Here is a 288358-nt window from a genome sequence, read left to right as displayed (position 1 = left end):
ATATAAATAAATAAAAATATGGGAAAATATATGACTTTAAGTTGTCTCATAGCTGAGCTTTGAAAAGATATAGGAAGGGACCAGGGTTTAGCCTTCTAATTCTGCAGAACAAAGGCCCAAATAATTTATAATCATTAAGTTTAATATCTATACTTAGTTTTCCCTTTTAAAGAAAATGTGAACCTAATAGAGCCAATCCTAAAAGATAATTATAAGTACAAAATGAGATAACATCTGTAACTATATCCAGCCTAGCACCTGGTGGGTATTCATTCATTCTTTTACTCTCCCCTTTCCAACTCATTAAGCTCCCATCACCCTCTCCACCTCTTCTTTATTTCTTGCCAAATTGTATTTCTTCTATTCCAAACCCTTTACGATTCCCTTTAACTTAGAACCATAAATCCTGGGTACTTGATCAGATTTTCTATTAGAGGAAAATTTTGTTCTTAGAAAAATAATATCCCAGAGTAAAGTTACAATGGCACTAATATGTCCCCTGACATAGTGTTCTTGTCCTGTGTGACAAGAACATTGGATAATTGGATACTTAAGTATATTGCTCCTACATATATTTTCTGGTATATTAATTTTTACTAATAATTAATCCTTGTCTGAAGCAGCTGCTCCTTATTACCTGAAAGAGGGTGAAAGTATAGATCAATAACATGTGGAAACTTATATTTCTAGATCTTTGTTTTGGCCAGGGGTTGGAAGTGGTAAGAATTATAGAGAAAGCATTTTGTGTTTTAAGAAAAAAATACTTAGTCTCTTGGTCAGGAGACTTGAGTTTCTTTCATAGATTGCTATTATGTTATTTTGTGACCTTATTTTGTTTTGTTTTTCTGTGTCTTGGTCTTCCTGGTGATGAAAATAGACTTCCTTGTAACTAGACTTAGGCATAAGGCACAATAAGGCACTAAATTGTTGAAATCTACAAATAATTTGACCTTTATCAGGTCCCTGCCAAGATGGAGTTAGTGAAGGGGGGTGTTAAGAGTAAAATGATATCTGAAGTTCAATTGAGTTTGTTTTTGTTTTGTTTTGTTTTGTTTTAGAGGGAGAGAAAGCACGCATGAGCAGAGTGGCACAAAGGGAGAAGGGGAGAGAGAGAAACTTAAGCAAGTTCCAAGCCCAGCATGGAACTGGATGCGGGGCTTGAGCTCATGACCCTGAGATCATGACCTGAACTGAAATCAAGAGTTAGACACTTAACAGACTGAGCCACCCAGGCACCCTCCAACTGAGTTTCTTAAAAAGAAAGTTGCACAGAGGAATCCATGATAGTAGTATGATTCCATCTGACCCATATGATTCTATTTGCAGCAGAAGCTCAGTCATCTGACCTGTTTATTCAGTTCCACCACAAATGAGCCCTTCTTGCCAAGGGATGGAGACTTTGAAATTGCTAGTCACTCCTCTCCACTTTTTAGAAATCTTCAGCCCTTCTTTTTGTGTAAATACAAGTAAGCATATCTTTCTTTTCCCTGGCACCTGTGGTTTATTGGCTACTCTCAAATCAGGTCTTGTATAAAATGAGAAGAAAGTTTGGCAATTCTGATATATAAATGTTCAGGGAAACTCAGGACAATCTGACATTTTTAAAACTGAGTGGTTGCCTAATACAGACTTCTTATTTTACAGATAAAGAAACAGGTAAAATATCATAGAGATTGAATCATGTAAAATTCTGCTTACTGCTTTTTGTTCCATCAAAGCTGTACCTACTTTTTATGGTTTATTCATGTGTTAGGATAAGTGAGTATACATTTGAGATTTTTGTAATAGCTGATTGGCCATCAGCAGTCTGTGTTTTTTTAAAAATATTTATTTATTTATTTATTTATTTGAGGGAGGGAGAGAGAGGTGGAGGGAGAGGAAGAGAGATAATACTCAAGCAAATTCCCTGCTAAACACAGAGGCCAACCTGGGGCTTGATCCCAGGACCCTAAGATCATGACCTGAGCCAAAATCAAGAGTTGAACACTTAACTAACAGAACCACCCAGGCACCCTGAAGTCTGTGTTTTTAATAAAGGGATGGATACTTGGCTGAGAAGAAGGTCTAGGAAAAAGGAGGGTTGTAATAAATAAGGATTTATATGTCTACCACATGTTGTGATGGCATGTGGTAGACAACTCCATCTCAGGTGGCCTTGTTTTCTATTGTTTTGCATATGCCTACCACCCAGGTAGGTGGGCAGGAGATAAGGGGCTATAGATATGTATTCTATGCCCTAAAATACCAGATGATGTAGGGACCTTTTCAGAAATTTCAGATTTTCTTTGTAGCAACATTTTAAAATCCTGCTGGGCTGGGAGGAATATTTGTCAATAACAGAGTTAAGGTCATGAAAGTTGAGAAACCAGGAAAGGAATTCTCTGCCTCTTTCCATCCTTAGAAGTCAAATTTTAAGGCACAGAGAGAGAAAAGCTGAGTGTGACGTACATATGTGTGTGTGTGTGTATGAATTGCCTTGTTTTTGAAGAGCTTTAGATCAAAGCTCTAAAGCTTTGTGGAAAGCTTTGGAAGTGGTAAGAATTATAAAGAAAGCATTATGGAAGTGGAAGTGGAAATGAGGCAAACAGAAATAAAGCCAATCACTACACACATACATTCCTTATCTCAGGTCACTCTGGACTTCACTTTACATCCTTTCTAACTGGATGGCCATGATTAGGTTAAATATATTCCTATCTGGAAGAAGGTGTAAGTTTGCCTGCTTCTTCAGATTTCCATTATGAATAATATGGTAGCCTAGAGGGGATAGAAGTATCTAGGATGTATGAATGAAGTATAAGTTTAAAATTGAAGTAAGATAAAAAACAGAGAGGGAGGCAAACCACAAGAGACTGTGTAGTTAAGAGAACTGAGGGTTGATGGAGGGAGGTGGGTGGGGAATGGGCTAAATGGGTGATGGGTATTAAAGAGGGCACTTGTCGGGATGAGCACTGGGCATTATATGTAAGTGATGAAACACTAAATTCTACTCCTGGAACCAATACTACGCTATATGTTAACTAACTTGAATTTAAATAAAATTTTAAAAACTGATTTATATAGTGGGTATAAACTATGAAACAGAAAACAATAGTAACAAAGAAGCCAGTCTGGAAACGTAAATTCCAGTGAGCCTTTTAAGACCTATCTAACTGAAATAACCTTAAAACAGAGAAAAAATACATTTAATGACTAACATTATATATTTGAAATGTGCAGGTTGGACAGCATTTGGACTTGGAATGAAACAATAAGAGGTTACATTCATGGATAACCAACAAGATAAGGCTGTTGTTGCCTCAGCCAATGGAGAAAACACTCTGATTAATGGGGTCAAAGAAAATGGTAAGAATTTAATTATAGTATATACTATCTCTCCTAGTAGTCCTTTGTTATTACTGTAGATTTTTAGTGTCCATAAAATGGACACTTGGAGTAGGTTAAGTCTAGGGTGCTTCTGAGATTGATATTAATCCTAAATTTTGTTCCACCAAATTTCTAACTGGGCTAGAAGGGTTTCTAAGAGCTAGCTAATCCAAACACTTTGCTTTTGCAAACCATCTCTGTCAGATGAATACTTAAGTTCCTCAAAATTCATAGTGAATTAGAAATATGATCTGATGTGTGGCTTGGAACGTACAGGTGCAGAGGAGCTTCCAGAACAGAGGTCTGAATGACAAGACTAAGTTTTATAGCTTAAAACCATAACTATCGCACCTGAGCATTTTCCCACCCTGAAAGCCTTGACTTTCAAATTGATCAAGCAGTCCAATTATTTCCTTATTTCTGAGGAAAGCTCTGTCTGTGTCTAAAGAAAAAGCTTAATCTAAAGAAGTACTATTTTTCACTTGCGTGAATGTTCAATATAAAATCAGTGTTATTCTTTAACTTTGTATTTTCCAGTTCTAAAACCAGAGAAGTTGAGCCTTAGCTTATATAAGATCAAGTACCACAAACTGATCAAGAGAAAGAGAGTTAATGAGTGTGGTCTAAGACCTTTAGCTTTATTTCTGTCATTTCCTTCCCTTTTCTCCAGATTCAGAGGACCAGGATGTGGCAATAAAGTCATTGGCAGCTCTAGAAGCTGCTGCACCAATCCAGCCTATACCGGTGGTTCAAAAAGAGACCCTGATGTATCCCAGGGGTCTCCTGCCTCTGCCTTCTAAGAAGCCTTGTATGCAGAGCCCTCCATCTCCTTTGGGGCTAATTGAAGCACCTGAGCATGCTGCTAATAGTGCTTCTGTGAATGCCATCTCCCTTACATCTGGTGTTGCAAAAAGTCTGCATACATGGTCACTGCCCAATGAGTGTGAGAAAGCTCCATTCGCCATAATGGAGCCTGCAGGCATGTCAGCTCTGAATGGGGACTGCCTCATGCAGCCAAGCCGGACTTGTTTGGGCTGCTTCATGGAATCCAAGGATGCAGTAGATCCTGAGCCAGGGATCAGTCTGAAAGTTGGTGATCTAAATAAGGATTATGAAACCTGTGCAGTTTCTGATATAGGGATTCAGTGTATTAATGCTGGAGAAAACATGAAATACGGAGAGCAGTTGCTCTCAGACCAGCTCCTAGGTTTTCCTCTGCACAAATCAAGGGCGGGAGAAAAACGGGAAGCTGAGAAATCTGACATCGACTTGGAGGATCCAGCTCAGAAAAGTTATTATGAGGCATTACTGTTAGACAAGTGTAATACGGAAGAGGCTTTGCTGGCAAATTCCAATCAGGATTGGGGTTACTTTGAGACTTTCATTAGTGAGAGTAAGATTGAACTACTTGACCTCTGTTCCAAAAATGAGCTGTCTGTCAACTTATTCTCTGAAGAGGATGTGGATAACTACATGTTTGATGATGATGAGTCAACATTGGGCAGTGATGTCTGTTCCTTGAAAATTCGATATGAGTCCTTCCAAGACAATGTTCGAGACAAGACCACCCTTCTAATGCAGGAGGATGCCCAATTCAACTTTTTCCCCAGTGTCTTTACTACCTGTCCCAAGCGGGAGTCTAAGAGTGGGGTCCTGAAGCAGAACAGCGATCTTTCCCAGTTTAAGGTCCCTGATGTGAATATCATCTGGGGGGAGGAGGATAAAAACTTGGACAAGAAGAAAGGCAAAGAAGAGGAACAGGAAGACAAGGGTGTAGAGAAAAAGAATGAAAAGGATAATGGAGAAAAATCTGCCTTAAATAAACCATGCAGTGGGACTGAAGTAGGGCAATTTAAGAATACAAAGCAGGGCCATCTTACCAATTCCTTGGAGGCATCAGGGAATTTCAGTGATGACAGTTCCTTCATTGAGGTCTCTTATGATGCCATGGGGGAGATCAAGGACTGTAGCCGCTATATGGCTCGGGACACTAATTCTGGCAGCTCCTCCTCCCAGCAGAACTATGGGCTTCGAGCCAAGAGAAAAGTCAGGTACAGTGAAGATTATCTATATGATGTTGACTCACTAGAGGGTGAAAAAGTAAATGAGAGGAAGGAATGGCTGCCAGGTGGTTCCAAAGAGGAAGATGATGATGAATGGTGTCCCAAAAAGAGAAGAAAAGTAACTCGTAAGGAGCCTCCTGTTATTATCAAATATATCATCATCAATCGCTTTAAAGGTGAGAAGAACATGCTGGTGAAGTTGGGTAGGGTAGATTCCAGTGAGACAACAGTGAATTTAAGTGAGAATCAGCTCAACAAATATGCCAAACTGGCCCCCTTGAAGGGTTTCTGGCAGAAGAAGAAAAAACAGAGAAACAGCAACACTGACTCCAACAAGATACACTTATACCAAAAACAAAACTTTGAACCAGGTAGCTTTGAGGTGCCATTCCTGCCACCTGCTCGCAAACGAAAATCTAAACTTGGCAATAGGCACAGGATTCAAAGAATCCCATCTGTGGAAACTTCTTCAAGTGGTAAGCAGATTTCATTCTGCAGTGATCAGAAGCAAGGTAGTACTCGTAAAGAAGATGGAGGCCTGAAAGGTACACTGAAGTCAACACCTCTGGCTGTCCCCGGCTGTGCAAATGGATCACATTTAAATGACGTCACAGGCCCTGACTCAGTGAAAGTCAAAGTCCAAGATGCAGGATTTAAGGGGCCAGAGAGGAAAGTGCTCAACAAAATCAAATTTAAAAGTGAAGCCAGGTTAAAATCCAAGAAAATCAAAGCTGGGCAAGAAAACAAACCAATTGTTCAAATGAGCCCTCTTTTGGAAGATCAATCCTCTATGGCTAATTTAAAGAATGAAGCTATTCCTGGGACCTCAAACAGTTCTCATCTATCTGAATTTCATGAGGCAAAGGTTGCTAAGAATTCTACTTTCTTACCAACCACCTGCTCTTCTGAAATGCCTCTATCATCTGCTAATGTTGCCACCAATATACCTGTTATCCCTGGAGGGTATCTGCAGACATTGTTAGATGCTTCTGATTTGTCAAATAATACTGGTATATCATACTTCGCTCACCATTCTCCAGAGCAAAATGAAGGCAGCCTCACTCAAACAGAAAAATCTTTTGTGCCTCTCCAGCCTGCCCAGGACTGTGTGCTTTCCTCACCCTCTGAGTCTGAGCTGCAGCAGTCATCCCAAAACTTCAAAATAGAATCAAGCAACTATGGAAATGTGTGGCCCAACAAGCCTACTTCTGGTCCCCAGGAATTCATGGCTGAAGTCTCAAGGGAGATAGCTCCAACCCAATCTAACGAATTTGGAGTCTCCCAAGCAGTCCCCATGGAAAATAACCTCACAGCTACAACATACAATCGAATCTGCCTCAATAGTGGTGGCAGTAATTGCAACAAGGTCCTATATGCCTCTGTGCAAGACACCCAACTCCCATCTGATGACTCTTATCAATTATGTCACTTTAATAATGGAGAGATATGCTTTCCTTTCCAGCAGGGCCCAGCCAATATGGATGATGATCGGCTTTTTAGCTTTGATTCAATGGCCCCACTCTCTATCAACTCAAGCCATTATTGCTCCTTAAGCTTGAAATCCTGTGAAAAAGATGGTGATGATGATATTACTGATGACTTCCTGGCCCATTGCAGCCCCAAGCTGGTGATCCAGCAGAGCATTGATGAGATAACACCATTAAAGGAGTCCACTGACCTCCTGGATATCTCCAACTTCACTCCTGACAAATTCCGCCACTCATCTCTCTCAGAGATGTCCCCACCTGACACCCCCAGTCTTTCCCCTCAAATCACCAGATGTGAGAGTATCAAGACATTAGGAACACTGAAGGGGTTCCAAGAGGGTGTCCCAGGACCATTGGGCAATATGGAGAAAATCAAGTGGGACTGCAGTACCCTTTCACGGCAGGTCCAAGTGGATGATGGATTTACTTTAAATAATCATCAGTTTCAGTTCCATATGTTCAATGATGAGGATTCTGTCAGCCTGCTCCAAAAAACTCCTTGCCTATCAGCATTTAATGATCCATCTGGCCAAATGAGTACTAACAACAAAGTGTCAAAATCAAGAAAGAAAAGTTCACCCAACAAGAGTGGGGCTATGAACCAAAGCTCTTCTCAGAAAAACACCAGGAAAAAATCTGTCAAAGCCAACAACAAAGGGATTGAAAAGCCACCGGGCAAAACCTCCCGCCAGGCCCCTAAGTCAACAAAGAAAGGGAAATATATGGCTGCAATCAATGGAGAGAAAATGCAAATTGGCATTGGCCGTGGGGGAGGCCAAATCAACAACATATCCTCTACAGGGAAGTCATTGGCTGAATGTATCCAACATGGTAGCCCTGTGACCTCCATGAAGATGCCAAATCAAAAGGGACTTTCTGGAGATTGGACTTTGGGGAAGGAAAGTAGCCCAGCTTGGAGCGACCTGAACATGGGCACCAACACCAATAACCTCCTTGATGATGACCAACGGGAATTTCAGGAGCCTTCCTATATCTTATCCAACATTGCCTCTGGTATGGCAGATGTGCAGAGATTCATGATGGCCTCCATAGAACCCCTTTGGGAACCCATGGAACACCATGGGGACCCCAACATATTCTACTCCCCAGAGTCTAATAGCCTAAAATTAAAAACCCTCAAAATATTGGCTGGGACACCACAGGAATCTAAGAAAAAGGTCAACAGTGGGTCCCCAGGAGCCACTAAGAATCACAGGTCCATCAAGGGTGTGAGTAAAAGCAATGGGAAAGCAGTGATAGGTGATCCTGGTCGTGCAAACATGCATGGTTATGAGGACTCTCGCTCTGCCTTCTTTGATAAAAAGTATAATAACCTGAGCACTTTAGGCAATAATGGACCAACACACAAAAAGTTATATCGTCACAAATCCAGCTCCAAGGCCCTGAGAGATGAAAAGTGTAAGGGAAAGTGCATGGAGCGAGAACAGGTCCACAAGGATGAGGCTGGGACAGCTTCTTTTGAAAAACTGAGGTAATACTGCACTAAAATGGCTGAGATGATGTACCCTTAGCTTTCCTACTACCTGCTAAGCCCACAGTCCCTCATTTTTTCCTTCTTGAAAGCAAAAGTTTGCATGAAAGAAACTGTCCCATTCCCTTCTTTCTCAAATTAAAAAGAAAAAAGTGCATGAAAATCCCTATACTTTTAAGCCACCCAAAGATTGGGCAATTCTGTTGTGGCTTTACTAGGGATAAACTCTAACAAGGTTACTTTTTCTGCTATTCAGCATTAGTTTTTACTAATTGAGAAAATAGAACTAAAATATGCTCTTGAATGATTTTGGGAAGGGAAGGGCTTTGCAGTAAAAAACATTTTGAACAACAGAATCAAAAAGTTATATAGACAAAAGGGCAAGATCATTTAAGCAAAAAGAGCATAATTTGGAAAACAAAATCTCATCGTGTGGCAATTAGGAGTGCTTTCTAGTGCCCCCTGTATCTGTATCTCTTTCTGCATCATACAGCATTTAGTATGATGTAAACAAATTTAGATTGTATGATCCCTTTGTGGGACATACACTAAAGCTAACTAAGGTGGCATAAATTGTTTGGTTTTTCTGCAGGGATTCCAACTACAATCTCGTAAAAGCAGAAACAGCATTTTGGGTTTTACCTGTGTTTGAAGAAGAAATTCACATTTTCCAGAAAGACATTTGATGTTTGTGTTTTATTTCTTTCAAAATATGCCTTGTGGTATGTATGTTGACATGTAAGTGCTTAAAGAAAAGAATTTTGAAGTGTGGGAATAAGTCTTTGGAAGCAAATTTTAATCTGATGTTCTATGTAAAAGACTTCAAAAGTCATACAGTTGCACAAGTAGTTTATGCACTATTTACCCAAGGAAAAAAAGGAAAACATTGTGCCAAACTACAAACAAGTGACTGTATTGTATATATTTTACTTCTATATCAACATTTGGTTGTGAGTATTTGGGGAGCTTGTCCCTGTTGATTTACTAGAAACATTCCGGTGATTCTTGCTATTAACCACCCCCACTTATGTGGATAGCACCTATAGATCACAGTGGAAAAATATGTTGTGTTACACAATTTACCAAAACTTAAAGGATACTGTTTGAAATGTGCCAAATTTCCTTACCTCATCTCACAGATTCACCCCACAGTTTAAAGCTCATTAATGGATTTTAAAAAATATATATATATATATATGCATACATACATTATTTTGAAATTTTAAACTCTACTGTCCTGTGTGGAAACATAAGCAAATAAGGCACAATAAAGTTTTGTTTGTTCCATTGTCTAAAAGTTCAATTGTTGAAAAAGTCTGGAAGTCACAACAGCTGAGTCCATCAGGGACCTAATATATGCATTTACAGAACCTTTTACAAGGAAACAAAACAGCTGCTTTAAGTTTGTTTTCTAAAAGCAAAATCTGTAGCTGAAAATTATTTAAAGTGCAAAGTTATATTGCTGATACTTTATATCTCAGTTTTATATATTTTATAATAGTCTGGGATAAATTATAAAATAGCTATAAAATCAACACTAATGATAAATGAAGTACATAGATTGCTTTTATTTAAGTAGTTTCATAAATGTTTTGTCAAAATTGCACTCATATCATGGCTTTAGTGTTCTTTAAGTGTTTAATCTTGCAATGCCAATGTCATTTAAAGAAAATGTTAAGGCATCTCAGTTCAACTCCTATGAGTTACGTACACATATTAGATAAGCTGAACAATTTGTGGTAACAACTAATCAGGGCCATATATATATACACTAGTCTGAGGATGACTAGTTTTTGATGCCAAACACTAAACTTAAATTTCAATTTTTATATACATTTTTGAAATCACATTTTTATTCTGCCCTTCCCCCTTTTGTCTTTCAAGTTCACAGCTTCAACACTACTAGTGTTGCTTTTTCTTCCCCTTTATTCACCACTTGACTTCTAACATTTGATCTATTTTCCTTGCACAGTTGAAGGCCTGGGTGTCTGATGACTGATGCATTATGGCACAGATGAGATAATGGATGTAAAAGCGCTTTGTAGATCATAAAGTGCTATACAGATATAGGGGATTAATATTATTAATGTTGTTGGTTGTTGTCATTGTTACTCTTACTATTCTTACTAATACTGTTACTAACCTATTAACTTGTGAATATATAGGCTGTGGGTGGGAGGGTGGAGAATAAGTGGGTGGGGGAAAGGGAGATTTAAAAAAAAGGAAGATGTTTCAAAAGGAAAAATTTAAGCAAAATATAAAACCTACCTAGTCATTGCCACCTAAATATATTCACAGAGAAGCAACATTTGAAAGTAGTCAGAGAGAAATGGAAGGAAGCCTGTCACATATATAAGTACATACACTTCCCAGTCCATGATTCCTTTCACCAGCCTGCTCTACTACTTATAACTAGGTAGTAAAATGAACAAGCCTGTGTTCTTGATGGTGTGATTGTGTGTGTCTACGGGAATGAGTGGGTGAGGAGCATTTTGTGAGGCTGCTTCAGGCCTGTTCTGAGGCTTTGATGCTCTGTGTGTGGTGAGTCTTAGACAATTACTTAATGGAAAGGCACCAGATGAAACATGTCTCCTACTCTACAGCTGCCATCCAGAAGGGAAATTAATCAAACTGGAACACTTTCTTCTATTTCTCCACTCTGATAGCTAGCTGTTTATGCTTAATGCTATGGCTGGTTCTTAGGAACTAGATTTTGTTTTGTTTTTGTTTTTGTTTTTGTTTTTTCTGTTTTGCAGCTAAATTTTGGCTTGGAATTACCAACTCAACCTGTATTATGATCCCTAAGACTCCAGACCTCAAAGTCACTTACAGGAATGGAGTGCTTTCTGTGTAATCAAAAGGTGGCAATTAAAGAAGAAATAAAGAAAATGTTCCATGGGTACAATGTGTTTTATTAAAAAAATATGGGAGGAGTTGTCCCAGTTTTTCTCAGTTCAGCTTTGGAAAATGGGGTGGGGGTGGGGTAGAAGAACAGCCTGAAACTTTCAGAAACAGTTTCCTTGTCAGAACTTGCTATCACAAGTCCTTTGGAATGGATGCTCTTTCAGTTGCTCCTATGGAGCCCATTAGGGGCCAATTCTAGGGCATGGTTCATCCCTTTCTCCAAAGAGAATTGACATTTTAAAGTACTGTTTTTAATGGCCTACTACAGTGCATTATATGTTTTTAACATATGTATCTGTGACTTGTAATCAATCATTTTCTACTAAAACATAACAAGGAACTAGTTTTGATTAATGAGCAATAGGACAAGGCAGAAAATGCTTATTCTCTTAATTTCGCTTAATATCCTCTCAGTATATTATGTTCTGAGTGCTTCAGTTTTTATGGCTTTTTTGGTCCTGTCACTGCTCACAATTTTTTTTCCTCCTGTCACAACATAGTAGGCCTGACTTTTTGGAGACCCCTTATTCAACCATCTGCCTTAGTGGAGTGAGGACCACTGATATAAAAATAGTGTTTTGCCCTATCACTGATATTTCAAGTCAGATATATGGAATTTTCCTTGGTCTGAAATTCCTTCTTGCCATTCCCTTCTAACATCTCTTTGAGACGCTGCTTCCTATTAATGCCTCCTCAACAGAATCCCATTTAATCTTTATTTTCCTGGAAATGGTATTCTCCATTATTCTTCTTATTTAATTTCAGTCATTGGTCTTGGAACTTTTCTTCTTTTATAATCTTATATTCCACTTCCTCAAAGTGTCAGAGTTTAAGAACCTTAGCCAGGCTACTTCTGGAATTTCAGAGGGCAACCTTCTCACTCTTAATTACCTTTAATTGTCTTGGCCACTTTCAAATCTAATTTTAAACACACACACACACACACACACACAGAATTATATTGCATGACTAAGGAAAGTTGGAAACTCCTTTTCCTTGAAGGTCTGTAAAAATATCTCTGATCCCCTTTCTGCCCTGGTTAGGTGCTAGACTATGTGGAGAGGGTGCTGAAATAGTAGCCTTGACCAAGGTTCTTTGGAACTTTGGGGGTTATGTTTGGGCTGTGATAACTGGCTTAAACCAGTGGACTCTCCAGCATCTCATATACCAGCTTCCTCACATATGCTGCTTCCTCTCAGCTTTCTCTTCTGACTTCTTGTTATTCTGTGCAATTATGTGTTAAGGTCTTACCTTCTCCTAAATCTTTTCAAACCTCCTGCACTACCTTGACCATCACTTCTTCAGCCATCTCCCTGAAGTCTTTGGTGCTAGGTGGGCTTTTGTGACAACTTTCACCTTCTCTGACCTTTTTCCTTGCTGAGAAGCATCTGTATGTGTGCAGGGGGGGGGGGAGGGAGGACAGGGAGCGGGTTAAGCATGTATGTAAGAGAGAGAAGCATAAAGGATGCTTCAAAAGCTGTAAACAGCTCTGGTTAGCATCCTATGTCCTGTTATGTGAGGTTCTGCCGTTCTAGTGAATTTCTGTTTTAGTGGGTCCTGATGAGCATTTACTGCCTAAAGGAGAAAAACCATATCCAAGGACCTCTTAACCAAGCCGAACCAGTCTGACGCAGATCCACCACATCTTCAATTTACAGATGCTCTCAGAACAGTTCCAAGAATTGAAGAGAGCTGAGTTTCTGCCCTGAAGAGGAGAATGGAGCACTAGCTAGTCCTAACTAGTGCTAGAACTATAAGTGTTTGTTTTCTCCTGGATTATTAAGAAATTATCTAATTTCTGGAGTTTTATTTTTATTTAGGATTTTTTAAATGGTAGCTTATTATAGGAATATGTCCTTTTATGAAATAAAATTAATATGAGATTTATTTTCTGATCATAAAATTCACTAAGCCCACCACTATGTTTAGAAGATTTAGTACCAAAACCAAACATTTTAGTAACTAGGGATAAATAGGAATCTTGTCAACACAATGTAGGCCAGGGATTTTTGTGAAGGTTTCTCAAGGACCCGAATAAGGGGGGCAAATTTTTAGCTGTGCTGTTTAACTTGGGAAACACTGTCATCAACTTGAAGGTCCTCAGCCAGCATAGAATTATTTTGATCGCAGTACACAGGCTACCCTTTAAGGCACATTTTTTTACTCAGAGCATTAAACAGTAGCTACAGTCATGAAGCAGAGCTCCCATTGCAGCTACATGATACTTGAGATGTACTCTTCATTTCAGAATCATAACTAAGAGATGAAACATTGGAGAAGGACAATGTAAAGGAAAGAGGTTTGGTACAAAGTATGAGGTGTGAATGAGGCTTGAAAAATCAGTATTTGGGTAAGTAGAAAAGAAACACTCGACATGAAATGGAAAAGATGTTTGTCCATCTATCAGGCTCAGTGGTTTCTGAGTCTTCGACATCCCCTTCAGAAAGAAGAAAGAAGATGTTTAAGTCACTCTGCTTCTTTCAGAGATACCTGGCTTTACAGCACAAAAGAAAAGGCTTAGAACAAAAACTAGAAGAGGTCTTTTGTTTTTCACTCCCAGTGAGGAGGGTAGAAAGCTTACAATGCTCAGTACTGGGATACCTGTAGCACTGACTAGAGTTTGCTGCCTACAGTTTTGAATGTACTAGTCCTTAATTTAATTTCCGTAAAACTGAATGCACCTCTTTGGTAAAGTACTGATTTATGGTGCTAAAGAAACTATTATCTCCATTGTTCTCCTCTCCCAAGCCCTTTAAACATTTAAGAAAATTTAAAATAAACATGTTAGAGGCCCTTTTTATGAATGTAACTTAAGTTTCTGTTTGACATATGACACTGCAACTTTAAAATGTTAGGAAATTGTTTGCCTTTCTTTCTTTCAGAGTTAAGCTTTATAAATAATCTGTAGAGTCAATTGAAGTATAAAGCTTAAGGATCACTCTTAAGACGCCTACAAAATCTTGTATATTTTTAAGTGTGCCAATTTGTAACATATTTTGTAAGTGTATATTTTTCTTAGAAAAGTGCTGTGAAGTGTCTGTATGTGAGAGTTTTCCTTTTTCTGCACCACTGGGTGCTAATAAAAGGATATTTACTTCAACGTTTCTGGTTTTAGAAACCATAATACAAAGAAAAAAATACACTTTTGTTGGGAATTTTGTAACACAAAACATGTTGTGAAAGAGTGTAGTGATCTTGTGCAAATGAAAATGAACATTTGTGAGCTTCTTGCTGTTTTATAGATTTTCTTGTAAATTATTCTTGTAACGCCTCTGGTTTTGTTGTTCTTGTTGCAAAGTTTTAAATATTTGTGACTGAGTGTATGGTGAAACTGTCATAATGTACCTAGCTGAGTTTTGTTATTGTTTATGGAATAAATAAAAAGAAAACTTTAAAAATACTGCTTTGGAATCATATGTAACAAATCAAACCATTTCTAAATAAATTCTACGTCCCAAATAAAAAGTTCTTCATTGTCTAGAAATTGATGGAGCTAGACAGTATTATGTTATGTGAAATCAGTCAGTCAGAGAAAGACAAATACCATATGATTTCACTCATATGTGGAATTTAAGAAACAAAGCAAATGAGCAAAGGGGGAAGAAAAGAAAGAGAGGGAGAGAGGCAAACTAAGAAACAGACTCAAACTGATGTTTACCAGAGGTTATGTGGGTGGGGGGATGGGTTAAATAGGTGATGGGGATTAAGGAGTTCACTTGTTGTGATGAGCACTGGGTGATGTATGGAAGTATTGAATCACTATATTGTACATCTGAAACTAATATTACACTGTATGTTAACTAACTGGAATTTAAATAAAAACTTTAAAAAACCTTGGTTGTCTAGAGCAGTGTTTCTCAAACTATCTCTGGTGAGGGACTGATTTTTTTTCTCTGTCCATCACAAACTGATACTATTATAAAACACAATAGGAATAAATTTCTTTAAAATTGGAATGGAAAATAAAAAGAAATAAAAGCCCTAATGTATTTGATTCAACATGTAAAATTACATTTCAAAACAAACATAACAGGGAAAACGGAAAGAATTGCAAAGATCTGGTACCCTATTTGAGACAAGTCCATTGACCAATGTTAAATTGCCATAGAAAGTTCTAACCGTGCTTTGAGTAACACTTTGAGTAGGAGCAACAGCATTACTATCATCTGGAAACTTGTTAGGAATGCTGTATGCCAGGCCCTACACCAATTCTACTGAATCAGAATCTGAATTTTAACAAGATTCCTAGATAATTTGTGTGCATATTAAAGTTTGAGAAACACTGGGCTAGAGTTTTTTGTAGGGGATTCTTCTGCCCCTCAAATTGGGGAATCATTTTCTAGTGTGTTCCATCTTCAAAGACCTTAGAAAAAATGGTGTCCTTGTTTTGTGGTCCAGATGGATTTTGCAGAGATGTAGTCCTCTCAAAGTGTTAAAGTTGTTTATTAAAAGTTATAAATGCTTTTTTCCCTTCCTGCTAGAATCATGGAACACTACATCAAAAACTAATGATGTAATGTATGGTGATTAACATAACATAATAAAAAAATTAAAAAAACACGGTATAATATATAAATAAATATGCTTCTGTTGGAATACTCTAAAAAAAAGTTATAAATGCTAATTTGCTTGGTACCCCAAAAATGTCAGATTTTCCATAATTCCCTACAATTCCTACATCATTTTACTTACCACCCACCCAAAGACCGTCTCCTTTAACCAGGACTTCCCCAAGCTCTACCCCCACTGTGCTCAGTATTTTAGAATTGGGTATGTATAGAAAAGCTGGGCTTTGCTCCCAAGTGCCCAGATCATGTGAACCACCCATCAGAGCCTGGAGCCCTGGTCACTGTGGCATACACAAGCCAACAGCCACTTCCTTGGTTTTAAATATCATTACTCAAAGAAATTGAAAAATGTGTATGAGATAGTAGCCCTCTATTCTCACTGAATGATCTCATTCACTTCCACCACTTCAACTACCACCTAGATTTTTGCAAATCTCTCCTGAGTCCCTAGCCTATATTTCCAGTTATAGGCTGGCTCTCTCCACTTGGGCCTTCTGCAAGTTTCTCAGACTTACCTATTCAAGATCATTCCATAATCTTTTTACCCTCTGAGTGCTTTAGCTCAGTGAATGATGCTGCCATTCATCCAATCAGTGACCCAAGCCAGGGAACAAGGTTCACCAGCAACTCCTTTCTCTTCCATCTTCTCATTCAATTGGTGCCTCTCAATTCTCCTGCCTTTCTATCCCATTGGCACTGCGTTAATTTCATGGTTTTTCATGTTCATGGTATTTCACCTGGGCTATTGCAACATTGTCTTAATTCAGTGATTTCCAGACTTGGTTTTCACACCCTGGAAATTTTCAATAAGGAGAAAGAAATGGAGAGGAGAACCTCTATAGAACTGTCAACTTTTTATTTTGTTCAATAAAGTCATTTTAAAAAACTATGAAAAAACTATTTATTATTAATTCACAGAAGATCATTTTAACACCAAAATACAATGAGACAATGCTTTATTAAATGTGCTCTATGTTATTTTTTTTAAAAAGATTTTTTATTTATTCATTTGATACAGAGATATACAGAGAGAGCATGAGCAGGGGGAGAGGCAGAGGGAGAGGGAGAAGCAGACTCCCCACTGAGTTGGGAGCCTACGCAGGGCTTGATTCCAGGACCTGGAGATCGTGACGCTTAACCATCTGAGCCACCCAGGCACCCCTGCACTATGTTGTCTTTTTCTCTTCATCATGGACCATAAGAGACTGAAACCAAGCATCCAAACCCTTTAAACAGTAAAAAGAAGTTTTGAATTTCAGGGCTAGAGGACTGGGGGAGGACAAACGACAAGGGGCAAAGCAGTTGAAGTCCCCAGGATTCGACCCGTCTAATGCTCTGAGTCTTTCTCCCAATTTCAATGAGTTCCCTATGTGATGGAGATTACAAATGTATATTCTTCACTCTGTGCATGATTCAGAAGTGTATTCTGGTGAACATGGCCCTAGAAAAAGATTTTTCTTGAACTAAAGTAATCGCAGGGTTGGAGTAGATGAGTGGTTCCATTCTTTTCCCAGTGGTCTTACATCCCTTTTTTTCTTTCTTGGCCAAAGTTGAGAAAGTACCAAGGTTTAGGGTGAATGTGGCAGATCCTTTGTCTAAAGACATTTGATCTGTCTTGGAGCTGACCTTTTGATAGACTTAGTTTGGGGGAGGAGTGATTATGACACTATTTTAATACAGTATTCTATTTAAAGTAATTAGAGTTGTGGTTATTAAACCTTTCAGGCTACATAGCACTTTGATAATCTAATGAAATCAATGGGCCTTTGCCCCAGGAAAATGAACATACTCAATTTTTTAATAGAATTTCAGAGTATTTACAGATTAGGAATTTCTATATGAAGGGCATCAATTTCCCAAAACATCATCCCCACATCATAATGGAGTTTCTTAGTCTATCTCCTCTTCTCCACTGACCCAAGATAATACTATCATTTATTTATTGTCTACTATGTGCCAGGCACTTTACATGAATTGTCATTTCTCACAACAACCTTGCAAGGAAGGTATCTTCCATATTCTATCTTTAAGTAAATTGGGACACAGGTCAAATAAACTTTCTTAAGAACACACAACTAATAGTTTTCAAAGACCTTCACCAGAGCTGACTTTCATGCTTGCCCCATCAAAAGCCCATGTCTCTAACTCAAGACATTTATTTCTAACATAAACCATATTGTCTATACTACTTCAAAAATAGGATGATAAATATTAATACTGACATTAATCATTTTTCAATAAATATTTGATTCTGTATCAGCTTTGTACTAGATGCTAAGAAAATAAAAAATATATAAAGCACATAACTTGCCCTTTAGGAGCCCAGAGATAAAACATGGAGGTACAATTTAATAATTGAAATAGAAAAACACTCACTGATCAGTTTAAGTTGAATAATCACATGTAAAGTAACTAATGATTTGCTGTTCTTAAGCACTTGAGAAGAAAAAAACTTCCATCCATTGTTATGGAGGAACTAATATCACAAAATACCACTCCCAATAACCAATATTTCACCTTCTACCCTTCCCTTATTTTGGAATCAGAGTTGAGTGTGAGCCTCAATCCACCACTTACTAGCTACATGATTTGGGACAAATTAATATGTCTGTATCCCAGAGTCTGTGCCCAAAAAACCCTAGTATAACAAGACTATTGCTCCCATAGTCGTATTTTGATTACACTTGTGAATTCAGCACCAAGTGGGCAGTTGGGTAATACTTATTAGCATTTACTATTGTTTAACAGACGTGAACAGCATTTTCCTAATAGCACTTATTTTGATTCCTTAGAAATCACTCCAGCTCCCTACCCTCAAGTATTTGGGTTTTTTTCATCAGGCTACAAATTAAGAAAATGAGTAAACTTGTAGTTCAAAGAGTCTTTGATCTTTATTTGGAGAAAGATGTCATTTTAAAGACAAAATTAAGGGCACCTGAGTGGCTCAGTCTGTTAAGCATCTGTCTTCAGCTCAGGTCATGATCCCAGGGTCCTGGGATCAAGCCCCGCATCAGGATCCCTGTTTGGCAGGGAGCTTGCTTCTCTCTCTCTCTCTGCCTGCAGCTCCCTCTGCCTGTGCTCTCTCTCTCTATCAAATAAATAAATAAAATCTTTAAAAAAATAAAGATAAAATTAAGAGTCATCATATTTAACATAACATGTTTAATATTGCATGTAATACATATAATGATATGCATAATAGTTTCATTAATAGACTTAATTTATCATCAGTGGCAGAGTGAGGTACTTAAAAGTTACAAATTATTAATCAAGATACCTGGGTTCTATTCCTGGCTTTGCCACTAAATTGGTTATAAAAACTTGGACAAGTCATTTCCCTTCTGGGCCTCAATTTCCCCACCTGGAAAATAACTTAACATTTAAGAGCATGAAATGTGAAGTAGACTGCCTTGGATTAAATCCAAGCTTCTCCTGCTAACAATAAGACCTACCTCAATTTCTCCATCAATAAAATAAGAATAATTATGGTACCATTCTCATAGAACCTGAAGGAGAATTAAATGAGATAATGCATATAAAACATTTAAAATTGTGGCTGATGTATATATTATAAATGCTCAATAAATATTAACTACTATTATACTGGAAGGTCGTGCCTTTTAATTTAAAACCCATGATTCAATGTATCATCTGGGTTGCTATGGCAAGAGTAGAAATTACTGAATTAACCATGGACATTTGTTCATGAATCAATTCATTAATTCAACAAACTATTGTTCAGCACCAACTATATGCCAATAATTGTGCTAGGTACTGGGAATGTCACAGTGAGCAAAATGGGACTTTGACTCTCTCCTCATGAAACTTATAGTACTCAACAAAGCACGTTGATTATGAATATATTTTAAAACTGAAATAAGAACTCTGAATAGTTCAGTATTCAGTATTCAACTCTAAATATTCAGTAAAGGAATATACTTTTTTGTGAGAAGCACCGACAAAGAAACTTTACTCAATACTGGGGTTGGCACCCTAAGGATGAGTAGGATTTACCTAGTTAAAAAGGAAGATGGAAGTGAGAGCGGAAAACATCTCAGAAGAGCCACAAGCAAAAGTCCTTTGGCAGGAAGAAGCATGGAACTAGAAGACTGCCAGTGTGGCTAAAAAAGAGTAGAGATGAGGTCAGAAAGCAATGCTCCATGTGTTCCAATTTGGCCACATTTTACAGAAATTCCAACAAGGCAAACTTCACATTGTACAATACAAAAACTTGGGAGTTTGACTATGTGCAATTCTTTAAATCAAATAAAAAATTCATTAGAAAGAGCATAAATTAATTTCATAATGGACAGGTTTTTGAAGAATAAGCTGTTATGTTATTGCCACATTTCAATACCATTTTAGCCATTAAATGGAAATGCCTTCCATCTTTATCAGTATTATACCAACTTCAAACTATGCTAAGCCCCTCACAAACACACTCACATAAAATGCAGACCTCACTTGTCTTTGGCTTTGAGTTAATTTCACTAGGTCTAATTTATATCCTCTCGAAGTTGGTCCTCCAAGTGCCCACCTAGCTTAGGCATTGTTTCTAACTTTAAAATACATAAAGGTTTATGTACAATAACTTATATCAGCCTAACTTAGTATATCAAACTATCCTGAACCTTACAATATTTAAAGTATGCATCTGTTTCTATATATTTTCTCAGAGACTTATGAAAAAAAACAAAACTATCAATTTGCATTTTACAAGAGTTAGTCAAATAACAACTTTATGTCCATTTGTCTTTTGATGTCCATTTGCATGATAAATGTTTCTCCATCCCCTCACTTTCAATCTGCAGGTGTCTTTAGATCTAAAATGAGTCTCTTGTAGGCAGCATATAGATGGATCTTGTTTTTTTAATCCATTCTGACACCCTATGTCTTTTGATTGGAGCATTTAGTCCAGTTACATTTAGAGTAATTATTGATAGATACATATTTAGTGCCATATTATGACTTGTTTTGTCATTGTTTCTGGAGATTTTCTCCGCTCCTTTCTAGTCTTTGTCACTTTTGGTCTTTCCTTCCCACTCAAGGAGTCCCCTTTAATATTTCTTGCAGAGCTTGTTTAGTGTTCACAGATTCCTTTAGTTTTTGTTTGTACAAGCAACTCTTTATCTCTCCTTCTATTCTGCCTTGCAGGATAGAGTATTCTTGGCTGTAGATTTTTCCCATTCAGCCCACTGAATACATCATGCCACTCTCTTCTGGCTTGTCAAGTTTCTGTTGAGAGATCACAGCTAGCCTTGGGGGTCTTTCCTCGTAAGAAGACTTCTTTTGTTTTGCTGCTGTTAAGGTTTTTTCTTTGTCATTATATTTTGCAAATTTAATAACAATATGTCTTTGTGTTGGCCTGCCTTTGTTGATTTCGATGGGAATTCTCTGTGCCTCCTGAATGTGGATACCTGTTTCCTTCCCCAGATTAGGGAAGTTTTAAGCTATTATTTTCTCAAATAAACCTTCTGCCCCCTTTTCTCTCTCTTCTTCTGGGATTCTTATGATATGAATTTTATTATATTTTGATGGAGTCACTGAGTTTCTTAAGTCTGTTCTTGTGATCCATAATTCTTTCTTTTGTTCAGCTTCATTATTTTCCATTATTCTATCTTCTATATCACTTATTCATTCCTCTGCTTCTTCCATCTTTGTGGTCATTATATCCAGTCTGTTTTGAACCTAAATTACTGCATTTGTCATTTCTGACTGATTGTGTTTTAACTCTTTTACCTGTGGTAAGGAGCTCCCTCATGTCTTTTATACTCTTCTCAAGTCCAACAATTATCCTTATGACTGTTGCTGTAAATTGTCCATCAGGCACATTACTTATATCTGATTCAATAAGATCTCTGGCTGTGACCTTTTCTTGTTCTCTTTTAGGGTGAATTCCTCTGTCTTAGCATTTTGTCTAAGTCTCTATCTTCTTCTTTGTGTTAGAAAATCCTGTCATGTTTCCTGTTCCTAAGAGTAATGGCTTTATGAAGAAGAGGTCATGTAGTGTCCAGGGCCTGGCACTTCAGGGAGTGTCTCTGGTGTATGCTGCATGCACTCTGGTGCTGTGTTTTGGTTGTTCTATCCTTCAGGCCAGTGGTCTGCAGAGGCTCTCCTTACCTGCAGTGGGCAGTGTTTGTACCTTAGCCAGAATGTGATGAGTTTTAACTTTGTGTGCTCTGGTGTGCTTGTTAAATGAGACCTGATGCTACTTCCACTAGAACTGAAGGCTTGCAGAACCCTCTGGTCTGTAAACATGGTGTGAGAGGGAGTTTCTGCTGGTCTTCTGGGGAAGGGGCCCACTCTGCTAGGACTGAGGCACACATGTCCTAGAAAAGCAGTACCAGCAGAGCACAGCGGGGCGGGGGTGGGGAAGGGGTACTTGGTGTAAGCAGGTTAGGGAGGCAGTGTAGGTGCTGTGCTATTTACTGCAGGTGGTTTTGTGCTTATGCTGAGAGGTGGGGGAGGGAAATGGCACCAGCCAGCTCCTTTGTCCCTGGAGAGGAGGTTTCTGTGCTTGCTGCTCTGAGGGAAGCACTCCCAGAAGGGCAAATAATTTCCCCCTGTGCATCCCAGGCATTTCTCAGATTGCTGTTTTCATACTGTCTGTCTGGGTTGCTTGCCTGCCTGGGGCAGTGCAGTGCACTTTGGACTCTACCCCAACCAAGCCTGCTGACTTTTAAAACTCTAAACTTCAGGGATGTGCTGTGGTGGGGACATACCCTGGTTTTCTAGGATACAGTCTAACCATGCTAGGACAGATGCAGCTTTGACTGAGAAGGGCAGTGGCACCAGAGCTCAGGGTCATGTGATTTGGAGCAAAGCAGGCTAAATAGCCAGTGTCCAGGTTACCTGCCCTCAGCAGGTGTGTGCACCTATGCTGAGGGGCGGGGGAGGGAAATGGCACCTGCCAGCTCTTTTGTCCTGGAGAGGCATCTCTGTGAACACCATCTCTTACAGATGTACCTCAAGAAGAGTGAACTGTCTCTCCCTGTGTGCCTTAGGTGATCATCAGATCACACTTTCTGCCCTGGGGTTGTATACCTGCCTTCTCTCCAGGAGTAGGGCAGTGCCCTCAAGGCTCTATCTCAGCCAAGCCTGCCAACCTTTAAAACTCCAGTCTTTGAGCCCTGCTGGTTATAAAACTCAAGAAAATCAGCCCCTCTCATTTTTCCAGCCAATGGCTTTGGGGAAGTATTCTCCTTGTGTATATCCCTGTGTGCTCCAATCTCTCTCATTTTTCTCCGTGACCAGGGTTCCTTCCCTTCCACAGCACCCGCAATCTGTTTCTCCTCCAAACCACATCTCCAAACTTTCTACATTACTCGATGTGGTCTCTTCTCTCCCTTTAGTTTTGCAGTTTGTTCTTCCAGCCCTCAGGTCAATTTCTTGGGGATACAGAATGATTCTATAGTTAGCTAGTTGTGGTCAAGGGATGAGACAACCCTAGAGTCCTCCTGCTACACTGCCATCTTAGCTCCCCTCTCAGAATACACATTCTTTTCTAGTGCACACGGAACATTCCCCAAAATAGTTCACATACTAGATCACATAACAGGCCTCAATAAATACAAAAAGATTGAAACCTCACCATGCACCTATGTTGACCACAATGCAATGAAACTAGAAGTCAACTATAAGAAAAAATTTGGAAACACCACAAATACATGGAGGTTAAACAACATGCTACTAAATAATGAATGGGCCAACTGGGAAATCAAAGAAAAATTTTTTAAAAACATGGAAACAAATGAAAATGAAAACACAGTGGTCAAAAACCTCTGGGATGCAGCAAAAGTGGTCATAAGAGGGAAGTATATAACAATACAGGCCCACCTCGAGAAGCAAGAAAAATCTCAAATAAAAAACCTAACCTTATACCTAAAAGAGCTAGAAAAAGAACAACAAAGAAAGCTTACAGCCAGCAGAAGGGATAATAATAAACATTAGAGGGGCGCCTGGGTGGCTCAGTCATTAAGCGTCTGCCTTCGGCTCAGGTCATGATCCCAGAGTCCCGGGATCGAGCCCCACATCGGGCTCCCTGCTCGGCGGGAAGCCTGCTTCTCCCTCTCCCACTTCCCCTTGCTTGTGTTACCTCTCTCACTGTGTCTCTCTCTGTCCTATAAATAAATAAATAAAATCTTAAAATAATAATAATAATAAACATTAGAACAGAAGTAAATGATATAGAAACTGAAACAAACAAACAAACAAACAGTAGAACAGATCAATGAGATCAGGAGCTGGTTCCTTAAAAACATTAATAAAATTGATAAACCCCTAGCCAGACTTATCAGAAAGAAAAAGACCCAAATAAACAAAATCACAGAGCGCCTGGGTGGCTCAGTTGGTTAAGCTACTGCCTTTGGCTCAGGTCATGATCCTGGAGTCCCAGGATCGAGTCCCACATTGGGCTCCCTGCTCAGCAGGGAGTCTGCTTCTCCCTCTGACTCTCCCCCTCTCCTGCTCTCTGTCTCTCATTCTCTCTCTCTCAAATAAATAAATAAAATCTTTAAAAAACAACAACAACAACAACAACAAAACCAAAATCACAAATGAGGTAGGAGAAATAACAACCCAAACCACAGAAATACAAACAATTGTAAGAGAATATTATGAAAAACTGGAAGCCAACAAATTAGACAACCTAGAAGAAATGGATAAATTCCTAGAAACATATAAACTACCAGCACTGAAACAGGAAGAAATAAAAAAACTTAGACCAATAACCAGCAAAGAAATTGAATCAATAGTCATGAATCTCCCAACAAACAAAAGTCCAGGACCACATGGATTCACAGGTGAATTCTACCAAACATTTAAAGAAGAGTTAATACCTATTCTTCTCAAACTATTCCACAACATAAAAATGGAAGGAAAACTTCCAAATTCATTCTATGAGGCCAGCATTACCTTGATTCCAAAACCAGACAATGACTCCACTAAAAGAGTACTACAGGACAATGTCCCTGATGAACATGAATGCAAGATTCTCAACAAAATACTAGCAAATTGAATCCAACAACATTAAAAGAATCATTCACCATGATCAACTGGGATTTATTCCTGGGCTGCAAGTGTGGTTCAAGATTTGCAACTCAATCAACATGATACACCACATTAATAAAAGAAGGGATAAGAACCATCTGATCCATTCAATAGATGCAGAAAAAGCAATTGAAAAAGTAAAACATATATTCATGATAAAAACCTTCATCAAAGTAGGGATAGAGTGAACATACATCAACATAATAAAGGCCACATATGAAAAACCCACAGCTAATCTTATTGTCAATGGGGAAAATCTAAGAGCTTTTCCTCTATGATCCTCTATGACAGGGATGTCCACTCTCACCACTGTTATTTAACATAGTACTGGAAGTCCTAGTCTCAGCAATCAGACAAGAAAAAGAAACAAAAGTCATCCAAATAATCAGCAAGGAAGAAGTCAAACTCTCACTATTTGCAGATGACATGATACTCTATATAGAATACCCAAAGATTCCACCAAAAACCTGATAGAACTGATACACAAGTTCAGTAAAGTCGCAGGATACAAAATCAATGTACAGAAAGTTGTTGCATTTCTATACATTAATAATGAAACAACAGAAAGAGAAATCAAGGAATCAGTCCCATTTACAATTGCATCAAAACCAATAAGACATCTAGGGTAAACCTAACCAAAGAGATAAAAAACCTGTATTCTGCAAACTATAAAACACTGATGAAAGAAACTGAAGATGACATAAAGAAATAGAAAAACATTACATGCTCATGGATTAGAAGAACAAATATTGTTAAAATGTCTATACTACCCAAAGCAATCTACACACTTAATGCAATCCTTATCAAAATACCACCACCATTTTTTCACAGAGCTGGAACAAACAATTCTAAAATTTGTATGGAACCACAAAAGACCCCAAATAGCCAAAGCAATTCTGAAAAAGAAAAGTAAAGCTGGCGGCATCACAATTCCAGACTTCAAGCTCTATTACAAAGCGGTAATCATCAAGACAGTATGGTACTGGCACAAAAACAGACACATAGTTCAATGGAACAGGATAGAGAACCCAGAAATGGACCCAGAGCTATATGGTCAACTAATATTTGAATAGGAAAATGAGGAAAGAATATCGAATGGAGAAAAATCTCTTCAACAAATGGTGTTGGGAAAATTGGATAGTAACATGCAAAAGAATGAAATTGAGTCACTCTCTGACACCATACACAAATATAAATCCAAAATGGATGAAAGACCTAAATGTGAGACAGGAATCCATCAAAATCCTAGAGGAGAACACAGGCAGCAACCTCTTTGACCTTGGCCATAGCAACTTCTTACTAGATATGTCTCTGGAGGCAAGGAAACAAAAGCAAAAATGAACTATTGGGGATTCATCAAGACAAAAAGCTTCTGTGCAGCAAAGGAAACAATCAAGAAAACTAAAAGGCAGTCTTCAGAATGGGAGAAGATAGTTGCAAATGACATATCTGATAAAGGTTTAGTATCTAAAATCTATAAAGAACTTATCAAACTCAACACCCAAAAAACAATTAATCCAATTATGAAATGGGTAGAAGATATGAATAGACATATTTCCAAAGAAGACATCCAGAAGGCTAACAGACAAGAAAAAGTGCTCAACATCACTTGGCATCAGGGAAATACAAATCAAAACTATAATGAGATATCACCTCACACCTGTCAGAATGGCTGAAATTAAGAACACAGTAAACAGGTGTTGGCAAGGATGCAGAGAAAGGGAAATACTCTTACCCTGTTGGTGAGAATGCAAACTGGTCCAGCCACTCTGGGATATGGTATGGAGGTTCCTCAAAAAGTTAAAAATAGAACTACCCAATGAGCCAGCAATTGCACTACTAGGTATTTACACTAAGGATACAAAAATACTGACATGAAGGGATACATGCACCCTGATATTCATAGCACCATTATCAACAATAGCCAAATTATAGAAAGAGCCCAAATGTCCATCGACTGATGAATGGAAAAAAAAAAGTTGTGGTGTATATATACAATGGAATATTGCTCAGCCATAAAAAAGGAAAGAAAGAAATCTTGCCATTTGCAATGATGTGGATGGAGCTAGAGGGCATTACATTAAGCAAAATAAGTCAGTCAGAGAAAGACAAATACCATATGATTTCACTCATAAGAGGGATTTAAGAGACAAAACAGATGAACATTTTGGAGGGGGGGAAGAGAGGCAAACCAAGAAACAGACTCTTACCTGTGGGAGAACAAAGTGAAGGTTATGGGAGGGGAGGTGGAGGGTGGATAAGTTAAATATATGATGGGTATCAAGGAGGGCACTTGTGATGAGCCCTGGGTGTTGTTTGTAAGTGATGAATCAGTAAATTCTACACCTGAAACTAATATCACATTGTATGTTAATAACTGGAATTTAAATAAGGGTTTTAAAAAAGTAAAAATAATTAAAAAATTAAATCAACTTGCTGACCAATCCAAATTTACCTGTTTATTTTGACAACATCTAATAAAGTTGTTTGAAATTTTAAAAAAATAAAGTATTAAAATTACCAAAAGGAAAAAAAAAATACAATGGATCAAAGTAATCATTAAACAGTACCTGTTCTTCTGCAAATCTGTAACTTTGCATTTACTTACCAACTCTTTCCAGGTGTGTCCTATTGACCAGTTAAAGACCTGACCATCTTAGCCTTTTCTATTGATGGTGTAAAAAATAATAAATTTCAAATAGTTTCCTTTTCTTAAAATTAAATCTTTTCCATTAATTATTTGGAAAGAATTATATGAGAGGTGAGTGATCTTCCTTTGATTCTATAATGAATAACATAAAAACTTTTGGGAATCAGTAGTTCTTAATCTCATAGCCATGCCTTACTTGTCCTGTTGACTAGGTGGTTGAAAAATAGAGATCTGAATGATACATTCTTTAAAACATATATTGAGATTAATTTACATACCATAAAATTTACCATGTAAGCCTAAAATTTAATAATTTTAGTAAATTTACTAAATTAGTCAACTCACTAAGATCCAGTTTTAGAACATTTTCATGATCCTAGTAAGGTATCTTTTTTTTTTAAAATACTTTATTTATTTATTTGACAGAGAGAGAGACAGCGAGAGTAGGAACACAAGCAGGGGGAGTGGGAGAGGGAGAAGCAGGCCTCCCGCTGAGCGGGGAGCCCGATGCGGGGCTCGATCCCAGGACCTCAGGATCATGACCCCAGCCGAAGGCAGATGCTTAACAACTGAGCCATCCAGGTACCCCGGTAAGGTATCTTATTTATGTTTATATTGATTCCCTATTCTCACCTCCATCCCAAGGCAACCACTAATGCTTTTTCTTTCTCTATAGATCTGCCTTTACTGGACATTTCATATAAATGAGATCATACAATATGTGGTCTTTGTGTCTGGCTTCTTTCAATTAGCATGTTGTTTTTGAAGTTTATCCATGTTATAGCAAGTATCAGTACTTTATTCCTTTTTATGGCTGAATAATATTCCATTTTATAGATATATCACTCTTTGGTTATCCATTCATTAGTTGGTGGACATTTGGGTTATTTCTACCTTTTGGCTATTGTGAATAGGGCTGCTATGAATGTTTGCATTCAAGTTTTTGTTGAAACACTGACTTTAAATTACTTGGGGTATATTCTAGGAGTGGAATTGTAGGATTGTATTATAGTTCTATGTTTAATTTTTGAGGAACCTCTATTATATAGAAATTCAATTGAATTTTGTATTTTGATGTTGTTTCCTGCAACCTTGCTGAACCTGTTTATTGTTCTAAAAGATTTTCTGTGGATTCCTTGGGATTTTCAATAAATGACATCAGGTCATCTGTAAATGGAGAAAATTTTACTTTCTCCTTTGTGACTAGATACTATTTATTTCTTTTTCTTGCTTTATTCCCCTGGCTAGAACTTCCAGTAAGATGTTGAAATAGAAGTGATGAGAACATAAATATTTGCCTTGTTCTTGATCTTAAGGGAAAATCATTCAGTCTTGCATCACTAAGTATGATGTTAGCTGTAGGCTTTACATAAATGTCCTGTCAGGTCGAGGAAGCACACTTCCATTCACAGTTTGTTCATTCTTTCTATCATACATAGATATTGGATTTTTTAAAATGCTTTTCCTTTATCTATTTAGATGATCGTAATTTTTTTTATCCTTTGTCCTATTAACATGACACATTACATTAATTGATTTTTATATGTTAAACCAACCTTGCATTCCTGGAATAAATCCCACTTTTTAATTTTGTTTGTTTCTGTTTACATGTTGTTCTGTTGGGTTTGCTAATATTTTGTTGAGGATTTCTGCACCTAAAATCATGAAGTATATTGGTCTGTAGTTTTTTCTCTTGTGATGTCTTGTCAGGCCTTAATGTCAAGCTAATACTGCCTTCATAGAATGAGATGGAAAGTGTTCCTTCTCATTTTTTTTTTGTGGGGGGAAGGGAGTTTGTGATTTACTGAAATTATTTCTTTAAATGTTTGATCGAACTTTCCAGGGAAGCCATTTAAGTCTGGGTTTTTCCTTTTGGGAAAATTTTAATTACAAATTCAATTTCCTTAACATTATAAATCTATTCAGATGTCCTGTTTTTTCTTGGGTCAGTTTGGTAATTTGCATCTTTCTAGAAATTTGTCCATTTCATCGGAATTTTCTAATTTGTTGGAATAAATTCATTTATAACATTTCTGTATAATCCTCTTAATTTCTATGTTCATTACCAAAAAAATTTTGGTAATGTTTTTCTTCTCTCCTTTGTCTTGGTCAGTACAGCTAAAAGCTTGTCAGGTCTTTTCAAAGAGCCAACTTTTGGGGGGAGAAAAGATGGCAGAGGAGTAGGGGACCCTATTCCAACTGGTCCCTGGAATTGAGCTGGATATCTACCAGACCACTCTGAGCACCCACCAAATCAGCCTGAGATGTAAGAAGATCTGGATCTCTACAAACAGAATATCGCAGGCGGTTGGTTTGGAGGTAGGAAGCAAGGAGCCATGATTCCGCGGGCAGATATCAGAGGATAAACAGCAGCGGGAGGGAGCCTGGCCATGGGGATCCTACACTGCCAGTGAGCGACAGCCTTCCACACTGGGGATGGGGCACAGACTTGAAGAACAGCGGGGAAAGGATTTTAGGGCAGCCCCTGGGAGGGAAACCTGGAGTGGCGGGGTCACACAAATGGACTGGGAGCAGCTGGCAGTTTTAGAAGCACAAAGGGCAGAGACATGCCCCGACCTGAAGGCAGGACTGGGGGCACTGCGGAGGGACCCACAACCCAGGATGATGCAGTTTATAGCAGTACAGACAGAAATGGAGATAGTGTGGCCTGGAGATATCACTGAAAAACAGACTGTGATCTTTCTGCTCTGAGGCAAAGGGTTGGAAATGGTCTCTTCTGCTCTGACTCTTGGAAGAGGCGTGGAAAGGTGCCAGGGAAAGCCACCAGAGAACAAAAGCCCCCAAAACTGGTTCCCACGGAACCCATCCCCCGCCACAGGGGGGCAGGGCAACTCTGCCCAAACAGAGAACAAAAACCCCCCAAAAATGGTTTTCACTGAGGTGACCCTCCCCCCACAAGGGGCAGGGCACCACTGCCATAACAGGATTGCCTGAGTAACAGTGCACCAGGCCCCTGCCCCAGAAGACAGGCTGGGAAAACAAGAGGCCAGCAACCCTAAGGTCCCTAGAAAACAGGTGCATCTTGCTTGGGTTGTGGTCAATAATCTGGACTCTATACATTCCCTCAACAACCACTCAACAGAATGACTAGGAGGAGGAACCCCCAAAATAGGAAAGACTCAGAGATTATGACTTATGCTGCAGATTTACAAATGGATGCAGATATAACCAAGATGTCAGAGATGGAATTCAGGCTAGCAATTGTGAAGACAATAGCTAGAATGGAGAAATCAATTAATGGCAACATAGAGTCTCTAAGGGCAGAAATGAAAGCTGAATTGGTAGAACTTAAAAATGCTATCAATGAGATCCAATCTAATCTAGATAATCTAACAACTAGGGTAAGCGAGGCAGAAGAACGAATTAGTGACCTGGAAGACAATTTAATAGATAAAAAGGGAAAAGAGGAGGCCAGGGAAAAACAACTCAGAAACCATGAAAATAGAATCAGAGAAATATGCCAACAAACTGAGCAATCTGGATGAAATGGAGGCCTTCCTGGAAACCTATAAACTACCAAGACTGAAACAGGAAGAAATTGACAACCTGAAAAGGCCAATAACCAGTAACGAGATTGAAGCAGTGATCAAAAACCTCCCAAAAAACAGAGTCCAGGGCCTGATGGATTCCCTGGGGAATTCTACCAAACATTCAAAGAAGAAATAATACCTATTCTACTGAAGCTGTTTCAAAAAATAGAAACAGAAGGAAAACTTCCAGACTCATTCTATGAGGCCAGCATTACCTTAATCCCCAAACCAGGCAAAGACCCCATCAAAAAGGAGAATTTCTGACTGATATCCCTGATGAATATGGATTCCAAAATCCTCAACAAAATCCTAGCTAATAGGATCCAACAATACATTAAAAGGATCATCCACCACGACCAAGTGGGATTTATCCCCGTGATGCAAGGGTGGTTCAACATTCACAAATCAATCAATGTGATAGAACACATTAATAAGAGGAGGGAGAAGAACCATATGGTCCTCTCAATTGATGCAGAAAAAGCATTTGACAAATACAACATACTTTCCTGATTAAAACTCTTCAGAGTATAGGGATAGAAGGAATATTCCTCAAGTTCATAAAATCCATCTATGAAAAACCCACAGCGAATATCATCCTCAATGGGGAAAAGCTGAGAGCCTTTCCCTTAAGATCAGGAACACATCAAGGATGCCCACTCTCACCACTATTGTTCAACATAGTACTAGAAGTCTTAGCAACAGCAATCAGACAACAAAAAGAAATAAAAGGTATTCAAATTGGCAAAGAAGAAGTCAAACTCTCTCTCTTCGCAGATGACATGATACTTTAGGTGGAAAACCCAAAAGACTCCACCCCCAAATTACTAGAACTCATACAGCAATTCAGTAATGTGGCAGGATACAAAATCAATGCACAGAAATCAGTTGCTTTCTTATACACTAACAACGCAACTGTAGAAAGAGAAATTAAAGAAATGATTCCATTTACAATAGCACCAAAAACCATAAGATACCTTGGAATAAACCTAACCAAAGAGGTAAAGGATCTATACTCTTGGAACTACAGAACACTAATGAAAGAAATTGAAGAAGACACAAAAAGATGGAAAAATATTCCATGCTCATGGATCAGAAGAATAAACATTGTTAAAATGTCTATGCTACCCAGAGCAATCTGTATCTTCAATGCCATCCCGATCAAAATTCCAATGACATTTTTCAAGGTGCTGGACAAACAATCCTAAAATTTGTATGGCATCAAAAAAGACCCGAATCGCCAAGGAAATGTTGAAAAACAAAGCTGGGGGCAGCACATTGCCTGATTTCAAGCTATATTACAAGGCTGTGATCACCAAGACAGCATGGTACTGGCACAGAAACAGACATGTAGACCAATGAAACAGAATAGAGAACCCAGATAGGGACCCTCAGCTCTATGGTCAAATAATCTTTGACAAAGCAGGAAAAGACATGCAATGGAAAAAAGACAGTCTCTTCAATAAATGGTGCTGGGAGAATTGGACAGCCACATGCAGAAGAATGAAACTCGACCATTCTCTAACACCATACACAAAGATAAACTCAAAATGGATGAAAGACCTCAATGTGAGACAGGAATCCATCAAAATCCTAGAGGAGAACATAGGCAGTAACCTCTCTGACATCGGCCACAGCAACTTCTTTCAAGATACATCTCCAAAGTCTAGTGAAACAAAAGCAAAAATGAACTTTTGGGACTTCATCAAGATAAAAAGCTTCTGCACAGCAAAGGAAACAGTCAACAAAACAAAGAGGCCACCCACAGAATGGGAGAAGATATTTGCAAATGACACTACAGATAAAGGGCTGGTACCCAAGATCTATAAAGAACTTCTCAGACTCAACACCCAAAAAACAAATAATCAAGTCAAAAAGTGGGCAGAAGATATGAATAGACACTTCTCTGAAGAAGACATACAAATGGCTAACAGACACATGAAACAATGTTCATCATCATTAGCCATCAGGGAAATTCAAATCAAAACCACATTGAGATACCACCTTTCACCAGTTAGAATGGCCAAAATGGACAGGGAAAGAAACAACAAATGTTGAAAAGGTTGTGGAGAAAGGGGAACCCTCTTACACTGCTGGTGGGAATGCAAGTTGGTACAGCCACTTTGGAAAACAGTGTGGAGGGGCCTCAAAAAATTAAAAATAGAGCTACCCTATGACCCAGCAATTGCACTCCTGGGTATTTACCCCAAAGACACAGATGTAGTGAAAAGAAGGGCCATATGTACCCCAATGTTCATAGCAGCAATGTCTGCAATAGCCTAACTGTGGAAAGAGCTGAGATGCCCTTCAACAGATGAATGGATAAAGAAGCTGTGGTCCATATATACAATGGAATATTACTCAGCCATCAGAAAGGATGAATACCCAACTTTTACATCAACATGGATGAGACTGGAGAGATTATGCTAGGTGAAATAAATCAAGCAGAGAAAGTCAATTATATGGTTTCACTTATTAGTGGAACATAAGGAATAGCATGGAGGACATTAGGAGAAGGAAGGGAAAAATGAAGGGAGTGGGAATCAGAGGGAGAGATGAACCATGAGAGACTATGGACTCTGAGATCAAACAGGGTTTTAGCGGGGAGGGGTTGGGGGGATGGGTTAGCCTGGTGATGGGTATTAAGGACTGCATGTACTGCATGGAGCACTGGGTGTTATACAAAAACAATGGATCGTGGATCACCACATCAAAAACTAATTATGTATTGTATGGTGACTAACATAACATAATAAAGTTAAAAAAATTTAAAAAAAAACAAAGAGCCAACTTTTGGTTTATGTTTTTTGCCAATAATTTCTGTGTTTAACATTTTATTTATGTCTGCTCTAATCTTTATTATTTTTCCTTCTTTCTTTGAGTTCATTTCACTCTTCTTTTTCTAGGTTCTAAAGGTAAAATCTTAGATTACTGGTTTGAGAACTTCTTTTGTAATATATGTTGCTGTAAGTACTACTTCAGCTACATCCTATAAGTTTGTATACATTGTGTTTTCATTTTTATTCCATTCAAAATACTTTCTAATCTCTTGTGTGATTTCTTCTTTCGTCTATGGACTATCTTGACTTGCATTGTTTAATTTCCAAGTATTTTTGTATTTTCCCATGTCCTTCTGTTGTTGATGTATAATTTAATTTCCTTGTGGTCAGAAACCATACTTTCCATAATGTCAATTCTTTGAAATTGTGGAGACTTGTTTTAATGCCTTGTATATAGTCTATCCTGGAGAATATTCATGTGCAGTTAAAAAGGATGGAAATTGTACTTTGGTTGAGTGGAATGTTTTGTAGATATCAGTTCATCAAGGTGATTGATAGTGTTTTTCAAGTTTTTAAAAATCTTCTGATTAACCGTAGCTCTTCTATCAATTATTTAGAATGTGGTATTGCCATTTCTAGGTATTATAGTTGAATTCTCTATTTCCCAGTTCTGTCAGGGTTTTTTTTAATGTATTTTAGGACTCTATTGTTAGGTACAAATATGGATATTATAATAATTATATCTTCCTGATGAATTGACAATGTTATCATTATAAAATATTCCTCTTTGTCTCTAGTAACCATTTTTGTCTTAAAGTCTATTTTGTGTGATATTAGTGTAGCCATTTCAGGTCTCTGGTGGTTCCTCTCTGCATGGTGTATCTTTTCCCACCCTTTTACTTTCAATATCTTTATGTCTTTGAATTTAAGGTATGTCACTTGCTTTAAATATATACAATTTTATTTGTCAAGTATACCTCAAAAAGCTGGAAAAAAGTGTATCTCTTGTACACAGCATATAGCCAGATCTTTGTTTATTTTATCCAGTCTGACGATCTCTGCTGTTTGATTGGGTTGTTTATTTATTGCAATTTTCATGTAATCAGATTATGTGTGCTAGCTTGGTATTTTTTTCATACATGTCTCATGTCTTCTTTGGCTCTCTGTTCCTCCTTCACTGCTGGCTTTTGTGTTAATTAGATGTTTTTACATACCATTTCCATTAGTTTGTATTTTTAAAATAAATATATATACAATTATAAATAAATATATACATATATAAATATATATAAACACATATATATTTAAAGACTTTATTTATTTATTTGTGGGGGGGAAGAGAGAGAGCACACAAGTAGGGAGAGAAGCAGGCAGAGGGAGAAGCAGGCTCCTCACTGAGCAAGGAGACCAATGAGGAGCTCGATCCCAGGACCTTGGGATCATGACCTGATCTGAAGGCAGATGCTTAAGTGACTGAGCCACCCAGATGTCCCAAATATATTTTAAAAATAGTTTTCTTGGTGATTGTTCTGAGGATTACTAGTTGCATCCTAACTTAAAATACTCTACTTTGAATTGATACTAATTTAATTACAATAATACATAGAAACTTTGTTCCACTAAGGTTCATTTCCATCTCTTCTCCCTGATAATATGATTTTCTTATAAATTGCATCATTATATGTTATAAGCCCAAAAATACAGTTTTAAAATTATTGTCTTAATTGGGGTTTTAAAAATCAAGAGAAAATAGGAATAAGATATATTTATTCTCTCTAGTATATTTACCTCTGTAATTACCTTACCTGTACTCTTTATATATGTTTCATACAGATTTAAATTACTATCTGATATGACTTTCAGCCTGAGGACTTCCTTTAGAATTTCTTGTAAGGCAGATCTGTTAGCAATTAATTCTCTCAGTCTTTGGGTAGAAATGCCTTTTTTAAAATTTAATTTTTGAAAGATAGAATTCTTGGTTGACAGATTTTTTTTTTTTCTTTTTGGAACTTTAAATATGTCATCCCACTGACTTCTGGCTTCCACTGTTTCTGATGAGAGGTCAACTACTATTCTTATTGAGGTTCCTTTGTGAGTCATTTTCTCTTGTTTCTTTCCAATTTTCTTTTTTTCTTTGTCTTTCAACTGTTTATGGTATGTCTTGGTCTGGGTCTCTTTGGGTTTATCCTAATTAAAGTTTGTTTGGCTTCTTGAAAGTGTAGATTAATGGTTTTGTCATATTTGGGTAGTTTTCAGCCATTATTTCTCCTATGATGCATGTTAGTGTGTTTAATGGTGGTCACACTTCTCTGAGTCACTGTTCATTTTTCTTTATTCCTGTGTCCTTAAAATTGCATACCTCTTTTGATCTCTCTTCCAGGTCACTGATTCTTTCTTCTTTCAGACTAAATTTGCTGCTATGCCAGACTAGTGAATTTCTTTATTTAGTTATTGTACTTTTCAACTCTAGAATTTCCATTTGGTTCTTTTTAAAAATAATTTCCATCCATCTCTTTATTGATATTCTCTATTTGGTGAGTGATTGCTGTCATACTGTCCCTTATTTTAAACATGGCTTCCTCTACTTTGAATGTATTTGTTGTAGGAGATTTCTAGGAGTCTTCCCTGGGTCAACAGTGCTTATTGGTCAACCAATGTTTAGTCACAAGTGCTTAAAGACCTTGATCTTTGAACTTGGTAAATCTTCCACACTTTGCTTAGGCATTTTTTGGGTTAGGGCATGCATTCAAATTTCAGGCAGTTAATTGTTCTGCTTTGGCTTTTAATTTCTGTTTATGCAGAGCCACCATCAGCTGGAAATAAACAGATAATTGGGGCCCTCTCTGGTCTTAATCTTAGTATACTCTTAGTTCTATACATGTACATCAGCTTCCAGATCCCCAAGAATATGTCAGTCTTTTCAAAACCTTCTACAGTTGTCTTTTCCCCCTGATCTTTGTTTTAAAAATTTGGTTGGTCTCTTGCTTTTTCAACCAGTATCACAGGCTCAGGCAGCTATAATATTGGCCTTTGATTTTTTGATACTGCTTACTATTTTCTTCAACGATGTCATATGGGCATGTGGGTTTCAACAGAGCTCTAAATCAGGTCTGCCTCTTTCAACAAGCAGCTAGGTTGATGGTCTTTGGAAGGCCACCATAATCACAGAGTTAGGCAGATTGCAGAGGAGGGAATAAGAGCAGCCTGAAGTTAACAGATAACACCATTTTACTGATGTTCAGTAGTTTTTCTGGAATATAGGCTTTTCGGTTTGTTATGTGCTTTTGGTTGATGTCCAGAGTTCTGAAATTGTTGTTTAAAAAACTTTACCCACTTATCATTACTTTTAGGAGAATAAGCTTTATCAACATTCTCATTGTACCTGAATTATGCATATTGTTTTATTTTTTTAATCTTTTATGGCATGAGTAGTTCCTTAAACTTATTTAATATTTCTCACATTGCCTGGTACAGTGCTGAACAGATCAGACATGCTTGAAAGGCTTTTGATCTTATGAAAGCCATCATCTATTACACTGTTTAGTGAGGAATTGATACATATCACTGCACAAATAACTGCACAGGAGTGAAAAATAATGTCTGAGTATTTCTGCATATTCTTCTCAATACTTTACATTATACATTTGAAAATGGTCTATAGGCCATTCAATGCACAGCTTGGATTCATTGCACAGGTTTATATGCTATGTTTGTGTCCTACTTTAGAGTTGCCAATGCACTTTCTTATCCACGGTCCCCCTGATCCTTAAGACAACTCAGTTAGGTATTCAGGCATATATCATTGTTTTATACTTGAGGAAATTTTAGACAGTTCAGTTATATAAAATTAGTGCTGGAACCAGGACTTGAAATCAGATTTTCTGCCTTCTTGACCCTATGATTAGTCTCTTTCCCCTACACAGCACATCTCACATGTTCCAATGTAAATATGAAAATGATAAGAATAAGAATAAATAATAATAATAATTTAACAGAATGCAAAACATTAATCTTTCTATCTTTTTGAATTTCACAAAGAGAGCAAAGACCAAGAAAAAAAAATGTCAAATACTTTCCTGTCAGACTGGACTAGGTTCTGCTGTAAAAACAACCAAACCCAAAATATGTGTGTTTTTACACACAAAAGTATATTTCTCATTCACACAAGATGTCCAATGCATATCATCAAGGGGGCTTTGCTTATCCTGGTCATTTAGGGTCTCAGCTTGATGGAGGCTCAATCTCAACACTAATTTTTGTGACTACTGCAGTAGTTGCTCTTTAAACTACTATCTGGAAGCTTTCTGCTCAGTTTATTGGGCAAAGCAAGTCACATGGCCCTATCTTGCCTCATGGCAGTCAGAGATGTGCATTCTTATTATGTGCCAAAAGGGAGGAAAGCTGTAAATATTTGATGAACAACACAAATGAATATCACTACCACAACCAATATCCTTAAGTGAGGTGCCAGACCACCCAAAAAGACGTGGTAAAAGACTAAAACAGAATTAGGTCATAAAGCCAACTTTCATCTATATATTAGGAGTTGAGGTCAGAGAGTCTCAGTGGGAAGATTTCATTGGAGAGCTGGTATGCTGAGTTTCCCTCCTCTGATTCACATGGGTAATGAAACTGGATATTTTTCTTCACCTCAAGCCAAGTGAGAGAAAGCTCAAGGTGGGGCCTTTTGCATAACAAGTGTCCCCCTGGAGTTTGAGAAACATAAGGACTAGTATTTAATTCACAGTTGGGAAGACTATAGGTACAGAGCCTTCGTTGTGCTGCCTGTTCCACAGTAGAGTCAAAAGGGGGGCTTCACAAAGAGAAAACAGCACCTCCTCCAAACAGCAAGCAAACAGTGTGTACTTTTCTGGGGAAGAGATGTTTTCCAAATTAGGGAGGAAAACAAGGATCACTTTCTAAGAGAACACTTCCCAAGAAAAGTAAAACAAACCAAAAAAATTGTGTGGGGTAAACTGAGGCTGAGGGGGGAGTAGGAAGTGGGAAACCTGAAAAGTATCATTGCCATTATGGGAGTTACAGTCAAAGATCCTCAGTAGGAGGCTCTTGAAGGAATGCACAAAAGTGGCCATGAGAGAGAAAAATGACCAACAAGCTGACTGACAAATCTGATTCTTACTGTTTTTTACATACCTTACTTAATTTTTCACAATATCTTATAAGGCCAGTTTTGCTATTACCCTCATTTTACAGATCTTGAAACTGAGGCATAAAGAGGTTAAGTAACTTGCCCAGAGTCACAGATAGTAAGTGACAGAGCCAGAATTTGAACCAAAACTATCCAATTCCATAGCACAATATTTAATTCTCTAGCTGTCCTGCCTGCCTTCTATAATGATGGTTCATGTGTGTCACCAGTGGAAAATTAAGGGCTTTAAGTGGACTCATTTTAAACAGGTGATCTGATTTTTAGCTAAATTTTTAAAAATTTTGTTAAATTTTGACTAAAAATTAAATTTTGTAAGACCAAAGCAAAAGCTAAGTCTAAGTAATCAAGAAACACACATTTTTGGAGGCTCTTGTGTCTTTTTATGGTATAATATAAAAAATTATTTTCTTACTACCTTTCTTACTTGGAAAATTGAATAAAATGGCTTTGCAAGAAACAGTACAAATCCTAATAGATTATGGTTGACTTTAATTGAAATGAGATATTTTAAAAGAAAATAATATAGATAAACACTATTTAGTTATATATGAGCCTGAACAGTTACACACATGTGCACACATGCAACACCATACATGGCAAAATGAACAAGATATAGTGTAGGGTCTTTCATTAAATTCATGACCATGAATATCAAATGCATACTGAGTACTTCTTTTATCCATTCCTGGAAATCCAAACTATTCCCCTAATAATTTTTTCTCCCATTCTCCAAAATAATTTCACTTCATTTTCTCTTCTCAGATTTTCCTCTCCCTTCCATTTACCATTCTCATTCCATAAACAGAATCTCATATACCTCTATGACAATAATAAAATATCCCAAATGCATATCATCAGAGCCCCCAAAAGAGAGAAGAAAAAAAAAAGAATGGGACTGAAAAAGTATTTGAACAAATAATGGCTGAAAATTCCTCAAGTTTGGAGAAACAAATTTACAGATTCAAGAATCTAAATGATTCACAAATAGGATAAACCTGAGGAAAGCCATGTCAAACTTCTGAAAACTAAAGACAAAGGAAAAATCTTTAAAGGAGCTAAAAAGAAATGACACATCATCTATAGGAGGAAAACAATCGAATGACAGCCAATTCTCATCAGAAATAATGGAATCCAGAGGAAAGTGGCACAAATTTTTTAATTTCTCAAAGTAAAGAACTGCCAGCCTCAAATTCAGTATTTGCCCCAAAATTATTCTTCAGGAATGAAAGGGAAACAAAAACATTCCCAGATGAAGGAAAACTAGGGATGCCTGGGTGGCTCAGTCATTAAGTGTCTGCCTTCAGCTCAGGTCATGATCCCAAGGTCCTGGGATCAAGCCCCATATCGGGCTCCCTGCTCGGCGGGAAGCCTGTTTCTCCCTCTCCCACTCCCCCTGCTTGTGTTCCCTCTCTCGCTGTGTCTCTCTCTGTCAAATAAATAAATAAAATATTTTTAAAAAAAGATGAAGGAAAACTAAAAATTTGTTTCTGGCACACCCCCATTACAGAATGTCTAAAGGATGTTCTTCAAATAGAAGTAAATTATAAAAGAAAACATGTTGGAGAATCAGGAAGTAAGAAAAGTCAAAGGAAAGAACAGAAATATGGATAATACAATCAACTATGCTTCTTTTTGTGAATTTTCTAAATCATATGCTTTATTAGTTTCCTAGGGTAGCTGTAACAAAGTACCATGAACTTGGTGGCTTAAAACAACAGGAATTTATTCCCTCACAGTCCTGGAGCCTAGAAGTCAGAAATCAAGATGTTGGTATGGTCATGCTCCCTCCAAAGCCTGCAAGGCTGTTGGTTGCCCCAAGCTTTCCTATAAGAGTGTAACTCCATGTTCTACTTCTGTCATCACATGGCATTCTCCGTGTGTGTGTGTGTTTGTGTACATGTGTGTGTCTTTGTCTGTATCTGCTTGTCTGTTTCTCTCTGCCTCTCTTCTTTTCTTATAGGGAAACCGGTCATATTGGATTAGAGCCCACCTCAATCCAGTATGACCTCATCTTAATTTATCTAATTATATCTGCAACAACTTTATTTCCAAATACAGTCACATTCTGAAGTATTGAAGGTTAGGACTTAAACATATCCTTTGGGAGGAATGCAATTCAACCCATAAAAATTATGCCTTCTGGACCCCAAAGTTCATGTCCTTCTCACATGCAAAGTACATTAACCTTATCCCAATATCCCCAAAAGTCTTAACTAGCATCAACTCTAAGATCAAAATCTCATATCTAAATGCCATCTAAATCATGTATAGGTGAGACTCTTAAGTATAGTATATTCTAGGGTAAAATTCTAAGCTTCTACCTCAAGAAGCTAAAAAAAAGCAAAACAAAACAAAAGTAAGCAGAAGGAAGGAAATAATGAAGAGCATAAATCAACAAAATTGCAACATCTAGATTAGTATTTGATTAAATAACTACATAATGTAGCCTAATAAAGTTGACAATTAAAATAAACTATCACAACACTGCTTATTCTCTTTCTCTGTATTATTTTTCTCTGGCTTATCTGCATGTAATGTATTCTGTATTTTATTTAGGCATTTTGGATTTTGCCTGTTTCCCCCAACTTCAACATAATCTCCAGAAGGCAAGAAATTTTGTCTATTTTTGTTCCCTGTTGTACACAGCTCCTAGAATAGTGTCTGGTACATATTATGGAGTAAGTAAATATTTGTGACCTAAATGAATTGTTTTTCAGAAATTTGGCAATGTCCAGTAAATTTCAGGATATATACAAGGATATAGTTTAGAATATCAAAAAGTTAGAAACCAGTCAAATGTCCATTAATAGTGGAATGGATTTTTGAAAATTGTATTGTATTCATACAATGGAATTCTCTTGTTCACTTAAAATGAATTAAATAAAATTACACATAGAAACATAGATAAGTTCCAAAAAACAAAATACTAAACAGAAAAAACAAGTTGCAAAATGACATATACACTCTGATAACTATAAAATTTAACAATGGACAAAACAATTTTATATAATGTTTATGGATATATATAAATGAAGGGACAGATACTCACCTATATCAGGTTACCTGTAGGGAGGAAAGGAAACCAATGAGATGGATGGGGGACTTTAATTTTATACATAATTTTCACTGTTAAAAAACAATGATATCATGCAAATATGAAAAAAAAAATTTTAAGATTTTTTTTTTAAGATTTTATTTATTTATTTGACAGAGACAGCGAGAGCAGGAACACAAGCAGGGGGAGTGGGAGAGGGAGAAGCAGGCTTCCCGCTGAGCAGGGAGCCCGATGTGGGACCCGATCCCAGGACTCTGGGATCATGACCTGAGCCAAAGGCAGCCGCTTAACGACTGAGCCACCCAGGCGCCCCAAATATGAAAAATTTTAACATTCATTATCTCTAGGTGGTAGAAATATGGGTGTCTGACTTTTAAACTCCTTCTGTATATTTGAGATACTTAATAATTGGCAATAAAAGGGTAATGGCAGAGAAGATACAGTTTCAAATACCAACCACAGAAAACCTCAGGACTGAAAAATGAGAAAGAGAAAAATCTGTATAAATCTCTCATACACTTTTGAAGGACAGAAAGTCTTAAATAAATGTCCTTCTATTGGATGGGACAAGTCATAGTATAAAAATGTTATTTATTTTGTTTATATTAATTTATAAATTTAATTTGATCCTATGGAGACAGTAAGATTTTTAAAACTGAACAAATTAATTCTAAATTTCATATAAAAAATGTTCATATCAAGAAAAATCCAGAAAAAGTATAAAAAAGAAGAGCAATGAGGAGGGATTGGTCTTATGAGATATTAAATTGTATTATAAAAATACATAAATTAAAAGAATTGTGTGGTACTGATATATCAAGTGCCCAAACCATACTTCATTTCTGACCACTTCTCTCTATTCTGCTATACCTTCCTAATCTAAGTCACAATTGTCTCTCACTTATATTACTACAACGTTCTTTTAAATGATCTCCCTACTTGCCTTCTGCCCACTTCCCCACCACACAGTCCATTCTCCACATAGCAGCCTGAGGGATCTTTTAAAAACTTAGACCATGTCACTCCCCTGCTAGAAATTATAAATAAATAGGCACACCAATAGAACAAAGCAGAGTTCAAATATAGCTTCAAATACACAAAAGAGGTTGGTATGTGATGATGGCATAATTTCATATCAATGAAGAAAATATAAATTATTTAATAAATGGTATTGGTACAACTAGCTAGTCATTGGAAAAAATAAAATTGTATCCTGGACTCACTCTTTACCCAAAAATGGATTTTTTTATGTTATATAAAAAGAATAAAGCCTTTCAAAACTAATTTAATTCCTTGTGTGGAACATCAACAGGCTTTCAGGCTATTTCTATTTATTGTCCTGGGTGCTGGTTACATGGAAGTGTTCAGTTTATGAAAATTCATTGAACCACACTTACAATATATGTGAAAATGTACACTTTTCTTTACATTATATGTCAATTAAAATTTAAAATAATCAAAATAATAAAGCTACAAAAGGAAAGAGAAAAGATTGATGAATTTCACTATATAAAAATCATGATTTTTCTGCATGGGAAATATACTGTAAATAAAATCAAATGCAAGTGAGAAACTGAGGAAAAGTTTGTAACACATAGAGCAAAGAACAAATTTCCTTAAAAATAGTTAGTAAGGGAAATGACCAAAATAACTTAATAAAAATGAGCAGAATACATGAGTTAACATTCACAGCAAAGTGCATACAAAAGGCTTTCACACAGATGAAAAAGCACACAGTCTCATAATAAAACAAATGTAATAAAAAATTTCCAAAAGAGATTTTTTGCCCTTCAGATTTGCAAAAATGTTTTAAAAAAACAACATACTATATTGTAAAAGTATAAAGAAACTTGCAGTCCTGTGCATTGCTATCAAAAGCATAATCTTTATAGTGTTCATTTGGTAATATCTAACAAAATTTCAAATGACATACTCAGGAACCCTGCAGTACTTAAAGGTTAATTCCAATGTATTTATAAAATATATGTATCATCATTAAAAATGGCAAAAGTTTTGAAAAAATCTAAATTTCCATTTATTAAAAATCTAGTTATAGAAAGAGGAAGCTGGCAATGGAAGAGGAGGATATTAAGCTCCCCTCATTGTATAAACACAGCTAGATAACTATCAAATAATCCTAAATACCCCAGAACTAGACCGGAAGACTGACAGAACAAACCCACAACTAAAGGGAGAAAGGAGGCCACACTGAAGAAGGTAGCAAGTGCAGAGACATGGTTTAGGGAAGAAGCAGATCCCGGGTGCTGCAGAGTAGAAGAAGGCATGGTTGCAGAGAAGGGTGAGAGAGAGGGGAGCACATAAGGTAACACATAGGGAGAACGTTTCCCCCAAACCATTGGCTTGGTGAGAAGGGCTGAATTTTTTGAGTTCTTGCAACCACTGGGGCTTAAAGCCTGGAGTTTTAAAGGTCACTGGGTTTTGCTGTGCTAGAGGTTGGAGGGCATTTGAATTTGGATGTTTTCCTTCCTTTTCTATTTTTTCAGCCCAAGGCCTGCTATTATAGGTAGTGTCTCTTGTGTGTGCTATGTGTTCTCTGCTATTTTGTTTTGGCTGCTCTATCCTTCAGGCCAGTTGTCTGCAGAGGCTCAACATGCTTGTGGGCAGTGTTTGGTCCTTGGCCTCAATGTGGTGAGATTTAACTAAGTGTGCTCTGGTCTGCTTGTGAGAGGAGACCTGATGCCACTTCCACTAGAACAGAGGTCCTGCAGAACTCTGTGTTCTGGAGACAAGGTGTGGGCAGGGATTTGCACTGCTCTTCTGGGGGAAGAGCCCACCATGCTGGAACTGAGGCAAGCTTGACTGAGAAGGGCAGTCCCACCAGACTGCAGAGGGGCAGTGCTTGGTGTAAGCAAGTAAGGCAGCCAGTGTCAACCAGGAAATCAAAGAAGAAATTTAAAAATATGTGAAAACAAATGAAAATGAAATTGAAAACACAATGGTCCAAAATCTTTAGGGTTCAGTAAAAGCAGTGATAAGAGGGAAGTATATACCAATACAGGCCTACCTCAAGAAGCAAGAAAAATCTCATATAAACAACCTATCCTTACACCTAAAGGAGCTAGAAAAAGAAAAATAAATGAAGCCTTAAAACAGCAGAGAGAAGGAAATAATAAGGATTAGAGTAGAAATCAATGATATAGAAACTAAAAAAACAATAAAACAAATCAATGAAACCAGGGCTGGTTCTTTGAAAAAAAATTAATAAAATTGATAAACTTCTAGTCAGACTTATCAAAAAGAAAAGAAAAAGGACCCAAATAAATAAAATCACAAATGAGAGAGGAGAAATAACAACCAACAATACAGAGATACAATTATAAGAGAATATTATGAAAAGCTGTATGTCAATAAATTGGACAACCTGGAAGAAATGAATAAATTCCCAGAAACATATAAACTACCTACGTAGTTGACTACCAAAGTAGTCTTCCTTGAGAAAGGAAGAAATAGGAAACTTTAACAGACTAATAACAAGCAAAGACTAATAACCAACAAAATTACTGACTGAATCAGTAATCAAAAATCTCCCAACTCCTACCAAACAAAAGTCCAGGAGCAGATGACTTCGCAGGTGAATTTTACTAAACATTTAAAGAAGAGTCAATACATATTCATTTTACGAGATCAGCATTACCCTGATACCATAACCTGATGGAGACACTACTAAAAAAGAGAACTATAGGCCAATATCCCTGATGAACATCCATATGCAAAAATTCTCAAGGAAATACTAACAAACTTATCCAACAATACATTAAAAAAAATCATTCACCATGTTCAAGTGGAATTTATTCCTGGTCTGCATCAGTGATTCAATATTTGCAAATCAATCAATGTAATACACATGTTAATAAAAGAAAGGATAAGAACCACATGATCATTGCAATAGATGCAGAAAATGCATTTGACAAAGTACAGTATCCATTCATGATAAAAACTCTCAACAAAGTAGGTTTAGAGGGAACATACCTCAACATAATAAAGGCCATCTAGGAAAAATATCATCCAACTAATATCATCTTTAATGTGGAAAAACTAAAAGCTTTTACTCTAGGGTCAGGAACAAGACAGGGATGTCCACTCTCACCACTGTTATTTAACATAATACTGGAAGTCCTAGCCACAGCAATCTGATGACGAAAAGGAAAAAAAAAGACATCTAAATTGTTAAGGAAGAAGTCAAACTTTCACTAGTTACAGGACTGCTAGGACAGATACACGAATTCAGTCAAGTCACGGGATACAAAATCAATGTATAGAAATCTGTTGCATTTCTGTACACAAATAATGAAGCAGCAGAAATAAAAATTAAGGAATCAATGCCATTTACAATTGCACCAAAACTCATAAGATACCGAGGAATAAACCTAAGTAAAGAGGTGAAAGACCTATATTCTGAAAACTATAAAAAACTGGTGAAAGAAATTGAAGAGGACACAAAGAAATGGAAAGACACACCATTCTTATGGATTAGAAGATCAAATATTGTTAAAATGTCTATACTACCTATAGCAATCTACACATTTAATGCAATCTCTATCAAAATACCAACAACGTTTTTCACAGAGCTAGAACAAACAATCCTAAAATTTGTATGGAACCACAAAAGACCCCAAATAGCCAAAGGAACCTTGAAAAAGAAAAACAAAGCTAGAGGCATCACAGTTCTAGAGTTCAAGTTATATTAAAAGCTGTAGGGATCAAAACAGTATGGTACTGGCACAAAAATAGACACATAGATCAATAGAACAGAATAGAAAACCCAGAAATGAATCCACAACTATATGGTCAATTTATCTTCAACACAACAGGAAGGACTATCCAATGGGGAAAAAGACAATCCCTTCAGCCAACAGTCTTGGGAAAACTGGACAGCAACATGCAAAAGAATGAAATTGGGCCACTCTCTAACACCATACACAAAAATAAATCCAAAATGGATAAAAGACCTAAATGTGAGAGTTGAAATCATAAAAATCCTGGAGTAGAACACAGGCAGTAACCTCTCTGACATTGGCCATAGCGACTTCTTTCTAGATATGTCTCTAGAGGCAAGGGAAATAAAAGCAAAAATAAACCATTGGGACTTCATCAAAATGAAAAGCTTCTGCGCAGCAAAGGAAACAATCAACAAAACTAAAAAGCAACCTACAGATTGGGAGTAGATATTTGCAAATGACATATCTGATGAAGGGTTACTATCCAAAATCTATAAAGAACTTATAAAACTCAACATCCCAAAAATGAATAATTCAACTTAAAAATGGGCAGAAGACATGAATAGACATATTTCCAAAGAAGACATCCAAATGGCTAACAGACACATGAAAAGATGTTCAACATCACTCAGCATGAAAATGAAAACTATAATGAGGTATCACTTCACACGTGTCAGAATGGCTAAATCAACAACACAAGAAACAACAGGTGTTGGTGAGAATATGGAAAAAGGGGAACACTCCTGCACCATTGGTGGGAATGCAAGCTGGTGCAGCCACTCTGGAAAACAGTATGGAGGTTCCTCAAAAAGTTGAAAATAGAACTACCCTATGATCCACCAATTGCACTACTAGATATTTACCCAAAGATACAAAAATGCTAATTCAAATGGATACATGCACCCCAATGTTTATGGCAGCATTATATACAATAGCCAAATTATGAAAACAGCCTGTGTCCATCAACTGATGAATGCATAAAAAAGATGTGGTATATATGTACAATGGAATATTATGCAGCCATAAAAGGAATGATATCTTGCCATTTGCAACAAAATGGATGGAGCTAGAATATTGTGCTAAGCAAAATAAGTCAGAGACAAATACCATGTGATTTCATTCATATGTGGAATTTAAGAAACAAAACAAATAAGCAAAGGGACCAAAAAAAGAGAGAGAGGCAAGCAAACCAAGAAACAGTCTCAACTATGGAGAACAAACTGATGGTTACCAGAGGGGAGGTAGGTGGGGGGGGTGGGTTGAATAGGTGATGGGGATTAAGGAATGCACTTGTGATGAGTAATCAGTGTTGTATCAAACTGTTGAATCTCTATATTGTACACCTTGAAACTAATATTACACTGTATGTTAACTAACTGGAATTCAAATAAAAATTTAAAAAACAACACAAACAAAAAGAATGTAATATAGATAAGAATATAATCTATAGAATATAGAATACTACACAGTAATTAAAAATAACCAAAAAGTTCTACTGTCAGTATCTGTGTGAAAAGATATTTATAGAAACAAGATTTGCTTTTATTTTTTTTATTTTTTTTTTAAAGATTTTATTTATTTGACAGAGAGAGACACAGCGAGAGAGGGAACACAAGCAGGGGGAGAGGGAGAGGGAGAAGTAGGCCTCCCGCGGAGCAGGGAGCCTGATTCGGGGCTCAATCCCAGGACGCTGGGATCATGAGGTGAGCAGAAGGCAGACACTTAAAGACTGAGCCACCCAGGTGCCCCAAGATTTACTTTTAAATGATTCAATACACTGTGAATAGTATGGTGCTAATATTACATTAGCCCCCCCCCCATTATCCACAGGAGATACCTTCTAAGACCCCCACTGGATGCCTGAAACCATGGATAGTACCAAAACTTATATACACTGTTTTTCCCTATAATAAAGTTTAGTTTATAAATTAAGCACAATAAGGTATTAACAACAATAATGATAAAACAATTATAACAATGTACTGCAATAAAAGTTATATGAATGTAATTTCTCTCTCTCTCTCAAAATATCTCATTGTGCTGTATCCTTCTTGTGATGACATGAGAAGATAAAACGCCTACATGAAGAGATGAAGTGAGGTGAATGACAGGCATTGTAACATAGCCTAGGCTACAACTGACCTTTTCACTATACGTCAGAAGGAGTATCATCTGCTTTTAGATTGTGGTTGACCTCAGGGTAACTGAAACTGTGGAAAGCAAAACTGCAGATAAAGGGACTACTGTATATTTTCTAAGTCCTTGATAGTGATACCATTAAAATACTGCATTTAGAAAGAATTTTTTTTAGGGGGGGGGAGGGACAGCCTCCCAAGCAGACTCCATGCTGGGATTCAATCTCATGCGGGAGCTCCATCTCACAACCCTGAGATCATGACCTGAGCTGAAATCAAGAGTCAAACACTCAACTGACTGAGCCACCCAAGAACCCCAAGAAATTTTTTAAAGGAATTTTTTTCTTTTATTGAAGAATATTTGATATAAAATATTTTAGTGCTTTCAGATGTACATAGTGACTTGATATTTATATACATTATTATATGGTCACCACAATTAGTCTGGTTACTATCTGTCAGAATTCAAAGTTGTTGCAATATTATTGACTATCCTCCCTATGCTGTACAGTAAATCCCCCCATCTTATTTATTTTATAACTGGAAGAATGTACTTGTTAATTCTTTTCACCTATTTCATCTTCCTCCTTCCACACACTCCCCTCTGGCAATCATGACTATGTTCTTGATGTTCGTGAGTCTGTTTCTGTTTGGTTTTGTTTGTTAATTTGTTTTGATTTTTAGATTCCACATATAAGTGAAACCACATGGTATTTGTCTTTCTCTAACTTATTTCACTTTTTGTACTCTCTAGTTCCATTCATATTGCAAGTGACAAAATTTTAGTCTTTTTTTATGACTGAATAAAACTCCATTGTATGTATATGTGTGTGTATATATACATATATATGTATATGTATACCATATATTCCTTATTCATTCATTTATCAATGAACACTTGGGTTGCTTACATATATTGCATATTACAAATTATGCTGCAATAAATATAGGTGTGCATATATCTTTTTGAATTAGCGTTTTTGTTTTCTTTGTGTAAATACCCATTATTGGAATTATTGGATCACCTGGTATTTCTATTTTTAATTTTTTGAGGAACCTCCATGCTGTTTTCCACAGTGGATGTACCAACTGACATTCCCACTAAGAGTGCATGGTTTCTTTTTCTCCACATCCTCAACCACTTACTATTTCTGGTCTTTTAAATTTTAGCCATTCTAACAAGTGTAAAGTGATATCCCATTGTGGTTTTGATTTTCATTTCAATGCGATTTTTTTTAAATTTCTTTTTCTGAAAGATCACTATTAGTGTATAGAAACACAACTGATTTCTTCATATTGATTTTGTATCCTGAAACATATTTGCATTTCCCTTATGGCTTTCATTTCCTTACTGACTTTGCTTATTAGTTCTAATAGCTTTTATGGAGGAGGCTTTAGGGTATTCTACATATAGTATTATGTCATATTCAGATAATGAATTTTACTTCTTCCTTTAGTTTAGATGCCTTTCGGTTATTTTTCTTGCCTAATTGTTGTCGCTAAAACTTTCCATACTACATTGAATAAAAGTGGCAAAAGTGGGCAACCTTGTCTTATTCCTGATCTTGGAAGAAAGACTTTAGCTCTTCATTATTGAGGTATATTACCTGTGTGGGTTTGTCATATATAGCCTATATTACGTTGAGGTATGTTCCCTCTGTAATACGTATTGAGAGGTGTTTTTTTTTTTTAATTATCAATGGATGTTGAATTTTGTCAAGTGCTTTTTTTGTATTTATTGAGATGATCATATGATTTTTACCCTTTGCTTTGTTAATGTGGTATATCACATTAATTAAGTTGTGGATATTGAACCATCTTTGCAAACCTGAAATAAATTTCACTTGATCATGTTGTATGGTTCTTTTAATGTATTGTTGAATTCAGCCTGCTAATATTTTGTTGAACACTTTTACATCTATGTTCATTAGGGTTATTGGTGTGTAATTTTCTTTATTTTGTAGGGTTTTTGTTTAGGTATCAGAGTAATGCTAGCCTTGTGGAATGTGTTTGGAAGCATTCCCTTCTCTTCAATTTTTTGGAATAGTTTAAGTACTAACCCTTCTTTAAATGTTTGGTAGAATTTGGTGTGCCTGAATGGTGCAGTTGGCTGAGTGTTGGACTCTTGGTTTTGGCCCAGGTCATGATCTCAGGGTCCTGGAATCACATCTGGCTCCATGCTCAGGGCGGAGTCTGCTTGGGATTCTCTCTCTTTTGTCTTCTGCCCCTCCTCCCTCAAATAAATAAATAAATCTTTAAAAAATAAATGTTTGGTAGAATTCACCAGTGAAGCTGTCTAATCCTGGGCTTTTGTTTTTTGGGATTTTTTTGATTAATGATTTAATTTCATTACTAAGTAATTTTGTCTATTCAGATTTTCTAATTACTTCCTGATTCAGTTTTGGAAGATTATATGTTTCTAGGAATTTACCCATGTCTTCTAGGTTGAAAAGTTTGTTGGTGTGTAATTGTTCTAAGGTTGTCTTATGATCCTTTGTATATCTGTGGTATTGGTTGTAACTTCTCCACTTTCATTCTGATTTTATTTGGGTACTCTCTCTTTTTCAAAGATTCTAATTATTTATTTATTTGAGAGAGAGAGAGAGTGAGAGAGAACAAGCAGTGGGAGCGGCAGAGGGAGTTACAAAGGGAGAGGGAGAAGCAGGCTCCCCACTGAGCAGGGAGCCCAATGCGTGGCTCAATCCCAGGACCCTGGGATCATGACCCAAGCCAAAGGCAGGCACTCAACGAACTAAGCCACCCAGGCGTCCCTATGTACTCTCTCTCTCTCTCTCTTTTTTTTTGATGAGTTTAAAGGTTTATTGATTTAGTTTATCTTTTCAAAGGAGCAGCTCTTAGTTTTATTGATCTTTTCTATTTCTTTTTTAGTCTCTAGTTCATGTATTTCCACTCTGATCTTTATTATTTCCTTTCTTTTTTTTAATTTTGGGATTTTTGTTCTTTTTCTAGTTTCTTCATGTATAGATTGTTTATTTCAGATTTTTATTGTTTCTTGAAATGGGCTTGTATCACTATAAACTTCCTTCTTAAAACTTCTTTATGCTCCATCCCATAGATTTTAGAATATTATAATTCCCATTTGTCTTAAGGTACTTTTTTACTTCCTCTTTGATTTCTATGTTGACCCATTGTTTGTTTAGTAGCATGTTCTTGAGTCTTCATATGTTTGTGTTTTTTCTATTTTTCTTCTTGAAAAAAATTTTTTTTTTTAGTTTTATACCATTGTGGTCAGAAAAGATGCTTTATATGATTTCCTTCTTCTTAAATTTATTCAGAATTGCTTTGTGGCCTAACATGTAATATATACTGGAGAATGTTCTATATGCACTTGAGAAGAATGTGTACTCTGCTGTTTGGGGGTTGAATATTCTGTTATAGCTATTAAGTGCATATAGTCTATTATGTTGTGTAAGGCCACTGTTTCCTTATTAATTTTCTGTCTGGATGATCTATCCATTAATGTGAGTGTTCTGTTAAAGTCTCCTACTATTAGAGGCAAAGGAGGGGGGCAAGGTGGCAGCAGAGTAGGGGACCTTGTTTCATCTGGTCCCTCGAATTTAGCTGGATATCTATCAAACCATTCTGAACACACACGAATTCAACCTGATACATAATAAAATTTATCTGGATCTCTATAAACAGAAAAAAACTACTTTTTGCAAGGTAGGAGGGTGTGGAACCTTGAATCTTCACGGGAAATATCAGAAGATAAATGGAGGGGAGAGGGAGCCTCCATAAGTTGGCCACCAGAAAGTGATATAACACCCGAAGCAAAAAATCGGGACCCTTAGAAATCTGCTTCAGTGAGAGACATCCCTCTCTGAAAAGGGCACAGGGGATGAATAGGGCAAAATTCTAGGTGGATCATTGTGGTCTCAGGATTCCAGGAGACTCAGAAAGTATGGGGGAGCCTGAACCGATAGAGTGCCCAAGCAATGGAGCGGGAGACTGATTATGGTCAGCAAGCCCAGAAGGGACTCTCAGCTCTGGTCACCATAAACTGCGAGCCAGGCCAATAGGGAGATTGCTCTCTGCCTGACCACCCTGACAAGGACTAGAAGGTGCAGGCTGCTTAACATCCTAGGGAAGATATAAAACGGCTTATGCCCAAGACAGGGCAACAGCTCTCAGGGCAGTGTGGCCCACGAAAGAACACAGGGGTGGCACCCAGCCATGACCTGGGAGCCGCGGAAGAGGGTGCATGTGTGAGCCCATGGTCACTCGCAATTGCAAAGTCACAAAGCGCAGAGATGCTGGAGGGTCCCTGTAACTCCCCCGGGAGAGGTGCAGCAGGCGCGAACCATGGGATTCAGTGGTTTGGTGCACAAAGAGGCTGTGCCCACAACTGGAGAACAGCTCTCAGGGTGGTGTGACCCCTGGAAGGACACTGGGGCAGCAGCCAGCCATGACCTGGGAGCTGTGGAAGAGGTTGCATGAGCGACCACCGCTAGCAATTGCAAAGTCACAAAGCACAGAGATACTGGCGGGTCCCCAGAATTCCCCCGGGAGACTTGTAGCATGTGCAAATAGCATGAGTCTATGGAGTTTGGTACACACAGATGTGGAGAAAGTTTAACCTGGAGGGTTTATTGAAGAAAGGGGACCGCGACCTTGTGACTCTGTGCCAGAGATTCCTGAACAGCCGTATTTGTTATGACCCTCTAAAGAGAAGCAGAAAGCTGCCTGGGAACAAAATCCACACAGATGACCAGCTCACGTTAAGCTCATCCCCCTGACAAGGGGTGGGGCAACTCCACCCAGGCATCCTTTCTGATGGCTGATTTATATTCCATTGTATATATGGACCACATCTTCTTTATCCATTCATCTGTTGAAGGGCATCTTGGCTCCTTCCACAGTTTGGTTATTGTGGACATTGCTGCTATGAACATTGGTTGTATGTGCCCCTTATTTTCACTACATCTGTATCTTTGGTGTAAATACCCAGTAATGCAATTGCTGGGTCATAGGGTAGCTCTATTTTTAACATCTTGAGGAACCTCCATACTGTTTTCCAGAGTGGCTGTACCAGCTTGCGTTCCCACCAACAGTGAAAAGGATTCCTCTTTCTCCACATCCTCTCCAACATTTGTTGTTCCCTCTCTTGTCAATTTTAGCCATTCTAACTGGTGGTAGGTGGTATCTCATGGTTTTGATTTGTATTTCCCTGATGGCAAGTGATGTGCAGCATTTTTTCATGTGTCTGTTAGCCATTTGAATGTCTTCTTTGGAGAAGTATCTGTTAGTGTCTTCTGTCCATTTCTTGACTGGATTATATGGTTTTTGGGTGTTGAGCTTGAGAAGCTCTTTACAGATCTTGGATACTAGCCCTTTATCTGATATGTCATTTGCAAATATCTTCTCTCATTCCCTGGGTTGCCTCTTAGTTTTGTTGACTGTTTCCTTTGCTGTTCAGAAGCTTTTTGTCTTTTTTTTTTCTTTTTTTTCATAGAACATACATGCTTTTATTTCTATGGGCTAGGTCCCCAAGAAAGGGACTGTTGGCTATTGTCAGATTATTTTCCAGAAAGTGTGATTCTAACATTTCTACCAGCAGTATTGGAGAGTACTCTGATCACATATCTCTAAAAGGAATATATCTTCTTTATTTTTTGCCAGGCTGCTGGTAAAAGGATTATTTCATTGTTATCTTAATTTGCATTTTATCTTGATGAAGTCCCAATAGTTCATTTTTGCTTTTGTTTCCTTTGCTTTTAGAGGTATGTCTTGCAAGAAGTTGCTGTGCCCAAGGTCGAAGAGGTTGCTGCCTGTGTTCTCCTCTAGGATTTTGGTGGATTCCTGTCTCACATTTAGGTCTTTCATCCATTTTGAGTTTATCTTTGTGTATGGTGGGAGAAATTGGTCCAATTTTCCCAGCACCATTTATTGAAGAGACTGTCTCTTTTCCATTGGATATTTTTTTCCTCTTTTGTCGAAGATTAGTTGACCATGGAGTTGAGGGTCCATTTCTGTGCCCTCTATTCTGTTTCATTGATCTATGTGTTTGTTTTTGTGCCAATACTATGCTGTCTTGATGATCACAGCTTTGTTATATAGCTTGAAGTCAGACATTGTGATGCTCCCAGCTTTGGTTTTCTTTTCCAACATTCCCCTGGTTATTTGGGTTCTTTTCTGGTTCCATACAAATTTTAGGATTGTTTGTTCCAGCTGTGTGAAAAACATCAGTGGTGTTTTGATAGGGATTACATTGAATGTGTAGATTGCTCTGGGCAGGATAGACATTTTCACAATGTTTATTCTTCCAGTCCGTGAGCATGGAATGTTTTTCCATCTCTGTGTGTCTTCCTCAATTTCTTTCATAAGTGTTCTGTAGTTTCTAGTGTACAGATCCTTTACCTCTTTGGTTAAGTTTATTCCTAGGTATCTTATGGTTTTTGGTGCAATTATAAATGGGATGGATTCTCTTTCTTCAGTCACATTGTTAGCATATAGAAATGCAACTGGTTTTTGTGCATCAAATTTGTATCCTGCCACATTGCTGAGCTGCTGTCCCCTACAACAGGTTCTTGAATTTGTTCTGGTAATCCCTTAGGTAGATCCTAATCCTGGTTGTAGATTTCAAAGGCCCAAAGTGTGATAGACTTTATTGGAAACCAGATCAAAAAGTGTGACAGCTATAAACACATGGGGACTATGGCTGCTCGTAGGTTTGGGGTAGCAGAAAAAAACCAATGAAATAAATTATCACAAAACCAAAAGAAAAATATATAACAAAAAAACAGTGTACTAAAAAAGGAGTGTGGCAATAATGCTTTGGCCTTGAGAATCCACTTGGCACAACAACAGCTTAAGGAACTTGGCAATAGAGCAATTATATGTTTTAAATAACAGGAACCATAGCCCAGGAGACTAGTTTAGCTTTAGAAATTTCAGAAGGCAAACCAGAAGATTATCAAGAAATAAAGGTAGAGAAGGTAATACCTTAGAGTTCAAATTCAGCTTACATTAAAAGGAAAAGAAGGATGTACTCCCAAAGATGTCCCTAGGCCTGGAAACGTTTTGATATGAGACTAGGAAAGGGGAGAGTATATTTTCTGTTATTAAGTCAAGGAAGATAACTCAGATCTAAGAGATTTAACAGAAAAGGAAAAATATGAGAAGAACTGGAATGACCTCCCTTACCCTACCCCCTCTTGCAAGGGAACCCACATCCAGAAAACTATTTAGGTGCCCTCTGAAAACTGCAAAGTGTCATAATAAGAGCAGATTATAATCCTTTTGATGACTGATTATAAAATATTCAGAAAAAAATCAAGAGAGAAAGATCATGATGAACAGTATAGGATACTTCAAGCATTATTTAGTGAGTTTCACAGTACTTGTCATTGGAGAAGCAGGGGTAGCCTGGACCAGGAGGGAAGATGCTCATGGCACTTAAGGAGTTAGGGCTCCAAGGAAAGGGGAGAAAAGATTAAATCACTAAAGTTGGATTTCAATATATATATGGGTATGGTCTGCATTAGGTAATTGAATGATGCAAAGATACCTCCTAGAAGAAACCACCCTATCCTTCACAGGGGTGTAAATGTGGGTAAGGAGGTTTTATTTGACCAGCAGATGCTTTCTGCAGACCTGGAACTTTTTTTGTCTTTATAACTTTCACAACAGTAGGGATTCCATAAGGATAAACCTGAAGAAGTATGTTTGGAAAACAAATGTCAAGATCACAAAACAAAAAGAAAGGAAAAAAGACAAAAGAGATTGACACAGCAAATAGTGTTATCCTACCCATGCTAGGGAAGACACAAGACCTTAAGAAATAAATAAGGGAAAAACAGAAGGAAGTGGAAGAATTGGAGACATATGCCACTGCTGCTAAGGAAAAAAGAAAGACAGCCAAACGAATGTTGTACTACACGTTACATAAGCCCTAGAAAATTAAAAACCCTAGGGAAAACAAGGTTTCAGGAAAGAAGACAACTGAAAACATACTGGTTCTCACTGAGTAGCACAACTTTTGGAAGCATCAATAACATCAGCTTCCGTTCAGGGATTTTTTGAGGGTGATTTACTTGTTGAGTTATTTGTGAGGACAAGAGGTGACCCTTTTTTTTTTAAGATTTTATTTATCTATTTGTGAGAGAGAGAGAGAGAGAGAGAGAGAGACAGAAAGAGCACAAGCAGGGGGAGAGGCAGGCTCCCTGCTGAGCAAGGAGCCCGACATGGGGCTTGATCCCAGAACCTGGAGATCATGACCTGAGCCGAAGGCAGACGCTTAGCCCGCCCCAAGTGGGGAGCCTTTCTTAAAAGGCAGGTTTTGCAGTCCTAAGGAACATGGAGCAAACAGCAACGACAGCAGCCACTGTGGCACAGAGCTAAACCCTTGAGAGTGGTCGTTAAGCAAAGTGAGAGTGAAAAGGAAAGGATTACATCTTCCTCACCTCCACTCCCTCCCTCAAGGAGGACCTAGTAATATGATTGGCTCAGATCCCTTGAACCACATTTGCTAGTGTGTTTGGGTTGGTCACTATGGGTTAAAAGGTTATATACTGCAGATGACTTTCTCTTTAGTGCTTTTCTGTCATTTAGAGAAATTAAAACACTAAGCAGAGTCTCCTGCATGCCCAGCCATTTTGCTTTCTAGCCTCCTTCACTTGGTATTTCAGGTACTTAATAGTTCTTATCAATTCAGTGGTCAATTACTAATAAGACTGAGGCTTGACAGGAAAAAGTGAAACTATTTTTGGACTTTCAGCTTAAGTTATGTACTAAAATCCAGCTTTAACAGATAGCCCTGTACCTGAGTACTGGGCACTAACTCCAGTAATCACAAAGTAGTGTTTTAATTCCTATCTATCCTTGTTCCTTGTGTGTATGGATCCTTTATGGCTCTTATTATGGGAGACATAATGAGGTTAAGTCAAAACATTCCTGAGTATTCCTGAGTCCTTGCCTATAACACCAAATTACTATGATCAAAAACCTTATCCTAGCTTTTAGCAGTCAGGACTTTTAGCATCAGGGCTTACAGGGCTGGCCACATCCATTAGGATATGATCAAGTAACAAACTAGAAATGTGGCAAAATTTGGCCAGTCCCTAGAACCACTGTCACTAATAAATTATTTTCTGATCTCTAGCTAAAACTTGCTGTAGAACCCTTATCATCCCTAGTGCATTCTTTTTATGACCATTTAGTATCTCTCTCTAAAAACCCCACATCAGTGAAATCCCTGTGGAAATGAGTTAGCTTCTTACTGCTAAGCTGATCAATCAATAGCGGGTGGAGGAACAAAAAGTTGATTTCTCAGTAACTGGAAATAGCCTTTCATTGCCATGTCTATTGTTTCATGTGGCTTCTTGCTGGGGAAATGATGGGTGATTTGTTTCTTTATATAGGCTTTCGGGGCGCCTGGGTGGCTCAGTTGGTTAAGCGACTGCCTTCGGCTCAGGTCATGATCCTGGAGTCCCAGGATCGAGTCCCACATCGGGCTCCCTGCTCGGCGGGGAGTCTGCTTCTCCCTCTGACTCTCCCCCCTCTCCTGCTCTCTCTCTCATTCTCTCTCTCAAATAAATAAATAAAATCTTTAAAAAATATATATATATAGGCTTTCTGTACTTCCAATTTTTTTTAAAGATTTTATTTATTTATTTCAGACAGAGAGAATGAGAGAGAGAGAGCACATGAGAGGGGGGACAGTCAGAGGCAGAAGCAGGCTCCCTGCCAAGCAGGGAGCCCGATGCGGGACTTGATCCAGGGACTCCAGGATCATGACCTGAGCCGAAGGCAATCGCTTAACCAACTGAGCCACCCAGGCGCCCTTCCAAAATTTTTTATAATGTGTATTCACCACCTTGATAATCAGGAAACTAAAAAAAAAAAAAAAGAAAGAAAGAAAAAGAAAAATCTGGTAAATCGAAGGGGTTGAATTAAGAGAGAGAGAAAGAGAGAGATCTTTACCCATAATTGGGTAAATCTTGGAAATCAAAGCCATAGTCCTCAGGGGAGAACTGTCAATATTGAAATTCTAGGGACGTCTGGGTGGCTCAGTCGTTAAGCGTCTGCCTTCGGCTCAGGTCATGATCCCAGGGTCCTGGGATCAAGTCCCGCATCGGGAAACTGCTTCTCCCTCTCCCATGGGAAACCTGCTTCTCCCTCTCCCACTCCCCCTGCTTGTGCTCTCTGTCTTGCTGTGTCTCTCTCTGTCAAATAAATAAATAAAATCTTTTTTTAAAAATATTGAAATTCTATTATGAGGAATGATGCCTATCATAACAAATGATAAATAATATACTACTTGCATGTTTCACATTTTTAGGCCAACACATTTCTAAATTGTTTTTTCCCAAAACAATTAGTTGCTATCTCAAAGTGTAAACACTCTCTGAAAGACAAAACTAACTTTTAGATTTTATCTTAGTACCCCTCAGTCTTAATTGCCCTTTCTACAGGGGAGAAAGTTATAAAGAGATTATTTTCAATTATCCTGTATGTTCTTCGGGCAAAACATGGTACTTAAAATGTTGGTGAGAGATCCCAGATACCAGTAGAGTACAAGACCCTGATAATCTCAGGATGTAAAACAGGAATAATAACATCTTCCCATAACTGAGCAAGACTGAGTCATATTCCAAAAAGAGTTTTGACATCCAGGAGTAAAAACTTGAGTTTGTTATTATGAACATGCAACAGATTACATCTTTAGCTGATATCAGAAAGAACAATGCCCAATCTAAGTTTGGAGGTCCTTGTTAGTGTGGATAAAGAATCAGTTGGGCTACATTGCATTCCTAGAAGACAGAGTCTCTGGAGTGGCCTCAGAATTCTTCAACTTGTTGTCTTTCACCAAGTAAAGATGAGGCAGCCCTCATTCTCATCATTGAAGGTAAGATGGGCTCTCTGGTTTTCATGAGGGCCTGTGATATGGTCTTCCTTGACTGTTTTTTAAATCAACTTACCAGTTTTTTATGTCTATGGTTCAATGAACATTGAGAAATATATACATCCATGTAACTGCCACCCCAATAAAAAAATAGAATATTTTTATCACTCCAATATATTGCTTCATGCTCCTTATCCAACTCCCAGCCTCAGGAAGCCACTGATCTGTTTTTGGCCATAACTGGTTAGTTTTATCTTTTCTAGAATTCCAGTAGGTGAAGTCATGCAGTATGTACTGTTTTATGTCTGGCTTTTTAAATTCAGCATAATTTTTTGAGATTCATCCATATTGTTTTTTTCATCCATGTTGTTATATGTATTAGTATTCATGCTTTTTAAAAACAGGTTTGTTGGAATATTATTTATGTACCACGAAATAGATAAACCATGATACATTCATTTGATGGGATACTGTACAGCAACAAAAAAGGAATAAACTAGGGAGAGGATTTACCAAGTTCTTCACTCCACCATTCTGAAAGTTTAACTCCTTCCATTTCATCACTTTATATTGCTGTATATTTCATTTTTGTATGTGTATGGTGTGAGGTAGAGGTCATAGTTTGCTTTTTCCCCCATACAGATATCCAGCTATTCCAGTACTATTTATTGAAAAAATTATCAGTTCTCTATTGAATTTCCTTTATTCTTATTTTAAAAAGATTTGTTTATTTATTTGAGAGAGTGAGAGAGCACAAGTGGGAGGGGCAAAGAGAGAGATAATCTCAAGCACACTCCATATTGAGCATGTTGCCCAACGCAGAGCTCAATCTCACAACCTGAGCTGAAACCAAGAGTCAGATGTTTAACCAACTATGCCACCCAGGTGCCCCTCCTTTGTACTTTTGTCAAAAATCAAGTGAAATAAAAAATCACATATTCAACAAAAAATGTAGAGATAACTTTCTAAACAGTGAGAAAACAAAGAACCCTATTTTTTAATGGACAAGAGACTTAAACAGATGTTTCACCAAAGAAAATATACAGTTGGCAAACACACACAAGAAAAGATGTTCAGGGGCGCCTGGGTGGCTCAGTTGGTTAAGCGACTGCCTTCAGCTCAGGTCATGATCCTGGAGTCCCGGGATCGAGTCCCGCATCGGGCTCCCTGCTCGGCAGGGAGTCTGCTTCTCCCTCTGACCCTCCTCCCTCTCATGCTCTCTGTCTCTCATTCTCTCTGTCTCAAATAAATAAATAAAATCTTTAAAAAAAAAAAAGATGTTCAACATTAATAGCCATTAGTAAAATCCAAACTAAGAACACAGATGGGGGTGCCTGGGTAGCTCAGTCAGTTAAGCATCTGACTTCGGCTCAGGTCATGATCTCAGAGTCCTGGGTTCAAGCCCCATTTCTGGTTCCACGTTCAGCAGGGAGTCTGTTTCTCCCTCTCCCTCTGCTTCTTCCCCTGCTCATGCTCCCTCTCACTCTCTCTCTCAAATAAATAAAATCTTTTTAAAAAAACAAAAACAAAAAAGTACACAGAAAATGTACAAATGACTAAAAAGCATATGCAAACATTCATCACTTATCAGAGAAGTGCAAATAAAGACCATTACATATCTACCAGGTGGCTAAAATAAAAAATATTTATAATGGCAAATGCTGGTGAGAACACAGAGAATATTGATAAATGGCAAATGCTGGTGAGGATGCACCAGCGTAAGGATTCCCCTATATTGATGATGGGAATGTAAAATGATACAGCCACTCTAGAAAATATTACAAAAGTTTTGTAAAACATTATATAGAGGATTACTTCCAGAATGGAGGCATGAAATGCTCCATGAACCCTCTTCCCAGAAAAACAACCATAACTGGTGAAGATTATTTTTAAAAAACAACCATTTAAAATCTCTGGAAATGTTCCTAAGGGTATAGAGCAAAGGAAAAGATATTTATTCAAGAAAATGTACTAAATCTTGGTAAAAGCAGTGAGAATCTAAGCTCGGTGCCATAAGCTCTACTGTGGACAAGTAAATCAAAAATGATGGGGTTTGTTTCCAGGAGGGGTAGGCAACCAGCATTTCTCAATTTCCCAGATTCATGTAGCAGCTCTATTCCAACCAAGTTGAGAGGATGGGGTTTCTTTCTCCCAACCAGACTTAACTAATAGTATGGAAGCTCTAACCTAGGCATGGCAGGCCAAAAACATTTGTCATCTATCACCCTCACCCCAGCTGACTTACAGGATATTTTCCACATCAAGAAAGGCAACACAGTAGGCGACCTCTGATACAGGTCACTGTTCCCAACTCCAGCTCTGGAGCGGTAACACAGAGATTTTGTTCAAGGACAGCCATAAGAATAGAGAACTCTGAAACTCTCCCAAAGAGAACTGACTTTATTTGGAGCACGGTGTGGGGAAGTTCAAGCCAAAGGATGCTTTTGAAACACTGGAGATTTTTGTGGTAGGTAACTAAAAGGCTAGTAGCTTCATGAGACCACACTAAATTAACTGTAGACCAATTTACCAGAGAGACTGAGGGAAAGAGACAACTAAAAAAAACCCTCCTGGAGTCAGAGCAAAACTCAAAGGCTGGCCTCAAAAACTACCTCTGCAAAGGGGTCCAAGTTTAATTGGATCAGACTGAGGAGCAATGTATGCCACAGTGCATTGTTAAAACAGTAGAGCAATTAGCCGGCAATTAGTGGTGCCTAACAGTGCTCTGTTTTACCAACAAAGGCAGACAGCTTAACAGAGAGATTAGAGAAAGAAGCAGAAAGGAGCTCTGCACTGGGTGTTATACGAAAACAATGAATCATGGAACACTACATCAAAAACTAATGATGTAATGTATGGTGATTAACATAACATAATAAAATAAAATTAAAAAAAAAAAGAAAGAAAGGAGCTCTGCAAAACCACTGTCATTTCAGAGTGACTGCATGCATGCCCAAAACTGTGCCTTCTAAGGAATGACATTAGGGTTTGTACATGATAGGAGAAATAGGCTTCACTAAAATAGTACATCCATATCACTAAACAAAAACAAAAACAAGCAAACAATGATAACAATAAACCCTGAGAGAGGGAGGGTCAGTATAGAGTTGCTACAATATATTATCTAAAATATCCCATTTAAGATATAAATATATATTAGAAATGAAAAAAAAAACAGGAAAGTATAACTTGTACACAAGAAAGGAGGCAGAAACTGAAACTGCCAATGAGAGGGTTTTGATGTTAGATTTGGGAAACAAGGATTGCAGATTTGCTATTATAATAAATATACTCAAAGAACTAGAGGGAATTCATATCCAAAATCTATAAAGAACTTATAAAACTCAACACCCCAAAAATGAATAATCCAATTTAAAAATGGACAGAAGACATAAATAGATATTTTTCCAAAGAGGACATACAGGTAGCCAACTGACATATGAAAAGATGCTCAACATCACTCATCATCAGGAATTGCACTACTAGGTATTTACCCAAAGGATACAAAAATACCGATTCAAAGGGATACATGCACCCTGATGTTTATAGCAGCAGTATCAACAATAGCCAAACTACGGGAAGAGCCCAAATGTCCATCAACTGATGAATGGATAAAAAAAGATGTGGTGTATATATACAACAGAATATTACTCAACCATTAAAAAGAATGAAGTCTCGTAATTTGCAATGACATGGAAGGAACTAGAAAGTATTATGCCAAGTGAAATAAGTCAGTGAAAGACAAATACAATATGATTTCACTCATGTATAGAATTTAAGAAACAAAACAGATGAACGTAAGGGGAAAAAGAGAGGCAAACCAGGAAACAGGCTCTTAACCATAGAGAACAAACTGAGGGTTACTGGAGGGGAGGTGTGTAGGGGAATGGGTAAAACAGGTGTTGGGGATTAAGGAGTGCTCTTGTGATGAGCACCAGCTATTGTATCAAAGTGTTGAATTACTATATTATATGCCTGAAACTAATATTACACTGTTAACTAACTGGAATTTAAGTAAAAACTAAAAAAAGAAAGAACTAAAGGAAACCTTGCTTAATGAATTAAAGGAAGACGATGTCTCAATACAAAGATAAATTATTTTTTTAAAAATAAAAATTCTGGAGTTTAGAAGTACAATAATAAAAGTGAAAAATTCACTAGAGAGGCTCTAGTAGATTTAAAGACTATATTTAACTGGCAGAAGGAAGAATTAGTGAACTTGAAGATAGATTAATAGAGATTAAGCAATCTTAAGAATAAAGAGAAAAAAGAATACAGAAATGTGAATACAGTTACTTCTCCCCCGGACTCCTTGGTAGTCTGTCAGCTGGAGAACCTTGTCGCCGTCCCCTCGCATGCTCCCACCCCGAGGAACCCTATAAGTCTCAGTCATGCGTGAGTACTTCTCCATCCAGGAGGGCCAGGCTGGAGTCCAGATCGGCAACGCCTGCTGGGAGCTCTATTGCCTGGAACACGGCATCCAGCCCGATGGCCAGATGCCAAGCGACAAGACCATCGGGGGAAGAGATGACTCCTTCAACACCTTCTTCAATGGGATGGGGCACTGGCAAACATGTGCCCAGGGCCGTGTTTGTAGACCTGGAACCCACGGTCATTGATGAAGTTTGCACCGGCATCTACCGGCAGCTCTTCCACCCTGAGCAGCTCATCACCGGCAAGGAGGACGCTGCCAACAACTACGCCCGAGGGCACTACACCATTGGCAAGGAGATCATTGACCTTGTCTTGGACCTCATTCGGGAGCTGGCTGACCAGTGCAAGGTCTTCAGGGCTTCTTGGTTTTCCACAACTTTGGAGGGGGAACTGGTTCCGGGTTCACCTCCCTGCTGATGGAACATCTCTCTGTCGATTATGGCAAGAAGTCCAAGCTGGAATTCTCCATTTACCCAGCTCCCCAGGTTTCCACAGCTGTAGTTGAGCCCTACAACTCCATCCTCACTACCCACACCACCCTGGAGCACTCTGATTGTGCCTTCATGGTAGACAATGAGGCCATCTATGACATCTATTGTAGAAGCCTCGATATTGAATGCCCAACCTACACTAACCTAAACCTCCTTATTAGCCAGATTGTGTCCTCCATCAGTGCTTCCCTCAGATTTGATGGAGCCCTGAATGTTGATCTGACGGAATTCCAGACCAACCTGGTGCCCTATCCCCGCATCCACTTCCCTCTGACCACCTACGCCCCCGTCATCTCTGCTGAGAAAGCGTACCATGAACAGCTGACTGTAGCAGAGATCACCAATGCATGCTTTGAACCAGCCAACCAGATGGTGAAATGTGACCCTTGGCATGGTAAATACATGGCTTGCTGACTGTTGTACCGGGGCGACGTGGTTCCCAAAGATGTCAATACTGCCATTGCCACCATCAAGACCAAGCGTACCATCCAGTTTGTGGACTGGTGCCCCACTGGCTTCAAAGTGGGCATTAATTACCAGCCTCCCTCTGTGGTGCCTGGTGGAGACCTGGCCAAAGTACAGCGAGCTGTGTGCATGCTGAGCAACACCACAACCATCACTGAGGCCTGGGGTCACCTGGACCACAAGTTTGACCTGATGGATGCCAAGCGTGCCTTTGTTCACTGGTATGTGGGGGAGGGCATGGAGGAAGGAGAGTTTTATGAGGCCCGTGAGGACATGGCTGCACTTGAGAAGGATTATGAGGAGGTTGGAGCGGATAGTGCTGAGGGAGAGGATGAGGGTGAAGAGTATTAACCTGTCTGCTACAATTTTACACTCCATTGTCTTGGGACTGTCTTATTTCTGTTCTGGAAGCTGTCTGTTGTGGCCCTAACTTGTCAATAAAAGTGATGTTTCTGTTTAAAAAAAAAAAGAAATGTATTAAAAGGATCATCCACCACGACCAAGTGGGATTTATCCCCAGGATACAAGGGTGGTTCAACATTCGCAAATCAATCAATGTGATAGAACACATTAATAAGAGGAGGGAGAAGAACCATATGGTCCTCTCAATTGATGCAGAAAAAGCAGTTGACAAAATACAGTATCCTTTCCTGATTAAAACTCTCCAGAGTATAGGGATAGAGGGAACCTTCCTCAAGTTCATAAAATCCATCTATGAAAAACCCACAGCAAATATCATCCTCAATGGGGAAAAGCTGAGAGCCTTTCCCTTAAGATCAGGAACACGTCAAGGGTGCCCACTCTCACCACTGTTGTTCAACATAGTACTAGAAGTCCTAGCAACAGCAATGAGACAACAAAAAGAAATAAAAGGTATTCAAATTGGCAAAGAAGTCAAACTCTCTCTTTTCGCAGATGACATGATACTTTATGTGGAAAACCCAAAGACTCCACCCCCAAATTACTAGAACTCATCCAGCAATTCAGTAATGTGGCAGGAGACAAAATCAATGCACAGAAATCAGTTGCTTTCTTATACACTAACAACGCAACTCTAGAAAGAGAAATTAGAGAAACGATTCCATTTACAATAGCACCAGAAACCATAAGATACCTCGGAATAAACCTAACCAAAGAGGTAAAGGATCTATACTCTAGGAACTACAGAACACTAATGAAAGAAATTGAAGAAGACACAAAAAGATGGAAAAATATTCCATGCTCATGGATTGGAAGAATAAACATTGTTAAAATGTCTATGCTACCCAGAGCAATCTATACCTTCAATGCCTTCCCAATCAAAATTCCAATAACATTTTTCAAAGTGCTGGAACAAACAATCCTAAAATTTGTATGGAATCAGAAAAGACCCCAAATCGGCAAGGAAATGTTGAAAAAGAAAAACAAAGCTGGGGCATCTCGTTGCCCAATTTCAAGCTATATTACAAAGCTGTGATCACCAAGACAGCATGGTACTGGCACAAAAACAGACATATAGATCAATGGAACAGAATAGAGAACCCAGATATGGACCCTCAACTCTATGGTCAAATAATCTTTGACAAAGCAGGAAAAAACATGCAATGGGAAAAAGACAGTCTCTTCAATAAATGGTGCTGGGAAAATTGGACAGCCACGTGCAGAAGAATGAAATTCGACCATTCTCTAACACCATTCACAAAGACAAACTCAAAGTGGATGAAAGACCTCAATGTGAGACAGGAATCCATCAAAATCCTAGAGGAGAACATAGACAGTAACCTCTTTGACATTGCCCACAGCACTTCTTTTAAGATACATCTCCAAAAGCTAGTGAAACAAAAGCAAAAATGAACTTTTGGGACTTCATCAAGATAAAAAGCTTCTGCACAGCAAAGGAAATAGTCAACAAAACAAAGAGGCCACCCACAGAATGGGAGAAGATATTTGCAAATGACACTACAGATAAAGGGCTGGTACCCAAGATCTATAAAGAACTTCTCAGACTCAACACCCAAAAAACAAATAATCAAGTCAAAAAGTGGGCAGAAGATATGAACAGACACTTCTCTGAAGAAGACATACAAATGGCTAACAGACACATGAAACAATGTTCATCATCATTAGCCATCAGGGAAATTCAAATCAAAACCACACTGAGATACCACTTTACACCAGTTGGAATGGCAAAAATGGACAGGGAAAGAAACAACAAATGTTGGAGAGGTTGTGGAGAAAGGGGAACCCTATTACACTGTTGGTGGGAATGCAAGTTGGTACAGCCGCTTTGGAAAACAGTGTGGAGGTGCCTTAAAAACTTAAAAATAGAGCTACCTTATGACCCAGCAATTGCACTCCTGGGTATTTACCCCAAAGACACAGATGTAGTGAAAAGAAGGGCCATATGCACCCCAATGTTCATAACAGCAAGGTCCGCAATAGCCAAACTGTGGAAAGAGCCAAGATGCCCTTCAACAGATGAATGGATAAAGAAGATGTGGTCCATATATACAATGGAATATTACTCAGCCATCAGAAAAGATGAATACCCAACTTTTACATCAACATGGATGGGACTGGAGGAGATTATGCTAAGTGAAATAAGTCCAGCAGAGAAAGTCAATTATCATATTGTTTCACTTATTTTGGAACATAAGGAATAACATGGAGGACATTAGGAGAAGGAAGGGGGAGATGAACCATGAGAGACTATGGGCCTGAGAAACAAACAGGGTTTTAGAGGGGAGGGGGAAGGGGGGATTGGTCGGCCCGGTGATGGGTATTGAGGAGGGCACATACTGCATGGAGCACTGGGTGTTATATGAGAACAATGGATCATGGATCACTACATCAAAAACTAATGATGTGGGCGCCTGGGTGGCTCAGTTGGTTAAGCAACTGCCTTCGGCTCAGGTCATGATCCTGGAGTCCTGGGATCGAGTCCCGCATCGGGCTCCCTGCTCGGCGGGGAGCCTGCTTCTCCCTCTGACCCTCCCCCCTCTCATGTGCTCTCTGTCTCTCTCATTCTCTCTGTCTCAAATAAATAAATAAAATCTTAAAAAAAAAAAACTAATGATGTATTGTATGGTGACTAACATAACATAATAAAATTTTTAAAAAATAAATTAAAAAATAAAAAAAAGAAATGTGAATACAGCCTCAGAGATGTGTACAATAACATTAAGTGCACCAACATATAAGGGAGAAAGAAAAGGAGCACAAAATAATATTCAAATAAATAATGGAGAACAGAAGGAGGATATATTCAAAATGCTGAAAGAAAAAAAATCCTGTAAATCAATAATTGTATAGCCAACAAAGCTATCTTATAAGAATGAAGGCAAAATGAAGACATTACCAAATAAGCAAAAACTGAAAGAATTGATTGTTAGCAAATCTGCTATACAAGAAATATTAAAGGAAGATCCTCAGGTTGGCAGGAAGTGACACCAGGCAAAATCAACTGGTCTAAATATCTCCTGTGAATATAGATACAGAAATCCTCAACAACAACAAAACTAGCAAACTGAATCCAGCAATATATAGAAAGAGTTATATACCACAACCAAATAGGACTTAGCCCAAGAATGCAAGTTTGTTTTAAATATAAAAATTAGTCAATGTAATATACCATATTAATAGAAAGAAGGACAAAAACTACATGATCCATTCAAGAGATGTTGAAAAGCATTTGACAAAATCCAATTACTCTTTCATGATAAAAACACTCAACTCATTAGAAATGGAAGGGAGTTTCCTCAGCATGATAGAGAAGATCTACAAAAAACCCCACAGGTAACGTCATATGTAATAATGAAAAAATGAAAGCTGTCCTAACATCAAGAACAAGACAAAGATGCTCCTCTCATCACTTCTATACAGCACTGTACTGGAAGTTCTAGCCAGGACAATTAGGCAAGAAAATGAAATAAAAGACATGTAGATTTAAAAAGAAGAAGTAAAACTAAATCTGTTTGCAGATGACACAATCTTGTACATAGTAAATTCTAAAGAATTTCCAAAAAACTACTAGAGCTAATGAATGAGTTTATCAATGTACAAAAACCATTGTATTTCTTTACACATAAAACAAACATTTGAAAATGAAATTAAGAAAATTCCTGTTATAATAGCATCAAAATGAATAAAATACCTAGGAATAAATTTAACAAAGAAGTTCAAGATTTGTAAAATGAAAACTACAAAATGTTTTGGAAAGAAATTAAAGAAGACCTAAATATAGAAAGACATCCAATGTTCCTGGATGAAAAGACTTAAATATTAAGATGTCAATGCTCTCCAAGTTGAGCTACATATTCAACATAATCTCCATCAAAATCCCAGCTTGCTTCTTTGCAGAAATTGACAGCTTCATCCTAAAATGCATGTAGATACTCAAGAGATTCAGAATAGCCAAATTAATCTTGAAAAAAGAACAAAATTGAAAGACTCACACTTCCTAATTTCAAAACTTGCTACAAAGCTACAATCATCAAGATAGTGTGGCCCGAGCATACAGGTAAACATGTATCAATGGCATAGAATTGAATGTTCACATATAAACCTTCAAATTTATGGTCAGTTGATTTTTGATGAAAGGAACAGGACAATTCCATGGGGAAAAGTATGTCTTTTCAACAAATAAACTGGGACCATTAGAAGTCCACATGCAAAAGAATAAAGTTGGACCCTTTGCTCAGATCATACATAAAATAAACTCAAAATGTATAAAGTACCTAGATGTAAGAGCTAAAATCCTAAAGCCTTTAGAAGAAAATATAGAAGTAAATCTTTGTGGCCTTGAGTTTGACAAAAGTTTCTTAGATATAAACCAAAAGCCCAAACAACAAAAGACAAAGTAGGTAAGCTGGACTTCAAAAGTAAAAACTTTTGTGCCTCAAAGGACACCATTTAGAACATGAAAAAACAACCCAAATAATGGGATAAAATGTTTGCAAATCATATATCTGATAAAAAAAAAACTGTACCCAGAATATATAAAGGAACTCATAACTCAACAATAACAAGATAAATAACTCAGTTAAACAACAGGCAAATAATCTGAATAGGTATTTCTCCAAAGAAGATAAAGAGCCAAGAAGCACGTGAAAAGATGTTCAACACTTAGTTTTCAGGGAACTGCTAATGAAAACTACAATGAGATACCACTTCCCTCTCAGTAGGATGGCTTTAATGATAATTAAAAAAAAAGACAATTACAAGTATTGGTGAGGATGTATAGAAATGTGAATCTTCATAATATTGCTGGTGGGAATGTAAAATGATTAGACCACTTGGGAAAACAATTTGACAGTTCCTCAAAAAGTAAAACACAGAAGTAGCATATGACCCAGCAATTCCAAGAGAAACTAAACATATGCCCACACAAAAATTTGTAGACAATGTACCTGGCAGCATTATTCATAATTGTGAAAAAAGTGAAAACAAATAAATTGTCCATCAATTGATAAATGGATATACAATATGTGGTATACCTATACAATAGAATATTGCTCAACCATAAAAATGCATAAAATGCTGATACATGCTACAAAATGGATGGACCTCCAAAACATTCTGCTAAGTGAAAGAATCCAGTCACAAAAGACCACATTTGATTCCACTTATATTAAATGAATAAGCAAATCTATGCAGACAGAAAGCAGATTAATGATTGCCTAGGGCTGGAAAAAGGGAATGGGGAACAAGTAGGAGGGAACATGCCAATTAGTATGAGGTTTCTTACTGGGGTGAGGAAAATGTTCTAAAATTAGTGGTGATGGCTACACAACATTGTGGATATACTAAAAACTACTGAACATTTTAAAAGGGTGAATTTTGTGGTATATGAATTATATCTTAAGCTGTTAAAAAAACACCCATATACAGAGGGGTGCCTGAGTGGCTCAGTCTGTTAAGCATCTGCCTTCAGCTCAGGTCATGATCCCAGGGTCCTGGGTCTGAGCCCCACATCAGGCTCCTTGCTCAGTGGGTAGACTGCTTCTCCCTCTCCCTCTGCCTGCCACTCCCCCTGCTTGTGCTTGCTTTCTCTCTCTCTGTCAAGTAAATAAAATCTTTTAAAAACCCATATATAATGAGGAATCAATTAATCAATTATTGTAAGCTAAATAATGCTCCCTCTCCCCCAAGATGCCTACATCCTAAACCTTGAAACCTGAGAATATGTTACTTTGTAACATTGTAAAAGGAGCTTTTCAGAAGTGATAAAGTTAAGGACCTTGAGCTCAGGAGATTATCCTGGATTATTTGTATGGGCCCAACATAATCACCAGGGTCCTTGAAGGAGAGATGCTGATGCATCAGAGTTGAAAGAAAGAGATACGACAACGGAAGCCAAAGTTGAAGTGATGTGCTTTAGAGATGGAAGAAGAGGCCATGCATGACCCAAGGAATGTATGTGGCCTCTAGAAGATGGAAAAGACAAGGGAATGGAGTTCCCTTGCAGCCTCCAGAAGGAATAGTCTTGCTGACACCTTGATTTTAGTCCCATATGACTCATTTCAACCTTCTGACTTCCGAAACTGTAAGATAATAAATTTGTGTTGTTTTAATCTATTAAATTAATGGTAATTTATACAGCAGCAATATAGAAAACTAATATACCATTTCATATCCAATAGATAAGTAAATGGCTAAACAAAAATTGTTAACCATACTAAATGTTGGTGAGAATGTGGAACAACTAGAGATTTCATATGTTTCTGATGGGGATATAAACTGATATAATCACTTTGGAAAAGAGTGGTAATTTCTTATTAAGGTAAAACACATCTATCATGTGATCCAGCCATTTTACTTCTAGGTATTTGCCTAACAGAACTGAAAACATAAGTCCTACAAAGATATATACATGAATATTCATAGCAGTGTTATTAATAACAGCCAAAAAGTAAAGACAACCCAAATGTCCATTAATAGTTATGCAGATAAACAAAATGTGCTATATCTATACAATGGAATACTATTTAGGAATAAAAAGGAACAAACTATAAACACTACAACATGAATAAATCTCAAAATAATTCTGCTGAGTTTTTAAAAAATACCAGGAAAAAAATAGCACTTTGCTGTTTGATTCCATAAAACTCTCAGAGAAAGAGAAATACCATACGATTTCACTCATATGTGGAATTTAAGAAATAAAACAAATGAGTACCCCTGAAACAAATAATACATAATATGTTAATAATAAGAAAAGTGGGTACAATGGTATAGTCACATTGACACATGAAATTAACCATCACACCCAGGGGTGCTGCGGAGTTGGGCCCACTCTGCCAGACTCCTGGGTCACTCTCAGGCTGCTGGTCCCTCTCTGCAATCTGGGTCCACACTACAGCCATGGTAGTGTGTAAAATAGACAGAGCCCTTCTCTTAAATGCATCAAACCCGCTTTAGTTTGCATGGCATTTTGTATTTTGGTCTTTAAAGTCCCTCTTGCAAAGAGTTTCTTCATTCTTCAAACACTAAAAGCTTTAAGTTCAGTTATCTAAACACTAAATAGAATGACAGTGTGGAACTGGAGAGTGGGAAGCAACAACAGGAAGGCAACCACACCATTCACTATCTTGATGTTCAAAAGACTGAATTCAGAGCACGGGAGATTTGCAGATGTTAGTGTGTCATAGGGAAGGATGGGTTGTACACAGTCAGGGAACCTGTGTCATGCTCTGTGGGTCCAGATGAAGGCAGAGAATATTTGTAGCTATAGTGATTTGGTTAGGCCTGCTTAGACATCTCAGCCTTAGGTTCCTTAAGACTATTTTCTTTCTTTTCTTTTTTCTTTCTTTTCCTTCTCTTTCTTTCTTTCTTTTTTTGGTTGCTCTTTTATGGTTTCAGCTACAAATATCCTCTAAATTTCACTTCTCTCCTTTCTTCCCATTCTGAAATCTTACCTTTGCCTTTTTTTCATCTTTCCTCTTTAGAGAAGCCAGTGCTAGAACTTTTGGAAACTAGGCCTCTGTCACTAAATAGTACCTGGTGACTAGTCATCCCAATGGATTTTGATATTATTTGTTCATTTGACACAATAAAGTAGCTTGAGCATCACAGTCCATTGTGAAATGTTAACTTTTGTAATTCTGGCTACTAACAACGTATATGAGGGGGTTGGGGGTGGGGGCACTTAAGTCTTGTCAAGAATCAAAAACTTAATCTAATCCAAACTGGCCTCATTATGGACTATAGAGGCCATGGCAATGTGAATGCCAGAAAGGTGAAGGAAGAATGCATAAATGCATATACACTTTGGGAAATGAACAGCACTGTTCACCTCTGTAGCTCCATTTTCGGTCCATGTAGGTGGGATGATCCAGCTTTGAATGAAAAAGCAAATGCTGAGCAGGGAGCCTGCTTCTCCCTCTGCCTCTGTATGCCGCTCCCCCTGCTTGTGCATGCGCGCTCTCTCTCTTTCTCTCTCTGTCAAATAAATAAATAAAATCTTAAAAAAAAAAAAAGAAAAAGAAAATGCACCCAAAGCCAGAAAATATCTTTGAGCAAATAGCCTAGATAAGAACCTGTATTGATGTCTATATCTTGTAATACATAACACCACATGTTCTTGAATGCCATTATGTTTAAAATTTTTTGTTATAGGGGCACGTGGGTGGCTCAGTTGCTTAAGTGTCTGCCTTTGGCTCAGGTCATGATCCCAGGGTCCTGGGATCGAGCCCCAGGTTGGGTTCTCTGCTCAGCAGGAGCCTGCTTCTCCCTCTCCCTGCCACTCCCCCTGCTTGTACTCTCTCTCTCTATCAAATAAATAAATAAAATCTAAAAAAAAGAAATAAAACAAATGAACAAAGAAAAAAAGACAAAAAAACCAGACTCTTAAATACAGAGAACCAACTTGTGGTTTCCAGAGGGGAGTAGTGGGTGGAGGGGTAAAATAAAGGGGATCAAGAGTACACTTATCTTGATGAGTACTGGGTAATGTATAGAATTGTTAAATCATACTGTACAACTGAATTTAATATAACACTGTATGTTAATTAAACTTCAATATAAAAAAGTGCTCTAAACAAAGTCTCAAAAATACAAAATAATATAAAATTGTGACAGTGGTGCCTATAGACAGGGGATGGGAGTAGGGGTTGGGAAGTGATGAGGGTTGGGAGGGAGGAAATAAAATGTGTAATGAAGAAACTTTTTTTCTTTTTCAAATTTTTATTTAAATTCTAGTTAGTTAAAATATAGTGTAATATTGATTTCAGGAGTAGAATTTAGTGATTCATCACTTACATATAACACCCAGTGCTCATCATAGCAAGTGCCCTCCTTAATGCCCATCCCCCATTTAGCCCATCCCCCACCCACCTCCCTCCATCAACCTGCAGTTTGTTCTCTATCATTAAGAGTCTCTTATGGTTCATCTCTCCTTCCAGTCCCCCCCCCCCTCATTTTTCCCTTCCTTCTCCTAATGTCCTCCATGCTATTCCTTATGTTCCAAAATAAGTGAAACCATATGATAATTGACTTTCTCTGCTGGACTTATTTCACTTAGCATAATCTCCTCCAGTCCCATCCATGTTGATGTAAAAGTTAGGTATTCATCCTTTCTGATGGCTGAGTAATATTCCATTGTATATATGGACCACATCTTCTTTATCCATTCATCTGTTGAAAGGCATCTCGGCTCTTTCCACAGTTTGGGTATTGCGGACACTGCTGTTATGAACATTGGGGTGCATATGGCCCTTCTGTTCACTACATCTGTGGCTTTGGGGTAAATACCCAGGAGTGCAATTGCTGGGTCATAGGGTAGCTCTATTTTTAAATTTTTGAGGAACATCCACATTGTTTTCCAAAGTGGCTGTATGAACTTGCATTCCCACCAACAGTGTAAGAGGGTTCCCCTTTCTCCACAACCTCTCCAACATTTGTTGTTTCTTTCTCTGTCCATTTTTGCCATAACTGGTGTAAGGTGGTATCTCAATGTGGTTTTGATTTGAATTTCCCTGATGGCTAATGATGATGAACATTGTTTCATGTGTCTGTTAGCCATTTGTATGTCTTCTTCAGAGAAGTGTCTGTTCATATCTTCTGCCCACTTTTTGACTTGATTATCTGTTTTTGGGGTGTTGAGTTTGAGAAGTTCTTTACAGATCTTGGGTACCAGCCCTTTATCTGTAGTGTCATTTGCAAATATCTTCTCCCATTCTGTGGGTTGCTTCTTTGTTTTCTTCAAGTTATTCACAGATGTTACTCTACTTCTTTAAATTTTTTTCTTTATGATTTGAATTATAATAGCAACACTACCAGAGAATGATTTTTTTAACCTCACTTTTCCAAAGTTGAATTTTGCTTTGAACCCTCTAATCTTTGTCAGTGCACGTTAATGTATTTTCACATGATCCTTCCAAATTTCTATAAAGTATATTCAGGGACCCAAAAAGTCAGCTAATCTTTTTTTCCACAAATCTACCAGGTGAGAATGGTTCATGGAAAAAACCTCAATTTTGATTTTTTGCTTACAAACTTCGGAAAATATTCTTCCTTTGGATCAGCTCACACACTTATGAAACAGCAAAAAGGGATGTTCTGATCCTTTGTCTTAAAACAAAGATGAAAACAGGTGGGATGTTAGTGCCTTGTATTTTAATTAGACTCATCATACCAATAGTACTATTTCCCATGGAAATCAGATCAAAAGGCAAACTCTTACAACAGATGAGGGTTTGTCTGTATAAAACAATAAAACAAGCAATGTCTTTTTTTTTTAAAGATTTTATTTATTTGACAGAGAGAGAGACAGCAAGAGAGGGAACACAAGCAGAGGGAGTGGGAGAGGGAGAAGCAGGCTTCCCGCAGCGCAGGGAGCCTGATGTGGGACTCGATCCCAGGACCCCGGGATCATGACCTGAGCCGAAGGCAGACGCTTAACGACTGAGCCACCCAGGTGCCCCAAAACAAGCAATGTCTTACTAGAATCTCAGGACTTTCAGAACAAACTCTAGATGCAAAGCCTTTATATGTTCTTATCACTGTGGTCTCACTACACAAATTTCTTTGTTTCAAAATATTCATAAAAAATGCAATGCATGATCCTGGATTGGGTCCTTTTTCTATAAATTATAGGACATTATTAAGAAAATTTGTGAAATTTGAATGAAATATGAGGATTAGGTGGTAATGATATATTAGCATTGATGGTTGTATTGTGATTATGTAAGAGAATGTCCTTATTTATAGAAAATCCCACTAAAATATTCAGAAGTGATGGGTCTGCAACTTCGTCTGCAATTTGCTCTCAAGTGGTTCAGGAAAAGAAGTTCTCTATACTGTACTTGCAACTTCTCTTTAACTTTGTGACTGTCCCAAAATAAAAGATAATTCATAAAAAAAAAAGAGTCTCTTATGGTTTGCTTCCCTCTCTCTCCTTTTTTTTTCCTGGAATGTGGAAATTTTGAGGGAATGGATATATTGATGATCTTGATTTTGGCTTCATGGTGATATACATATGTCAAAACTTATAAAAATTTCTATATGTGTACTAATCATTATGTTAATCATTTCTCAACAAGTATTTTTTCAAAAAATTACATAAATTAAAATGACAAATATAGCTCTGCTCTTAACCATTCTGGGGATTGTGAGAATAAACTGATTGCTTTTTATCTTGTGCCCAATGAGCAGTTAGATATACCAAGGTAACTGCCTCTGTGCGCATTACCTCTTCCTCTTCCTCCTAATGTTTAGTTCTTTTTTAGGTTCAGCCTTATGTTTCTAATGTGCACTCCAGGTTCCCTAAGAAGAATTATTTGTGGGCGCCTGGGTGGCTCAGTTGGTTAAGCAACTGCCTTTGGCTCAGGTCATGATCCTGGAGTCCCGGGATCGAGTCCCGCATCGGGCTCCCTGCTCAGCAGGAAGTCTGCTTCTCCCTCTGACCCTGCCCCCTCTCATGCTCTCTCTATCTCATTCTCTCTCTCAAATAAATAAATAAAACCTTTAAAAAAAAAAGAAGAAGAATTATTTGTTTTTCTGAATTTAGCGTGGAAATAAGTCTTGTGAAAAGCTTCTCAGTAATATTCTATTGACTTAGTAAGTCATTCTTTTAATGCCCCCCTTTTAATTTACTTCTTTGTTTTAAACTTCTAACTGTGGTAAAATACACATAACATAGAATTTTCCATCTTAACCATTTTAAAATGTACAGGTCAGTGACATTAACTACATTTACATTGTTGTGCAACCATCACCTCCATCCATCTCCAGAACTTTTTCATCTTGCCAAACTGAAACACTATACCCATTGAAAAGCAACCCCCCCATTTCTCTTCCCCACAGCCCACTCTACACTAGATATCTCATATAAGTGGAATCATACAGGATTTGTCCTTTTGTGACTGGCTTATTTCACTTAGCAGATTGTTCTCAAAGTTATTCTATGTTGTGACATATATCAGAATGTCCTTCTTTTTAAAGGCTGAATAACATTCCATTGTATGCATATACCATGTTTTGTAATGGCACTTTTTTTTATTTTTTACAGCAAGGCAGATGACTTTATTTATTTATTTATTTTTAAATTTTATTTTATTATATTATGTTAGTCACCATACTATACATCACTAGTTTTTGATGTAGTGATCCACGATTCATTGTAATGGAACTGGAGGGTGTTATGCTGAGCGAAATAAGTCAATCAGAGAAAGACATGTATCATATGACCTCACTGATATGAGGAATTCTTAATCTCAGGAAACAAACTGAGGGTTGCTGGAGTGGTGGGGGGTGGGAGGGATGGGGTGGCTGGGTGATAGACATTGGGGAGGGTATGTGCTATGGTGAGGGCTGTGAATTGTGCAAGACTGTTGAATCAGAGATCTGTACCTCTGAAACAAATAATACATTATATGTTTAAAAAGAAGAAGAAGAAGAAGATAGCAGGAGGGGAAGAATGAAGGGGGGGAAATTGGAGGGGGAGACGAACCATGAGAGATGATGGACTCTGAAAAACAAACTGAGGGTTCTAGAGGGGAGGGGGGTGGGAGGATGGGTTAGCCTGGTGGTGGGTATTGAGGAGGGCACATTCTGCATGGAGCACTGGGTGTTGTGCACAAACAATGAATCATGGAACACTTCATCTAAAACTAATGTTGTAATATAAGGGGATTAACATAAGAATAAAAAAATTAAAAAAAAACTAATGATGTAATGTATGGTGATTAATATAACATAAAAAAAGCTTTATTAAAAAATAAATAAAAATAAAATTACAATCACTGCAAATAGTGGAGCTATGAATTTTTAGATCTCTTGACCCTGGACTCCAACACAATGTCAAAAAATGAAGTAGCTCTGGGGCACCTGGGTGGCTCAGTCAGTTAAGTGTCTGCCTTCGGCTCGGGTCATGATCCCAGGGTCCTGGGATCGAGCCTGGCATTGGGCTCCCTGCTCAGCGGGGAACCTGCTTCTCCCTCTGCCTGCTGTTCCCCCTGCTTGTGCTCTCTCTCTCTCTCTGTCAAATAAATAAATAAAATCTTAAATAAAATAAAATAAAGTAGTTCTATATCACTTACAGATGGTTGAAATTGAGCCCCAGGTTAGAGAAGATGACCAAAACATTGTCCTATACTTCCAAGTAGAGAAGAAGATAGGGTTTCCAAATTGTTCTAGGAATCTTCCATTTTTCCTAAAAATTGGTGGAGAATGCTATTCGATGAGACCAACTTGCTACTTGAACAGAAAGTACACAGTTAATCAGGTTTCCTCTTTGTTAAGAATGATATCAACAGCTGACTGGAAAGTATGTCTTCCTTGACAGTGCACACAGTTCAAGAAGGGATGCACAAGGATGAAATACCTACTAAGTCAGCTAGATCAGCCAACTCAATTCTGGTGACAAATGGAGTGACTGATAATAGAGCAATATCATCCTCACAGCTTTTTAGGTTCCAGTCATAGTTGCACCTGTAGCATGGATCATACCATTCATTCCAAAGCTCATGTCCATTGCCACTGGCATCTTTAACTCCAGGTCTATTTAGCAGTTTCAGCCAGGAAACCATGGTAGGAGCCACAGTTTAGAGGATATAGAGGACATGGGTGCAGAGTTTAGAGGATATAGAGGACATGGGTGCTAGAATTGAATGCAAGAGAGCTGTGGTCCTTTTAGTTCACACAGAGCCCTGCCTCTTTTACTTCTGCTTGGAAAAACTATTTTTAGGAGAAGCCTAGAATTCTGAATGCCATTAGTACCTGGGTTGACAGGGCCTAGTCCTGTCATGACAGGATTCACCGAACAAATGCTTTCCCCTTTTCATTTCCCCATAATTGCCATTGTCCCCAGGACATGCCTTTCATGTGTATACAGCAGTCTAATGAATGCTTCTAAAATTGTTTTACATCATAAGAATAAAAATAAAACTAAGTCCCTAAATAACATTATATAAAAAGGTGGACAACAGATGAATTAGGGAACTAAAAGTGAAAGGTAACACTACAATTTTAATAGAAGAAAATATTTAAAAAATACATTTGTGTCCTGGAGATAGAGGATGGATTAGGGGGGAAACTTTTTATTTATTTATTCATTCATTCATTTATTTTTAAGTAGGCTCCATGCCCAGCATGAAGCCCAATGCAAGCCCGGCACGGGGCCTGAACTCACAACCCTGAGACCAAGACCTGAGCTGAAATCAAGAGTCAGACACTTAACTGACTGAGGTACCCAGGCACCCCAGGGAAAGAATTTTTTAAAAAGATTTTATTTATTTATTTGTCACACAGAGAGAGGGAGAGAGCAAGAAGGAGCAGGGGGAGTGGCAGCAGAGGGAGAGGGAGAAGTAGGCTCCCCACTCAGCAAGGAGCCCAATGTGGGGCTCCATCCCAGGACCCTGGGATCATGAGCTGAGCTGAAGGCAGATGCTTCATGGACTGAGCCACCCAGGCGCCCCTGGAAAGAACTTTTTTAAAAAAGGTTTTTTTATTTTAGAGGAAGAGAGTGGGGGAAAGGGGAAGAGGGAGAGAAAGAATCTCGAGTAGACTTCCCACTGAGCATGTATCCCAACACAGGGTCCAATCTCACAACCCCAAGATCATGACCTTAGCCAAAATCAAGTCAGGCACTTAACTGACTGAGTCACCCAGGTGCCCCGGAAAGAACTTTTTAAACAAAATTGTAGAAGTCAAATCATAAAGCAAATCTTTGATAAATTCAAATGTTAGGATTACATATTTCTATTTGACATAAAACACCATGGATAAAACTGATAGGAAGATGAAAAAATTAGAGAAAATATTTTCAATCTCTGAAACCAACAACAAATACCTAAAGTATACAAGAACTCTGGCAAGTCAACAACAAAAAATCAGCAATTCCAGTAGAAAAATAGGCAAATGATATTCACAAGCAGTGTACATACAAGCAAACCCAAAAGATTAATAAGCATACGTAGAGATGCTCAAACTGATCCATAACCAGAAAAATGTAAATTTAAAAAAATGAAATATCACTTTGTACCTATTAAAATGATAAAAATTAGAAAGCAGGGTCATGCCAAGTGCTGGTAGAATGTAGATTTGTACATGCAGGTAAGAATGTAGATTTGTGCCATCATTCTGAAGAACTAACTGGAAGCAGTTAATTAAATTCAATGCATGTCTTATACTCCAGCAATTTTTTTCCTGAGTCAGTATCCCCCAAAAAATTCTTACATGGATTCAGACAGGGCTATTCATTGCAGCACGGTTTGTGGTGGTAGGGTGTTGGAGATGCTAGTTGAGTAATGCAGCAGGAAAAAAAGCAATGGGCTAGATCTGCATAGAGCAACATGGTTGGAGCTTTTAAATACAGTGCTGGGAGGAAATGAGTATACAACATAATTCCATTTACATACAGGTGAAAACATAAGATAATAGGCATTTTGCAAGAATACCTATAACTTTTGTTTTTTGAGTAGGCTCCATGCCCAGCATGGAGCCCAATGCGGGACTGGAACTCATGACCATGAGATCAAGACCTGAGCCGAGATCAAGAATCAGACACTTAACTGACTGAGCCACCCAAGTGCCCCAAGAATACCTATAAATTAAAAGATACTCACTAAACACGTTAGAATAGTTACATGTAGAGAATGGAGAAGTGAAACGGGAATCCTATACAGGAATGAAAAAGAATAAAATAATAAATGGGCATTGCCCAGGCCAATGATATTGTGAAAACAAAACACCAGAATATAAAATTACTCAGGGGGCAATAAAAGTAGCCAGTGTGCAGATTTCAAGAACTACAGAGGCCATATTTCTGACTCTTCAAAAATCTGCAGGGTAAGGAACAAAAAAACAAACAAAAAAAGGGAAGTGAGTGGCTCAGCCTAGAGGCTGAGCTAGTAAAGAAAACTTCTAAAGTGGTAGACCAAAACCCAACTACATTAAATGTAAATTCCCCAAATATGTCAAATTAAAAAATATATATATCTCTAGAACTGATGCTTAGTGGTCGTTTTTAGACCACCTCTCTTTTTCAAGGGCCCACTCTCTATAGTTCACCACACATTTTAGGATGGACTATATTTTGAAAGCTTACTTATTTAACTCAATTTAACACTAAAAGGCACTGAAAACTACCATCTCCCTAGATTCTTTTATTCATTTATCTACCAGATATCTATTTAATGCCTAGTATACAAGGGTGAGACTGAGAGTGTAGTCACTAGATTAGAGGTTGTGAGTATATTCTATTAGGTATGGATTTTGCTGGTGGTAGAGAAGTTTCACAGTACAAGGGTGTAAGTGGAGCCATAGGCTTCTGGACAAGGAAAATTATTTTTTAATAAATATATTGCTCAGAAACCCTGTAATTCTCATTGACTCTTGTGCCACTTCTGATATTTTCTTTATCACAGGGGTACCCCCTACATCTCCCACAAAATGCAAAGTATAGGATTTTTAGCAGATATCACTCCCAATATAAAATCTGATGTGGTTGACAGGCCCCAAACTGGATTAGGGTTTTTAATTATTTACTAATAACACTTCCCATTTAATTTGAAAAAGGAGTAAAGCTGAGTCACATGAGACCTTACTAGTGCTTTCATCTATTACATCTTTGCTGAGAGTAGGGATCCTGCTGTCAGGATTTTGGTATGGGAAACTTACAGGGCTTGCTGATGAGCAGAGGAAATAGTAACCCAAAGTCTGCTACATAGTACTTTGGATTTTAATAGTGACATTTTATACCTTGACAGCCCAATAAATATGTAAGAAGACAGTGGCATTAGTGTGTTCCCCAGACGCAGCCTCTAATGGCTTAGCATAATGAAGCAGTATAAATTCACGATTGGTCAATCTGCCTAGATTTCTAAACTCCCACTTCTTTAGTTCTTACCTCATTGCGTAAAAACATCCTACAGGAGATTTTAGAATCAGTAATTCTCTATCAGAGGCTTTGATGAAGCAGGAGCCCTACCCAATTATCTGAGGTGTCTCTGAAGGAAAACCTGCGTCATGATTAGGCCCCAACCCATGTTCTCAGCTCCGCTAAAGCTATAATTAAGTATAAACCATAATCTGCCTTTAAAACGTCCTCCACTTTCCATGCCTTCCTTGCACAGCCATAACTATTATTAAAAAATCAAATCATCAAGGGCTCAAATTGGGTCTTTATCCTGTCTTCCCAATTCTGATATCAAATGTATAAGTTCTTAAGCTCTGCTGTCTGATTCTGAAGAGCTTGTTAGAAGCTTTCTAAATAATTTAGTGGTTTGAGAGATTTTAATACTCATTCCCTCTTGGGCACATGCTGATATCCTGAAGTACAAACTTTATACTCTTATCTCAGTTTTGATGTGGATTATGGAGTTTTGGAGATGAGAAATGAAATGTGACTGAAGACCTGCAAACCTGTCCTGCTTGCCAGCTTCCCAATAGAACGAGGGCCACTTCAGCTGATTTAACACTGGCTTGTAAGAAGGAGCTGAGATTGGGTACAGATAATTCATTTATCGGTTGCAGTGGTATGTGGCTTTTTAGTTAAAAATTTCCAGTAAAGTGGGGCGCCTGGGTGGCTCAGTCGTTAAGCGTCTGCCTTCGGCTCAGGTCATGATCCTGGGGTCCCGGGATCGAGTCCCACATCGGGCTCCCTGCTCGGCGGGAAGCCTGCTTCTCCCTCTCCCACTCCCCCCTGCTTGTGTTCCTGCTCTCGCTATCTCTCTCTCTGTCAAATAAATAAAATCTTTAAAAAAAAAATTCCAGTAAAGTGCCCAGACAGGCTAATTAGTAGAACCACAGAAGATTTGGATGAGACTCAAGATTACCCAAAAAAGGATAGTATAAGAAAACAATTGCTTGGGCTGAGGTTGACAAACTTGACTGGTATGATCCACACATCCTTACTAGTCACTTTGTACTCATAGCCTTGACAAGTACTTTCCTTTCCCAATATATGACAAAAGGCCTAGAGACCTATAGCACTTTTCAAAAAACTCCCTTTCACTTTTTTTTCTCATTACTGATAAGAAAGAGGTTGGCATATTTAAATATGCATGCCCACATAGGTACATAGGCTTATACGTATGCACATGCACAAATTCAGTTAATCAACATTTACTGAACGCAGAATGCTATGTGGCAGGAAGTACCAGGGTAAATTTTTTTAAAAACCTAATCTCTGCCCACATGATAGTTAGAGTCTAATGGACAATTTGCAATGCACAAGAAGATGAGCAAAAACTGATTACTCTAGAGGTAAAAATCTCCTTTTCTTCTATAACATTTATTTTTCTTCTGAGGACAAAAGTTATGCATGTTTCTTGCAAACACTTTGGGAAATAATTGCCTTTAATGACAGTACCCAGAAATATATATTAACATTTAAATATATATCCTTCCAGATTTATCTTTCCTATGCTTATAAAAAATGTCTTTAAAACAAAATTAGAATCATACCATGCATATGTGATAAACTGATTTTTCTCATTTGACAATATGTTACAAATATTTTCCATGTCATCAAACTAAAATAAACCATTTAATGGTGCTATAATGCTCCATCATAAGGTGTGCCATAATTTATTTACAAACACCCTAGTTCACTACCGATCTATACACTTAAAAATGGTTAAGATGATTTTAAAAAACTTTTAAAAACTCCCTAATTATTGAAGAGAGGGCATTTTAATATTTTGCTATTATAAATGATTTAATAATGAACAATCTTTGAGTGTTATTTTTGTGCATGTGTTTATATCTCTGACTCTTTCTTTAGGAAAAATTCCTAGAATTAGAAATGCTAAGCTAAATGGTATGAGCAAAAATAGAAACATCTTTATTGCTTTTCCTTATTTTAAAAATAATTCATGCTTATAAACTTTTTTTAGAAAATGTCCAAAGATACAAACAAGAAAATAAAAGTTACCTTTAAGCCCACCATCCACTAGATAAACACAATTAATATTTTAGTGACTCTCCAGACTTTTTTTTCTTTGTATATATTAGTATCTATATTTAAAAAGGAGGACACTCTATTTGGTAACCTGCATTTTCATATTATAACATATAAATACATTTCCATACCAATAAATATAGGCAAACATAACCATATTTCATTCCTGAGATATATTTCACTGTACAAGCATACCATACATTATGTAACAAATACTGTATTTCTGAATATTTTGACTATTTCTAGCTTTGATTATTATTAAAAACGTTTTTCAAAGATATTTATTTATTTATTTATTTATTTATTTGAGAGAGAGTGTGTGAGCATGGGGAGGGGCAGAGAGGGAGGGAGAGGGAGAGAATCTCAAGCAAACTCCATGCTGATCATGGGGTTCAATGGGGCTCGTCTGGGCTCCATGAGGGGCTCCACACAGGGCTTGATGTGGGGCTCGACATGGGGCTCCATGTGGGGCTGGATCTCACAACCCTGAGCAGAAACCAAGAATTGGACACTTAACCAATTAAACCACCCAGGGGCCCCAACAACAATGTTTTGATGAGCAGTCTTATATTACAGCTTTGTGCACTTATGTGATTATTTCCTCAAGATAAAGTCCTAAATGCAGAATTGCTAAGGAAGAGGTTTTTGGCGTATAATGCCAAATTTTACTTCAAAAAGAGTGGACCAATATACACTTTCACAAATTGCAGGCGTTTCATTTTTATCTATATAAAGTGGTTTTATTCACATGGATGTTATGATTTGTACATTTTTTTATTAGTTTCAGAGGTGGAATTTAGTGATTCATTAGTTGCATATAACACCCAGTGTTCATTACATCAAGTGCCCTCCTTAATGCCCATAGTCCAATTATCCCTTCCCCCTACACACCTCTCCTCCAGTAACCTTATTTGTTTCCTAGAGTTCAGCATCTCTTATGGTTTGCCTCCCTCTCAGTTTTCATCTTATTTTATATTTCCTTCCCTTCCCTTCTGTTCATGTTTTATTTCTTAAATTCCACATATAAGTGAAATCATATGGTATTTGTCTTTCTCTGACTGACTTATTTTGCTTAGCATAATACCCCCTAGCTCCATTCATGTTGTTGCAAATGGCAAGATTTCATTCTTTTTGATGGCTAATATTCCACTCGACCCAGCAATTGCACTACTAGGTATTTATCTAAAGAATACAAACATAGTGATTTGAAGGGGCACATGCACCCCAATGTTTATGGCAGCAATGTCCACAACAGCCAAAATATGGAAAGAGCCCAGATGTCCATCGACAGATGAATAAAGAAGATGTGGTATATTTTTTGTACTTTTTTGTTCAAAAGTTAATGAATTGTCTCAGTATCACTGATTAAAAAGTAATCTATCGTTCAGTTGATTTGAAATGCCATCTTTATCAGATATTTATTTGGAATATTTGCATATGATTTGAGCTTTCTTCCCCCCCCCACAATCAATCTAATCTTGCATCTGACACAACTTCTTTGAAATTTTCTTAAAATAATAATATACCTTATTTGCTCCCAATTAAATTCTTCTTTAGGTAATCAAGTCTACAGAATTAACCTTGCCAGTGGTAACTGCCTACAGTGTGATTTGACAAGTGTCAACAAGCACTCTCACCTGAAAATATGTTCCCCAGTAATCTGCTATGGCTCCCCCAAAAGACCTCTTTTTTGGTTATATCAAAGTTCCCAAACAGGTTCCACATTCGAATTACTTGGAGAGGCTTATTTGTTTGCTTGTTTTAATTTTTTATTTTTTAATTTCATTTTAATTCCAGTATATTTAATATACAGTGTTATATTAGTTTCAGGTGATTCAACAATTCCATACATCACCCAGTGCTCATCACGACAAGTGCATTCCTTAAATACAGATATCTGGAACCCACCTCAGTCCTACTGAATCAGAGTTACCAGGGTGAGCTCTAGCACTCATGATTAGGAGGTTTGGAGGTCATTCCTCCAAGGTTTCAAGAAAAGAAGGCAACAATTACCTCAAGAAGGCAAAAATTAAAACCCGTATTTATTATCTGGAAAGAATCTCTTCCAATCCTTTCTCCTAAGCTGGAAACTGGTTATTCAGTTTGAGCTAATTATCACTTTGGAATAGGCCACCAAGGAAGCTTGAGCCCTAAGAGGAAAAACTATACAACTGGCTTAATTGAGAGGAGAAGGAAGGAATATAATGCAATACTCTGGACAGGGTTTCAGGCCAGGAAGACCAATCCACAAACAAGGTTTCCCTTGTTTATGTTAATCAGCATGTTAAATGTAATCAGCTTGATCTTAGGTGATATTCAAACGAAATCCTATATTTTACTAATTATGTACTGATTTTTCTGGCTATCTTCCATTTATGGCAAATGATACTGGTATTCCATTTATAATATTGATGCAGAATATCCTTTTAAATAAATGATTTACATTTTAAAAGGTGAGTCCATTTAAAGGAAAAAAATTACTGACAGCAAGGAATATAGTAAAACTTTTGAATATGGTTAGAAATAACTAAAGTTGCCTAAGCACTGACAACTAGATGTTTGAAAGTCTAGTTGGGGGAGCAATGCTGAAGGGACAACCCAAATAAGCTTTGTCTACCTGGCAGTTTTGCTCAGGATCAGAGCTAATACCAACTATTATTGGTGTCTTTTAGGTTCCTCACCTCTTCTTGTGTTAGCTTTTACTGGCAGCATGAGTCAAACTGTACAATTTCAACTTTACACTAATGGGAAGTGACCAGTCCAGCTACGCTGTTATCAAAGTCTGATGCTCTATTTATGATTTTAGGATTCTTGTTGAATCAAGTTCTGGACCAAAGAAGAGAGTAGGAAATCTAGTTATGTGTCTTAGTATGATGATATTTGTGTTACTGTATAGATAGAAATCTTTTGAAAAGACAGAATCTTTTATAAAAGATTTTCTTCAAAAATGGAATGGTAACTCAAGACTGGCATCCAGGATCAGAGAAATGAAGATTCCTTACTCTTTGCTCTTTAAGAAATAGGTTCACCTCTGTCAAGAAGGAGAGATGTATAGGCATTCGTAATCAGGCAGATTTAAGCAATAATTTTTCCCTTGAAAGTGAATGTGTGCTTTCCAATATGGGAATAACTAAGAGACCACTATGGAGAAGATAGTACACTGAGTGAAAAGGAACAGGCGGTATTCCTCTTCTTTGCTCAGCGCTCAAACCAGTGCAAGTCAGCTACCACTCAACATGAAGTGGCTGGGGGTGGGGGGGCATGGGCACTTCACACGTGAGAAATGGATGCATCTGCTGGCCCAGTGCTCCATGGAGAAAACAAAAGCAACCAAAATAAAAATACTCCTTTCCACTCCCTATTCTGGATCATGTGAGTGTGTCTTTAATAACTCGCTTGCAGTTCTTTTTCTGTCTAAAGGTGCTGTTTTTTTCTGAAAGGTTGGTTTGTGGAGGTTTAATAGAGGGATTAAGCACATGACCAAGACTCTAAAGTCACAGAGACTTGGTCTGTATCCCTGGCTCCTCCACTTACTAGCTGTATTGCTTGATAGAGTTACTTTAAACCTTAATTTTCCCAGCTTTAATGTGGGTATAGCAATACATATATCACAGGTTTATTGTGAACATTAAATAAGAGGACTGCTTAGTGTTCGTATACAGCCTGACACATTTTAAGTGCATAATAAATATTTTATTATTTATTTATATGTGTAGGTAGTAAGGCATATTTTTAAATACCGTTCTTTTTCTCCTTGAAATACAGAGTTATGGAAGATTGATAACAATTTTCTCACAGCTGGATTATCTTAAGTGTTTAGAAGCAGATGAGTACTGACCAGGCTTTCCTGAAGTCAGAGATTTCATCCTTTTTCTAGATATTTCCCAATGCTTTTTTCCTGCCAAAAAGAAAAAAAAAAGTATTAACCTAACCAAAGAAATAAGTGATTTTAGCAGATTTCTGCTTTATATATAGAGCGAGGTGGGTAAAAAGGGAAAAGGAGAGAACTTTTATTTGAAAAAAATGCCCATTCAAGGTCTTTAGTATTATAAGATATGTAGAACTTTTTAAGAATAACATCTCTAGCAGAGCAGAGTTTTCTATCTTTTCAATCACCTTTAAAGAAGTATTTTTTAAAATGTATTATTCACTTGAGCCCTGGTTTAGAAGCTAGGAGATCTGGGTTGTTAGAAGTCGCATGCACTTAGAGTACAAACTTATCTCCATTAATTACATTTGTATGCTCTTATGCAAATTTTGGTTTTGCTGCTTTGAGCTTCATTTTCCTCAACTATAAAATGCTCATAACATCTTTCAAGGGCATTTTGTGTGTGAGAGAGTTAAATGAGATAATGTGCATAATGTTCTTGGCACATAGTAGGGACACAGTGGAGGATAACTATTATTGTTCTAACTAAGTCCATCTTGTTTTTTAATTTTTTTATTATGTTCAAGTAGCCAATGTATAGTACATCATTAGTTTTTGATGTAGTGTTCAACTATTCATTAGTTGCGTGTAACACCCAGTGCTCATCAGATCACATGCCCTCCTTAATACCCATCACCCAGTTACCCCAACCCGCCACCCTCCTCCCTTCTGTAACCCTCAGTTTGTTTCCTGGAGTCCAGAGTCTGGGACTAAGTCCATCTTCTAAGCACGTCTCTGCAGATAACCTGCATCTGAAGCTTTTGGAGGGTTTATTGAAAATGAACATTACTGAATTGTACCCTAAAATGTCTGAATCAGAATCTTAAGGTGAGGCCTAGGAATCTGTATTTTAATTAAGTGCCCTTTCCATCTCTCCTTCTGGGTTTGAGATATGAAGATTTTTCTAGGAAAAACAGTCTGCACTTTGGTTTTTTTCTCAGTGAATCTTGGGGGAGAGGAGGTTTTTTGGAAGCTGGCACTTCTCAAAGTGCTAAGAAGGAAAGACCTTTCAATGGAGAGACTAAGAATGCAGGGGTGTATGCTAATATTGAATGCGTGGTTTCAGAGGGCTCAGTGGAAAGTGTTGAGAGGATGCAAAACAGTGGAAATGGAGATGGAAGTGGACCTATAGCTGACCTCTACATAGATGAAAGTTTAGGTGGGTGCTGGACCAGATGGGCTTGAGGCTTTTATGGTGACGGAGGAGAATAGAGATATGAAACAGGGACAGAATCATCTTGTCTCCACAGAGAAGTTGTTTGATGCCAAAGACATCAACCTAGTCTACTTTAAACATTTATTCTTCACAGTTTATTTTTTAAAAATAATTAAATGACAATGTATTTAGTAAAAGAGATTACTAATTGGGAGATAAGATGGGTATTTCTTCTCTAATCCAAGTCTTCTGTCTTCTCCCTGCTATATTGCAGTTAATTTCTTACAGAAAAATTACATTCTGATTGTTTTGGCATGATTTAGAAAACTGCTTTGTGCTTTCTATACCAGAGCATCTGAAACCTTCATGTTTGATACATAAGGTGCTTGATATTGCTTCCTCAGGCAGGTTGTTTTTATATTCCCAGAAAGCATAAAATGTAAAGAGAAACCTTTCTTTCATTGCTGCTATAATAGCCAGAGAAAAGGCACTACACTAAATCTACTGAGTTCCCCTACTACTAATGTAATTAACCAGGCACTCAGTACATATTTTATTTCTACTGTGTTTGAATATTTGCAATAATACTTCTTATTTCTAGAGTATATTTTGGGGCAGGAAAACAACCCCAGTTATTAATTACATGGCATTTGTAGGAGAAACAACATCCATCACTATATACCTTTTTCAAAGAGATAAACTGAGTTATAGAGCAACTAGGTTTTCAATAGCAATACTAGTATAAACATGGCATTGTGCTACTAGAAATGAAACCAATTGTAATCTTTTTACTAGCCTAAGGTGAGTATACAAGATTGCCATTCTTAAGTCTTTTAGGTTAAAAATACTTTCTACAGATGGTAAGGAATAAAAGGGCTTTTATGCTTTGTGGGCTTCACTCCTTAATCTTTCACTTATTTTTAAGTCCTCTAACATTCTATAAATACAAATTTGTGGATGACTTTCTCAAAAGTGTTGCCTAGGCCCCTACAGTGAAACCAACACATCAGCTTTAGCTTCCACATATTTTTACAAATTGACTGTAGATGAAACTACATCCTGCCTCTTTTCTTCTGGATGTGAATTTTCTTAGGACAGTGATTATATCTTTTATATCTATAGCCCCAAGGCCTAGTACAATGCCATGGCACACTTTATTGTTGAATGAATGACTTAATGGAATGAATGAAAGAATGAATTACTGATTACCTTTCGCTTATCCCTTCCCATCCTGCTATTCTCTTCTTCAGGGCAAACTGAAGAAAATATTTAGAATTCATTTATATCTTGTGAACCCCTAAAGGAGCAAACTGAGGCAAAATGGAATCGCCAAGATGCAGACATTAGTTTTCTGGTTAAAGTGATTTTGGCCAGTAGTTCTTACTCAAAATATTAGGGGAAAAAAAAAAAAAAAAGCTCCTTAGACACTATGAGCAGTATCAGTTAAACTAAATAAATAGATATTTTGTGGGTGTCATTTTTTAAAAAACAAAACCAGTTGATCTTCTTAAAGATAAAGGACTTTTGAATCTTAAAAATAGTAAGTATGCTCAGCGTCCCTGTGTGGCAGAGTCCACTGAGTGTCCAACTCTTAATCTCGGCTCTGGTCTTGATCTCATGGTTGTGAGTTCTAGCCCGGTGTCAAGCCTTATGCTGGGCGTGAAGCCTACTTAAAAAAAATAGTAACTATAGGGGCGCCTGGGTGGCTCAGATGGTTGGGCGTCTGCCTTCGGCTCAGGTCATGATCCCGGGGTCCTGGGATCGAGCCCCACATCAGGCTCCTGGCTCAGCCGGGAGTCTGCTTCTCCCTCTCCCTCTGCCTCTCCCACTGCTCATGCTCTCTCTCTCTCTGTGTGTATCTCTGTGTCTCAAATGAATAAATAAAATCTTTTAAAAAAATAGTAACTATAACTACTATAAAGAAAATGCAATCTTGAGCATATGGCAGTCATAAAGATCTTTAAAAAAACGCTTTATCAGATAATTTTAAAATGATCTTGTAAAAACTTTTCAACAACTTCCCATTGCCCTTAAGATCCAGAATGTCTAATATGAACTACAAGCTAATTCTTTGATTCATTCAAGGAATATTGATTGTCCATTATGTATTTTAGGCTCAGAAAATACAGCGGTGAAGTAGTGGGGCAAAGCTTCAGTTCCCATGGAATTTAACACTGGGGATAGGACAGTGGTAAGACTGACAGGCTAGAAACATAGACATACAAACAGTAAACAACATAAACAAATAGACAAGATAGATAAATTCCAGTGAGATGAATGCTAAGATGAAAATTACAAAAATGATTTTCTAAAGAAAATGAGATATTCTTTCAGTTCCCCATTTTCTCACCCCAGGAAATTTGTACAGATATTCCCTCTTCTAGAGCTCCTCCTTAATCTTTTTTCCCCCTCTCTAATTGTCATTCTTACTTCAGCTCAGGTCTCAGCTAAAAGTGGCATCATCTCCAGGTTAAATGTTCCTTTTATATACCCCTCCCATTGTACCCACATGTCTCCTTTGTAATATTCATTACATTTGTTAAGTATTTGTTCAATGTCTGTCTTGCCACAAGGGTAGGGTCTTCCTCTCTGTGGTCTACTGATCTATTTCCAGTGGCCAGCATATAGCAGATGATCAATACATTTTGTTGAATAAAAGAACACAAGAAAGACTGGGAAAATCTTTTATTTTTTTTTCCTCTTGAAGGACATCTCACCAGGAAGGGGTAAAAATCATTTGAACATCACACATATGTGTAAGAAGTGCATGGGAGAGAAATGCAATTAGATTGAATGGAAGCTGAATGAAAATTAGTCAGTGGTTGTTTCCTTGGGTTCTAGGGCGGCACTGAATGCCATCATAGGATAAACTGTTTTGAGAAGTCACTTCCAAGATATTGGAAGTAAGCAGTTCCTTGCTTATAAAACAGCATAGAAGAATACATGGAAGAGAGGAAGACAAAAAGAAAAGAAGAAAGAAAGAGAGAAAGGGTATAATTAAATGATGAATAGAAAAAATAGGTGGATGTAAAGATACTCTTTTTTTTCCTTTTTCAGATTCAGACAGATGTTTCTTTCAAAATGAAAATAGCCCCTTCTCCCAATATCAAGTAATACATGCACATCGCAAAATATTCAAGACAATGCAAAAAGAGGAAAGAAGAAAGGTGACTAATAATCATCCCTTCATATTTTATTTGCATGTATACACATCTAGACTTTTTCTATGCATATTTACACATATCTTTTTAATATAAAAATAGAATCACACATGCTACTTTATAAACTGCTTTTTTTCATTAAAAACATAACCTGAACATATTTCCAGATCTAGCTACTAATTTTTAATGGCTATGTAGGAGTCCATTATGTAGAAATACTATAAAGTGTTTCACTAATATTGTTGAATAGTTTCCTGATTTTTCAGTATTTCAATATTATAAGCCTCACTATAATTAAAATCTTTGTACATTCATTATATGCATCTTCGCAAATGTGTTCACTTCTTTTCCTTAAATTTCTGTATGTGGACTTGGTGGTGAAACAGGACATTGAGGCATTTGATATGCATTGCCAAGTTATATCAATTTGTACCAGTACCATACAGGTGTGCCTATTTCATAGGATCTTCATCAAAACTTAATATTATCAAATTTTTAATATTTGACATTCTAAGAGGAAAAGCAGAAATTACTGTTTTTATTTTCACATCTGGTTACTAGTGAGAATATGAACCTATTATCATATGCTTGTCAGGCAAATGTTTTCTCCTTTTTTGAATTGCTTATTTATGTCCTTAGCATAAGGGGTGTTTATCTTTTTAAAAAATAAATTTTTAATAGTTCTTTATAGACTTGTGATATTTGTCATATATGTTTATCATATATGTAACGTTTTTACCAATTTGTCATTTCTTTTAATTTTATTATAGACTAGTATTACCCCTTAGTTCTCATATGTCATGTTGAAATTATTTTTTTGTTTGTCATTTCTCTTTTAACTTCGCTAACCTTGTGTTTTGACATTCAGAAGCTTTTATTTAGGGGCGCCTGGGTGGCTCAGTTGGTTAAGCGACTGCCTTCGGCTCAGGTCATGATCCTGGAGTCCCAGGATCGAGTCCCGCATCGGGCTCCCTGCTCGGCAGGGAGTCTGCTTCTCCCTCTGACCCTCCCCCTTCTCATGTACTCGCTCTCTCTCATTCTCTCTCTCTCAAATAAAAATAAATAAATAAATCTTTAAAAAAAAAGAAGCTTTTATTTATGAAGTCTTATTTAACAGTATTTTTTTAAATTTTGTGTCATGTTTAGAAAGTCCTTCCATGTCCCCAAGGATATAGACATATTCACATGTAAGTGAATTTCTCCTACTTCTTTTATGATTGTAAATTTCACGATAAGCCATGTTTGCCTCAAGAATATGTCAAGGAGTGGCTAATGTTATTACCAGAAGCTCAATATCAGGCTTAATAGCCCTTACAGGCCACTGAAGAATTCATTTTACACATTCTAGGTAAAAGTTCTGGTACATGACTACATCATATAAGACAAAAACTGAGTAGAGCCACAGCAGCTAAACTATGTACACATACTGTTAAAAATGACAATATCAAGCCTGGTGGGAAGATGAGCAGGAAATATGAGAATATTATTGTAACTGCTTGGAGTGAAATACTTATATTCCAGGCTGATGATATGGCCATCACGCTGAGGGGGCGCATTCTCTCAAAAAATATCTGATCGTCTACTATGAGCTCGCTGGCGTTATAACAATAAACAAAACAATAAAGTTTACTGATCTTAAGGGGTGGGGTAAACAAATAAATAATATACTTTCAGATTAAGTACTTTAAAGAAAATTACGCAGGTAAGGGAATGGGGAAGTTGTTATTTTGGATAGCGTGATTAGGGAAGACTCCTCTGGGGAGATGACAGTTGAGGAGAGGCTGGGTTAATAAGAGCAAAGACATGAAGGGAAAATATTCTAGCCTATATAAAGTTGTAGAGGTGGGAACAAGTTTGGTTTTGTTGGAAGAATAGTAAGAAAGCGTGTAGCTGGAGTGTTACCTGGAAACAGAGAAAACAGAAAAATGGAAAAAGAAACACGGAAACACCCTAAAAACTTGGGTAAGGTTGATTTTCTAAATTAACTGTGAAAACCGGAGTTGGACGCTGTGTGTGGCTGGTTCCCTAACTTCCTTCAGGCATTACCATCTAAGAAAGGCCTTCTGTAAGTGCCCTTTTACAAATTCCAACGTTATCAGATTTTCCCACCCTTTTACAATCATCGCCCCTTTTCAAGTATTTCAGAAAATTACCATCTCAGAGAGGCCATCTCTGACCAGTCTTTAAAATCGCAATTCCCGTTTGCCCCCACCAGGCACTCTCCCACCCCACCCCCTTTCCTCTGCTTTTTCTCCCTAGTATTTATCACCAAATAGATACACATAGATATACAGTAATTACTGTCCCTTCCCCGAGTATGAGGAACCATGAGAAAATAGAATATAAAGAACCACGAGCACTGGGCTTTTGGTCCGTTTTAATTTCCGCTGTATTCTCAACATCTACAACAATGCTTGACATACAGTTGGCACTCAATAAATGTATGTTGAATATAAGGTAAGATGCTGTACAATCTAGTCTGTGTGATCGATGTCAGGCTGCACTAATACCGCATTTCGCGCTCGCTGAGAAAGGCTTCAAGCAGGCAGATGGTGACAGTCTTCAGTTTTCAAAACTGGGAAAGCTCAGGTTCCCACAGTCCTCAGAACGCGAATTTCTCGCCACAATTCAAAATGGCGGAGGAGGGTGGGGCCTGTCACATGGTGGGCGTCACAGCAGCTCTCCTTTTCCCGACCGCGGCCCGCCTTGCCGCGTCGTCGGCTGCCCCCTTCTTCCTCCCGCCGAGCCTTTTCGAGGAATCGCCTGGGATTGGCTAATAGGCTGGGAGTGGGGCTGCGGAGCCGGGACGCGGCATCATCACTTCCTGTTGTGGGCAGTCGTTTCCTGTCGCTGCTTGGTAACAATGGGGAAGATAATGGCTGCCTGAGCAACGTCTCCGAGCAGGCGCTGGGCTAGAGGCGGGTCTCAACCAGCGACTCATCGGAGGCGGGCTTGAGAGCAGCGGCAGGGGAGGCGCGCAGGAGCCTCGGCGGCGGCGGCGGCGGCGGCGGCCGAACCGACAGAGTCGGACCCGACACTAAAACCCAGTAAGTGAAGCCTTGGGAAATCCTCTTGAGAAATGGATGGAGAGCGAGGGGAAGACAGCGGAGCCGCGGCTGCCGCGCTCTCTAAAAATGGCCTGAGTGTCGCGTCGTGGCGGACGCTCAGCACCGCCTCCGGACCCCAGGCGCTGATTGCTGCGGGGGGCTCCGTGGCGTAGTCGCCGCTGCCATTTTAGTTGGGTGTATAGTCACAGTCTCTTGAAGAAGGGGAAGGAGGTGGGTAGTACTTCCTCTCCGTGGCGGTGCGCGCTAAAGCCGGGGCCCTCCACAGCCTTAAGAATTTGGGGGAGGCGATTTTTGAGTGTTGGCCTCAGGCGTGAGAATCTTCGATCGTCTCAGGTTTTTCTCTTTGGTTCTCTGGAGGCTTCCCTCGCCTCCCCACCCCCCTTTGATATGGCGGGCTTGGGTTTGGGAAAAGGGGAAAAAAAATCAGGCTGCTCTAAGTCAGATGCTGGGAACTCTTGGGCCTTTAGATTTCCCAGGATTTGCAAAACCCCATTTTGAGCCCTTCTGCTGGGCACTATCAATTAGGCGCCCCTGGGGCCACGATGACATCTTCCCTGAGGATCTGGGGAAACTGTGGTTTACTCCCTGACTCGAATAACCCTGGCATATCCTTTGCCAGCTATCACTGCAGGGATCCCCCGAAAAGGCAGGGAAAAGCCGTTGCGTGTTTCTTGTTTTTCCCTGGGTAAGGGTGGGATTTGGGCCAAATGATTTTCAACTTAATTTCGGTTCAATCCGCCAACAACCCAACCCCTCCCCCCTCAAAAAGAAAAGCCTAAGGGTCTCGGCTTCTGCGGGCGGTACCTGCCACGTACGCCATAGCTTTAGTAACTAGTATTAACCGGTTGGGCTTCTGCTTCCTGAATACTCAGTCCCTTTTTCCCTTATGCTGATTAATTTCAAGATGGAGGAGACAGCCACGTTCCTTCCCTAGACAGTTTCCCCATACTTAATTCCACAGGTTAGTCCGGGAATCTGAGGCCTAGCAATCTTGTTATTTAGGTCATTCTTTTCTTTTGGGGGCAAGAGGAAGCGCTTATATCAGGTTGTCATCCACCATTTGCAAGGTCCCACAATAATTTTTTGGTGCAAATGATGAGCCCGCATTTCCTGAATCAGAATTAACCGCAGTCGCTTTGGATGATTGAAGGGAGGAAGAAATAAACGTACTACTAGTCGTTTCTACTACTAGAATCATTTATTTGATTCTTCGTGATTAAAGACAAAATTACTCATATCATCCTATCAGGTACATTATGTCCATGCTGGATGACTTGAGACCAGGCAGGCACAATTATAGCCCCCCAAAAATCAGTTTCTAGATTATAAAAATGAAGTACCCAGGAAGACCAATCCAAATACTTTTTTAACTATGATTTTAGGAGACTGTTAAACTGAAAAATGTTTCATTCTTTAGCCTAAACGTCCTGATGATCGTTCATACTTTAGTTCCTGCCATAGGCTACTATAATGTGCCAAATAAGTCCTTGAAAGTGACTATCAGAATCTGAAGATACTACTGGTCTGTTAAGGAAAGGCCTATTTTAAGCAAGCTTATATTAAAAGGTAGATTGGCTTTCAGCCTTTAAAGGAAATCTTATATCTAACACAAGATTCCTGGTTTCCTCTGACCTCCATCTCCCCAAATATCCTAATAGTAATATTAAATCAGGTTGGGTTATGGGGTGTGTAACTTAAAATATATAGGATTTTTTTTTAGGATGTGTCTATTTCATAGAAAATGTATATCTTATGAAAGAGGAAGAATAATGGATTCTTTTTTTTTCTAGAGCAGAGAGTGAAGAAAACTAAAATCCAGTTTATTGTATTACAATACTATGTCATAACAGTCAGGTAATTTATTTTTTGTTGCGTCTCCTGATGATTTTTGTGTAGAATGCATGTTTAAAAGTATTTATTCTGTTTTGCAGGCCCTGTAATTGGATGGGCTTGTTTGATATATGTTTGTTGGTGTTGGGCATTCTTCATGATGAGAATGGGTATTTTTTATTGGAAATTCAAAGGGTAGTGTGTCTGAATAGCTGGAACTCCACTAGTGTTTTATTTGTGAGTTTTCCTCTTTTAAAATAATGTCTGAAGTTTACCAGCACCCGTATAGGACAGAAAGAACAAAATGGAAGTTTGCTGCCTTAAATCATTGTTGGGGTGGGATGGGTCTAAATAAATAGCATTTAAATGTTCATTGCATAACTAAATGAAATATCAGTAGAATATCTTACAGGAATATAATCCTACATTATTTTGTGTGGTGTTCATTTTTTTTCCTTCAAGATCCAAAAAGTCATAATTGATATGTAATACTCTGATATTAACTCCTTTCATCATCATCATTGTTAAGGTAACCACCTAATTTATTGTCTTAGCCAGGATGCTTTTAAGAGCAAAAGGGACATTATTAATAATTATGCCTGGACAACAGGTGCAAACCTGGACTGCCCCAGGCAGACTGGGATGGAGTTAGTTAGGCTAAATTCGTAACTAACTTGTATTGAAAGCTTAATGTGCTTTGTCCTGTGCTTCACTTGCATGACTTTGTAATCCTCACAGCAAAGCCTCATGAGGATATTAACTAGTTTACAGAGCTAACCGAGACTCAAAAGAGGTTAAGCAATTTGTCCTCAATTAAATAGCTAATAAGTGGTAGAGCCCCCATTTTAACCCAGGTCTCTCTGATGCTGAAGTCACTAAACTTTTATGCCTCTAGACTTAATTGCTCTCTAATTAGATTGCAGATGGAAAGAAAATAAAGGTTGTAGTAAAAAAAAAATCTATAGGTTATGTCATATCAAAACTTTTGTTCCCACTTAAATAGAGTCTGGTTTATGATGCAAGTGAGACTTTTTTAGTAATTACTCTCTTCCCTTTTTTATGGCATGGCTTCTGTTTCAGCTATTACTGCTTGTGATATAATTTGATACACCTAATTTAAAATCAGAAATGGTTTTAAGAAATAGCTTAGTGAAGTGATATCTGAAAATGTTAGGTTGGTTGGATATATTCTTTCAGGTTAGTGAACATCTTGTAAGGACTTAAATAATACAGTAGGTCAAATGGGACATCTGTATCTATGGAATTATAATGTGTATATTACTTTATACATAGCCCTAGTAGATTGCAAAATAGAGCAAATCACTCACCAGCCTCTTGTGTCTTGATTTACCATAGAGTGGGTAACAAATTAGAAAGTGAAAAGTCCGCTCTCAAATCCAGACCAACGAGGTGCTAGAATTTTGGGCCACTGCCTCGGACATGTTTTTCTTTTGTAAGTCTACTTCCTTATCTCTGTGTAACACAAAGATTTCCAAAACCTTATGGCCCATCGATTTCAAAAAGTATCAGTTTACATAATCCCTTGACATTTTGATAACCAGTGTAAGAAAGCAGTATTACTTCCGTGTCTGTTTTTTCCTCCATTATTTTTTTCCCACCCTTGAATATGGAAATTTCCCAGATAATCAAACAGTTCATTTTTCCTGTCATCAATTGATATGTTCTTTAATATGAAAATCTTGGCAGTTTTAAATAATTCAGGAATATGTTTATGAACTTGTGGTTTTGTTTCTGAAGTATATAGTTGATCTTTTTGTTGTAGATTTTCTGAACCAAGACTTTTAATTTCATTAGTCATAATAGTACCTACATACATGTGAGACAAATATCTATAGACAGTTTGTGGTGTGTATGTAGATTTGTGGACTTTGTGCAGTAATTTCACGACTACAGATTGGGCTGCTATCATAACTTTTGCATGGTGATGAACATGATACTTTATGGGGGGGAGATATTTGTGTTCAGTGTGTTAAACTTTCTTTAGAATGAAAAATGATCTCTTTCCTCTTACTCTCCACTTAACTGTAGGGGAAAAGAAGTTAACTCTTAATTACATTTTTCATTTTTTTTTTTATTGACCAAAGTTCCTGTTAGTGTCAGTTACATCTAAGGTGACCATATTAATTTATCCAAGCAGGAACGCTTTTGAGAGTGAAAGAGGGCCGTATTAATAATTACTGTGGGATAACAGGTGTAGATTGCTACCCTTCTGGACAAACAGGGGACATATGGTCACTTTTGTCATCATTTCTTTGTAGGAACACTGGTTCAGGAAGCACAGTTGTCAGTATGTTTGGTTCTGTAACACAAAATTGTTTTCCTCAAATAACATAAGTCATTTGTGTAGATAATATTTTCTTTTTTGGTCAAGGGATTTTAATTTTAAAACTTTGCTTCACTTATTAAGAAGTTAATTTTTGATGGAAAGCTCATGTTCTTAAATTAAGATAGTGCCTTATCGATTAACACCAAAATTGCTGGTAATCAGTGATTTTACATTAATAACTTTTTTTTATAAACACATAAACATTCTGGGGTTTTGAGTCATTTTTTGACTTCTTGGGAATAATGAGAAGGCACAATTGAGTTTGTGTGGATAAGACCAAATTCTAATACTAAATTAGAATAGCTCAATAATAAAAACATGGAATGGGTAATCGAAGATTAAATTTACTGTCTAAAAATACTTGAGTGAATAGAAATGTCATCATAATGGTTTCCTTTTTTAACTACCTTGTTCCTGTGAACTGGCAGCATTTGTTTTGATCTCTGTCCTCTGATTTGTTGACGTTCTTATTAATAGTCTTTCTATTTAACTGTTTTTTAGAGGATTGTGATAGAACTGTTTGTAAGCTGCAAGTCAGTAGACTTCCTGCCAAGAGATTAGACACTTGAGGGACGTTTCTGAATCCTTTTTTTTCTGCTTTCCTTTTCAAGTGGTAATGATAGAAGAATATAAACGAGGCTAAAGTAACACTGCCATGCAATAATATTTTATAATTTTGTATTGCTGTGATAATATCAGCAGTGGTAGAAGTCTTGGTAACATCCTCTGACAGGCCAGTATTGGAAATAATCAACAAATTGTGTGGATGGTGACAGGTATGCAGTAGGTAAAGGCAGTGAAACATCAACCCTGTCCTGTTTTTTAGAGAGGGATGCTTTATATTTGTTTTGAAAAAGGTGAGAGAGTCAAAAAAGGGAGGTAGAAGTGCGTAAATGAAATGGTAGTGAGAAAAGCACAGCTTTTTAAGCTTGCATCCTAGTTATTCATGTTGTTTCTTTAGTTTTATTTTTATTACCGTAATGTGACCTGGGTTATATTTTATTCATAATCACAGATTCATAGAACTGGGAGGTACCTTATGGATGGTTTTAATCCAGTGCCCTTAATATTGATGAAGATCCTGAGGCACAAGAGGTTAAGTGAATTGACCACATAGCTGGTTAATGTTACAGCCAAGACTAGAACCCAGTATCTCCTATTTTTTCCTTTTCACAGAACTAAATTCCATCCCTTTTACTGATAGGATTAAAAAAAGCTATTTGGTTGTTAATTATCTTTTATTTGTTATAAATGCTGTAAAATTTTAATTAAACATTTTGTGTATGAAGAATTCTCAACACTTTTGGTGACTACATACATAATGGTACTTTACACCCTGACCTCAAATTCAGTGGTTCTTTGTGTTTGACTTTTCTAAAAACTACATGAGATATTTTTCATTTTGGCAGTGGTATTACTGAACTATTTTCTTTATTGACAAGGATCACATGTCATTAGTTTTCATTTATTCTCTGAGGTTCTTCATGAAGCTCTGTTGCAAACAGAATGATGCTTGTTCTTTTTCAGTATGACACATTTTTATCTTGATACTATGATTTTTTTTAAGTGGCATGTTCTGCTTTAGAACACTATTGAGTTTGGAGCTTATATGAACACAAAAGATGAAAATGCTCAAGATACTTTGGTAGTTAGTTGATAATTAGGTTACCTTGATTCCTTCCTCTCACTATACCTTTTGTTATTAACAGATTATTTATTCTAGACTTAATAGATGTGGCTTATTTTTAAATTGATATTCACAGACATTTGAATTTCAGAATTTAGTTTTGTAAAGTCTTTTGTTCAACAGTATATTTTGGTGCCATAAGTCTCCTTCATTGGGTATTGTGATGCGGTATGTCTATTGAATATAATATGTGTGTACTTAGCACCAGGTCTCCAGACCCATTTGTACTGAACAATATGGTTTTTTTTTAAGATTTTGTTTATTTATTTGTCAGAGAGGAAGAGAACACAAGCCTGGGGAGCAGCAGGCAGAGGGAGAAGCAGGCTTCCCGCTGAGCGAGGAGCTGGATGCGGGTCTTGATCCCAGGACCCTGAGATCGTAACCTGAGCTGAAGGCAGCCGCTTAACCGGCTGAGCCACCCAGGTGTCCCCTGAATGCTATGTTTTAAGTGACTTTTCACCCTAATATAACAAAATTACATTTTTTAAAGTTTGGAGTACATGGCTGAGGAGAATTAATGAAATACTTTTAACAGTGGTCAGAAACATAGTAAGTTGCATAACTTATACAAATATATGATAATGACTAGAGAAGAAATGGAGATCACTAACAGTGCTTTCAAATTTTCAAGGTGAATAAAATCTGTTTTAAATTCCCTGATTACAGAATAAACCTCAGGTTTGGTTTTCTTGCTGGCTTGTCCTCCCGGAGTTGAATTTACCTGACACAGTCACACATTCATTGACCAAACGAGTAGTTTCTGAAATGACTGGGCAAAATTTCTAATTCGGCTGCTTGTTTCCAGGAATGGATTTGGATATATTGGCACACAGTACTCTGAAAGAAGGTTAATAAAATATGCTATTTTTTGTTTTTAAAACAAAAATACTAAAACCTGACTTATTTAAAAATAAGTCCTGCTTGGTTCATACTGCTTATAAAAGGGGTTTTGTTGTTTTGGAAGTTTTCATACCCAGAGTGGACATGGTATAAAAAGCTTATAGTGAGGTTGAATACTTTAGACATGCCTATTGGGATTGAAGGAATGTGTTTTAAAGTCTATAGTTCTGGGATATTATTGGGAGACAGTTGTTCATTTGTGAAAAGTGGATTAGATTTAGAATTAGGAGACCTGGATTTAATTACTGGCTCTTTCCACTTACTAGCCACATGGCCTTTGGTAAATCACTTTCTCTTTCTATACTTCTTTAGGTGCAAAATAGAGATGATACTCCTCTATTTCCCAGGATTGTTGTGAGGATTAAATGAAATATAAGTGGAAGGGCTGTGTAAATACATGGTGGTGGGTATTGTTTATAACTAGGGAGAGACTTAAGTGATTTAACAATTACGTATTCTCTTAGATTGTTTTATTGGTAAGCTTTTCATAGAAATATTTAAGTTTAAAGTGGCTGATTATAATCATATATTTAATCCAAAATTTCTGACTTATGCACATGAGTATTATACCTGAGAGTAAGATAACTGAGTAGATTGAAGATTCTCTTTTTTATGATGATAGAAGGAGCCCAGGAGTGTGGGAGGATCCTTCTTTCCTTTTACTAGGTAAACTGGAAGTGTATTGCAGTGTCCACCATAGGGTAGACTCTAGAGACCCATTTTGGTAACATAATTCTTTATTAAAATTTGACACCAAAATGGATCATTTGAATTATGGTGTCCTGGCATCTTTGGCATGCTTTAGCCATTAAAATGTTCATTTTTCACTCACCAGTGGTGATATTACATCTACCAGGGGCAGAACCTGTGATTTAAATTTACTATATTTTTCATTTTGTGCCACTTAGGTAGTAAAGGGACTGCTTAAAATAAGACCAACTTCATGGGTGGGGGTCGGGAGGTTGGGGGGTTGTTTGTGTAAGATTATTTTACAAGGTGTTTGAGGGCATTGCTTACATTCAGGGTTTCCTTCCCCCCCCCCCCCCCGCAAAAGGTAATTACTTCTAGTCCAGGGGAACTCTGCAGGTGTTACAGCCATAACTCAACCCTTAAATGTCCTCAAAGGGTAAAGGTGTCTTGTCAGTGCTGAAATCTTTTGACCCCCATTCCCAGCCTAGGGGAAATGCAGAGTAAGGCAGAAAGGAGGCAAATGTAGGGGAGCAAATCAGATTTTTTTCTCCCTGTTCCCTAATCACCTACAAAAAAAAAACAAACTACTTTAAAAAAAAAAAAAGATTTTATTTATTTGACAGAGAGAGTGAGCGAGCAGGGGGAGCGGCAGGTAGGCAGAGGCAGAGGGAGAAGCAGGCTTCCCGTGGAGCAGGGAGCCCAATGTAGGGCTCAGTCCCAGGATCCTGGGATCGTGACCTGAGCCGAAGGCAGATGCTTAACTGACTGAGCCACCCAGGCGTCCCAACAAACTGCTTTTTTAATGGAAACCTATACCTTAGCAAAAATATTGTGTGTTCTGTTTAATGAAGCCTTGCTGGTCTGGTTGCAGTTTATTTCAAAAATAATAAAAAAAAGTGTGTTGCAGGGGTGGGGAAATTATTTTCCTTGATTTTCTCTGGTACATGTATGAGAGGGGGCAAGGATAGCAGGATGTGATTGTGGAAGTAATAGTGATTTGGACAATCCTGTGTTGCTTTGTGAGTGTGTCTCATTGTTAAAATACTGAATTTAAAGATAAAATTAAACGAGGATAAAAATCCTTCTTGCATGGAATCCACTAACCCCTCAGCTCACCGGGCAAGAGCTATTTAGGATCCAACAGTCCCTAAAACCACAGTGTCAGTAGGGTTTTGAATAGAGGTATAGTGTTTTAGCTCTACATAGCATGTAGGAAATGATAGAAATTCTAAAAGGTCAAGAATGAATCTTGAAGACTGGTGAGCATAGGAAAGAATCATCTATTCCATGTGTATTTGTAGAGTATTCAACATTATTTTAGTTTTGGAGAACATAAAGAGGATGTAAAAGTCGTGGGTTTATAGAGCGTGAACAGTATATTGGGAACACCTTGAAATTCTTCCCATATGTGCAATTTCTCTACCTTACAATTTTTTTCAAATTGCACGGCACAATGTGCCACTCTTAGTGGCATAAACACTGTGTGAAGAGATGAAAAAATTGCTAGCTGAGCTAGTAATAGCTTCTTAGGAGGTAAGATTTCATTGAACCTTAGAGGGTGAGTGAAATGGGGAGAGACTGAGAAAGGGCTGAGGGAACAGGGTTGGTAGAAGTGTGAAGGTAGTAAAGTACAAGGTGTGTTGGAGGGCAGGGATGGAACAACTTAAGTGGATTGGTCTTGTCAAAGTGTTACAACAAAATTGTGGCGCTGGAATATGTAGCTTCATAGGATCCTAGGCCCAGAATAGAAAACCAAGAGACTTTCCCATCCTTAATGACATTTTAGTCCAAAGGGTCTTTTGAAGTCAGTCTGTTCAAACTCCTGCCTAATAAGGAATCTTCGTTTAATATCCAGCCTGTGCTTGAATATTTCCAGAGAATGGGTAGTTTGCTTGCTTCAGGAGGCTGGTGGCATCTCCACTTTTGGACAATTTAATCGTTAGACCATTGGATTAAGAGAATTACCTGCTTCCATAGTTCTTCAACTAGTGGCCCTAGTTTGATTCTGTGGTTCTGCTTTCTTTCATGCTATAACTCTAAATATTTGACATTGGTAATCATGCCCAGTTTTAGTCTTGTCTTCAGGCTAGACATAACAAGGTAATTCAGCATTTCCTTTATGGTGTTCCCTGGCTTATCATCTTGGTCACTCTAGAGCTGAACAACAGGTTGCAGTGGGTCTGTTACTACTTTTACTTGAGCACTGTGGTCTGTGAAAGCAGTATGGGACTCTGTTAGGTTCCTTAGCCAGGTCAAACGGGCTCTTTATTGAGCTTTTGTTAATTAAAAACCTTCAGGTCTTCATGTGAACTGCTTTTGTCACATGAGTAGGTTTTCCCCCTACTCTGTACTCTTAATGTGGGTTATTTTAGCTTGATAGTTCTTCATGAAGTGTTCAGGAAAGCACATTTACCATCGTTTTTGTTGATTTCAGCTCATCCTCACAATCCACTGAGAATTCAGAGTATTATTTGTCATATGCATACATCTTCATTACTAACTCCCAGCTTTGAATTGCTTAGATTTGGTTAGCATGTTTTTAACATGGCTCTTTTTTAAATGCTAAAGACAGGACTGTTTGCAAGTTAACACTGCTCTATAACCTTTGAGGGTGGTATTTGACAGCTGTGAATCTTAAACTGTATTGTCTTCAAGCTCTTTGCTACTCAGACTGTGATTCTAGGATCAGCAGCCCTTGGAGGCTTATTTAAAATGCAGGTTCTCAGGCCCCATCCCAAATCTACTGAATCAGAATCTGCATTTTAACAAGATTTCCAGTTGATTCGTTTGTATGCTGAAGTTAGAGAAGCACTGATCTAACCTCCATTTCTCCGTGATGCTAAGGATGTAAAATCTCCTCACACTCTACAGAAATCAAGCCAGACTAGTCAGCAGTGTTTTCCTCACAAGCCCCTATCGAAGAGGTTCTCAACCCTAACTGCACAATAGAATTACCTGTGGAATTTTTTAAAAATACTGCTGTCTGGCCAACCCCAGAGAAAGTTTTCCAGGTGATTCTAATGTGCAAGCCAAGGTTGAGAACCATCCCTAGGTCAAGCAAATGAGGTTAATTTGGCAGTGAACCCCATTTCTGGTGAACACATTTACTTCTACATGTTTGCAATATATCTGATAGTCTATTGCAGAATCCACCCCCGCCCAGGTTTATTGTCAGATTTCGCTGTGCTACAGTTTATAGACTTCACTTTATTTGAAGATATGGTCATTTCTAAAAACTAATCTTTTTAGCATCTCTCCTGTTGTCTGTGATTTCTCAAAGATTATCATTAGAAGTTTTACAGTTTGGGGTCTTGATTCTCTCTTTGAGAAGTTTGTTTTTCCACTGTTTCCGGTTGGGAGGTGATTGTCCTCGTTGAATAAAATAGAAACAAAACAGAAGTTGAGTGCCTCTACTTTTCTTCTTCTGTTCATATACCTGTTTCCCCACCCACTCAACACAAGACCCCTTTCTTGTTTCAGATTGTTTTTCTTTTTTCTTCTTTCTTTTCCTTTATTATTATGTTTTTCAAAGCCATTTTTAAAATCTCCCATATTTTTGCAAGTTTCTGTTCCACATGGGCTTTAACCTCCCTGACACTGTTCTTAAGACTTTGTCCCATTCTTAGAACAGTACTTGGTGTGTGTGTTTTCTTTTATCTTTGGTTCATGTCCTTCAAATGTCAGAACTTACCAGACATTTTTGTCTTCTTTGAAGATTTATGTTTTGAAAGTCTTTCAACCCTATGGAGTTGTACTTTTTTACAAATTATTTTGGGGGCACCTGGGTGGCTCAGTTGGTTAAGTGTCTGACTTGATTTTGGCTCAGGTCGTGATCTCAGGGTAGTGAGACTGAGCCCTGCATCAGCCTGCTTAAGATTCTTTCTCTCCCCCCCCCCCACAGATGCTCTCTCTCTCTAAAAAAATTATAAATTATTTTTAGAACTATTTACTGATCCTTCACAAGTGGACTTTGTCCTAACTTTCATGTTGTTAACTTTCAAAATATTAAGTACTTAAGAACATTAGTGAATATTACTGGTGGTTTTATTTGGTTTGAAGAATTATGGCTGAAGTATCTTTTTCCTTTGAGCTTTTCTGTATTGTTTTAAGTTAGCTGCTTACTGTTCCCAATACCAAATTGTATTCCTTAGCTACATATGGAAAAATTTGGCTTCCTTCTGTTTTTTTTTTTTTTTTTTCATTGCCTGGCCTATATAACTTTAAGCTGTTGATTTCCAATCTTCTTAAAGTTCCAAGTTACAAAAAACCAGACAGGTAGAGAAGCTTCTTTGTTTTGTTTTGTTTTGTTTTTCATTATCTGAAAGAGGGTTTGTTTTTATTTTTCCCTTTAGAATTGAATTATGAACATCCAGATACTTTATGTGTTATGTGTGGAATTAAATCTTAGTATACCAATATAGATTACCTCTTCCACAAATCAGATTTTCATATTTTCATGGACTTAACTTTTATTTTTTCAGTGTGAACTTAAGGGCAACTTGGGGTTGTAAGGAAAAGAACTCGAGGCTGAAAGTTTTTGTTTGGAGTCTTGTTTTAGATTGCTTACTACTGTTGTTGACCATTGGAGTGGTTAATTGAGAGTAATAGAAAAGCCAGGTAGTAATTTGTTCTTTTGCTTTGCTGATCAGAAAGCAAAATTGAGCATATTACGTAGTTATTTAGATATAAAGAGAAGCTCAAATTTCTACAAAGTTTTTCTTGATAAAACTCAAAATGCTATAATAATAATGGATTGGTGTTTTTGTAATATAGGTCGAATAATGAGAAGAATGGCATTCTCTTTTGGAGGGATGACATTTTGCTTAATTGGGCTAAAGATACTCCTCATCAAAGTTATTTGCAGATGTTCCTCTAGTGTTACTGACTTGAAATGAGATTTTCCATATTTCATTTTTGATAATGTCTTTTCACACATACAGGTACAAGAAAACTTGGAGATATTGCAGGTTTAATTCGAGACTAACGTAATAAAGCAAATACTGCAACAAAACAAGTCAAATGAGTTTTTTGGTTTCCCAGTGCATATAAAAGTTACGTTGACACTGTACTGTAGTCTGTTAAGTGTGCAATAGCATTATGCCTAAGAAACAACACATAGCTTAATTTAAAAATGCCTTATTGCTAAAAAGTGCTAACCATCGTCTGAGCTTTCAGCAAGTTGTAATCTTTGCTGGTAGAGATTCTTGGCACAACACTGGCTGCAGCTTCAGCATCAGCACTTGCTGCTTCACCTTGCACTTTTGTGTTACGGAGATGACTTCTTTCCTTAAACCTCATGAAGCAGCCTTCAAACTTTTCTTGTGCAGCCTCCTTACCTCTCTCAGCCTTCATAGAATTGAAGAGAGTTAAACGGCGTTGCTCTGCATTAGGCTTTGGCTTACGGGAATAGTGGAGCTGGCTTGATGTTCTATCCAGACGACTAAAACTGTCTCCATATCAGCAATAAGGCTGCTGAACTTTCTTATCGTCCATGTATTAACTGGAGTGAATTTTAATTTCCTTGAAGAACTTTTCCTTTGCATCCGCAGTTGGGCTGTTTGGCCCAAGAGGCCTAGCTTTTGGTTTACTGTGGCTTTTGATATGGCTTCTGACATGGCTTCCTCACTAAGCTTAATCATTTCTAGCTTTTGATTTAAAGTGAGAGATGTGTGACTTTTCCTTTCATTTGTACACTTAGAGGCCATTGTAGGTTTATTAATTGGCCTAATTTCAAGATTGTGTCTCGGGATAGGGAAGCCCAAGAAAAGGGGGAGGGGGGAACAGGTGGTCAGTGGAGCAGTCAAAACACACACATTTATCCGTTAAGTTTGCCGGCCTGTATGGGTGTGGTGCACAGCACCCCAAAACAATTCCAACATCAAAGATCCCTGATCACAGATCACTTTAACAAATACAATAACGATGAAAAGTTTCAAATATTGCAAGAATTACCAAAATGTGAGGCAGAGATAGGAAGTGAGCTAATGCTGCTAGAAAAATAGCACCAGCAGACTTGCTCCACACAGGGTTGTCACAGACCTTTCAATTCATTAAAAAACACAGTATCTGGGGTGCCTGGGTGGCTCAGTCGTTAGGCGTCTGCCTTCGACTCAGGTCATGGTCTCAGGGTCCTGGGATCGAGCCCCGCATCGGGCTCCCTGCTCGGCGGGGAGCCTGCTTCTCCCTCTCCCCCTCCCCCTGCTTGTGTTCCCTCTCTCACTGTGTCTCTCTCTGTCAAATGGGTAAATAAAATCTAAAAAAAAAAAAAACAGTATCTGCGAAACGCAACAAAACATGGTATGCCTATATTGCTGTCTAATCAATCCACAAGCATAAATTAATGAAGCATATTTATCCCTTAAAGAAGGCATTTATAGAATTCATTTGATATTTACCTTTTAGCATACTATTACACAGCAGAGTTACCACTTTGAATTGAAGGTTAGGTGGAAGCTCCTTAGATGGACAGTTGAATGGATTTTGAAATAAGGAAATTTTCTTTACTTGCAGTGAGGTCCAAAAAATGCTTCTGAAACTGTGATTTGTCCTTAGAAAATAAATCTGCTACAAATTTGCATGGGAACGGAGCTCTCGTTTCTTTGGTAGCGTAAGAAGTGCGTGAAGCAGCTTGCCTGACACTGTGATTCCAGTGTTAGTTTTTGCTGAAATGATTTTCCTGCAGTGTAAGTTTTGCATGTAGGCGCTGTTAACAAATAGTAGGGCAAGTTAGGATATTCAGCTTCTTTTTCTGACAAAAATTCAGAGAACTGGTGATGGTTAAGTCCACAATAATGTTCACCATTAACACTACTGGTTCAGCAATATGATAGATTCAAATAGTTTCTACAGACTACCTGCTGATGAATAATATAAGGAATTACCCATAGACTTTAGACACTTTACATTTTCACAGGCTTCAGAAATTTGTCCAACTTGTCTTTTGCTGCTCTACGCACAATAGGTAGCACCATTTCCGTTGTAGCACATCTTAGCAGATTCCACTTCAAACTGTGCTTAGTGTTTTCTCAACTTCTTTGAAATATCACCTGTAGTTGCTCCATGCAGACTATTCATAGAGGCTACCTCTGTAGTTACTTCAAACTTCTTGAGTAATCAACACTTGACTCCATGAATAAACAACTGGATAATAATCAGTTACATTTGTCGACTCATCAAGGCCCAAGAAACACTCAAAATCATTTGCTGTCTCCTTTTTCAATTGATTTCTGACATATCCCAATATCCTCGAATTTTTGAGCAACTCTTCTCACCAAAAAGCTAATAATCTTAACTTTCTCTGGACCCATTTCTTGAGCTTCTGCAATCAAGCACAGTTTAATGAACTCACCATCAATAATACAGCTTTTCTTGCTTAGCCAACAAATAAGCCACCTGGAAACTTAACTGTGGTTGAAGCCTTGTTTTTTATTCTTGTGAGAAAATATTTGGTGATGAGATATTTTGTTTTAAATTTTCCAGTTTTTCAGACTTTAGCTTTATCTGTGAATGGGAACATGGTGATGAATGCTTGGTCTGATAGTATGAACGTGTATTTTCTTTTAGCACAGTTAAGTCATGCCGTTGCATAGTAAGTCTCAGTCTTTTCCATCTCACAACAAAATAATCCATACCCTACTCTGCCTTTGAGGGTGACATTCAGAGTGCACTTTGACTTCATTTGACACGAGAACGCACTGGTCATTTCTTAAAATGTCACGGTATGGTGATCTGCATGGCACTTGACACGCGGTCAGGTTACATTACTGCGATTCATAAGGCCTAGATCGTCCCCAGTGCAAAGCAGCGAGCGGGCCCCATTCGGTCTCTCACGTCTACTTGGCCCAGCCACAGACAATATGTAAGTGAAGGTCTACGACTGTATTCCTGTAAAAGTTGGTGAACACTGAAATTTGAATTTCACGTACTTTTCATACATCACAAAACATCATCTCCCTTTTGTAAACACAATCTTTAAAAAGTGTAAAAATCATTCTTCGCTCTCAAGGAAAAAATAGGCACCAGGGCTGATTTTGGCCCATCGGCCATAGTTTGCTAATTCCTGACCTACTTTTTTCCTGATGTAACAGGGCCTTTTCAGGAGTTTTCTTTTATGAAATTTTATTCACATGAGGTCTTAAAATTCACTTCTTGACCTGCATTCTGGATTTTCACATAATTAAAACTGTTCTACAGAACACATGCTAACTTTGGTTTTCAAGATTGATCTCCTTTCTCCTTGTAGATAATTTTCCACTTGTTCATCAAGATGGAAAGCTCAGATTCTAACGATAAAGGAAGTGGTGATCAGTCTGCAGCACAGCGCAGAAGTCAGATGGACCGATTGGATCGGGAAGAAGCTTTCTATCAATTTGTAAATAACCTGAGTGAAGAAGATTATAGACTTATGAGGGATAACAATTTGCTAGGCACCCCAGGTATGTGATGTGTAAAGATTTATATATGTAAATTGCTGGTCTTTTTTTTTTTTTTTTAACTTGTTTTAAAAATCTGTTTCTTCAGCTGTTACGAAGTGTCATTTTAATACAAGGGGTACAGAATGACATTTATTGCTGTACTTAATTGCCTGGTTCTCTTCACTCCTATTTGGAATTATCCTATATCACATCTTTTAGTTATGATTTATATTATGAATTTAGAGCGAGCTGAATTGAAAAAGTGGAACTGAATAAATTTTTGTTTTTAGTTAGCTTTATTTAATTTACTAGAGATAAATCTAAGTGTGGAAGAGCTAATGAGAGAACGTTAGTTCCTAGGACAGACTTTTTTTTTTTTTTTGGTCATCTTTGATTCCTAGATTATGTTCCAGTTGTAATCCTCCAAAGCTGTCCTTGGGTAAAATTGTCAGTTCAGAACTTTGTGCTTGGTTATTCTCTTTTGCCCATTTATGTCCCCTTTGATCCTAATTAAAATTCATTATCTCTGGTCCTCCTCATTTCTATTTAATTCTAACCTTTGCGTTATTTAAATTTTAAAAGGTAAGGTGTTAGTTAGCATGACTCTTCGAAGAGGGAGTGCATTTTGAGCCAGCAGTACCAGACTTGAATCAGAACGCCCCAGTTGGTATTCTGGCCCTGCCAGTTATTAATACAGCAGTCTCTCACTTAGTCTCAGTTTCCTTGTTTTAAAATGCAGATAATATCTACCTTGCAGAGTTACAGTTCGAAAAAATGAGAAATCGTATGCAAAAGCATTTAGTACACTGGAAAGAAACTTGCATCAGTTGTAATGTCATGCCCCCAAAGAAGTGAATTTTACCCAGGTTCCTACTCTTTGGTTTTCATCTCCGTTTTTATTTGTAATTTGGCATATATTTCTAAACTATTTTCAGGTGAAAGTACTGAGGAAGAGTTGCTGAGAAGACTACAACAAATTAAAGAGGGCCCACCACCACAAAACTCAGATGAAAACAGAGGTATATTTTGCTTTGGGGGGTGGGTAGAGGATGAAATAGATAAGGAAGTCCAGGAAAGGTCAGCCAGAGATTATCCAGAAACAGTGCTAAGGAACTGTTAACAGAAAGAGAACTGGCATTTTCTTGGTATTTGGTGAGAATGTCAACATGTTGTTTTTCTGCTTCACCTTTGGGTTTGTATTAATTGAGACATAGTGAGAAATGGCCTATTTAAATGTGTTTTTTTTTTTCCTTGAGTTTGCACCTCTGTTGAAATTTCCTCCCACCTGCTGAATTATTTCTTCCTTATAAACCTGTGCATTCTCCACCAGCAGAAAGAAAGGCTGTATTCTCTAACCTGGTGGCCCTCGATGGGTTATATCCTCACCCCACCCCCGCCCATGGGACATCGGCAATGTCTGGAGACATTTTTGGTTGTTGTCACAGCTGGGGGTTTGCTACTAGTATCTAGTGGGTGGAGGCCAGGGATGCTGCCAAACATCCTAACATCCTGAAATTCATAACAGCACAGCCCCCACAACAAAGAATTATCTGGCTCAAAATGGAAATAGTGCCACTGTTGAGAAACCCTGCTTTTAATTTTAAGTAGGATTGTAGGGAATTTGACTATCTAACATAAGATGCTATATAATAACAGTTTGGTTCTTGAGCATGCCATTATATGTACCATGCTAGGTTCAGACTATTCATTTTTGGTCTGGACTCCTAATTTCATGTTAATTTAAAATCTTGGTAATATGAAGAAGTATTGGAATACTTCTGAATCAGTAAACCCTGTTTATATTTTTGCAATGGCTACCACAGTCTTGTATTTTAAAAGTCCGGTATTATCAAAGGCACTTAAGTGAAGATCCTAGAGGAAATGTTGTAGACTAATGAAAATGTGACAAAAATGCGATTTGAACAAAAATACTAGCCCTGTACCCTAACTGGCATTTACCTTGTTTGATTAATGTTTTGACAGAGGCCTGAAAAAATGTCTTCTGACAGTCCACAGTGGTATCCTAGGCTCTGTATATGATGTAGTTCTGAAAATAGACTTCCTCCAGATTCCCTTTAAAAAAACTTCCTCTCAATTTCCCTAGGATTAACTTGCTCTTTCAAAATGGAATTGAAACATTCCTGCCTTTACTTGCAAATCTATGCAGTATAGTTCACAAAAATCTGTAAATGTGAAATCTGTTCAGAATCTTTGTTCTTTTTTTCTAACACAGTTTCAGAGCACTATTACATGATTGTCCTAATTTTAGTAGTTCCTTTTTCTCCCTCTCCCCTCCCTTTTTTAAAAACAGGTGGAGACTCTTCAGATGATGTGTCTAATGGTGACTCTATAATAGACTGGCTTAACTCTGTCAGACAAACTGGAAATACAACAAGAAGTGGGCAAAGAGGAAACCAATCTTGGAGAGCAGTGAGCCGGACTAATCCAAACAGTGGTGATTTCAGATTCAGTTTAGAGATCAATGTTAACCGTAATAATGGGAGCCAAAATCCAGAGAATGAAAATGAGCCATCTGCAAGACGTTCTGGTGGAGAAAATACAGACAACAGCAGCCAAAGGCAAGTGGAAAATCCGCGATCTGAATCAACATCTGCAAGGCCATCCAGATCAGAACGAAATTCAACTGAAGCATTAACGGGAGAAGTCGCACCTACCAGAGGTCAGAGAAGGGCAAGAAGCAGGAGCCCAGACCATCGGAGAACCCGAGCGAGAGCTGAAAGAAGTAGGTCACCTCTGCATCCGATGAGTGAAATTCCACGAAGATCTCATCATAGTATCTCATCTCAGACTTTCGAGCATCCTTTAGTAAATGAGACCGAGGGAAGTTCTAGAACCCGGCACCATGTGACATTGAGACAGCAAATAAGTGGACCCGATTTGCTGAGTAGAGGTCTTTTTGCAGCTTCTGGAACAAGAAATGCCTCACAAGGAGCAGGTTCTTCAGACACAACCAGCAGTGGTGAATCTACAGGATCAGGACAGAGACCTCCGACCATAGTCCTTGATCTTCAAGTAAGAAGAGTTCGTCCTGGAGAATACCGGCAGAGAGATAGCATAGCTAGCAGAACTCGGTCAAGGTCTCAGACGCCAAACAATACTGTCACTTATGAAAGTGAACGAGGAGGTTTTAGGCGTACATTTTCACGTTCCGAACGGGCAGGTGTGAGAACCTATGTCAGTACCATCAGAATTCCGATTCGTAGAATCTTAAATACCGGTTTAAGTGAGACTACATCTGTTGCAATTCAGACCATGTTAAGGCAGATAATGACAGGTTTTGGTGAGTTAAGCTACTTTATGTACAGTGATAGTGATTCCGAGCCTAGTGGCTCAGTCTCGAGTCGAAATGTGGAAAGGGCAGAGTCACGGAATGGAAGAGGGGGTTCTGGTGGTGGTAGCAGTTCTGGTTCCAGTTCGAGTTCCAGTTCGAGTTCCAGTTCAAGTTCCAGTTCTAGTTCCAGTTCCAGTCCTAGTTCCAGTTCCAGTGGTGAAAGTTCAGAGACTAGCTCAGAGGTGTTTGAAGGCAGTAATGAAGGAAGCTCATCATCAGGCTCATCAGGTGCCAGACGAGAGGGTCGACACAGGGCCCCGGTAACCTTTGATGAAAGTGGCTCTTTGCCCTTCCTTAGTCTGGCTCAGTTTTTCCTCTTAAATGAGGATGATGATGACCAACCTAGAGGACTCACCAAAGAACAGATTGACAACTTGGCCATGAGAAGTTTTGGTGAAAACGATGCATTAAAAACCTGTAGTGTTTGCATTACAGAATATACAGAAGGCAACAAACTTCGTAAACTACCTTGTTCCCATGAGTACCATGTCCACTGCATCGATCGCTGGCTATCTGAGAATTCTACTTGTCCTATTTGTCGCAGAGCAGTCTTAGCTTCTGGGAACAGAGAAAGCGTTGTGTAATTAAGTTCTGAACTCTCAGCTATGTAGCTGGTATAGTGATGGGCAAACAGGAATCACTTGCTTTATGCCCACTTTTTGAGTGGTGCTTAAATGTAAAGTAGCAACCTGAATTGAGTCATTGCTTTCTGAGTGAATCATTGTCCTTTTTCCAATTTCTGTTCCAGAATAAAAGGAAATATTTAAAAAGCAATGTTTTAGGACATAAAAATCTGATTTCAGTGCCAGTAATTGATATTACTGATGATTTGTCATATATGCTTATCAGTTTCTCCTTTGTTATCTTAAAAGATTTGCCTTAGCAATGGCTCTTTATCCGTTTCACGTTGATCTTTAACGTTTCCCACGCCATAGGAGAGAAGGGCAAAGGAAATTCCCAGTTTAGACTAAGTTACAGTACATGTTTCATAAGTGATTGCTTAAAGCTCTACCATTCCCAGTTCTTAGTTGGCACAAATTCAGCTACATGCTGAATATCATTTGTTCACCTTTCAGATGAGGTGATATTGGACGTCAGTGTAAATAACACTAAGGTTAGGATCTTCTAAGTGTATAACTGTCTCCTAAGCCCATCACTGTGGCACACTGTAGAGTGAGCTTATAGTTTAATTGAGATATTTATCTTGTGGAAATATTAAAAAAGCCTATGCTTGTGTAAGTGAAAAAAATCACATTCATTTGTTTAAAAATGTAAAGCTATTTTGTAGAGGCTCAGTACTTTTCCAATGCACTGTTGTATTAATGCATTAAAAATTGTAAAGTACCATGCTTAGAAATGAAAAAAAACTGCTTTTTGTGAGCCAACATAGTAAAAAAAACACACCAAACAAAGTACAAAGCTGCTTTTGTAAGTGTGTAGATGTCAAGAGCAGAACATATCTAGTATTTAATGTATGTGAACAGCTACTGTGACATGCAAAGGAAAGGACAGAGTGCAGAATTGAACTGCATTGAAGATACCAATGGAAACTTGGTACTTTAACTTGGATTTAGGCAGGAAATGAAAGACGGGAGGAGTAAAGAAAACTGCTCTGAAGAATTTAAAATTTTTATGAAGACAGTAATCATACAGATGGGAACTGGTTTCATATGGTGAGGTCCTTGACACAGTATTCTGCTTGAGCTGATGAAGTAGATTAACAAATTTGGTAGAGTTTTGGTTAAAAACAAACAAACCACTACCACGTAGCACAAGTTACATCGAAGTTTTCACAAGTCTGCTCCTCAGAAAAGGAAAAAAAGAAGGTGGAGGAAAGAGACTATAAACCACTTTTAGCATAAGAATTGAAGTTGGTACAGATGTGTGTACTAATAGGAAAGTCTCAAATTTACGTTATTTTCTAGATTTGTCATTTAAGGTACCAGTGCACACTTGTTAATATTTCATTACCATCTAACACAGACCTAACATCGCGCATTTAAAGGCCAATTGAGGAACTAAGGGATGTTTATCCTTTGTTGAAAGTGAATTGTGTTGGGTCATTTGAGATTCAAATTTTAATGGTGCTGCCCATATTTGAAGATGAGGCTGCTGACTCACAATCTATGGGACACGCATTTTGTGTTGTTTCCTTAGTAATGAGATTAGGTTTGTGAAGAACCCCAGTACTCTTGCCGAATTTCTCTTTTGAGGCCAGTTGGGGTTAGGATTAGTCTGACTGTGGAGGGCTTGTTTGTTTATCTGGGAGAAGATAGTGTGCCCAAAGAGGAATTGAACACATCCTTGGTCTTTAAAGTGAAAACTACCCATGCATAGTCAGATACTCTACAAAATAAACAGGTCTGCTTCAGGAATTATCTGGCTACCTTAACTGTTATCAACTTAGCTGTAAAGGTTATTTCAAAGCTCATCCTTTCATATTTTCCTCTGGCTTTCACTCCTACCTAAGTATCAAGGAAATTAACTTGTAAATATGGTAGTTGTTTACTAAGGATATGTACTGCTCTTGCAAGGAAATAATGTCCAAACAAAGCTTCACTTATTTTTTTTAATATAAGCAGATTTCACTGTTTATGGCGCTTATGTAATACATTTTATCTTTTTAAAAAAAAAATTGTCCATGTAAAAGTCAGGATTCCTTTATATTTGTGAGCCTCCTTGTCTCCTTTCCTAAGGGTGTAATCTACGATTTTCAGATCTGCAGGGTAGTCCTGATTGGCTTAAAACCCATTTTCCTCTTGGTATAAAACGTCCCATTATAAGGGTGTTCATTTTAAATAGTTTAAAAACGACTGCAGCACATTCTGAGCATAAAACAAAGTTATTGACAACAGGTACCTCCCTAACCTCCCAAGATGTATTACTCATTTGTGAAGTATTAAAGTAAGAGGTAACTCATGCCGAATGCTGGTTATGAATGTAGATATTGAAGCTATTCATAAACACTGGAAATAGAATTTTAAGTTTTTAGCCTTCAGTAGAATGCACATATTGGACATGTGCATGTGGACACCTTTTTCAATAGCACTCATTTCCATTGGATTGTGTAGAATGGATACAAATATTTTAGTGGAATTTGCTACTTAATTTTTTTTTTTTTTTTTTTTTACAAAGTCCATGACTATACTTATTAGTGTTGTGGACATTGAAGACAAAGTCATTCGTAGGTGTCAGATGTACAATGGAGAGCAAGAGTTTTTTTTTTCCCCACCAGCATCCGAAACACCTATTCTCTTGAGGGAGCATTTTCTTGCAAAAGACTTTACATTTCATTTTGTATCTTTGCACTTTTTTCTTTATTACAGAAAGGTTCTGTCTTGAAGACCTAGTTTGAACTTCATGCAGTAATAGGAACAAGAAAAAACAATGTTGGGAAATTACATTGTTCGAAGCATAGGGAAAAATACTAAAAACTGAGTTTCCTCGAGTATTTCAGATATTTTTAAAAATTCACTTACTGGTATGAAGCATTTGAGGTGTTACGTTGTTTAACTCCAAGCAGCTGACAAGGTTGAGATTTATTAATACTAAAAACAAAATTGAGCAAGTTAGGTTTAAAGTGTGCAGACTTTATAGCAACACTAGAAGATGAGCCATGTTGTTAATTTGGAATATTTGCTCTAAAAAGAACACATTAGTTATACCTCAGTGGTGGTAATGGTTAATGGAGGTGGGGGTTGAGAGAAGTGTTCACATTAGTGTTGGAAGTATAGGAAATTATCAATTGTACAGGTAACAAAGTTTAGTACCAGGATTATATATGTGTGGTGTGTGTGTGTGCACACGCACACACATATGCACATCTAATCTCTATAAAAACATGATCGTTGAGTTTATCCAAACTTTAAGATTAGGAAGCTGCTTAGCTATAAGTGTTACCTCAAGTAATTCCCCCCCCTTGGGAAAACATGTCCTTTCTGTGCCAAGTGTTCTCTCCTAGTGTCAGTGTCTCAGATTGTATTTATGAAGGGTTTTCACTTAATATGCTTTTTTTGTTTAACCACCTGCTTCCCAAATGTCCGTGACTTGAACTGGGTCAAGCATCAGTCATGACTTTCAGTCAGTTCCCAAAATACCCATGTGATAGGGAGGTGAATATTGTAGAATGCCTCTTAAAAGGCCATTTTTACCGCTTGCTAGAATACAGTGGCACCTTGTGGTGGTTGTTGATACTTTTCTTATAAAAACGGAGGATATTCCCCTCCACCCCTTTTTATTCTCCTTTGTTCTTTTGTGAACACAAAATATTAGTGATCTGCCTTGAGTTTTTCAAGTTTTACCTTACTGGCTTCCCTGTCAAATGTATTATCAATATTAAGTACATAGAAGCCATGTTTGCAGGGCACTTTTATTCTTATGAGACTGTGCTAATTGCTACTTTCTAAAGTATTCTGTACCTTAGTGATGCAAGAGATTGATAAGGCACATGTGAAAGTGTCAGGCTTTTTTTTTTTCCCTTAAGTATAGTATAATTCTTCAGTATGTTTACTATTCAATAACAGTGTTGTAATTCATGGAGTTACCTAGTAAATTGTATGCTTTTGAAAAACATTTGAAAATGTAAATCAAAAAAAAAATATGCTTCATTTGGAAAGTTAAAAGTACAAGGTCTGAGGAACGAGTATTTCACTTATTTTGAAATTGGATTTTTAGTAAGCAACTAAGAAACAACTATGAGTTAAGTACTTGCCCTTTAAAAGTTTTAACATTTTGAAATTGAGTTCTTAACTGGAGCATTTCTAAAATACTATAATATTCCCAACAGGTGAGTGATCTCACATGATTTAATAACTCCACTTTGTATTTAAAATACAGCACAGAATAGAGCTGTTATTGAAGTGTTGGAACTCTCAAGGGATAACAGTTTGTATCAGTTTTTAGGGTTATTTTCATGTCTCTGTAGGTGTTTTCATTCGATTTTGAAGGAAATGAACACTCTCCAACACTCTCAAATACAATTACAGTGAGATACTTGGTTTTGATTAGGATTTGTTTACTAAAGACCCACAAGCTGCTTTATAGTCACCTGGATTGAATGATAACCTTAAATACATGCAATGGAAGTGAACCCCACCATACCACTGTGCCTCGTTATTTCAGGGTTCCTCTCAGTTCCTCATCTTGCAGATTTATTCTACTACCAAGGTATGGTTGAACCAGCTGCCCAGCCTTAACCATATTTAGTGCCCCTCTGCTAACGTTCTTTTAACTGATTGATTTGTATGTGTTTTAACTGTCCGATGTTTGGATTTTACCTCTTGTTAGCTCCATTTGTCCCTGGTGCTGCTTTTAAAGATATAGGGCCATGTGATCAGGTATCAAGTTGAATAGGTACGCAGTTGGCCTGGTTATGTATCTGTGCCTGTTTTATCTTCTCCCAGGAAGAGCTGCTTTGGTATAGATGTTTACTTGGATTCATATATAAAGAACTGGGCAGCAATCTTAGGAAGCTTTCTGAAGCCAAAAGAACCTGAAAGGATTTGGAGGGGGGATAGTAACAAAAGCTGCCTTTATGTCTTTGAACATGAAGCACATAAATGTATGTTCTGTAAAGACTAAAGTGATTGTTATACCAGGGCTTCCTGACCTCTGGGAGAGACTTTCAAAAAAGCAGAAAGGAGCACAAAGTGAAGTGAATTTGGTCGGCTTGCTTTATCTGGTTTCTCACTTTCTTTCAATTTAAATCTGAACATAACACCCTTCTCCAATATCTATCCAGAAGACTCCTGGTTGGGAAGCCCTGTATTAAATTTTGAGAATGTACCCAGTTTCCTTTTTTTTTTTTTTTTTTTTTGTACAGTGCTTTATACCTGCTAAAAATTAACTTGTTTAATGCAAAACAAGACCTTGAAAGGTCAGTCATATTAAAGCTGGTTTGATTATTAATAGTTATCTTTTAGGAAGAAGCTTTTTCCCTATGTAAGATGTCATACTGCAGATTTAAAATATAGACTATCAATAAAATGCATGAAGTGATCATTTGTGCTTGATCATCTCTCGGGTTTTTCTTTAAAAGGGAATCTGATCTGATCAAAGTTCTATTGCCTCCAACTAATGTCAAATAGACTTGAGTTTTAGAATCAAGTGGAATTCTCGTGCAACCTTGATTTTGATTTCCTCGCTGCTATGAGTTTGAGCAGATACTGGTTTATGGGATATAACCTCCATTTTATGTTGTGTAGTTTAATGGCTTAGTCTTCGAGTGGTAAAATAAAAGGTTGAGGTATATTCCAATACAAGAATCCTAGAAAGACTTCTGTAAATGACATTTTAAGTAGGTGCATCTTTGCTGTTACTTGTATTCTCACCATCGCCCTGCCTACTCTCTTGCTTGACCTCTATAAATACAAAAACTTGTCTAGGTGTGTAGATGTGCTCATGTAGCTTTTGTTTTCTGTCCCTATCTCCAACCTCTTACACGTGTTGCTTAAACCACTAAGATGTCCTTGTTTCTTAAGTAGGTTGTCACATTCTGATACCTGGGTAAGACTTCCCCCGGTACTGGTATTCGTTTAGCCAATGGTGAATTTTATTAGTTTCATTTCCTCTGGTGCCCACCAAGCCCTATCATTGGCATAGGAACTCAGTTCCTTGGGATAACTTTGGTGTGGTCAGCTCTTTGCTTTATGACTGTCCCAGGGATTTTAAGTGTTGTTCATGATTCTATTCTTTGAAGCTCAAGACTGCCACTGAAAAGTTGACATTCTCGACAACAAAGTAAGCCAATGCACAAGCATCTTGAGAGGAATTCGGTGGAAGGGACTATTGCCTGGAACAGAGGATCTGGTTAATCAGAGTGGAGTTGGGGTATAAACTGTACTTTTAATGATCATTTAAAAAAATAGGAAATCTGGGGTCCAGTTTCTTTGAGGTCTTTGAATTCAGGCAAGATTTAAATGTAAGACATTCCAAATGGATTGCTAATATAGCTGTATTAAAAAGAGCTAACTTTTTCTGATTGTTGTTAGACATTGTATCAGGTACTATAAATTATTTAATTCTCATAGTGACTCTGAGATCCATTATTACCACCCTGTTTTATAGGTGATGCAGATGAGATATACAATCTTTGGTAATTTTCCGAAGGTCACATAGTAAGTGGCCAAGTATTTCCAGTCATCTCTGATTCCAGAGCTTATTTTCTTTTTTAAAAAAATTTTTTAAAGATTTTATTTATTGGGCGCCTGGGTGGCTCAGTCGTTAAGCATCTACCTTCGGCTCAGGTCATGGTCCCAGGGTCCTGGGATCGAGCCCTGCATCAGGCTCCCTGCTCCGCGGGAAGCCTGCTTCTCCCTCTCCCGCTCCCCCTGCTTATGTTCCCTCTCTCGCTGTGCCTCTCTCTGTCAAACAAATAAATAAAATCTTTAGATTTTAGCAGGCTTCCCGTGGAGCAGGGAGCCCGATGCGGGGCTCGATCCCAGGACCCTGGGACCATGACCTGAGCCGAAGGCAGATGCTTAACGACTGAGCCACCCAGGCACCCCATCCATAGCTTATTTTCATTGTACTTTTCTTCACCCTGCTCCTGTGTGGCTCCTGATTGATTTTTAAGTATTTATCCCAAGCCCTAGACTAGATAGCTTATAAGGTATGATTTCTTAGAAAAAACATGGGTTTTAGCTAGTTTGCCAGGGAAAACTTTAAGGGCAAATCTGAGGAGTAAAAGTTATATATTGTAAATTCAGTAAATCACTGTGGGCATTAACAAATAGACCTTAGTACTCTGTATATCAAGGTGTTTCATTTCCAACATTTTAGGAGGATGGAGTACATTTGGGGAATCTTTAATGTTACGAGTCATCTCAGCCCCTTGTTACATGTGCTCTTGGCCCCAGTTTTTACTCAGTTTGAAATATGAAATGACTGGAAAAGATGGCAGCTTTTGAAAAGTATTCCAGCTAGCTTATTGGCATCCAGGTAAATGTCGTTTGAAGTTGCCTTGGGCAGCCATAGGCATTCTAAGAATGTCGTCATTGCTCAGAAGATACTTGGGGCTTGTTTAAAATTGCTTTCAGAAACAATTTTATGAACTGAGAGAAGCAGCCCTATTCAGTTTCTTCACCTTATTTGCCATACTGAGACAAGTCTTGGCTATTTCCAAGAATTATCTTTTTCTTGGAGATTTGCCACCTTTAAGCATATTCAGAAGAATGTGTGCTCTAAAGGCAATCACAAACAAGGCATTTCAAATAATAGGTGCAGTAAGTAGTATTTAGAGTAAGTAAATGGCTGGTGAGGTGAGTACTTTGAAATGATTATCACTCCTCATTCAACAGGTAAAGCACAGGAGAAAGATCTAATTCCTACTCAAAAGGAGCAGGCATTTCAGTGGGGAGACATGTAAATAGTTAATAAAATAATACAAAAACCTTAAAAGATAGACATGCTATAAATATTCCATCCCCATTCAAATGATATTTGAGAGGAGCAGTGAAGAGTAATGGGGTGAGAATGGGCTCATCTGAATTTAGAGTTTCATCAGCTAATAGGTAATGTGTGTTGTGCTCCCGTTAAATTCTAAGCATTGTGCTGGTCTGAGATTTCTTGGTTTTGGCAGGATGGGGACCTAAAGCCTCTGAACTACTGCTGAGTTTATCAATGGACGGTGTTGGTGACTGTCATGTACCTACTTTTTAAATAAATTCACACTTGTCCCCTGTCTGCACCAAGTGTTCTAGACTAGCACTGTTCAGTAGGAGGATAACACAAGTGATATGTAATTTTAGCTTTCCTAAGAAAGCAGCCACAATACAAAAGGTAAAAAGACACAGGTGAAATTAATAATTTTATTTAACCCAATAAGGTCAGAATATTTTAACATGTTGAATTAGTATTAAAAAATAATTGAGATTTACTGGATTTCTTTTTTTTTTTTTCAAATCGAGTCTTCAAAATCTGGTATATTGCACTTAGAGTATGTCTCATTTTGAATAAGGCACATTTCTAAATGCTCAATAGAAACAAGTGGCTAGCAGCTTCCATATTGGACAGTGCAGTTCTAGAATATGGGAGAGAATGGTTATAGTAAGTAGGATGCAACTGGTGATGGGTTTTAAAAGTTCACCTGTAGATATGCACATCTTATCTGCTCACCTACACTGCCCTAAAACTAAATGGGCATCATTTTTTTTTAATTGTGTGTCAAAACTGTAGCTTAAGATGTCTGGAGGCCCCTGGGTGGCTCAGTTGGTTAAGCGTCCTACTCTTGGTTTCAGCTCAGTTTATGACCTCATGAGTTGTGAGTTGGAACCCCCGCACTGGGCTCCACACTCAGCAGGGAGTCTGAAGATCTCCCTCCACCCCTGCCCCGACTCGCTTGCATGCGCTCTCAAAAAAATAAATCTCTTTTTTTTAAAAAAAAAAAGTGTCTATCCAAGCTTACAAAACTACCATCATTCTCCCCTTTTGAGGTTAATGTACTCCCTATCAAAGCTTGAGATCTAACCATTAAGAATTGGCAAAAGACCTTAGCCGGTTGAGGGCCCAATGATTAAAAATTAGGGCAGTCCACCACAACTTCAGCATTATGTAGCAGCCAGTAAGTAGTGGTTGTCACATTTATTTATTGCAGGAACAAGCACCCCAAGTTTTATGTGGATTCTCTTAGTTCAGTTATGTGAAAACAGTACAAATAATTTCCAAGCAGTTGCCCTGTCATCTGAAATCACTACATTTGAATATTCTTGACATTTGTTAGAAACCGCTAACCTGGATTTATGTTTCTACTTTAGTTAGAAAGTAAGTGATATATTATGTTTAAATGACTTCGAGTGGAGGGGGGAAAGCTGACATGAGGATAGAGGCTACCAAATCAGACTTCAGCCCAAGTGAAAGCAAGTGTTTCCTAACACCAAGTCTTTCTGACGCGATTGCTGAAAGTTTGTTTTGCTTTGTTCGACAACATGGAGTAAAATATTAACTCCTGTGAAAGAAGAGCCCTTGGAGTTGAGGTTTGGGGAAAAGTTGATTCATTTACGTTGGCTTTACTTGTATTTTCTGTGTGAATATAGTGTAACATTTTCTGTAGCCTTTTAATTTAGGAATCTGAAAATCCATTTAGTAGTAGAGGATGGATATTGGTTTCAATTGTGTGTGACTCAAATATGTCTCCAGCATGTGACTGACTGCTTGCTTGGATGAGGCCAGAGGAGCACATCACCTCGCTTTTTTTTCAGTATTTTGGGTGTAGCCCGTCTAGATTAAAGGTAAAAATCCAGGAAGAGTTATTCTGTTGTGTCTCTGCTCTGCCCTTTCATGGATAAGGGAAAGAATGGAACAGTGTGAAACTCTGTTAGCACAAAGGTACAGGATTGTTTTCTAAGAAGGAGACCAACTCAGCAACTAAGCCCAAATTCTTCCCTATTGCTCTAATGAAAAGGAAACTCCCCAAGTAATTAATGCTGTCTTCTCCAGCATCTGAGTTAATCCCTTTTCTCCACATTTGGGGACCAGTAAGTAGCATCTACATTTTTTTAAAAGATTTTATTTATTTATTTGACAGAGAGAGACACAGCGAGAGAGGGAAAACAAGCAGGGAAAGTGCGAGAGGGAGAAGCAGGCTTCCCGCGGAGCAGGGAGCCCGATGCGGGGCTCGATCCCAGGACCCTGGGATCATGACCTGAGCCGAAGGCAGACACTTAACGACTGAGCCACCCAGGCGCCCCAGCATCTACATTTTTAAGCAGGAAAATCATTCAGCCTAATCTGCTAAATAAAAATATACTCCAAACTTCATTTTAGTATAGATACTATCTAACAACACTTGTACAGACATGGACACTGGCTGGGCCCTTTCTCTGTTATTTTTTAAAAGTCTGAGGTCAAAATCACCTGGAAAAAAAAGCTGGAAGAGCCCTCATTCTTTCTTTCCATCCTACCCCATTTCCTTCAGTCCACACTACTGGAGTGGTACATTTGATTTTGAGTACCTTACAAGTTACCTGTCCAGAATATATTAACTAGGCCTGGCTTAGGCCTTATTTCTTGTTTAAAATGCCAACTTATAAACATGAGCCTAGAAACTTGAGTGGGCTAGATTCCTGACTCCTCTGACATTTTTGTGGATGACAATACATACTCATAACTGTTCCAAAGAGGTACTGTGGGACCCACTCGAAAGCATTTTGTGATTTCCAGCATCCACCCTCCAATCACCAGCATTGTATACACACATTGGTTCTACTGAAAGGTAAATGTGAATTGCCAGCATGGCCCTGAAAGGGAAGGGGAGCTGGAGAGATGGTTATGGATTGATTAATAGATCAATAGATGTGCTGTACCTGTTTATCAGCTAGCAGGCTAGGCCTTTTCACTTTTGTCCTCTTTGATACTCATTACAGTTGGTGGGCAATCAGATATTTGCACTTTATAACTGAAAAAGAATCAGAGGCCAAGTGACATCCTCTGGGTCCCACTGCTAGTATTAAACATTCAAAATAAATTTATTGTAACCTGCATCCCAACATTTCAGGTGTAGGAGATACTGTGGTGAATAAGACAAAGGTCCTTGCATTCATGGAGCTTACATTCTAGTAGGGAGAGGCAGGTGATACCTTTGTAAATAGAGATTAAAACTGGTTAAATGCTGGGGAGAAAATTAAAATGGTCTGATGTGATTGTGACTGAGATGGAGTAGGGTGGTTGGAGAAGACCTTTCTGAGGAGGTGACACAAGCTGATACCTGAATGAACAGGAAGCAGAACATTCCAGCCCCAGGAAATGAGCTCAGGTCATTATTTAGAGGGAGGAAAAGGAGCAATGTTGAAGAAGGGGGAGAAGAAATGAGTCAGGGGCCAGTCTGTGAATGTTTTATAGTCTAGGGAAGGAGGATAGGATTTTATTCTGAGATGAGAAGCTGTTGGAGTCTCAATCATGGAAATGAAGTGTTCTGACTTAAATATCTACTAAGTGGCAGACTCAGAGCTACAAAACAGATCTGACTCTAGGGCTGCTGCATGTTCCATGACACCACAGAAGACTCTCCCTTCCCTGCCCCTTTCCTTCCACAAGTGGAAGTACAATGAAGCTGGGTCCACAGTACCCAGTGGAGAAGGCTCTACAGTGCTCTAAGCTTTTGAAACTTGGTTTGTGAGATTCATATAAACAGCAAGGCAGCTCTTTATGTTATTATAATCCAATTTGAATGATTTTTTCTGCCATCACCGAGAAATCCTCAGTTAACGGGGACACAGTGCAACAAGTAAGATGGAACTAGCTTCTCACTGATAACTGGGCCAGCATTGCTCTGTTTTTCTTGGCTAATAACTGTAGGGGGCGGGGTTGCCCACATAATGAACCAAAGGGACAGCAGTTTTTAATTTTTTAAAGAGCCAATTACTAAAATCCTTCTCATTGGATGCCTCTAGGTGACTTCTTTACTTGTCAGTGATTTTACTGTTGGGCAAACTAAATTCAACAAACTCAGATGAATCTAGTAAATTTAACATACATTTGTGGATTAACTAATATGCCCTGGCATTTTATGAGTGACAGTCACCCAGATCAGTTGCCTGCATCCATGCAGGTCTACATGCAAACCATCCTGAGAAAGAATTGGTAGTTGAAAAAATGGAAACTCCAGATTGGCTGCTTCTAGTTGTTTAGGGGATATGAGGCCCTAACCTAACCATGCAGTAGGGGTCCCAACCTTGGTGTCAAAGTTCATCTTTTGGATTTCAGATATAAGAGCAAAGGGCCAAATAAAATAGGGCCAAAGGAAAGGCAGTTATGGACTACAGCATAACAATCAGGACCAACTACATGGAAACTGGCTCCTCTTCTGCTTGTTATGGTGGCAAATATTGCTTCCCTAGTCCAGTAGGTAGGTCCATGTTGCAGGCTTACTTCATCCCTCTGCCATGCCACCACTAACTGTTGGGATGGGTCTGATGGTGATTTCATAGCCACATACCCTCTGGATCCCCAGTCCTGAGATTTTCAGGGCTGCAGGTGAGTGCACATGGAACAGACTCATTTGCAGATCCTCTCAGGCTAAGCAACAAGTTTTGGGAAGAGGCCCTGTTCAATGGGTGTGGAAACTAAGTTACTATATCACTGTTATTGTGACAAAGGCTCTGCAAATAGCATATTTGATATGGATCCTACTCCTGTGTAAGACACTTGCCTGGGAAAGTTGACTCTTGGCTTTCGCCCCCTGAAACTTCCCTCTATCTTTGCTCCTTCAAAAGAATCTATTCACCTGGAGATCCAACTGAATTATTAGAATTGTGTCTGGATACGGACACATGGCCCCAGGAACATTGCTTAAGAGGCAATATAAGGTCCAGGGCCTTAACAATAATGAGCAACAATGATTGTATTGAGCAAATGACCCATTAGAGAGGTTATTTGGAGACCTAAAGATGCAGTGAAAAGAACATAGGTTAAGAGCCCATCAGACTTAGATTCATAATGCCTCTTACAAGCAGTGTGGTTTTAAATGACACTTCTCTGAGTCACAGTTTTCCTTTTTGCAAAGCAGGGATAACGCCTACTTTGTTGAGAAGCTTAGAGATCACATAGGTAAAATCTCTAGCACTTTAAGAAACATTCTATTTAAGATATTAGTAAGATAGGAAAGCAGTACTACCCAGTGTAGAAGAGGTGGCTGAACCAGCCTCCAATGGCTGTGAAGTCTGTACATCTGATTTTGAGACATTTAAAGAACACTGAGCATGTTGTCTGGGAAACCAGCTTCAATAAATACAAATGCATCTGAACAATGTTCTTTGGATATCCAAGAAAGCCTACTAGGTGTGTGTGAAGGAGATAGGCAGGATGACAGACAGAGTTGTTCTAGAATAAGATGGGACCTGTACGTTGTGAGACAGTAAAAAAAACAAAAAACAAAAAAAAAACCCATGTAACAGATTTCTGCTTTACCAGGTAAACTGGGATTACACATTGCCTGTGAAACAACAAATCAAATCAATGGCTGAAGATTTGTTGCTACGGCAATTTATTTTTTTTCTTTTTGCTCAGCATATAGCCACTGTTTAGCGTCTACAACCATAGCTAGATAGGCAAGTAATTAGATATGCCAGGTGCAAAAAAAAAAAAAAAAAAAAAAAGCTAAACACAAAAAAATCAGTTAAATAGGATAAATGCCAAAAGAAGCATCTCACAATGGTTCTTTTAAAACTTGCATGTGGCTCAACAAAGATTCCACACATGCTGAGTGATACAAAAAAAAAAATCTTTGATAGAGTTGAAAAATACTGAGAAGGCAAAGAAATGTGGAAAGTGTGGATCTTAGGCCCAGGAAAAGCTTTTGTCAGAGACCAGTGACTCCCAGAATCTTACCTAGAATTTTTCCTGTTTCTCTTTCTCTTATAATTTGGGGTCCTCTTCTCTAGGAACAGCAGCTTTCAGGTATCCCTTAGCAACATTTTAGACACTTTATCCAGCAGTTTGTAATTCGATCCCCAGTTCTGACTTGAACTGAGATTTTTCTTTGTTCTTCTGAAAGGAGTGAACAGCCTGCAAAAAGACCACTGAGACAATTCATCTAGAGGGAATCCCTTCTTGCATTACCCCATCCATCACACAAAGCCTTGATGCTTTCCTCAACATGCTCAGGACAGTTCAAGGCTTCAACCACCTGAGATAATTGCTCAGAGAAAAAAAGACTATTGGACCCTTGATTCTTCTCTAGTTAACACTGATTTTATCCACCCCTATGGTATTGTTCCTTTATGTAAGAATTGTTTATCTTCCTATTACAGAAGAAATTTCCTCATAGTTCTAACTATTCTCCATACCCCAACAACTCAAAAATCTGTATCTCTAGGCCTGACCTCTCCCTGGAACTTTAGTTCCCCAGTTGTTTGCTGGACACCTCAAGCTATTTTACAGGTACTTTAGACTTGTGGAATATCCTTCCCTATTTCAGTAGGTGACACCATGTACTGATTGGCAGTGGACTTGAACTGCTAGGCCTAACTAATGAACGGGCCATTTCTCAACAGAAAAGATCATGAAGTTGGCAAGAAGCTTCTAAGAAATCTTGAGCATGATTGAGCCAGATCCTAAGGGTTAGTGTAAAGAGGAGTAAAGATCAGAAAATCTACCTTGGCAGTGTATGGCTGCCAAAACCAAAAACGGTTAAGCCATCTAGAGGGGAAATGCCAGTAGGTAGGAAGACTCTTAAGGGAAATCTGACCAGCAAAAACTAGAAGAACTTTGGTACAAGAGTATGTGATGAAAGTGTGGACAAGTTGATGCTGGCAAGTACACTGGTGAAAATGAGTTTTGAGAGGTTAGGTTTCAGGACAGTAATAAAAGTTGTAAAGTCTCAGTGCTACACTGACAGTTGTAAAACACTGGGCCAGTTACTTGTCCTTTTGGCATCTCAGTTTCCTTATTTGTAAAATAAGGGATTTGGACTATTTTTTCCCAGCTAATTAAATTTTTAAACTTTTATTTTGAATTATAAATCAACAGGAAATTGGAAAGATAATAAAGAGAGATACTATATGCCCTTCACCCAGTTTCCCCCATTGACTACATCATAGGTAACTATAGTACATAGCAAAACAAAGAAATTTGTATTGGTACAATGTGCACCCAGTGTGTAGTTCTATGCCATCTTATCACATGTAGATTCATATAACCACCACAACTATAAAGATAACAGAATTATTCCATCACCCCAAAGATCTCCCTCATGCTACCAATTTATATTCACACCTGCTCCCCCCACATTACCACCACCTCTAATGCCTGGCAATCACTAATCTCTTCTTCATTATTATAATTTTGTCATTCATAGAATGTTATATAAATGGAATCACACAGTATGTGACCTTTTAAAATTGGCTTTTTGTCATTCAGCATAAAACCCTTGAGATCCATCCAGATTGTTGCATGTATCAGTAGTTAGTTCCTTTTTACTGCTGAATAGTATTTCATTGTATGGATGTACCACAGTTTAACCATTCATCTATATTTTAGGACATTTTGGTTGCTTTCAGATTTGGGCTATTACAAATAATGCTGTGAACAATTGTGTAGAGATTTTGTGTGGACATAAGTTTTCATTTCTCAAGAATAAATGCCCAGGAGTGTAACTGTTGGGTCTCATGGTAAATGTATGATTAGCTTTTAAAGAAACTGCTAACTTATTTTCTAGAGTGGCTGTAACATGTTACAATCTCATAGCAGTGTATGAGAGATTTATTTTCTCCACATCCTTCCAGCTTTTGACATTGTCACCATTTATTATTTTAACTGTTTTGACAAATATATAATGGTATCTCATTGTGATCATAGTTTGTATTTCCCTAATGCAAGTAATGTTGAACATCTTCTCATGTGATTATTTGCCTTACATATATCCTCTTTGGTGAAATATTTCTTTATATATTGTGCCTGTTTTCTAATTGGATTGTTTGGGTTTTTTCTGTTGAGTTTAATTTATATATTCTGGCTATCAGTCTTTGTTAGATATGTGGTTTGTGTGGTTTGTAAATATTTTCTCCCAGTGTGTAGCTTGTCATTTCGTCCTATTAATGGAGTCTTTTGCAGAGCAAAAGTTTTAAGTTTTGATGACATCCAATTTATTGATTAATTTTCCCCCTATGGATTGTGCTTTTGGTGTCATGTCTAAGAAACTCCTCTCTAAGCCCTGAGTCCTAAAGATTTTCTCCTATGTTTTCTCCTAAAAGTGTTATAGTTTTACATTTTACATTTAAGTCTATGATCCATTTTGAGTTTTTTTCCTTTTTGCTTATAAATATCCAATTGCTCCAACACTATTTGTTAAAAATATTATAATTTCTCCTTTAAATTGCTTTTGTACCTTTGTAAAAAATCAGTAGATTATACTTGTGTGGGACTATGTCAGGGGTCTCCATTCTATTCCATTGTTCTACATACCTATCTCTCTACTGATACCACAGTCTTGATTACTATAGCTATATAATAAGTCTTGAATCAGAGTGATTCCTTTCACTTTATTCTTCTTGTTAAAAATTGTTTCAGTTATTCTAATTCCTTTACCTTTTCAGATAATTTTTAGAATAATCTTATCCATATTTACAAAAAAAATCTTGTTAGGATTTTGATAGGAATTGAATTAAAACTCTATATCAGTTTAGGGGAAATAGACATCATTACCATGTTGAATCTTCCAGTCCATGAACACAGCATGTCTTTCCACTTATTTAGATCTTCCTTGGTTTCTTGCACCAGCACTTTGACATTTTTAGCATACAGATCTAGTACATGATTTTTTAGGTGTGTACCTAAGTATTTCATTTTCTTTGTAATGATTATAAATGTTACTGTATTTTCAACTTCAGTTTCTTCACGTTCATATAGTATATAGAAGTGTGTTTGATTTTTGTGTGTTGATCTCGCATAATACAATGTTGCTAAACTCACTTACTAGTTTTATAAAGTTTTTGTAGATTCCTTGGGATTTTTTATGTAGACAGTTCTGGCATCTGTGAATAGAGACAGTTTTATTTCTTCCTTTCCAATCTATATACATTTTATTTCTTTTCTTTAGCTTATTGCAGTGGCTAGAATTTCCATTAGGATTTTAAATAAGAGTGGTGAGAATGGGCATCTTTGCCTTGTTCCTGATCTTAGCAGGAAAACATAGTATTTCCCCATAAAGTATGACATTAGATGTAGATGCTTTAGATGTTCTTTATGAGATTAAAGTAGTTCCCTTCTATTACTAACTTGATGAGAGTCTTTAATCATAAATATTAGATTTTGTCAAATGCTTTTTCCGTACCAATTGATAGTATCATATGATTTTTCATCTTTAATTTGCTGATGTGGTACATTACATTGATGGAATTTTGAATATTGAAACAGCCTCACACACCTGGAATAAATCTCATTTTGGCATGGTGCATAATTCTTTATACATTAATGGATTTGGTTTGCTAATATTTTTTGAGGAATTTTGCATCTATATTCATAAGGGATATTGGTCTATAATTTTCTTTTTCTTTTACTGTTGTATTGTCTTTGATTTTAATATCAGGGTAATGCTGGCCTCATATTATTAGATGAGAAGTGTTTCTTCATCTTAAGTTTCCTGGAAGAGATTGTATAAAATTGCTGTTAATTCTTTTTTGGAAGAATGTTTAGTAAAATTTTCCAATGAGTCCATATAGCTTTTCTTTTGGGGAGGTTTTAAATTATAAATTCAATTTTTTTAGTGGTTATAGGACTATTTGTGTAGTGTATTTCCTCTTGGTTGAGTTCTTGTAGTTTGTGGATTTTGATGAATTTGTCTAATTTTTCCCTCTAGTTATTAAAGTTACGAATGTAAAGTTGTTCATAGTATTCTCTTGTTATCTTTTTAATGGCTGCAGAATCTGTAATGTTATCTCCTATTTCATACAAGATGCTTGGTGGTTTGGATCTTCTCTCTTTTTAATCAGTCTTATTAGAGTTTTATAAATATTACTGATTTCTTCAAAGAACTTTTTGTTTCATTGATTTTTCTCTATTGTTTTCCTATATTTGATTTCATTGATTTCTACCTTTTATTATTTCCTTCCCTCTGTTCACTTTGAGTTTACTTCGCTCTCCTTTTTCTAGTTTCTTGAGGTAGGAACTTAGATTATTGATTTGAAATAATTCCCAATCTAGAATGTAAGCATTTAGTGCTATAAACTTCTTTCTTAGTACTGCTTTAGCTCTGTCCCACATATTTTAGTATTTTGCATTTTGGTTTTCATTCAGTTGCCTGTATTTTTTTAAAATTGTAAGTTTATTATCAAAGATTATCTTTTTTTAAGATTTTATTTGTTTATTTGAGAGAGAGAGAGCATGAGCAGGGAGAGGGGCAGACTGAGAGGGAAAGAATCTCAAGCAGACTCTGTACTGTGCCTGGAGCCCAAGGTGGGGTTTGATCTCACAAGCCTGAGATCATGACCTGAGCCAAAACCAAGTCTGAGGTTTAACTGACGGAGCCATCCAGCACCCTGTTGCCTGTATTTTTTTTTTTTTAATTTCTTTTGAGACTTCCTCTTTGATCTATGCATTGTTAAGAAGTGTGTTGTTTAATTGCCATTTTTTTTAGAGACTTTGCTATTGTCTTTCTGGTTTTGATTTCTCATTTGATTCCATTATACTGAGAAAACATAATGTATGACTTCGATTATTTTAAATTTGTTAAAGTTGGTTTTATGGCTCAGGATATGGTTTATCTTGGTGTATGTCCCATGGGTGCTTGAAAAGAATGTATATTCTGCTGTGAGGTAGAGTGCTCCTTAAATGTTGATTAGATCTTCCTGGTTGATGGTGTTTTTAGTTCTAGTCCTTACTCACTTTTTTCTGTCTAGTTTTGCCATCAGTTTTTGAGATACAGTGTTGAAGTCTCCAACTATATTGTGGAATTGTCTATTTCCCCTTTGTTTTCTGTTTTTGCTTCAACTTTTTTGAAGCACTGTTTAGGATTGCTGTATCTTCCTGGTAGCCTAAACATTTTATCATTATGTTTTGTCCTTTTCTCTTTCTGGTAACTTTCTTTGCTCTGAAGTCTACCATATCAAAAATTAATACAGCCACTCTCATCTCTTTTTATTAATGTATATATGACATATCTTTTCCCAACCTTTTACTTTCAGCCTACCTATCATTATATATTTGAGGTAAATTTCCTGTAGACAACAAATACTGTGTCATTTTAATCTACTCTACTAATCTTTGTAATTAATATACTGACATCATTTACATTTAATGTAATTATTGATATGTCAGGGCCTAGTCTGACATTTTATTGTTTTCTGTTTGTCTCATCTGTTCTTCATTTCTGGCTTTATTCCTGCCTTCCTGTAGGTTTTATTTTTAAGTTTTTTAGAATTCTATTTATCTATAGATAAACTTTTTACATAGTTTCTTTAGTAGTTTGATATGTACATAACTAACTATAGTCTACTGGTGTTAATATTTTACCACCCTCAGTGAAGTATAGAAACCTTACCTCCTTTATTGTCTCTTCACTGTCCCCTATTTATAATATTGCCTTAAATGACTCCTCTACATACACTGAGAGCCACATCAGATATTGTTATAATGTTTGCTTCAATTGTTAAATATACTTTAGAAAACTCAAGAGGATAAGGAAAATCTGTTGTATTTACTCATATTTCTACTATTTTCATTGTACTTTCTTCTTTCCTGATGCTCCAAGATTCCTTCTTTTGTCATTTCTTTACTGTTTGTAGAACTTCTTTTAGCCATTCTTTTAGGGTAGGTCTGCTGGCAACAAATTCTCTTAGTTTTCCATTATCTGAGAATGTCTTGATTTGCTCTTTGTTCCTCAGGGATATTTTTGCTGAATATACAATTCTGAGATAACAGTTCTTTTCTTTCAGTACTTAAAAAAATTTGTGACTTCTTCCCTTCTCCCTTCTTCCCTCCATGGTTTCTGATGAGAAATCCATTATTCTAATTGTTTTTTCTCTAAAATTAAGGTGTCATTTCTCTCTCACTGCTTTCAAAATCTTTTTTGCCATTATTTCTTTGAATACTTTCTCAGCCACACCTTCCTTCTTTTCTCCTTCTGGGACTTTGATCGCATGAACATTAATTTTTTTTTTCTGTTGTAGTCTCACGGTTCCCTAAGGTTCTGTTAACTTTTTTCAGTTTATTTCCATTCTCTTGTTTATTTTATTTTTTTAAGTAGGCTCCACACCCAACATGAGGCTTGAACTCACAATGCTAGATCAAGAGATCAAGAGTCGTGTGTTCTACCTGCTAAGGCAGCCAGGCATCCCCCTTTCTCTTATTTAGACAAGATAATTTATATTGGCCTTTTTTCCAAATTCTCTGATTCTTTCCTCTTTCTTCTTCATTCTGTTGTGGAATTTATCCACTGAGCTTTTTTTTTTTTTAATCTCTGTTATTCTATTTTTAGTTCCAAAACTTCCATTTGGTATCCCTTTATATCTTCTTTTTATTTGCTGAGACTTTCTAATTCTTGAATTATTTCAAGCATACTCATACTCACTGAAGCATTTTTATGATGACTGCTTTAAGTTCCTTGTCAGATAGTGCTAACGTGCCATTTCATTGTTGTCATTATTTTTTTTTTACTCAAATTGATATTTTCTTGGCTCTGACATGATGTCCTTGTGTCATGAATGATTTTTTTATTGAAACCTGGACATTTTTAGTAGTATGTAATGAAACTGTGGGGTTTAAAAAAAAATGTGTTTTAGCAGGCCTCCTCTGACAGCATGCCAGTGGAAGAAAGGTACACTACCTCATTACTGTCAAGTTAAGGTTCCCCACTGGGCCACTACTGATACCCCAGTGTTGAGGGGCTTCTCATTACTGCTATGTGGGGGTAGGAGTTCAGGTACCCCACTAGATTTCCTCTTATACCACCAGGGATGCAAGGGACAAGGATACCATGTGTTTCTGCCTGGCTGGGATGAAAGTCTGAGCTCCATACTTGGCCTACTGTGACACCACCATGGCGATGAATGGAGGAGAGGTTATTTGCTACAGCATGATGAAAGCTCTCCACTTTGCCTTTGCTGGCTGGGGTGAGGCTGGGACCACAGTTTTTTCCATGGTGTTTGACTGAAGTAAAATTATTATTGTGTAGAAGTTTTCTATCTTTCTAGGCTGACCCTTTCATGATTCTTTGGCTAAAGAGGGAAAGATTTTCATTAACTTTTTACATCAGTGCCCATTGGCATTTTTGGGTTTCTGGCTTCTCCAGCACCAAGTGTGGGATATATAAGGCAAAAAAGAAACCTAGAGCACTCACTTCAAGTGAGTCACCCCTCTGGTCCTGAGGTCCCTAGCTGGTCTGACTTCTTATCTCCAACTTTCAAAGTCTTCTTAAATTTGTTTTATGTATAATATTCAGCATTTTTATCTGTTTGCATAGGTGGGATAGGGAAAAACCATTCCCAGAAATTTCAGTGGATTTGAGGTAACTCTGTGAATCCCCCAAGGGTCACAGAATACAGTGTGAAAATTACTGGATCTGAAGTTCTCCACTGGTTTAATCCTGACCTTCTTTGAATCTTTAATTTCCTTCTGGTATGACAGCCCTTAATTGTATTGACTAATGATTGTGAAGAAAGAACTCAGTTGGCTAGAAAAAGGGAATTAAGGTAAGTTTGTTTGTAGCCCCTATGCTCTGTCAGTATATTTAAAGGGCTCCTGGAGTTCATTAGTTACAACTATTTATAGAGCTATTGAACTAAAAGTAGCTTTGCTTAGAACTTGACTTTCCCTGAAACCTGGCTTTCCTTGATTTCCAGGCCCAGCCTGGTTGACAGGTGAGTTCTAACCTTGGAAGGACCCGGCTTGGATGCTTGAAGCTGTTCAGCCTGAAAGGAAGGCTTAGGCTAGGACTTACTGGGATCAGGGAATTTAGAGCCTACCAAACAATGTGGCACCTCCGAGTGGTGGGGGCTGCCAGATGACCAAGCTCCCCTGCAGATATAGGGAATCTCTCACCTGGGGGCAGGGGAGATGAGGAAGAAGGTAATGGCCACAATTGCTGAGAGGCATATACAGGACAAGTCCACCTCACTAAAGTATGTGGACAGAAGTTTAGGCATGTTCTCCACTTTTCCTTTCCACAGGTGCTGCCTTAGGAGCTTCCCTGCCTTTAATTGCATGTTATTTGCTACTCTTTCCCATCCCCTCTCTGAGGCTTAGCAAAGCACTGGAAGTCTAGAAAAGAGGGACATTTTGAGCTAGCTATGTTGACCACTTAGACACACAAATCCTTTCCCATAAAAGCAGGGCCTCCCAGGAACTGTCCTCCCCCCATCCAATAACCAAACCAGACAAAAAGGTCCTTTGGGGGTCTGTGGGAATTAAACAAGGCCCTGGAAATTAGCACTCAATGGTGATTATTCTATTGAATAATAAGAGGACTGAGGGAATAAGGTATAGGAGAGTTCATTTTGGAGTTTTACCTCCATTTTAAGACACAGAGGAACCCTGAAGACAATGTTGTGTATTCCCAGGGAAAGGCAGATTAGAGACTCCTAATTACTCTTCCATACTCCCCTCCTCATCCCTCTCCCTCCATAGGAGAGGCTGGCGTGGTGGTGGGGTGGGGAGATGCACAAGGACTCTGGCTCAGCTTCTTCAGCCTGCATGCCTCCGTCCTGGGGCTATGGTGCCACTCACTGTCCAGAGTTTTCCTTGAGGGGGCAGAGTGGGTCTGGGGGCAGCAGGTACTCTCTCCAGGAGCAGCAAGCAGAGTTTCTGAGAAGTCAGGCAAAAAGAAAGATTCACTTACTTCCCTACTTTCTGTAAGGAAGTGTGGAAAGAGCCTTGGAGAAGGGGTTTAAAAACTGGCATTTAGTTCCCCTCTGGGCCTCACTTTCCCCATCTGTAAAACAGGTATAAGAGCAGCTGCCCCTCAGGGTTGGGGGGAGGGGTCAAATGTGATGAGGGATATGGGAGCATCTGTGAACTGTAAGTTGCCCACCCAAAGGTGAGGGCACCCTGTTATCGTTGAAGGGAGCCTCTGTGTCCACATATGCTGCGGGGAAGACTCCTGTGTTCATGGAGCTAAAGGATGAAGGAGCTGTGTCCGTGTTCGGTGGGGGAGGGGCAGGACGAATGAGGAGGCAAGGAGCTGAAAGATCTCCCCCTGACAGGAGGAAACTCTGGCCCTTGCAAGGCTTTGAGGCAGTTGGAGCTGCAGGGCTGGGCCCCCCAGAACACTCCACCCTAGAGGAGGAAGAGTGTATGTGGGTGTGTGGGGGGGGGGGTCGGGGGGGAGTGGAGGTGGTTACCCTGGCCCTCTCCTTCACTCCTACTTAGGCAAGTGGCTGGAGGAAGCAAGTGGGTGGAGGAGTGTCGGATGAGGAGCAAATTGAGGAGGGGGGTCTTAGGGTCGACCTGGTCCATTCCTGGGTCTCCGTTCAGGTTTGGGGGAGGTTTCTCAAGCCTAGGAAATCCCGCTAGCTAGTTCACCTGTGTGAACCTAGGGCAGCTGGTGGGGGCTCACCTTCACCCTGCATGGTACCCAAGGACTGTGTGGTGAGGGAGCCTACCTGAGCTGGGAGCTCCCTTCAGCGTGGTTGGCCACCCCTCCCCAGGGGTTCTCGACAACTATTACGGGAAAGTGGTGGGATTGACGGGTGGGCCAATTCTTTGGAAGAAGCAGCCCCATTGTGCTAACCTGCGTGGAGGAGGCAGCCCCGCAGGCCCGACCCAGGGTTGGAGGTTGGAAAGGAGGGCGGAGGAGGATGTCTGCTTTGGACCAAGCGTTTCCTGGAGGCGATTCCCAGCCCCAGCCCCCTCATCTCCGAGAGCCCCTTGCCTAGAATCACTTAGATCCTTTGCCAGCTGCAGGCCGACTCCGTCTTTTGGGGCCTTAGGGCCAGATCAGGGGAAGAGAGAAGAGGGCCGCCCATCCAGCTTGGATCACCCCCAGGGCTCTGGATCAAGCGCTCCGTGGGGGCGGCGACGCTGCAGTCCCTGGTGGTGGTGGCGCGGGCAGGGCAGTGGGGGCGGGGGATCGAGGAGGACCTGAGCCCTGGACACTTGGCAGCTGCCGTCTATTCATCTGGCTCCTGGAACAGTTGGCAGGGCCTGGGGTTAGATTTTCCCGCCTTCCTTCCCGCCCCCTTCCCCTGGGCGGTCCTGATTCCCATCTGAATAGCAGGGTCAGTTGTATGTCCATGGCTGGTTTCCCAGGTTCTTACCTTTCCCAGACGCAGAAGTGGATGGAGGGCCACGGAGGGGCAGGAGCTATGCCCTTCCCCACCCAAAGTGACCAGAGGCCAGTGGCAGAACCAAGGAATGCTGCAGCCAGGGCCCCAGGGACCCCAACCCCATCTCCATCTCCAGGCACTCCCCAAGTGTGAGTGGCAGGTGGGTGGGGAGACCTGGTGGGAAGTGGTACCGGTTAGCACCCCATCCCCGGATCCCAGAGCCCAGTCATTTCAAGGGCAGTGTAGGGTGGCTGTGCAGTGGAAAAGGGTAGTGTTCGCCTGTCTCTAGCCTCCCATCCCTGGAGCAGGTAGGCTCTGGGCGCAAGGAGGCTCTGGGCTGGGGGCCCTCCACAGGTGCTGTCAATCCAGGCGTCCTACTGGCCAGGCAAGAGTGCTGCTGGGCTCAGCTCTGACACTTGTTAGATGTGAGCAATGGGCTAATTTTATCCGGCTGGGCTCTGGCTCAGCAGGAAACCAATGCTGAGGAGTGCATAGTTCTTCCAGGTGGCTTTGGCCAGGAGGAGGCCAATCGCCAGGCAGTGAGGAGGTGGAAATGCTGGGGGCTGGTCCTGGAAGGGCCCTGGTTGTTCCTGTACTGTCCCAAAGGCTCTGAGGTCAGTATGCTCTGGGCTGCTGGCATCCCGAAGAGAAAAAGGTATCTCAGATAAAAGATAGTACAAACTCCTCGTGTTTTGTTTTGTTTTGTTTTGTTTTATCCTCTTAGTTCTCTCCACCTCTGCTTCTTTCATTCTGAAATCCCCGGGTTCTAGCAGAGTGCCTGACACATAGCAGGTCCCTAGAAAATATTTATGACTTGAAAATCAGTCATGGAACTCTGCTTCTGGTGACCACTAGGGAGAGCTGAAAGGCAGGAATTGAGAGTCTTCTAAAGCAAAACCTCCTCAATCCCTGCTGGCGTTGGTTATCTAATCCCTTTCTTTGTGCCTCTGGAGTCTCCTGTACATTTCAGCCCATTAAACTTTCAGAACTTCCTTCAAGGGTTCTGGTTCAAACCAGCACCCACCCTATCTAGGCACCAGCTGTCGGACATCAAGGATTTCCTGGGGGTACCCATAATTCCTTTCAGCTGGCCTGCTCTGTTGCTGTGGAGAAGTGGCGGGGAGCTTGCTGGCTCCCTCTTCAGATATGAAAAGGCCCTGGAGGAGAGCATGTGCTCATAAAAATTATGGGATTCCACGGCTTTGAAATCTAATGATCTGAGTAGTCAAACACAGACTGGGGCCTTGGGGCTACTGAAGGGGCTGAGGGGGCAGCAGAACTTGGGTGGGAGAGCCTAGGACTAGGCAGCAGGACAGTAATTAGTCTCATTGGGAGGAGATGAGGAGGGTGGCAGCCTGAGGATGTCTGCACTGAGTCAGGGGAGGTAAACCACCCTCTCTCAAAGGGAACCAACCAGTCCTCTCTCTTTATCCCTCCCCTGTTCAGTGTATGGCCACAGAGAGATGGACTTTATTTGTACCTCTTGGTTTCCTGGGGGTGGAAGAGCAGTAAGAGGGACCAGCTTTCCAAGGCCAGGGCTGCATGAAAGTCTGGAGTGCTTGGGAAGAGAGAACACCAGAAGTATGTGTTGGTTGGGAATGAGGGTAATCGTGGAAAAAAAAAAGGGGGGGGGGATATGCTAAAATCAAACTTTGCTCAGATTTCATTTTTGCTTGGAGCTGGTCCTTTTGACACCCTTGTGGAAATGGGCTCGCTACATCGTTGTTAAATGAAGTAAACAAGTCATTTCCCTTATTAACTTGGTTTCCTCATCTGTAAAATAAGGGGTTTGGACTGGAAGTCAATTACCTGAATTCAAGTCTCAGCATGCTTTGTCACTGATGAACTATGTGAACCTGCTCAGTCCCTTGCTATATCTAGGCCTCAGTTTCCCCACTTAAATCAGTGCAGAGGATGGACAAAGTTACTCCCAGCTTTGTCATTGTTGTAGGTCTTTCTTCCGCATCACCAATTCCAGGGTCTGTTGCTGTCCGGCTGTATAAACCAGCTATACCAGTTCCTTCAGGTTCTCCCATCAATAACAAGGGAGAGGATTAAAATGGATTGTTCCTAAGGTCTTTGCCCATTTTCAACATGGCATGTATGTAGCAAGGTGGTGGCCTTCGTGAGGCCTCCACTTGGCTTCTGCTACTAACTGTGTTCTCATTTTGTAAAGTGACTACTTTTCCACTTCAGAGCTCCCTAAAAATCTAATCCTGAAAAGTCCGCCCAACTCCAAACCCCCTATAGATCCATTTCCAATTTCTGCTCTTACAGAGAGTATAGACCCTGGCATAAATTTTATTTGAAATGAGGTTTCAGTTTTGAAACCAAACTTCCTGCTGTTAACTAGGTTAAGACTATTTAACCCTGTAGGCAACACACATACCAAATCTAGATTTTTAGATCTGTTTATTTTGTTCCAAACCTTTTGAGGATTTAAATGTCCCAGATCTCAAGCTCCCAAATTTTGTTCGTTCTCCTAGATTTAACTGTGGTGCATTAGAGGCTGCATCCTACCCTAAATATTAATACTGAGCTGCTTTCACCAACCGACATTCTCTCCAAAAGCACACAAGCTCACACATGTACATGCACATATGTGGAAGAAGTAAACTGACACCCCACTATGTTATGTGACAACTGATAGGGCAGATTTGGGACCTGTGAATGTCTTTCCTTCATCTGGAGAGAAGTGGTTGGCAGCCTGATTTTTAAGAGCTTTCTTCACCTTGAACAACAAAGGAGGCCCTGCAGACCTGCCCTCCAATGATTTGGTGGGGGAGGGACAGGAAGAATGGGCACAGGGACTTTATTGCTCCAACATTTTCAGTGGTCTCTCCTTGGAGTTACAAGGCTCCTGGGGCTCAGCTTCTCCTGTCCCACTGCTGTTTAAGCCAGGAGGATAGTAATTAGGCCCCTTCCTACCCACAGGGCTAAGAGCCAGTGAGTTTTCCTTTGGGAAGTTGATAAAAGCTGGACTAGGACCAATGGAGGGGCCATAGGACTTTGGCCTTGAATGAGGCCATCATAGGCCAACCATGTCCCACCTGCCTGTTTGTAACGGAAAATGTCATGGTTAGGGACCACTGTCTTCTTTGGAGCCTCTCACAGGCAACCTCATCCTCCTGGCCCTGGATGGCCCTGGCTTAGAGTGGTAAGTCACTGTTAGCTCCAAGTAACAGCCAAGGATGCCTGACAAAAAGGTGATGAAAGATTAGGGTAACAGGAGCACAACAGACAAAGGCCCAGAATACAGAGAAAGAGACACAAAGAGGCCAAGTAAGGAGAGAGGCTGATCTCCTAAGGAGGTGAGTTGTGCTAGCTTGGACACAGCCTCGCTGGGAATGCTCTTCAGTAAGAGTGTTGCTCAGAATCTGAGCATAGGGAAGCATCTGGCACCTATTTCAAAAGGATTAAGATGGTCCAGAGCCTACTTTCCTGGCACCTTTAATGCCCACTAAGCAGAGTGGCTCAGGGTACCCAGCATGGGAGACATATTGGGTGGTAAAGGTTAAGATGGTTTCCTCTTCCTAAAAGAAATTGTTAAATCCTACATGTAGCTCCTGCCTCTACCTTTTGGGGATCCAGGTTGGGAATGGGATTTTCCCTAAAACAGCCCCTTTCCCACCCTGACCCAGGTGGAAATATTAACCTATCATGACTAATGAGAGATGGAGAAGTTGGTCCTTTGCCAGGTCAATAATTATTGCCCCTCCCCCAACCGTACCCTCCCCCATCATCAGTCCTCCTCTGCCTGCTGAGATGAAAGGAACTTCTTCACATTTTGACAGGTGAATACACAGATGGGGAGCTGGAAGTGCCTACAGGTTAATGCACTGGCCTGGGAAACCTGTAAAAATCAGTGAGTGGAACTTTATGGTGTTTAAATTCCCTTCCCTATGTGATATTTGACTCTTCCAGTTTATAATTATAGCAGCTTGAGCCAAAAAGTGAGATGTGGCTCAGCCTGAGATGAGTGGAATTGATGATCATGTTAGGGGTGGGCTAGGCCAAGGTGAGGCTGATTGGCCCAAGCTCTAGGTCCCTTCTGTCTTCAAGCACCCATGCATCTATGACAGTCATAAAAAGAAATAGAAAAAGAAGCAGTAAAGGAAAAAAGAAAAACGAGGAAGGGAAGAAGGAAGCAGACTGTTAACCAACTATATGGTATGGAGGCTTATTTACACTTTTAAAGTGATGTCACCCATAGCTCTTGGGAAGCCACAGCCCTCAGAGACTGTGAAACTAAGCAAATCTCCTTGTCTGATTTTACCTCTCTGCCCTTTCTCTGCCCCCTTACCAATGGCTCCCAAGGACAGATGCCAAGTAACTCCTGAGCATACAGAGGCTTGGGTCTTCCCACCAGGCTCCTAGGGACGGTAGCACCTTTGGAAGTTGCTTTTAGTGGGTGACTAGCAAGCCGGGGCCAGGAGGTACCATCTCCAGGTATTAGAAAGTATATGGAGATGTTCCAAAGGCCAAGGGGGATCCCAAGCTTTCCTAGATCCTGAGAGAAGGACCCTGGCAAGTTTAAAGGCATTCACAGGGAAAATTTGGTTAATGAGTTTAACATGAGCTTTGGCTCCAAGGGGCTGGTCAGGTGGCTGAACTGCTGTGTGTGCATGTTTGAGAACAAGTGTGCTGATGGCAAAAATGTAAATGCTGAGCAAGGTGGGGTGAAGGGAAAGGGTTGGGGAGGAACACACAATGGCAAGGAAAATGCATTAGATTGGTTCCTCAGGGATGGGGGAACCCGGCAACAGCTCCCCATTGGGGTCTGCATCAGGGGCCAACATCTTATCCTTGCTGGAATCCCTTTGCTCTTTCTTGAACATCCTTTGATGCATCAGAGGTACGAAGAAGAGGATTATAGCCCCAATGATGGGGGGCACACCAGCAAAGTAGAAGGCCACATGGTAGTCCCCAAAACAGTTGCGGAGGAGGCCTGAAACAGTCAAGAAAGACAAGTCAAGTTCAGCTTTGCCCTCCTGCCCAAAGGTGCTCTCTGCCTCTTTCAGGGGCCATAACAATGCCTATCCAGAGAATCTTGACCTGCACTACCTTGACCCCAATCCCCCCTCAATTTAAACATTCCTAGTGAAAAAATAAATAAATAAAACCTCCGTTGCAAAGTCAGGTGGCTCCTCCCTGAGGTAATGGGGCTGCAGGCCCTTGGGGTTAATGCTTATTATGAAAGGGGCTAATGAAGCTTCTCTTAAAGTTCTTCATTTTTTTCACTTTCATGAAGCTACAGCTTAACTTCCAGTCGCTCCTAGGTATGGAGTTAGGAGGGAACCTAGTTTAAAAGAGTTCCACAAAAGATGGCCAAGCCTTATCTTGATTCATAGTGATATACCCTTCAACCCCCAACTTAGACTAGAGGGTTCTTGTGGAACAGTTCAGCTAAGTTCCTATTTTGTTTCTCTGAAGCTCCCATTTACCCTGAGAAGGCCATATATATATATATTCTTCATCCTGGTTACAGTTATGGTTGGCCCCTCTGGGTTCTTATAAGTTGCCAATACCATGAATATGGTTGGCATGGTATGCAAGGATTCCCCTGCTTGCCTTCAGAAGCTAATGTGGCATACCTCATAGGAAAGATGAGCCCAGAAATACTACCGAGGAAAGGCAAGTAAACTTTTGAGCTGCTTAGATGGTAAGAAAAGTAGAAAGAGTTGTGGATTCTGGGATCCACCTCTGGGATCAGAGGCTGGGAGGAGGCTCCCCTCTCCCAGTGAGCAGTGTGGCTATTGCACAAGGGCCTGGGTGGAAGCTTTTGTCACTGTCACACAGCATGACATGCCCTTGCAACGCCTTACACAGAATTGGTGTTCAAGGGATATTTGTTGAGTTAGCCCAGTTGGCCAGCCTAGAGAGGCTAGCCCATGAATCAGTATTTGCAATAAATCCTAAAGAAAAGAAATGGAGTTCTCTTTTCATTGGTTTTCTTTGTTTCCTATGTTCCTTGGGATATCAATGCCCTTCTTGGAGAGTGGAGAAGGAAACTGGGAGTACTGAAGGACTGCAAGCCAACACTTTGCCTGCTGCCTGCTGGAAGTAAGCTTCACTGGCTCAGTCCTGGGATTTGGCTTTAATCAAATCTCTTCTACAGGCTCAGTTCAGAAGCCAATGGAGAAGGAGGGGGGATCTCTAAGCCTTAATAAAGCTGGGGTCCACTTTCTCTTCTCTTCCTGCCCAACTACCTTGCAAATAATTCCTTTCCTATAAAGAGAGAGAGAGAGAGAGAAGATATGGACCAATAGAATGATCAAGAAGGCCAAACCCATTTCTCTCTCTACCCTCTTGGAATCAGCCAGGCTGTCTAAAATAAAACCCCACTGAAATGGATAGAGAGCCATGAAAAGCCCATTCCCAAAAAATGAATCCATGCACATATACTGTACTTAGCCTCTTCCACCAATAGTGGTAAGGGGTTTCATGCACTCTAACAAGGCTGCTTAAATAGAAAATAAGAGTAAAAGGGACTTCAAGCAGAGGTGCTCAGGATTGCTAGGGCCCAGGGAAGACAGGACTCCCCCACTCATGCCCTCCCTGTAATATCAGCCTCACCTGCAATGGGGGGCCCAGCAATCATCGGCAGGGCCATCATGCCAAGGAGGTAGCCAATTGCCTGTGAGGCCTGCATTGGGCCCACCAGCTCAAATGCGATGGGGGCCATGATGGTGATGAAGAAGCCATCACACAGGCCCAGGAAGAGGCAGACAACGATGAGGCCCCCGAAGCCCCGGCATAGGGGAATCATCATGGACATCAGGCCCAGGAGCAGGAAGGAGATGACCTAGAGGAGCAAGGGCCTTAGGTCATGTTGTGCTTGTCAGTCAAGACCACATAGCAAATCATATCTCCTTTCTCAGGGTTTCATTTCTACCTCTATAAATTGGAACAGGGGCTGTCAACAGAGAGCAGTTAGGCTAAATACTTACTTAGGCCCCTTCTAAGTCCTGCACTGAAGGATTCAAGGTTTTTAAGAGAGCTCCTGTTTAACTGTGATTCCATCAAGATTTTTTTTAAAAATTAGGGGGTATGGCCCCTGTCCTTAAGAAGTTGTCTTTTCACTGGACTCTAAGCTAAAGGAAATTGCTGTTGTTCTGATCTTGCGTTTGGCTGCCCCAGGCATTAGGGTCAGAATCAGACCATGCTGGTGTTCTCAGATCCAAGATATGGGAGAGAAAAGGAAGGAAGTGAGGATAACTTGGATGATGATTAGATGGGGGCATGAAGGGAAATCACAGCTTCCTGAAATGAGGAAGGACCCAGTGCCCATTTATGTGGGTGGCTGCTTTTAGAAAACACCTTGTCATGAAGGAAACCATTGGGAGGTTCACCCAGGTTCCTTATGATTTAGGACATGGGACACACCACCATCTCAGATAGCATGGCTGTGGGGTCCTCTGGACTTGGCTGGGCACCATGCAAAGGGCAACAAAGGGGACTTTAAGGAGAACCAAGACACTAGGAGGGGTTCTAGGGAGTCTGAAGCCAGCTCAGGGGCATTGACTAGCCACTGGGCTTTCTTTGGACTGAGCAAATTGACTCCAAAACAAAGAAACTGCCTTTCCAAAGGCTAGTTTTTCCCACTCAACAGAGAGAAGAGCAACTGGAAACACAGCTGGTCTTTTGATTAAGGTCATCTGCAACCTGTGTCAGTGAGCCAGACTGAAGACCAGGGCTGTAGGCAGAGAAATAAACCCCCTCCTCCCACCCACTCTAGCCAGCAGAGCCAGGTCATCCCAGGGTCAGGGCTAAGACCTGATCCGTTTACCAAGTCCTTGACAGGACCCAGGATTTTCTAATCCTTCACACAGGCAGGGAAGCTTACCCAGGAAGGGTAAGTCACCACATCACCACATAGATGGGGTAGGAGGGTCAAGGCTGTTTCAAACCCTGAAGATTTTCTGTGTTGTATTGGCAGTGGGTTTGCTAGGTTGATCAGTTGGGTTTTAGAGAGGATAAGAAATGTCCTGGCTGTGGCATCTGAGGAAATCTCTTTGTTGGAAGATTTTTGAACTTTGCCTAGGCTGTTTTGGGATACCTAGGTGGAATCTAAGAATAAGAACCCTGATATCCCAGTTTCTCCTCTAGGAGATTCATGCACAACTATAAGATAAAACAAGACCCACCTATCAACCAAGTCATAATGGTATGGCAGTTAAGAGTTAATACCATTATAAAACACAAAGGACCCCATTAACTGATTTCAGTCATCTGTCATTACTACTTATTGTATCTAGCTGCCTGTTAACATCCTCCATGAGGCCTTGCCAAGTTTAGAAATTAAAATCCCTATTTGAACTGAGAATCAGACCTCAAGAATTGGCCCAAAGTGAGGTTGTCCTGCAGGTTGTCACCGTTTCTTTCTAACAGACTGTCCAGGGGCTTGATGCCAGATACATGTGTCTGGGTCTTTGCCAGTAGTAGGAACCACAGGGTCTAGTGGATATCTCTTCAGAATCTGAAGTTGTATACACTCCTTTCTTCTCCCAGGCCTATACTCCTACATCTGACCCAGGGAGAAAGTGAGGCAAATTCCTGTGATGGAGTATCTTGAGTAGCTCAAGAGAAAGAAGTTTATCCATGTCTTGTTCTCTCTGCCTGAGACATTTGCCAGCAAGATGAGTTTGGACAAATCACTTTCCCTTTCTAGGCCTCAGTTCCTCAATTTGTAAAATGAGGGAGTTGGACTACAATTGATAAAAATATATTTTAGCTATAACATTCTAAGATTATTTTGTATTACTCTAAGTGGTAAAACTGGGTCAAGTAAGACTGGAAAAGGGGAGAGAAGGTGTTGGGTAGGTAGGGGGAATGGTCAGCAGAAGCCCTAGGCCCTAAGTCTAGTTCTGCTTCTGACTAATCAATGCCTCTACCTCCCCTGGAACTCCCTCTGCACAATAGAAAGCAAAAGCTGATTGGGCCCTATTTCTCTCCTAGAAACTGTGGTGAGAAATGAGCTATATGGCTAGTCAGGGGCTGCTTCTTTTCCTTAAGATAAAGTCCTGGCCAAATGCTAGCTTACCCTGATTTCCAGCACGGTTAGCATCTTGGAGCAACTGATAATGACAGGGAAGACCTGCAGGGGTGGCATATGGAAGAGGCTGAAAAAGCCACACATTCTCCTATGCAAAAAGCTACCCAGATAAGGCACTCGCTGATATTTGCACAGGAATTCAGAATTTCATAACTGGTTTACCTCAATCACGGTCTTTTGAGTTGACTTCAGTCAAGTCATTTATCTCTGGGACATAGCTCTGCCATCCATCACTTAGCGTAAAGTGGAATATGAGAAAAGTGCTACATATGAATTCAACTTTGCCATGACTATATGAGTCTTTCCCTCAGTTTCTGTATAATGAGAAGTTGGACTGGATGAACCATAAGGGCATCCCTAGCTCTGACAAAGCAGATTCACCAGCTTTTGCAAATTTAACACTAGAGTTAAACACAACAGAAAACTTGAATCATATTCTTGTCTAAGACATCTGAGAGTATTAAGGAAAACACTTGGGTCTGTCAGAAGACAGAGAAATCCCGACTATGTCAGGGCCCCTCTCAGGGCCCCTTGGAAAGGCTTTTAGGGCTTTACCAGGAGAGTCAGAACTCAACCACCTTTTTAATGGATCATTTGTGACCGCATGTTTTGAGGGGCTGCTGTTGCCCCTTCACAGGGTTCCACATTCATGTACATTCTGGTAAACCCAGCTGCAGGAGCAAAAAGCATGAACAAGATCAGAAAGGCAATACTGCTGCCAGGTAGACAAAGAGACAGCTTCAACAGTAGTCTCAAGCCAGACCAGAGCCCAATTCACACAGAAAGTGGCCTTCCTAGCATCTAGGTGGCTACTGCCCACAATATGAGGCACTGTGTTAGGGTCCAAAGGATTAAAATCTTGCATGGCTCTAATATTTTTTACTTCCCAAACCCTGGTCACACCTGTCAAAAGAAATTTTGATCCTCGCCTGCAAGGTGAGATAGGAAAGGTGAGAATTATTCTTATTGCACAAATGAGGAAAGTGAGGCCCATAGAGGGGAAGTAAGGTTATGTTTTCTGGCACTTTTTTGGTGTCCATCAGGAAGATAGCATTTGAGAGCCAATGCCTGGTACAAGTGACCATGGAAGTATAAGGAGTGAATGACTTGAACCTGGACTTAAAGGAGAGAAACACTGGGCCACAGAATACTACAGATGCCCAAGACCTTCCAAGAGAGTATGGGAGAGCAAGGAGATCAGTCCTCAATGGGGACAACATCTAACTCCTGGCCTCAGTTTCCCTATTTCAGATGGAAGAGCTATTATTAATAAATGCTTTCTTTGAAAGTGTTCTTAGAGTTTCCATTTACACACTCCTCTCACTGGATCCTCACTCCATCTTGATGAAGGAGGCAGAACAAGGATGACAGTCTTCAGTTGAAAGAAGGGAAACTGAGGCTCAGAGAATTTGATCGACTTTCCCATGTTGAACAATAAGCTCGTGTCAAAGCTGGGGCCCAGGGCACAGTAATTACACAACCTACCATTCTCTCCCAAAGGCAGGGGGTTACCTAGCATCTGTGGCAGGCCCTCCCCACACTACTGTGGTAGGGCAGGGTGGTCACACTCACCTGCAAGTAGATCTTCTTAAGTCCAGGAATGGAGTCACTGACACGGCCTGACACAAGGCGCCCAAGGCCTGAGGTAGCCCCAATACACACCAAGAGCACCCAGGTCTGTTTGATTTCCAAGAACTCCTCCTCCACATACTTCATCTGAAAAGCATAGCACCAGGACCCCCAGGGACAGGAGGAAGAAAAAGAGCTGACTGATTAACTGTTTGCATATCCAAACCCCTCTACTGCTTACTTTCCTGGACCATGGCAAGAGCTCCCTCCCCTACAACCCCCTCCTTTGTAGCCCTAGCTCCAGAACAAGTTTCTGGCTGCTTCTAATTGCTTAAAAGGCTTCGTGTGCCTTGGCTCTTTGGATTCTGGGCTTCTGAGCAATAGCTGAGGGGAGTGGGTATCTCCAAGCCCCTTCCAAGCCCTGGCAGGACAGACTACAGACAGCCTTAATAACTAAGAAAATCCAAGGGCTCCCCCAAAATCTCCCCATTCCCTGACCCAGAACTGATAGCCTGGGGCAACAGCAGGTCACCAGGGGAGAAGATCCACCAACTTCCACATAATGCTTCCAGAAGTGTGTTTTAAGAAACACGAGGTCTATGGAAGATAATAACTGGACTACAACTGACAGTTCTGTGGAAGTAGAATTTGGGTGGATAATGGTTAAATAAAGCTAAATGGATTTCTTTTACTGCTGGATTTTTGGTACCTTTAAAAGGTTGCAACAATGTGAAGCTAGAAATATTGATTATATGTTGATTCCTGAACAAATCATTTGACCACAAAGACCGGCATTCCATAGAACACACTCTTAGGAAACCCTATCCTTGGATCATCTGGGCCAGTCTTCCATCCCAATGATGCTTATCTTCTGAAAACCTATCATCTAGATTTATCAGTGGGAACCCCACTGATAAAGCATGGGCTTTCCCCTAAGGAACTCTACCCTTTTCCCATTGAGGTTTTCCCTCAGTCTGTTCTTTCTCACTCTGCATCTCTTCAAACATTGTTTGGTCTCTTTTTCCAAAGGTCCCAGCTCTGCCCTTTCACTGTCCTTCACCCCTACCCTCTGGACCTCGGGCAGGCTAAGGGCAGCTCCTTGGAGGTAAGGTGGGTCCACCCTAGTATTCCTTACCAGGTGTACGTAGGGAACGAAGTAGCCAAGGGCAGCAGCAGCAATCCCGAAGGCCCAGATGCGGTAGGTACGTTGACGGAATACTCGCATGTTGAAGTACTTTCTAAGTTGAGACAGAATGCGTTGGCACAGGGTGCGGACACCTCTCTTGTTTGGGGTGTCCTGGGAACTGGGTAGGAGTGGCCGGTAGGTGAGCGAAAGCAGCGTAAGAATAAACATGAAGGTACTCAGCACCTGGAAGGTTTGGGCGAGCTTGATCTTAGCCCCCAGTGTTTTGATGAGAAGAGGAAAGGATATGGAGAAGATGCTACTCCCAGCAGACACCACACCATTGGCCAGACCCAGACGGCGTTGGAAGTAGTGGCCCAGGATGACGAGAGATGGCTGAAAGGCGAAGGAACAGCCACAACCAAAGAGAATCCCATAGGTGAAATAACGCAGGCTTAGTGAGCTGTGGGAGAAACACCAAGAGCTATTCTCAGCAGCCTGACCAGCAATCCACCTGCCCTCTCCCATCACCCTCCTGAGACCTGCATACCCCCACCATAACCCACAGCCCCACTTACCACTGACCCTCAGAACAGACAAAGAACAGGACTTTCTTATCCCTATTTTGCAGATGAGGAAACAGAGGCTCAGAGGAGTAATTTACCCAGTGTAGCATAACTGGGGATCAGCAAAACTTGAATTTGACTCTAGGTCTGCATGACTCTAGTTTGAATCATAGTACCCCATCAAAGAGAATTGCTCAAAAGAATGCCAGAACCAACCTATGCAATGGCTGGAGAAGAGGCTACAAGGAGTAAGTCAGGGCCTTAGAACAGTTTTACCTGCTGCTCACCTAAACACCATGTGTAGGCTGGTAGCCAAAGCTTTATCCCAAGTAACAACAAAGGTCTGCAGGGAGCCAAGATCCTGGAAGGTCAAGATCTTCCATGGGACCCTACTATCTTTCTCTATGCTCAGGGCCCTTCATATTTCAGAAAATGGCTGGTAGTTTCCTGAGAAACCTCATCCCCAACCCTACCCAAGGTCTGGATATCCCAAGACCCTTTACTCCAGACCCTAGATGATCTCCCTGGGGATCCTGAAGTAAGGAGTCCCTTTAACTTCCAGAGCCTGGCTCCTGTTTGCTGGACATGGTATGGCTTAGCCTCCCAGAGCAGCCTGGCTGCTTGATGAGAAGTGGAGCCTCAAAGAAATTGTGGGCCTGGCCAAGTAAGACAGGTTCTGGCTTAAAACTCTTAGGTTCTGCTGTGGCCATAAGCCTCTGTAACAGAAGGCAAAGTGTCAAAAGAGAAAAGGCCATGGGAGGGTCAGCATGGCCAGCCGTCTGCCCTTAGACAATATTGGCACAACCTAGTGAAGAATTTTGTTTTCTTTTTGAAGCTTCCACATATTTTGCAATAGTTCTTATCTGACCATTTAATTAACTAATACTCTCTATGGTCAGGCAGTTGCTCTCCATAGATGGACTCAGTCCTCATACAGCAAAGGATTAGGTCTGTGCTATAGAGATGATGTGGTGTTAGCACTCATGATTCTAAGACAACTATATCACCGTTGCTTTTCTTTATTTTTATTTTTATTGAAATATTTATTTAAATTCCAGTTAGTTAACATACAGTGTAATATTAGTTACAGGTGTACAACATAGTGATTCAACACTTCCATACAACACTTGGTGCTCATCCCAACAAGCTTACTCCTTAATCCCCATCACCCATTTAACCGATCCCCCAACCCACTTCTCTGGTAACCATCAGTTTGTTCTCTATAGTTAAGAGTCTGTTTTACGATTTGCCTCTCTCTTTCCCCCCTATGTTCATCTGTTTTGTTTCTTAAATTTGACATATGACTGAAGTCATATGGTATTTGTCTTTCTCTGACTGACTTATTTCACTTAGCATAATACTCTCTAGCTCCATCCATATTGTTGCAAATGGCAAGATTGCTTTTCATCTGCTTATATTCACTGGATATGAGCAAAAGCTTTAGTTTTAAAAGGGTTGCCTCCACTTGGAACACATAGCTAAGCCAACTGCTCCTCTTCTGTCAGATTTTTGGGGATTGGCCTGGTCTGGGGGCCTTGTCTAAGGGAGAGGAGTTAAGAAAGTCTAAGGGAGACCTTCAAGGAGAGGTCCAGTGGGGGCAAAGCATGGGATTTAGTTCAGAGTGCTGTCTGATAGATCTATTTCTAGCAGGGCCTCAAGACAGGAAGCCCCTGCATAGGCTTGCCAAGGCTTCCCCAGCCCTGCCTACACTCTGTCCCATCTCATGCCATCTAAAGGAACTCAGAACCCTGATTCAGACAACAGGAAGGATGACTTAGAGCGCTAGCCACAAGCAGAACCATTTTTCCACTGGACATGAAACCATCCAGAAAGTTTCTTGGCTCTAAAGATGTTCTTACAGAAAAGGCAAAGGGGGTGGGGAAGTGCTTAGGGGCTGGAGAACAGAATGCCTACTTCATTGTGCCTAAAGAAGAGTGCCAGAAAAAAATACATCCAAGCTCCTTCCCCTTCTGTAACTGAGCCGATGTGTACTGGAAGAGAAATGGGATCCGTATGTTGCTAATTTGTTTACACTTTGCTCTGGTCTGCATTAAAAAACAGGGCTCTGCTGTGTAGTGCTGAGACTGGAGCCACTTCTGAGGCCTAGCTTCTTCCCTCAAGGGGCCAGGCACCAGCTTGCTGAAGGCAAATGAGGCCAACCACCAGAGGGATCCTGAAAGGGTTTGGGATGGGGGGGCTGCCGTAGGAGGGCTGAGCACATTCCAAGCAGGACATGGTTTTCCCCTCCTCTGTCCCAGTTGGATGGGACCAAGCCAAGAAATCATTGTAGGCCGTATCCAAGCTCTGCTGGAAGGTAGGCTGGGTAGCCAGAAATGCTCAAGTCATAAAGAAAGCTGGCTCCCTCTCACAGGGCCCAGTTGTGGCAGAACCCAGTTATCATTCTCCATTGCGAGTGGAACCTTAGGCCTAGAGAGTATAACCATAGTCCTTCTCTGGTGAGCCAAGATCAGAAAGCAAATCCCTGACAAGTTAGCCATGTCTCCAGGCCAGCATTGTCATACACCAGCCCAGGCAGATTGGAAGTAGGAAGTATAATAACTTCCAAAGTGTCTTTGGCAGAAAGTCAACAGACTTCTTTAGGAGTCCCATATTCCTCAGGCCATGGTGGAAGGTTTTTATTTCTCCCCTCCCCTGCAGACATGCTTCTGCAGGGTTGGCAGAAAGAAACCAGAGAATGAACTTATAGCCTGCTTCTTGCCTGATACTGCCACGTTTTGACAGTAGGACCAAATGGACCAGAGTTTGAGGTTAGCCTAGGCCTAGGTGGGTAGCTGGGTGCTAGGTCTAGACCCCCAGTGAGGGATGCTGTTAAACATCCCTTCTCATGCCCAAGACATGGTCTTTTTTCTTTCCCAAATTATCCATACATTGGCAGCCAGAAATACCTGAAAAGGAGCCAGAAATGCTAAAAAGCCTTGGGTTCAGCTGACTTCTTTTTCAATATAAGATTCCCTCAGGAATCCTGTAAGGTAGGTGTTTCACATGTGTTCACTCCAGAAGCTCATTCCCAGGAAGGCAAGTGAGGTCATGAGTTGTGTGGCATATTGAAGGGGAATAGAATGGCAGAGCTGGAAGAGACCTGAAAAGACTATCTGGTCTAATCCCCTCATGTTATAGATATAGAAACTGAGATAGGGGAATGGTACTCATCATGGAGTGGCTATAGCCATTTAGTTGCCAAAACTGGACTTAGGCCCAGCTTTATGAACTCCCAAGCTTAGGCTTCTCCCACCACTTTGGAACTCTGGGGTCCTCTTTGGGGATATTGTATACCAATGTGTCCTGTAGACCCTACCTAGATGAATCCCATTGGACAATGATTCTCAGGAGCAGGGTCTTTGAGGAGCCTACATGGAAAGGGCCACAGCGGATTCTGCAATGAGAAGTGTCCCTAGTTGAAGCCCAGAAAGAAGCCAACCTTCAGCCTTGGGCAAATGGCCAGCAACTCCTAGCCTTACCTGGTAAAGGAGCTGGTATGGAGGCCTATGAAAGCGACAGCAGCCCCTGCAGTTGCTGTGATTCGGCAGCCCAAACGATCAGTGAATATACTCACAATGGGAGAACAGAAGAAGATCATGCCCATTGAGAGGGCTCCTACCCATGCTGCAGAGAAAAGAAGCACAAAGACAACTTAGCTTAACATGGCACCCAGTGATGCAGCTGGTATCTCAGTTCTTCTTTTCTGGCCTTTCACAGGGGACATTGCATTGGCCTCACTGCCATCCTGCTAGTCCCTAATGGTCAGAGAAGTTAGGTGGCTTCCATAAGCATCTGTAGCAGGGCAATGTGAGAACCAGGAGTTTAGTTAATAAGCACACCTAGAACTTCAGAGCTGGGGTAGGGGACCTTTAGAGATCAAGTCTATGATGGGATCTTCTAGCTAGTCACCACATGGCTGTACTACATTTCTCAGCTACTTTGGCTGTTTGGTATGACCATATGACTGAATTCTGACCAATAGGATGTGTGTTAAATAATATACACCACTTCTAGGCCAGGACCATAAAAAACTCCCATGAGATTTCTGCTTTCCTGTGAGCTACAACTGCAAAGTGACCTTGCAAGCCATGTATTAAGACTGGTAGAACTGCCATCAGTTCCGTCTGGGCCCCTAGATAACTACATGGAGCAAAGTTTCCTCTCCAATCTGGAACCCCTTCCCTGGACATTGCATAAGAAATAAAGAAACTTATTTTTTTAAATTTAAATTCAATTAATTCACATATAGTGTATTATTAGTTTCAGAGGTAGAGTTTAGTGATTCATCAGTTGCATATAACACCCAGTGCTCATTACATCAAGTGCCCTCCTTAATGCCCATCACCCAGTTACTCCATCCCCCCACCCACCTCCCCTCCAGCAACCATCAGTTTGTTTCCAATAATTAGGAGTCTTTCAAACTTCTTGTCCTTTAAGCCACTGAATTTTTGAGGGCCATTTGTTACAGCAGTTAAACCAACATAAACTAAAACAAAAAGATTCCTCCACTACCATTTTACTGATAAACAGGCCCAGAAATGTGAAGGGACTTACCAAAGATCACACAGCAAGTTAGTGGCAGAGCTGGGACTCAAACCCAACTCTTCTTATTCCTAGTCCAAAGTTCACTGTATTATGTCTTCTACTGGGATGAGTGAAGCTTTCCATAATTGGAGGTGTGCAAGCAGATGCTAGATATAAAACAGGGGATTCAAGAATCGGGATCAGATTTGGACTAGCCAACATTTTAGGCCCTTCCAGGCATGCTAAGCCAGATTTATAGCCTTAAGCATGTTCTACCTGGCTTCAGGGCCAAGGAGCATGGGAGTTAATTAAGCCTTCAGGAGCTAAGGTAAAGCTTGTGTTGGCCATTGGAACAGTCCTATAAAGATATTAAGACTAAAGAGCAGGGACGTCCACAGACAAAGGCCTCCTTTGGACACAAGGCAGATTTAGGAGCCACCCAGAGATTTCTAAGGACATTGTGCAAGAGGTCATGCAATCCTTCATCAGAGCCTATGTTTGGCAAATCCCTAACTCCAAACTCAAATAAAAAGAGTTTATTCTGTTTATAAAGGTTCTTCAGTGTCTGTAACAATCCTCACCAGGGAGGAAGAAATTTACCATTTTACTTAGATTCTTTCAGCCCATTTCCCTTTGCTTACCCCTCAGAAAGAAAGCTCTTTTTTTTTTTCCTTCAAAAGCTGTTGTCAAGTTTCTTCTTAGGCCTCTTTTCTAGGCAAAATAATATTAGTTGCCTTAACTTTTTTCCTTAGCTTTAATTTCTAACTCCGTACTTTCAGAGCTCTCCTCTGAACATGTTCCAAGTCTTCATATCATCATCAAAAAGCATTCACTGAGTATCACCTGAGCAAGGTACCAGGACAGTTTCTGGCTCTCTTCGATCGTGGAACCCCAAGTTGGTCAGAGGAATGCAGTCTCAGTTGGGTCAAGGCTAGTCCACCATCTGTGTCTCTTAGCTCAGTGCCTAAGAGATTGCTCAGATCCCCACTGGGAATCTTTGTTTTGCTGGGGCACCAACTTGAGCCCTAGCTGCCTGGCTTCAAAAGTACTGGCCTGGGACAGCAGGAAACCTGAACTTTCTCATCACAATTTTACCTCTTATCTTGCAGTTTCACCTCTTATCAGCCGTGGGACCTTAAGCAAGTCACACAGCACTTCTCTAATCCTGTTCTCTTATCTGTAAAATGGGGATTAAAATTCCTGATGTGCCTTCCTCCGAGTTTTCTTTTAAATAATAATCAGATGTAATCATACTTAAGATAGCTTTATAAATACCAATAGTCACACCATATACAAAAATTAATGCAAATGGATCATAGGCTTAAATGTAAAACTTAAAACTAAAAAACTTACAGAACAGAGTGTAGGAGAAAATCTTTCTGACCTTTAGGTAGACAAAGATTTCACAGAAATTAACAAAAAGTATGATCCATAAAAGAAAAACACTGATACATTAGACTTTATTAAAATTTAAAATTCCTGCCTTTCATAAAATACTGTTATCAGAATGAAAAAGCAAGCCACAGGCTGGGAAAAATATTTACAACACACACATCTGATAAAAAGACTGGTATCCAGAACACAAGTGTTAGTTGACTCTCATAACTCAATAAGAATAAAGCAAGCAATCCAGTTTAAAACATGGGCAAAAGATGTGAACACACATTTCACACATATACACACACTATGAATGACAATTAAGCACATGAAAATATGCTCAATATCATTAATCATTCAAGAAATGCATATTAAAGACACAGTGAGATACCCCTACATACCCACTAAAAAGGTTTTTAAGAAATCGCAATGCCTACTACTGGAGAGGATGGAGAGGAACTGGAAATCTCATACACTGCTGGTGGGAATGCAAAATGGTACACCAACTTTGGAAAACAGTTTGGCAGATTCTTATGAAGTTCAACGTACAATTACCACATGACCTTGTAATCCCACTCCTAGGTATTTCCCCAAGATAAATGAAAACTTATGTTTACACAAAAACCTATACCTAGATGTTCATAGCAGCTTTTTTTGTTTTGCTTTGGTTCTTGTTTTTTTTTTTAATTTTATTTAAATTTTAGGTAGTTAACATACAGTGCAATATTGGTTTCTGGAGTAGAATTCATAATTCATCATTACATACAACACCCGGTGCTCATCATAGCACATGCCCTCCTTAATCCCCATCACCCGTCTAGCCCATCCCCAACCCACCTCCCTCCATCAACCCTCAGTTTGTTCTCTATCATTAAAAAAAGACATCCAGATGGCCAGACACATGAAAAACTGCTCAACATCACTCATCAGGGAACTCCAAATCAAAACCACGATAAGACACCATCTCACACCTGTCAGGATGGCTAAAATTAGCAACACAAGGAACAACAGGTGTTGGCAAGGATGCGGAGAAAGGGGAAACCTCTTGCACTGTTGGTGGGTACGCAAACTGGTACAGCCACTCTGGAGAACAGTACGGAAGTTCCTCAAAAAGTTAAAAATATACCTACCTTAAGATCCAGCAATTGCACTACTAGGTATTTACCCAAAGGATACAAAAATACAAATTCAAAGGGACACATGCACCGCGATGTTTATAGCAGCATTATCTACAATAGCAAAAAAATGGAGAGAGCCCAAATATCCATCGACTGATGAATGGATAAAGAAGATATGGCATATATATATACAATGGAATATTACTCAGCAGCTTTTTTTAAATAACTGTCAAAACCTGGCAATAACTCAGAATGTACTTCAACCAGTAAATGGATAAGTGGGTATACATTAATACAATAGATTACAACTCTGCAATAAACAGGAATGACCTATTGATAACAGCAAAAACTTCAACAATTCTCAAAGTCATTACACGAAGTTAAATAAGCCAGACACAAATGATTTTATTTATATAAAATTCTGGAAAGGCAAAACTATGGGGACAGAAAAATAGATCAGTGAGTACCAGGAGGAAGGATGGGGGTAGGGAGAGGATTCATTACAGGGGAGCATGAGGGAACTTTCTGGAGTGATGAAATGTTATATATTTTAACTCTAGTATGGAGTTCATAGGACTGAGCATATAAAAAGGGTGAATATTACCATAGTAAATTATACCTCAACAAATCTGATGTTATAAAAAAAAAAAAAAAGGAGAGACGGCAGGGAAGCAGAAAGTGCCAGTGGGAGATCTCATTTATGATGTATTTTTATTCTGGAAGGATTTAAAAAAAAATAGTTCTAGTGTATTGTCAAAGAGGAAAATACTACATTAACTAAATCATCTTGCTGACATTTAATCAACTAGAACTCATGATTATTTGGCCCTTCTGAATATCTACAATACAATGAAAACTGAGGACTGGGCTTGAGGGTAACTTTTATACAAAGAAAGTTTAAATTATATTTGATATAGCATTTTTCTGGTTAATGACATGTGTCCATCATTATGGATCATATAGAATATTTTCACTGCCCTAAAAATCCTGTGCTCCACCTATTCATCCTGCCTCACCCTTCCAACATCTGGCAACCACTGATCTTTTTACTGTCTTCATAGTTTTGCCTTTTCCAGAATGTTACATAGTTGGAGTCATACAGTGTGTAGTCTTTTCAGATTGGCTTCCTTCACTTAGTAATATGCATTTAAGGTTTCTCCATGCCTTTTCATGGCTCAATAGCTCATTTCATTTTTAGCATTGAATAATATTCCATTGTCTGGCTGTACCACAGTTTATTTATCAACTCACCTACTGAACTGAAGGACATCTTGGTTGCTTCCACATTTTGGCAAATATGAATAAAGCTGCTAGAAACATTTGTGTGCAAATTTTTGTGTGGACATACATATTTGATATATTTGGTTAAATACTAAGGAGCTCAATTGTTAGATCATATGTTTAATTTTGTAAGAAACTGCCAAACTGTCTTCCAAAGTGGCTGTACCATTTTCCGTTCCCACTGGCAATGAGTGAGAGTTCTTGTTGCTCCACATCCTTCTGACATTTGGTGTTGTCAGTGTTCCAGACTTTGACCATTCTGATAGGTATGTAGTGGTATGGCATTTTTAAAAATTTTTTTTTAATTTAAATTCAATTTAATTAATATATAGTGTATTATTAGTTTCAGAAGTAGAATTCAGTGATTCATCAGTTGCATACAACACCCAATGCCCATTACTTCAGGTGCCCTCCTTAATAATGCTCATCACCCAGTTACCCCATCCCCCTACCCACCTCCCCTCCAGCAGCCCTCAGTTTGTTCCCTATAGTTAAGAGTCTCTTATGGTTTGCCTCACTCTCTGTTTTCGTCTTTTATGTTTTTCCTTCCCTTCCCCTATGTTCATCTGGTTTGTTTCGTAAATTCCACATATGGGTGAAATCATATGGTATTTGTCTTTCTCTGACCGACTTATATTGCTTAGCTTAATGCTCTCCTGTTATGTCCATATCATTGCAAATGGCAAGATTTCATTCTTTTTGATGGCTAATATTCCATTACATATATATACTACATATATATATAAAATGATGTCCATCGACAGATAAATGGATAAAGAAGATGTAATATATAGATATAGATATAGATATAGATATAGATATATAGATATAGATACATACACACACATACATACATCTGAACTCTTTCCATAATTTGGTCATTGTTCTTTTCATTTGCATTTCCTTGATGACATATGAAGTTGAGTACCTCTTTGTATGGTTTTTTCTCATATGTGTATTTTCTCTTTTTTTAAGTTTCTATTTAAATTCCAGTTAACATAGAGTGTAATATTAGTTTCAGGTACACAATATACTGATTCAACAATTCCATACAACACCTGGTGCTCATCACAAGTTCACTCCTTAATACCCATCACCTATTTAACCCATTCCCCCACCCACGTCTTCTTTTTTTTTAAGATTTTATTTATTTATTTGACAGAGAGATATATATAGCGAGCACAAGCAGGGAGAGCAAGAGAGGGAGAATCAGGCTCCCTGCTGAGCAGGGAGCCCAACACAGGGCTAGATCCCAGGACCCTGGGATCATGACCTGGGCCAAAGGCAGATGTTTAACCAACTGAGCCTAGGCACCCCTACGTCATCTTGTAACCATCAGTTCGTTCTCTATAGTTAAGAATCTGTTTCTTGGTTTGCCTCTCTCTCTCACATATAGGTCTTTTTTTAGAGGGCAGAGCAGCAGAAGGAAAGGGAGAGAGAGAATCTTAAGTAGGCTCCATGCCCAGCATGGAGCCAGATGCAGGGCTTGAGATCATGACTTGAGCCAAAATCAAGAGTGGATGCTTAGCCGACTGAGCCACCCAGATGCCCCTCACATTTAGGTCTTTAATCCATTTTAAATTTATTTTTTGCTATGGTGTAACAAAGTGGTCCAGTTTCATTCTTTTGCATGTTACTGTCCAGTTTTCCCAATGCCACTGTTGTCTTTTTCCCATTGGATATTCCTGTTTTGTCGAAGATTAATTGATCATATAGTTGAGGGTTCATTTCTGGGTTTTCTATTCCATTCCATTCATCTATGTGTCTGTTTTTGCACCAGTACCATACTGTTTTGATCACTACAGATTTGTGATATAACTTGAAGTCTGAAATTGTGATGCCCCAGCTTCACTTTTTCTTTTCAAGGTTGCTTTGGCTGTTTGGGGTCTTTTGTAGTTCCGTACAAATTTTAGGATTGTTTGTTCTAGCTCTGTGTAAAATGCTGGTGATATTTTGATAGGAACTGTATTAAATGTGTAGATTGCTTTGGGTAGGATAGACATTTTAACAGTATTTGTTCTTCCAATCCATGAGCATGGAATGTCTTTCCATTTCTTGGTGTCCTTTTCAGTTTCTTTCATCAGTGTTTTATAGTTTACAGAGTACAGATCTTTTACCTCTTTGGTTTGGTTTACTCCCATATATCTTATTGTTTCTGGTGCAATTGTAAATGGCATTGATTTTTTTTAAAGATTTTATTTATTTATTTTTCAGAGGGAGAGAGAGAGAGAGAATGAGCACAGGCAGGTGGAGTGGCAGGTGGGGGAGAGGGAGAAGCAGACTCCCCGCTGATCAAGGAGCCCGATGCAGGACCCAATCTCAGGACCCTGAGATCATGACCTGAGCTGAAGGCAGATGTTTAACTGACTGAGCCACCCAAGTGTCCCGGCACAGATTTCTTTATTTCCATTTCTGCTACTTTATTATTGGTCTATAGAAATACAACAGATTTCTGTACACTGATTTTGTATCCTGTGACTTTATTGAATTCATTTATCAGTTCTAGCAGGTTTTTTTGGTAGAGTCTTTTGTGTTTTCTATATATAAGTTCATGTCATGTGGAAATAGTGAAAGTTTTACTTCCTCCTTGACAATTTGGATGCCTTTTATTTCTTTTTGTTGTCTGATTGCTGTGGCTAGGACTTCCAGTACTATGTTAAATAACAGTGGTGAGAGTGGACATCCCTGTCTTCTTCCTGACCATAGAGGAAAAGCTTTCAGGTTTTCCCCATTGAGTATTATGTTACCTTTGGGCTTCTTATATATGGCCTTTATTATGTTGAGATATATATGTTCCCTCTAAACCTACTTTGTTGAGGATTTTTATCAAGAATGGATATTGTACTTTATTGAATGCCTTTTCTGCATCTATTGAAATGATCACGTTTCTTATCCTTTCTTTTACTAATGTGGAGTATCACGTTGATTTGCAAATATTGAACTATTCTTGCAACCCAGGAGTAAGTCCCACTTGATCATGGTGAATGATTCTTTTCTGTATTGCTGGATTCAGTTTGCCAGTATTTTATTAAGAATTTTTGCATCTGTGTTCATCAGGGATATTGACCTGTAGTTCTTTTTTTTAGTGATGTCTTTATCTGGTTTTGGTATCAGAGTAATGCTGGCTTCATAGAATGAATTTGGAAGTTTTCCTTCCTTTTCTATTTTTTGGAATAGTTTGAGAAGAATAGATATTAACTGTTCTCTAAGTGGTAGAATTTGCACATGAAGCTGTCTGGTCCCAGACTTCCATATGTTGGGAGTTTTTGATGACTGATTCAATTTCTTTGCAGACTATCAGTCTGTTCAAGTTTTCTATTTCTTCCTCTATCAGTTTTGATAGTTTATATGTTTCTAGGAATTTACCCATTTCTTCCAGTTTGTCTAATTTGTTGGCATATAGTTTTTCATAATATTCTAATTGTTTGGATTTCTGTGGTGTTGGTTGTTCTTTCTCCTCTCTCATTTGTGGTTTTATTAATTTGGGTCCTTTCTCCTGTCTTTTTGATAAATCTGGCTAGAGGTTTACCAATTTTATTAATTTTTTCAAAGAACCAGCTCCTGGTTTCATTGATCTGTTCTATTATTTTCTTAGTTTCTATATCATTTATTTCTGCTCTAATCATTATTATTTCCTTCCTTCTGCTGCCTTTAGGCTTCACCTGTTCTTTTATTAGCTCTTTTAGGTGTAAGGTTAGGTTGTTGCTTTGAAATTTTTCTTGCTTCTTGAGGTAGGCCTGTAATACTATATACTGCCCTCTTAGGACCACTTTTGTTGCATCCCAAAGGTTTTGGACAGTTGTATTTTCATTTTAATTTGTTTCCATGTATTTTTTAATTTCTTCTTTGATTTCCTGGTTGATACATTTATTGTTTAGTAGCATGTTGTTTAACCTCCCTGTATTTGTGGTCTTTCCAAATTTTTTCTTGTGATTTTCTTCTAGTTTCATAGCATTTTGGTCAGAAAAGCTGCATGGTACAACTTTAATCTTTTTGTATTTGTTGAGGCCTGTTTTGTGACCTAATATGTGCTCTATTCTGGAGAATGTCCATGTGCACTTGAAAAGAATGTGTAGGGCACCTGGGTGGCTCTCGTTAAGCGTCTGCCTTCGGCTCAGGTCATGATCCCAGAGTCCTGGGATCGAGTCCCACATCAGGCTCCCTGCTCGGCGGGAAGCCTGCTTCTCCCTCTCCCACTCCCCCTGCTTGTGTTCCTGCTCTCGCTATCTCTCTCTCTGTCAAATAAATAAATAAAATCTTAAAAAAAAAAAAAAAGAATGTGTAGGGGTGCCTGGGTAGCTCAGTCAGTTAAGTGTCTGCCTTTGGCTCAGGTCATGATCCCAGGGTCCTGGGATTGAGCCCTGCATCAGGCTCCCTGCTCAGCAGGAGCTTGCTTCTCCCTCTGCCTGCTACTCCCTCTGCTTGTGCTCTCTCTCTATATATATGTCAAATAAATAAATAAAAACTTTAAAAATAGAGAGAAGAGAAAAGAATGTGTATTCTGCTGTTTTAGCATGGAATGTTCTGAATATATCTATTAAGTCCGTTTGGTCCAGTGTGTCATTCAAAGCTATTGTTTCCTTGTTGATTTTCTGCTTAGATGATTTGTCCGTTGATGTAAGTGGGGTGTTAAAATCCCCTACTATTATTATATTATTATCAACTAGCTCTTTTATGTTTGTCATTGATTGTTTTATTGATTTGGGTGCTCCCATGTTGTGTGCATAAATATTTACTGTTGTTAGATCTTCTTTTTGGATTGTCCCCTTTATGATTACACAGTGCCGTACTTTGTCTCTTGTTACAGTCTTTGTTTTAAAGTCCAGTTTGTCCGATATAAGTAGTGCTACTCCAGCTTTCTTTTGATATCCATTTGTATGATAAATGTTTCTCCATCCCTGCACTTTCAATCTGCAGGTGTCTTTAGCTCTAAAATGAGTCTCTTGTTGGCAACATACAGATGGGTCTTTTTAAATTATTATTCATTCTGACACCCTATGTCTTTTGACTGGAGTGTTTAGTCCACTTACATTCACAGTAATTACTGATAGATATGTATTTATTACCATTTTATTACTTGTTTTGTCATGTTTTCCTGAGATTTTCTCTGATCCTTTCTTGCTTTTGTTACTTTTGGTCTCTCCTTTGTGCTCAAAGCCTCCGTTTTAATATTTCTTGTAGGACTGGTTTAGTGGTCATGAACTCCTTTAGTTTTTGTTTATCTGGGAAACCCTCTACTTCTCCTTCTAGTTTAAATGATAGCTTTGCTGTATAGAGTATTCTTGACTGCACATTTTTCCCATTCAGCACTTAGAATATAGCAAGCCACTTTCTTCTGGTTTGCCAAGTTTCTGTTGAGAAATCCCCAGCTAGTCTCCCAGGTTTCCCCCTGTAAGTTAAGGCCTTCTTTTATCTTGATGCTTTTAAGATTTTTTTCTTTATCACAATATTTTACCAATTTAATTAAAATGTCTTGGTGTTGGCCTCCTTTTGTTGATTTTGATGAGAGTTCTCCCTGACTCCTGGATGTGGATATCTGTTCCCTTTCCCAGATTAGGGAAGTTTTCAGCTATTATTTCTTCAAATAAATTTTCTTACCCTTTTCTCTCTCTTTTTCTTCTGAGACTCCTACAATACAAATGTTATTACATTTGAGGGAGTCATTGAGTTGCCTAAGTCTATCCTTGTGTTGCATAATTCTTCTTTCTCTCTTTTGTTAAGCTTCATTACTTTTCATTACTTTGTTTTCCAGGTCACTAATTCATTCTTCTGCTTCTTCCAGCCCGCTGTTCATTGCATCAAGCCTGTTTTCAATTGCATTTATTGTACTCTTCATCTCTGACTGATTCTTTTTTTAACCCTTTTATCTCTGTGGTAAAGGTTTCCCTGATGTCTTCTTTCTTTTCTCAAGCACAGTGTGTATCCTTATGATTGTTGCTTTAAATTCTCCATCAGGCATGTTACTTACATCTGTTTCAGTTAGATCTCTGGCCGTGGCCTTATCTTCTTTCATTTGGGATAAATTCCTCTGTCTTTGCATTTTGTCTAAATCTCTGCCTTCTTCTTTGTGTTAGAAAAGCCAGTTATGTCTCCTGCTCCAGAAAGTAATGATCTTGTGAGGAAGGGGTCATTAATGCCCAGGGCCTGGTACTTCAGGAAGTGTCTCTGGTGTGCACCACATGTGCTCTGCTATTGTGTTTTGGCTGCTCTGTCCTCAGGCGAGTCCTCTGCAGAGGTTCTCCTTGCCTGCTGTGGGCAGTGTTTGGTCCCTGGCCTGAAATTGGCAAGTTTCAACTAGGTGTCCTCTGGTCTGCTTATGAAATGAGACTGGACACCTCCTCCACCAGAACTGAGGCCCTGCAGAACTCTCTGGTCAGGAGATGTGGTGTGGGCAGGGGTTTGTGCTGGTCTGGGGAGGGGCCTGCTGCACTGGGACTGAAGCAAGCATGACTGAGAAGGGTAATCCCACCAGAGCACAGGGGTGGTGGAACCTGTATGCAAGTTTGGCAGCCAGTGTCAGTGCTATGCTGTTTCCTGCAGGTGGCTCTGTGTTTAATCTGAGGGGTCGGGGAGGGGAATGTCACCCACCAGCTCCTTTGTTTCAGGAGAGGTATTTCTGTGAATGCTGCCTCTCAGGGATGGCTCCGAGAAGAGCGAATAATCTCCCCACTGTGTACCCCAGGTACTCTTCAGATTGCTGTTTCCACTGTCTGCCCCTGGTTGTTTGCCTGCCTTCTCTCCAGAAGCAGCACAGTGCCCTTGGGGCTCTATCCCAGCCAAGTCTGCTGACTTTATAACTCCAGGCTTTAAGCCCCACTGGTTGCAAACACTCATGAAATTCAGCCCCTCTCATTTTCTATGCCAGTGGCTTTGGGGAAATGTTCTCCTTGTGCATTCCCTTGTGTGCTCCTCTCTCTCTTGCCCTTCTCTATGACCAGCACTCCCTTCCCCTCCACAGCATCCATGATCCATTTCTCCTCTGAACCACATCTCCACACTTCCTACCATCTTCAGTGTGGCCTCTTCTCTTCTTTTAGTTGTGGAGTTTTTTTCTTTTGGTCTTCAGGTTAATTTCTGGGGTATTTAGGATAATTTGATAGTTATTTAATTGTGTTCAAATGGGACAAGGCAAGCATAAGTCCTCCTATTCTGTTACCATCTTCCTCTGAGATCTGTGCATTTTCTTTGATAAGGTTTCTGTTAAACTTTGGCACATTTTTTAACTTGGTTATTCATTTTCTTATTGTTCAGTTTTAAGAGTACTTTTTATATTTTGAGAGTACTTTTTATATTTTGGATAACAGTCCTTTATCAGGTATGTGTTTTGCAAATATTTTCTCCCAGTCTGTAGCTTACTTTCTCATTCTCTTGACATTGTCTTTTGCAGAAGTTAATTTTAATGAAGTCTACCTTATCAATTATTTTCTTCATGGATTGTACCTTTGGTGTTGTATCTAAAAAGTCATTGCCCTACCCAAGGTCATCTAGGTTTTCTCCTATGCTATTTTCTAGGAGTTTTATAGTTTTGTGTTTTATATTTAGGTCTGTGATCTATTCTGAGTTAATTTTTGAGAAGATTGTAATGTCTGTGTCCAATTCATTTTTTGTACATGAATATCCAGTTGTTCCAGCACCATTTGTTGAAAAAACTATCTTTGTTCTATTATATTGCTTTTGCTTCTTTGTCTAAGTTTAGTTAGCTATATTTATGTGGATCTATTTCTGAGCTCTCTGTTCTATTCCACTGATCTCTTTGTATATTCTTTCACCGATATCATACTGTCTTGAATATTCTTGCCTTATAGTAAGTCTTGAAGTTGGGTAGTGACATCCTCCAACTTTGTTCATCTCCTCTAATATTGTATTGGCTATTTAGAATCTTTTGCTTCTCCATGTAAAGTTTAGATTCAGTTTGTGGATATCCACAAAATAACTTGAATTTTTATTGGGATTGCATTGAATCTATATATCAATTTGGGAAGAATTGTTATCCTGATAATATTGACTCTTCCTATGCATAAACATGGAATATCTCTCCATGTTTTTAGTTCTTTTTAAATTTCATTCACCACAGTTTTAAAGTTTTCATCATATACAATTTGTATATATATATATATATATGTATATATATATATATACATATATTTACACACACATATATAGTTAGATTTATACCTAAATATTTCATTTTGGAGGCTCTAATATAAATGGTATTCATTTTTAAAATTTCAAAATCTAATTGTTCCTTACTGGTATATAGGAAAGCAATTGACTTTTGTATATTAGCTTTGTATCCTGCAACCTTGCTATAATCACTCATTAGTTCCAGGAGTTTTTTGTTGATTCTTTCAGGTTTTCTACATAGATGATCCTGTCATCTGTGAATACAGTTTTATGTCTTCTTTCTTAATATGTCTACCTGTTATTCCCTTTCCTTGTATTATTACACTAGCTAGAACTTCCAAAATGATGTTGAAAAAGAGTGATAAGAGAGCCTAACTTTGCCTTACCTGATCTTAGTGGGAAAGCTTCAAGTTTATCATCATTATGATGTTAGCTATAGGTTTTTTAATATAGATTTTTAAAAAATCAATCTGTTTGGGTTTCTTTTAAACTTTTAAATTCTGAAATAATTATGGATTCACAGGAAAGAGCCAAAATAACCCAGAGAAGTTCCATGAACACTTCACCCAGTTTCCCTCAATGGTTATATCTTATGTAACTATACTAAAATATCAAAACCAGGAAATTTACACTGGTACAATATATGTGTATGGTTCTATATCATTTTATCACATGCATAGATTCTTGTAACCACCATTGCAATCAAGATACAGATTTATTCCATCACCACAAACATCTCCTTTGTGCTACTCCTTCACAGTCATACCCAGTCCACTTCGCTACCATTCCTAGGCAGCCACTAGTTTCTCATCTCTATAGGTATTATTTTAAGAAAGTTATATAAACGGACTCACAGAGTACAGACCTCTGAAGATTGGCTTTTTTCACCTAGCATAATTCCTTGGAGATACATATTTGTAGTGAGTTTCCTGTAGTTCGGATATGGGTTTTTTTTCTATCCACTCTGCCAATCTCTTTCAATTGATGTATTTTGACCATTTACAGTGGAAATAATCATTGATATGATAGGGTAATTTTATTTTTGTTTTATGTTTTTCCTTCCTCTGTTTCCCTTTTCCCTGCCTGCCTGTAGGTTCCTTTAATAGTTTTTAGAATTCCATTTTGATTTATTTATAATGCTTTTGAGTGTCTCCTTTTGTACACCTTTTTTAGTGGTTGCTCTAGCTGTTATATTATATGTATATAACTTATCAAAGTTTACTGATGTTGACATTTCACAAGTTTGAGTGGAATATAAGAACCTAACCTTCCTTATGTCCCTTCACTCTCTCTCATTTATAATATAATTTTCTTAAATATTTGCTTTATATACATTGATAACCACATCAGGAATCAATATAATTTTTGCTTCAACTGTTAAACATAATTTAGATAACGCAAAGGGAGGAGGAAGGTCTATTGTAATCATCCATAATTTTACCCTTCATTATACTTTCTCCTTTCTTCATGTTTCAAGATTCTTTCTTTTATTGTTTCCTTTGTGTTTAAAGAATGTCCTTTGGCCATTCATTTAGAGTAGGTCTGCTGGTGACAAAGCCTCTTAGTTTTCCTTCATCTGAGAATATCTTGATTTTGCCTTCATTCCTAAAGGAAATTTTCATTGGGTATGCAATTCTGGGTTGACAGGTTTTGTTTTTTTTTTCCAGCACTTTAAAAATGTACCATCTTTCTTCTGCCCTTCATGATTTCTGATGAGAAATCCACTGTCATTTGAATGTTTCCCCTTTAGTTAAGGTGTCATTTCTCTCTCACTGTTTTCAAGATTTGTGTGCATGTGTGTGTGTGTTTAGATTTCAGAAGTTTGATTATGATGTATTTTGGCATAAATTTCTTTGAGTTCATCCTCTTTGGGATTCACTCAGCTTCTTGACATGAGAGATTTGTCTTTGCCTAATTTGGGAATTTTTCAGTCATTCCTTGAGTACTTTTTCAGCCGCATTTCCTTTCTTCTCTCCCTCCAGGACTCCTCTGATGACAGGAATGTTACATCTTTTGTTATAGCCCCACAGTTATTTGAGGTTCTGTTCTTTTTTTTTTCCAATTTATTTTCTCTCTGTTGTTCAGATTTGATTTCTATTGTTCTATCTTCAAGTTCATTGATTCTTTCCTCTGTCCTCTTTATTCTTTCATGGAGCCTATCCAGAGAGGTTCTTATTATCATTATTTCAGTTGTTGTATGTTTTAGTTATAATATGTCCATTTGTTTCTTCTTTGTATCTTTTATTTATTTGCTGAGACAGTATTTTTTATTTGTTTCAAGTAGGATTGTAATTGCTCACTGAAGCATTTTTATGATGGCTGCTTTAAAATCCTTGTCAAATAATTCCGATATCTATGTTGTCTTGGTGTTGGTGTTAGTTGATTATCTTTTCTCATTGAAGTTGAGATTTTTCCAGTCTTTGGTGTGACAAGTGGTTTTCTATTCTGGACATTTTGGATATTTTAAGACTCTGGATCTATCTAAATCTTGTGTTTTAACAAGCCTGCTATGACACTGTGCCAGTAAGGTACCACCTCATTATTGCTATGTGGGGTGTAAGAGATGGGGGTGGAAGTCCAGGTTCCCTGCTTAGCCTCCATTGAGGCTGGAAAGGATGGGTGCCTTGTTACTGCTGAGCAGGGGTTGGTGTTCAAAATCCCCACTGGGCTTCCTCTGATATTTTCCTGGCTAAAAAGAGTAGGGATTGCTTATTACTATTTCCCACATTGCTTTAACTGTTACTATACTGAACAATGTTAAAAGTCCTACTTTCCTACTTGGCCTTCAATGATACGACCTTGGCACCTCTCCAGGAATGGGAGGAGAGTCAAAGGTTAAAGTCTGGAAGAGTGAAAGTCCAGGCTCCCTCCACTGACATTATGGGGGAGGAGTAGGCCTTCTTACCACTGAAAGGGAATTAAATTCTTAGCTCTCCACTTAGTTTTCTTTGATACTACCTCAGCATGGTGGGGCAGTTTGGGGCACCTTGTTACAACTGGGTGGGTGAGTGTAGAAGTCTAGGTTTCCCACTAAGCCTTTGCTGATAAAAGTCAGATGGGATGAATTTTTCCCCCCATGGTGTTTGGCTGGAGCACAGTGGTTGTTGTCTAAAAGTTTTCTGTCTTCTATACTGCCTCTTTCCTGGTCTTTTAGCTAGAAAAATCAGGATTTTCTAGGGGCTTGTTTATCCACTGATATTTCTGGGCTGCTAACTTTTTCAGCTCCAGGTCTAAGATGTATGAGGCAAAAATAAAAACCATGTAATTCACTGCTCTGTTGTTCCTCAGGTCCTGAGGTCCCTAGCCCATCAGCCTCCTTCTCTCTACCTTTCAGTCTTTATATTTGCTTTATATACAGTGCCCAGAGTTTTTAGCCATGCTTCATGGGAGGAATATAGAAAAGTACCTTGATATAATTTTTTCTAAATGCATATTATAAAAAATGAAGCCACCTATATATGATATTCATTTATTCAACAGTTATTTAACATCCTCTCTGGCCCAAACACATGGCTATCCTATAGGCCCTGAGGTTGCTAAATGAGTGACACATGGTCCTTGCCTTCAAGGATCTCACAGTAGGATAGGGAACTTTTTTTTTCTTAAACAGGGCAATACAATTTATAAATCCCATGGTTCAAGACTAGAGTAAAATTTTCTATTTATAGATTTTCAGACAAGTCAGACATTCCAAGTGACAGAAAAATTGTTATATTAAGGGAAAGAAAGGTAATCTAATAGCTAGATTAGTAACTTAAAAGAATCGCATGATATAAGAGAAAGTATTTTAAAGGATTGTTAGAAGTAAAGGTTATCGGAGGAAATTTAGTAAGAGAAAAATAATCAAGGATATTAAAAAAAAAAAAAAAAGAACCAGGATGCCTGAGTGGCTCAGTCAGTTAAACATCTGCCTTCAGCTCAGGTCATGATTCCAGGGTCCTGGGATCAAGTCCCGCATTGGGCTCCTTGCTCAGCGGGGAGCCTGCTTCTCCCTCTGACTGCCACTCCCCCTGCTTGTGCTCTCTCATTCTCTGTGACAAATAAATAAATAAAATCTTAAAAAACAAAGTAATTAAAAAATAAAGAAGAACCAATAATCATCATAATGATGATGATGATTAAATGCTATTGGTTATCCTTTACCTTCCTTGAACTCAGTTTCTTTTTGACAAATACAAAGCATGGGTAAAGGTTTTCTAGAACTTTTGACAGTCCTTGGACTCAAAGCTAAGGAGTTTTTGTTGTTCCCCATATTACTCTTGCTCTCATATGAGCTAGACAAAGAGATTTCAGTGAAGCAGCTGAGATCTGGGAGACTTGTGAAGCATGGAAAGTTTAAGCATACCCCATTTCTTTGTGCTTCACTTTATTGTGCTTCACAGATACTGAGTTTCATTTTGTGTGTGTGTGTGTGTGTGTGTGTGTATGTCTGTGTTTTACAAATTGGAGGTTTGTGGCAACCCTTCACTGAGCAAGTCTATTGGCATCATTTTTCCAATAGCATATGCTTACTTCATGTCTGTGTGTCACATTTTGGTAATTCTTGCAATATTTCAGTTTTTTAAATTATTATTATACATGTTATGGTGATTTGTGATCAGTGATCTTTGATGTTACTATTGTAATTGTTTTGGGGCACCACAAACTGTGTCCATATAAGATGGCAAACTTAAGAGTTAAATGCTGTGTTGTTTTTTTTTTAAAGATTTTATTTATTTATTTGTCAGAGAGAGAGAGAGCACAAGCAGGGGGAATGGCAGGCAGAGGGAGAAGCAGGCTCCCTGCTGAGCAAGGAGCCTGATTCCAGGCCCCTGGGATCATGACCTGAACCAAAGGCAGATGGCTAACCTACTGAGCCACCCAGGTGCCCCTGTTGTGTGTGTTCTGACTGCTCCACCAACCAACCTTTTCCCTTCTCTCTCCCTCTCCTCAGGCCTCTTTATTCCCTGAGACACAACAATACTGAAATTAAGCCAATTAATAATCCTACAATGGCTGCTAAGTATTCAAGTGAAATGAAGAGTCACATGTCTCTCATCTTAAATCAAATGCTAGAAAGTATTATGCTTAGTGAGGAAGGCGTGTCAACAGCTGAGAGGCTGAAAGCTAGGCTTCTTGTGCCAAACAGCCAAGTTGTGAATGCAAAGGAAAGGTTATTGAAGGAAACTAAAAGTGCTACTCCAGTGAACATGTGAATGATAAGAAAGGAAAACAACTATTGCTGATATGAAGAAAGTTTCAGTGTTCTGGTTAAAAGATCAAACCAGCCCCAACATTCCCTTAAGCCAAAGCCTAATCCATACCAAGGCCCTAACTCTCTTTAATTCTATGAAGGCTAAGAAAGGTGAGGAAGGTATAGAAGAAAAGTTTGAAGCTGGGAGAGTTTGGTTCATGAAATTGAGGAAAATAAGCCATCTGCATAACACAAAATTGCAGGGTGAAACACAAATGTTGATGTGGAAGCTGCAGCAGGTTATCCAGAGACTCCATCTAAGGTGGATTAATTGAAGGTGGCTACACTAAACAATAGATTTTCAGTGTAGAAGATACAGCCGTCTATTGGAAGAAAATGCCATCTAGGACTTTCACAGCTAGATTAAAGAAGCCAATACTTGGCTTCAAAGGGCAGGCTGACTCTCTTGTTAGGGGCTAATGTAGGACTTTCGGTTGAAGCCAATGCTCATTTACCATTTTGAAAATCCTAGGTCCCTTAAGAATTATGCAAAACCTACTCTGCTTCTGCTCTATAGGTGGAACAACAAACCTGGATGCAGCCCATTTGTTTACAATATGGTTTACTGAATATTTTAAGCTGACTGTTGAGACCTACTGCCCAGAAAAAAAAATTCCTTTCAAAATATTATTGCTCATTGACAATTCATCTGGTCATTCAAGAGCTCTGATGGAGAAGTGCAACAAAATTAATGTGTTTTTTTAATGCCTAACACAATATCCATTCTGCAGCCCGTGGATAAATGAGTAACTTTGACTTTCAAGTCTTATTCTTTAAGAAATTCATTTCATAAGGCTATATCTCCCATCTACAGAGATTAATTTGATGATTCTGGACAAAGTAAATTGAAAACCTTCTGGAAATCATATACTGTTCTAGATGGCATTAAGAACATTTGTAATTGATGGGAAGAAGTCAAAATATCAACATTAACAAGAGTTTGGAAGAAGTTGATTCCAAACCTCATGGATGACTTTGAGGGATTAAAGACTAACAGTGGAGGAAGTAACTGCAGATACAGTGGAAAAAGAAAGAGAAATAGAATTAGAAGTGAAGCCTAAAGATGCAACTGAATTTTTGCATTCTCATAATAAAACCTGAAAGGATAAAGTGCTAGGGATGACCAAAGAAAGTGGTTTCTTGACATGCAATCTACTCCTGGTGAAAATGCACTGAAGAATGTTGAAATGACAACAAAGGGCTTAGAATATTACAAAAACTTAGTTGATAAAGCAGTAGCAGGGTTTGAGAGGATTGACTCCAATTTTGAAAGAAGTTCTACTGTGGGTAAAATGCTGTCAAACAGCATTGCGTGCTGCAGAGAAATCGTTTGTGAAAAGAAGAGTCAATCAATGCAGCAAACTTGATTGCTGTCCTGTTTTAAGAAATACCAATGATCAGCAACCACCACCCTGATCATTCAGCAGCCATCATGAAAAGCTTAAATATAGCAGAAGTTGGTTAATAATGTTTAGGGAAAGACATCATCTCCATAACATAAAAGTACAAGGTGAAGCAGCAAGCACTGATATAGAAGTTGCAGCAAGTTATCCAAAAGATCTAGCTGAGATAGTTAATGCACTAAACAACAGATTTTCTTTTTTTTTTTAAAGATTTTATTTATTTATTTGGCAGAGAGATAGACAGAAGAGCACAAGCAGAGGGAGTGGCAGAGGGAGAGGGAGAAGCAGGTTCTGCACTGAGCAGGGAACCCGATGCGGGACTTGATCCCAGGACCCTGAGATCATGACCTGAGCCGAAGGCAGACGCTTAACCATATGAGCCACCCAGGCGCCCTAAACAACAGATTTTCAACGTAAGCAAAATAGCCTTCTATTGGAAGAAGATACCATCTAGGAATTGTATAGCTAGGGAGAAGTTAATGCCTGTCTTTCGAGCTTCAAAAGACAGGCTGACTCTCTTGTTAGGGGCTAATGCAGCTGGTGACTTTAAACTGAAGCCAATGCTCATTTGCCATTTCAAAAATCCTAGGGTCCTTAACAGTTATGCTAAATCTACCCTTCCTTTGCTCTATAAATTGAAGAACAAAGCCTAGATGATAGCACATCTGTTGACAACATGGTTTATTGAATATTTGGAACCCACTGTTGAGACCTACTGCTCAAAAAAAAAAAAAAAAAGATTCCTTTCAAAATATTACTGCTCATTGACAATGCACCTGGTCACCTAAGACTTCTGTACACTAGAGATGTACAGTGAAATTAATGTTATTTTCATGTCCCCTAACACAAAATCCATTCTGCAGCCCAGGGATCAAGGAGCAATTTTGACTTTAAGTCTTATTTAAAAAATACATTTCATAAGGCTATAGCTGCCATAGACAGTGATTCCTCTGATGGATCTGGGTACAGTTACTTGAAAACCTTCTGGAAAGGATTCATCATTCTAGATGTCATTTAGAACATTTGTGATTCATGGGAAGAAGTCAAAATACCAACACTAACAAGAGTTTAGAAGTTGATTTCAACCCTCATGAATGACTTTGAGGGGTTCAAGACATCAATGAAGGAAGTAACTGCAGATGTAGTAGAAAGAACAAGAGAACTAGAATAGAAGTGGAACCTGAAAATGTGACTGAGTTGCTGCAATCTCATGATAAAACTTTAATGGATGAGGAGTTCTTTTGGATAAGCAAAGAAAGTGGTTTCTTAAGATGGAAACTACTCCTGGTGAAGATGCTGTGAAGATTGTTGAAATGACAACAAAGAATTTAGACTATTACATAAATTACATGATAAAGCAGCAGCAGCAGCATTTGAAGGGATTGACTCCAATTTTGAAAGACGTTCTACTGTGGGTAAAATGCTCTCAAACAGCATCTCACATTACAGAGAAATTGTGCAAGGAAGAGCCATTCAATGTGGCAAACTTCATTGTTGTCTTATTTTAAGAAATCACCCCTGCCACCCCAACCTTCAGCAACCACCATCCTGATCAGTCAGCAGCCATCAAAATCAAGGCAAGACCCTCCACCAGTAAAAAGAATACAATTCACTAAAAGCTCAGATGATGGTTAGCATTTTTTAGCAATAAAGTATTTTTAAGTTAAGGTATGTACATTTTTAGACATAATGCTATTGCACCCTTACAAGACTACAGTATAGTGTAAACATAACTTTTATATGTACTAAGAAACCAAAAAACCACTTGACTCACATTATTGTGATATTTGCTTTATTGCGTAGTCTGAAACCAAAACTGCTGTATCTCTGAGGCATTCCTGTAGATTTTAACAGGTGACATAGAGGGCCATCTTTCTTTCTTTCTTTTTTTAAGATTTTATTTATTTATTTGACAGAGAGAGACACAGCGAGAGAGGAAACACAAGCAGGGGGAGTGGGAGAGGGAGAAGCAGGCTTCTCGCGGAGCAGGGAGCCCGATGCAGGGCTCGATCCCAGGACTCTGGGATCATGACCTGAGCCGAAGGCAGACGCTCAACGACTGAGCCACCCAGGCGCCCTAAGGGCCGTCTTTCTAAACAGACTTGGCAAAATAAGAGGCAGCACCCCACAATTTTCCATCAGGCACAGAACATTATCTTCAACCCACTGTAAGTGCTGAAAGTACCTAATTTCTGACTAATACACTTTCCATCCAGTACAGTGCTAACACTTTGAGGATGAACTATGTATAAATCCACCATCCACAGCTTTCATCCATTGATTCCCAAAGTTCTCTTCAGCCTCAATAACTATTCTCAGGTGAGTTAAATACTTCCAGAGAGTTGGCCTCAAAATGTCTGTACCTGAAGTAAATACAATGTCTGTATTCAGTAGGCATTCCCCCTCCTTTCCTCCTCTAGACATCCACAGCCAGCTGGGCTTCTGTTGGGCCTCAGCAGTACAAGAACAGAACGCTGGCCTTTCCAGCTCCATCCTGGGCCTATTGGTCCTCAAGTTTCCTTATGCTCAAAGTCTTTTCACTCAAGTGCCCAATTAGTGCCCTGGATCTTTACCCAGGCCCACAGGCTAATGCCTTTGATGTACTGGGAGACTTCTCAGAAAATAACTCAAATACAAGACCAGATTCCTTATTCCTTGGCTGCCAAAAGCCAACCTTTCTGAGCTCTCCCTCTGAGTTGCAAAAAGAGGAAAGGGTACTCTAAGAGCCAAACTCTCCAAATAAATTACAGGCTTTTACAAATTCCTGTTGTTGTGGGAAACTAATGAAAGCTCAAATGAGGGAATGATGGAAAAAAGCCAAAGAAGGGGCAAAGCTGGGGAAAGAGGCAGATCAGAGAGGTGAAGGGGGATTGACATGGGGATGAGATGACTCTATTCAAGAGCCCCCACTTCCTGACAAGGTGCACAGTATGATGAAAGGATAGCAAATAGGATTAGAAGGTCATGTTTTGAGGCTTAGCTATCCAACTTTTGTACCTAATGCTAAGTGGGAAAAAGTGGCACCATGAATTAGTGTCTCTGTTACCAGAAGTATTCCCCTGTTTCTGCCTCATCTCTGTCCCTCTTCAGAGTCTCCAGAATATGGTAAAGAGACTAAACCTACTTGGGACAAGTAAGGGTGGTCTTAATGGCATTGGTAGGGCATGAGTACTATGTGGGATAGGTTGCAGGCAGCTCAGGATAGTGCTGATAGTATACTGGTACATCAGGCCAGGTGGTCAGCAAATACTAGTCAGATGACTGAAAGCATTGTGGAACATAGTTAAGAGGAAGGAAGTGAAAGCGCTTTAAGGGTCAGCTGGGGAGCTCCAGAGGGAGAGAAATGCAAAGCCCTGGTCTTCCTTGGTACTGAGATGGCAGAGCCCTGACCTCCATTCTTTCTGTGCCTGACTGGAGAGTGACCTCCAGTTAAGCTTCATTTATTAACTATTTATTTAACCTTGTGCAGGACCCAGAGTTAAGTGCTAGGTAGTTATTTTTCCAGTTAATAGATGAAAATCTCTTGTTCAGGGAAGCTAATTCCAAACCTTTTTCCATTTCCTGACAAACACTTATGTTGAGAAGCTCTTTCTTCCAGCTTTCAACTTCTCTAAGCCCATTTACTTTGGTAGCTACTCACCATCCATTCATTGTGTCTAGAATTCTATAGATTTGTAGCAAGCTTTTATTTTAAAATTCCAAAAGTGTTTTTATATTTGCCCTGGCATTTGATACTGCCAGATTTCTTCATTAGAATGTGGTAGTGTTTTTCTGGGTTGGCACAGCAATACTGGAAAATATTCTTTTGTAAACATTCAATATCTAAACAAATCCCATTTTTAACTTTTCATTCCACACTTTGCCTCAAAACATGCCAACTTTAATGGTCTATCTACTTTTGAGTATCAAAACTTAAAAAGTCAAATAATCACTGAAAACATAAGTTGTCTTATTACCTCCTTATTAGGTCATTTGGCCTCCTTCTCTCTGATGCTATTGTTTATTTACTTCCATTTTTGGAATCAGAAGATCTAGAGATCCAGTTTCTAATTTTATAGGTAATCAGACTCAGGCCCAGAGAGACTAACACTTAGAAGTACCTACATCAAATCTGAAAATGCAGTCCTTCTAGCTCTTGCCCCAGTCTTTCATGGGCGACTGGGCTCTACTTAATGGCCTATGGCCCACTGATTTGGCAACCACTGTTTTAGGACAATAGTTATCTACACTAGAAGCTAAGGTATATTACAGATAGTTCTTGAGCCAAAACCATCAGTGCTTAGAGGAACAATGAACTGAAACAATTTCCTCAGCTTTCTCTGAAGAGGCTAGCCAGCACCTACAGACTCAGACTGTCATTCACCTGATAGAAGGTATGAGAAAGAGGGAGGAGGCAAAGACAGATCAGAAGGAGACAAGGAGAGACACACATCTAAAACAGAAAAATTGATGACAAAGGCCTTATTAGAATTGCAGGGTGTTAAAAATGAAAGGGTTCTCAAGAACCATAGAGGGTGTGGGGCACCTGGCTGGCTCAGTCAGTAGAGCATGCAACTCTTGATCATGAATTCAAGCCCCACATTGGGTATGGAGCCTACTTTAAAAACATCATAGAGGGGATAACCAAGATGGTTTCACTGGTGAATTTCAGACATTTGAGGAAATAATAATACCAATTATACACAAACCCTTACAAAAAATAGAAGACAGGGCACTTTCTAATTCATTCTATGAGTCCAGTATTACCTAATACTAAAACCAGATAAAGACATCACAAGAAAACTATAGATGAATGTCCCTCATAAACACAGTTGCAGAACCCTTAACAACATTTTAACAAATTGAATCCGACAACATGTAGAAAGGATAAAACATGATCAAGTCGTATCTATCCCAGAAATACAAGATTAGTTCAACATCCAAAAATCAATCAATGCAGTATGCAATTATAACAAGACTACAAATTTTAGGGGAGCCTAGGTGGCTCAGTTGGTTAAGTGTCAGCCTTCAGCTCAGGTCATGATCCCAGGCTCCTGGGATTGAACCCCGCAATGGGCTCTCTGTTCAGTGAGGGGTTTGCTTCTCCCTCTGCCTCACCCCTCCTCCAACTTGTGCTCATTCTCTCTCTTTCTCTCTCTTAAATAAATAAATAAATAAAATCTTTAAAAAAACCTACAAGTTTTATAAATCCAATATAATTATCTCAATAGATGCAGAAAAAAAATTTGACAAAATTATCCATTCAATATAAAAGCTCTCAGCAAACTAGTAATAAAATGAGACTTTCTCAACCTAATAAAAAGCAACTATAGAAAACCTATAGCTAACATTATATTAATTAGTGGAAAAACTAAAATCTTCCGCCCTAAGATTAGGAACTAGGCAAGGATGTCTGCTACTTCTATTTAACATTGTACTGGAGGTTCTCATCAGCTCAGTAAGACAAAAAGAACTAGAAGACATACAAATTAGAAATAAGTAAAATTTTCTCTATTTACAGACATGATTATTTATCCAGAAAATTCAAAATAGTACAAAAAAGCTACTAGAACTAATAAGTGAGTTAAACAAACTCACAGGATACATAGCCAACATTCAAAATCCAATTGTATTTTTATATACTAGCAATGAATAATTAAAAATAGAAGTAAAATACCATTTATAATAGAAATTTGAAATACTTATAAATTTTATTTTATTTTATTTAAATTCAATTAGCCAACATATAGTACATCCATAGTTTTTGATGTAGTGTTCAATGATTCATTTGTTGTGTATAACACCTGGTACTCATCACATCATGTGCCCTCCTTAATGCCCATCACCCAGTTACCCCATCCCCCCACCCACCTCCCTTTCCACAACCCTCAGTTTGTTTCCCAGAGTCAAGAGTCTCTCATGGTTTGGCTTCTTCTCTGACTTCTTCCCATTCAGTTTTTCCACCTTTCCCCTATGATCCTTTGAGCTATTTCTTATATTCCACAAATGAATGAAACCATATGATAATCGTCTTTCTATGATTGACTTATTTCACTTAGCATAATACCCTCTAGTTCCATCCATGTTGATGTAAATGGCAGGTATTCATCTTTTCTGATGGCTGAGTAATATTGCACTATATATATGAACCACATCTTTTTTATCCATTCATCTGTTGAAGGACATCTCAGCTCCTTCCACAGTTTGGCTATATAAATTTGCTTTTAAAATATGTGCCAGACCTCTATACTGAAAATTACAAAATGTTGATGAGAGAAATTAAGAAAGACCTAAATAAATGGAAGGATATATCTTGTTTATGGGTCAGAAGACTCATTATTTTTAAGCCATCAATTCTTCCCAAATTATTCCATAGATACAATGCAATCCCAATCAAAATCCCAGCTAGGTTTCTTTTGTTTTTGTTTTTAATAAAATGTGGCAAGCTGATTCTCAAATTTATGTGTAAATGAAAAGGATATAGAATTGTGAAAATAATTTTGACAATGAAGAACAAAGTTGGTGGACTTACAGTGAGCAACTTGAATTCAAGATTTACTATAAAGTTACAGAAATCTAGACATTATGGTATTGGCAAAAGATGGATGTATAGATCAGTTGAAAAAAATAACGAGTTTAGAAATGGGCCCACACATATACGACTGGTTCATTTTCAACAAAATTGTCACAACAATTCAATAGAGAAAGAATAATATTTTTCAACAAATGGTGCTGTGTCACCTGGATATCCACATGGAAAAGAGTGAAGTTGAACTGCGACTTCATATCATACTCTAACTCAAAACAGATTATAGACTTCAATGTAAGACCTAAAGGTATAAAACTCCTAGAAAACATAGGAGAAAATCACAGTGACCTTGGATGAGGCATAGATTTCTTAAATAGAACACAAAGAGCGAAAGTATAAAAAAATACATAAAAATGACTTCATCAAAATTTAAAAATTTACTCTTCGAATACACTTTTAAGAGAATTAAAACACAAGCTACACTCTGAAAGAAAATATCTGCCAATTATATGTCTGATAAAAGAGGACTTATATCCTCTGTGTATGTGTGTTGTATTCTCAAAACTCAAAAATAAGAAAATAGGGCGCCTGGGTGGCTCAGTTGGTTAAGCGACTGCCTTCGGCTCAGGTCATGATCCTGGAGTCCCGGGATCGAGTCCCGCATCGGGCTCCCTGCTCAGCAGGGGGTCTGCTTCTCCCTCTGCCTTCTTCCCTCTCGTGGTCTCTGTCTCTCATTCTCTCTCTCTCAAATAAATAAATAAAATCTTAAAAAAAAAATAAGAAAATAACCCAATTGAAAACAGGCAAAATATTTGAACTGACACTTCACCAAAGAAGATATTTAAGATGGTAAACAAATACATGAAAAGATGCTTAACATCGTTAGTCATAAGGGAAATACAAATTAAAGCCCAATGTGATGCCACTACACAACTATTAAAATATTTAACATTTAAAAAAAATGACCATGGCAGCTGTTGGTAAGGATCTGGAAAAACTTGAACTCTTAGCTCTAGTTGCACAACAGCTGGGAATGTAAAATAGTGCAATCACTCTGGAAGTTCTTCAAATAGTTAAACATGGAGTTACAATGACCCAGCAACCCAAAAGAAATGAATGTAATAGTAAATAGTAAAAAACTAGAAAAAAACCCAAGTGTCCATCAATATGTAAATGGATAAACACAGCCATACCAAAAAATGGTACTCAGCAATAAAAAGGATTGAACTATTGATATATGAAACAACTTGGACGAATCTCAAAAGTATTGTGATATGTGAAAGAAGCCAGACTAAAAAAGACCCACTTTTTATTCCATTTATATAAAATTCTAGGAAATGCAAACTAATCTGTAGTGACAGAAAGAAGAGCAATGGTTGCTGGTGGATAGGGAGAGGATTTCTGAGGATGATAGAAATGCTCATTATCTTGAATATGGTGATGGCTTCATGATTTTATATATATATATATATATATAAAATATATATATATATATCAGAATGTGTACTTTATGTAATCGGCTGTTTACCTCAAGAAAGCTGTTTAAAAATATAGTAACATTTTCCTACTTTTTAAAAGAGCTATATATTTTCACAATTGAAAAATTAGAAAACAGAAAAGTAAGGCAAAAAATATCTTCACAATTCCAATCACTTGGAGACAAGTATTTTTACCTTGGTATGTATTCCTCCAGATTTATATATATAAATAAATATATAAATTGTATATTTAATTAAGTATATATAAATTCATAAAAATATATGTGAATATATGTATATATATATACATATAGTATATATATACATATACATTATATATAGTAATAGTTTTGTCAAAGACAGTATATATAGTACATACCACTTATAATATGCTTTTTAAAATTTATTCATGTCTCAGAGACCTTTCCATGTTAATAAAATTCAATACTACCTCCCCAGTTGATAAAATGGAATAAAGGGAGGAAGGAAGGCAGAGAAACAGGGAGGGAGGGAGAATGAACAAACAACTGATACATGCAGCAACATGGATGAATCTCAAAATAATTATATTGAGTAAAAGAAGCCAGAGCCTACAAAATATACATACTGTATGACTCCAGCTATGTAAAACTCTTGGAAAATACAAACTAATCTATAGTGACAGAAAGCATATTAGTGGTTACCTGGGAGTGGGGAGGGACAGGGAATGAGGTGGGAGAGAGGAATTATAGGGACATAAGGAAACTTTTGAGGGTGAGAGATATGTCCATTATTTTGATTGCAGTGATAGTTTCATGAGTGTGTACACATCAAAACTCAACTAACATAGCATAATAAAAATAAATAAAATAAAATAAAAAAAAAGCTGTATGCAAAAAAAATTGCAAGTATTCCTGTGGTGGACAATAATCATATTGATACTAAAAAAAATAGAAATAAATTTTAAAAATTTCAGTTAGTTAACATACAGTATAATATTAGTTTCATAGTTAACATATAGTTAACATATAACATAACATATATAACATATAACATAACTAACATAGTTAGTTAACATACAGTATAATATTAGGTAAAAAATAACTCATCAACTCATCATTGTACACTTGAAATGTGTGTGGTTTATTGTATGTTAATTGTACCTCAATAAAGTTTTAAGAATTCATAGACGGGGAAAATGGAGTCTCAGAGAGGATACAAACTACTCAAGGAAACACAGTGGGTCCATTGCTAAGCCAGGACTAAAACCCCCTTCTTTGGACTCCTAATCTAGTACTCCTTCCACCATACCACAATGTCTGACAGGTCTCCAGTGATCTGTCCAACCACCAGGGAAGAGCAGAAGTCAGATGGCTAATTTTCTACACTCTGCTTTCAGGAAGCATCAGAGCCTTTGTAGAACCAGAACAAGAAAACAAATGCCAAAACGATGAACCTCCTTCCTGCCCTGAGCCTGAAACTGGATAGGGCCCTGCCCTCAACTTTGAGGACACTTTTGAACTAAGAAGGTGGCCAGTTTGGGTAACTACTTCTAGTGGGCAACCCAAGGAGACAGGTGGTCACTCTATCTCTAGAAGTGGCTCTCCCCACACTTGCAGTCCAGCATTACGAAGGAAACCTTGGGTGTCTAGCCTGAGACAAATGACATACTAATCAATTCAAGGACTGGCTGCCAGAATCAATAAGGTTTTGATCCTCAGAACTGAAAGGAACACTAATGTTGATTTCACAGTTAGGGGCCTCCTGCTCTGGCTTCATAAAGTGCCGTAGCCAAAATCCCACTCTTGAAATTCGACCATGTTCCTGCCTCTAAACAGGAACCTTCTTATAATCCCTAGCACCCCTGCTTTCCTTGTCAGAGCAGAGGGATGGAGGTAGAGAAGAAAAGGGCAGAGTGAAGGACTGGGAAAACATGGTCTGACCTCACTTTTCACTCTAAAATGCTTTTTCCGGGGATACTGACCCTTTCTGTTAAGTGTTTTCTGTGATAGATGGGGAAAATGATGGAAAGAGCAGAGGAAGGAAATTAAAAGCTCTTGGAGGCCAGAGGATATTGCAGTGGTTGGCAATTGGCAGAGAGAAATTTCCTTAAGCCTCAGCTTGATCATTCTGGAAGCAGGTTGGGACCTATACCACCACAAGAAGGTTCTGGGATGGATTAGTCTTTCAAAAATGTATAGGTTAAAAGTGTAAGCTCTGCAGTCAGAAAGACATGGGTTTAAGAACAAGATCTTCTACATGCTGTTTGACCTAGAGCAACTTACTTCACATCTCTAAGCCTCAGTTTTCTCATCTGAAAAATGGATACTATAAAAATACCAACTAAATGTTTGTTTTGTGAAGATTAAATAAGGTCATATAAGAGACCTGGCATGTAGAAATTAAATATTGTCCTGGGGAATGCAGATGAGGACAGTCACTCCTCTCAAGCTGCTACTGAAGGAAACCCTACACCCACAGACATGCAGCCCTCCTTAACTAGCCCAGTTTTGTTGAATGACCATTATGCAACAATATGTCTTTGTGTGCAGAAGTTAGTAATTGTTCAGAGCAGTGAGTTCTCATGGTACCCCATAGGTTCCAACACACCCCAAAACCTGACCAGGAAGGCTGACCATTGGCAACTAGAGCCAGACCTCTAGTAGGGCAAATGTGAAGTTCAGTCTGGGTCTGGGCTGGGCATTGGCTACTTATCTGATAGGTGCCTCTACAGTAGGGGTGGCAGAGAGATGGAGATCAAGGTTTCAAATCCCCTCTTCTAATTCAGTCTGCCAGGAGGAGCAAATCATCATGAATGCACGATGGGTCAGTGGGAGGAGAAGGCAATAGACACTCATGCCAGCACTGAGCAAGCCAGAGCCCATAGACTCAAACCCCTTGGCAGCAAGGGGGAAGGTCCCAACACCTTTGTCTTTTATTTCAATCCCACCTCACCTTTTAAGAGTCCTTTTATCTTCCAAAGCCCTTTTCCAGCACTTACCTCATTAAATTCTCACAGCAACTGTGTAAAATAGGTTAGCAAATGTCCTCCCCCAGGTCTTCCTTTTCTTCATAGTAGTAGTTGTAGTAATAACTGACATACTATGTTAAATTCTTTATGTATATTATCTATGTTATCTCATTTAATCCTTATAACAATCTCATAAAGTAAATACAATTAGTGTCCCCATTTACATTCCCTCAAATAAGTAAACAAACCAAGAGGGATTTGGTGATTGGACTAGGTCACAGCTAGTAAGTGGTAGAGCTGGGACGCCAACCCAGGTCTGTCTGACATTAAAGCCCTTGCTCTTGGCTACTAGGCTATACATACCCATTTTGCAAAGGAAGAAAATGAAGCCAGAGAGCTTGAGTGGCATGCCTTAGGATGCAAAGCAAGCTGGTACCAGAAGGAGGCCTTTGGGCCTCTGACCCTCAGTCTAGTGTTCTTTCCCTTATTTCCATCACTGGCATGACTTCCCACCCATTACTACTATATCCAAGTGCCCTGTGGTCACCATGCACTTGGAATGCCAGAGATCAGATAAACATGCTGTCTTCCAGCAAGTCCAGAGTTTAATCTTTCATTATTTATGATACCTGCTCTATAGGTGAGGTAACCAAGGTGCAAAGAAGGCAAACAGCTTACCCCAGCTTCCCTGCTGTACCAGGAGCAGAGAAATTCCTCGAAGTTCTTAACTCTCAAGTCTGGGCTTGTTTCACTTGAATACCTATGCATGTGCCCACAGGCAGCAAAGAAAAGCGCTGTGGGTCAAAAGAAAATCAAACAAAAGAAACCCAGTATACTCCCTGTCTTTTAAAAATTGGGTCGGTGGAACCCTCAGGACAGGGACAAAGGGAGCTCAGAAAGAAGTGAGGTGGCTGAAAAGAAGGTCAGGGGCCTGTAGGGATAGGACAAGATAATTTAGGTAGAAGCATATAGAAGGCAATGTCAGGGTCTTGAAGGCACAGTGTGTCTTTTTGTGGAAGCTATGTAGTGTCCCTGAAGGGAGTAAGGAGAGAGCAGGAATACAAGCAGAGTTGTAAACACATTTCTACTCTTGTTGGTGTTCAGCCATGAAACAAGGGAGACTGTCCAGTGATCCCAAATGCCAGTCTGGTGACCACCTAGGTAATTCAAGGGCACTGCCAAGTTTGGGGAGTTCTGGATTGGTTCAACTAGTATCGTACATTGTCAGGGTCCATTGTGGGATGTAGGGAAAGCAGGAGGAAGAGGTCAGAAGGACCATTAGGCTAGAACTCTCATTCAGAAAAGGTCTCCAGTAAAGACCTTATTAATACGGTAATTATCTTGTGAATGGTATATGTTGCATTTTATATGAATGATATGTGTTAAAGTGTTTAGTTGTTAAAGGTAAGTATTTTAAAAGTACCACAATTTCTGATAGCATATTTTGACTTCTTTTTTTTCATTTAAAAATGCCCAGAAAGCCTCACAAAACAGATGTGTCCTGAGCCTTTCTCCAACTTTGAGTGTGGAGAATTTTGAATGACAGCGTCATGAAAAGGACCTGGATCTTTAGGTACTGGAGAGACCATACATGGTTCAAGTGGAATGTTAGAAAGATAACAGTGGTTATTGTGCCCATAAGGCGTGAAGGCAGGATTAGAAGCCACCACTGAGGAGGCTCATGTCCAAGTTTTTTAGGGAGGGTAGGAGAGAGCCTGGACTGGGGACCTGCCAATGGGAGCAGACTTAAATTTGAACCACATACACAAGAGTTTGGAATAACAACACTTAGTGCTCATCTAAGCCAATATCCTCATTTTATGCATGGAGAAACTGAGGCCCAGAGAGATTAAAGTGTATCACCCAAAACCAGTAATCTGTAAGTGCCAGAGCCTAAAGTAATGCATGATATTTTTCTAGTACAGGAAGACTTGAGATGCTAAAAAGAGACAAGACTCTTCCTGGAGAGGGGGGAAGAGAGACCTGAGAAGGACTCCAAAACTTTAAGTATGTACCTGCATCTCAGATAGTACTTGGACACAGGACCTGAAGATGTTCCTTGGACCCTCCCTCCCTGGAGGATGGACAAGATTTCGGGAAAACTTCAAAGAAAGTGACTAAGGCCTTACCCTCAGGTCTAAGGCTGGAGTGTATAGAAGACACCAAGGGCTCTTTCCATGCAGTGGGCCAGGGGCTGGTCTGAGCTCTGGCTAAGGATACCTGCCTGGTGGGTTTTGGTGGAGCAGCAGGTATCAGTAAAAGCCAGGCTGTCCAGCTCCTATTGCAGCCTATTCCATTCTTCTATGTGGGTGGCATTCCCCAAGGGGCAAGGTTGGGGCAGGGTGAACAAGCTAGCAAACACCAAGGTGAAGAAGAGCAGGAGCTGTTTGTTGAGACATGTGCTTTTTGGAGGAGGTGGCCCCCATGCCAAGACAAACTCCTTCAGAAATAAATCTTGTACACAAAAGACTAATTATGGGTTTGGAGTTTAAGGTTTAGTAGAAGAGAATTGGCTCTGTCCAGGATGAACTTTTGCAGTCTTCAGTGCCAGGCTGCAGAAGGGGAACATGAGAGGGCAGAATGGGAAATGGGTGTCTCTGGTACCCCTCAGCAGTCTCCTCTGGCTAGGAAGTGATGTTTATCTAGGGAGAGATAGTTCTACAAAGTTGGTTTCCTGGGAACTAAACCCAAAGGGAGCTGAAGCAGAGATGGGGCCCACCAGAGATGACAGCAGCAGCATTGGGTTCTTGCCCCTTGCCCTCCTTGTTCACAGGGCTACAGCTGCACCTTTTCCAACCACCCTACTCAACTGGCTTGTGCTATTGTCATCAGCTGCCCCTAAAAGTGTTCTTCTCCACTAGGCCTGGGGATCATATCTCTCTGCCCCCTCCTACACTGAGCTGCTTGCTCTTTGCCTTGTTTTCCCAGCTCAGGTTAATACACCTCCCAAAGGGCATAAGTTGAAGTCAAACATCTGTTCCGTACATAGCCCCAGGCCTCTCTTGTGAGAGTTTGGTCTGGAGACACTAAACAATAGTCTTGACAATTGAGTGCACATCCCTAGCCTCATCAATTACCTTCTATATACGTTCAGTCAAGTAACAAAATACCTTCTAAATAATTTTCTTACACTGTAAAATGAAGGTAATAATACTCATAAAGTTATTGTAAAGATAATATAAAATAATGCATACAAAGTAAAATTAATGGCATTTAAATAGGGGGAGAACATAATTTATCATCCAAATCATGCCAATCTATACAGGGAATTTTACGTCCAATAATTAAAGTGGGACAATATTCATAAACTGGGACTTCCACTTACTCAATTTATAAAGTTTACCTATTATTAAGAAACCTGAGTTTCAGTTCTGCAATTGATTGCCATGGAGCTTTGAGTAAATGACTTCCCTTCTCTGAAACTCAGTCTATCTGAGAAATAGACTACATAAGGTACAAGGGATAGGCTCAGAATTACACTGAGGTCGATAATTGTTTCTTAGAGATCCATCAGAATTGTGCATTCTATTCCATAACATAACTGTGCAATAAGCACTGCATTAAATTACTAATAACTGGGTGAAATAGAGGTTTACAGCATTCTGATACCTGGGACGAAGGCAAGTGCTCTATGTTATCTAGGCCTTGGATCCCAGCTCTTAGTAAGAAGTGGCTGGATATCACCACACCTGTGCTTCTCTATGATTCAAAGTCTGACATGGGTGGAACTCAGTATGGGGGAGAGAAGGAATATGAAGCCTTGGGCCCCAAAGGAATGGAGGTTCACTGTTTTCCATGGGCACAGGTCCCACACCAGGGACAGTGGCAAAGAGAGAGCACCTACACATGGATGGAGAGGCCCAAGGGACAAGAGGACCCTTCCTTTTCTGTACCAAGAAAACATACAGCTTCTTAATAGCTCAGCACTTACAAAACAGCCTGGAAACAAAAAGACTCAGAGCAAACAAGGCATTTCCTTACCTTTTTCCATGAAAGTTTCACTTAAACCTCTCTACATGTCACTGAGCTCCATAAATATAGAATGCACAAGACACTTTCCATACCTTCCCTCTCCCCTCCTTGCTTCTTGTGTCACTTCCCACCACACACATAGCAGAAGAGCAGCAAGGATGGAGAAAAGGGGCAGCCTTGCTCCGTGCCCTTGCTCAGTGCCTTTTATATTAATTGTCAAGATCAATGGAAGCTAAATCACAAGCACAGGTTTGAAAAAGTAAATGACTTGGCCCTCAGAAGGAGTGGGGGTAAATTTTTTTTCAGAATAATTTAACTTTTGACATTTTTGAGTCCCACACTTCACATCACCACAACCAGCAAGAGAAAGGGGGCCAAGTTCATATGCAATTTCTGCTCAGAAGAGCCAATGAAGACTCAACAGTGAGCTTTGGGGTCCCAACCCATGACTTTGAGAACCCCAGCCTGAAGAAGAGGAGCCTCACCTCTCCTTCAAGCCCCAGAAGTTGCCCAGTTCTTACTGAGATAACAAAAGTTCCTGAGGGTCATCCACATCCTTGACTATGCCTGCCTGACCTGAAGAAGGGAAGTCAATTGCTCCCCATGGCTACCTTCCCAAACAACCAGAACTGACTCCTCTAGAAATAGGCACAGCCAGGACAGTGCCTGTAGCTCCTGAGCCCCTGAGATGGGCTCTGCTGGGTTCCCACAAGCCCCGGCTTCCTTTAGTCTGAGAGTAGTTCCCAGGGTTGGAATCTCCTCTTGAGCACTTGCCTGCCTAGCTATGTTGCAAACTCTGAGAGGGAGAGACCACGTCCCACTTGTTTACAGTTTGGTTCCCAGTAACTTAGTCACTATTTGTTGAATAAATGAAATAGCTGGGAGATTCAGTAGCTCCTGGTGGGGCCATCAAGTTAGAGTCCCAGCTCAGGTACTTGGTAGTCAGTGATGTTTGTGATCTCTTCTCCTGTGGGGTGTGTGTGTGTGTGTGTGTGTGTGCGCGCGCGCACGCGCACACGCGCATTCCCCCCAGGAGAAACCAGGAGCTCCCTGATGGTGGGTTTCACAAACTGGTTTTAGTTTATGCTACAACTCTGGGGACTGGCTCTCCTCCTCACCATCCCCACCCCTCACCAGGAAAGATTCCCTCCAGAGGTCCCCAGCTCTTCCCCACTCCAAGCTCTTCCCTGTCCTAGCACTTTGTGAGCTTGGACAACTCCCTGTTTCCTTGTCCAGAAATGGGGAGGTTTGGCTACATGGAGGGCAAGGAGATGATCAGTGTCACAATTGTTCATCTCCTTGACGTCTGAACACTGCTGCCTCCTGAACACCTCTGGGGTTGGGTGTAGGGACTGCAGAGCTCCAGGCCCCACTCTCCCACCATTGTGACTTGAGTTGTGCATTCCATTCCATGGAAATGCCTGTTGCCCACCCAGGTACTTCTGGGACAATGAACATGCTTATCCAGACCTGGGCCTTGGCCGGAGGAGCTAAGGCTCAGAGACAGTAGGAAACAGGCAGGAAGACCCTTCTGACTATAAAGATAATTAAAAATGGTAACCATTTACCAAGGAATGTTATGGGTCTCCCTTTCCTGGAGATCATAGAAATGTGGAGGCTAGTGGGACCCTAGAGATCATCTGGTCCAACCCCTTCATTGTATAGATAAGGAAACCAAGACCCACAGGGAGGAAATTGCCTGCCTAGGGTCACCGAGCAGCAAAATGAAAGAGCAGAGACCCAGACCTGCCATCAGGGTTCCCCAGCCAGAGCAGACTTCATTGCTCCAAGCTGAGAGGGCTCCTGCAACCGCATGAGAGCCCAGTCGATTCTCTGGAGTGTCTTCGCTACACAGATGAGGACTCCCTGATGCCTTCAGAGGGTAAATGGTCCATAAGAGGAAGGGGTGAGGCCAAAGGCCCCTGTCCTCAGGATGCCTGGGCCCAGGATGCTCCCTGGACACTGCCTTGACTCCTCTGAGGACAAGAGAGACCACTTTCACTCTGTAGTGTCTGATGGCTGCTCCTTCCTGGGGTCCAGGATCTCTCCTCCCAGAGACTCACCTGTATTTCCAGCACACCTACCCTCCAGAAGGCCCCTGACTCAGGCAGTCAGTCAGTAGGCTCCCCACTGGGGGAGCACCTTCTAAATGCTTCTAGGTGATTCTCAGTTGGGGCAGGTCACCAATATCCAGAGCCAAGGCCCTTGCACTCGGGGAGCTTCTGAGTGAGTGGGAGACTGAGGCCCATGCACCCAAAGGCAGGTACTTGGGAGGAAATAAATGGGCCAGAGCAGTCAGAGGAGGTGGGATTGCATGGGTCTTTCACAGATGCTGGGTAAGACCTGGGCTAAGAGGTGGTCAGGGGAAGCCTTCACTGACTCTTTCCTAAAGCCTTCTCTTACCTCTTTGGAGGCAGGACAGGTGGGGGTGGCAGAGTATGGTTGCCAGGACACATACAATTAGGAGTTTGGACTCCTGACATGAGTTACTGGCCTGGCCCAGTGCCTCATTAGCTGGGTGACCTTGAGCTCTTCATTTTGCCACTTTGAGTCTCAGTCTCCTCACCTTAAGATTTGGGAACTAATAATGCCTCACACAGCTCAAGGCAGAGCTCATAGGAAGTCTAGGAAGAGCTTGGAGACTGATGGTTTCCAGGGTAATTTCAGTTCCTTGTTATGTTGGAATATTGTGGGGACCCACTTGGAACCCTAGAGCTGGTATAGAGATTATTTTAAGTTGCAGACACTTGAGAGTCAACAGATAACAGGGGAAAAATCCTTCCCGGAGCTTCCCTTATCTGACTAAAAGCAGCAACTTCTGGGAAATGAGGCGGTCATAAATTCCTTCTCAGGCCATCTACTCCCAGAGGTAGACTGTGAATAAAATATACCCCAAATCTCTTCTCCAGGAGAGTTTTGTGGTCCTGAAGGTGACAGAAAAACCACTCACACCTGTAGAGACAAACATTATCACAAACTTTCCTATCAACTGTTTGTTCTCCTGAAAACCCATTTATCTTTCCAAAAAGGTATTTGTTTTCCAGCAAGTGCCTTTCTTCCCCAGCCCTCACCTAGTAAGATGGCATATAAGCACCAAACTCCAATCACTCCTCTGAGTTCTGATCACTCAGTTTTGCCATGCATATGGAGAATGCACATGTAAATAAACTCTGGTTTTCCCCTCCTGTCAGTCTGTGTTTTATCAGTTTAATTTACCCACCTCAGTTACTGAGCTTAGGAGAGTAGGGGGAAAGTTTTTCCTTCCCTACAATATTCAGAAAGTGGAATCTATAGATTAATGTGTAGATTTTATTTCAATCCTGACCCAAATAAACTGTTAAAAAACCAGACCAACCCTTCATGATATTGATGAGACATTTGAAGTTTGAACCCTGACTGGGTATTTGAAGACATTATGCGATTATTGTTAATTACTTTAAAGTAACACTGTAGTTATGTTAAAAAGAGAATTCTAATGTTCCAGAGCTGCATACAGAATACTTACAGACACAATGATGTGACAATCTGGCTAGGAGTTAATAATTGTTGATGCTGGGTGGTGTGCACAGGAGGGCTCATTATGCTATTCCACTTGTGTGTAGGCTTGAAATTTTCCATAACAAAAGATTTTCAATATGAAATAGAAAAGGGTGGATCAAGAAGGTATTTATCCAAATGTGGCTTTTCATCACAGAGCACAGCAATTGCAAATTTAAGAAAATGTGTAATTTGTGAGCACCAGGGGCAGCGCTGGCAGAGGCTTATGACTAGAGACAGAGATTTTGCCCCTCGTTTCAGCCCCCTCATTAGGCAGCATCTGCGCTGCTCTTCTCAGCCTGTGGCAGTCTGGTTGCCAGGCAATGGAAGCCAGAAGTCCTTTCTTGGGAGGGAGAAAGGGGGAAAGGGAGGGAGAGAAGCAAGAAGAGGGGGGAAGGTAGAAAGAAGTTGCCCAGGGGAAGGCTTGTCCCTGCCTAGGGGCCCGGCTCAGGATGAGAGTTGGGGATGGGGGTCCCTTGTCAGATGCCAGTTTCCCACAGCCCCCGCTTTCCATGGTTTATTTCTAGGGGGCAGCCCCGTTGCCAGAGCTTGAGGCCCTAGAGAAGGGGTAGAGGAATGCATGCATGTGCACCTCCTGGGAAGTCCAGTGAGATCTGAGATTAAGATACCAGTTAGCCCCCACTCACAGAGTCAGAATTCTGATCAGCCCCCTCCTGGTGGACACTCCTGAACTCTTATTAAGTTAAAACATTCTAGGAAATGGAAAATCTGCACAGATGATCACCCTGAGCTGAGGCCATCCCAAAAAGCAGGAGGGCAGAAGGCTTCTTCTTTGCGGTGGAGAACCCTGTCCTCACTGTCTTCTGGGGAGGGCCAGCAGAAGCCTTCTGTGCTGCACAGTGGCCTGGCAGTCTCAGGGATGCTGACTGTGTTGGGGAGCCTTGTGCTCTGGCATTGGTTCAGACCCAGCCGACACTGAAATGTTGTGTGGATCTGAGCCCATCTGACTCTCAGTTTTCTGACCTCCAGAAGTGGGGAGTTGTCATGTATGGTCCCTTACCTCCCTTCAAACTCAGGTGGGCTGGGATGGCAACGCACAGCCCCTGACACCCAGGGCAGGAATTGCTCTCACCCAGAGTGAAAGGAGCCTGGCCCACCTCCACTCCCACCCACCAGGCCAGCCTGGAGGAGCCTACCTAGCCAGCGATCTCTGTCACTGGTCACTGGAAGGTGAGGACACTTCCTGGAGCCACCCCACGGTGATCATGAGCTGTTTTCTGCTGGGCTGGGAGGTGGGATTCAGAGAGGCTCCAGGCAGGAAGAATGGGTGGGGAGTGAGGTCAAGGCAGCTGCCCCAGAGATCAGCCTTTCAAGACCTGGCATCTGAGAAAGTAAGGGTGTCTGTACTCAACGAGAAAAACATCAGGGAGGCCAGCAGTCAAGAGCTGAGCAAGAGCAGGGCCCAGACAACCCCCTCTTTCTGCAGCATCTTTGTGGCTTCTGGTTGCTAGGAGCAGGCTTTTCTGTTGCTAAGCAACTGGAGCCTGGTGGATTAAAACCAATTTCCTGAGCTCACTGCAGGGGGAGGGAGAGAAAGTGCAATGCAGATGCCCTGGAGAAGCTCATCCCTGCCTCCAGGCTTTGTTGGGGGATGTGGGTGGTGGCTGAAGGGAAGGTGAGGCACAACTTTGAGCTGATCTCTAGGGAGTAGGGGGGTGGGGGTGGGAGGAATAGGGAGAGGACTATGCACCAGGTACTCACTATAAAGACTAAAAGAAGAGAGTGAGACTGGCAATTAAAATGCCAATTAGAGCACTAATGAATGCTAATACTGCTCCTTTTTGAAGCCTCAGGAAAAGGCTGTTAGTCCCTGGGGTGCTTCTGAACCACCTGACCAGGCCAGACAGGACTGGGCAGGGTTTGTCTTCCAAAGATGGGAGGATCAGAGCATTTTAGGGTCCATGGGCCCCCAAAGGTCCTGGGGTCCAACTTCTTGCTGAATGCCAGAGGCCCCTCCACACATGGCCCTCTGCTCTCTGCTTAGATAATAACCTCAGGATGACAGGGGGCTTACGTCTTCCTGGGGTAGCTCTTTCTGTACCTTGTCCTTAGAAAGTGCTTTGTCCCTTGTAGCCCAGGTCAGTCTCACTGTGGCTCTTTCCCTCAAGGGCTAAAGGAGCTAATCCAATCTGCCTTGCTGTAGGGATCTGTAGTGTCTCTCTTTCGTGAGCCCCAAACCCCACCTCTTGCCACTTCTTGGGGGACAGACATGGAGGAAGACTTACCATGACTGGTGCCCTCTGGTGTCCCACCCCCAGCCTGATCTTTAGTCTCCTTAAGGGGTGGGCCACTAGGACAGACAAATTTACAAAGAGGTCCTGGATCCAATTCCTACACCAGAGTCCAGGCATGCTTTCCCCTCCGCCCCCCTGCTCAGGTGGAGACCTCCTGGCCCAGGGCAGAGTCTTGGGTCAGAGGGATATAAGTCACTGTGGGGAGTGTTTATAAACCTAACAGGAGAGTTCCAGTTTTGGAATGGAGGTATCATGAGCTCTGTAGTCCCATTTTCTACTGAAAGAACTGTAGCTGGTGAAATTTATTAAATTTATTAAATGTTGTCCTTATGTCATACAGCAAATAAAGCAATATTTATTTAGAAACTAGCAAATCTAGGTAAGAACAGTGAAAGTCTATGGCATTTGAACCATGACTTGCTCCTGTCCCTGCCCACCTCCAGCTCAGTGTGATTAAACGTCTATTCTGGGTGGGTGTGGCCAATAACAAGGAGCTCCATCTTCTAGTACTGAGCTACAGTTTGATCCCTGGAATGGTAAGATGCTAGGATCTCAACCCTACCTTCTAGTTCTGTGTTGTAGAAGCTTTATTCTAGATTGCTGGGGCCAAGAGGACTGGAAAGCCTTTCTACGACCCAGCTTCTTCTAGTGTGGCAGGCCAAAAATACTGTGTCTCTGTTTACCTCTGCCTCAGCTCACTCATAGGGTGGAGCTTCCATGCTAGGTTAAGACAAGATGAGAAAAGCAATAGCTATCATTGTTTCTAGCACCTTGCTCACAAGCAGGGGTGTCACTCTGGGGGGTGTGGGCTGCTATCCCCACCAGCTCAAGTGCAGTGAAGCAGAAATTCTGCCCAAAAGAGACAGGTTTTTAAGAATGGAGAGCACCTCACTTCTCCTTAAATGAACTACCATTACATGGAAAAGTTCTTCCCTGAGGGTATTGTCAGAAACAATCAAGCTCTTGGTGGTGAGTAATTAAGAGGGAACTGGAAACTCCATGATTCTAGTAGCAACTGTAGATTGGTAGACCAGCTAGAAATTTAACAACAACAACAACAACAACAACAAAACAACAAAGATCTAAGAAGTACTATTCTAGGGTTTAAGCAAGCCTCAAAGACTGATAACACCCTGCCTCTGCAACAGAGTACAACGATAACTGGATCAGGTTGAGGAACAATTTATGCCCATGGGCATCATTAAAAACACAATAGTGGAATTAAGTAGCAATTAGTGTAGGCTAATAGCTGGGTGTGATACCCACTAGAGACAGATTTGCCAGAGGCTAAACAGGGATCTCAGTGAAAGAACCAGAGAGCCCAGCTAAAACCACAGTGGTAGTAATGTTGTGTATATGTCCAAGGCTGTAATGTCTGAGTAGCAACATAAAGGCCATATACTGCCAGGCATAGACTTCACCAAACAAGTCCAGAAAAGTCAGTAACAGTATCCAGAGTTGCTACAATATATTATCTGAAATTTCCAGTTTTCAACAAAAAATTATGAAACATGCAAAGAAACAGGAAAGTGTGACTCATAAACAGAAGGAAAAAGCAAGCAATAGAAACTGTCTTGAGGAGGCCAGATGTTGGACTTAGAAGACAAAGCACCTATTACAAATATGTTCAAAGAACTAAAAGAAATCATGCTTAAAGAATTAAAAGAGTGTATAATTACAATGTCTTATCACATAGAGAATATCAGTAAAGAGAACAAAAATTTTAAAAAGAACTAAATGGAAATTCTGGAGTTAAAAAAGCACAATAAGTAAAATAAAAAATTCAAAAGAGAAGCTCAATGTAGTTTTGAGGTGGTAGAAGAAAAAAATCAGCAAACTTGAAGGTAGATCAATACATATTATGCAAATTGAAAAAAGATTGAGAACATAAAATGAAGAAAATGAACAGAGCCTCAGGGAAATATGGGACACCATTAAAAACACCAATATACATGCAATGAGATTTCAGGAAGAGAAGAGAGAGAGGGACAGAAAAAAAAATAATTCAGAAATAATGAAAGCTCCTCAAATTTGAAGGAAACATTAATCTACAATCTAAGAAGCTCTACAAATAACAAATAGGATAAATACAAGGAGAGACATCCCAGACACACCATGGTCAAGATGTAGAATGCCAAAAACAAAGGGAAATCTTGAATGCAGCAAGAGAAAAAAAATGACTCATCATGGACAAGAAAAACTTCAGTACGATAAATGGCTGACTTCTACTAAAAAGAATAGAAGCTGGAAAGCAGTGGGATGACATATTCAAAGTGGTGAAAGGAAAAAATTGTCAACCAAAAATATCTTCTATGAAATGTCCAAAATCCATAGTGACAGAAAGTAGATTACTGGTCAGCAGAGGCAGAGGGATGGGGAGCTAGGGGAGAGACAGCTGCTAAATACATTCTTTTGGGAGTAATAAAAATGTTCTGGAATTAGATAATGGTAATGGTTGGAAAACATTAAAAATATACAAAAAACACCAAACTGTACACTTCAAAAGGGTGAATGTTATGGTAGGTGAATTTTCTCAATAAAAAAATTTAAAAATAAAGATCTCAAGTCACTAACCTAACTTTCCAGCTAAAGAAACTAGAAATATAAGACCAAACTGAACCCAAATTAAGTAGAAGAATGGCCATAATTAAGACTAGAAGAGATATAAATAAAATAGACAATAAAAAACAATGGAGAAAATCAATAAAACTGCAAATTGATTATTTAAAAATATCTACAAAACCGACAACCTTTAGCTAGACTGACCAAAAAAAAAAAGAAAGAAAAAATAAAAAAACATTCAAATTAGTAAAATTAAGAATAAAGTTGGGATATCTACAACTTCACAGAAATAAAAGGAGCACAAGAGAATACTATCAACAACTATATGCCACTAACTTAGATAACTTAGATGAAATGGACAAATTTCTACAAAACCACAAACTACCAAAATTGATGCAAGAAGAAACAGAAAATCTGAATAGAGATATAGCAAGAAATTGAATTAGTAATTAAGACACTCCTCCCCTTCTCAAAAAAATCCCTTTACTGATGAATGAATTGTACCAAACATGTAAAAAATAATTAATACCAATATTCACAAACTCTCCCAAAATAGAAGGGAGTATTTCCGAACTCAATCTATGAGGCCAGTATTACCCTGATACCAAAGCCAGCCAATGACATTAGAAGATAATAAAACTACAGACCAATAACGTTTATAAATATTGATGCAAAATCCTCAACAAAATATTAGCAAATAGAATTCAACAATGTATAAAAAGATTTATATATCATAACCAAATGGGATTTATTTCAGGCATGCAAAGCTGGTTCAACATTTGAAAATTAATTAATGTAATCAATTACATCAACAGGCTGAAGAACTAAAATCAAGTGAGCATATCAAAAGATGCAGAAAACAGATTTGACAAAATCCATCACCCATTATAGATAAAAACTCTGAGCAACTATGAATAGAGGGGAACATCTTCAAATTGATAAAGAACATGTACAAAAAATCAACAGCTAATGTCATACTTAATAATGAGATACTAGAAGCTTTCTCACTAGGATCAGGAACAAAAGGAAGGATATCTCCTCTCATTACTCCTTCTCCATATCATACTGGAAGTCCTAGCTAATGCAGTAAAACAAGACAAAAAAAGGTATATACATTGGAAAGGAAGAAATAAAACTGTTTTTGTTCTCAGATTACATGATTGTCAATGTAGATAATCTGAAAGAATAAAAAAAAATTCCTGGAACTATGTCAAAAGAAAGCTGGAGTAGCACTACTTATATCAGAAAAATTAGACTTTAAAGCAAAGACTATAACAAGCGACCAAGTAGGGCACTGTGTAATCATAAAGGGTAAAATCCAAAAAGAAGATCTAACAATTGTAAATATTTATGCACACAACATGGGAGCACCCAAATCAATAAAACAATTAATGACAAACATAAAGGAACTAATTGATAATAATATAATGACAGTAGGGGACATTAACAACCCACTTACATCAATGGACAGATCATCTAAAAAGAATATCAACAAGGAAACAATGGCTTTGAATGACACACTGGACCAGACGGACTTAACAGATATATATAGAACCTTCCATCCTAAAATGGCAGAATACACATTCTTTTCAAGTGTACATAGGACATTCTCCAGAATAGAGCACATGTTAGGTCACAAAACAGGCCTCAACAAATACAAAAAGACTGAAGCTGTACCATGCACTTTTTCTGACCAAAATGCTATGAAACTAGAAGAAACCCAGAACAAAAAATTTGGAAAGACCACAAATACAGGGAGGTTAAACAACATGCTACTAAACAATATGAGTCAACCATGAAATCAAAGAAGAAATTTAAAAAATACATGGAAACAAATGAAAACACAATGGTCCAAAATCTGGGGGATGGAGCAAAAGTGGTCATAAGAGGGAAGGAAATACTAATACAGGCCTACCACGAGAAGCAAGAAAAATCATAAGTAAACAACTTAACCTTACACCTAAAAAAGCTAGTAAAAGAACAACAGGTGATGCCTAAAGGCAGCAGAAGGAAGGAAATAAAAAAAAACAGACATATAGACCAATGGAACAGAATAAAGACCCAGATAAGGACCCTCAACTCTATGGTCAAATAATCTTCGACAAAGCAGGAAAAAACATGCAATGGAAAAAAGACAGTCTCTTCAATAAATGGTGCTGGGAAAATTGGACAGCCACATGCAGAAGAATGAAACTCGACCATTCTCTAACACCATACACAAAGATAAACTCAAAATGGATGAAAGACCTCAATGTGAGACAGGAATCCATCAAAATCCTAGAGAAGAACATAGGCAGTAACCTCTTCGACATTGGCCAGAGCAACTTCTTTCAAGATACATCTCCAAAAGCTAGTGAAACAAAAGCAAAAATGAACTTTTGGGACTTCATCAAGATAAAAAGCTTCTGCACAGCAAAGGAAACAGTCAACAAAACAAAGAGGCCACCCACAGAATGGGAGAAGATATTTGCAAATGACATTACAGATAAAGGGCTGGTATCCAAGATCTATAAAGAGCTTCTCAAACTCAACACCCAAAAAACAAATAATCAAGTCAAAAAATGGGCAGAAGATATGAAAAGACACTTCTCTGAAGAAGACATACAAATAGCTAACAGACACATGAAAAAATGTTCATCATCATTAGCCATCAGGGAAATTCAAATCAAAACCACACTGAGATACCACCTTACACCAGTTAGAATGGCAAAAATGGACAGGGCAAGAGACAACAAATGTTGGAAAGGTTGTGGAGAAAGGGGAACTCTCTTACACTGTTGGTGGGAATGCAAGTTGGTACAGCCACTTTGGAAAACAGTGTGGAGATTCCTCAAAAATGTAAAAATAGAGCTACCCTATGACCCAGCAATTGCACTCCTGGGTATTTACCCCAAAGACACAGATGTAGTGAAAAGAAGGGCCATATGCACCCTAATGTTCATAGCAGCAATGTCCGCAATAGCCAAAGTGTGGAAAGAGCCGAGATGCCCTTCAACAGATGAATGGATAAAGAAGATGTGGTCCATATATACAATGGAATATTACTCAGCCATCAGAAAGGATGAACACCCAACTTTTACATCAATATGGATGGGACTGGAGGAGATTATGCTAAGTGAAATAAGTCAAGCAGAGAAAGTCAATTATCTATAGTTTCACTTATTTGTGGAACATAAGGAATAGCATGGAGGACATTAGGAGAAGGAAGGGAAAAATAAAGGGGGGGGGAATTGGAGGGAGAGATGAACCATGAGAGACTATGGACTCTGAGAAACAAACAGGGTTTTAGAGGGGAGGGGGAAGGGAGGATTGGTTAGTCCGGTGATGGGTATTAAGGAGGGCACGTACTGCATGGAGCACTGGGTGTTATACGAAAACAATGGATCGTGGATCATCACATCAAAAACTAATGATGTATTGTATGGTGACTAACATAACATAATAAAATTTAAAAAATAAAAAAATAATGATTAGAGCAGAAATAAATGATATAGAAACTAAGAAAACAATAGAACAGACCAATGAAACCAGGAGCTGGTTCTTTGAAAAAATTAACAAAATTGATAAACATCTAGCCAGACTTATCAGAAAGAAAGGAGAAAGGACCTAAATTAATAAAACCACAAATGAGAGAGGAGAAAGAACAACCAATACCACAGAAATCCAAACAATTATAAGAAAATATTATGAAAACTTATATGCCAATAAATTAGACAACCTGGAAGAAATGGATAAATTCCTAGAAACATATAAACTACCAAAACTGACAGAGGAAGGAATAGAAAACTTGAACAGACTGATAGTCTGCAAAGAAATTGAATGAGTCATCAAAGACTCCCAACATACAGAAGTCCAGGATCAGATGGCTCATGTGTGAATTCCACCAAACACTTAAAGAAGAGTTAATAGCTATTCTTCTCAAACTATTCCAAAAAGTAGAAAAGGAAGGAGAACTTCCAAATTCATTCTATGAGATCAGCATTACCTTGATTCAAAAACTGGACAAAGACCCCACTAAAAAAAGAGAACTACAGGTCAATATCCCTGACGAACATGGATGCCAAAATTCTCAATAAAATACTAGCAAATCAAATGCTACAATACATTAAAAAATCATTACCATGATGAAGTGGGATTTATTCCTGGGTTACAAGGGTGGTTCAATATTCACAAGTCAATCAACGTGATACACCATATTAATAAAAAAAAGGATAAGAACCATGTGATCATTTCAATAGATGCAAAAAAGCATTTGACAAAGTATAACATCCATTCATGATAAAAACCCTCAACAAAGTAGGGTCATAGGGACATACCTCAACATAATAAAGGCTATCTAGAAAAACTCACAACTAATATCCTCAATGGGGAAAAACTGAAAGCTTTTCCTCTATAATCAGGATCAAGATAAGGATGTCCACTCTCACCACTGTTATTTAACATAGTTCTGGAAGTCCTAACCACAGAAATCAGACAACAAAAAGAAATAAAAGGCATCCAAATTGACAAGGAAGAAGTAAAACTACTTGCAGATGACATGATCTCATATATAGAAAACCTGAAACACTCCACCAAAAAACTGCTAGAACTGATACAAGAATTCAGTAAAGCCTCAGGACACAAAATCAATGTATGGAATTTTGTTGCACTTTTATACACCAATAACAAAGCAGCAGAGAGAGAAATTAAGGAATCAATCCCATTTATAATTGCACCAAAAACAATAAGATACCTAGGAATAAACCTAATGAAAGAGGCGAAAGACCTGTACTCTGAAAACTATAAAACGTTGATGAAAGAAATTGAAGATGACACAAAGAAATGGAAAGACATTCCATGCACATGGATTGGAAGAACAATATTATTAAAATGTCTATAGTACCCAAAGCAATCTACACATTTAAAACAATCCTATCAAAATACCAAAAGCATTTTTCATGGAACTAGAACAAAAAATCCTAAAATCTGTATGGAATGCAAAAGACCTTGAATAGCCAAAGCAATCTTGAAAAAGAAAAGCAAAGCTGGAGATAACACAATTCCAGACTTCAAGATATATTACAAAGATGTAGTGATCAAGACAGTATGGTACTGGCACAAAAATGGACACATAGATCAATGGAACAGAATAGAAAACCAGAAATGAACCCACAACTATATGGTCAATTAATCTTCAACAAAACAGGAAGAAATATCCAATGAGAAAAAGACAGTCTTTTCAACAAATGGTGTTGGGAAAACTGGACAGCAACATGCCAAAGAATGAAACCAGACCACTTTCTTACACCATACACAAAAATAAATTCAAAATGGATTAAAGACCTAAATGTGAGACAGGAAACCCTAAAAATCCTAGAGGAGAACACAGGCAATAACTCTGATGTTGGCCATAGCAACTTCTTACTAGATCCATCTCCTGAGGCAAGGGAAACAAAAGCAAAAATAAACCATTGGGACTTCATCAAGATAAAAAGCTTCTGCACAGTGAAGGAAACAATCAAAATCAACAAAATTAAAAGGCAACCTAAGTAATGGGAGAATATAGTTGCAAATGACATATCTGATGAAAGGTCAGTATCCAAAATATATAAAGAACTTAGAAATCTCAACACCCCAAAAAAAATCCAGTTAAAAAAATGGGCAAAAATCATGAATAGACATTTTTTCAAAGAAGACATACAGATGGCTAGCCAACACATGAAAAGATGCTCATCACTCATCGTCAGGGAAATACAAATGAAAACTACAATGAGATATCACCTCACACCTGCCAGAATGGCTAAAATGAACAACACAGGAAACAATAGATGTTGGCAAGGATGCGGAGAGAGGGGAACCCTCTTACACCGTCAGTAGGAATGCAACCTGGTGCGGCCATTCTGGAAAACAGCATGGAGGCTCCTCAGAAAGTTAAAAATAGAACTACCTTATGATCCAGCAATTGTACTCCTAAGTATTTACCCAAAGAATTCAAAAATTCTGATTTGAAGGGATACATACACTCTGATATTTATAGCAGCATTATCAACAATAGCCAAATTATGGAAACAGCCCAAATGCCCATTGACTGATGAATGGATAAAGAAGATCGTGTGTGTGTGTGCGTGTGTGTGTGTGTGTATTTAGTGGATTATTAGTCATAAAAAAAATGAAATCTTTTCTTTTGCAACAACATGAATGGAGCTAGAGAGTATTATGTTGTGAAATAAGTCAGTCAGAGAAAGACAAATACCATATGATTTCACTTATAAGTGGAATTTAAGAAACAAAACAGATGAACATAGGGGGGAAAAAGAGAGGCAAACCATAAAACAGACTCTTAACTATAGAGAACAAACTAAGGGTTGCTAGATCTGAGGTGGGCAGGGGGATGGGTTAAATGGGTGATGGGTATTAAGGAGGGCACATGTTGTGATGAGCACTGGGTGTTATAAGTGAAGAATCACTAAATTCTACACCTAAAACTAATGTTATTTTATGTAAATTAACTGGAATTTAAATAAAAACAGGAAAAAAATGAAGCCTAAAAATTTCCTGTAATTAATAAGCAATTATAAAATAGAGCAAGATTGCAGGGCACAAGGTTAATAATCAAAAGTCAATTGCTTTCTTATATACCAAAATTAACAAGTGAAATTGAAACTAAAACACAATACCATTTACTTTATCACCCCTCAAAATGAAATAATTAGGTATAAATGTAAACAAATATATACAAGATCTATATAAGGAAAACTACAAAACTCTGATGAAAGAAATAAAAGAATTATATAAATGGAGAGATATTCCATGTTCATAGATGGGAATACTCAATATTGTCAAGACATCAGTTCTTCCAACTTGGTCAATGCAATTTCAATTAAAACCCCAGCAAGTTATTTTGTGGCTATTGACAAAATGACTCTTAAGTTTATATGGAGAGGCAAAAGACCACAAATAGCCAATGTAATATGAAAGAGAATACCCCAACTACCAAGTAAAGTTTGGAAGAACTATATGTGACAAATGATGCTGTTAAGTCCTCTTACTTGAGGACTAGTTATTGTTTAGCTTGAGAACAAGTATATAATAGGTTTTATCTGCTTGGCTATATAAAAGAGCAAGATTCATTTTTGTCCTTGCACTCTCTTAGTGGATTACCTATGGTGCAGACATCATAATCTGGTTTAATGCTTAATCCATAATAACATTATTTTATCTTTTAAAAACAATATTGATGGAGAACAAAGTTGGAGGACTGACACTACCCAACTTCAAGGCTTACTTTTACAATAAAACTACAGTAATCAGGATGGCGTGGCATTGGTGAAAGAACATACAAATAGATCAGTAGAGCCCAGAAATAAGCCCACATAAATATAGTCAACTGATCTGTGGCAAAGAAGCAGGGAAAATACAATGGAGCAAAGACAGTCTTTTCAACAAACGATGCTAGAACAACTGGACATCCATATGCAAAAAAAGAAAATGAATCTAGTCACAGACCTTACATTCTTCACGAAAATTAACTCAAAAATAATCATAGACCTAAATGCAAAATACAAAACTCTTAAACTTCTAAAAAATAATGTAGAAGTTTGGTTGATCTCAGGTATGGTAGTGACTTTTTAGATATGATCCATAAAAGAAAGAATTGATAAACTATACTTCATTAAAATTAAAGGGTTCTACTCTGCGAAAGACACTGTCACAAGAATGAGAAAACAAGTCCCAGACTGGGAGAAAATATTTGCAGAAGACATATCTGATAAAGGACAGTTCCTAATCCACAATATACAAAAAACTCTTAAAACTCAACAATAAGGAAATAAACAAGCCAATTAAAAAATGGGTAAAAGATCTTAACAGACATCTCACCAAAGAAAATATACAGATGGCAAATATGCATATGAAATGATGTTCCACATCATGTGTCATTAGGGAATTACAAATAAAAGCAACAATGAAATACCACTACACCCCTATAAAAATGGCCAAAATTCAAAACACTGACAACACCAAATGCTGATGAGGATGTAGAGCAACAAGAATTCTCATTTACTATTGATGGGAATGCAAAATGGTATGGCCACTTTGGGAGACAATTTAGCAGTTTCCTACAAAACTACATAATCTAATCTTATGATCCCCCAATTATGTTCCTTGTATTTAGCCAAATGAGTCCAAAAACCTATGCCCACACAAAAATTTGCACACAATTATTTATAGCGGCTTTATTCATAATTGCCTAAACTTAGAAGCAACCAAGATGTCCTTCAGTAGGTGATTGGATAAATTGTGGGTACATTCAGATAATGGAATATTATTCAACACTAAAAAGAAATGAGCTATCAAGACAGGAAAAGACATGCTACTAAGTGAAATGCACATTACTAAGTGAAAGAAGCCAATCTGAAAAAGCTACATACCATATAATTTCGACTATATGACATTCTGGAAAAGGCAAAACTATGGAGACAGTAAAATGATCAGGTTACCAGGGGTTCAGGGGAAGGGAGATCATGACCTGAGCTGAAGGCAGACACTTAACGACTGAGCCACTCAGGCAACCCTGAATTGTGTACTTTAAATGGGCTGATTGTATGGCACATGAATTTTGTCTCAAGCTGTTATTTTTTAAAAAGCTTAGCAAAACAAAAGGTAATCTTTGGGTTGAGCCATGAAGAATAATCAAATAATTACAAAGTAAAGAAAGGTATTGGGACACCTGGGAGGCTCAGCCAGTTAAGAGGTTGCCTTTGGCTCAGGTCATGATCCTAAGGTCCTGGGATCGAGTCCCACATCGGGCTTCTTGCTCAGCGAGGAGCCTGCTCCTCCTTCTGCCTGCCACTCCCCTGCTTATGCTCACTCTCCCTCTCTCTCTGATTACAAAAAATTAAGAAAGGTATTTTAAGCTAATGGAAAAGCAAGAACAAAATATTAATAATATGGTGCAAAATATGAATGATATGATGTGAATGAAGAAGGTATGTGTGGGTGGTTTAGCTATGTGTTGGGTGGAAGATGAGCCTAGGAAGTAACCTGGGAACTTGAATGGTAAACTCAAGAGTTTGGATCTAATCTCATGAAGTTAAACGAGGATTCATGAGTGGATTCTGTGCTGGGGACTGACAAAATCAGATTTCCATTTTACGGGAACATGCTTTGACAACAATCAGTCTGTAGAATATATGAAAGGAGGCAAGAATACCAGCTAGGTTTTTGCAAACTGTGTTGCCTGCAAAGACGATCACTGGGGGCTTTCTCAATTGTCTTGTCTGAGCTGCATCCCTGAGGACTTGCCCTAAGCCTTGTTCCCACAGGGTCTTGCTTATACAGGTTTTTATTTTTGGAAAATTAAATGTGCACAGTCTTCAAGCTCCAAAATAATCATTCAGAAGTGGCATTTTTGTTTCGGAGAGATACCTTGGTCCCAGCGCCAGAAGTTTACCAGGTAAACTGCAAACCAACCATAGAGGTGTCCAGGTTATGGGTCTTGACCTGCTTTCTGCATGCTCCCCACACGCATAATTTAGGCTATCCTCTTTGTTTTAAAAACTTCCCCTCTACCCTTAACCCTAGACTCTAGTTCCCAGCTGCTCATCTGCTATGTGGCCTAAATCAAGTCCCCTACTCTTCTGCGTCCTTGTTTCCCTGTCTATATCATGAGGAGTTCTAAAAAGCATTTCTCTGAGGGTCCTTACCACTTTCCAGCTTAGCTCTTTTTAAATGGAATTAAGCCTGAGTGAGCCGAGAAGGGACAGAGATAAAGAAGTGCAGGAAGACAGGGAAAAGGGGTAAGCCCTAAGAGGTCCTTAGACCTCTATCTCTGTTTGGGAGCTACCTGGGTATACGGTGACCTAGTTCCGCCTGAGAAAGGTGGGAACTGTTCCCAAATCAAACATGCTCCATGCTCCTTCAACCAAACATCTGCTCCTAGGAGTGTTCCACTTTCTTTTTTTTTTTCCACTTTCAAATCCAAAATGTACTTCATATTTTCCAATGTTCTCTGTGTCTCCAAATCTCCAGAGAGCATATTGTTTTGGGTTAAGATAGGAATCCATAGGAAGCATACCCTTCATTGAGAACCTGAACAGTCCACTGAACAATGGCAGACAGACCAAAAGGGCCTTTGAGTTCAGGCATGGCAAAACTGTAGTGAGGATCCTTGCCATGGCCTCTTGTGCTTATCTTTAAGAGGTTTCTGGGTTCCTACCCATACTTCACAGAGACCTTACAACTGAGGAGAAATAACCCAGAGAAGGCCTACCAACCCACAAAGGAGCCATGGTTTAGAAGGCTGGTATGGGTCACAGAAACTCTAGGAATCCAGGTTTAGAGGCAGTAAGTAGGGGCAGAGCAGGCAAAGGGAGCTGGGATTGATTCCCTGGGGCACCCATAGGGCTATGGGAGCTTAGTGAGCATCTATTGCAGGAGATTCTAATTGAGAGTGGTAGAAGTAGTAAAAAGGGAGTGGAAGGAGAGAAGTCTTTGAATAAATCCAAAGCCCTCAAAGAAAGTTTAAATTGATCCAGGATAAGGTGCTATGTAGCACATGCTCACTAAATTGGAAAGTTTCTTTCTTTTTGGCTATAACAGTCATTATCTTTACTGGTCAGTTCTGATTAGCAGTTATGACATCGACTAATAAGATGAGGAAACGAATTATCATGTAATCAATGTATTTATTGGTAAACAAAATCTTGAGAACTATATGACCCAGGAGGGAAATATTTTAAAGGCTGAATAATTTGGGAACTGCTGACAGAATCCAAACATTTAATTTTACTCATGAGGAAACTGAGACCCAAGGCACAGTAGTAACTTGTCTGAAGTTACATAGTGAGTCTGGTTCTGTCAGATCTGGAGCCCAGGTCTCTTAAGCACCAGCCAGAACTTTGTTTCATCTACTCCACTCCACTCTACTCCAGGACTGCCTATTCCCCACAATAAAGTAGGTACTCAGGAAAGATTTGTTGAATTGAATGAAACCCATCAGTTTTGCCAGGAAAGTGTCTGGCTTGATTGTTTCCATGGACTGAAAGTGATCTGTGTTGGCAGAATTGGGCCAAAAAAACTAGAACCTGGGCCAAAAAGTCTAAAACCTCTCTAAGGCCACATCACTAAATATTGAGTATTATGACAAAACCATGGGCTTCTGGACCATGTTAACTTATGGCAACTGTAACTTAGATTAGGACAACATCATGGTCTCAACCCAAACCACAAGTTCCAAAACTCCAAGACCCCTTTAACCAGGTGAGTGTTTTATTGTACCCCTAATGTCACTGAACTGGCACTCAGAGTGGCTATGGCTGGGGTGGAGCTTGGTAAAGTAATTCAGGGAAGGGCTACTTTGTTCTCACTAGGCACAACAGGTCAATTTCTCTGTGGCAAAAAAAGGCACAAAGAATGAGAGTCCTAGAAGAAGCATGGGTCTGCAATAGACCCCAGAAAAAATACGTTCAGGTGAGAGGAACTGCAAATGTGGAGTCAAGGAAAGGGGTGGAGAATGCTGTCACCTCAGTGGCTTTTTCATAGCTTTTGGGGAGCCAGGTCTAGAGAAAGCTCATAAAGAGAATGAAAGTAGAAAGTTCACACCAGCCCTAAACACCCGGGCTTTGAAGCATTGATGAGAGAGTATGGAGTTCACATCCACCACCCATCTGGACTCCTGGAACCCTGGGGTGGAGCTTGTACCCTTCTTCCTATGTTGGAGCTTGTACCCCTCTTCCTAGGTTTCCCTCAATGGCATCATCTGCTGAGTTTGCAGTTCTCTTGGTTCCCTTCTCATCTCTCCTTGGAGGTGGTATTGACCAGCCCTCTCCCACCACATAAGGACATCACGTTCTTCCTGATCTAGGAGAGCAAAGCAGTCCACATTCCCTGGAGTCTGGGAGGGCCAGAGAGGGGAAGTTCTAATGTGTGTAAGCAGATCAGTCAGTCGCCTGGGCAGCCCTAGGGCTGCTGGTCCAGATATCCTTACCACCTTCCCTTCAGTCCCCTCCTCATCTTTGTCCTGTCTCCTCACATGGTCTTTGACTGCTTTGTTCATTGCCCAAACACTTGCAGCAAGCCAAGAACAATGCACCCCATCTCCCTGGAATTGTCACTCAAATATGGGGGTTGGCTGGGGAAGAAAACTGCGGTGTGCTCCTCACTAGGCCTTTCTCCAGCCCTTTCCTGTCTGGCAGTGGGGACTGTCCGGGTGCTCAAACGCTATCTCCAATCTACAGGATGGGCTGAGTGCTACCCCCAGCCTTTCTGGCAGCCCAGCACAGTGAAATACTATTCAAGCTGACCTGAGTGGCCTCAAGGCCCAGGGGAAGAGTCTGAAGGGTGCAAGGGCAGCAAGAACCTGTGGAGTTGCAGCAGCTGATGAGTCAATCCTTTCTGAAGAATTTTGCTCTTGTCTTTCTCTGCAGTAATTCATTATCAAGGAGACATGAAAGGACTCCAGAATCCAGGGCAAAGATTTGGTGCTTGGATTCCCCATTCCAGGCCACCCACACTGTGGCAAAATCTCCTTATGCCACACTGTCTCCTGGCCTGAGAGTCACTGTTGGTTTCCAAAGAGTCCCATAGGGCCATTTTAAATTTTATTAAGGAAATATAAACTAAGATAACATAAGAATGAAATAAAAGTATGGCCATTTCCTTGGGGAGGAATGGAAGGAAGACATGAGATAGATCTCATATCCCATCCTATTAACAGATGCAAATCATGCAATTCATCTCCAAACCCCTTTCCTGAAACACAGCTGCTGGCCATGAGCCAGCCCAGCCCTGAAGGCGTTTCCTCTGTGTTTCCATATTCTCTGGCTCAATGGCAGAGCAATAGGTCTGCAACTATTTTAGGATTCTGTCCCCTGTTCCATTCATGGATTTCTAGTCTCTCCTATCTGAGTGAAGACCCTAAGCTTTGTCTAGGCCAGTGGATTTAAAAAGAAATTAATACTGTCTTTATTTGGTATTATAGTTATTGGTTTTTTTTTACTAAATGTAAAATATTTACAAAGGCTTTGGCTCTCACTTCCCCCAAGAAATCTTTTTATACAAAAGTCTTAAGTTTTTCAACTGAAAATCTTCCTGCATGGGTTTTCAGAAACCCATTCCCCATGCTTGGGGAAGTGCTACTGTAGGGTCAACAATATGTAATAACATAAAAAGGATGTAAAACATCATCAACAACAAAAATGCCAAAAATAGCTTGAGCACAAAAGAGAACACAAATGCAACATTTGCCAAGTCAGTTTCTGCTAAGAACATTCTGAAAATGGCAGTCATCAATTAAATTAAAAAGTACTTGTAAATGACTTATACATAAATGTTCATAACAGCTTTATTTATAAGTCTAAAACTGGATACAACCAAAATATCCATGAAAGAATAAACAAACTGTGTTATATTCATATAATGGAGTACTACTTGACAATAAAGAGTAACAAAATATCGACACACACTTTATTTTGAATCTCAAAATAATTATGCTGAGTGGAAGAATCTCTAAACAAAAAGAGTACTGTATGACTCCATTATTTATTTATTTTTAAATTTTTATTTGAAGTATAGTTGACAAATTAGTTTCAGGTATACAATATGGTGATTCAACAATTATATATATTACAAAATGCTCACCACAATAAGTGTATTACAATATTATTGACTATGTTCCCTATCCTATACCTTTCATCCCCATGACTTATTTATTTTATAACTGGAAGTTTATACCTCTTAATCCCCTTCACCATTTTGCCCATCATTGGCAACCCTTTGGCAACCACCAGTATAATTCAATTTATATAAAATTCTAAAAAATGCCGAGTAATATATAGTGACAGAAAGGAGATCAGTGGTTGTCTGGGGATGGTGGTGGAAGGAGAGATGTACTGAACAAGGGCATGATGAAACTTTTGAGGGTAATATGTTTATTAACTATATTATTGCAATGACTTCATGGATATATGCATGTACCAAAAATTTACCAAGTTATACACTTTAAATATGTGCAGTTTATTGTACATCAATTATACCTTCATAAGCTGTAAAAAAGTAATTAGATTTAGAGCAAAAAAATTATAGCAAATGCTGTTGGGCTAATTCAATATCCATTTCAATTCTCTTCTCTATTTCTGTCACCATTACAGAAGCTACAAACACCAAATGCTTACTTTTCCAGACTCACAGCTAGAAGTTTGAAAGTTTAAAACATTTCTAAATCTGTGGAACCCCTTTTCCTTTCCAATTGCAATCTTACACTGGAGCACATTATATAAATCCTATAAAAGGAGGGCTGCACTGGTGTTATGGGGATGGTTGTCAGGATACTGGAACCTCCACTGATGTTTTTTCTTATTTACTTTCTCTTCATTTATCCTCTCCTTCCGCTGTAGTCCCTGAGGGGTACTAAATAATCTCTGAAGTTGTACAGATCTTCTCTTTCCCAGGCTACCTACTTTCTCACTATCTGTCCTAAAACATGATAGAGTCTAATCCTTGCACTTTGATAGGTGGAGAAATTGAGGCATGAAGAGGTGAAAGGATCTGCACGTGGTCTCATAGACAGAAGCAAAAGTTGGTGGTCCAAGTACTTGAGAAGTACTAAGACAGATCCCTATGTTGGTGCCTGTGGGTGGTATTTTTTTTTTATTCTTATGTTAATCCCCATACATTACATCATTAGTTTTAGATGAAGTGTTCCATGATTCATTGTTTGTGCACAACACCCAGTGCTCCATGCAGAACGTGCCCTCCTCAATACCCACCACCAGGCTAACCCATCCTCCCACCCCCTCCCCTCTAGAACCCTCAGTTTGTTTTTCAGAGTCTATCGTCTCTCATGGTTCGTCTACCCCTCCGATTGCCCCCACTTCATTCTTCCCCTCCCGCTACCTTCTTCTTCTTCTTCTTTTTTTTTTTTTCTTAACATATATTGCATTATTTGTTTCGGAGGTACAGATCTGAGATTCAACAGTCTTGCACAATTCCCTTAATGAGTTCCTGCTACACTAGTCCCAAGTACAACTACTTCTCTGTCCCCTGCTTAGTTCTCTATTTGGTCAGGGTCTTCCAGGCCCATTCTCAATAGATCTGCAGCAGGCTCACTCGGTGGTAAAGTTGTGACATTCTGGGATAAGAACACCAAATTAGAACCAAAAGCTCTGGGTGCAACACTGGCAGTCAGGAGGCTACACAAGAAAACAAGTACCTCAGGACAAGTACCACCTCAAATGAAGAGAACTTCAAGCCCCCAGAGAGCCTGGGAACCAGAAAGTAAAAACAATCTTGATTCCCAATCGTTCTCTGGATGCCTACAAGGGGCTCCGCCCAAATTCAGAGGGGCAGCTCCAGACCCTCTTCAAAGATACTGGGTCAACAGAGGTGGGGTTTCCTCCACTAGGGGTAAGAGGAGACAGGAAGAGGGAATTCAGGGGGAGGGGCAGCTATAAAAGGAGCTGACCTGGGCTGGGCTGAAGGGCTCAGGAAGAGACACTCTACCGAGGGTAAGAGAGAAGGAAGGCCACTGCAGGGGACAAGGTAAGATTTAGAGAAATCAGGAGCTTGGAACAAAGCATCCTGGCCTCTCCAGAAAAAGCTGGAAATGAGATTAAGGCTGAATCTCTCCTAGGAGGAGATGGAAGTGATTAAGTTTAAAATTTCTGGGGTGGCTTCTGACAACATAAAGCTGAGAGCTAGAATGCCTTTCAATCTTATAATTTCTTTAATTTGGTGATGATACCAGAGCCACAGACCCTATGTTCCCTACATCTGTACCTGACATTTAGTGGCTGACCCATCCCAGGCCAAGCAGCAAGGTAAAGATTGTAACTCCAGGGCGCCTGGGTGGCTCAGTCGTTAAGCGTCTGCCTTCGGCTCAGGTCATGATCCCAGGTCGAGTCCCACATCGGGTTCCCTCCTCGGCGGGAAGCCTGCTCTCCCTCTCCCACTCCCGCTGCTTGTGTTCCTGCTCTCGCTATCTCTGTCTCTGTCAAATAAATAAATAAAATCTTTAAAAAAAAAAAAAAGATTGTAACTCCAAAAGCAGCCTTCTTGCAAAAGTAGGTCACCATGTGTGTTGCCTAGGACTGCATGCGAGGAAACAGCCAAGCAAAGCTGGAAACAAGCAGTAAGAAGGAGATGTCTCTCCCCCCCCCACCTCTGTCACACAAATACACACACACACACACACACACACACTCCTTTTCCAACACATTGTTGCCTTTAGAACTTAACACCACGATTTGGATAAGAAAAGACTGAAAGTGAAAGTCACAAAAAATAAGAACTGAGGCCCAGAAAGAGAAGGTCATAGAGGTGTAAGGACTTGTCCAAGGTAACATAATTTGTCAGTGGCAAACCTGGAGCTATAATTCTCTGACTCCAAATCAAAAATGGAGATCAAGATGAAATGAGTGCTTCTTAGGAAATACTATAGCTATACTAAAGAAAGATCTTCCTACAAAATCTTGCCATTTGTGACAAATGGATGGACCTTTAAGGTATTATGCTAAAGTGAAATAACTCAGACAGAAAAAGATAAATACCATATAATCTCACTTATATGTGGAATCTTAAAAAAATGAACAAAAAAACCCAGCTCATGAATATAAAGAACAGATTGGGGGTTGCCTGAGGTGGAGGTGGGCAAAATGGGTGAAATGGGTCAAAAGGTACAAATTTCCAATTATAAAATGAATTATGGGGATATAATACACAGCATGGTGGCTATAGTTAATAATACTGTCTTGCATATTTGAAAGTATCTAAGAGAGTAGATATTGAATTCTCTTAATAAGAAAAAAATTGTAACTATGTATGGTGATGGATGTTGACTGGATCATTTTGCAGTGTAGTAAATTACTACATTGTACACCTGAAACTAATATAATGTTATATGAATTATACCTCAGTAAGAAAAGAAAGATCCTCTTCCATACAAAGACATATAAGACACTGAGTTAGAACACTGAAAAAAAAAAAAAAGAAAACTATCTGAAATATTGATTTGGAGTAAAGCAAGGCAATAAACTTAGATCACTCACAAAGTATCTACAAACCCTAAGGATTCTTCTCCAATGTTTAGAAACATGCTGTTTTCTAAGGATAGCCCGTGGCTTCTTATTACACAGGATCCTGGGTATAGGTCCAGAATCCAGGCCAATGCATTTGATTTCACATTGCTCAGAACTTGTGTTAGTCTGGGGCCTCCAAGGATTAGAAAATAAAATGGGATTAAATGTGCAAAGATTTATTAAGGAAAATGAAAGTAAATGGGGAAGGAGCCTGGGAAGATTAGGAGAGCTGTGAAACTATAATGTAAGTCTGCCCCTGAACAAAAGAAGGAGGAAGGGAAGGTTGGGTGAAAGTGTCCTAGTCTGCCCTGCACTCTAAGGAAGGCTTGGCAAGGCCAACAGGGATTGATGAAGACAAGGTCAGTTGGCAGTCAGAGGATTTCTGTGTCTCCCAGGAATGAACCTACTTTAATATTGCTGCCTTGTAGCAGGTGCCTCAGTGAAAATGCTGGGATGGATTTCAGAGCAAGGCAGCCAAGGCCTTTGGTCAATTGTGCTCTTTGTAGTTGGAGGTCTGCAAGGCACACTGTCTTGGGTGCTACAGAACACCACTTTTTTTTTTTTACATTTTTAAAATTTTTATTTTAATTTTTTTCAATTATTTTCTTTTTTTAAATTTTACTATGTTATGTTAGTCACCATACAATACATCATTAGTTTTTGATGTAGTGATCCACAATCCATTGTTTTCGTATAACACCCAGTGCTCCATGCAGTACGTGCCCTCCTTAATACCCATCACCGGGCTAACCCATCCCCCCACCCCCTCCCCTCTAAAACCCTGTTTGTTTCTCAGAGTCCATAGTCTCTCATGGTTCATCTTTCCCTCCGATTTCCCTCCCTTCATTTTTCCCTTCCTTCTCCTAACATCCTCCATGCTATTCCTTATGTTCCACAAATAAGTGAAACCATATGATAATTGACTTTCTCTGCTTGACTTATTTCACTTAGCATAATCTCCTCCAGTCCCATCCATGTTGATGTAAAAGTTGGGTATTCATCCTTTCTGATGGCTGAGTAATATTCCATTGTATATATGGACCACATCTTCTTTATCCATTCATCTGTTGAAGGGCATCTCGGCTCCCTCCACAGTTTGGCTATTGCGGACATTGCTGCTATGAACATTAGGGTGCATATGGCCCTTCTTTTCACTACATCTGTGTCTTTGGGGTAAATACCCAGGAGTGCAATTGCTGGGTCATAGGGTAGCTCTATTTTTACATTTTTGAGGTATCTCCACACTGTTTTCCAAAGTGGCTGTACCAACTTGCATTCCCACCAACAGTGTAAGAGGGTTCCCCTTTCTCCACAATCTCTCCAACATTTGTTGTCTCTTGCCCTGTCCATTTTTGCCATTCTAACTGGTGTAAGGTGGTATCTCAATGTGGTTTTGATTTGAATTTCCCTGATGGTTAATGATGATGAACATTTTTTCATGTGTCTGTTAGCCACTTTTAACTTCTACTATATCCCTTCTTTGCCCAGCTGCAGGTGCTTTCTCCATACCCAGAGTCTCTAGAGAGAGAGACTAGGAAATGACAGAGACCAGAGAGCCTCTGCCTAAAGCACAGAAGTCAGACCTACCTTGAGCTGTGGCTCTTTCCTTCCATGGCCCTGCCCTGTATCATGAGCTGACATGTTCATACCACCCATGCTAGGTGTCAATCAAAACCACTCCATTTCACTCATATGTGGAATTTAAGGGGAAAAAAAAACCAGATGAACATAGGGGAAGGGAATGAAAAATAAAATAAGGTGAAAACAGACAGGAAGGCAAACCATAAGAGACTTTTAACTATAGGAAACAAAGGGCTGCTGGAGGGGAGGTGGGGGGGGATGGGGTAACTGGGTGATGGGCATTAAGGAGAGCACTTGAAGTAATGAGCACTGGGTGTTGTATGCAACTGATGAATCACTAAATTCTACCTCTGAAACTAATAATACAGTATATGTTAATTAATATACAGACCTTTTATTGCTTCAGATACCCCTTATCCTTTCTTTCTCTAGACTCCTAATCACACAAGCCTAGAGAACACAGAGCAAAACAGAATGGCCAAGGAGGTGGGATGAGAGTTGGAGAGTGTCACATGCAACTGTTTTTTTTCAACAGTGGGTGTGAATACTGGAACCAGGATAGGGAAAGGTTAGGAAACTAACATTTTGTTGACCTCCCCATGCCAGTATGCCTAACCTGAATTATTCCATACACCTGATTGATGGATGAGAAAACTGGGGATACATGTAAGCCACTTGCCTACTGTCACACAGTTCTAAGAGACAGAGCCCCTAAACTCACAATGAACCTAAACCCCAGTCAGGGGGCACACAAACTTTGCCCTTCAGCAAGTTTTTCCTCTTCTAGAACCCCAGGGACAGGCAGAGGTACAGCTCTCTCTGCAAGCTGCTTCTACTGGAGGCCACCACTAATTGGCATTTCTGTCTGCTGACTGCCATGCTGTTCAACTCAGCTTCAACCCCTCAGAGGCCAGTGCCTCAGTGTCTCTTTCCCAGAATATCTCTCAGCTTCTGGCCTTGATAGGAGGTAGGGGAAACTCTAGATTAAAACCAGAATCAGGGCTCAGTTACAGACAGAGGCCAGAGCAGAGGTCTATAAATGGCTTGAAGCAATCCAGGAAGGGCTCTGGTATGGCAGGGATTGGAGCCTAGCTGGGCTTTCTCAACCCCAGTCCACTCACCACCCACTGCAGTAAACAGAATATGCTATCCTCCAACAACAATAGCCCAAAAGGATTTCTTTATTACTCTAGCTTTGATTTTACATTTTAAAAGCTCACAAAACAACAGTCCAGGAGATTTAACAAGCACATTCCTGGACACTGAGTCATAGGTAGGAGGAGGTAGAGGAGGGAGCAGAAATCTGACTAAGGGAGGGCATTAAAAGACCACAACATAGCAAAGTGCCTATGTTGCCAAACAATTATTAATAATCCCTTCCTACCTGATTACTTGAAGATAGATGTATGTAATGTATTCAAGAAGATGTTCTGTCAATTTAGTATTACTAATGTTTAATTTCACTACTGAAATATTTCAATGAATTTTAATTTTCTGAAAAAAGAAATACCACTTGGTGATGTGGGAAAAGATACACATCTCTACCTTCTCATCCCCAGGCAAGTCAAACTTATACAAAACTATGGGCCCAGAGCCAGCAAGACAATAGGCAAAGAGCTGAACATGCATCAGGGGTCCGAGTGCCTAGTGTCTCTCCTCCCTGTTCTGGACTGACTCCCTAGAAGTCTGGTGTTTAGGAAGCAGGCTCTGTGTATGAGAACTGTAAGCAGATGAAGTGGTAGCTGGAGGATGGGTCTAGATAGCACAAGACCCTTGGAGGGAGCCAGAGACAAGATATGCCTTATGTGTGGAGGTCTTCAAAAAAAGTCAAAACCTGGGGCAAAATGTTTGTGGGCTTCCCATTGGAGGCAGGCAGTCTCTTTAGAGGCATTTGTGATAGGTAAAAAAAGAATAAGAAGGCTGGAGTTAAAATACTCCTGACCTAGGATGAGTGAGGGGTAAGGTGATGACAAGAGGGTCAGTGGGGCTCAGGACAGCAGCAGTGACTCTGAAACTCAGACTCCCAGACTCCTAGGCCCTCCACATACCAGAGCTCAGGGGTTTGTTGAGGGGCTCAGTGGCTGGGAAACCTGCTTTGTTGGGAATCTGTCCTTTAAATCTTACATATATGAAGCTCGGGGGCACCCAGCTGGCTCAGTCAGTACAGCATGCAGCTCTTAATCTTGGGGTTGTAAATTCAAGCCCCACGTTGGGTGTAGAGATTACTTAAAAACATATGAGGCTTCTTTCCTCTAGAGTAGTATTTATTTTATTTTATCTCAATTGCATATTAGAATCACCTAGGGAGCTTCTTAAAATCTACCCAACCCCTTAGAGTTGCTGATTCAATTGGTCTAAGGTAGGGTCAGTACATCAGTATTTTTTAAGCTCCTCAGGGGATTTTGATGGGCTGCTGGGATTGAGAATCACTGCTCTGGAGGAAGCCCATAGTCTCAGTCAGATGCCAGCTTAGGTGATAGGAGTTAGTGGAGGTAGAGAGGAAGTAGCAAGACGTAGATGCTATGGAAAACACACACTGGCCTATATGAGCCAGGAGATGTATATCAGGGCCCTGTTTCTGTCACTGCTTCACTTTGTGACCCTGGTCAAGTCCCCATCTCCCTCTGAGCCTCCCATCTCCCCCAGTACAACAAAGTAGTTGGACTTCATGACCTCTAAGAATCTTTCTGACTTCTTCAACATTCTAGAAATTTACCAGGTAGGAGAAAAGAGTGGGGTTGGTGGGGAGAGGGGTGTATATTTGTGCTTCTGCATGGTATGCAGGGGGTGCAAAAGAACACAGCTAACCCAATCCACTGAGAAGGGCCAGTTCCAGGGAACTTGCCTATCCAGAGCCCAAACTGAAAGGCATGGAAACTGTCCTTAGATCCTCCTCAACTGTGAGCCCACTAGGCACGAACAGTGCCCAAATGCAGGATCCCACTGGTGCCATTACACACATGTTTACTAATATTAATTATGGTAGTAGTAGTAATAGTAGTAATTATCTTAATTTGACATCCAGCTTTCCCATTTCATAATAATGACAGATCAAATGTGTCCATAGCAGCATCCCAAGGAGCTGAAACTACTTCAACTGTACACTCTTCCTCATTCCTATTTATCTCCCCATGGGAGATAAAGGCCTAGGGAGCTGAGGTAGAAGCGTACATGGTAATCCATATTTCAAGTCACTGTTTTCCAAGTTTAATCCTAGCCAAGATTCTCAGCACACACATTGGACTCTAAGTATGGATGACTTCCCAGTTGGGAAGAACTTACAGCCCATCAAAATCCCCTGGGAGCTTTTAAAAATACTGATGTACTGGCCCTATGCCAGAATAATCCAAATCCTAACTTCCCTTTTCTGAACCTCCTATCCCAACCAGTACCCTCATGCCCCTTGGCAGTTTCTTCATCCATTTCTTACCTCTCTCTTATAGACCTACCCATGAATTACAGAACACAATCAATTAAATAACAATTTCACCATGCAACAACTGGAAGTTCCTTGGGAAAGATATTTTGCTTCCTCTTTCTCCTTAGGCCCCTACAGCTTAACACAGAACTGAGCAGACACTGCAAACCTTTCACAAGAGGCCAGTTGGCTCATCTGATAAAGTTGCCAGAGCTGATCAATCAAGGGTTGTAAGAACTCAATGAAGTAGCCAAATATTCATGGATTTTGAGAGTAGGTATTTTGGAACACAGGTCCAAAGCCTTGACTTGCCACTACAGAATCTCCTCCTCCCTCTCCCACACAGTATAACCCTCCTCATACCACAGAACTACTCCAGCCTGCTCCTCACATGACTGTAATGCCCTGGTGTCTCCTCTTCAAGTTCATTCTCCTCCTGACCCAGGTCCTCTATATCAAAAGTATAATGTAGAAGGAGCAACATCCCACCTCTTCCACCACCTCCTACCCCACTTGGTCCCCCTCTGCCTGGAATAGCTCAATAGATTCTTATCAAGGCCAATCCTATCCTATTCCCTCCTCATTGCTTACTTATCACCATTAGCAAGACTTCCCTACTCCCCCAGCCAGAAGAACTTTTAAATTTCCAGGGGCCTTTAGCTCCCCTCTCTCATGGCCCTTAGCATTTTCTACTCTACTTCATAGTTAATCTCCCATAACCCTAAGACAGTTCAGTTGTTGTATGACCTTCAACAAGTCACTTAACCTCTCAAACTTCAGTTACTCATCTGTAAAATGGATATGACAATCCCTGCTTTAACCTCCTCCCAGATCAAATGAGATAAAATATGTGAAAGCATATAGTATATACTCATAATGATAGCTAACATTTATTGAGTACTTTATATCGACCAGACACCATTCTAAGTACTTCATATATATTAATTCACTTAAACAAGCAAGCAACCCTATGTAATGCACACAACTATTAACCTGACTTTGAGGAAACTGAGACACACAGAAAGATTAAGTAATTTGCACAAGGACACACAACTAGTAAATTATAGAACTGGATTTGAACCCAAGAAGTCTGGTTTTGGAGTTCCCACTTGTATGACTCAGTTATACACCTCCAATGCAGGAAGTTTATATATATAATGTAATATTATGTAATAGCATATTATGTAATTCTTATGTAATATAAGAATATAATATAAATATTTTATATAATATTATGTAAGGCAATATATAGCAAATGTAATAAAAATGTAGAAATTCAGAGGAGAGATAAATGTGATTTAAAGATGTTGAATAAAGCATCATGGAAAATGTAGTGACTTAAATTGGGTCATGAAAGAAGGATTAGAAAAGGAGAGCATCATAATATGAGGGCTTAGTGTAGTCAAAAGCCCAGAGGCAGAAGTATGTCTGGGATGCAGGGAGATAAACAATGAGGATACTGGCTTGGATCGAGTGGGAGCCTCATGGTAGTAAGACAGAAAAAGGATAGATGACCAATAAAAGGAATGGTCTGGAAAAAAATATAACATGCTGAGCAAGAGCTATGTGAGGTTTAATTACAGTTCTTTCTGATCCAATTAAACCAAATTTATTTCATTGTTTTTAAAGATTTTATTTTTAAGTAATCTCTACCCCTACAAAGGGCTTGAACTCACAACCCTGAGATTGAGTTGCATGTTCTACTGACTGAGCCAGCCAACACCCATAAATCAAATTTAAATATGTATGAAGATGGTCATGGATGGGACATGTAAGTAGATTTAAAAAATGTGAGTCAAGGTGAAAGGTAAACTATAACAGAGATAAATAAATGACAGTTACTGTACTTGAACTAAAAAGCAGCCTGTACAGAGGTGGTTCAAGATGAAGGCATAGGAAGATCTGAATTCACTTCCTCCCACAGAGACAACAAATATACAGCTATATTATGGAATAATTTCCTCTGAAAAGAACCTGATAACTAGCTGAACACCTGCTCCACAACAAAGAATAAAAGAGCCAAACTGAGACATTGCAACTCCTTCAGGACAGGGAGAGATAGCTGTTTTACATAATACACAGAAACAAACACAGAGAGTCAACCAAAATGAGGGAAAAGAGGAACATGTTCCAAATAAGAACAAGATAAAACTCCAGAGAAAACCTTAATGAGGGGTGCCTGGGTGGCTCAGTCGTTAAGTGTTTGCCTTCAGCTCAGGTCATGATCCAGCGTCCTGGGATCAAGCCCTGCATCGGGCTCCCTGCTCCGTGGGAAGCCTGCTTCTCCCTCTCCCACTCCCCATGCTTGTGTTCCTTCTCTCACTGTCTCGCTCTCTGTCAAATAAATAAAATATATTTCAAAAATTTAAAAAAAAACCTTAATGAAATGAAGGTAAGTACTTTACCTCATAAGGTTTTCAAAGTAGCAGTCATAAAGATGCTCACTGAACTTGGAAGAAGAGCAGATGAACACATCAAGAACTTAAGGAAGAGACAGAAAATATTAGAAAGTACCAAACAGAACTCATAAAGCTGAAGAATACAATAACTGAGCTGAAAAATATACTAAAGGTAATCAACAGCAGACTAGAAGATACAGAAGAACAAATCAGTGACATGCAAGACAGAGTAGTAGAAGTTACCCAAACAGAACAGTGAAAAGAAAAAAAAAAGATTTTTTAAAACTGAGGATAGCTTAAGGGATCTGTGGGACAAAGTGAAGTATACTAACATTGGCATTATAGGGGTCCCAGAAGGAAAAGAGGGAGAGAGAAAAGGGCAGAACATTTATCTGAAGAAATAATGGCTGAAAAATTCCCTAACCTGGTGACAGAACCAGAAAACCAGGTCTAGGAATCACAGGGAGTCCCAAACAAGATGAACCCAAAGAGATCCACACCAAAATACATTATAATTGAAATGTCAAAAGTTAAAGAGAGAACCTTAAAAACAGTAAGAGAAAAATAACTAGTTACATAAAAGGGAAACACCATAAGAGTATAAGCTAATTTTTGAGCAGAAACTTTGCAGGTTAGAAGGGAGTAGCATATTTTATCCAAAATGCTGAAAGGGAAAAATTTCCAATCAAGAATACTCTACCTGGTAAAGTTAACAATCAGAATTGAAGGAAAAATAAAGATTTTCTCAGACAAGCAAAACCTAAGGGAATTTATCACCACTAAACTGTCCTTAAAATAATTGTTTAAGGGACTTCTTTAAGCTAAACATTCATAAATAGAAAAAAGAAAATACATGTAAAGAAAAATTTCATTGATAAAGGCAAATATATTGTAAAGGTAGTGAATAAACCACTTCTAAACCTACTCTGAAGATTAACAGATGAAAGTAGTATAATCGGGGCGCCTGGGTGGCTCACATGGTTAAGCTTCTGCCTTTGGCTCAGGTCATGATCCCGGGGTCCTGGGATCGAGCCCTGCATCAGGCTCCCTGCTCTGCGGGAAGCCTGCTTCTCCCCCTCCTTCCTGCTCGAGCTCTCTCTCACTATCTCTGTCTCTCTCAAATAAATAAATAAAATATTAAAAAAAAAGAAAGTAGTATAATCAACTATAACTATAATAGTTAGGTAAGAGATACACAAAATTAAAAGATGTAAAAATATGACATCCAAAACATAAGATGCGGGGTTGGGGGGTTTAGTGTTTTTAGAATACAATTGAACTTAAGTCACTATCAAGTTAAAATAGACTGCTATATATAAAGGTTATTATAGGGGTTCCTGGGTGGCTCAGTCAGTTTAGTGTCTGCCTTCAGTTCAGATCATGATCCCAGGGTCCTGGGATTGAACCCCGTATCAGGATCCCTGCTCAGTGGGGAGTCCGCTTCTCCCTCTCCTTCTGCCTCTCCCCCCCAGCTTGTGCTCAATCTCTCTTGTTCACTCTCTTTCTCAAATAAATAAATAAAATCTTTTTTAAAAACTAAAACTCTGGGGCGCCTGGCTGGTGCTTAACGTCTGCCTTTGGCTTGGGTCATGATCCCAAAGTCCTGGGATCGAGCCCCACATCAGGCTCCCTGCTCTGTGGTAAGCCTGCTTCTCCCTCTCCCACTCCCCTTGCTTGCGTTCCCTCTCTCACTGTGTCTCTCTCTGTCAAATAAATAAATAAAATTTTTTAAAAATTAAAAGTTATTATTATATATATATATATATATGAACCACATGATAACCACAAACTGAAAACCTATCCTAGATAAACAAGACACAATGAGAAAAGAATCTAAACATAACACTAAAGAAAGTTTTCAAACCACAAGAGAAGAGAGCAAGAGAAGAAGAAAGGAAGAGAGAAGGACTATAAAAACAACCAGAAAACAATTAACAAAATGGTAATAAGTACATACCTACCAATAATTACCTTAAATGTAAATGGACTAAATTCTACAATCAAAAGACATAGGCTGGATGGATTAAAAAAAAGACCCATCCATATGATGCCTACAAGAGACTCACTTCAGATCTAAAGACACACACAAACTGAAAATTAATGGATGGGAAAAGATATTCCAGGCAAACTAAAACAAACAGAAAGCTGGGGTAGCAATACTTATATCAAAGAAGATAAAAGTTTAAAATGCAAAAAAAAGACAAAGAAAGGCATTATATAATGATAAAGGGGTCAATTCAACAGGAGGATATAATGTTTGTAAATATTTATGCACCCAACATAGGAGCACATAAGTATATAAAGCAAATATCAACTGACATAAAAAGGGAGAAATTGACAAAAATATAATAATAGTAGGGACTTTTAATACTCCACTTATATCAGTAGAAAGATCATCCAGACAGAAAATAAATAAAGAAACACCATCCTTAAATGACACATTAGACCAGATGGACTTAATATTTGCAGAACATTCCATCAGAAAACAGCAGAATACACATTCTTTTCAAGTGCACACAGACCATTTACCAAGATAGATCACATATGAGGCCACAAAACAAGTCTCAATAAGCTTAGGAAAATTTAAATTACATCAAGAATCTTTTCCATGTAGAGGAATGGGCAAAATGGGCAAAGGGGAGTGAGAGACACATGTTTCCAGTTATGGAAGGAATAAATCACAGGGATAAAAGGTATATCATAGGGAATATAGTCAATGGAATTGTAATAGCATTGTATGGTGACAGCTGGTAGCTACACTTATGGTGAGTATAGCACAACATATAAAGTTTTCAAATCACTGCATTGTACACTTGAAACTAATGTAACACTGTGTGTCAACTATAATAAAAAAGAAAAGATTACTAATATTTCTAAAGCCCTTTATGTGACTTTCCCTTAAGAAAAATAATTTTTCCAACCACAATGATATGAAACTATAAATCAATTACAAGAAGAAAACTGGAAAAAAAACCCACAAACACTTGGAGGTTAAACAATATGCTACTAGGAAACAAATTAGTCAAAAGGGAAACAAAAAAAAATACCTTGAGACGAATGAAAATGGAAATACAACATTCCTACATCTATGGGATGCAGAAAAGCAATTCTAAGAGGGAAGTTCATAGCAATACAGGCCTACCTCAAGAAACAAGAGAGAAAGTGTAGGGGAAGATGGTGGAGTAGGAGGACCCAGAGCTCACCCCATCTCACCTTTACAACTAGGTATCACCCATGTCCAAGTCAATAAACCAGAGAGCAATCTGAAGACTGACAGAACAAACTCCATGACTAAATATAGAGAAAAAGCTGCATCTGAAAGGTTAGGAAGGTCGGAAAGGTGGAGAGAGGCTGCCTGTAGAAGGGAGGAAGCTGCACATGGAGAGGGCAGAGAAATGGGCCCTCACACCAGGGAGCTCGCACAGGGAAGACTAATTCCCATAATGTTTGAGTTTAAAAACCAAAGGAGCTGAATTTCATGAGTTTATAAAACCAGTGGGACTTGGAGCCTAGAACCTCAAAAGTCAGCTGGTTAAGCACTGGGCAAGCTGGGAAGGCCAGTGAGACCTGGGTCACCACCCTAAATGAGACAGCAGCCTGCATGGAGAGGCAACATAACAACAGCAGTTTATATGCCAGGGTCAAATGGGAGACGGATCCGTTCATACTGATTTCAGAGCATGTTGGGAGACTTCTTTAAAAACGAGGGAGCTGACAGGTGTCATTTTCCTCCCCCAACCCCAGCATAAACATAGAACCACCTGTGGAGGTGGGGCTGCACAGACAGCTGTAGCCTTGACCAAGGGCTCAGGGAAGATTTTGTTAAAGCTGCATGTGTGCCCCACCCAGCCACAGTGCATCCAGACATACACATTCAGCCACCACTGCATGCCACACCACATGCTAGGTGCAAGCTGCCACTGCATATTGCACCCAGCCACCATGATGCATCCAGCCATGCGCCCCCAAGCAACCATCAGGGGCTGGGCTCAGCCATTATTGCACCACACAGGCCTCAAGTGCTGCAGCAGTTTGGGGGACCCAGCATAGGACTAGTAGCCCAGTGCATTGTTTGCTAAAACTGCTGCCTTGCTCCCAAGTTCCCCAGCAGGCTGGCCCCCTCAGAGCTGGCCTGCCCTGGATCCCAATAACACCACAGAGAGCAATAACAGCCCACAACAGGGGGAGAGACAGTGCGATGACTGCAGTGAAAGGAAAAGTGATTCAGATACAACAATAGGGCATAAGCAACACACATAGGATAGATACTCCCCTGAAGTGCCAGTTTCTGGTGAACAGAGGACACTGCATTGCAGGGCACTCCAGGAACTCCTCTTCACAGATTCACTACTTTCAAGAGCAGAAGACATAACTGACTTTCCTAACAAAAAGAAACAAATACATGGAGGCAGACAAAATGAGGAGACAGAGAAATTTATCCCAAATGAAAGAACACAACAAGGCCACAGCCACAGATCTAAGTGAAACAGATATAAGTAATATGCCTGATACAGAATTTAAAGCAATGATCATAAGGATATTCACTGAACTTGAGAAAAGAGTGGAAGATGAGTGAGACCCTTATCACAGAGATAAGGAATAACAAAGTATAGATAAAGAGCTCAATAAATGAAATCAGAAACATGCCTGATGGAATGAATATTAGGCTGGAAGAAGGAGAGGAATGAATCAGTGTCCTAGAAGTTGGAGTAATGAAAAATAATCAACCTGAACAAAAGAGAGAAAAAAGAATTACACAAAACAGGAATAGACTTAGGGAACCCAGTTATTCCATCAAATGTATTAACATTCATATTATAGGAGTCCCAGAAGAAGAGAGAGAAAAGGGGGCAGACAATTTATTTGAAGAAATAATAGATGAGAACTTCCTTAAACTGGGGAAGGAAACAGAAAACCAGATTCAAGAGGCATAGAGAACCCCCATCAAAATCAACAAAAGCATACACACACCAAGACATGTTGTAATTAAATTTGCAAAATATAGAGATAAAGAAAAAATCTTAAAAGCAGCAAGACAAAAGGAGTCAGTAACTTACAAGGGAACACCCAAAAGGCTAGCAGGAAAATTTTCAATGGAAACTTGGCAGCCAGAAGGGAGTGGTACGATATACCCAAAGTGCTAAATGGAAAAACTCTTCAGCCAAGAATACTCTAACCAGCAAAGCTATCATTCAGAATATAAGGAGAGATAAGGAGTTTCCCAGACAAACAAAACTAAAGGAGTTCATGACCACTAAACCAGCCCTGTAAGAAATATTAAAGGGGACTCTTTGAATGGAAAGGAGAGATCAAAAGTAAAATAGGAAACACAAAATCAGTGAAAATGAATATTTCAGTAAAAAATCAGTCAAGGAACTCACAAAATAAAAGGATATAAAATATGGCAATATATGCCTAAAACGTGGGAAGGAGAGGAGAAAGGAATGGGTTAAAACTTAAATGACCATCAACTTAATATAGACTGGTATATGCAGAAGAAGTTATATACAAACCTAATGGTAACCACATATCAAAAACCACTAATAAACATGCAAAGAATAAAGAAAAAGGAGTCCAAATATGTCAGTAAAGAAAATCACCAAACCATAAAAGAGAGAAAGAAAAGAAAGGATCAGGAGTGCTTGGGTGGCTCAATCAGTTAAGCGTCTGCCTTCAGCCCAGGTAGTGATCCCAGGGTCCTGGGATTGAGCCCCATGTCAGGCTCTCTGTTCAGCAGGGAGCCTGCTTCTCCCTCTCCCTCTGCCTGCTGCTCCCTCTGCTTGTGCTCTCTCTCTCTCTCTGAAATAAAATAAATAAAATCTTAAAAAAAAAAAGGGTGCCTGGGTGGCTCAGTTGGTTAAGCGACCGCCTTCGGCTCAGGTCATGATCCTGGAGTCCCTGGATCAAGTCCCGCATCGGGCTCCCTGCTTGGCAGAGAGTCTGCTTCTCCCTCTGACCCTAACCCCTCTCATATGCTCTCTCTCATTCTCTCTCTCTCAAATAAATAAATAAAATCTTTAAAAAAAAAATCTTAAAAAAAAGAAAAGAAAGGATCAGAGGAAAACTAGTAATAAAATGGCAATAAATACATATCTATCCATAATTACTTTGAATATAAATGCACTAAATGCTCCAATCAAAAGACATAGGGTGAGGGGTGCCTGGGTGGCTCAGTCGTTAAGCGTCTGCCTTCGGCTCAGGTCATGATTCCAGGTCCTGGGATCGAGCCCCCCATCGGGCTCCCTGCTCCGCGGGAAGTCTGCTTCTCCCTCTCCCACTCCCCCTGCTTGTGTTCCCTCTCTCACTGTGTCTCTCTCTCTGTCAAATAAATAAAATAAAATCTTTAAAAAAAAAAAAAAGACATAGGGTGACATAATGGATAAAAAAAAAAAAAACTAAGACCCACATATATGCTCCCTATAGTAGAATCATTTTTTTAATTTTATTTAAATTCAATTAATTAACATACACTGTATTATTCGTTTCAGAGGTAGAGTTTAGTGATTCATCAGCTGCAAATATCACCCAGTGCTCATTAATTACATCAAGTGCCCTCCTTAATGCCCATCACCCAATCATTTTATACTGAAAGACTGAAAGTGAGGGGACAGAGAAACATCTATCATGCAAATTGATGTCCAAAGAAAGCCAGAGTAGCAATATTTATATTGGACAAAACAGACTTTAAAATAAAGACTGTAACAAGAGACAAAGAAGGACACTATATAATCATAAAGGGGACAATCCAAAAGATCTAAAAATTGTAAATATCTTTGCACTCAACATGGAAGCACCCAAAATATAAAACAGTTAAACAACCATAAAGGAGCTAATCAATAATACTACAATAATAGTAGGGGACTTTAACACCCTACTTACATCAATGGACTGATCATCTAAACAGAAAATAAACAAGGAAACAATGGCTTTGAATGACACACTAGACCAGATGGATTTAACAGATATATTCAGAACATTTCATCCTAAAACTGCAGAATATACATTCTTTTCAAGTACACATGGAAAATTCTCCAGAATAGACCACATATTAGCCCACAAAACCAGTTTCAACAAATTCAAGAAGATTGAAGTCATACCATGCAGCTTTTCTGACCACAACACTGTGAAACCAGAATTCAACCACAAGAAAAAAATCTGGAAAGACCACAAATACATGGAGGTTAAATAACATGCTAGTAACTATGAATGGGTCAACCAGGAAATAAAAGAAGAAATTTTAAAAGTACACGGAAGCAAATGAAAATGAAAACACAATGGTCCCAAACCTCTGGGATACAGCAAAATCTGTTTTAAGACAGAAGTATATAGCAAAACAGACCTACCTCAAGAAACAAGAAAAATCTCAAATAAATAACCTAACCTTACACCTAAAGAAGCTAGAAAAATAACAACAAACAAAACCTAAAGCCAGCAGAAAGAAAGAAATAATAAAGATTAGAGCAGAAATAAATGATACAGGAACTAAAAAAAATAGCATAGATCAATGAAATGAGAAGCTGGTTCTTTGAAAAAATTAATAAAATTGATAAACCTCTAGCCAGACTTATCAAGAAAAAAAGAGAAAGTACTCAAATCAGTAAATTCAAAAAAGAGAGAGGAGAAATAACAACTGACACCACAGAAATACAAACAGTTGTAAGAGAGTATTATGAAAAAATATATGCCAACAAATTGGACAACCTGGAAGAAATGGATAAATTCCTAGAAACATATAAACTACCAAATCTGAAACAGGAAGAAATAGAAAATTTGCACAGACCAATAACCTGCAAAGAAATTGAATCAGTAATCAAAAAACTCCAAACAAACAAAAATCCATGACCAGATATCTTCGTGGGTGAATTCTAAGAAACATTTAAAGAAGAGTTAGTATCTATTCTCCTCAAACTATTCAAAAAAAAAAGAAAAGAAAAGAAAAGAAAGGAATTTCTTTTTTTAAATTTAAATTCAATTAGCCAACATATAACTTCTAAATTCATTCTGAGTCCAGCATTACCCTGATGCCATAACCAAATGGAGACACCACTAAAAAAGAGAACTACAGGCCAATATCCCTGATGAACATGGACACAAAATTGTCAATAAAATACTAACAAACCAAATCCAACAGTACATTAAAAGAATCATTCACCAGGATCGAGTGGGACTTATTCTTGGTCTGCAAGGGTAGTTCAATATTCACAAATCAATCAACATGATACCTCACATCAATAAGAGAAAGGATAAGAACCATGTATGTGATCATTTCAATAGATGCAGAAAAAAGCATTTGACAAAGTACAACATCCATTCATTATAAAAATCCTCAACAATGTAAGTTTAGAGGGGACATACCTCAACATAACAAAATTCATCTATGAAAAACTCACAGCTAACATGATCCTCAAAGGGGCAAAACCTGAGGCTTGGTCCTCTAAGGTCAGGACCAAGACAAGGATGTCCACTCTCACCACTTCTATTCAAATGTCCTAGCCACAGCAATCAAATAACAAAAAGAAATAAAATGCATCCAAATCAGCAAGTAAAAACTAAAACTTTCCACATTTGCAGATGATAAATCTTTTTTTTTCCATGTAATTGCTTTTATTTATTTTTTTTCTTTTCAAATTTTTATTTAAATTTTAGTTATACAGTGCAACATTGGTTTCAGGAGTAGAATTCAGTAGTTCATTACTTATAAACAACACCCAGTGCTCATAATAAGTGTCCTCCTTAATACCCATCACCCAGCTAGCCCACCCCCACCCACCTCCCTCCATCAACCTTCAGTTTGTTCTCTATCAAAGGTCAAACCATAAGAGACTCTTAATCTCAGGAAACAAACTGAGGGTTGCTTGAGTGGAGGGGTGTGGGAAGGATGGGGTGGCTGGGTGATGGACATTGGGGAGGGTATGTGCTATTGTAGCACTGTGAATTGTGTAAGACTGATGAATCACAGACCTGTACTCCTGAAACAAATAATACATTATATGTTAATAAAAAGAAAAAAAAGTCTCTTATGGTTTGCTTCACTCTCTTTTATTTTTACCTCTTCCTCTACGTTCATCTGTTTTGTTTCTTAAATTCCACATATGAGTGAAATCATATGGTATTTGTCTTTCTCTGACTGGCTTATTTTACTATATATAGAAAAGCCAAAAGACCACCAAAATACTGCTAGAAGTGATAAATGAATTCAGTAAAGTCACAGGATTCAAAATCAATGTAGAGAAATCTGTTGCATTTCTATTCACCAATAATGAAGCAGCAGAAAAAGAAATTAAGAAAACAATCCCATTTGCAATTGCACCCAAAATAATAAGGTATCTAGGAATAAACCTAACCAAAGAGGTGAAAGACTTGTATTCTGAAAACTATAAAACACTGATGAAAGAAATTGAAGATGACACAAACAAATAGAAAGACATTCCATGCTCATGGATTGGAATAACAGATATTTTTAAAATGTCTATACCACCCAAAGCAATCTACACTTTTAAAGCAATCTTATCAAAATACCAACAGCATTTTTCACAGAACTAGAATAAGCAATTCTAAAATTTGTATGGAACCACAAAAGACCCTGAATAGCCAAAGTAATCTTGAAAAAGAAAAGCAAAGCTGGAGACAACACAATTCCAGACTTCAAGATATATTACAAAGGTACAGTGATCAAAACGGTATGGTTCTGGCACAGAAATAGACACATAGATCAATGAAACAGAATAGAGAGTCCAGAAATAAACCCACAACTATATGGTCAATTAATCTTTGTCAAAGCTGGAAAGAATATCAAATGGGAAAAAGACAGTCTCTTCAACAAATGGTGTTGGGAAAACTGGATGGCAACATGCAAAAGAATGAAACTGGGCCACTTTCTTACACCATACAGAAAAATAAATTCAGAATGGATGAAAGTCCTAAATGTCAGACCTGAAACCATAAAAATTCTAGAAGAGAACACAGGCAGTAACCTCTTTGACATCTGACATAGCAACTTTTTTTCTAGATATGTCTCCTGAGCCAAGGGACACAAAACCAAAAGTAAACTATTGGGACTACATGAAAATAAAAAGCTTCTGCACAGCAAAGGAAACAATGAACAAAACTAAAAGGCACCGTATGGAATGGGAGAAATTTGCAAATGACATATCCCAAAAAGGGTTAGTATCCAAAATACATAAAGAACTTATACAACTCAACATCCAGAAAGCAAATAACCCAATTAAAAAATGGGCAGAAGACATGAGCAGGCACTTCTCCAAAGAAGACATCCAGATGGCCAACAGACACGTGAAAAGATGTTCATCATCACTTACCATTGGGGAAATGCAAATCAAAACTACAATGAGATATCATCTTATACCTGTCAGAATGGCTAAAATCAACAACACAAGAAACAGATGTTGGTGAGGGATGTGGAGAAAAAGGAACACTTGTGCACTGTTGTTGGAAATACAAAATGGTGTAGCCACTGGGGAAAACAGTATGGAGGTTTCTCGAAAAGTTAAAAATAAAACTATCCTATGATCCAGCAATCACACTACTGGGTATTTACCTAAAGAATACAAGAACACTAATTCAAAGGGATACATACACCCCTATGTTTATAGCAGCATTATTTACAATTGCCAAGGTGTGGAGGTAGCTCAAGTGTCCATCAGTTGATAAATTGATAAATAAAATGTGGTGTATATATATAGAATGGAATATTATTTAGCCATAAAGATGAATGAAATCTTGCCATTTGCATCAACATGGATGGAACTAGAGAGTATAATTCTAAGTGAAATAAGTCAGAGAAAGACAAATACCATATGATTTCACTCATATGTAGAATTTAAGAAACAAATGAGCTAAAGGGAAGAAAAAGGGATAGAGAGAAAGACAAACAAGGAAACAGACTCTTAATTATAGAGAACAAACTGACCATTACCAGATGGGAGGAGAGGGAGGTTGCATTAAATAGGTGATAGGCATTGAGGAGTGAACTTGTGATAAGCACTGGGTAATGTTTGGAATTGTTGGATCTCTATATTGTATACCTAAAATTAATATGACACTGTATGTTAACTAACTGGAAGTAAAAGAAAAACTTAAAAAAAGAAAGGAGAATTGGTCATAGGAATCTGCAGTTTTAAGAGAAGAGAATATAAATACAATGATAGTCATCAAAAGAAAGAAGCAAGAAAAATCTCAAATAAAGAACCCAATTTTACACTTAAAGGAAGTAGAAAAAGAAGAACAAATCTCAATGTTAATAGAAGAAAGGAAATAAAGATCAAAGTGGAAATAAAAGAGACTAAAAAATAGAAAAAAAATCAATAAGAGTAAGAGCTGGTTCCTTGAAAAATAAATAAAATTGACAAAATTTTAGGTAGTCATCAAGAAAAAGAGAGCCCAAATAAAATCAGAAATAAAACAGAAGTTACAACTGATACCACAAAAATACAAATGATTATAAGAGATTACCATGAACAATTATATACCAACAAATTGGACAACTTAGAAGAAATGAATAAATTCCTAGAAACACACAATCTTGCAAGAGTGAATCATGAAGAAATAGAAAATCTGACTAGACCCATTACTAGTAATGAGACTGAATCAGTAATAAAACCTTCCAACAAAAGTCCAGGACCAGATGGCTTTGCTGGTGAATTTTACCCAACATTCAAAGATTTAATATCATTTCTTCTCAAACTATTCCAAACAATTCAAGAGGAGATAATCCTTCCAAATTCATTTTATGAGGCCAGCATTACCTTGATACCAAAACCAGGCAAAGACACCACACAAAAAGGACAATATAGGCCAATATCCCTGATAAACAAATGCAAAAATCCTTAACATATTAGCAAACCAAATTCAACAACACATTAAAAGGATCATTCACTACATTCAAATGGGGTTTATTTCAGGTATGCAAGGATGGTTCAATATCCACAAATCAACATGATACACTATATTAAAAAATGAAAGGTAGAAATCATATGATCATCTCAATAAGTGCAGAAAAGCATCGACAAAATTCAACATCCTTTTATGATAAAAGCTTTCAACAAAGTAGGTATAGAGGGAAAGTACCTCAACCTAATAAAGGTCATATATGAAAAATCCACAGCTAACATCATACTTAGTGGTGAAAAGCTGAAAGCCTTTCCTCTGAGATCAGGAAGAAGACAAGGATGCTCACTCTTGCCATTTTTATTCAACATTGTATTGGAAGTTCCAGCCATGGTAACTGTGCAAGAAAGAGATAAAAGGCATCCAAATTCAAATGAAGGAAGTAAAACTGTCACTACTTGCAGATGACATAATATTACATATGGAAAATGCTGAAGACTCTACCAAAAAAACTTAGAATTAATAAATGAATTCAGTGAAGTTGAAGGATACAAAATTAACATACAGAAATCTGCTGCATTTCTATGCACTAATAACAAATTATCAGAAAGAGAAATTAAATTATCAGAAAGCGCCTGCTTGGCTCAGTTGTTAAGCATCTGCCTTCGGCTCAGGTCATGATCCCAGGGTCCTGGGATCAAGCTCCACGTCAGGCTCCCTGCTCAGTGGGAAGCCTGCTTCTCCCTCTTCCACTCCCCCTGCTTGTGTTCCCTCTCTCGCTGTCTCTCTCTCTGTTAAATAAATAAATAAAATCTTTAAAAAAAGAAAGAGAAATTAAGAAAACAATCCCATTCACAATTGCATCAAAAAGAATAAAATACCAAGGAATAAATTTAACCAAGAAAGTAAAAGACCTGTACTCTGAAAACTATAAGACATTGATGAAGGAAATTGAACAAGACACAAATATATAGAAATATATACCATTCTCATGAATTGTAGAATTAATATTGTTAAGATGTCCATACTACCCAAAGCAATCTACAGATTCAATGCAATCCTTATCAAAACACCAATAGCATTTTTCATAGAACTAGGACAATTAATCCTAAAATTTGTATGGAACACCAAAAGACCCCCAAAAGCCAAAGAAATCTTGAAAAAGAACAAAGCCGGAGGTATCACACTCCCAGATTTCATGTATACTACAAAGCTATAATAATCAAAATGGTATGGTACTGGCACAAAAATAGACACATAGATCAAAGGAACAGGGTAGAGAGCCCAGAAATATACCCACCCCTACCTGGCCAATTAATCTATGACAAATGAGGCGATAATATACAATGGGGAAAAGACACTCCCTTCAATAAATGACATTGGGAAAACTGGACAGCTACATGAAAAAAAAAATGAAACTGGACCAATATCTTACACCATATACAAAAATTAACTCAAAATGGATTAAAGACTTGAATGTAAGACCTGAAGCCATGAAACTCCTAGAAGAAAACATAGGAAGTAGGCTCCCTGACATCAGTCTTAATGATATTTTTTTGGACCTGATTCCACTGGCAAGGGCAACAAAAACAAAAATAAACAAATGGAACTACATCAAACTAAAAAGCTTTTGCACAACAAAGGAAACTATTCACAAAATGAAAAGGCAATGTACTGAATGGGAGAAAATATTTGCAAATCATATATATGATAAGGGGCTAATAATCAAAATATATAAAGAACACATACAACTCAATAGTTTAAAAAAATCCAATTTAAAAACGGGCAGAAGATCTGAATAGATATTTCTCCAAAGAAGAAATACAAATAGCCAACAGGCACATGAAAAGATGCTCAACATCACTCATCATCAGGGAAATGCAAATCAAAACAACAATGAGATATCACTTCACACCTGTCAGAACAGCTATTATCAAAAAAACAAGAAATAACAAATGTTAGCAAAAATGTGGAGAAAAGGGAACTCTCACATACTGTTGGTGGGAACATAAATTGGTGCAGCCATTATGGAAACCAGTATAGACGTTCTTCAAAAAATTAAAAATAGAACTACTATATGATCCAGTTTTTCCACTACTGGGTATTTACCCAAAGAAAATGAAAATACTAACTGAAAAAGGTATATGCACTCCTAAGTTCGTTACAGCATTATTTACAATAGCCAAGATACGGAGACAACCCAAGTGACCATCAATACATGAACGGATAAAGAAGATGGATACAAACAATGGAATATTACTTAGCCATAAAAATGAATGAAATATGGCCATTTGCAACAACATGAATGGACATGAAGTGTACTGTGCTAAATGAAACAAGTCAGACAGAAAAAGACAAAACTGAAAACAAAACAAATGAAAAAATAAGACAAAATCAGACTCATAGATACAGAGAACAGACTGACATTTGCCAGAGAAGAAGGAGGCTGGGGAGGTGGGTAAAATGCTTGAAGGGGATCAAGAGATATAAACTTCCAGTTATAAAATAAATAAGACATGGAAATGTAATGTACAGCATGGGGAATATAGATAATAATATTGTATTAATTTTGTATAGTGATAGATGGTAACTAGACTCACTATGGTGATCCTTTCATAGTGTATATAAATGTCAAATCACTATGTTGTACATTGAAAACTAATATAGCATTATATGTTAATTATACTTCAATAAAACAAAAAGCAATCTGCACAACTGTATAATAAAGGAGCTGTGACTTAGTAAAGACATGTATGAAAGATATCTAGGGGTTTTAGGCAACATTAAGTTCAACAGGTATCCAAGTGGTAATGTGCTGTCTTGTTGGAAATCTTGAACTGAGTTGTACAAAATGTACTGGTCAGAACAAAGGAAGAGACAGTTGTGCTTTCCTTTGCCCTGGGCAGATAACACCTGGAAGGCTGTTGTGGTTCTGGGGCCCCACACTTTTTTTAAAGTGGAATTTTTAAATTTAACTTTAATTCCAGTATATTTAACATAGTGTTATATTAGTTTCAGGTGTACAATATTGTGATTCAATAATTCCACACATCACCCAGTACTCATCATGACAAATGCACTCTGTAATCCCCACCACTTATTTCACCCATCCCCCCACCCACCCTCCCTCTGGTAACCATCAGTTTGTTCTCTACAATTTTTTTTAAGTATTTTATTTATTTTTCTGACAGAGAGAGGCACAGCGAGAGAGGGAACACAAGCAGGGGGAGTGGGAGAGGGAGAAGCAGGCTTCCCACTGAGCAGGGAGCCCGATGTGGGGCTCGAACCCAGGACCCTGGGATCATGACCTGAGCCGAAGGCAGACGCTTAACAACTGAGCCACCCAGGCGCCCCTGTTCTCTACAATTAAGAGTCTGTTTCTTGGTACAAGGGGGAGCCCATAATTTCTCAATAGGAAGGGTATAAAGCAAGCAATTTGTTGGAAAGAGGTGACTAGAGATTTGTCTTGATGCTTACTTGCAGAGCAGGCACATGAGTTTTGCTTAGATTATTGGTTTATTAATCATGGCTTTGGGGGATGCTAAAGTTCCCCAAGCTACCTTTGTTGCTATCACTGGTAATAAAGGGTGGACATTCCTGATAGACCATAGTGCCCTGTTCCAACACAAAGACCATCCCATTACCCTTAGGAGTTTGAGGCAGGGGGTGGGGAGGAGGAGGGAGGGAGAATTGTTAGGAGTAGGGTTAGGCAGAGGAGAAATCCCCAGAGCAAAACTGCCAAATAGAAGAGTTCCTCACAACAGGATGAAGCAAGGCCTTTCCAGTCAGAGAAACCACAGGCTGCTGGCACTGAGCCCGTGCCAGCAGGTGACCTAGTTAGAGGAGTGTGTGGCTGAGGGAGTCAATGTGCTAAAAAGCCCCACAGATGTTGCAAGCAGGCAACAGAGAATGAAGAGGGGATCCTAAAAAGTAGAGTTAGCTATATCCTCAGGCACTCACATCCAGTAGGAAAAGCAGTTTTCTTTTGCTCCTGGCTGCCTTCAAGAAGCTAAAATATCCAGAGTGCAGTGGAGCCAGGCTGCAGTGAGATATTGCCCAGCTGAGGCCCACCGAAGCTAGCACAGTAGGGCATGAACATATGCAAATTGCTTTGGAGGTCATATCTTGAACCTGGGGTAATACATATTTTCCAAGAGTGAATTCAAGATCCAAGATGAATAGGGCACCATGAGGTCAGGGAATGAACATCACCCATTAGGTGACCCCTCCCTGACCCTACAGCTTTGCTCTTGAATTATTACCATTCGATCAGAACTGAAAGGCTCTGAGTCTAACCTCCTCATTGTGCTGGCAGGGAAACTGAGACTTAGAGGGGTGAGGGCCTACTCCACAGTCACACAGTGAGTGAACACAGCAATGGTAAGGTTAAAACTCAGGTCTAATGACAGTGCTCCCTTCCACAGCTTGGCACTGAGCCCTTCTCAATGCACAAAAATGCAAACTACAGGTCAGCCCTGCCTTGCCTCCCTCCAGCCATCTTTCCATTCTACTTCCTACACTGGCCCTGAAAAACAGCAAGCCAAAGCGGTGGGCAGCCCTGCAGACCTCGGCAAGGTGAAACACAGTGCTATGAGAATGATAAGCACAGCTTAAGATGTGGACATGAAAGAACAACTCCCAGAGGTTGTTTCAATGCTGGGTAATTGACGTTTTAAGCATTTTTCAAAGCATGTTATTATCCTTGCACTTAAGGTTGCCATTGGCAATAATGTGATGGGAATAAAGCCAACATTCCCCCAGATAAACAAACAAGACACTTAGTCCCAGCCTGAGCTTCAGGTAACCTGCTGCCACTAGACATTCTGGCTCCCTCAGCACAAGAATTGGGTTCCTGGGTCCCACATAGCTCTGGACAGATCTCTGGTTGCACAAAAAATTGAAACTTTACAGCCAACCCTGCTTTTTGAAAGAAGAGGGTACTGTGTCTCCAGACCCAACCCTCTATCTCTGGAAAAATGGAAGTACAGGGGATAAGAATGTGCACCTGCCCAGCAAGTTGGCAGCCTGGCTTCAAGGATTAAGCTCAAGGACATAGAGGCCTCAGAGATAGATCTGACATGGTTCTACCATCAAAGTACTCACAGTTCTGGAGACATGGAAAGATAAATAATGGCAGAATGAGGGAAAGTAATGTGGATGTTCTATGTAAAGAGAAGATGGTGAGAACCGAAGCAGAAAGGCTCTGCCCTTATTTTCCTATCTGTCCACTTTGCTGCAGGCCACTGCCCCTCTGAGCCTCAGTTCCTCACCTAAAAAAAAAAAAAAAAAAGTCAAAGGATTCAACTAAGCGGTTCTCAAAATGGGCCTATTATCAGAATCACCTGAAGAGAGTATTTAAAATGCAGATTTTGAAGCTCTACCTCAGAAACTCTGATTTAGAAAGTTTATCATGGGCTGCAAAGCAGCTGTATTTTTTAACTTTTTATTTAAATTCCATTTACTTAACATACAGTGTAATATTAGTTTTAGGTACACAATATAGTGATTCAACACTTCCACGCAACACCCAGTGTTCATCATGATAAGTGACATCCTAATCCCCATCACCTATTTAACCCATCCTCCCACCCAACTCCCCTGGGGTAACCATCCGTTCTCTGTAGTTAAGAGTCTGTTTCTTGGTTTGCCTCTCTCTTTTTGTTCCCTTTGCTTGTTTTTTTTGTTTCTTAAATTCCACATAGGGGTGAAATCATATGGTATTTGTCTTTCTCTGACTGACTTATTTTGCTTCACATTATACTCTCTAGCTCTATCTATGTCATTGCAATGACAAGATTTCATTCTTTATGGCTGAGTAATATTCCATATATCACATAAAGAGATATATGTGTGTGTGTGTGTAGAAGCTGTATTTTTAACACACTCCCTAGATGATTTTAATGGTCAGCCTTGGTTGGGAACCACTGGACTAGATGACCACTGAGGACCTTCTAGCTCTGATCTTCTATGAACCTAAGTCAAGTGTTTGGACCAAGTATTTGGACCAAATACTTTATCTTAATTATCAGTGTCACCATCCAGAAAGCCATTATCATGACTTTCACATTCACATGACTCAGGTTTAGGCGTTTCACACAGGGAGTTTGTGGGCCTCTCTGAAAACTCCCAAAGATTGAAACTGACCATGTGTTCAGACCCAAAGGACATACCTCTGGTCATTTGAACACTGGATCTTTTATTTGAATAAGTAAGTCAATAAGTTAAAAACCTTATTGAGGAAGAGAAGGGCAAAAGCCTATTGAGGGGTGGCAAAGGAAGAAGTATTCAATTACATGTTGGGGCAGGACCGGGTGGGGAGGAATGCATTCTCTGTTACAGTTAGGTAACTCTGTCATTCTGTCATCCTCATCTTCACCCAGGCCCTGGGCCAAAATCTGAGCTTCTGACAATAAGAAAATAGACAGAGACCTTCATCATTCTGGCATGACTGGAGGCAAGGGGCTGAATCCAAACACTTAGGGAGAACTGTATCCATAACAATATCTTAGAATTTTCAAAGTTGAGAAGTTCTCTATTCTAGATTAATTTTCTTCTGCTGCAAATTTATTTCTACCAGTACTCTGATCTTTGTATGAGAGGTAAGCAAGCTTAAATTACCAATCCCTGGATAATTATGTGTCAGAATCCACTCGAACGTGGGATGCAATCTGCTTGGTCCATCCAAAGGTATCACTGAGCTGGCGAGAGAGGAGCCTGTTTCCCCTGCCAGACTTTCTCATGAGGGGGGAAGAAGGCAGGGAATTGACTTAGGTTGAGTCTGGAAACTGGTGTGGGGGAGGGGGAGGCCAGGCCGCCCAGGGAAGAACAGGCAGTTGTCCAGGATATTTACACTGTCCAGCTGCATGAATGCAACAAGGCAGACGATACTTTGGGAATTCCAGACTCAGCAGAGGATGGGTGAGAGTGTGGCTCTGCTCTGAAACTCAGAAACTTGATTGGTCCCAGGGGAAAGAGGGGATGGAATCTTGGTCCCCACAATTAAAAATCAGAGTCCATAGATAGGGCAAGGATATGGGAGAGTCATTTGTCGGGAGAAAATTGAAGCTTGAAGATTCCTATGGGATTTCTTAGGTAGAAGGAGCATGGTCAGCAGTCAAAGGAAAAGCCTAAAACTCTAACCTTGCTTGTTAAAAAGAATGATTTGGAAAACAAATCCAAACACATTACACCTTTAAAACAGTCTAGCAAATAAGGCATAAGAAGTCAGCAGTGGATTCTGGCTTTGACTAGTATGCCTAGAATGAGAGGCATGAAACACTTGGGGCTTTTTGCACACAATGCATTAACCTTTCCCCAAACATGTCCATGTTCAGATAACTCCCCATTCTCCTTCACCTTCCCTGATCTTGATGCTTTCTGAATTCCTTTTCTATACTGCCTCCCTCTTCAAACCTTGCTGTGCTGAGAGTGTGAGCCTCTCATTTCCTTCGGTACACATTTATTAAGCACTTACTATATAGTGCATTGTGTTAGGTGCTGGGGTCACTATATCTCTCCTTATAAATCACTGTGCTCAACTGTATGTCTGTTCATACAGACATAAGACATGAGACTTAGTTCTCTGTCTCCCCTTGATCCTTCATTCATAGCACCTAGCAAAATGTGATATATGTAGAGAAATAAAATAAGTCTTCTTGCAAGAATTCAAGCCAAATAAAGAAGGAGATGAAAAGATAGTACACAGTCTCTTTTTGGTACACTACCTAATTTTTATTAGGTTTGCTGCCTGGTTTTATTTAATTCCTGGAGACTGATGGTTATCTTAATAGCTAATCCAGAATTCTCACCTCTCATATGCTTCCAGATGAGCTTCCTACCTACATCAACACACATACACACACCACTTAGAACCTGTCACTTGTTATCAATGTGCCCTTCACTTCTTTGAGCTTCAGTTTTCTCATCTGCAATAATGGGCTAGTAATAACATTCTGAGACAAGCCTCATCTTTCCAAATAGATCCTTCCTACTGGTTGCATTGACTTGAGATTGCCACTGCTTCTGCTGGTGAGATGAGAAAGGCTTTCTGTGCAGAAAAGCCCAGCTAAGTTTGTCCGTGGGAGAAGAAAGAGGACCCTGTGGGAACCTTGTGATTTTCCACCATAGACACAGAGATTCCAGAAGTAGATGACTACCTAGTCTTCAGAGCAAATACTGGAGGTGAAACAGGACATTAGCCAGGCTGGGTACATTTGAATTATTTTGTATGTGAAAAGGCAGTCAGGGAACAGGGAGTATTAACAATAGCAACTCCTCTTGTACGAAGAGCACTTTAGAGCTCACCAAGTATTTCCAGATTATTCTCTCATTTGAGCCTCAAAACAAGCAACAGAATTGTCCTAGATGTTTTTGCATAGTTTTATTTTTCATTTAAATCCTGAGTCAAACCTTAAAACAGTCTGGTTTTTGCCTGTTTTACAAATGAGGGAACTGAAGTTCAGGGCAGTAAAGTACCTTGACCAAAGGCACACAGGGAGATAGTGGTAAAATTGGCAGATAGTGGTAGAATCCATGTTTTCTCATTCTTTGTGGAGTGCTCCTTCACCTGTACCAAATAACAAGGGTAGAGGAGTGGGGGCGGGTGCAGGATATGGTGCCAGGACAGCAAGGTTTGAAGAGGGAGGCAGTATAGAAAAGGAATTCAGAAAGCATCAAGATCAGGGAAGGTGGGGGGCGCCTGCGTGGCTCAGTCGTTAAGCGTCTGCCTTCGGCTCAGGTCATGGTCCCAGGGTCCTGGGATCGAGCCCCACATCGGGCTCCCTGCTCTGCGGGAAGCCTGCTTCTCCCTCTCCCACTCCCCCTGCTTGTGTTCCCTCTCTCGCTGTGTCTCTCTCTGTCAAATAAGAAAAAAAAAAAAAGATCAGGGAAGGTGAAGGAGAATGGGGAGTTATCTGAACCACAGCCCCTCCCCCGAAGTAATTTCCCAAGTGCTGCTCAGGGCTCTCCTAGGGAAACTCTCTTCCCCAGATGTTGGCTACATAGACAACTTGGCTCACCTCAGACCCTGGCCACTGGGCACATCTGGGACCACTGGTACAGTAGTCCTCTGAGGGGGTAGATCAATACCACCCCCACCAAGTAAGGTACCAGACTTTGACTAAACACTTAGTGAGCCAATCAGCCTTCTTCTGACTGAGGTTCAGAAGGGGATATAAAATTCATCAGCAGCTTCCAAGAGGGAAAGGTTTGATGGAGTAAGTAGGGAATGAAATATTCATCTCAGCCCAAGGAGGACTTTGGACAATGCAGAATCAAGGTTGACTGTCTACAATTCCTGGCTATACCATGCACCAGAGAAGCACACACACAAACATGGGTACAACCACCTCAGGCATGGAAGCAGCTTCCCTGGTCCCTTTCTGTAGGATTTTCTCATTTGCCAAATTAAGGAGATATTTCCTGTTTTTTATTTTGGTTTTGATTTGTTTTGTTTTGTTTTATAGAGGCAAAGAGTTACAAGGCCCAGGCCTAGAGCCCAGAGAAGCTCCTAGAAGTTATTACAAAAAGCACCTCACCTGGTACATGGGGCCAGGAGTGGGGAGCTGAGTCAGAGTCCCAGGCCAACTCAGACTGAGCTTATTGGGGAGGCCTACTCTTCCTCTGTACACATAAAGAGAGCCTAGTGGGAAGAGGAACATGATAGGTTCCACAGTCAAGAGACTCAAGGTTGCCTGAGTTAATGGGGAAGGGTTACCATAGAGTTTCTGACCTCTAGAATGTCAAAGCTGGAAGGGGCATTAGGAATCATCTAGACAGGGTATCTGATACCCATGGAGGCCATGGAAGAGCAAAGGAGAGACACCTTAGGCTTGGGAATCAAAAAGCTATACTAGTACTATACTAGCACTTGACCTTGGATAAGTTACCTAACATTTCTAATCAATATATTTATCTGTAAAAAAGGGATGGGTATCCCCCCATAGGGCTATTTTGAGGATTAAGTGAGATAATCCATGGATAAAAGCATAGTGTGTGGCATGCAGTGGGCTCTCAATATTTCTTTTAAATATAAATGACTTTAGTACCATTAATCAAGCAGAGTTGTGGTTAAATTCTGATTCCCCCATTTCTAGCTGTTTAACTTTGAGAGGCCACTTTACCTCTTGGTGTATCTTAATGGGACTAATCTTACTTCACAGGGCTGTTGTGAGGGTTCACATGTAAAAGTGAGCATGGTGCTAGGCACACAGTAAAATGCTCAATAAACATTGGCTGAATGTGAATGGGCACATCACTAGGACATGAAACTTGGATTATTTTCTCAGAGTTGTGCTTTAGCACCCCATACTCTTTTGTCTCATCCGTGTGACTGGTCAGACAAATGGATATAGCCTAAACAGAGCCTTGAGTGAGCTGAATTTGTTCAGATGAGGAGTGAACCACAGTATGGGATTTTGACTTCATTAGCACTGGGCAAATACATGGCTTGCACTTGCTCACTTGCACGGCTGACTCCTCAGCCACAGATACAATAGGCCAAGGCTCATAAGGTAGTCTCCCATCGTGCTCTCGGAGGCACAAGTTCCCATTCCAACAGCCAACCCTAACACTCCCGGGGGCTCTCTAGCCATTTTCCTTGCCCAAAGCCCAAAGCGATGAGGGCAAAAACAGAAAAGTCAAGGATTGGTGGAGAGAGGCTTTCCTCTTATTGCTCAGTCTGGAAATACTTTCAGCTTACATCTGGCCTGCATCCTGTAAAAGCCTTTAGTGGAGCTTTACTGTCAAGGATCGTCTACAAGGCAAACCTCGTCTGTCAGTTGAATATGTGTACGTGTGTGCTGCTGCTGGTGGCAAAAGGCAGGGGCAGGGATGCTGAATGATGTTCAAAGCACAGAAATTTTCCATTACCTGACCGGATGTTTCAGGGGGTCAGGCCTAGGAGAACTGTCCAGCTATCAAATCTTCCCCTGAGATCAAATCGAGACTTTACAGGAACCTCAAGCTTACTCTTTTTTATCATTAAAGATTTTATTTATTTATTTTTGAGAGAGAGAGAGAGAGAGAGAAGGAGAGAGAGAGGGCATACAGAGGGAGGAGCAGAGGGAGAGAGAGAGAATCTCAAGCAGACTCTGCACTGAGCGTGGAGCCCTGCTCCATCTCATGACCCTGAGATCATGACCTGAGCTAAAATCAAGAGTTGGACACTCAACTGATTGAGCCACAGAAGGTGCCTCTCAAGCTTACTCTTAAGCAGCTTCTTCCCACACTTGCCAAGCACTGGTTTTCAGAAACCCTAAAGAAATAGCTGGGCTTTTACTCCAATGCATGGATTGACAGTTAACTCCCAATCAGAATTATTGTGACTATTGCTAGTCTACCCTCAACCACTGCCAAGCAAATAGTAAAAGTAGGTCTCATTACACATGCCTCAGTTTCCTCACATGCAAAATGAGCTGGTGGTTTATGCAACTGCTCTCTAGAAATTAAGGACTCCACAACTCAATGAACTAGGGAGTCAGGCTCTGCCCTACATATGCTCATGTGTATGTGCACACACACACATACACTGTCATTTATCCTCATGACATCCACTTTCATACACTCATATGTCCATACACAAATATATGCCCATAGTTACACACAGTTACATATACTCAGATTCCTACTCACATTCATACATATTTTCAGAACTTTGACACAAACATATACCTGCAATGCACAAAACTGCATACACACAAACACACATACACACATAGTTTCTCCTCTTATGAAGCTGGCCAGGAAATAAACATACTTGGGAGGGAATTCCATTATATATTCATGGACAACAACAAGAAAAGGATTTAATATTCAGAGTAAGCAATCCCCAGTCTCAAGGCTGAATCTCCCTGCCCTGATCCCCACTACCCAACCCCCCACACACATTTTTTAAGTCATTTTGTGAGGAACCCTTACAGTTTGCCCCTTCCTGGTAAGCTGAAGCAATAAAGCCTAAACCTAAATGAAAATACATCTCAGTTTGCCTTGGACAATCCTAATTTATGCCTGTTGTCCCAGCATAATTTTAATAGTGTCTCTTTTCACTCTCAAAAATGTCCCAGTTTGGATAATAAAGTATCTGATAGCCCTACGTAAACCTTTCCTCACCCTGGGTCATGACTGGGCCACCTGGGATGGCCCAGTAGGCCCAGGCCTACTGTCTTCCTGGGAAAACATTTTGTTCTTTAACCATGCTTAACTCTTCAATTCTATCACTAGAGATTCTTTTTAATGTTCCAACCTTGCCTTAAACGAAACAGTTTACTAGTCCATGTCCCAGTGATTAAGGGGAGGCTGGAGCACTTTGCCATTCTAGTTGGCCTCATGGGGGGCCAACTCTTGTTGGTTCTCTTGTTCTCACCCCATTTAATTCCCCAGCTAAATTCTTTCTGCTTATGATCCTGGACACCCTAACGTTTTTTCTCCTTTTCCTCCTCTTCATCCTTTCCAAAACATTAGGCTCTGATGACCCAGACTCTCTGTGAAACAAATTACACTCCATGCCATCATCACCCACCCTACCTTAGACTCAGAGACCCTTGAAATAAAAAGGAGTGGTAGAAGGAAAGTGAAAGAGGGAAAGGGAGAGGGAAAGGAAAAAAGAGAGGGAGAGATTCAATCTCATTTAGGCTTTGTGACTAATTTTCATTAGGCCTGCTACCTAATTTCTTTTAGCCTCAGGGCATGAGAGCTAGTGACTATTTTTGTGGCTGGATTAACTGTGTTTTAAAAAAATCTGAAAACGCTGTCAGCTCTTTGCAAACATGGCTATAAATATATTGTGCAGAATAGATTCATAATGCTATTCACAGAGCAATTGGACAAGGATCCATGTTCTCCAGACATGTGGATACAACATACTGCAGCTTGAATTTTGGCAGCAGCTGTGTTAATCTGCAAACAAAAGAAGCAGGGAAGAGGCCCCAATAAGAGCAAAGGGGACATTATCTGTGTGAAGTGGGGGCATTTACACACATGGCCTTTCTCAGACCCTGAGAAAACTGAATAGTCTGGGGAGAAGCTGGAGGGTATGATGTGCTCACCTGTACAGCTATGGAGCTGTACATATATGTACATATGCACATACATATATACATATATATACATCTGCCTGTGTGGGGGTATATGTGTGAGAGAAAGAAAAGGGGGCTATCCATGTAGATAAATGTGTATGTGTATGCCTATGGGTGTGTGTGCTTTTAGTTATCTGTCATGAGTTCAAGCTTAAGGTCAGATTTTGTGTATAGTTTTATACACACGAGTGGTTGCTTATACACATGTGCATCATTGGTGATGCCTCAATCCAGCCATAGGTGCATGAGAACATATGCAAATCTATAGATTAATTTATATACCTGGCAGCCATGATGATAATTTATATATAAGTCTCAAACCAGTTTTCAAAATATTGTCACCTCTATCCTCTCATTTGAACCTCATCACAAGACTGTGAGATAGAGATTATTATTTCCTCCCCCCATTTTGCAGATAAAGAAAGTGAGGTTGAGAAAGGCCAAGTGACTTGGCCAAGGTTGTAGATTAGGTAAACCATAAATCCAGGACTCTAACACTGGTCTAGCTGATGTCAGATCCTGCGCCTGAGTCTATACCACACAGCACAGAAAGAAATGAGGCAAAAGAGACTTGAACTCTGGGGTCTATTTTATGATCTCCCATTCCAAGGGCACCTTTTCTATTAGTGCTAAAACAAATTCCATGAAAAAAAAAAGAGGGCCCCAGGGCAAGTGCTATTCTCTGTTGAGCCATGGTCTAGAGAATAGTCTGCAGGTTGCTTGTCTTGCCTGAAGACACTAGCCAAGTCCACTGATGGGACAAAGATGAGCCGTGGCCTTTTTGAGCATGTTCACTGGTGATACTCTAGAGCCCACTGGGGGTACTTTCTGAAGTTAAGAGCTAAGACAGTAGGTTTGTTCCCTCTCTATTCTCTGCTTTGGCTATCTGTCTTTCTTTTCCTAAAAGCCACAGGCTCCCAACATCTGGTCTGACCGGTTCTACCTGAGTCTTCCATGTTTGAGATATCCTGTGAGGAGGGCAGGTAGCATAGGTCTAGCTAGGTCTGAATGTGAATAGTGCCATCCCAGGGCAAAGCAGCAAATAAGTCCATCTGAGGTTTTGCTAACCTCCCTTACCCTGACCACTAGGTCCTTCCAGCTTGTTGGCCTGTAGATCTAAGGAAAACTTGCTTTTGGCTAGTTTTTCCATAGGCAAAATCTAGGTCAAGGCAAAAAAAAAAAAAACAAACCAAAAAAAACACTGTGTCTCTTGGAATACACCTATCCTGTTGTTTACCATTTGGATGGTTAGAACCTGGTCAAGAGCAATGGAGATAATGATAATGATTCCAAGGTTTCAGGATCACTGATTTGAAGGCCTTGAAGACAGGGCTCAGGGAAGGAGGAATGGTCTCCTAGTCATTTCAAGGCAGGTGGTCTTCACCATTCCCCTGCTCTACTATGACTGTGCTCAGTCATTCCAACTGGGCACCAGAATTTTAACTTGCTAATGTTTAGAGATTCTTCTGTGGGCCCCTACTGGGACTTCCAGGCATTTGTCCTCCCCTTCCCCCAGCCCCAAAAGATAAACCCTCCTTCCAAGTAACAGGATGGGAGGTCCCAACTGGCAAGGAGGTCACAGGGCTTGGCAGGATCTTGGCAAGTTGTTAGGAGGTGGGATGCAGAGCACCCTGCTGTGGATGGGGTTATTCAGGTTTCAAAACTGTTGTATGTGGATGTGTAGACCACTCACATTCATTGGTTCCCTCCAGAATTCAGGGAGGAGCTTATAGGTTGATGTGGCCAGTGCAGGATTGCCCAACATGTAGGCAAAGTTATGAGTTTAGGGCACCAGTGAAGCAGGGCCACCCCAAATGAGAAAAGCATAGATTTAATGAATTGTTTCAGAAGCTGGCAGTTAAAAAAATAGTGCTTAGGGCCCCTAAAGATCTTAATCTGGCCCTGAGCATGACCAACATCAGAGCAGCCCAGATGGTTCCTGGATAAAGTAAGTTTACCCCCAGAATTCCTGACTGAGTAATGCAAAGCTCCCTTGGGCTCACCTGGGATTACACTAGCCTACTAGTGAGATAATAAGAATAGCAAATGCTTATACAGCACTTACCATGTGCCAGACACCGTTCCAAGCTATATATAACTCATTTAACAGCCCTATATGGTAAGTACTCTTATTATCCTCCTCTTACAAATGAGGACGTAGCAGCACAGAGAGGTTAAGTGGCCTGCCTAGGGACGCAGCTAAGTGGTGGAGCCAGGACTTACTCAAGCAGTTTGGCTCCAGAGTTAGTGCTCACTCAAGAAGGCTCCGTGAAAGGAAAATTCTCAGTGGTACTTCACCCATAGGACACAAACTCCATTTTAAAAAATGTATTTAAAAAATAAAGCCAAGATCTTAGGAAAGTCATCTTAAATTGGAGAATATTCAGGAAAGATTTCCAGGCATGTTGACTCAGCGTATCATAATCTGTCCTACCAAATCTCAGCTTTGCATTGAGGTACTTGCTCACTTGTGCACACATGTTCTGTTTTTGCCTCTTTTGGATAGAATTCTCCAAGGAGACAGGATGGAGACCACAGGATAGCTACCCTTTCCAAAGCTCATCTCTTCTCAAATCTGGGAAGAATTGTTTTCCATTTTCATCAGAGAAGTTGTTCTCTTACTCACTACCTCACCATTCCCCATCACCCAAAACATTTTTGGTTTATAAAAGCCAATGGTTTTATGCACTAAGTCTCTGGGATGTCCCGTCTTCTATTGCATTAGTGGAAAAATTGGGGCCAAGAAAAGGGAAGGGACTTTTCAGGGTCACAAAGCCAGTCACAGAGCTAGAAGCAGAACCCAGGTCTCCTGATTGCCAATCCAGTACCTTTCTTGATCCCAGCCAACAAGACTTAGCAAGGCCCAGATCCTTCCTTCCATGACCCTCATTTCCATCTCCCTTAACTTTTTGACTCCCAATTGTTTATTTTTCATCATACCATACTTCTTCTTGTCCATACACTTAAACTTCAAGCTGCTATCAAGTTTAGGGACAGCTCTATTCCAACTTTCAGGGAGCTCCTACATATCTGTCCCCATGGAACATGAAATGGGGACACCTGGGTTCTAGTCTCAGCTCTGCTAAATATTAAGTGTCTGACCTTAGGCCACTCACTTGCCCACAGTCTGCTCTCCATTTTCTGAAACTATAAAATAGGAATATAAGTCTCTACATAGTCCTTCCCTGTTGTGAACTTTTCCCTAGCTAAATACAAACCACATTGAGTTTCCATTTTCCAGAACCCCTTAACATAGCACTTGTTGTGATCAAAGATGTTGGCACATGATGAGATTCAACTGAGTATTTTATTTCATAACTGTCTCTGTTGCAAGGATAAACATCAACTAAGATATAACCTACAATGTGCTACAAACAGAAGGGATTGTTACCAGTCAGTAGTTTTCCACTGTCCTGGGACTCACAGCATCTGGATGTCTGTTTGGGACTCAAGGTAAGGGGCTGAGAGCTGTTGCCATTTCTGCTCTCATGTCCTTTATCCCTCCCCTCGGACCTCAGAAAAAGTGCCTGGGCTGCTGACATGGAAGAGCAGGTGGTGTAGGTTGGGCAAGCTATGCCACAAGCCATTTGCAGGCACCTCATTCCGTGGCCCAATGCCCAGATATCCTCCCACCCTGTGCCCTTCTCTCTAAATGTGCTCAGTATCTTCCTCTTCTCCTGCCCCTCCACTCTACCCCGCCTGCTGGGTTAGGGCCTAATGGGGAACAGTGACTCACTGGACTCTCAGAGGGCAAAGACCCAGACTTTGAGCAACAATCAGACTGTCCAATTCTCAACCTTCATCCTGACACTGCCCAATTCATAGGCTCTTCTTCACTTAGTTAAATCCCATTTTGAGTTACAACTCTCCTAGCAAACCGTCCTTGATTCCTCTTGATTCCTCACATTCATTTCTCCTTTTCCACATCACCACACAAAAATTGCATTCAATTATATATAGGCATATATCTTTACTACTTAGCAATAATCTGCAGTTGTTTGGTATGTTATGTCTTTGCAAAGAAATTATAAACTTCTTGAGGGACTTTTCCTTCTTGGGCTCATCCAAGATCTAGCCTTGCACACAAAAAAACACTTACTGACCTGAATTGAACCAACATTAATTGAATTGGGTAGAGGATATGGGGAAGGTTTGTGAGCAGGGAGAAAACTAACATGTATTGGACATTTAGTATGTACCTGGCTATATGCTAAATATTTTGTATGCCTCATCTCATTTAATCTCCATAGCAATAATGAAAGATGTTATTATTATCCCTATTTTATGCATGAGAAAACTCAGACTTTAAGAAATTGACAACTTTGGGGCGCCTGGGTGGCTCAGTTGGTTAGGCGACTGCCTTCGGCTCGGGTCATGATCCCGGGGTCCTGGGATCGAGTCCCGCATCGGGCTCCCTGCTCTGCGGGGAGCCTGCTTCTCCCTCTCCCACTCCCCCTGCTTGTGTTCCCTCTCTCGCTGTGTCTCTCTCTGTCAAATAAATAAATAAAATCTTTAAAAAAAAAAAGAAAAGAAATTGACAACTTTGTCAAAGCCAGCCATGTGGTAATTAATTGAATCAAGCTTTAATGCCTATTAGCAAAGTGTTGATTAAATAAAATATGATATACCCATATAATAGAATACTGTGCAATTACAAAGAAAGAGTGAGGACTTTATGGATTTAATGTGCAATAATATCCAAGATATATTTTGAAGTATAAAAGGCAAGGTGGAGGATAAAATGAAGTATGGGTTACCATTTGTATTTTAAAAATAGAGTGTACACACACACACACACACACACAACTGCTTGTACGTATACAGAATATCTCTGGAAGGACACACACCAGCAACACTGGTGGCCTCTAGGGAGGGGAACAGGGTACTGGGTGAGAGGGGTTAGAGAGAGACTTTACAGTGTTGCACCTCTTGAATTTTGTCTCATATTAAATAAATAAAATCACATTTATTAAAACACAATACAATCTCTTTCCACAAAGTAGTGCCTGGGGATTGACTTTGGAAAAGTTCAGGGAGGGAAGGGGGCAGTATGCCAGTGAATTGGATTGGGGACCTCCCAGGGTACCAAAAGCCCCATCCTTTGCACCCATTTCCCAATCCCTCTTACAAACTAATCTGCACTATAATCATCTGACTATAATGTTGATTGAGGTCACATCTTTCCAGATCTCAGTTCTCTACCTATAAAATGGGAACCAGATGGGGTAGGATAAGATGGTCTCCAAAATGCATTCCAGCTCAGACATTTAAATAACCAAAAATCAAAAGGGTGAATCCTACTATATTTGAAATCTTGGTCTCAGAGAAGGGCTTGGAGATTTTGTTTTGTTGTTTGCAACAAAGAAGAGAAACATTTCCATTCGGGTTTGCCTACTAGATGGTCTTAATGGAGGCTCCCTAAGTGGTCACTGAAATGCTTGTTCAAAACTGCTATTGCAGTCTTCCTCCAAGCCTCTGGCCTTCTGTGGCCTCTGTTCTCCAGGGCTATCCTGTTTAGAACACAAGGAAATTGGCCCACTCCAAAACTGAATACAAAAGAGCAAGGCCCCTTCTATGCTTAATGTGGCCTGCCCCAGACCTTCTGACCCTAAATATCCCTTTCCTTCTTCCTCACTACCTGCAAGAGAACAGAAGCTCTGTGAGAGACCCTCGGGAGGAAGTGACGCCCTAACTTCACCCACCACTCACCCCCCAATCCCTAGCAATTCCTACTAAAAAGCTCAGCCCTTGACTTGTAGGGAAGTTTGTGAGCTCCTGCCAAGAGCTGTAAATATTTTAACATGCCTTGTTTCCTTGAATGTATATGACTTGGGATCAGGCCCCTCCTTTCTCTGAGCTCTTAGAGAACTGAGGAACAAAGAAAACACAGCCAGTCCTTAGCTACAGGACACTCAGGTCAAATTGCAGAATAATACAGAGGGGATATGAGGAAGAGATTGAGTGGGGAGGTAGAATGTGAGGAGGAGGGTTGATTCCCCTTCCAGAAACATTTAAAGAAAGGTATAGCAACTCAATTTCTAGGGGCTGGGAAAGGTTCCTGGAAATAAGAATAATACCAACCCCTTCACAGTTTACAAAGATCTTATGTATACATAATCTCATTGGATACTTCATAGTCCTATAAAATATTGTTAATTCCATTGTGCAGATGAGAACACTGAAGACTTGGAAGTTTATATAACTTGTTCAAGGCTAAACAATTAAGAAGAGACCATTTCTATGGGATCATGACTCTGGGTAGAGTGAGATGGGTAGTTAGAGGAGTATGTCATACATCACAAGACTGTCAGACTTCTGTCTACTAAACCCTTTCCAGGCCATCTTTCTTATCCCTTAGTCATAAGGATGCCCTGAGGCTACAGGAATGGAAAACTTGGCAGCAGTCTTCTTGGTAGCTGCCTCTTCCCATCCTTACTACGGGATATAGTAGGTGATATATCCCATTAGGTGATATATAAAAGCAGGAATTCTGGACTCAGATTCTCTGTGTTCAAATCCTGGCTCTGCCATTATTTCCTATATGAGCTTAAGCAAGTTACTTAACTTCTGTGCCTCTTTTTATCTACAAAATGGAGAAAATAATGGTACCAAATTTCATAGTGTTGTTGAGATTTAAATGAGTTGGTACATGTAAAGAATTTAATTTTGGAGGACATTAGGAGAAGGAAGGGAAAAATGAAGGGGGGAAATCGGAGGGAGAGGTGAACCATGAGAGACTATGGACTCTGAGAAACAAACTGAGGGTTTTAGAGGGGAGGGGGTTGGGGGGATGGGTTAGCCCAGTGATGGGTATTAAGGAGGGCATGTACTGCATGGAGCACTGGGTGTTTTTTTAATTTATTTTTTATTATTATGTTATGTTAATCACCATACATTACATCATTAGTTTTTGATGTAGTGTTCCATGATTCATTGTTTGCGTATAACACCCAGTGTTCCATGCAAATGTGCCCTCTTTAATACCCAACACCAGGCTAACACATCCTCCTACCCCCTCCCCTCTAGAACCCTCAGTTTGTTTTTCAGAGTCCATCATCTCTCATGGTTCGTCTCCCCCTCCAATTTCCCCTCCTTCATTCTTCCCCTCCTGCTATCTTCTTCTTTTTTTTTTTTAACATATAATGTATTATTTGTTTCAGAGGTACAGATCTCTGATTCAACAGTCTTGCACAATTCACAGTGCTCACCATAGCACATACCCTCCCCAATGTCTATCACCCAGCCACCCCATCCTTCCCACCCCCCACCACTCCAGCAACCCTCAGTTTGTTTCCTTAGATTAAGAATTCCTCATATCAGTGACGTCATATGATACACCTCTTTCTCTGATTGACTTATTTCGCTCAACATAACACCCTACAGTTCCATCCACGTCGTTGCAAATGGCAAGATTTCATTCCTTTTGACGGCATAATATTCCTTTGTATATATATACCACATCCTCTTTATCCATTCATCTGTCAATGGACATCTTGGCTCTTTCCACAGTTTGGCTATTGTGGACATTGCTGCTATAAACTTCGGGGTGCACGTACCCCTTCAGATCCCTACATTTGTATCTTTGGGGCAAATACCCAGTAGGGAGCACTGGGTGTTATACAAAAACAATGAATCATGGATCACCACATCAAAAACTAATGATGTGTTGTATGGTGACTAACATAACATAATAAAATAAATTTTTAAAAAAGAATTTAATATAATGCTGGCACAGATTTAATTGCAAAATGCTAAATAAATGTTAATAATAATGATAATAATAATAATAAGTAGCAGGGAGGGCTTATAGTGAGTCATCTCCATACTTTTATCCAGTCCTCTTGGGATTAGTGGCAGCCCCACATGAAGGGCATGGGTGGTGAACAGAAGAGCTCTTTTCTTTGTGAGAAGCTCAGTGACCTGAACAAGTGACTGAATCTGTGATCTCAGCCTCATAGGTGCTGTGTTCTAAGCAACTGTGCTAACTGGCCCAGACAGACATCACATGCCCAGCTATACATACACACGTACACACAGGTCTGGATGTATGGGTGCATGTACATACCCTTTCAGCCTGGATAAGAGGGTGGGTGGGTAGATCCACAGGATAAGCTGAGCAAAAAGACTGTGTAAGGACTGCTTGTCTAGCGACATTTCCCTTCCGCTTTTCCCTTCAGCTATGCAGAAGTAGGGAAGCAACTAACCTGGGAGCTTCACTTCCACTCTTTCTACCCTCACTGACAGCACTTTGGATTCTAGTTAGGATCTGGGTGTCTGCCTCCTCCCTTCTCTAACTTCTCTACAATCAATTCTGTAGTATTTTTTGGCAAGAAGAGAGATGATGAGACTCAAAATAGAATGAAGACTTCTGTTCTATCCAGAGCCACTGAAGCTACTGAAAACCAATCTGAAATCTCTGGAGGTTCAGTTGGCACAGAACAAGGAAAGTAAGGACTTGAAGAGAGAGGGGTGCAACTGACCAGGACATTTGTTGACTGCAATTGGGTAAGACCTGCTACAATACTATTTCCTTGGCTGGGGTCCCAGGGTTATGAAAAAAGAGGGTGTGGAAATGATAAAAACAGGTTCATAGCAGCTGTCTTACTGCAAAAATCCAGAGGTGATGACTTCCACATTCTTGAATGCTATATAGAAAGTTACCTTTCCCCCAGAAAGTGGACAGTAAGAGAGGGAAGAAAGGGGGAAAAGGAAGAGATTCCTCTGTGGGATGTGTAGAAATGGGTCAAGATCCAGGCTGGAGTTGGGCCTGTACAATATCTTAAACTCCAGTTGTTCCTTTAATTGAGCAAGAGAAAGAGAAAGAAGAGAGATAACAATACTGTGAGGAAAGAAGATGACATATCTAGCAAAGGTGATACATATACACTATGAAAATGGGAGGAGCCAGGAAAATATGGTTAGGAGAGCCAATTTCATCCCTTCTTCTCCTTTCAACCCCAGAAGCTGGAGCAAAGTAAAAGATAAAGGTAGGCAAGACTACCAGGGTGAAGAGGCATATACTTCCTCAAGCCACCCAAACAGGCCACATTCAACACCCACAAATAGGTGCCAAGTGATTTCACATTAGTAACCACAGCACCCACCTGCAAGGTAGGTAATTAAATGTCCTTAGGCTTAGTGCTCTGTCATTTCTAAGATGGGAGAGGGCTGGAGTGTCCTAAATCCTCTTCCCATTGACCTTTGAGTACCGAGAGGGATGCAGGATAAGGGGACGGATGGAAGCAGGAAGAAACTTATATTGTTTCCACGCTCCAGTGTTGGGGAGTTACAAAGGGGTCCAGGCCAAGATGTACAGACCAGGCTGGTCATCTCCTCTCCATCACCCTCACCTAACAAGTTTTTCATTCCGGGCCCTTTGTGCTAGTCTGCCATAACCCCTATAGAAGCCTCTATTATGTTAAACCTGATTCCATAAACAGATGGGAAAAAACTTCTTTCCTAATCCATGGCTTCAGGTGAGGTGTATGGTGTGTGTGTGTGTGTGTGTGTGTGTGTGTGTTATGAATAAAGCCTTTTCTCTAAGGTTTGCTCATTGAATCCCAAGTGAGACAGTTCCTTTAAAGGCAAGAAAGCTCACTCCATCTTTTACACAATCTGAAAAGAGTAAATGATTATTTATTTTCAAAAGGCAACAAAACAAAAAGATGCTGGTGGTAAAAGCAGTACACCCTCTTGGGAAACTGGTCTGTTCAAAAGGTCAAGATGGCATCCTTTACATATTTCTGCAAATGTTGATAATCCAGCTGCTTGTTTACTCTTCATGGCATTGGAGGAAATGTTTCCAATGACAAGCAAGTATAAATTTAGGGGAAAATGAGAGAGAGCTCTATGACTGCTTGTCCAGTAGCCACACTCTCAGCTAAGCCCTGAGTGAAGCCGAAGTTGACCGGGGATTGTGGATACCCAGTAGGGCCTCCTCTAAGACTGAAACAACAGTCCTCCCACAACCATCCACAGTGGGACCCAGGCAACAGTTCTAACCCAGTTATAAAGCTGCCCTGTCTGAAGCTCCCTGAAGAAAACCACTATATCACATTTAGGAATCTTGGTTTACTCTTCTTTCCTGAAGTAACAGCAAACCAAGGTCATAGTAACTATGCATTTCTGAGAAGTAAGAATGAGCTATGGGAAATTAAGTTTCAGGGGAAGAGTCCAAACTGAGACTTAAGGAAATGCTTATAGTTTAATGCTTTTTAGGAATAGGCTCATATGCTGGGAAACAGTAGCATACAGACCCACTCTGCTAGCCTGCAGCCGGCCAAGTTGAGGGAATTTTCTTGGGGGCCCAGTTCCATACTGAGCAGGGCATTCTGGGAGAAGCAGTTGTATATCCAGGGTTGCCCTTATACACTGGGCAAAAAGGAGTGGATCTTTCCAACAACAATGGTATATATAAGCAGCCCTATAATCTCTAAATACATATGACATGGAAAAATAATATCTATGTGGTTTTTTTCATTGCTTCCCCAATCTCTCCCCAGCCTGTCTACATCTTCACTCAGGCAGATTAACAAATTTCAATTTTGTCTGAATGAGTCAAAATGTATGCCAAGTGAATAGTAAAGAATAAAATATCACATAAATCTAGAAGGATAGAATGGCATAGCTATAAAGTTCATCTAGTCAAACCCTCTCATTTTTCAGATAGATAAACTGAAGTACAGAGAGGTAAAGTGCCTGCTCAAAGTCACAGAGCAAGTCAGGGGCACAAGCTGTCTAACTCCTAGTCACTGTCTAGCTGGTATTACTGAGATCACCAGCCCTTTGGGGTCCAGATTTATATTTAGAATGAGCATTTGAGGTCAGTGGACAGTGAGCCAGGGATCCAACCTCAACCAGCTACTCCAGCTACAACAAGCATCCCCCTGGTTGGCTTCCAAATACCCCAACCTCTCCTCCTCATCCCTTCCAGTATGAGTCAAGGTCCTAGTTTGGGATCCAGTTTGGTTGGAAGGGAGGCAGAAGAGTTACTTGAAAGATGCCTGACCAATGGCCCTGTGGCCTAAAGTTCCATTGCAGGCTTTAAACCAACGTGATCAAGTTTATCTGGACAGTAGGCAAAAGCTTTCAGCCAAAGGCAAGACCCTGGCAGATTTGCTCAAAAAATACCTGGTTCCTAAACACAGCAATTTAGTAGTCAGCCCAGTGAGACATGAACCAAGCAATGAAAGGCCCTAAGATGGGGAAGAGAAATATAGCCTAACCTGCCTTTGACCCAACCCATCCTTGGGACTCTCTGTCTAAATACATAGTGTACCATTTTCCCCATGCCTAGAAAATTCTGTCTCCATTTGAGTGATCCATGAGTCTGAACTATCTTGTACCCAGTAACAGACTTTCCTGACCATTATCCCCTTCCCTGGGTGGTGTGAGCCCTAGTCCCTATCCTCCAACCTAGGAGCCTACAAGGACCATGCTTATAAACTATGCAATAAAAGATGCCTCCCATCATATTTTATGGCTCAGTGTTAGACTGTCAGTCAAGGTGGAAAGTGCAGAGTAAAGGGTTTTCTCTGGAGCACATTTAAAAAGACCTAAGCTTAGAGCCAATGTTAACAACTCTGGCTTGGTCTACCCTGGATCCCCAACCCTAAGCCTTCCCTAGCTCCAACCCACTTAGGGTTCCAATAATGACCTGGGGCCCACAACCAATGCTATCTTGTTCTTCTTTATCCTCTTTCCTCCAAAAGTCAACTTTCCCTGGGTCCTATGCCTGGGAGGAGTGGCAGGCAAAAGGTTCCTGAGATATAGGCAACTGACCAAGGTCAGTTGGTCTAGTTTTGGGGGGAAAGGAAAAGATCAGGAGAGAAATGAGCCTATATTTCTTGCAGAGCTACAAGAAAAACTGAAACCAAGAAGCCATGCTATACTTTTCACTAGATTGCCTGGCTGCCCTGTCCTGTCTGCTGCTTGGTCCGGGCAGGGGGACTCCCAAATTTCCTACAAGCTCTGAAAAAAGTATGGGCTCATTTCTCTCTTGATCTTTTCCTTTTCCCCCTAAACCAGACCTTGGTCACTTGCCTCCATCTCAGGAACCTTTTGCCTGCTATTTGTGTCAGGCATAGGACCAAGGGAAAGTTGGCTTCCCTTCAAAAACAGGTGAAGAGAAGGCACAAGATATACTGTTCGTGCCACCACAGAACTCTACACATCACAGAATCCACAAAAACTGTACATTGCATGCTCTAGAATGGCCTGAATTCCACATCCTTTCTACTCTCCGTGGCTTTTCCCCATGCCCAGAGACCCCTCTGATGTGGAGTTAGCCCCCAAACAACAAAACTACCTTTCTCTGGGGCTCCCTCATAACAGTTACAATTATCTGCAGAACCTTAGATTCATAAAGCCATTCAGTGGCAGCTTTAGAACTGTAAAGATATTAGGCCTAGCCAAAGAGAATCTGGGGTGTAGGATGCCTCCAAACATTAAATTCACAGATTTTTAGAGATAAAAGGCATGTCAGATATTAATAGAAATGGACAATGCACCGCATTAATAGAAATGGACAATGCACCAACCTCCGTGATTATGGGGGTATATGTTCCATGTTCCCCAGAATGGTTATTAGGCAAATGCTGGCTGATAAACATTTTAGCAAAGCTTCTACTGGCTTCTTCTATCCTTTTGAGACCCCAGTGCTGTGGCACAAGTTGCTGGGAAATTTTGAGTAAACTGTAGAAAGCATGTGGAGGCAGAGACACCTTTGGAATCTCAGGATCTGAATGGTTACTTGGGAAAGCTGAGGGGACCAAGAAAGGTAGTGCTAAGGATGAGATTTTCTAGGAGCTCAGAAATGTGGTGGGGTATTCTTGACCTTTTCAAAATAAAAACTGAGGTGTTCCCAAGAGCATCCAGCATCAAAAATAACTTTCATGAATTCAAGATGCACCACAGCAAGGACCCAAGCCAAAGTATTCTGAGACCCTAAGGACATACCAAATTCCTTTCTGTCCCTTCCTGACCTATACTCACCATAATTTAAACCAGTAAACCCAGCCCTTCAATGAACCTAGTCTGTGTCAGAGTACACACCAGCCACACCTCTGCACAGCCCACTGCCGTCCCCCCCCTTTCCCAGCTGCACTGTGAGGTCTTGACCGGAAAGTCCCAGCCAGCCCTCCCCCTGAGTCCCCTATGATCACCTACTTTGAAGTTTGTTCCCCAGCAGTAAACCTCTTCCTGGTAAAGTAGTGGTTTTTCCAAGTTTTATTACATACTCTGAAGGGCCCAGCTCTAGGCCTGCTCACACCACATGAATGCCAGGACCTAGCTTCAGCCCATCCCCCACTACCTCCCATGAAGTTCCACCCAGACTTTGCCACTGACTCTGAAGGCCAACAGCCTGCCTTCAACCACAGGGCAATGCTCAGCAGGTGTCCTCCTAGGTAACCTAGGCAACAGCCAGAGGCCTTACCCTGGCTGCCTTCCCAAGAGCCCCTGAACTGCATCAAAGCAAGGAAAAGGTAGTCCCAGGGGTGAGTATGGCAGTGACCTTACTCCCAGTTGTTCTACACAGTCCAGGGACCCCCCTATGCCTGGTCATCAGTGTGGCCTGGGCAGTCTCCGCCCTGGACAGCTACTGAGGCACACTCTAATTTTCAAGTGGGACCCACACATTGTGGTGCCAATGGGTCATAAGAGGCACCAAGAGGTACCCCAAATCCTCTTCTTCAAAGGTAGCCCAGTGAAACGGCAAACTTTAAAAAGGGGGGTCCTTGGTTCAGAGCAGCGGTAGGAGTGGCTGTTCAAGGGCCCAGGGAATCCACAGGTGGACGCCCTAGAATTCAAAGTTTCCATGTTCAATAAATAATCCGGAGGCCCCCACAGAGGGCAGCAGAAGTACGTGTTGGGGTGGCGAGATGAGGGAACCCTTCAGCCCCAGGGCAACACTATGAAAAGCCACGTATTCTGAGCTGCGAACTTTCAGCTAGTGACAGCAGAGCTGTCCTGAGGAGCCACAGAAGGAGCAAGCCTTCAGGGAGAAGGCATCCCAAGTCCCTTGCTCCCTCCCTAGACTCCTCATCAGAACTGCCAAGGGGAATCGCCATGGGCTTTCTGAGAAAACAGGATAGCTCCTCTGACTTCAGAGCCTATGGGCAGATTCAGTGCGAAGAGACGGCAAGGTTGCAGTCTTGCGGCCACAGGCCTAGAGAGCGAAGGCTATGCCCCGCAGCCCTGTCTGTCTTAGGGAAGAAGACCAAGTCAGCCCCACGCAAAAGTGGGAGAGGTGGAGGCCGGCATTCTGGCTGAGACCAGACGAGGCATCCCACAGATAGTGGAGAGGCTCGGGCGCCGGGGAGGGAAGGCTCAGGTTGGGGGAGGCGTGGAGTGAGTCTCAGGGCCCAGCCTGCCAGCTGCCTTACACTCCTCTGGCAGGAGACCTCGGAGACCGCCTCCCTGCTTGCTTTGGGGTTCAGCTCTGAGGGCACAGAGATCTGCTCGCTCCCTCAGAGTGGTAGAGGCCAGCCTGGCCTGGCTGGGTCATAACCACCGCGAGCAAAGAGACGCGCGCCCACCCCACTCGCACTCCCTCCCTTCCCCTCTCTCTCTCCAACAGACACACTCGCCGGCCTTGTGTTTGACTCTTCGCTCAGTCACCAGGATTCTTAAAGTGTTTTTGACACAAAACACCTCCACTCCCTGTACAGGAACAGGGGCTGCTGCGGAGATCCGCAGTACGGTATTTCTCTCAAAGCCCTCCCAGCCTCCCAACTCTCTCCGCTCTCCATGACTTCGCGCCGCCTCCAAAAAAATTTGCAAATATTTCCCCCCACTACACATGGTCAGCATACTTAAAAAAAAAAAAAAAAAAACCCAAATAACCCAAAAGGTGCGTCTGGATTTGTACCAGGGCTAAAAAGTTCATTCCTTGCCTGTGATCAATGAATATCCCAGGTCCCACCCAAGGGACGTCTTGCGCCTAGTCTCCATAGGTAAGGGTGCCCTGAGCCCCGCAACCCGCGCCTTAGCAGCGCCGTGGGCAAGGGACAAGGGGGAGGAGACGCAGCAGAAAGCTGAAGGGGCGCCTCCGACGGAGAGGTCAGGAGTCGGCGGCAGTGGGAGCGGAGGACACCCTTGCCCAGAATGCCAGGAGGGGCGCACGGGGCCACTCACCTGCTTGGAACTCCACTTGGCGATTTTTCTCTCTCTCCTCCTGCAGCAGCATGGAGTAGAGGATCCCAAAAGAGTTCTGGATGCCAAAGATGGAGCCGTTGCACCAGGTGGCAGCGAAGACCACCATCCAGCCGAAGCCACCTTCGGGGGGCTGAAAGCCGCGCGCGGTGCCGCGGGTCTCCACGGTGGGCGTGGACTTGGATTCATGCACTGGCTCGGGCTCAAATTCCAGCTCCGGCAAGGGTGCAGGGTCCGGTAGGGGCTGGGGCTCCGGCTGGGGCTCCGGCTGCGGCTCGGGTGGGGGCACGGGCACCGGCTCCGGCTCGGGCTCTGGCTCGGGGCTACCCACCCACTCCTGCTGTTCCTGGTCTGCTTCCCGCCAGGGCCCCTTGGCTTCCTTGCTCGCCAGGCTTTGCAGCGCCATCTCGGCAGGGGGACTGTGGCTGCTCCGGCGGGAGGAGCCGCTGTGTGGCTGGTACTTGTTTCTGCTGCTGCTGCTGCTGCCGCTGCCGCCGCTGCCGCCGCTGCTGCCGCTGCCGCCGCCGCTCCGAGCACTGCTGCCGCCGCTGCCTCCTCCTCCCGGCTCCGCGCCCCAGCTGGCCCGCCTGTCCCGCGACAGACGGTCCCTCGAGTCCTCTCCTCCTCCTCCCACGTCCAACCCCCCTTCTGCTCTCCCCATGTCATCTCTCTCCTCCCCCTCCTCTTCTCCCCCCCACCTCTTCCTCCCTCAACAGGCAGCCGCTACAGCCTCGCTCTTCTCCCTAGCCCTTCCTGCTCCCCATACTCGCCTACCTACCCTAGCCACTGCTCCCTACCTCAACTTCCTTTCCCAACTACTGGATCCTGTCTTCCTTGTCCAGATACCCAGTAGAGGGAGAGTTTAAATGGTTTTTCCACAAACTATCCTGCTCCCCCTGCCTTCTCCTCCCCACGGGTTCCAAACAGGCATTGATCACCCCAGAATTTCCAGGGAAGACCCCACTGTCCTTTTCTCCCACTCCCTTCTTCCTCACAAGCAGCCTGGAACGGAGGTGGTCCCGAGGACCCCAGGACAAGAGTTGGACTGTGAGAGACCCCACCCTGCCCTCAGGAATCTCTTTGTCCCCCACTTGGGTTTGGGGAGAGCGACCTGGAGGGGAAAGCCCAGACTTCGGACAGAAGGTGGGCACAATCTTCTAGAGCTGGGGGCTCAGCCTCCCACGGTCCTGCGCAGCCCCCCCCCCCCCCGGTCTCTCCCCCTTCGCCCCCGCCCTTCCCGGCAAATCCCTGGCGGGGCGCGAAGGGGAGGAGACAGCCCGGCAGCGAGGCCCGCCCCTCCGGGCAGTCAATCAGGGTTTTGTTTGCGCCAACCTGGAGCCCAGAGGAGCGGTAGAGGGCCGGGTCTGGTCCGGGGGCTGGGCCAGGAAGGGAGGGAGGTGCAGTGACACCGGAGGGGGCCGGGCCCAGGCGGGGCCGGAGCCCAAGCTCAGCTTAGGCTCCTCCCGGCTCTCTGTCCCGCAGTGGGGAACTAGGAGTCGACGCCAGGTCAAGCAGCCAGTTGGGCAAGGGCCGATCTTCCGGCCCTCCGGACTTGGCTGAGCCGCTTGCGGAGGGTGTCTTTCCAGCACCCACTGCCCGCTTCCGCCCACCTCAGGCTTAGAGACGTGAGTCTCGCTGAATGTCCCAGACTAAGGCCCCAGCCCCGCGAGGATAAGGGAGATTTTGCTCCCCAGAGAGCGCACGGGTCCCAGGAGGCGGGATGGGTGATCTGCCCTGTGGGCGGCCCGGCTCCCTGCCGGAGTGCGCTGCTGCGACCAGCCTTAGCCCTGGGGACCCGCCCCACGATCCCGGGAAGTTCTGCCTCCCCTGAGGGCCCACGCGTCTAATGCACTAATCATGAGGTCGCGGTGTGGTTACTAAGCTACTCCGCTCTCCACCAGCAGGCGAGAGAGCGCCAAGCTGTTTCTACCCGGCATCTCATTAACCTTCTTGCCGGGGGAAGACTGTATGGCCGGTGAAAATGCAGCTCAGGGCTCTGCCAGATGCGCACGAACGCAGAGTTACTAAGCACGTAAGAGCGGGCTGAATAGAGGGTTTTCGAGGAGCTTGCCTGTCAGGAAAGGAATCCGTCTAAATTCACAAATCACGGGGGCTATACCAGTCAGCAGAGCAGGCATTGCTTGAGCGAATAAGAGCGCCTTTACTGCCACCTTTTTAGTCAAGGGTCTCACCTACTTTTTCCAAGCACAAAACCTGAGGCTCAACGAAGTCAAGGCATTTTTTAGCCTAAGGTCATGGGACAAGTCAAGTACAAGCTGGAATTCAAGGCAGGTCTCCATACATCAAAGCCTCACACATTTCCTAAGCTTCACCACAGCAGTCTAGGGCTTGGCACTTTGGGAGAGGGACAAAGGAGGAAAGGCAGGATTTGGCTGAGCAATCACAGTAGGCTTCTGGGAGAGGTTGTGGCCTAGATGGGCCTTGAATGTTGAGAAGGATTTTAACAGTCTGAGGGTAGGGTGGGTTGTCCCTGCCTAAAAGAGACAAAGCACAGAGGCATAGAAGGCCTCTACTCATGGAAAAGAGGTAAGTGAAAGTTAATCAGGCCAAAGAGTTAATATGTATGTTACCTCTTCCAGGAAACATTTACATTTTAATAAAAATCCACAATGCTTTAGCCATGAGTGACAAATCATGCACATAATGGGCACTAGGGCTTTAAGATTTGCTTTTTAGTCAGGGGTCTCACCATACACATGACCAACTATTGCCCCAGGGGACACTAGCCTTGGTTTCCATTTGCAAGGAACCTGAATAAAACCCTGAAAAAAGGTTGTTTCCAATCCCACAACTGAGACTAGACCTGGAGTCTTGCAGCTCATCTCATACCCTACTGTCTAAATTCTGTTTCCTCGTTGTTTAAATGGGTTTTTAGATCACCGGAGTGGGGCGTGAGTGTGGATAATAACACTCATTGAGAATCTCCTATGAACCTAGCACTATGCTAACCCTTTACATACAAGCTCTCATATAATCATAACAACCCTATAAGGTCGGGATGGATTTGTGCCTATATTATAACTGAGGAAACAGAGACTCTAAGAGGTTAAGTCAGTTGCTTAAGTCTACAAAGCCAGTAAGAGGTAGCACAGGAATCTTTGCTTATTTGTGTGAGTTTCAAAGTATATGCCCCTCCCAGAAGACAGGATCCTATAACCACCACCCCACCATTCTAGGAACACATGCAATATCTACCATTTCCACCCTCTTTAATGGCTAGAGTACTGGTATGAGAAGATCTGGGTTCTAATCTTGATTCTACCATTGCACACCTGTGTGGTTCTAAGCACGTCGTTTTCCCTTTTTGAGCTTCAGTTTCTTTATTGCAGAATGGAGCTAATATCTACCTCACAGTTATTAAATGGCATGCTGAGAAGTATAGGCTTTATTTTGGATATACAAGGGAGCCACTGAAGATTTTTGAGTAGGAGACTAACATCAAATCTACATTTTAGAAAGAAAACTGTGGTGACCGCATAGAAAGATACTGTGGCTTGGAAAGATAATAGGTAAGGAAACCAAGCAAGTTAAAAAAAAATGTTGATAATATGAAATAGGGCAGTGACTGTGAGGATGAAGAAAAAGGGATGACTCTGTGAACCACTGTTATGAAAGAGTTGACAGATTTGGGTACTGAGAGAAAAAGAAGAAACAAAGATGATGCTGACATTTCTTGCTTGAGTGAAGGAAAGAGTGGTAATAGTGTTAACAAAGATTGGGAATTAGGAGCCAAATCAGGTCTGACATGCCTGTGACTTCCGTTCTCTTTCTAAATAATCCTGTCAATTACAGCTCTAAAATGCAACTTTAATCATGATATTTCTCTGCTCTAAAAACTTCCAATGATTCTCCATTTGAATCTTAAGTTTAAATTCCTCAGCGAGGCATAAAAGGTCCTTTATGGTTTGGGACCAGCCTCATTCACTCAGCAAATATTTACTAAGAGCCTCTGTCTGCCAGGTTCTGTACTAAATATCAAGGACACACACAAAAAAAACTGGTGCCTGTTTCTGAGGATCTTATATTCAATCTGTCTAGCACCATTCTCTGTCATTTTGTTCCCTTCTTTTCTTCCATTCATGCCAGGCTCCAAACACGCTGGATTACCTACTATTCCAGGAAGACTTATGGGCACCTGCTGATTTCTCAACCCTCACCACCGATTCTTCCCACTGTTCTCCAGTTGAAATTCTATGTCTTTCCTGAATCTCCAGAGTCAGTTCAACAAAGCAAACAGGAGGGTTAGTGCTGAATTGAGGAGGCATGTCTCTTGCCTTTCTTATGCCATTCAGCCATTCATTTCACAAATAGTTATTTTGAGAAACTATTGTGTGCCAGTCACTATGTCAGGTGCTGGAAACATACAATGGTCCTTGTCCTGGTGGAGTTTACATTCTAGTGGGAACTATTAATAATTATAATGACCATTTATTGAACTTGACTCCACTAGACTGGGTGAAGACATTTTGAGATTGAGGAAAAGGGAAGGGAAGGATGTAAAGGATGAGACAAAGTTGAGAATGAGGTGGTAGAGGTAGGGCTAGTGTCTCAAGATGAATGAATTTTTCTACACATTTCTAAGTCAGACTTAGTCAACAAACATCATCAATAGCAAAAAAAATCTTTAGAAAGCACCTACTATGTATAGATCTGTTCAGCTTGGCTCATGCTCATGACAAGTAAGTGAGGTATGGCCCCTGTAAGCCCTTTAAATTATTTTACTTGTCTGACTGTGGACCTTAGGAAACTCTAGTGTGGAGGTTTCTGGTTTATACTGCAACTGAATGAATGTGCTTTCTTTCTGGCCCTAACAGAAATAATCCCGCAGTGGAATCATTCCGATTGCTTATGCCCTTGATTACTCATACTAGTGAGTGAAGCAAAGCAGTGGTTCCCTGACTTGGTCACACATCCGAATCACCTAGAGACTTTTTATAACAGTACTGACTCCTGGATCCCACTCCACACTTGCTGAATCAGAATACCTGAGGGTGGGAGCCAGGAATTCATGGTTTTAACAAGTCTCCCAGTAATATAGATGCACTGCCAGGTTTCAAATCCACTAGACCAAAACAATAATAACCCAAAATTTTGATCTCAAAGACTAGAATAATTTCTGTAAAATTTCTCCCAAAACTTTTGGGACCAACATAAGGATATCAATTTTTAATGTTGCCATGTGAGGACAGGTGTCATTACTAGCATATCATTAATGAAATGATATTTTAACATTGAAATAATGAAAATTTAGAAAGGCCATAGTCTTTTACTAAGAAGTCTTTCTCAAGAAAAGTCAGTGGGCAACAATTTTTCTCATGTGTCAACAAACTGATGAAAATGTCGGACTGTCATGGATCTGCAGATTAGTGCTTGGGATTCACTGGACCATACAACCTTTGAAAGCCCTGCGATCCTTGACATTCTCTATTTTAGGCCAAAGGTACTTCCTTGCTTTGAGCCTCTTCTATGCTCAAATAGAACCTTTCTGGCTAGAGTAGAATTCAGTAGTTCATCTTCATTATCCCCCTGCTCTGTGCCTAACTCATCCTAACTACTTGAAAATGGATGATGTACTGAGAGCTTTCTCGAGAAGGTGAGTACATATTTTTTTCCTCCTTTACTCACTTTCTTTATTCATCTCTATGAGGGTAACTTAACAGTTCTGATGATACAGCACCACCCTTGAATCCAAGAGCCAAGTGAGGTTGATTGTGAAAATGAGACAGAGTGTTCAGTAGTGGCAAAAGTAGTCCAAAAGCAGAGAAGACTTAGGTTTTATTGTTCATAATCAGGAAACAGTACTGATGGGAACCCATATTACTGGGAAGCGAATTTGAATATTGACACATTCTTATGGCCAAAGTGAAGGCGTGGAAAGTAAAAGATATTGGATGTAGTCTGATTTCAGCTTAAGCCAACAGGCTATTCATAATAATAGGTGCATTAAAAACAAATCAATTGGCCCTATGCATGGATCCTGCTTCCTGAATGCCAAGGAAGCAATTCTGCTCAATAATTGGTCTATTATTAGAGCAAGCTTAGAAGGGAAAAGATGACAGAAGCAGCAAAGCATTATAAAAAAGAATGAGATAAGAAATACTTAACCCTCTGAGGGTCAACAGAGAACAGCAAAGGGGTGGCTGGGTGACAGACACTGGGGAGGATATGTGCTATGGTGAGCGCTGTGAATTGTGCAAGACTGTTGAATCTCAGATCTGTACCTCTGAAACAAATAATGCAATATATGTTAAGAAAAAAAAAAGAAGAAGATAGCAGGAGGGGAAGAATGAAGGGGCGGAAATCAGAGGGGGAAATGAACCATGAGAGACGATGGACTCTGAAAAACAAATTGAGGGTTCTAGAGGGGAGGGAGGTGGGAGGATGGGTTAGCCCGGTGATGGGTATTGAGGAGGGCACGTTCTGCGTGGAGCATTGGGTGTTATGCACAAACAATGAATCACGGAACACTACATCTAAAACTAATGATGTAATGTATGGTGATTAACATAACAATAAAAAAATTAAAAAAAAACAGAACAGCAAAGCTTGAAGTGAGAGAAAGGATGAAATGGACTGGTTTCTTGATTATATTCAAGAGAAAAATGGAATGGGGTTTTTATTTTTTTATTTTTTTAAAAGATTTTATTTATTTATTTGACAGAGAGAGAGCGAGAGAGGTAACACAAGCAGGGGGAGTGGGGGAGGGAGAAGCAGGCCTCCTGCGGAGCAGGGAGCCCGATGTGGGGCTCGATCCTAGGACCCTGGGATTATGACCTGAGCCCAAGGCAGACACTTAACTGTCTGAGCCACCCAGGCACCCTGGAATGGGGTTTTTAAGCCTTTTATTAATTTATTCATTTTTTATTCATTCAAGAGATATTTATTGAGAGCCTACTATATGCTAAACATTGTGCTAAACCCTGGTTGAAAATGTCCTATCCTGAGGAGTGGAACGGACTGGAACAGAGGTGTCTGAGGTGTCTGGTTGCAATGCAGTGTAAAGAATGGGCCTTGCCTGGGGGCACCTGGGTGGCTCAGTGGGTTAAGCATCTACCTTCAGCTGAGGTCATGATCCCGGAGTCCCGGGATTGAGTCCCACATGGGAGTCTGCTTTTCCCTCTCCCTCTGCTGCTCTCTCTCCCTGTCAAATAAATTAAAAAAAAAAAAAAAAAGAATGGGTCTTGCCTGTGTTGCATCTCAGTTTCTTTTCATAGACTGTGACTTCCCTGAACATAGGGTCGGCACTATTTATTTTTGTATCCTTAGTTAAATTTAACATGATACCTGATACAAAGAAGGTTCAATCAATCAATTTAGTTACTTCATCTAACAAAGCCCATACACAATAGGGATGAGGCTCATCTTTCCGGTTTGTTGTGAGGATTAGAAATAAAATATGGGAAGCATCTAGCATAGTACCTGGTATGTAGTAGGCACTCAATAAATGTTAGCATGTAGTACTATATGGTCAATTAATGTTAACAGGAAGATGTTTTGAAGAGTCCCTTCACTGAGAAAAGAAGAAAACAATTTAGTATGTTCTTTGGCATTGGTGTAGTTCCAAAATCTAGAAAAAACATAAAATGTCAGAGCTGGAAGGGACCTTCCACAAAGTCCAAACTCCTCATTTAACAGATGGGAAAACTGAAGCCTAAAGAAGAAAAAGGACTTATTTAAGGTGCCATCTAAATTATCTAAGCTTTTCCTTCTAGTTACCCCAAATCCTGGTGGAAGGCAATATGATATATGTATAGTAGGTGCATCATTTTACAATTGGCACAGAATAAGATTATTAAATCATTTGCCCAAAGACCTATGATTCACACTGTGGCTGTCTGGGTCCAGAGTCTATGATTTTAACCACTACACTTTTCTATCACAGAACCTATAAAATTATATGAAAATTACCCATTTAACATGTCTCCCCACTAGAACCTAAGCTCTCTGAGGGAAGAACACTGTCTGACTTCCACTATAGATAGATATTAGTTCACTTAACAAATATTTACTGAGCAACTATTATACACTAGGACTTTCTAGGCCTGAAAAGCAGGCCATATCTTTAAGCCAGATTATCTAGCTTTGTGGTACTGTTGATGTTCATTTCCCTTTTGCTATATCCTTCCCTTTACTATTGTCTTGTTGAACATTTTAGCTTAGTCACATCTATGCTATGGCACAAACAGTTCTGTACCCATGTTTGAGCTAGGTTGTTAAAGGAGAATAATTAGTGAGAAACTTCAGGGGGAAAGTGCAATATTAGAGACATGATGAGAACTGGGAGTTCCTTACAACATGGAGAGGCTTCTTTCAGTAAAGGCTTTTTAGGAATTACATGGGATAGGTGTTTTGTTTTGTTCAATTTAGGAAGTGCTCTGGTCTTATAATATCTTTTGCCTGCCTCCTCCCATTTGGCCTTCTAAGAATTCACAGTGTAGCCGGAGAGATAAGTCATATATATCTAGTAAGATAATTCCCCCAAGCACCAAGTCATTAGTAGAAATACTAACTGCTGAAGAGACCATAGGACAGCAAGGTGAGGGAGACTTGGTGGGGTGGGGCAGGGTGGGGTTCAGTGTAGCAGAGGGAAGGTAGGAGTAGACATTGTGTGCCTACATTCTCAGATTTTGTCTGGCCCACCTCTTTGGGGGTGATTTCTCAGACTCCAAGATAGCCACTGACCTAGGGCCGTTAGGAACCCCAAGGACCTTGCACAGAAAATTTCTAGAGAGTAAGAGACAGAAAAATGAAACAGTGGTGGGCCTTAAGGTCAGAACCAGGTATAAGCAACTGAGTTAGAGAGTGACTGGTATGGTCTGGCCCAGGGGCCAAATTTCAAGTCCAACTTGCTGACCCTGCAGATAAATAAAGCCAGTTAAAGGGCAGGAAAAAAATTATTCAAATGGAGCAGGGGCAAGGGTGCAAGGGGCAGGGGGCAAGGGAGTTGGGTGGAGGGTAAAAACAAAGAAGAGACAGTTTATTTTTCTCCTTCAGTACATATTTACAGAGTTCCTTCTGTGCCTGACTAAACTGTTTTCTAGGGCCTTTTTTTGGATGAGGGAGGGACAAGGAGGAAAAGTGTATTTTGTTAAAACTTTCTGAGACCTGGAGATGTTAATCTACTTGCCCAAAGAAATGCTGTGAGTGGGACGAGACCCTTGTCTCTTAGCTCCTAACCACAGGACATTTCTCCATGCCACACTACCTATTATGTCATTCAACTCCTTAAAAATCTGAGATGGTTCCTTACTTCCTAAAGAATAAAGTCCAGGGATGCCTGGCTGGCTCAGTCGTTAAGCGTCTGCCTTTGGCTCAGGTCATGATCCCAGGGGCCTGGGATTGAGCCCCATGTTGGGGTCCCTGCTCAGTGGGAGCCTGCTTCTCAGTCTTCTCCCCCCCTTGTGCTCTCTCTCATTATCTCTATCACTATCTCTCTCTCAAATAAATAAATAAAATCTTAAAAAAAAAAAAGAAGAAGAAAGTCCAAACTCCGGGGCTGCCACATTGGGCCCCTCATTATGCAGGTCCTGTTCAACTCTCCATTGGTTCCTGGGCCACTTCCCACAATGGGATTTAAACCCAAACAGCATAGAGCTCTTTCCTACCTCACTGGCCCCAAATGCCCATGTCTCTTTTTTGGCAACTTTTTCTTCCCCAAATTGAAATAATTTTACCATTAACACCTACATACCCACCACTGGATTCTACTGTTAACATTTTTACTATATTTGCTTTAACACATATTTGTCCATCTAACTCTCCATTGACCTATATCAATCCATCTTATTTTTAATGCATTTTGAAATAAATTGAAGACAATAGTACACATTCCCCCAATGCAGAAATATTTGTAAATACATGCAGAAGCACGTATATTACTAGCTAGATTTCAATTTTCTTGTGTTTTTTCTTTTGAGGTAAAATTTATATACAGTGGAATACATAAATCTTAAAGGAACATTTGCTGTGTTTTGACAAATGCATATGCCCTTATAACCTACCGCTTTATCAAGATATAGAGCATTACCATCACCCCAGAAACTTCCCTCAAGTTCCTTCTCAGTCAGACCTCCACCTCATTTTTAAGAGAACCACCATGGATTAGTTGTGTCTTTTCTAGAGATTCATATAAATGGAATAATATAGTATGTAACCTCTTGAGTATGGTGTCTTTCACAGCATAATGCTTTTGAGATTTAGCCATGCTGTGCTGGGAAATATTCCATTGTATCTGTATTGTATTCACCAGTTGATGGGCAGCTGGGTTCTTTCTAGTTTAGGACTATTATGAATAAAGCTATAATGAACATTTGTACACAAGTCTTTTCATGGACATATTTTCATTTCTTTTGGGTAGATACCTGTAAGTGGAACTGTTAGGTGCTACAAACATTGGGGTGCAGCTGCCCCTTTGGATCAGTACATTTGCATCTTTGGGGTAAATACCTAGTAGTGCAATTGCTGGGTCATAGGATAGTTCTATTTTTAACTTTTTGAGGAACCTCCATACTGTTCTCCAGAGTGGCTGCACCAGTTTGCATTCCTACCAACAGTGTAAGAGCGTTCTCGCCAACACCTCTTGTTTCTTGTGTTGTTAATTTTAGCCATTCTGACAGGTATAAGGTGATATCTCATTGTAGTTTTGATTTGCATTTCCCTGATGGTAAGTGATGATGAACATTCTTCCATGTGTTTGTTGGCCATTTGTATGTCTTCTTTGAAAAAATGTTTATTCATGTCTTCTGCCCATTTTTTAATTGGATTATTCATTTTTAGGGTGTTGAGTATTATAAGTTCTTCATATATTTTGGATACTAAAAGAATGTCAGTTTAATGGAGGGATGTATTTCTATCTCCAGTATCTAGAAGAGTGCCTAACACATAGTAGATGTTTAATAATTGGTTGTCAAGTGAATAATAAGGAAGTCAACAAAGTGGCCTAAGCCTCCACCCTCTAGCCCATACTGCCCTGATGTTTAAAATGTTGTGTAAGTGGCTGCTTCTTTCAAGTTATGTTCTTTAAAAATACCAGTCCCCAAAGAAAGGTGACTCACTCAAACTTTCACATGTACATTTTGATTGGCTCATCACAAAGCAACTTCATGTCCAATATCCTCTTTGATCTATCCAGCAATTTTCTGAGGTAGGCAGGTCAAGGATTATGTTCATTTTGCAAAGGGGAATTGAGACTCAGAAAAGCGAAATTTTTTTTTTATTCCAAGTTACTCAATTAGTAAATGAAAAAGCCAAGATTTGAACTCAAGTTTTCTTATATCCATCCAGAAATTTTCCCACTGCAAATGAATTTATCAGATTGGTGAAGGTGGGGGTACTTGCAGGCCCTGGGAATACGAATGGAGTGATAAAGAACCAGAGAGAAAACTACAAACGGAGAAGGGTCCTGAAGGGAGAGGCAGGGAAAGATAGTTAAAAATGAGTCTGGTGCTGTCTGCCCCTCTCCCTACTCATTGCCTCAGGAGCCCCAGTTTTAACAGGAAAGCCAAGCCTGGTATCTACATCAGTGGAGCTCCCTCAGAGTGAACACTTCCCTGCCTGAGAAGAATCCAATCCAGGGAATACTTGTGAAGGAAACAATAGTTCAGATCTTCTTCCTATTAGAAGATTTAGTTTTAGGGGTTTGGAAATTTGGGGAGGCAGAGATGGTGGTAAAAGTAGCCCTCAGAGTCCTGCAGCCAATTGACAACAAAATCCCTATGTTCATATTTCTGGGGAGGAACCACATATGTGAAGGAGGTGGGAGTGGGCCCCAGCTCCCCATCCAACTAGGGAAAGCCAAATGGAGCTACCAGAATCAGATGATAATAATCTGTTAGAACCCCATTTCTAGCATTTCCTTTTTGAAGTACCTCATGAACGAGTTTGGGCAGGGGAGGAGGTTGGTAAGAGCCATAGATCAGAGCTCAATACTCTTGGGGTTGGGTTTCTGGCCACATTCAATTTGTTCATTCCCATTTGGAGGATAAGTTTTGTGTTTGCCCATGAGATGAAGGAGCAGGGGGAAGGAAGAGACATTGGTGACAAATGTCAACGGTAAAAAAGAAAGAAAGCAAAGGATTCCATGGCCATGGCCTTTGTCTGGCAATGGGTTGCCAACCTTAGTCTTTGAAGGGTATTTAACACCTATCAATCCCCATGATTGAGAGAAGAGAAAATTGAGCCTCTGTACTAGGGCTGCTGAGCTTACATAGGACAAGGCTTGTGTCCACTCTCTTCTCTTTCCCCACTCACATCAAGCCTTCCTCTATGCCTTTGCAGCACCCTTGCTCCCCATCCCAGCTCTCTAATCAGCTGCTTACTGAGCTGTTTCACCCACTAGAATGTGAGCTCCTTTTTATGTACTCAGGCATATGTACCCCACATTTACCTTGGCCCTCCTGAGCTACAGTTTCTATACTAATCTTGATTCAGTAATCCAATAGTTTTTTTCTTCTCCTTCCCTTTTTTTTCTTTCTTTCCTTCCTTCCTATAGGAGATCCTGGATGGTGGAGAGGCTTCCTAATGCCCTTGGAATCTGGTACAGTGAAAGTAACAAAGGACTGGGAATCAATAGACTTGGGTTTAAGTCCCAGCTCTGTCACTGAGTGACCTTGGGTGAGTCCCTTATCCTTTCTGGGTCTTTTACTGTCTTCACCTGACAATAGAATGAACCAGGATGAGTACTTTCCCAACCGTGCTTTTTGTGCCAGATAGTGTCATTTCCCAAAGCGTAATACAAGGAAATGAGACAATTTTAGGTGTTACCAGAAACAAATTTTAAATTTCAATAGCGTTGTTATGTATTTTAATATGAATTAGAAAAAATATGCCTAGAGAATTAAAATCTATATTACATAGAATGAGACTGAATTTATTTAAGAAAAAAAGTGAGTCAATTTAAAGAAACAAATATTATCACACTGGCTGGTAGATATGTTAAAAATAATATAGGTGCTCTGGGTAGAACTGAAAGTTGGATAACACTACCCTAGAATTCTAAGGCATCTCTTCAGGCCAGGGTTGAACCCAAGGCCCCTCACTGGGTTTAACCAAAAGAGTTGCACCTTTAATTTGAAGAAATAAGAAACAAGAAAACAAAAATAAAACCTAAGCCTTGGCCCAAGGGTCCCCCAGTGCTGACATCCAAAGATTAAATCCCAACAGCCAGATTTGAGTGTTCTCCTGGCCTGAGGGGTAATTTGATGGCTATGTCTAAATCAGGTGATTTGAAAAGCTGCCCACTTCCCTGTAGTGTACTGCAAGCTCCAGGGAGAAGTTACGGGGAAAAAATGTGGAAGCTGCCATTCAAAATTAGCCTTGGGCAGGAAGGGGTGGGGGGTAATAGTCTCTAAAGTCCAGCTGCCCCCTACTGGCCATAGACAAGGCTTGTGTCATGTGTATGATCAGAGAGTTCCTTTTGACCTCGATTAACATTCATTCCGAGCAGCCAGTTCCAGAGCACAGTGGCTTTCAACAAACCTCAGAGAGGGGAGTGGGTTGGGATGGGGATGAACCTGAGAATTCGTCATAGCTCTGGCTTTTATACCTGATCAGGCTATATACCTTCTTCAGCCCAAAAACAGAATGATAGAAAAGGACTCAATAAATTCTGGGCCTACCCCAAAATTCAGATGAGTTTGCTTGACTCCCAAGTTCCTCTCAAGAAGTGAGTATTAGTGGTTGACCAGACTCATCTTTCCATCCTTACATGTAGTCTCAGAATCAGCTTCTCAGTAACAGAACCACTTGCTACTTAAGCAGCATCAAGAGAGGTCTGGGAAGGATTCAACACCTCATTCCATAATTCTCACCAGTCCTCACACATCCATGATACTGACAACTGGTGTTTTCTCAAATTTATGCAATGTACTTTGCAAACACAACTTGAAGAAAACTTCCCTAATCCCTTCCTCCAACTAGTCTCCTCTACCACCATTAAAAAAAATACCTATTTGCCATTAAAAAAGTGCCCTTGGGGTACACATAGCACTCATAACTGTTTATATTGGCAAGCATAGTGTTTGAAAAATTAGGGTATATGAGTCACTGAAAATGATGGAGCAGAGAACTCCAGGTATACAACCCTCCCAAAAAGCAACTAATGAGCTGGGAAAAAAAAAAAAAAACTATCTGAATCAGCTTTGGAAAAACTCCAGAATCCAGTCAAAAACTTACAACAAAAGGGACTTACAACACCAAAGATTTGGTGAAGAAAGAAAGTGTTGCTTTGTGGTAAGAGATTGCTGTGGTGTTTTAAATCATTCACTTACCATCCTCCACACCTCAAATCAGCAGCAGCTGTGAGGAGAGTAGCTGGCACAACTGGTGCAAGTTGCTGGTGCCAGAGGGAGCAATATGGGCCTTACTCTTAAAGAATTGTGTTATGGGTCTCAACCTGACTAGAGGCTCCCTCAAAAACTGGCATAAATGTTTCTCTTTGCTATTTCTTACTCAGAAATCACAGGACCAGGTGGCTTGCAGGGAGGCCATTGCCACAAGCATTTAAAGACATAGGTATTGGCCACAGCAGCCTGAGGCAAGGGACAACATTTGATACAAGCAATAGATAGACTTAGACGCTTGGAAAGGAAGAGGCTGGACAGGAGATATATGTGGAAATAAGAAATTTAAAAAGGGTGCCTGGGTGGCTCAGTTGGTTGAGCGACTGCCTTCGGCTCAGGTCATGATCCTGGAGTCCCAGGATCGAGTCCCGCATCAGGCTCCCTGCTCGGCAGGGAGTCTGCTTCTCCCTCTGACCCTCCTCCCTCTCATGCTGTCTCTCATTCTCTCTGTCTCAAATAAATAAATAAAATCTTTAAAAAAAAAAAAGAAATTTAAAAAGATTTTATGTATACTAGGGAATCAAGAAATCCATGTGCATAACCAGGACAAGACACATGCTTGAAAAGGCTTGAGGAGACCTAAGCTTTCACTTCTGGCTGGTCTTCATCCGTGACACATGTAGGAAGTAAAAGCTAAGGTAGAGTTATAAGTGACCTAGCTAAGCATTGAAAAAGTGCCCCAACACAAAACCAATAGGCAGAGATCAGAAAAGTATTTTTTTGCATTTCTTTCTTCCTCCCTCCCTCCCTCCTCCCTCCCTTCCTTCTTTCTTTCCTTTTCTTTTCTTTTCTTTTCTTTTCTTTTCTTTTCTTTCTTTCTTTCTTTCTTTCTGCATTTCTGCATTTCTGCATTTCTGCATTTCTGCATTTCTGCATTTCTTGGCTCCAAGCATTTAAAGTAACTGTCAAAACACCAGCTGACCATTAAGCTAACAGAACACAGACTTCAATGGCCACACACAACAAAGAATACAGATTTCATAAAAATAGTTTATAAAAGTCACTAAATAAGGAAATAACAACCCATAATAGGCAGCAGGGGGGAAAAAAGCCCTGGGGAGGAGGGAGAATCTGGTTTCCAGAGTTGTCACATTAGAATACTCAAAATATCTAGTTTTCAATTAAAAAAAAATTATGAGGCATGCAAAGAAACAAGAAAATATGGTCCATTCACAGGAAGAAAAATAGAAATTATAAAGAAGCCCAGGCACTTGACTTATTAGATAAAGACTTTAAATCTATGATGTTAGTATGCTCAAAGAGATATAGAATACCATTAACAAAAAACTAAAGGAAGATGGGAGACTGATATTCAAGCAAATAGAGAATGTCAATAGAGAGAGAGAGAGAAACTATAAAAAAGAAACCAAATGGAAATTCTAGAAATGAAAAGTACAATTGAGATTAAAAATTTACAAGAGACATTTAACAACAAATTTAAGCAGGCAGAAGAATCAGTGAACTTGATGGTAGGTCAATTGAGATTATCTAGTCTGGGATGTAGAAAGAAAAAAAATGAAGAAAAATGAATAAAGGCCAAGAAACCTGTGGTATAACATCAAGAGTACTAATAGGCACATAATGGGATTCCCATAAGGAAAAGAGAGAGATGGGGGGCAGAAAGAATATTTTAAAAAATAATGACCATAACCTTCCCAAATTTGAGGAAAGACATGAATCTGTACATCCAAGAAGCCAACTCCAAGTAGGATAAACTTAAAGAGATCCACACTGAGACACATTATATTTAAAGTGTCCAAAGCTAAAAGGAAAAAAATCAGCAAGAGAGAAGTGACTGAACATATACAAGGGATCCTCAATAAGATTAACAACCAATTTCTCACCAGAAATCCATGGAGGCCAGAAGGCAGTGAGATGACATATTTGAAGTGCTGAAAGAAAAAAAAAAAAAATCAAGCAAAAATTCTGTACCCAGCAAAACTAACCTTCCAAAATGAAGGAAAGAGGTGCCTGGGTGGCTCAGTCAGTTCAATGTTCAACTCTTGATATCAGCTAAAGTCATGATCTCAGGGTCATGAGATGGAGCCCCATGTCAGGCTTTATGTTGGGCATGAAACCTACCTAACATTCTCTCTCTCCTTCTCTCTCTGCCCCTCCCCCCACTCTCACTTTATCTTGCTCTTTCCAAAAAAAAAAAAAAAAGAAAGACTTTCGCTTTCTAGTACAGCATGTAAAGAACTTGGGAATGATCACTCATCCTAATAACAAGTAAAAAACTGAGCAAATTAAAAATCAACAACTCTTTGGAGATATATCAGAGAATTGAGGATACAGGGCAAACTGACACCCCCAAAATTAGAGACACAAACAGGCAGATAAAGAATTACATTTACCAGAACAGAAACTCAAAGCAGAAACTTCCATGGAAACCAGTGTCAGCATAGGAAAACCTAAACTGAAATTGATAAATTGCTGGAGTCTCAGTGTGGACAAGTTTGTGAGTTAAAAACTCTAAGGGGCCTAGTAATAGAGGTGCCCCAAAACTCTTGTGATATTTACTTCCAGGAGCCCTACCAGGCTCTCACAATGAAGATTGGAGAAAAATCTCCTTGTGCTTCTAGCAGAGAAATGGAAAAGGGAGCCATTTTGAAATATGCCCAGAGTATTCTGTTCTTTACAATGAGGGCTGTGCTCCAAACTATTTTGCCCCAGTGTACCCTGCTGGTATTTTACCAGAGCTTATCCAACCTGAAGGAAGGGAAATATCCAACTCCAGCACACTGATCCTCCTGACCCACATAAGGGGAAGAAAAAACTGAGAAGCACTTTTGAAGGCCACAACCCAGAAACACAGGCTTACTAAAAGACAGAGACCTAATCACAGGTCCACAAATGTTTCCCTTCTCCTTATACCTTACCACTGCATTGATAAAAGCCAATTTACCCCAGTTCCTTTTACCTAGTACATCATGTCTAGTTTTCAAAAAAAAAAAATTACAAGGCATCCTGAAAGGAAAAAAAAAAAAAAACCTTCAATTTTTTAATATGGGAATACCAGAAAGAAAAGAGAGAAAAGAATAGAAGAAATACCTGAAGCAATGATGACTGAGAACTTCATAAAATTCACATCAGACACTAAACCAAACATCAAGAAATCTCAGAGAGCAACAAGCAAGATAAATGCCAAAAAAGTACAACTAGGCATATTGCATTCAAACTACAGATATTCAAAGATAGGGAAAAAATTTTTGAAAGAAGCCAGAGGGAAAAAAAGGGCCTTACCTATAAAGGGGAAAGGATAAGAACTACATCAGACTTCTATTCAGAAACTATGCAAACAAGAGGAAAGTGTCCTGAGATAAAGTATTGAGAGAAATCCATCAGCTTAGAAATCTGTCTCCAGTAAAATTATCCCTCAAATATAAAAGAAATAAGGAGTTTCTCAGACAAAAAAAAATTGAGGGAATTTATTGCCAGTAGACCATCATTGGAAGAAATGTTAAAAGAAGTTCTCCAGAAAGAAGGAAAATGATATAAGTCAGAAACTTGGATCTACAAAAACAAAGGAGGAGGGGTGCCTGGCTGGTTCATTTGGTGTAGAATGCAACTCTTGATCTTGGGGTTGTGAGTTCGAGTCCCACATTGGGTGTAGAGATTACTTAAAAAAATAAAATCTTAAAAAAAGAGTGTTAGAGAAGGCATAAGTGATGGTGTAATAAAAACATTTTTCTTATTCTTAATTTATCTAATATATAAAAATTTATTCAAAATAATAGCAATAATGTGTTCAATGATTATACCTTATACATAAGTGAAATGAAATGACAGTAATGACACAAGAGATAGAAGGAATTAGGAATACTTTGATATAAGATACTTGCACTACTCAAAAAGTGGCATAGTATTATTTGAATGTGAACTTGGATTCATTGTAAATGTATATTGTAAACTATGGAAAAGCACCAAAAACTTCTTTTTAACATAAATAATTGACATGTTAGGAAAAGAGACAAAACAGAATCATATAAAATGCTCAGTTAAAACCAGCAAAAGCGGAAAAAAGGGTGAAAGAGTGAAAGACAAAAGGAGAAACAAAGAATAAGGGCAATGAATAAAAACAGTAACTAATATGGTAGATGTTAACACTATATCAATAATCACTTAAATCATCATGTCAAATGTCTAACTATACTAATTAAAAGAGAGACTGTCAGCATAAATTAAAAAAACAAGACTTAACTATATGTTGTCTTAAAAAAAACCTATTTTAAATATAAAAGCACCGATAAATTTAAAAATTAATTCATCTAAATTAAAGAGAGGAAAAAATAAATGACATGCTAACACTCAGCAAAAAAAAAAAAAAAAGCTGGGGTAGCTACTTAATCTCAGACAAAACAGATCAAGGAACATCATTAAAGATAAAAAGGGGCATTACATAATGATAAATGAGTCAATTCTCCAAGAAAATGCAGGAATTCTTAATATGTATGCACCTAACAACAGAGCATCAAAATACGTGAGACAAAAACTGATAGAATCACAAGAAGAAATAAATGAATTCACTATTATAGTTGGAAATGTTAACACCCCTCTATCAGTAATGGAAAGATTCAACAGGTAGAAAATCAGTAAGGGCAAACAAATGGGTCTAATTAACATCTATAGACTATTTCATCTAACAGTATCAGAATAATCATTCTTCTCAAGCTCACAGGGAACATTCACCAAGGTGGACCATATTCTGGACCATAAACCCACCTTAATGAACTTAAAAAAATAGAAATCATATAATATCTGTGCTCAGACCACAATGGAATTAACCTAAAAATCAATAACAGAAAGATAGATGAAAAATACCATATTTAAAAACACTTCTAAATAACATATGAGTCAAAGAAGAATTCTCAGGAGAAATTTTTAAATATTTTGAAGACAATGAAAATACAACTTACCAATTTTTTAAGATACAGTGGAAGCAGTGCTTAGAAAGAGATTTTTAACACTGAATGCATATCTAGAAAAAAGATCTAAAATCAATAATCTAAACTTTCACCTTACTAGAAAAATAAGAAAAAATTAAGTTCAAAGTAAACAAGAAAAGAAATAATACAAAAAATAGAGCATAAGTCAATGAAATAGGAAACAGGAAATCAATTGAGATAATCAACAAAACCAAAAGCTAGATCTTTGAAAAGATCCACAAAATTTATAAGACTCTAGCCAGCTAACTAAGAAAAAAAGAAAGAAGACACAAATTACTAATGTCAGAAATGAAATACAGGAAATCACTACAGATTCTATGGACATTAAAAGAATACTAAAAGAATATTATGATCAATTCTATGCCACAAATTTGATAACTTAGATGAGATGGACCAGGTCCTTGAAAAAGACTATCTACCAAGACTCAAACAAGAATAAATAGACAATCTGAATATGTATATATCTATTAGAGAATTTGAATCAATAATTAATAACCATCCAAAACAGAAAGCACCAGCCCCAAATGGGTTTACTGGTGAATTCTACCAAACATCTAAGAAATTATACCAATTCTTACAATCTCTTCCAAAAAATAAAAGCAGAGTGAACAGTTCCTAACTCATTCTATGAGGCCAGCACTAACATAATACCAAAACCAGGCAGAAACAATACAAGAAAAGAAAACTCCTAAATATATAAAGCAAAATCTGGCAGAATTGAAGGGAGAAATACAATAGTAGTAGGAGACTTTAATAACCCACTTTCAGCAATGTATTAAAAAAAAAACCCAAACGGTGATATAGGTGATCCCAGCCTCACCATCCCCAAAGATCTATAATTAGACAGCTATCCACAAACAAAAACAGTCTGGGAGAGCCTAGAATCCACTTAAGAAATTTTAGCAACACAATGGAAACAAACAAACAAACAAAAACTACCATAATTGCAATAAGAAGAGAAAGAAGACAACTTCATTTTGTGTGCATCACCTCACCTTCCAGGCCAGCATTGCTCAGTGCCAACAGGGAACTTCCCAGCTAAAGTTCTTACCAGGAAAAAAGGTACAGGGTGAGCAATCAGCTTGCCCAGCATTTTAAGGCAACACACAAAGGTCCTGCTTTGATTTCACCTCACCCAGACCAGCAAAGCTCAGATGTATAGAGATGGCTAGGAACAGGGAAGAAAATCAGGGGCTATTAATAGCTGCCACACAGCAAGAGCTTGGTGGATTGCAGAGACCAGCTCTGCAGACAAACTCAGCAGATTTCACCACTGGTGAAACCACCAGCCAGTACAGATACCATAGACTCCCTGCATATTTCACTGGCTTTTGCCCCGCAAGTATTCATGGTTGCAAATGCCAGCCACCTGAGTCTCTCCCTGCAACCTCCTCCCATCCTGAGCAAAGACCAAATGGCACTGGCAGCCAACTCAGGCCTCTGGCTGCATGGATGCCAAATGCCAGCCTAAATGCACACACCCCACCCCTACCACTGTGTGCATGTTCAGGGATAGCCACTCTAGCTGTGCATCCACATAGCACACCCCCAACGTGATGCATGTCATCAGCCTCCACTACAGTGCACATGCCTGGGGGGAGAGTGAATAATCACAGGAAAAAAACACTGACAGCAGGGGTTTCCATAGCTGCTTATGGGACCAGATTAGGTCCTGTCTTCTGCCACTGGCCAGCACCACCACACCTGTAGCTACCACCTCCAGCTGTGCACATGGATGCCACCAGCCTAATGCCTGTCATCAGACTCCACTGCAGTACACCTGCTCAAAGGGCAAGTGTGCCACCTCAGGAGAGCACACTGACAGCTAGGGCCACCACATCTACCAATGAACATGTAGTTGGCCCTGGTCCAGGTTGTCTTGCTGGCCCCCAACACTACATGAGCATCTTCAACCAGTCTTTGCCACTACACGGATACCCACAACTGGCCTCTGCAGCTGAGAGTGTGCACACCACCAGCTCTGACCCCACTGCTGCCTGTCCTTGTCCCTAGCCACTGGAACTGAAGGTACCACTGAGGACACCCAACAGCACTTGCACCCACTGGGGACCCCCCCACAGTATTTGCCAAGGACCACTCAGTTGTTGACGGTATGGACTCCAATGGCCTGAGCTGAAGACACATCACACACCCCTGGATCTGGTGCCTCAACAAGTCCCTGAACTTGGTGCCCTGCACCACTAGACATGGAGTCCCAGCACACTCCAGAATGCACCCCACCTGCACATGAAAGACTTACATTACTGAAGTCAGTCCATAAAGTCTGGAAGAGATAACTGCTTCTTCAAATATGCAGACACCTATGCAAGTCTAAGGGGATCAAGGAGAATCAGGAAACATGACTCCAAGGAATACAATAAACTTTCATTAACTGGCCACAGAAAAATGGAAATCAAGGAATTTCACAACAAATAATTCAAAATAGTTGTTCCAAAGATGCTCAGAGAGCTAGAGAGCAAGAGGATACTGATAAACAACTTAATGGTATCCAGAAAACAATACAAGTACAAAATGAGAAGTTCAATAAAGAGCATGAGAAGTTCAACAGAGAGACAGAAAACATAAAAAAGACCTAACCAGAAATTTTAAAACTGAAGAATACAATGAGTGACCTAAAGAATTTAATAGAGAACTTTAATAGTAGTCTTGACCAAACAGAACAAAGAATCAATGAGGTAGAAGACAAATCAATTGAAATTATCCAATCATAGGAGCAAAAAGAAAAAAATTAATGAAAATAAATGGAAAAAACCCTATGGGACTTATAGGACACTATCAAGAGAAACAATGTATGCAACACTGGAGTACCAGAAGTAGAAGAGTAGAAGGAAAAAGGGGTAGAAAAGTCATTTAAAGAAATAATGACTGAGCACTTCTCAAACCTGGGGAGAGATTTGGATATCCAAGTTTATGAAGCTAATGGGTCACCCCAAATTGATCTTCACCAAAACACATAAAACTAAAATCAAAGCCAGAATTTTAAAAACAGCAAGAGAAAAAAAATTATCTCCTATGATGGAATCATCATAATGCTATCAGTAGATTTCTCAGTGGAGAACATGCAGACCAGAAGAGAATGGGTTGATGTATTCAAAGGGCTGAAATAAACTGCCAACCAAGAATACTCTACACATCAACGTTGTCCTTCAGAAATTAAAGTAGAAAGGCTGGAAGGAGTATTTCAAGGCCACAGGGGAAAGGAGGGAAAACTGAATGGGAAGAAATCAGAGAGGGAGACAAACCATGAGAGACTCTTGACTCTGGGAAACAAACAGGATTGTGGAAGGGAGGGGGTGGGGTAACTGGGTGATGGGTATTAAGGAGGGCAATGCGGTGATGAGCATGGGGTGTTATACACAACTGTGAATCATTGAACACTATATCAAAAATTAATGATGTACTATATGTTGGCTAACTGAACATAATAAAAAAAAATTTAAAAAATTAAAAAATAAAAGTAATGCCTCACTGTTTTTCAAAGTGGCTAAAAACAAAAACAAAAAACAAACAAACAAACAAAAAAGAAAGTGAGGGGATGAAGAAACATTTATCATGCAAATGGATGTCAAAACAAAGCCAGAATGGCAATATTTATATTGGACAAACTGGATGTTAAAACAAAGACTATAATAAAAGACAAAGTAGGGAACTAAGTAATAATAAAGGGGAGAATTCAACAAGAAGATCTAACAATTGTAAGTATTTATGCCCCTAAAATGGATGCCCCCAAAGCAATTAATGACAAACATAAAGGAACTAATTGATAATAATACAATAATAGTAGGGGTCTTTAACACCCCACTTATATCAATAGACAGATGATCTAAACAGAAAATCAACAAGGAAACAATGGCTTTGAATGACACACTGAACTAGATGGATTTAACCAACATATTCAAAACATTTCATCCTAAAACAGAAGAATATACATTCATTTCAAGGCACATGGGACATTCTCCAGAATAGATCACATATTAGGTCACAAAACAGGCCTCAATAGATAAAAAAGATTGAGGTCATACCATGCACATTTTCTGGCCAAAATGCTATGAAACTAGAAGACAACCACAAGAAAAAATCTGGAAAGACCACAAATACATGGAAGTTAAATAACATGCTACTAAACAATGAATGGGTCAACCATGAAATCAAAGCTGCTAAACAGTGAATGGGTCAACCATGAAATCAAAGAAGAAATTTAAAAATACATAGAAACAGAGCCACCTGGGTGGCTCAGTTGGTTAAGTGTCTGCCTTCAACTCAGGTCATGGTCCCAGGGTCGTGGGATTGAGCCCCGCATCAAGCTCCCTGCTCAGCAGGGGAGTGTGCTTCTCCATCTCCCTCTGGCCCTGATCATGTGCTCTCTCTTGCTCTCTCTCAAATAAATAAATAAAATCTTTTTAAAAATACATGGAAACAAATGAAAATGAAAACACAGTGGTACAAAACCTTTGGGATGCAGTAAAATTGGCCATAAAAGAAGGAAGTATATAGCAATACAGGCCTACTTCCAGAAGCAAGAAAAAAAACTCCAATAAAAAAAAACTAACCTTACACCTAAAGGAACTAGAAAAAGAACAACAAATCAAGCCTAAAGTCAGCAGAAGGAAGAAAATAATAATGATTAGAGCAGAAATAAATAATATAAAAACTAAAATAACCCAATAGAACAGATCAATGAAGCCAGGAGCTGGTACTTTGAAAAAAATCAATAAAATTGATAAACCTCTAGCCAGACTTATTAAAAGGAAAAGAGGACCCAAATAAATAAAATCACATTAGAAAGGAGAAAGAACAAACAACACCACAGAAATCCAAACAATTATAAGAGAATATTATGAAAAACTATATGCCAACAAATTGGACAACCTGGAAGAAATGGATGAATTCCTAGAAACATATAAACTACCAAAAGTGGAAGAGGAAGAAAGAGAAAACTTGAACAGACCAATAACCACCAAAATAATTGAATTAGTAATCAAAAATCTTCCAACAAACAAAAGTCCAGGGCCAGATGGCTTCACAGGGGAATTCTACCAAACATTTAAAGAATAGTTAATACCTTTTCTTCTCAAACTATTCCAAAAAATAGAAAAGGAAGGAAAACTTCCAAATTTATTCTATGAAGCCAGCATTACCCTGATACCAAAACCAGATAGTCTCCACTAAAAAAGAGAAGTGCAGGCCAACATCCCTGGTCAACATAGATGCAAAGTTCTCAATATAATACAAGCAAATCAAATCCAACAACACTTTAAAAGAATTATTCACCACAATCAACTGGGATTTATTCCTATGTTGCAAGAGTGGTTCAGTATTTGCAAATCAATCAACATGATACACCACATTAAAAAAAAAAGGATAGGAACCATATGATCCTCTCAATAGATGCAGGAAAAGCATTTGACAAAGTGCAACATCCATTCATAATAAAAACCCTCAACAAAGTAGGGTTAGAGGGACCATACTTCAACATAATAAAGGCTTTATATGAAAAACCCACAGTTAACATCATCCTCAATGGGGAAGAACTGAGAGCTTTTCCTCTATGGACAGGAACAAGATAGGGAAGTTCACTCTCACCACTTTCATTCAACATAGTACTGCAAGTCCTAGCCCCAACAATCAGACAAAAAAGAAATAAAGGGCATCCAAATCAGCAGTGAAGAGGTAAAACTTACACTGTTTGCAGATGACATAATCCCATACATAGAAAATCCAAAACACTCCACCAAAACCTGCTAAAACTGATAAATAAGTTCAGTAAAGTCACAAGATACAAAATCAATGTACAGAAATCTGTTGCATTTCTATACACCAATACTGAAGCAGTAGAAAGAGAAATTAAGGAATCAACCCCATTTACAATTGCACCAAAAACCATAACATACTTACTAGTAAACCCAAAGAAGTGAAAGACTTGTGCTCTGAAAACTATAAAATGCTCATGAAAGAAATTGAAGATAGCACAAACCAATGGAAAGACATTCCATGCTCATCGATTGGAAGAAC

General features: G+C 39.7%; 3 protein-coding genes and 1 pseudogene across 4 annotated transcripts; 3 read left to right on the top strand and 1 right to left on the bottom strand.

The window, feature by feature from the left end:
* Positions 1-3228: 3228 nt before the first annotated feature.
* NEXMIF (neurite extension and migration factor) lies at positions 3229-9517 on the top strand. Its single transcript, XM_045896581.3, has 3 exons — positions 3229-3345; positions 4037-8408; positions 9001-9517. The coding sequence occupies exons 1-3, from the start codon at positions 3267-3269 to the stop codon at positions 9092-9094; spliced, it is 4545 nt and encodes a 1514-aa protein (XP_045752537.1). The 5' UTR covers positions 3229-3266; the 3' UTR covers positions 9095-9517.
* A 54720-nt stretch (positions 9518-64237) lies between these two features.
* LOC123842186 (tubulin alpha-1C chain-like) lies at positions 64238-65732 on the top strand (annotated as a pseudogene).
* Positions 65733-95724: 29992 nt separating this feature from the next.
* Positions 95725-121171, top strand: RLIM (ring finger protein, LIM domain interacting). Of its 2 annotated transcripts, XM_045879722.2 has the most exons (5): positions 95725-95932; positions 97744-97807; positions 111650-111842; positions 112757-112840; positions 114133-121171. In XM_045879722.2, the coding sequence occupies exons 3-5, from the start codon at positions 111674-111676 to the stop codon at positions 115755-115757; spliced, it is 1878 nt and encodes a 625-aa protein (XP_045735678.1). In that variant the 5' UTR covers positions 95725-95932; positions 97744-97807; positions 111650-111673; the 3' UTR covers positions 115758-121171. The 2 variants fall into 2 exon arrangements, with proteins under 2 accessions (XP_045735678.1, XP_045735666.1); XM_045879710.2 differs by lacking the exon at positions 97744-97807.
* A 21086-nt stretch (positions 121172-142257) lies between these two features.
* Positions 142258-263665, bottom strand: SLC16A2 (solute carrier family 16 member 2). The gene is made up of 6 exons (XM_045879694.3): positions 263002-263665; positions 155655-155799; positions 151622-152072; positions 150490-150633; positions 146439-146667; positions 142258-144810 (listed from the first exon to the last, which is right to left on the bottom strand). The coding sequence occupies exons 1-6, from the start codon at positions 263423-263425 to the stop codon at positions 144590-144592; spliced, it is 1614 nt and encodes a 537-aa protein (XP_045735650.1). The 5' UTR covers positions 263426-263665; the 3' UTR covers positions 142258-144589.
* Between the last annotated feature and the right edge of the window lie 24693 nt (positions 263666-288358).

This window comes from Mirounga angustirostris, unplaced genomic scaffold, assembly GCF_029215605.1.
Source record: "Mirounga angustirostris isolate CCGP_5_RB_7025 unplaced genomic scaffold, mMirAng1.0.hap1 SCAF_11, whole genome shotgun sequence".
NCBI lineage: Eukaryota > Metazoa > Chordata > Mammalia > Carnivora > Phocidae > Mirounga > Mirounga angustirostris.
The sequence above is the reverse complement of the archived record's forward strand: the minus strand, read 5'-3'. Positions and strand labels throughout refer to the sequence as shown.

Excerpts from the sequence above, each read along its gene's own strand:
- NEXMIF (XM_045896581.3), top strand. The coding sequence starts at position 3,267 with ATGGATAACCAACAAGATAAGGCTGTTGTTGCCTCAGCCAATGGAGAA. Across the intron at positions 3,346-4,036 it reads TAATGGGGTCAAAGAAAATG|ATTCAGAGGACCAGGATGTG; the intron begins GTAAGAATTTAA and ends CCTTTTCTCCAG. Across the intron at positions 8,409-9,000 it reads GCTTCTTTTGAAAAACTGAG|GGATTCCAACTACAATCTCG; the intron begins GTAATACTGCAC and ends GTTTTTCTGCAG.
- RLIM (XM_045879710.2), top strand. The coding sequence starts at position 111,674 with ATGGAAAGCTCAGATTCTAACGATAAAGGAAGTGGTGATCAGTCTGCA. Across the intron at positions 111,843-112,756 it reads CAATTTGCTAGGCACCCCAG|GTGAAAGTACTGAGGAAGAG; the intron begins GTATGTGATGTG and ends AACTATTTTCAG. Across the intron at positions 112,841-114,132 it reads AAACTCAGATGAAAACAGAG|GTGGAGACTCTTCAGATGAT; the intron begins GTATATTTTGCT and ends TTTTAAAAACAG.
- SLC16A2 (XM_045879694.3), bottom strand. The coding sequence starts at position 263,425 with ATGGCGCTGCAAAGCCTGGCGAGCAAGGAAGCCAAGGGGCCCTGGCGG. Across the intron at positions 150,634-151,621 it reads TCGTTCCCTACGTACACCTG|ATGAAGTATGTGGAGGAGGA; the intron begins GTAAGGAATACT and ends TATGCTTTTCAG. Across the intron at positions 146,668-150,489 it reads TTAAGAAGATCTACTTGCAG|GTCATCTCCTTCCTGCTCCT; the intron begins GTGAGTGTGACC and ends TTGCTCCTCTAG.